At 43.3% G+C, this 288,358-nt stretch overlaps 3 protein-coding genes across 3 annotated transcripts in view; 2 read left to right on the top strand and 1 right to left on the bottom strand.

The window, feature by feature from the left end:
* LOC307227460 (gamma-aminobutyric acid receptor subunit beta-3-like) overlaps positions 1 to 43,245 on the bottom strand; it is a gene marked incomplete at its 3' end in the record, with an annotated part of 99,998 nt that extends 56,753 nt beyond the window's left edge. Inside the window, exon 1 of the mRNA XM_079996785.1 lies at positions 43,196 to 43,245. Coding sequence (XP_079852911.1) covers positions 43,196 to 43,209 — 14 coding nt within the window. The 5' untranslated portion in view covers positions 43,210 to 43,245. The remainder of the gene's footprint in view (positions 1 to 43,195) is intronic.
* On the top strand, positions 6,170 to 48,814 carry LOC307227461 (gamma-aminobutyric acid receptor subunit alpha-5-like; the record flags this gene model as incomplete). Its single annotated transcript, XM_079996786.1, has 8 exons — positions 6,170 to 6,290; positions 9,993 to 10,060; positions 11,416 to 11,636; positions 23,633 to 23,715; positions 34,104 to 34,247; positions 46,057 to 46,209; positions 47,261 to 47,472; positions 48,509 to 48,814. Exons 2-8 carry the CDS (start codon positions 10,058 to 10,060, stop codon positions 48,812 to 48,814), a joined length of 1,122 nt encoding a protein of 373 aa, XP_079852912.1. The 5' UTR covers positions 6,170 to 6,290; positions 9,993 to 10,057.
* Positions 48,815 to 63,734: 14,920 nt separating this feature from the next.
* Positions 63,735 to 188,595, top strand: LOC307247988 (gamma-aminobutyric acid receptor subunit gamma-3-like; the record flags this gene model as incomplete). Its single annotated transcript, XM_080024169.1, has 9 exons — positions 63,735 to 63,879; positions 113,725 to 113,792; positions 140,503 to 140,594; positions 142,728 to 142,859; positions 156,515 to 156,597; positions 162,085 to 162,222; positions 169,440 to 169,592; positions 185,818 to 186,014; positions 188,314 to 188,595. Exons 1-9 carry the CDS (start codon positions 63,786 to 63,788, stop codon positions 188,593 to 188,595), a joined length of 1,239 nt encoding a protein of 412 aa, XP_079880295.1. The 5' UTR covers positions 63,735 to 63,785.
* Between the last annotated feature and the right edge of the window lie 99,763 nt (positions 188,596 to 288,358).

Below are 288,358 nucleotides of genomic sequence, written 5' to 3'. Positions count from 1 at the left end.
TACATCCCACCCCTTGACAGGTGCCATTGGAATGAGATGATCAATGTTATTCACTTGACCTGTCAGTGGTTTTAATGTTAACGTGGCTTAACGTTATATGTCTGTGTGTGTGTGTGTGTATATATTTTTTGCATATATATATATATATATATATATAAAGTATTGCTCTACCAATTCAACTGTGGTGTGTGGATGGGGTTGTTTGAGCAGCCACATGTGACACTCGTGGGTTGGGCTATCGAGCAGTGGGTTTAAAACCACCATCCTCACACACACTCAGGATAGGAGCCCTGTCATGACGTGTTCAATCTGCTGCTGGGCGAAAATCCACCTCACCTCCCCTCTACAATAAACTGGTGTCTACAACTCATCATCGTCTGTCTCTCTGTGCCGGAGGGCCCTGAAAACCCCACTTGGCTGGCGTGTGGTGGCGACTGCATATCGTAACTTCTTTTACACCCCTTGTGGTTAACATTTAGTCATTTAGTCATTTAGCAGACGCTTTTATCCAAAGCGACTTACAAGGGAGAATAACATTCAAGCTACATTGCGACAGAGACATTAGTGTAACAATAAATACTGCTAGGTAGTGCTAAGCACTTGTAAGTTAGGACAGGAGGTACTCTCTGAAGAGCTGGGTCTTCAAGTGCTTCTTGAAGACAGAGAGGGAGGTCCCTGCTCTGGTCATTTTTGGCAGCTCGTTCCACCAACGTGGAACTACAAATGAGAATATCCTGGATTGCCGTGGTTGTACGGCCGGCAGAGCCAGGCGACGCTCATATTACGAGCGCAGCATCCGGGGGGTAACATGCGCTCTTACAAGAGCATTTAAGTAGGCGGGAGCGTTCCCAACAATCACTCTGTAGGCCAGCATGAGAGACTTGAACTTGATGCGAGCGGCTACAGGTAACCAGGTTAACAATCAGAGAGTGAATGTACAATATATATATACTATCCAATGGGTGGGAAAACGCACACGGTGGACGGTGTAAAGCCCCAGCGCTGCAGCTCTGTCCTATCAGGAGCTTTCCGCGCCAGGGAGGTGGTGAAACCCAGTGATGTTTTTCTGTGATGCCACATCTCCAAAACGCATTAAACCAAAGCCTAAAGAAAAAAACAAAAAACAAAAAAAAAAACAAACAAAGCGCTCCCTCGATCACTGAGCACAATTACCTCACCTAAAATAATGAAATGTGGAACTCTGGTACCATCTTATGGCAATGGTCAGGATAAAACGGCTTGGTGAAAAGACTTGAGGGCTCAACTGCATGTAACTTTTTAGTGTGGACAGCCGAGATGAGTGACATCACACTTTAAGATGAGATGAGATCACACTTTATTAACCCCCTTGGGGAAATTCGGGACAGAAAATTCACATCGGGGTTGCTTTTGTTCATGGAAAACTGACATCAGTGTGACATCAGTAGTCTATGGATGTCAGGGTTCCGCCACACTCACAGACAAGATCAATAAAAATGTGTATTCGGGGGAATCCCGACATGCCGTCGTCCAATTTTGATCCGGAGCGGTCCATGATTGTGGAATCATTCGGCATCATCATGCACAAATGACGCGTGGCTCACACGGGTCACGTGGTAGCGTCGCAATCTAGAGATCTGTCAACAACTGGGTCCTCACCAAGATGGCCGCATGTGCAGATGTAACTGACGTCAGAAATGTATGGATGTCATGGATCCGACCAACCCATAGACAATCTGAATAGGATTTGTATTCGGGGAAGTTCCGACATGGCATTTTTCAAGTTTCAAGTTTCATGGTAGTTTCATGACAGGTTCAGTATTGTGGAAGAAGTTGGTGATCAACAATCGTCACCTCACCAAGATGGCCCCACGCGCAGCGCGAATGTGCAACTCGATGGAGTACACAGATCATGTGACACATATAGTCGCAATTGGAAGTTAACTATAGGCATGTGAGATACACACTCTTAACCATACAAAGTTACAAAGTGACAGGTATTATTTTATTACTATTCATTTTTATTATGTTTGAAAAGTATTACCAGAAGACAAATGGATTAAACAAAGCGCAGTGTTTGAAACATCATAAATATCTACACTTCTGAGGTAAACTAACGCGCACCAGAGTAAGATCTACAAAATTAAAACTCATAAGATCACTGTCAGAATTTATCGACGTTCCAGAGATATCAATGTATCCAAACTTCTTGAATTATAATGACTGGTAACAATAACCAGAAGCAATTACATAATACAAGGAATATGTACTTATTGAATATGTGTTTTGAAATATTTTCATTCTTTATTTAATAATATTTGGTTATAGGTTTATAAAATACATTATTATCGTTAAGGCAGTTTTCTGTTGATTTACAAAGCGCCATAAAATAATGATGTCCCACAAAACTGATAAATGATCGTGGGAAATAATTGCGCTCACAATATTGACTAAAATAACCGTGATTATCATTTCAGCCATATTCATGCGGCCATACTTCAGAATGATAATTGCCGTCAGTTGCAGCGTATGAAAGCCACCCACAGCTGAACACGGCCTGATCTTCGAATTACACTGTAACCAGGCCGGACCAAATTAACTTCGAGCCATAGCACACTCTTCCATTGAACTTTAACAAAGGGACGATTACCCTGGACCCGGTGTATTGCTGCCTGCAGCTATATTTTTTATTTTTATTATTATTAAATAATAATAATAATAATAATAATAATAATAATAATAATAATAATGTTATTATTATTATTATTGTTGTTGTTGTAATTTTGTCATTTTTTGAATATAATCCACCCAGCAATGCTTTTGAATAGGAGTATGATGAAAACAACAAAACAGCATCCAGTCTAACCAACCGAGGTAGATATAAGGTAACAACAAAACATTTCATTTTTTCTGAATAATGCAGTCGGTGTCACCCCAACACCCCCAGCCCCCTCTTCCTCTTCAGAATTGATAAATAATTGTCTTTAAGTCCAGGACTCCGGGCAGCGTCGGCTGTTTTTACGCAGCTCCCTTGCCTACCAATGAGAGCCCCTCACTCTGGGGGCCACAATAAAAAAAATGAAAACAATTCAAATCAAAATAAAATCCAATGAAACATTTCAATCCGGTCGCCTCGTCCTCGGTCTCACGCCGTGCACGGACGCGCGCGCATGCGGAGCGAGCAGCGTCGCCACCTCCGCAGCCCCGCTCCACCCACCCCCTCTCTCCCGCGCAGCAGCACCCAGGACCAGGAGGCGCTGGCGGCTCGCAGGAGGAGGGATGCCCGTGCGGAACCACGCTGCTCCTGCAGGCTGCAGGGGACGACGCGCGATGTGAGGCGGACCGCGACCGGTAGCGAGAGCCAGAAGAGGACCCGGACCCGGACCCGGACCCGGAAAGAAAAAGAACGACACTTACACACCGCTGATGGTGGAAAGGAAAGCACGCACCTCTCGGGTTTGGGGGGGTTATTGATAAGGTACTGTGTGTGTGTGTGTGTGTGTGTGTGTGTGCGTGTGTGTGTGTGTGCGTGCGTGTGCGTGCGTGCGTGTGTGCGTGCGTGTGTGTGTGTTTGCTCTCTCTCATTGTGTAGCCGACCTGCAGACGCATCTATTGGTGATGAATCATTTTCGCAGGTAGCGCGCATGTTTTTTTTCCTTCCCCACTCTCGCATATTGCAATGGCGACATGACGATACAGATGCTTTTTTGTTTTTGTTTTTTTTGTTGTTTTTTTTTTTGTGGCGAGGGGGCTTATGGCCCCTTATGCGTTGGATGCGAATTCATACGCAGTGGAGCTCTGCAGAGAGCGTTTTTTTTTTTTTTTTTTTATGGGCCGGGGAATAATGTGTTATGGGGGGGGGTGGGTCGCAGGAAACCACAGCACTGCTACTGTGCCGGGCATTAATAACCAATATATCGATTTAGATGCGATGCGAAATGATCCCCCAATACATGCCATCCACATACTGTACCTCGTTATTGTCCAAACGTTTGATCGGATCAAGAGTTTCCCCCTCGACTTTGGCTCCTCATGGTCATCGGGTAATATTAAAGTGGTAATCCGTGAGATTTTTTATTGTGTCATTTTAAAAAAAAAATATGAATATACACGTATATATACATATAAACCCCATATTTGAAACCTAAAATTATTTAACGGGGCACTTCATAAGAATTCATCTTATTTCGCGTTTTCACGTGTCCTACTGTGTCGTTGGTGGCGGGGTCCGCCATTTCCGGCGGGGGCGGCAAAAAGGTGGACGAGTGGCGGTCGCGGCAAATTTGATCGACCCGCGTCGAATGAAGTGGTCGCCTAGCTCACCTTGACGAGGAGCCAAACACCCCGCAGACCAAAAAGCAACCGGTCAGAAGAGAAAACGATGACCAAATCATCTTCTCGATATAAATAAAGGGGCGTTTGAATGAAAGGGGACAACACAGACGGTGCTGCGACTCCCGGTGCTTTAGTTTTGAAATCATTCTTTGTGTGCGTGTGTGTGCGTGTGTGTGTGTGTGTGTGTGTGTGTGTGTGTGTGTGGGGCTATAGCTCTAAACATCTAAAGTGACACAACCATGGAGCGGTCCATCCTTCCTCTCCTGTTCCTGTGTGGATTCCAACACAGGTAGGCCTGAATACATTATATATGTGACATGGTGTTACGTCTTCAATTATTATCTTATTCATAATCGCGACACGAGTCTCGATATATATATCGCCCCGGGATTTTCCCTGGTCACAATACTGGGATATAGTAAAATTTGGTCTTCAAGACTGCACTACAGCAAAGTATGGTATTTTGTGAGCTGTTCAAGCTGTTTGAATCAAAGCATCACCAAAAACATATAATATTAATACACAGTATGTATTTTTTTACATTTATTTCTATACAGGGGTCATTCTTGCATTACAAAGTGAAAGGACGCTCAAGCACTTTATCAAGCACGACCGCTTTCATTTTCAAGGACTTCACCGAAGGCAAATAGATCATCGTTCAATAGTCAAAATAGTCAATATCATCAATATATGATTATTAACGTGATTGTAATCTACAGGGAATATCACAGGTTTTCAATTATCGCAACTCTTTCTTTCGAGGACCTTTCAGGCATTTCGGCACGAAACGGGGACACTTTCCAGGTATTCCAGCACTTTAATTCCTGAGGTTACGCGACCCAAGCGCCTCAAGGACCTGGTCAGAGCCCCGCGCGTATATATGATACGTAGCACGTTTGTGTGACGCTTGTATTCCATTTCGGAATTCAACTTCATCAGTGGTGAGGTTATCCAGGTGCTTTTGCCTCGGGCCGATGGAATGAAGCTCCCAAAAAAAAGGGAAGAGCAGCAACTTAAAGAGGGAACGAAAGAGTTTCCCAGGATTCAATTTGGGAGACATAAATATTTCAGTTTAATAATACGTTTGGACGCGCTCGCTCTGGGTGGGTTTGATTTCCTCCCCTCCTCGCCGCCGCTCTTCTCTCAACTGCTCCCTCCCCACGCCGCTCTTTCCTCTCCGTTCCCCGTCTCCTCCTCCTCCTCCTCCTCCTCCTCTCCTCGCCTTTCTTCCTCCTCCTCCCTCCCTTCCTCCTCTCCTCCTTTCCGCTCCTCCCTTCCTCTCCTCCCCTTCCATCCGCTCCTCTGTTCTACTCTCCTCGCCTTTGTTCCGCTCCTCTCCTTTCTTTCCTTCTCTCCTCTCTGTTTCGTCCTATTCTTGTTTCCTCCTCCCCTCTCCCCCTCTCTCCATCCCCCTCTCCCCCTCTCTCCATCCCCCTCTCCTCTCCCCCCCATTCCTCTCCTCTCCTCTCCCCCTCCCTCCATCCTCCTCCCCTCTGCTCTCCCCTCCTCTCCCCCTCTCTCCATCCTCCTCTCCTCTCCCCCCCTCTCCATCCCCCTCTCCTCTCCTCTCCCCCTCTCTCCATCCCCCTCTCCTCTCCTCTCCTCTCCCCCTCTCTCCATCCTCCTCCCCTCTGCTCTCCCCTCCTCTCCCCCTCTCTCCATCCTCCTCTCCTCTCCCCCCCTCTCCATCCCCCTCTCCTCTCCTCTCCCCCTCTCTCCATCCCCCTCTCCTCTCCTCCCCTCTCCCCTCCTCTCCCCCTCTCTCCATCCTCCTCCCCTCTGCTCTCCTCTCCTCTCCCCTCTCTCTATCCCCCTCTCTCCATCCCCCCCTCTCCCCCTCCTCTCCTCCAGCTGGTGTCAGAGCTCCTCTGAGGCTCAGAAGGAGGCAGCCGCCAACGACAACAGCACAGTTTTCACCAGGATCCTGGACGGGCTGCTGGACGGCTACGACAACAGACTCCGACCAGGACTCGGAGGTAAAAGGGGAAATGACGCCAAATGATGCGAAATGAAGCGTCACTTAACGGTAAAAAACAAACAAAAAAAACCAAAAACCCATAGAAAATGACAATTGAAACGGTTTCCCGTGAAGGGTTTCAGACGATAGAAACGGAGAGCTTGCTGCCAAAGTTGCGTAACTGACATTGTCCGTATTGTAATGGAGAACAAAAACTAACTTTGGGTTGAGTGTGATTATTTGATCAACCGGTATCACGAAATCACAATCAGTTGTTCAGTGTCAGTATTCCGCCAGTGTACATTTACATATACTAGGAACTATTTACATATACTGTACAAAGGAACTAGGAATTTATCATTTGTTTGGTTTGGTGCGTTTCACTACAAACGATAAGCATAAAAAAAGCTCAACATTCCCCCAAAAAACTAGAAAAATAGAAAACAAAATAGGAAAAAAAAGGGAAATAAAAAATCGAATAAAAATACAAATAAGAATTGTTAAATATATACAATATTAAAAAAAAAACGAAAACAGCAAATCAGATATCAGAATAAACAGGATAATCAAAATGTGATACGCAGGATAAATTGTTGTTATGGGTATGTAGGGTATAAATTATAAATATGAATTATTACTACTTCCTAACTAGCACACGACAATGTATGACACGACAATGTTTCCCACCCTCGTTTCCTGCCGCGGCACACTTTTGTACAAGGAAGCAATCCCACGGCGCACTACTGTAATGTTAAACCACAACAAAAAGTTCACAAACATTTAGAACTGAGCTTATCACACAGAGCGATTGATGAGTAGCGCAGCGCTGCAATTTTGATCTTGCGCTCACAAAAGCAAAATTCCATTATTAATTTATTTTAAGGAGAATTTGACATGATCTCACAGCAAATACTGGCGTATACGAACCATATATACGTTTTTTTATACTTATGTTATGTGTGAATTACTATTTTAAAAGATAACTGCTTGAAAAAAACAAAAAACACTTTTTGTGCAATTACGCAATTCTCACCTCTTCCCTTATTTTCCAATACTTATGAAAAAAGAAATTGAACGCATGGTGACCTTGCCCTAATACCGCTTGTCAGAGCGCACCGCTATCCCGCTACGTAGGCTCGGCGTGAATGCAGTAAACTACTACTCTAGAAAAAATAATTGCGTAAAATCACTTCACGCGGTCGGAGGAAGCTTGAGCGAGTGCCGTGAGCTAAAAAGGGGAGAAGATGTGACGTGTGTGGAAAACGCTCCCTTCTTCGGTCGTGATGCTTGTCGAGCAGTGTTTGCATTCAGCGCGTATTGAGGCATTTGAGCGCGCTGTCGTCAGGCAGGGTGCGTAACAGGCCTTAAGGTGACTCCTTGAGGCACAAGTCGTTGCCAGGTGCTTCTTTTTCTCCTTCTTCTGGAATCCAAGGGGGAGGATGGAGTGTGTGTGTGTGTGTGTGTGTGTGTGTGTGTGTGTGTGTGTGTGTGTGTGTGTGTGTGTGTGTGTGTGTGTGTATGTCTGCAAGAATCAATCAAGTCATTTCCGAGACACAGGCCTCCTGATCCACTAAAAATCTGCGGTTTATTTTTTTCTTTCTTCCTCTCCTCCTCCCCTCGCTCGTTCGCCCTCTCATTCACTCCCTTGCTCCGGCGACAGGGGAAGATAACCTTGAGAAGCCCACGCGCTCCCATTGAGAGACGGCGCCGCTTTTTCATTTATTTATTTGTTTGTTTGTTTGTTTATTTATTTTCTCCGACAGCCCTTTTCATATGAATGTCCGTCTTTTCTTGCTTCCGTCCTTTCAGTCCATCGCTCTCTCTCGCTTTCTCGCGCTCTCTCTCTCTCTCTCTCTCGCTCTCCCTTCTCCTCCTCTCTTTCATAACCGCATTTTGGTCCAATGACTGTACTGAGTTTTTTTACCATTGGCATTTCGTTACCTCGTTTTGGATTTTCTAATATATATATATATATATATATATATATATATATACTGTACATATATAGGATGCAGCGTTTCTTTCCTGTTTTTCTCGTTTATTTCCTTCTGTTTTTGGTGGAACGGCTGATGTGTCATGGCGAGAGAGAGAGAGAGAGAGAGCGAGAGAGAGGGAGCCCACCCTCACTCTTACATCCTGGTTACTGTTGCTACCCTTGACAAGAGGGCCCTATAAATACATAGCAGAAAAAAAGACGAAAAAAAACCCCATCTCTACAAGCCCTCTATCCATCCATCTATCTAACTATCTATCCATCCATCTATCCATCCATCTATCTAACTATCTATCCATCCATCTATCCATCCATCTATCCATCCATCTATCTAACTATCTATCCATCCATCTATCCATCCATCCATCTCTCCATCCATCTATCTAACTATCTATCCATCCATCTATCCATCTATCCATCCATCTATCTAACTATCTATCCATCCATCTATCTAACTATCCATCCATCTATCTAACTATCTATCCATCCATCTATCCATCCATCTATCCATCCATCTATCCATCTATCTAACTATCTATCCATCCATCTATCCATCCATCTATCCATCCATCTATCCATCCATCTATCCATCCATCTATCTAACTATCTATCCATCCATCTATCTAACTATCTATCCATCCATCTATCCATCCATCCATCTCTCCATCCATCTATCTAACTATCTATCCATCCATCTATCTAACTATCTATCCATCCATCTATCCATCCATCCATCTCTCCATCCATCTATCTAACTATCTATCCATCCATCTATCTAACTATCTATCCATCCATCTATCCATCCATCCATCTCTCCATCCATCTATCTAACTATCTATCCATCCATCTATCTAACTATCTATCATCCATCTATCCATCCATCTATCATCTATCTATCCATCCATCCATCTATCCATCCATCCATCCATCCATCTATCCATCCATCCATCCATCCATCCATCCATCCATCTATCCATCCATCTATCCATCCATCCATCCATCCGTTCACATACATGTCAATGGTGATTGATACCAAATAGATAGACAGACAGACAGACAGACAGACAGACAGACAGACGACTGACTGACTGACTGACTGACTGATAGATAGATAGATAGACAGATTGATTGAGATTGCAGCAGCTCATGTCCACCATTATATGGCACTATATGGGGGAAAAATGAAATATACAATAAGACCCAGTTAGCTGTACACAATATAATATGGCAGGAAAATAATCAAAATAAACCAAAAAATGTCATGAGGAGAAAAAAAAAACTCACGCAAAAATAAAATAATAATACAATTATTGTACATATATTGATTTATTCTTCTGAATTTGCAGAATGTTTTCCCCGTTTATTTAATGGCTATTTCCCGTGTTGCCTGAAAATGTCTGAAAAAAAAAGATGAATCAATAATTCGATCAATTCACAAAAAAAAAAAAAAAAAAAATGAGAGCAGTTGACACGCACGGCGGCTCTGTTTGAGAAAAACAAAACCAAAGAACGAGCCAGCGTCCCCTCTGGCAGCAAATTTGTCAAAAATTCAACGCCCGCGTACTGGTTAAGGGATGGACATCTGAGGAATCTCCATTGAAATCTTACTGCCGATATAATCACCTGGACATTGTATCCACCTCCGTTTTTGTTGAAGGTTCCGTAAATACCTGTCTCTCTCTCTCTCTCTCTCTCTCTCTCTCTCCCTCCCTCCATCTCCCTGCCCAGAGAATGTCACCGAAATCAAGACGAATATTTTCGTCACCAGCTTCGGACCGGTGTCAGACACGGAGATGGTGAGTGTCGGTCCACGGTTGTCCGTCGCCATAGATACAACCCGACGGGGTCGCCGCCGCTCCGGCTCTGTATTTTTAGCTCCTCGGGGGAAGGAGCCAATGGCGGGACGGGAACTCTTTCCGAGCCGCGTCACATGTCACATCCCTTTTGGTTTTAAAACATCGCATTGTCCATCCAATCACTGCCAACACGCCCCACAATAAACCTTACTTGAATTGGTAAATTAAATACGGTAATTCGTCATCTTCCCGACAGCCTGTTTGTATCAGGCCGCCACCGAGTCACATTCGCTATTAGGGACGTGCAAAACTCTTTTTTTTCACGGCTGGATATTTGACGGGTGGTGTGAGCGAATAATCGATTATTTGGATGATTATCCATCATTCGATTATTCAGAAATTTTGAAATTGAGAAACAACTGCCGGGTGCCACGCCCGCTCCGATTAAGAGCCCTTCACATTCTGGAACCGAACCAAAAAAAAAAAAAAAAAAAGGAATATATTAAAAGTTAATTACCCAGAGATATCACAGACCGGACCTGCTGCACGTCCCAGGGAGAGGTCCAATTTGAATTGTACTGTGTGTAGTTACTTAGCTCCAAAATTCTTTTTACATGAAATAGAGTTAATATGAGTCTGACGTTAAATTCATCGCATAATCCAACAATCGAATAATCAGATATCTGGACCCATCCCGACGAGCTGTGGATCGATTCACATTGATGACATCACAGATAAGGGAAGATGACAATGATTCGTTTCCAACCCAAATTGGATGACACGGTCAGCTTTAAAGGGCGGAAAGTTAAACGCCATCCATTCTGCCCTTCATTTATTGCCTTCTGAACCCAAATCGGTTTAATCTCGGTGCGGGGAAAGAGGCGTCAGAACGGCCCCGCTCATAAAAACGCCCGGACGTATTAGACCCCACCGTCATATCTGTAGGCGCGGGTGACCAAACGTGGGACGTCGCTTGTATTCGACTCGATAAAATGGGCGTGGACGCGGATCCGCAATTGATTAACCGACTGCGGCGAGAGGGTCACACTGCTTTGCGGTTTTGCCCAAAAATGCGATAAAGGATCATAAATTGGTAAAAGAAATCGGCTCAAGGCGAAGGCCTATTAGCGGACAAGCTGTTTCCTCTGTCGTTATGTCGTTCTTGTCTGGTGTAACCAACTGCTGCGACGCACCGTTGGGACATAGTTTGAAAAAAGACGGCGATGGACAACGGACCTGCCAAATCGGTTATGGCCAAGGTTATTTAAGGAGAACAAATAAAGATGGCAGCCTCAGCGTCACAACACAGTCGACCGAGGGCTGACCCTGCGGTCTCCCCCTGCCTCTGTCGTCAGGAGTACACCATCGACGTGTTCTTCCGCCAGAGCTGGAAGGACGAGCGCCTGTGCTTCAAGGGTCCCATGGAGATGCTGCCGCTGAACAACCTGCTGGCCAGCAACATCTGGACGCCCGACACCTTCTTCCTCAACGGCAAGAAGTCCATCGCCCACAACATGACCACGCCCAACAAGCTGCTGAGGCTGCAGGACGACGGCACGCTGCTCTACACCATGAGGTAGCGTCGCCGGCCCCTCGCTGGCACCGTTTGAGTCGCCGCCCGTCCTTGTCATCCGTCCGTCCGTTCATCCACGCTCCCACCCGTCCGTCCATCCAGTCGTCCATCCATGCTTTCTCAATGGCGTAGAAGTCCGTCGAACCATAATGTGACCACGGCCAACATGCTGCTGAGGCCTACACCACGACGCAGCACCGCCCTCACGATCACGCTTTTAGTCACCGTCTATCCATCCTTCCATTCCTCCGTTCGTCCATCCCTCCACACGGCTCCACGTCATGGGGTAGCACTGCCTTCACAAGCACTTTTTTAGTCACAGTCATCGATCCATCCACCCATCCATCCAGGTGTCCATCCATCCATGCTTCTATCCATCCGTGTGCTTCTATGCTTCTATATGTTCTTCTTCTTCTCCGTATGCTTCTATCCATCCATCCATCCATCCGTCCATCCATCCACCCACCCATCCATCCATCCATCCTTCTATCTTTACTTCCATCCATCCATCCGTCCATCCACCCATTCTTCTACAGTGTCCATCCATCCATCCATCCATCTTTTGCTTCCCACTCGTCGTACTGTAGGCTGTCTTCCTGTTGACGGAGGGGGGCAGGGAGAAACCCCTCCCTCACGCCCTGTTCCCAGCGTTGGGTGATTTATAATCTCCAGTGAGTCTCACCTGCATGTTCTTGACTTTAATAATTGGATGATGAAGACTTTTAGCTCAGTGCATGAAGGGCAGAATGCATCTTCGCACGCGGAGGTTGCAGTATTAATTGGTGAGGTGGCTACACTATTAAAAAGGGGAGTGGATGACTGGCTGGTTGGTGACTATACTGTAAATAAGGGGTTCCCAAACATTTTTTCCCTCAGGGACCCACCTTGAATTAAACCTGATTACATTTTTTTCCATGTATTGATTCACAGTCGGTGGCCACGTTTGTTGGAATGTTTTTAATTTTCAAGGTAGAGGGAGCAAGGTTTTTAGGGCATTAAAACTTTTAGTCACTTGCATTTGAACTTACTCTTGTGTGGATTTTTGAACTAATATTCCACTATTAGGAAACATATGATTCAAATCATTTAAAGCCTAGCGACCACCCCTGTGATCTCTGGTGCCCCTCTGCGGGGGTCCAGCGCCCCAGGTTGGGAATCACTGGTGTAATCGGTGGATATTCTCCGTCCCTCCACTACACCCCTGTTTACACCAAAAGATGGTAGTCATGGAATGAGTTATTAGACTTTTTATACCCCAGTACATGTACTATCAAGTACTCATTTCAAATATTTTGGAACTAATGCAATATGGAGGGATTTTCTGCACCTCAGGATCTGTCAGATCCCACAGCGAAACACTGCCACCTTGTGGATATTCAAGTTTTTTTTTAATTGTATTCTTATTTTATTTGTTGTTTTTATTTTCATTTTTAATTCAGGGTCAGTCAAGTTGTTTTTTTTTTTTTGTTTTGTTTTGTTTTGTTTTGTTTTGGGTTTTTTTTTCCCAAAACGAAAAATCCAAAAGATTTTTTTTCAGCTACATAACAATACATATTTTTTATAAAAAGAAAATGTAATATTCCATACCTGTGCCAATGACTTAAACACAAACAGAATAGGAATTCAGGGTTTACATTTGAAAATGAATACAATTATAAAGAATTTCCATTGATTATGTAGCTTATAGTTGTTGAATGCCAATTCAGTTTTAGTCGTCTTCTGTAAAAAAAAAAAGATCATTTCGATTTTGTGGTTCTTAGTTTGTTTGATTCAGTATTTCCTAAACAGTTCCTGAACCATGAACGAGTCTCGTAAGAGTCTCCGGCTCCGAGTTGTGACCGGAATTCTCACAGGAAGCGTTAAATTCATCCATTTGATCATCCAAGTGTTCAACATTCAATTCAAACTATCCCAGATCCCATGGTATTTTTTTTTTGTCAAGATATGACAACACTTTATTAACCCAAGCAAGTATAAGTCTACAGGAAGTACAATTTACAGTATTGCAGCATTACAAGAGTCCTAACTACTAATGAATTACTAATACAAGTCACATTTACAGTATTTAATCCTCAGTAATTATTTTCACTCTGTGACTTGCCAAAGCTCTCATGAAGGGACTCCAGGCAGCCATTTTGAAGGATTTGTTCATAATGAGCGAATTGTTTGCAAATCAGTACCGTCTTTTTTTTTTTGAGGACAATCTTCCTGACCAGACCTTTTTTTGGTTGGGATCGCTTCCCGCCGCCAGGGAGTGCCCTTACCCTGCGATGTGCAAATGTGGCTTTTGCTGTGTGTATATATATATATATATATATATATATACACACACATACACACACACACACACACACACACACACACACACACACACATATTCAGATTTATTGGGGGTTTTTTTTCAACATGAATTGAATCCTCCGTTTGGCACCTTGTACGGCCCTTATTTTTTTTTTGGAGGATTTTGAAGACGGTTTAGTTGGGGTCGTTTTGTGGCAGCCATGGGAATCCCCCTCACCTTGTGACGCGCAAATGTGGGTCTTGTTGTTTGTACACAAGTATATTATACGGTATATTTATATGTCCAGGGAGTACGGGGCCGTAAAGCCGCGACCTTTTGAACCGGAGAAGGACGATAATTCTTGGCTTGGGGGTTTTATCCGTCTGCGGGACTTAAGAGTGACGACTGTATCATGGAAGAGAGCACTCTATCTGATATCACCACCACCCACTGGGAGCATAATGCTGCATGTTGGATAGATTATCCATATGTAAACCCCCTGGACACACACGCACGCACGCACGCACGCACACACACACACACACACACACACACAGAGGCACGCATGCAAACACACACACACACAGGAGGTACACATGGGAAACTAAAGACACCAACATGAAAAAGCCCATACGTGCCGGCGCAAATAGGCTCCTGTACGAGCGCATATGCAAAAGCTCACGCCCTCAGATGTACGTGTGCGGTGAACCCCACGCACACACACACACACACACGCACACACCCACACACACACACACACACACACACACACACAGATACACACACACACACACACACACACACAAAACCGTGGATGCGAAGCGAGGTTTCTACACTAATCAGGCGTAGCAGCACAGACACTAGAGCCTGAGAAGTAGCGGATTGTCTGTGTGTGTGTGCGTGTTTAAGTACGTGTGTGTGTGTGTGTGTGTGTGTTTGAGTACATGCGCGTACTTTGCCACGTATTCCACTGCGTGTGTATAAATGGGACTTTACACCGCGTTCCAAATTATAATGCAAATGATGTTTTTCTCTGATTTTCCTAAATAGTCGATGCAAATGACGGTCGGTATAATTCTCAAGTCATCAACCGTTAGGGTTTAATTCAAATGTTGTTGAACAAACCTCCCAATGATAACAGTATTTTTTTCAAAAATAAAAAACTCATAATGAACTGTTCAAAATTATTATGCACAACAGAGTTTCAAAACATATTATAGGTTGTAAATAACTGAAAATGCTCATTTGTTGAATTTTCAGCATTAGCAGGTCATATTTACTGAAATCAAAAGCTATTTCAATCAAAAACATCTTAACAGACTAAGTTACATGTTAACATAGGACCCTTCTTTGATATCACCTTCACAATTCTTGCATCCATTGAACTTGTGAGTTTTTGGAGAGTTTCTTCTTGAATTTCTTTGCAGGATGTTAGAACAGCCTCCCAGAGCTGCTGTTTTGATGTGAACTGCCTCCCACCCTCATAGATCTTTTGCTTGAGGATGCTCCAAAGGTTCTCAATAGGGTTGAGGTCAGGGGAGGATGGGGGTCACACCATGAGTTTCTCTCCTTTTATGCCCATAGCAGCCAATGACACAGAGGTATTCTATGCAGCATGAGATGGTGCATTGTCAGGCATGAAGATGATTTTGCTGCAGAAGGCACGGTTCTTCTTTTTGTACCATGGAAGAAAGTTGTCAGTCACAAACTCTATATACTTTGCCGAGGTCATTTTCACACCTTCAGGGACCCTAAAGGGGCCTCCCAGCTCTCTCCCCATGATTTCAGCCCAAAACATGACTCCACCACCTCCTTGCTGACGTCGCAGCCTTGTTGGGACATGGTGGCCATCCACCAACCATCCACTACTCCATCCATCTGCACCATCCAGGGTTGCACGGCACTCATAGGTAAACAAGAGCGTTGGTTAGGAGTGGCCCAATAGTAGGTTTATGTACAACTGCAAGCCTCTGGAGGATCCTACACCTTGAGGTTCGTGAGACTCCAGAGGCACCAGCAGCTTCAAATACCTGTTTGCCTCTTTGTAATGGCATTTTAGCAGCTGCTCTCTTAATCTCATGAATTTGTCTGGCAGAAACCTTCCACATTTTGCCTTCATCTGCACAAACCCGTCTGTGCTCTGAATCAGCCACAAATCTCTTCACAGTGCGATGATCACGCTTAAGTTTTCGTGAAATATCGAATGTTTTCATACCTTGTCCAAGGCATTGCACTATTTGACGCTTTGCTGCAGCAGAGAGATCCTTTTTCTTTCCCTTATTGCTTGAAACCTGCGGCCTGCTTAATGATGTGGAACGTCCTTCTTAGTAGTTTTCCTTAAATTGGGCTCACCTGGCAAACTAATTATCACAGGTGTCTGAGATTGGTTTCAGTGATCCAAAGAGCCCTGAGACACAATACCATCCATGAGTTTAATTGAAAAACAAAAAACGTAATGTTTATGACACTTAAATCCAATTTGCATAATAATTTGGAACGCGGTGTGTGTGTGTTCTAGTGTGTGTGTGTGTTTGCATAATCTAAAAATGGCAACAGATTCATCGGAAACGGTAGCTCCAGCAGGTTTTCCTTTTAATCGTCTGATTGTTACAGCACTATGGATGTCATTACCGCCACGGGGCTTAGCTGCTGAGAGCACTGTGTGCACACACCACACACACACACACGCACGCACGCACGCACGCACACACACACACACACACACACACACACACACACACACACACACACACACACACACACACACACACAAACACACACCCCCCTCCGCCATCACCTCACATCAACACATAACACACATCTGGGAAGAGCCAGGCTACATTTGTATGGAATTCTCTGTACTGGAATCTTCTGGTGTAAATAGTATAAGTATATATATATATATATATATACACAACGATCAGCCACAACATACAACCAGGAAGCAGGTGAACATTCAGTTGTTGAAGTTGATGTGTTGGAAACAGGAAAAATGGGCAAGCGTAAGGTTCTGAGCCACTTTAACAAGGACCAAATTGTGATGGCTAGACGACTGGGTCAGAGCATCTCTAATTCGTCAGGTCTTGTGGGGTGTTCCCAGTATGCAGTGGGGGAGTTTGGGGGAGAAGACGACAGCCTTCACGAGGCCTCTCCTGTGAGTAGTGAGAAATGGTGCAAGACCAACTCACGAAACTAATGTCGCTAAAGAATCATCGAGCTGGCAGACCAAGGTACAAGCCAATGCCAAAACCAAGGCAGAGAACATCCTCTTTAGGACGGGCGGACACCCCCACCGTCGAAAACCAAGGTCTGCCGGTGCTCCAACTCAATGTCGAGGGCCTTACCATCGCAAAACTCGAAGTCATCAGGCATCTCGCCGATTCCAACAAAGTGGCAGCGGTCCTCCTGCAAGAGACACACTGGGTGTCAGATGAAAACCTCAAGCTTCCTGGGTTCTCCCTCGCTGGATCCATCCACAGCAAGAAGCATGGAATGGCAACCTTCGTCCGAGATGGTTTGAGCTGGGCAGCCACCAGCCAATCTCCACCTGGCTGCAACATCGAGTGGCTGGCCACTAAAATCCAAGAAACATCTGTCGTGAACGTATATAAGCCCCCACCAACAGCGCTGACTGCATCATCACTTCCATCCGTGACTGCTCCTGCCATCTATGCAGGTGACTTCAACTGCCAACATACGGATTGGGGTTACCAACACACATCACAGGATGGAGAAGCACTGAGTGAGTGGGCCTCTAACATTGAGGCACTACTGCTGTACGACCCAAAGGAGCCCCCAAGCTTCTGCTCTGCACGTTGGAACTCTTATACCAACCCAGATCTGGCCTTCGTCATATGCCGCAGTAACGACCTGAAACCGGAGAGACGTGTCTTGGACAGGTTCCCTCGCTCACACCACCGGCCATCCATCATCAAAGTACCATCCCTAGTACAGCCGGTAGCTGGCAAACCGGTCAGGAGATGGAACTTCAGGAAGGCGAACTGGCAGTCGTTTACGGTGGAAACAGAAAGAAGAACTGCTGGTCTCATGGACCCAGAAGCAGAAGACGTGGATGCTGCATACATTGCCTACTGTGAAGTCCTCCTAAGGGCAGCAAAGCACAACATCCCACGTGGCTACAATAAAAACTATATCACGGGCTGGGATGAGGAGTGCAGCTGCCTGTTGCGCCAACACCAGCAGGCGATCACCAGGGAAGAAATGGACGCAACAGCAACAACCCTACTGCAGAAGCTGGATGACACCCGAAGGGCTAGGTGGACGGAAGTAGCGGAATCCATCGACTTCACCCACTCCAGCCGGAAGGCGTGGCAGACCATCAACTTGCTCTCAGGGAGAAAAACAACACCTCGTAGGTGTCCAGTGACTGCAGATGCTATTGCTTCCCAGCTCCTGAAAAATGGTCGCTTCCCTGATGCGGACAAAAACTTCGCACGACTGACATCGTGTGAGGTATCATCCCTCTCCAGAGCAGCCAGCGCTGATGCTAATCTCTCAGGAGACTTCACAGCAGCCGAGCTAAAGGCAGCAATTAAAAAACTGAAGCTGGGCAAATCACCAGGTCGAGACAATATCCACCCAGAGTTTGTTATGCACCAAAGTGAAAGAACATCTCAATGGCTACGCACATTCTTCTCATCATGCTTCCGGAGGTCCAAGCTCCCGAAGACCTGGCGCCGTGCTTCCATCATAGCCCTTCCAAAGCCGAACAAACCCGCCGAAGACCCGAAGTCCTACAGGCCCATATCCCTGCTCTGTGTCCCGTACAAGATTCTGGAGAGGCTGATCCACAGCCGCATTGAGCCAGTGGTGGACCCTCAACTCCCACCGGAACAAGCCGGCTTCCGCAGAGGCAGGTCAACGGTGGACCAGGTAACGCTACTCACCCAGGACATCGAGGACAGCTTCCAAGATAATGAGAAAGCTGGAGTAGTATTCCTGGACCTGACAGCCGCTTATGACACCGTGTGGCACCGTGGACTACACCTGAAACTGTTGAGAACAATCCCGGACCGGCACATGGTGAGATTTATTATGGAGATGCTATCTAACCATAGCTTCATCCTACAAACCAGCGATGGCCAGACCAGCAGGCTCAGAAGGCTGAAGAACGGTGTCCCGCAAGGCTCTGTCCTCCCACCAATGTTATTTAACATCTATATTCACGACCTGCCAGACACAACATCCAAGAAGTACGGCTATGCGGACGACCTGGCCATCATGCTTCGATGCCCAACATGGAACACTATGGAAGAAGGCCTCAACCGAGACATGGGCATCCTGGCAGACTACCTCCAGAAGTGGCACCTTCAGCTCAGCATGGGCAAAACAGTGTCTGCAGCTTACCACCTCTACAACCGGGAGGCAAGAAGGGAACTGGACGTGCATGTTGGCAACATCCGCCTGGAGTTCCAGCAAGCCCCCAAGTACCTCGGCGTATGCTTGGACCGGACGCTGTCCTACAAGCAGCACCTGGATGAAGTGAAGGCCAAGACAACCGCAAGGGTCTCGCTCATCCGCCGCCTTGCAGGCTCGACTTGGGGAGCTTCCCCCCAGACCCTACGCATATCCACGCAAGCCCTGGTCCTACCCGTAGCGGAATACTGTGCCCCTGCCTGGAGCAGAAGTCCACATGCGAACAAGGTGGATACTGTCATCAACAGCGCCCTCCGGATAGTAACTGGTTGTCTGAAACCCACCCCTGTGTCCTACCTGCCAGTCCTAGCTGGTATCGCCCCACCCAGTCTCCGACGGGAAGCAGCTACCCTCGCCCTGGCAAGGAAAGCCCAGAAGAACGACTGGCACATCCTACACAAAGCCACAACAACACCGGCACCACCATGCAGGCTCAAGTCTCGCCATCCCTACAACAAGGCAGCACAAGAGATGCTACAGTCGATCCCTGACGACTTGTCCAAGGACGCCTGGCTGGCAGCATCCTGGAGACAATCGTGGGAGTCAGCTGCGCCCTCCCGCATCCAACGATACATCCGGGACCCAGGAGGAGGTGTAAAAGGAGAAGACATGCCACGCCACCTATGGACCTCGCTGAACCGCCTGCGTACTGGCGTCGGGCGCTTCAAGTCCTCTCTAAAGAAGTGGGGCCTATCCGACAGTGCGTCATGCGAGTGTGGCGAACCTGAACAGACTGCCGAGCACATAATCACCAGCTGCCCCCTATACAGCCCACCCTCAGAAGCTGGCCTTTTTGACCTAGGACTGGAGACGAGGGCGTGGCTATATGACACTGAGTTGGCCATCTGATGATATACGAAAGAAGTATGCAGTGGTAAGTACCTACCAAAAGTGGTCCAAGCAAGGACAACCGGTGAACCAGCGACAGGGTCATGGGCGCCCATGGGCTCATTGATGCTCGTGGGGAGGGAAGTCTCGCCCGTTTGGTCCAATCCCACAGAAGTTGCTGAAAAAGTTAATGCTGCTGTGATAGAAAGGAGTCAGAACACACAGTGCATCACAGCTTGCTGCGCACAGGGCTGCATAGCGGCAGAGTGCTCGTGCTGACCCCTGTCCACAGCCGAAAGCTCCTACAACAGGAACAGCATAATTGGACCATGGAGCAATGGAAGAAGGTGGCCTCATCTGATGAATCACGTTTTCTTCTACGTCATATGGATGGTTGGGGTTAGAGTCCGATCAGATGGAGCATTAGTGGGATGTGCTGGAACAACGAACCCGGTCCATGGGGGCCCCACCTCACAACTTCCAGGACTTAAAGGATCTGCTGCTGACGTCTGGGTGCCAGATACCACAGGACACCTTCAGAGGTCTTGTGGAGTCCATGCCTCCACGGGTCAGAGCTGTTTTGGCGGCACAAGGGGGAGCTACACAATATTAGTGGTTATTAGTGGTGGTTTTAATGTTGTGGCCGATCGGTGCATATATTTTTATATATATATATATATATATATACACTTTTTATCATAAGAACATACAAACATATAGCACATATAAAATATATGTTACAAAAACATTATACTTTACGTCTTGATATTTTGGCTTTTTTTGGTCATTTTTGTTATTTTCTATAACCATTTCAACACCTATTACTTAATCTCACCCATCTCTCATTCTACTACTTACATGACTTGTATATACTGTGTATATGTATGTGTAACGCATTCATCCCGCCCACACACGCATGTTCATTCATGATTCATGAGCTGCAGGCGTTGGGGAAAAGGGGGGTTTCCTCTGCCCTGGCGTTTTGGAAAAGCATCAATGTCACGTAGGTGCCAGCGTAGGAAAGGAATCTCCTCCTGGAGTTTGTCCCCATGGATTATTCATAACGCCCGGCGCGTTTCAACATGATCTTCACGCCACACAGCGGTTTCACCCCAAGAGGCGTTTGTTGTGAGAGTAAACCGTTTGAATATACAACACGGACGGTTCTTCAGGGGTGAAATCCTTCTTCTTCTGCAAAATGTGTTTTTCCTGTAACAGGCGTTTTCGTTTGTCAGTCTGAAATCTCGAGTCGCTCTCCTCGAAACGTTTCGACGCGTCAGGCTGTGAAGACGTGTCACCACTTTCACTGGTTGACGCCGCGCTTCTCGTAGCGTGGAGTTTGTCCCGGACTCATTTTGCAAAGTGCACACTCGCAAAGAGGAGGTACAGTCCCTTTTTTTTTTAATGGTTTCTGAATCTCCCATCAAAGCACATCACCAAAGTTAAAGGCTAGGCGTGCTGTTGTTGTTTTTTCAGCTCAGGCTTTATTCAAACGATTTAAAACTGTTCTTCATTCATAACCCTTCACCAAACGCTTAAAGTCCCTGTAAAATGATTCCGTGATTTGTTTCCATCCATGTATAACATGTTGGAAAGCAGTTGCTGAAAACATGCGGATAGACTGTGAAGGATGTAGCACTGAACTGGGGAGTTCCATTTTGAAACAGTTTCTCACCATTTTTCTGGTCAGGATTTTGTGACCCTATGAGGTACACGAGGTCATACAATGCATGGCCCTGCCCCCTCGGGATAAAACGCTGTTTTGGGAATAATCACCTCAAGCGGACAAGTAGCGGTCCCAAACCGTGCATTTCATCAGGTTTTTCCAGGTCTTATCGACCCTTTCGGACTTGCGGCCGAGAGACTAGAAACGGCGAGTTGCGACGCTTCCGACTGGCGACCTGCCCCGGCCCGACTCTCTGCACCGGATGCATCGCGGCGACTCCGAGAAGTAGTTTTATAAATCCAACGGTATGTGCGAGAACAGCGGTAAAGCCGACATTTAAATGGGGTCTGGAATCCGGGGGAAAAAAAAAAAAAGAAGAGGTGTCATGGCCGACAGCCGCGCTCGACTTTTTCCGCCTCTGCAGCAGATCCTCACGAACCCCCTCCCAGCTGTTTCAGACACAATACGGCCAAAGCGATGCAATTGGACAATCGGGCAGCGATGTGGAAGAGCAACCTGAGCCCTGAAAAAAACCCCCCAAAAAAATAAAACAGCAGGTCCCTGCGGAGCGGAGGCGGAGGAGGAGGAAGAGGAGGAGGAGGAGGAGGAAGATGCGTCCTCCTTTCACACTTCATTCAGCTTCATTCGCTCCAGTTACGCGACCACATCTGGACGGACCAAAGTAAAATAAAAATTGCAGAATACCGGATTTTTTCCCCCCCAAAAATGACCAAAGTGAAACCGAGCGCAAAATTTATTTCAATTAAAAAAAACACAAGTTGGTTCTAAATCTATTCCCTCTATCTTCAGCCAGCTCATTACAGTCTGTCCACCAGTGGGTTCACCTCATCCTGCCATCGCCGCCATTTATTTTCCTCTTCTGGTTCCTGCAGCGCTGCATGTTCCAGGGGAATTTATAGAATCTAGGCCAGATCTAAGAACCCAACGTGCTTTTTGAAGTGGAAAAAAGTGAATTATTACCGTGTGTGTATGTGTGTGTGTGTGTGTGTGTGTGTGTGTGTGTGTGTGCATGTGCAAATGGTGCTCTCAGCAGATCTGGTTTACTCTTGTTTTCTGAAGAAGAAGAAATAAGCAAATTAAATCCTTATATATATACACACTGTGCATGCTGTATACTGTATATGCCTGTATATGACGATCTTAATACTTTATAGTTTAATGTTTTATCTAAAAATAGCTTAAAAGAACATTTTCAAGGGAAAATGCTGCTTACATCTGGAAAGTAAACAAATATAGCTCTTACTCTTATATACGGTATATGTTTAGTGGACACTGAAACCCTTAACTAACTCAGATAAAAATATGGACATTTTTACACACAATTTATTTACATTTAATTTGATTTAAATTCATTTAAATTTTTATGTTTTATTTTTTATTTAACAAAAAATAAAATAAAATAAAATGAATCTTACACCGAGCCCTTGTGGCCACCAGGTGGCAGTGTTGTCTCTATAAACCCGCTGACACCTCCTCCCCAGCTGGGTGGAAATGTTAAATAAATCTGTGGTGTTTTAAACACCCAAAATGTCAAATGTGGAATCATCAAGTGTCAAGCTTCAAAGGAGAGCGTTACTTTGCTATTTCACTCCAACCGGATAATAATAGTAAGAAGAGTGTTGAGAATTAATTATAAATGTAATATTATATATAATAAATATAATATTACATACTACCATCAAGGTGGTCATTTTTTATTTTATTTTTTTTTAAATCCCCACTGTTCATACACCCATAATTTACGCTTTTTATGCTTTTCATCCGCAGGTTGACCATATCTGCCGAGTGTCCTATGCAGCTGGAGGACTTCCCCATGGACGCCCACGCATGCCCCCTAAAGTTTGGAAGCTGTGAGTAAAACAACCCGACACTGATCTAACCAGTTAGATTAAATGAAGCGAGCTGGAACCCTATTCTAATGATCTTATCTGTAATTGTACGGCAGCCCCTTATTGTTATTGTAAGAGGAAAAAGAACCCCAAATTCCGGGAATTTTGAAGCCTAAAACTATTTGGGAAACCAACTTCTGCACAACACATGGTTTGTGTCTTGTCTTGTTACAAAGACCTCGTGGTCGAGGTTTCATCCTAATTGATCCACATACGGAGCACATATTAGCGCAAAAACCAACCAGAAATGGTTAAAACTACCTGGAAGACATACTTCGGCATAAGCTAGGAGCACGGTTAAGGTGTCGTTCAAACCGCTTTAATAACAAGGATCGCGTGGTTTAAATTTCATCCAAATCGATCCACATATGGAGCAGATATTCATTAGAAACCAAACAAATTTGACCCAAAATATTCAGTATTTCTAGTTATATCACACATCGCACGTGTCGTGCAAAATTGAACGAGATGAGATTTACAGTAAGTTGCTTTATGACGTCATCATATTATTAACTAAATGTACAAATTCAGATTGAGAATGTCCAGTTTGACGTGTCCATGGGGCGGCGTGGAACTGGTCCTTGTATATTCTATAGATATTACCAAACTATCGATTGACGTGTATATTTATATAACTTCTTTCCTGGTACATGTCAGAAGATCTGTTCGATTTTTATTTTTAATCCGTGGTCCCCATTACTTCGCCGGATTAATGAAAAAAAGAAAAGGAAATAATCCCTGAAATTTCAACTGCACCGTGCAAATTGTAATTACCCACAGAAATATCACTGAAAATAGCAATAACGAAGCCATTGTCCAAAAATCCAGTGGTCAAGGTCAGTTACAATATAAATAAAAAAAACGTACTGAAGAAACGAGACAAGCAACCAGGAGACGACGGACTGGGGAGAGCCCATGCTGCGTTCAAGTAAACTCTGAAAATTGTGCGTTTCAGAGAACCAGGAAACTATGAAACACACCCAACACGACTAAACTGGACCCTGTGTATTGCTGCCTGCAACAGTATTTATTATTTTCATTATTTTAATTTTATTTTTATTTTTTTGCAGTCAACACCACGAATGCTTTGTAATTCATAGGCCTATAAGGTAAAAATTAACCTTACTTGTTATCTTATAGTATCTAATTAACTACTTTTATTTTATCATAGAGCATGGACGCAGCTGAAGATTGATCATATAGATATTATGATTTGTTTCCAAGCTGATGATAAATATATCATATATAATATATCAATCTTAGAAATGTCCTGCGACCAAGTGACCCACGACCCCAAAATCTAGACCCGTCCGGCGTAAAAACTTGTACAAAAGGGAATAATAAATGTTACTACGTGGCTGGAAAACTTGATTCTGATCGGTCAACAGCAGCAACCAGCGGTCAGCTATCTCTGAATAACCACCGCTGTCTATCAATAACACCTGTTGCCACGGAGCTCGTTTCACGCAGTATTAGCTCTGCTGCTGTGGCAATTTTTCTTAGCTTAGGAAGCTGTTAAACCAGGCATACCAGCTCAAAAGACCTCATTTCAAATCAATATTCTGTCTCAATGTTTACTTTTATTTTAGTAAATAGCCGTGTAAAAAGGATATTGTCCAGCCAGATGCTCGTTATCGCAAAGTAACGCCTGACGGGGTATTTTGCGATAACGACTGGCTGGCCGTACATTATCCCTTACTTAGCAAACCCATATCAGGAGTAAAACCTTGGCTTTACACGTCAGCTTTCCATTCTGTCCATTGTTTTGAGTTTACCCGTTTAACATTTCAAACAGAGAATCATCAAAACAAAATTGATCAAAGCGTAGCATTTCAGAAAAGGCCTTTCCCTGACGCTAATGACGGGGGAGTCTGACTCACCGGACGTAGGTTTTTGGTATAAAGACAGCCACTGGGCAACTATTTCAGTCTGCATTCTCCTCCCCTTCAGCTATATGTGTGTTACCGTTTTCAAAAGACCCTGTTGCTACATGAAACAAGAACTCCAGCGCTAGAACCAAGTGTGGAGCTCTGGCTTTGCAAGACTAGGTCATCGATGATCCAGTTATGTTTGTTTTCACAGTCGACGTACGTCTTTTACTGTGTGATGTGCCCTTTTTTTTTTTTGCGGCTTTTGCCATTTTAATTGCCAGGGCTCGCCTCCCGTCATGCAAAGGTTCCGCCAAAACAAGTTCCCACCCGACACTATTTTGCCAGGCCACTGTCGCTGCATCCAGCGCTGAGTGCCACCCAAGACAAATGTGATGGGTTTAAAAAATACAAAACAAGAACAGAGCGTTTTTTCCCCCCCTGTACCAGAATGACAGTGGATTGAGCCAGACTTTTCTACAGCCTAACGGCTCTAATGACGCGGTAACGCGATTGCCCGCCTTTGTGTCCTAACAAGCCAGGTCATGTGTAGCAACCAGGGTAACCCCCGGGGGGAGGGGGGGGAGGGGTGTATTTAAAGACTGATCTGGCCAAAAGCCACACCTCGGGAGCCTCTTTGGCTAAAGGGATGAGCGGCTTCTTATGTCCAGATTTCTGTGACACGCGCTCCGCCCACGTAGTGCCGCCACGTTGCGGGGGTTGAGGGCACATGAGAGGTATAAGAGCATAAAGGATAATTGGGGGTCAATGTGTGAATGACAAATCCCTTGCCCCCTGTCCTTGTTGTGGGTGGATATTACAGCGTGTTAAAGGCGGAACAAATTTCCCTGTTAACCCTGGGTTAAAGGGTTAAATCCCGTAAGGGAACGCATAATGCGAGTCAACTACTGAAAAAGATAGTGGTTGTTTTTCCACCAGAATGCCAACATACCCATTATCATTAAGAATACAAGTTAATTTCTGACGAGTTAATTTTCCTCAATGATCAGATACACCGATCAGCCACAACATTAAAACCACTGACAGATGAATTGAAGTCTTGAAGTTGATGTGTTGGAAGCAGGAAAAATGGGCAAGCGTAAGGATCTGAGCGACTTTGACAAGGACCAAATTGTGATGGCTAGACGACTGGGCCAGAGCATCTCCAAAACGTCAGGTCTTGTGGAGTGTTCCCGGTATGCAGTGGTAAGTACCTACCAAAAGTGGTTCAAGGGAGGACACCCGGTGAACCGGTGACAGGGTCACGGGCGCCCATGGGCTCATTGATGCACGTGGGGAGAGAAGTCCAGCCCGTCTGGTCCATTCCAACAGAAGAGCTACTGCAGCAAAAATTGCTGAAAAAGTTAATGCTGCTACGATAGAAAGGTGTCAGAACACACAGTGCATCACAGCTTGCTGAGTATGGGGCTGCGTAGCTGCAGACGAGCATCTGTGGGATGTGTTGGAACAACAAGCCTGATCCATTGGGGCCCCACCTCGCACCTTCCAGGACTTAAAGGATCTGCTGCTAATGTCTTGGTGTCAGATTCCACAGGACACCTTCAGAGGTCTTGTTCAGATCATGCCTCGACGGGTGAAAGCTGTTTTGGCGGCACAAGGGGGGACCTACACAATATTAGGCAGTGGTTTTAATTAGTGCTCGATCGATGTGGACTTTTCATTGGCTGATATTTTGAGAGCAGGGTGGCCAATGGCAAATATATAATGCTGATATCATATTGTTGTTGTTTAATTGCATCTGATAAAACACAAAAATGTATTATTATTAATAATAATAATAATAATAATAATAATAATAAAAATAAATAATGAGGCACACAATTGCTGAAGTTAAATGAACATTTATTTAAGACTAATATATGTATCACCTAAATAAATGTAAAAAAAAAATGTAGGAATGAAAAATAAATTATTAGAAACTATAAAAATGAATTAATAATAACAAACGGCATCATATTAAAGTCTGATCGGGAAATAGAGAGTCTCCTTCATGGATTTGGGCCATTTCCATATGTGGTCCTAAATCAGATACAGGTCGGATTTTTTTGCAATGCGACCTCAGTGCGAACAGTCAAATCGGAATTCATGCGACTTTCACATCACTGTAGAGCAGGGGTTCCCAACCTTTTTACCCTCACGGATCGCAGCGCACAAAATGTTCACCGACCACAGACGCAAAAAAAAAAAAAGTACCCCCCGCGTTTCGAGAATAAACTCGGAATTCCACCCCCGACTTCGGGACCAGGGAGCAGAGCGAGGTGCACCACGGCTGCCCCCACCGCGGCACCGCCACCTCCACTGCGGCACCACACCGCGCCCGCCCTACACCGTTGGGCAGTGTATACAGGTACTCCTCACCGAACCACCCACCTGTTTAACGAGCGTTGGGACTTAGGACCAGCTCTCTGACCAGTCTGTGTTGTACACTGTGTACAATACCACGTCTGAGCGTCAAGCATCTCATCACGCATCACACATTATATACACTATATACATTACATATACTATATACACTATGTATAGTATATACACTGTATAAACGATGGCCACGCCCCCTTACCGTGAAGTAACACGGGTCCTCACTTATCGACCAATTCACTGACTGACCTGGTCCTAGGAACGGGAACTCTGTCGCTAAGTGAGGAGTACTTGTACAGCGCGGGAACCGAAAATAAATAATAGATAGACAAATAGACCGATCCAGTGAGGGGGCACTAAAATTGAAAAAAAATCTAAAATTGTGTGTGTGTGTGTGTGTGTGTCTCCTCCGAGGGGGCTATTGGGGCACAGTTGGCGCACATTGCGTTTTCATTTTATTTGACAAAATGACTGCTACTTATGGAACGAAACAAAAAAGCCCCGCGCCCCCGCCTGCCTTTACGGATTTCAACCGCCAGCTTGCCCGAGCACCTGCCCCTTGATGTCCATGGTGCCCTTTTTATGCGGCGCATTTATTTCCTTAAACCGTGAACGGCATCAGGGCAGCGGTATTTCGTGATCGGGAAGCCCGTGATCAGACCAGAATGTTCTACAATAGAATGTTATAGAATATATTCATAGAATATGATATCATAGATTATAATATCATAGAGTATCCTTGAATAGAATGTCATAAAATGTAATTTAATATCATAGAATGTCATATACTTTCATAGAACAGAGTGCCATAGAATGTAATTCCCGAGCATAGAATAAGGTATCATAGAATACTGTATAATGCTGTTAAATAGAATATCATATCATTGAGTATCATAGTATAGAATAGAATGTCAAAGAATACAATTGTTGAATAAAATATCATAGAATAGAGTATCATATTATAGAATATAATGCCATAGAATATACAGTATGTATAATATCAGAAATAGAAAACTATAAAAATGGAATATCATAATAGACTATCTACAGTATAGTAAAATAGAATGTCATAGAATAGAATGTTGTGAAATTGAATAATATTTGAATATAATAGCACCGAGCATATAGAGCAGAATATCACAGAACAGAATGTCATATAATCTCATAGAATATGAAACGATAGGGTGACATGTTGAATATTCACCCGTAAACAACTCGGTCTGCAAATGAGCACCACCACCACCACCACCTCCGTGCGTTTATTTATTTCCTTTTTAATCGTTTCCACTCCTCCCACTCAGCCGAGACCACCGCGATGAGTGGGGAGATCTTTTTTTTTGTTTTTAATGACATTTTGATCACATTATATTTGTCTATTTGATTATTCATCCGGGAGCGGCGGCGGCGGCCGAGCGTGAAAGCGCGGCGGAGGAGCTGGCTCAGGTGCGGCGCGGGGTTTGCCAGGAAGCCCTTAGCTCTGCCCGCGCATAATGAAATGTCGCTGTAATCCCGTGTTCCGATCCGACAACCTCCCAATTTAGGCCCCTGGCCTTTGGTCCGAGCGCGTCCACGTTTACACTCGCACGCGGCGTCCAAGCGCGAGGCGCCGGAGCCCCGGGCAGGAAGCGGCGGGAGGTTGGCTCGGGTCGTGTTCCCCGGGGATAAATATAGACGAGCAAGTAATAACAATTTACATTGAGCTCACCCCCACCAGCACCACCACAGTGGTTTGGCCCGAGGAGGTGACGATCAGTGGTTGAAGCCATTTGCATCTTTAGCACATGGTCACCTCAGAACAGAATTATTACATTACTGTTATTACTACTACATTACTTCTACTACATAATACAACATTACCATTGGTGTTACTACTACATAACTACATTACTACTACTACAGAATTATTACATTACTGTTATTATTACTACTACATTACTACTACTACTACATAATACATTACCATTAGTATTGCTACTACATAACTGCATTGTTTCTACTACAGAATTATTACATTATTGTTGTTATTACTACTACATTACTACTACTACTACATAATATAACATTATCATTAGTATTACTACTACATAACTGCATTTTTTCTCCTACAGAATTATTACATTACTGTTATTATTACTACTACATTACTACTACCACATAGTACAACATTACCATTAGTATTACTACTACATAACTACATTACTACTACAGAATTATTACATTACTGTTATTATTACTACTACATTACTACTACTACTACATAATACAACATTACCATTAGTATTACTACCACATAACAACATTACTACTTCTACATAATTATTACATTACTGTTATTATTACTACTACATTACTACTACTACATAATACAACATTACCATTAGTATTACTACTACATAACTACATTACTACTACTACATAATTATTACATTACTGTTATTATTACTACTACATTACTACTACTACATAATACAACATTACCATTGGTGTTACTACTACAGAATTATTACATTACTGTTATTATTACTACTACTACTACTACATAATAAAACATTACCATTAGTATTACTACTACATAACTGCATTGTTTCTACTACAGAACTATTACATTACTGTTATTATTACTACTACATTACTACTACTACATAATTATTACATTACTGTTATTATTACTACTACATTACTACTACTACTACATAATACAACATTACCATTAGTATTACTACTACATAGCTGCATTGTTTCTACTACAGAATTATTACATTACTGTTATTATTACTACTATATTACTACTACTACTACTACTACATAATACAACATTACCATAAGTATTACTACTACATAACTGCATTGTTTCTACTACAGAATTATTACATTACTGTTATAATTACTACTACATTATTACTACTACATAGTACAACATTACCATTAGTATTACTACTACATAACTGCATTGTTTCTACTACATAATTATTACATTACTGTTATAATTACTACTACATTACTACTACTACATAGTACAACATTACCATTAGTATTACTACTACATAACTGCATTGTTTCTACTACAGAATTATTACATTACTGTTATTATTACTACTACATTACTACTACTACTACTACATAATATAACATTACCATTAGTATTACTACTACATAACTGCATTGTTTCTACTACAGAATTATTACATTACTGTTATTATTACTACTACATTACTACTACTACATAGTACAACATTACCATTAGTATTACTACTACATAACTGCATTGTTTCTACTACAGAATTATTACATTACTGTTATTATTACTACTACATTACTACTACTACTACTACTACTACATAATATAACATTACCATTAGTATTACTACTACATAACTGCATTGTTTCTACTACAGAATTATTACATTACTGTTATTATTACTACTACATTACTACTACTACATAGTACAACATTACCATTAGTATTACTACTACATAACTGCATTGTTTCTACCACAGAATTATTACATTACTGTTATTATTACTACTACATTACTACTACTACATAGTACAACATTACCATTAGTATCACTACTACATAACTACATTATTACCACTACAGAATCATAACCTTATCATTATTATAACTGCTACATTACTACATTGTTCTTCTCCTTTCAGCTGCTCCCGTTAGGGGTCCCCACAGTGGATCATCTGCCTCCAAAACCTTGTGATCTGCACATCTCCCTCCCTTACACCAAGCGCCTGCATGTCCTCCCTCACTACATCCATAAACCTTCTCTTCCTCTTTTCCTCTTGCCTGGCAGCTCCATCCTCAGCATCCTTCTCCCAATGTAACTCTCATCTCTCCTCCACACGTGTCCAAACCATCTCAATCTGTTCTCTCTCACTTTTCCACCAAACTGTCCAACCTGAGCTGTCCCTCTAATGTACTCATTCTTAATCCTCGTAATACAACTTTACCATTAGTATTACTACTACATAACTACATTATTTCTACTACAGAAATATTACATTACTGTTATTATTACTACAATATTACCACTACTACTACATAATACAACATTACCTTTAGTATTACTACTACATAACTACATTATTTCTACTGCAGAATTATTATATTACTGTTATTATTACTACATTACTACTACTACATAATACAACATTACCTTTAGTATTACTACTACATAACTACATTTTTAGTACTACAGAATTATTGCATTACTGTTATTACTACTACATTACTATTACTACATAATACAACATTACCATTAGTATCACTACGACATAACTACATTATTACTACTACAGAATTATTAGATTTCTGTTATAATTACTACAACATTACTACTACTACATAATACAACATTACCATTAGTATAACTACTACATAACTACATTATTACTAATACAACATTATTACAACATTACCATTACTATTAGGGGTGTCACGATTCTTGAAATCCGTGATTCGACTATGCCGCTGTTAGACTATCGAGTCTTGATTTGTAAAGAAAAATACTTGTTTCTCAATAACTTACTTTTATTTGAATATTAAAAATGATAAATAAAAAATGTGAGAATAATTAAACTGATTACACTACTTTCAAGTTACTCACCAAAATAAGCGCAGAAAAACTGCTTTCCCAGAGGGGAAGGCTGGTGGTAAAAGTTACTACCGCTGTCTTGTCTTCTACGTGTACTGAAACGCCATCTGCTCCGTCATCAACTCCCACCGTGTGGCTGTGTGCGTCCGCCATATTGGATCGCTGACCGCAGAAGGCAGCTCACCGGACTCCCAGCCAAACTCCCTGAAAGCTGGTGCCGGACACCCCCCCCCCCCCCAACCCCAGCGCACGTCGCATTTGTTTACCGGCGTATCGTGGAATTACCCCCAAAATACGGGGAGAGTCGCCAACATGGTTGATTTCCAAGTTGTAAATCCAACGCTCATTTTCCACCAATTTTCGAATTTGAAACGGAATCGCGACACCCCTAATTATTATTACTACGACATCACACCATTATTAGTAATAATAATCGTAATGGTAATTATCATAGTGGCACTTTGTTGTACGTATCTTATTTTTAATTTTATTTAACTTACTTCTTATCCCTTTTTTGACGGTGTGTTTCCTGCTGTTAAGCCTGAAGTTCCCCATGACGATTAATAATGTTTTCTATTATCTTAACTTATATGATCACGTAAATACCACATTTTCCCATCGGATGATTTATTTACTTTTATTAATCGCACAGTAATTCAACGAAAACCCAAGTGACCACGAAACGGGCAGACGCCTCGGTTCCTCCAGTATCGAGTGATGATGCAACGCATTCTACTTAATCTGGGAGGGTCTGGCGGGCCGTGCCTCTGACCCAGAGCTGCTGTTTAACAACACAACACAACACAACACACACGCACACACACACACACACACACACACACACACACACACACACACACACACACAGACACACAGACAGGAAAGCCAAACCCTAAATCAATCCCTTGTCTGTAAAGCCCATGGCCTCACGAAAGGGTGACAGTTTTTGGGAAGCAACCGCCTGGATGGTACACACACACACACACACACACACACACACACACAAAATAAAAATGTTGTGTTTTGATAAATAATCCATATCCATTTTTATATTTTATATATATATATATATTTGGGTTGCTGCGGTTATCGGTGTTACCAGTGTTCATTACATTACTTGTCACTTGTCAATAAGACAAATCATTCGGAATTGAGCAGTTGCTCACACTGGTCCATTGTAGAATCAAAAGTACAACCTTTTGGCTGCAAACGTGGTACGGCGACAGGGTGTGGAATATTTCAAAATATATCTGGCACAAATATAGAGACGCTTCTTTCCAAAATGACCATTTGGCAGGCATGCACAAAAGAGAGGACACTTATGTTCTTCTTTAATATACTAATATCATCATATAAATTAACAGTATATAGTGATATATTATATCAATAGTAATATTTTGTACTAGTGTATTAATATATTAAAGACCCTCTATATTCAGACAGGAGGAGTAGTGAAGTAGAGCATCTACAAATGTCTCTCTCTGTCCCCCCTCAGACGCCTATCCTGTGTCGGAGGTGGTCTACACGTGGACACAGGGGGCCGCCAAGTCGGTGGTGGTGGCGGAGGATGGCTCCAGGCTGAACCAGTACCACCTCATTGGCCAGACCGCCGGCACCGAGGATATACACACCAGCAGAGGTGTGTGTGTGTGTGTGTGTGTGTGTGTGTGTGTGTGTGTGTGTGTGTGTGTGTGTGTGTGTGTGTGTGTGTCTGTGTGTGTGTGTGTGTGTGTGTGTGTGTGTGTGTGTGCGCAGTGGTGTAATCTAGTTCATTGTAGTGGGTACGTATACTGTGATGATTCCCTCCCAGCGGGATGATAGAGAGGTAAGAGAGTGACTGTGAAGGTCTCCCAATTTTGCATGGGGCTCTTTTTGTTTCTTTCAATCAGGAAATGCAGTAAATACATTTCTTTTAAACCACCTCCTGCCTTCTCACGGCAGCAAAGCAGCTGTCTGCAGTCCGCTGGTTTGGAAGCTCTGCTTTAAGGAGGTGACGCACGGGGCTTCAGTGGAGCGGAGATGATTCTCCATTACGCATTTATGCTACTGCTGCACCTGCCCGTTTTAGGAATTATCAGTCTTGAATACATTTAAAACTTAAGTTATGTGGGGGGGGGGGCACGTGTCTCATCAGATTTCAGATTTTTTTTATATTTTTATTTTATTTCATTTTTATTTTATTTTTTTATAACATGTAATTATGACCATTTTGAGTCAATCGTATTCTTCTTATTATGTCATAAAGTCACACACCCCCTTTCCCTATGGTATTGGTTTCTTCCAAAAGTTCATAACAGCAGGTACGAACCAGAGTTGCCAAGTCTGCTTATAATATGCGACTTTGGGCTTTGAAAGTAGTTCAAAACGACGTTATACTAAATAAATAATCTATACAAAGGGAACATTGTTCCCTGTTAACGGCGCACACCACCATGGTGCCGACCGCTCGGACCCGCAGTCGACTGGACTTCTCCGTGCGTAAAAGCCAGGTCAGATACAACAGAGGGTATAAAGTGTCTCCAGTCTGTAATCTGAAATAAGTGAAATAACAGAAGTTCACAACACACACACACACACACACACACACGTAGAGCGAGGGATGGCGCTGCTTGATGTCACACTAGAGATGGGCGGTTTGATTATTTTTACTGACTCAGGTTTGTATGAGTAACTCACTAAAGAGAGTCTGAGTGATTTCCATGGCACGGAAATGGTGGGTGAGTGGGTGAGTGGGTGAGTGAGTGACCTTGTGCAGCCCGAGCCGGACCTTAAAACAAGCGCCAAAGCGTTTTGTTTTTTTTCTCTCAGGGCTATAGTTAAATACCAGAGTATGAAATACACAATGACAATCGGGTGGGGTTCAACTTTTTCTGAGAATGAATGTGAGAATGTTAGTGGCCCCAATAAATCTGCTATAAAAACACATTTTTCGCTTTGTTTGGAAAACAAGATCGCTCTGATCGCGCCTTCAGCGGCGGATCTGCTCCATGGAGCACCATGCTCAGCTTAATGGTATGGTCCACTTTAGGGGTGACTGAAATGGTATTACATGATTCTTCCAGGCATGGACATGAAATATATTGTAGTCTTTACAAATACAGGCAAGAGGGAAAGATATATGTTTTGATGCCCCCGACCTGTTGTTTTTTACCTCTTTTGGAGGGGGTCCAAGTCTTAATCAGGTCAGTCTTAGTCAGACCCCCCCTTTAATTAAAACTATGGTAAACACAGTAATTAACTTGATACATTTCCACAAAGACAGTTAATAGAAGAACTGTGAGTGTGAGTGACACGGGGAGCGAGTCAGTGGATGAGTTAGTGGAGACGAGGACTTGTCACTCCCGAGTCAGTGAAAAGAGTCGTTTGGTTCAAAGGATTGGTCAAAACGTCGCGCATTACCGTGCGACGTGGCCCGCGGAGCGCGAGGATGGAGGAGCGCGGCGGAGGCGCGGACACACAGGGCGCAGCCTCGGCGCTCGCTCAAGTCGAATGTGTTGCTCATATACTGAACACCGGCGTATCAACCTGAGAAGAGCAACGAAAGCAATTGTACACACACGCTGCTGATGCTCTATTTTCGATGAACCCACCCCGGGGGGTTTTATCTGGGCCAAGAAAACTCAGTGGTTTCCGGAAAAAATCCTACGACACTTCCCGGGAAAATTAAGACCAATCACAAAACGGCTTGCAAGCGCGTGCCGTTCGTTTACAAGTTTTGCAAGTAAGCATTGCAACATCATAACATATTATTCCCTGAATCGAAACAAAGCAAACGAACCAAAGGTTGGAATACGGCAAGGTCCCATGCAAAATTTATTTTATTGCAGTTATACTCCATATTCACGAAACAAAATCGCTGAAGTGAAAACCGAGGAACAGAATGTCACAGATTATCATAGACAAGAATATAATTTTATAGCATAGGAAAATAGAACGCCATAGAATAGAATTTAATAGAACAGAATACCCCAGAATAGAATATCATAGACTACAATAGAATGTCATAGAATACAATAGAATATTGTGGGTTAGAATATAGCTGATTTGAATATCCTAGAAAATAATACCATAGACTAGAATACAATACCATAGAATAGAATGGAAGCGGAAAAACTGTCTTAGTCTGCCTTTGCTCTTCCACAGCAAGTAGATGAAGTTCACGGGATGGTGGTGGAAGTGGGTGAGTGGTGGTGTAATCTCTGCGTATCAGATGGTCTGCGAAGGGAGGGTGTGGCCCTGTCCTCAACCCCAACACCACCAGCTGTCGTTGGACCACACCGCTCGTCCTAGTCAATGCTCAACACATTATTGTCAAATATGGCTGGATTGCCAGTTAGCTTAGCATTTATGGCTTCCGATCATAACATTGGACCAAAATGTGTCAAACGTGTATATCTGAATGCATATGAACCCCGGGTCTTTTCGCACATGGTTTCAAACTCCCCATAAATGAATGGACGTCCAGTCAAGTTGGTGGATTCGGCATGAAAGGCGACTTTACATTTCACGGTTTTCATACTTAGACACCACATGAATTGCGATCAACCGAGTGCACTCCCTCCACAGAGTGTACATGTTGTTCCAAAGGCCACCGCTCCAAACGCTTCCAACGGTTAGATTACATTACATGACATCACTGAGCGGACACTATTGTCCAAGCAAACTTATTCATACACTGATGCAGGCAGCCATGCAAGGCTCATCGGGAGCAGTTGGCGGTTAAGTTTCTTGTTCAAGGACGCTTCAGCACGCTACAAGGAGGAGCCGGGGATCGAACTGGCAATCTTACCACCGCTAGATGACCCCCTCTTACCTCCTGCCCCCCCTGGATTCACTTCATGATATGAACCCAAAGTTGTGGCGATTGATCTGACAATAGTTGACGCCGCGCCTTAAAAGTTAAGGTGCCCCCGTTCCAGGCGATACAGATTTAGCCCATTAAAAATATAAACAGGAAGAGTCCTCCGCCTCCTGGAGGAGCTTCTGGGACTTGAGAGGGAGGGGGCATTGGGTTGGTTGTTGTAAATCCCCATTGTTATCAGTGGAGACCCAAATTTCCCCTGGACACAGCTTGTGTTCTATTTTCTCTCTAGTTACCTCAAATTAACTCTGCGAGGAAATAATTTGCTTACGCGTTAAAGTCAACGCCGTCAACAAGTCTGAACGATTTCTTCAGAAGAAAAACACAGACTTTCCAGACTTAAGTACCTAATTTTGATGGAGATTCCATGCGGGTACAGATAATTATACATTCTTCTTTCGAATGGTACAATAACTGATATTTGTGTTGAGGTTGAGATAACTAAAGATGAAAAGATCATTTGACTTCTTGACTTCTGTAATTGCAGTCTCCTGTAAGATGGCTGACTCTGTTGCGAAACACATCACAAAAAAAACAACAAAAAACACGAGCCCTGGAGTGTCAGGAACAAAGAAGTTCTGTTCTTTGTAAAAAATGATACTGGACAGAAAGCGCTTCAACTATGATCAATATTGGACACGTGAGTTTACAAGACGGAGAACTCTCCGGGAGGCAAAGTCTGTGACTTGATCCCGACTTGACATTGTGGATTTGTCTAGATTGGGTTTTGATAGACTAGTGCTCGCTTTAGAGGTCAAAATGAGAAAACATGGTTCTATGGAAGTAGGGAAACTCAGAAATGTAAAGGAAGTCATTTGACGACTGATCTGAATTAATCTAAAGATGGAAGTTTGAAGTGCAATACTGGCATCCCTGCATCCATACAATCACTTTAAACTGAACTTTCCCCTCGTAGGTGTATGTGACAGCTTTAAGCCTGCCTGCGTAATAATAATAAAAACAATGGTGAATATAGATGCGGGCAGAAGTACATAGGGTCCAGGTTAGTTGTGTTATATACGTGTTAAATCCAAGTTCCTTGAAAACACATCATGACGCCATCATCGACGCCAATTACAAACTTTCAAGTTTCTATGGACGCAGGATCAGTTTGTGCTGTCGCTCGCCTTTACATCAGCATTACGACTAAAACAAGTTACAATTTTCGAGTTTCCACTGAACGCAGCACCATTCCACCGGATGAAACACTGCATGCCCCTCAGAGACATTTCATCAACTTTTTTGAACTTTTGGGACTAAAATAATATGGGGACCGTTCAGACCTAGTGCTCTGGAGCTGCGAGCGAACTCCATGTGCGAGGACACAGACACGGAATATGTTCTTGACTGTTTTCGACTCCTACAAACCGCACGAGTCTGAACAGAATGTGTTTATTTACCAAAAGGGCAAGAGAGATAAAATATCAAACGAAAAGCCCTTCCAACGTCAAGCAGGTAGGACGATACATGCTCTCTCACACACACACACACACACACACACACACACACACACACACACACACGCAGTTTGCAACTACTACAGACTGATGGAGTATAAACCACACACCTCGCACGATGCGAATGTGTGCCCAGAGCCACAATTTGCATGGATGTAAATTGGATGTTGATGTCACAAAGCTCCCTGCTCCACAATCTCCTTTCGCTCTACCGCCAGACCGGAAGTATTAGAACTATGGCTTGAACGGAGCTCGATCCCGTGTCACAAGGTGCAGGGGCGTGCAAGGAAGAGAATATACCAGAGGGGAGAGAGAGAGAGAGAGAGAGAGAGAGAGAGAGAGAGGATGTCATCAGGAGATCAGTGGATGCAGAGTGGAGGAGAGTGGGCGGCGGGGAAACAGGGGAAGAGTAGCCGCTCCCTCACACAAGCGGCTATGAAACAACACTTATCCCCTGCATGAGCCCGTAAGTGCACGCGCAGAACCGTGCACATGACGCCCCCCCCCCCCCCGCTACACCCACACACACACACACACACACACACACACACACACACACACACACACACACACACCCACACACACACACACAGACACACACACAGACACACACACATTCGGAGGCCCGAGACCCGGGGTTAATCCATCAGCCAACCACCCAGCGGCTTTTGCTTAAGAACATGACATCACAGATCCAGCAGCCAGGCAGCCAGGCTGGTTGGTTGGCTGGTTGGTTGGTTGGTTGCCCCCTTCCATCGTGGTGTGCATGTCTGTGTGCACGTGCATGTGCGCGGTGGGGGGGGGGGATTGGACAGGCGGGCTGTGACAAGTCGGGGGGGGAGAGGGAGAGAGGGAGGGACAGGCGACAGGGTGGGGGTGTTATGGGGACTGAAAGGCATCTGCTTAATGCTCTTATGTAAAACGCAACTGTAATACACTTCCCCCCGCAGATCATTATTGAAAGTGTGGACCCCCCCACCCCACCCCACCCCACCCCACCCCACCCCACCCCTTCTCTTTTCTTTTCTTTTCTTTTTTATTCTTTTTCGGGTTATTTGTACGTCTTTTGCCGAAAACCTCGGGGCGTGATTTTACGACCCGGCAACGGGCAGGTTTTGAGACGGGGGCCGGAGGAGTTCAAGAGTCGTGGACCGCCGCCTGTTTTGGCTGCTTCACTGACCGGCCGTTAGCGTCTAGACATGTCGAGCACGTGTGTATTTTCATATACATGTCTGAAAAAGTATAAATGTTTAAAAAAAAAAAGTATAACTATTAATGTTGGATATTTTGCATTCCAAACACCACCAAATAAAACGATGACGGAGGAAGCGGGGGGATTATGGAAGGAGCGTTGGCAAATATCTTAGATGCTAATGAAAGCTCGCAAAAGAGTGGTCTGTTCACAGATGCAATATCTATTCCGTTTAGTAGTGCCCACAAAGTATTTTGGCAAACCAATCAGCTTATCTGGCTGCCAGGCTGGATTTGCGAATGCGGTTTGTTAAGTACTGCAGAGGGTGTGTGCAGAGTGAGCTTCCGACGGCGGAAAATAGCACAAGTAAAAAAAAAACAAATTTCACCGCAGCATTTGTCTGCAAATTATTTGACGATAATTGTCATAATGTTAATATTATTAATTAAGTTACTTACTCCTTTTTTTTTTAATTGATATTAATCTTTTATAATAAGGATGATTTTTTTATTATTTATTTATTTATTTATTTATTTATTTTTAGTTATTTTATTATTATTATTATTTTTTTTATCACTGTTGGTACATCACAAGTTGTAAATCTTTTAAACAATGAGACTCGACTCCGTGGTCCAAACCTGCCGACTCACGCTCCCAATGAACTTCGGGGATTCCAGTGACATTATCATGACGAGTGTCCACGTCGAGGTAGCAGGGTAAACCGTACGCTACGGCCCGCTGCGCTTTTGTAAATATTTGTCTCTTGCGTACGACAAACAAAGGACTGTATGGGACTCATATTGATCTTTGGGCCATTGAACAGCATTTCTGTCTACTTTTCTGTGATGCACAGCTTGGCCAAATCCAGCCTCTCTCTATCGGCGGCGAACAGCTGACAGCTCTGCAGACACCCGTCACCCCTGGGCCAAAACCACCACGTCCGCCACGTCATTTTGTCGATTTCTCAGTTTGCGACGCGCTACGGAACGCAGCGCTCCCCTGACTTTCTATCACCGAAACTACAAATTGTGGAACGTGTCAACATTTAATGGGTTGCAGTGGACCTTTGCTTTCATTTTTAACCTTTTGCTTTTCATCACATTCGCATTTGGGGTCTGTTTGTTCACGAACGTAGTTGGATTCGTTTGTGAAATTGTTGTTTGTATTTCACATTTGTGGAGATTCACACGGAGATTTACGGGCACGAGGACCCCCCCCCCCCCCCCCCCGAGGCTACCTGAGCTGCCAGGCCAGGTGCCCAACTTGAATAACGCAAATACAACTTGAGCTGCCCGGCCAGCTGCCTGACTAAAATAACGCAAACACAACTGAAATATAACGAGGAATCCAGAGCAACCTCCCAGCTTTGAAGTAACAGTCTATTCCTGGGCTTGATATTTGTTTTCCTGCTAGAATGATAATATGTTATTTACATAAGTGTGGTTTAATTTCTTGTAGTGAAAAGGCAGTCCACGTTCGGACTGCACATCAGTGATTTTATTTGACGCCTGCCAGGCTTGGTAATTCTATATTTTCACTAAATACATCTTTTGAACAGATCGCTATGGGAATCTACGCTCCAGTTTACACTTTGCGCCCGGAAAAAATAGAGCCGAGGCGTAAAAAAAAGTGAGGGGTTCAGGAGCCTTGCAGGCACGCCGCTTTCACGACGCTTCTGCTCGGTGTGACCTTCCATATCGACTGACATGGCAGCGTATCTGAAGCGCTTTCGCGACGCCGTTGGAACGCTGACGCGTGGCTTCTGTTGTGGCCCAAGGGTTAGGTCTGGTCTTAGCTTGCTAAGTCTCTGGAGTTTGCTGATGACTTTCGGCATCAAGGTGGAATTGTTAACTTTTTAAAAGTTGTCGCTGTGTCCTTTTTGCCCAATGACTTAAAAGACAAAAGATGTAATTTTTAAATGCAATACTGGTGTTGTTGCATCCGTACAACGATATTAAACTCAACTTTACCCTCCTAGTTGTATGTAACATGTTTTGCATATCTGCATTTCTACAATAATAACTAGTAATAGTAACAATGACTGCTGACTAATAATAATTATAATCATAATAATAATAATCTCACAGGGAGGCAGAACACTGTAGTAAATAGTTTGATTGTGACTTAACATTCTCTGTTTATTTAGGGTTATGTTGTGATAGACTGGTGCTCCCTCTAGGGGTCATAAATCAAGCATTGTTTCAGTAGACTGATTTAACTATACAGTATACGTTATAACATAATGTTATCTATGTCTTCCCTATTCCCTTGATGCTTTTTCCTGTGTGTACCAAACACAGTCTTCACCGCTACATAACGACGATGAATGCAGGTGCCTGTCTCCATCTCGCCTCCTGAGCACGGGAAAGTAATTGCTTGTTTAGTCATCAAGGACGTCAAGATTAATTTACATAGAACCGCAGTCTGGTTGATAATGCAGGGCTAGTTTATATGCAGCGTACACAGCGACCATGTGAGGTCAGGCGAGTCATAACTCATTAGTTTCTACACTTCACACCTGAACTTTTTTTAACTTCGTTACTATGGATGTATAAGAAGAAATAGCAGTCATACCATATTACTCTAAAGTGAGAGTAGAGGAGGGAGGAATTTGCGATTCAAAATAATGTCGGCATTTAATCTGTTTAACCATTAATCATTTTGCTGAGGACCCCCTGGAACCTCTTGAAAGACCCCCCTAGGGGTCCCCGGACCCTGTGTTGAGAACCATGTCAGAGTAACCGTACGGATGATGCCTTGATGGACATATGAAAGTTCAGAATGGGAGGAGGGGTAGATTACGTCAGTCTTTCTATTTCCATTGCTAGACTTCTTAAGGTTATGGGGGTATCTCCATGTCGGACGGCTACAAAACCTGGAAGGCCCTTTAACAGTGGGAACACTTTGGAAAGTCTTTATTTTGAGTCGTGGTTGAAAAGGAAGGAACCCATGGGCTGTAAATGTCACTATTACCCTTAGAAAAGCTCTTGACTGTTCTGATCTACCTACCTACCCAGCCTGTCAGGCCGACTTACAAAGGTCCAGTTTATAGACACATACACTGCTTCTCTACTCACCAGTTGACCAGCATGGCGGCGTTGTTCTCGGAGATGAACGGCAGCTCCGCGCAGACCCTCTGAAATAAAACTCCCAGGGAGGACAGCAGTAGGATCCAGCCCGGGGACATGGTCCTCCTCATTCCTCGCTCTCCGCTCCGGTTGGGATCCATGCATCAAGGGCGGAGTGCAAAGGCACTCTGTCCGTCTGGCTTTCTCCCCGGAGGGGCCTCCTTTCTCCTTTACAGGGAGTCCGACGGCAGATGTCGACGGGTTGGGGGTTGCGGTGGCGTTGTTGGCGGCGGCGGTGGTCAGCGGGTGAGAGGACGGCGGGGAGGGCGAGGCGCCCGGGACTCATGGAGGCGTCAGGGGGCCCGGGCGACGGAGGAGCGGGAGTCGGGAGTGTTGGCAGTGGAGGGGCTGGAGCGGAAGTCCGGACGGAGGCATGGCCGCCGTAGGTGGCTGTTCGCGGGTCACAGCTTCCCGGCTGGGTCTCTCTTTAACCTACAGACTTTTATTTTGAAAAGAAAAAAAAAAAAGACTGATTTCAGTTGCCTTCGGTTGTCGCTTCTCAAAAGGTCCGGTCCAGGGCCGGTTTCCGTGGCGGCGGTTCAACTCCTGTGACCGCAGGTGGCGGGTCACTGCCTCCCAGCTGGGTCTCTCTCCAAACTGTGGACTTTTATTTTGAAAGAATGACGATGCGTGTCAAAAGGTCCGGTCCAGGGTCGGTCCAGGGTCGGTTTCCGTGGCTACGGTACAGCTCCTGCTACCACCAGCAAGTGGCGGTTTGTCGTACACAGTGTCTCAGCTGGGTCTCTCTCCAACCTATGGACTTTTATTTTGAAAGAAGAAAAAAAAGACAGATTTCGTTTGCCTTGAACCGCCGTGTCTCAAAAGGTCTGGTCCAGGTCCGGTTTCCGTGGCAACGGCTCGACTCCTGTGGCCATAATTCCAAGCCAGACAGCGGAAAAGAGGACAGAAAGAAAAATAAGAAAAAACCCCGGGAAAAGGGAGGACGAAATGGTGGAAAAAGATAGAGAAAGTAAAAAAACATCCACACCGGTTATCCCCCCTCCATCCCACCAGTGAGCGAGAGGCAGAATGTCTGTCTCGGCAGACAGCGTGTGTGTGTGTGTGTGTGTGTGTGTGTGTGTGTGTATGTGTGTAGTCGAATCGGAGAATCGCGACCTGAGTTTTGACTGTCGGGCGAGTGGGTGTGTGTAAGTGTGGGAATGTGTGTGTGTGTGTGTGTGTGTGTGTGTGTGTGTGTGTGTGCGTGTGTGTGAGGGGATTGACAGAGTGGGCAGGGCTTAGCGGCTCTCTGTTCGGCTTCCCAGGACAACCCCCCCCCCCCCCCCCGTCTCTCTCTCTCTCTGTCTCTCTCTCTCTGATGGTAGGATACAGATTGTAACCAGGGATTAGGGAGGGTCAAAAATCAGATTTTGCCCAGAGAAAGCCTCATGTATTACTTTGTGTGTGTGTGTGTGTGTGTGTGTGTGTGTGTGTGTGTGTGTGTGTGTGTGTGTGCGTGCGCGGGCCTTTGCGAATGAGCCAGAGAGAGAGAGAGAGAGAGAGTGATAAAGAAGGAGGAGTGTATGTGCATGTGTGCGTTAGTGTGTGACTGGAATATCGTCAGTGGATGTTTCATAGTTGTAGCAGCGCATGCGGTCGGGGGGAAAATGCCGCCGAGTGAAGGGGGGTGGAGGGGGGTGGAGGGGTGGAGGGGTGGAGGGAAGGATTTTTTTTTTTTAAGCCTCAAATGCAATCTTCAGCTGGTTAACAGGATATTGTCCTCCACCGCCCTCCCCTCCATCCGCCCATCCGCCCATCTCCTTCTCTTTCCGCCCCGTCTGTTAACTTTATATTGTGAAATTTCAGACAATTAACTCCATAATAATCTCCTCTCCTGTCATATATATATTTTTTTTTTTGGACATTGAATTTGACGCTCACCACAGAACCAATTTTATTATTATTATTATTATTATTATTATTATTATTATTTATTTATTTTTATTATTGCTATTAATAATAATAATAATAATAATAATAATAATAATAATAATGTTTTTATTATTATGATTATTATAATTATTATTAACAGTAATAATAATATAATCATCATAATCATCATAATAATAATAATAATCATCATCATCATCATAATCATCATCATAATAATATTGATTCATACATTCATTACACCTTTATTTATTCTACAAACTCATTGAGGGCAAGCCCTTATTTACAATGATGAAGAGAGTACATCTGAATAAATGGTTAATTACACACAAAAAAAAACAAAAAAACCCTGTTTAAACACTTACATTCATGGCCGTAGCAGTTTGCAATCATGGACCTAAATTGACCTAAAGGTATAATTGTGTTAAGTTTCAATGTTACAGATACTAAAGCAGTTTTTTCTAAATGTAGTGTTGGCACGCGGGACCAATTATTTGAGTGAGTTGAATAATGACTATAGCTCCAATTTAATAATGAGGTGAAATATGATGGTAAGGTACTATTTAGGGCTTTCTTAATGAATAAAAAACAACGCCTGTCCACCCAACCTTTTCATATAAGATGCAGTGATGGGCGGAAGAACTAATTATGGGTCTCAATGGTTTAAGACGGCTGGAAACCTAGTCCAGGCTTTCTTAATATACTGTATATTCACCCGTTCACTGATGCAGCAGCAAAGAGGGGGGGAAAGTTATACATTATATAAATTGGATCAATGATAGGTATACATTTTTATATATTTTACTCCCACCTCCCACTGTTTGAGGGGGCAAATCCGGACTTTATATCTGCTTTGCTGCCGTCGGTTTATTCTGATTATGTTATGAGCTTTTTTTTTCCTTTTTTTTTTTGTTTTTTAGGGCAGTACACGGTGATGATGGCCCACTTCTACCTGAAGAGGAAGATTGGTTATTTCGTCATCCAGACCTACATGCCCTGCTTCATGACCGTAATCCTGTCGCAGGTCTCCTTCTGGCTCAACAGAGAATCCGTCCCCGCCAGGACGGTGTTTGGTGAGGAGTCAATAGAAATGTCCAATCTTTACTAAAGATCTTTTCTAAAAATGAGATGAACTGAAACGTGTGTTCTCAAGTAGAATGGGGAAAACTGGGTGATGCAGTATATCGTGATACGAGCCTCGATAACGGTTATCCTAATATCACAACATAATTACATTTTGTCGTTTAGGTTGCATTACAGTAAAATGATGCAGTGAAGTTATGTACATTAAAGTAAGGCAGTTTTCTCGACAGACTCAACAACAATCATTGTATTTGATCACCCGGCCCTAATATAGTCAGATTTTTGGGTAGCTTAGCTCCTCCAGAGGCCCTGGGAATCCCCCCGTTTGATGCTGTGTTAGGCTGAAGGAGCTAACTCGTGTAAACAAGGAAAGAAAAAAAAAAATCATTGGCCTATTTTATCTTGGGCTGGAAGACAATGTTGTATTAACCTTCCAGCGGAGACGGGATTCCGCAGAATCGGGGTTTTTTAATCTTTATTTATCTAAACAGCTTCACAGTGAGACCGCATCGCTTTACGGGAGCGGCCCAGAACAATGGGCTTTAATCAGTCAGTTGTTGTCTATAGCAGGCGGTCCCCAAACTAAGCCCAGGCGGAGGACCCCCCACCTCCAAAAAGAGTTCTTCACACTTTGGCTGTGGGGATACTGTCTCGCACCAAGGAGTGATGAAAAGTGTCACCCTTTTGTCATTCGACTTTTTGCGAGTGACTCAGCGCAAATATTTGACCGGTTTTCCGTTTTCAGTTTTCGTTCTGGTGCATGAGTGACGCAGTCAGTGGACAATCGGTTTTGGGTGTAATCGCCTCTGCTAGGGGCTACGGGCGTGACTCAGGGCTCTTGGGTCTTTTCTTTCGAGGTTGGAGTCTCGGTTCGCTGTTCAGCCTGTGTGACCGGCAAAAGAGTCGTTTGCGACTCTGTGACTTCAGCAAGAGTGAATCACAAGCCATTCTAAAGAATTGTTTGCTACGAACAAATCGTATAACATTCTATCATTTCAATACAGAATGTTAGCTTTAACCTTGCTTCCTCTTTGTGTCCAGGGGTGACCACAGTGCTGACCATGACCACGCTCAGCATCAGCGCCAGGAACTCCCTTCCCAAGGTTGCCTACGCCACAGCCATGGACTGGTTTATCGCCGTGTGCTACGCCTTCGTCTTCTCCGCCCTCATCGAGTTTGCCACCGTCAACTACTTCACCAAGAGGAGCTGGGCATGGGACGGAAAGAAGGCCCTGGAGGCCCAGCATCCCAAGGTGCAGGTTTTACTTTGATTAAGTACCAAAAGAAATGCGTTGCCAACCCCCTCATTGACTTGCATATTCATTGACTTGTATATTGTACTGTGAGTCACTAACTCCCAGAAGTGGGAACCTAAACTATGTGGTAACATTCGCTCCATCCTTCACTTGCTGAGACAAAGGAAAACACGTACTGCCCTCTTTTTAACAACTTCAAGTCGTTTTACAAACTTATTTTACCCCCTTCAGAGGGACAGACAGAAACATCTGAGCTTCGTGAATTGAGAGTCAAAAGCGGCTTAGCTGTGTGTTCTCAGTTACCTTTCGGGTGAATGATCTCCCCCATCTGCAGTGAGATCCTGCTCCATGACCGGTCCACTTAAGACTCGATGACATCTCGGACGACTTCAACAAGTGGTCCGAGATGTCATCGAGGCTTAAGTGGCTGAAGCAATTTGAAACCTAGGTTGAAACTGAGGCTCGCTATTTTTCGACCCAGGCCTTATCAAAATGTTGGTTCCCACCGTTTATAGCGAGTTTGTTGCACAACCTTTACCATTGAGAAACTTACCACTCTGCCGCAGCTTCTTACCGTGCTTGAATGCAGTCCAAATGTTTAGGCGTTAAAAACAACACAAAAACCCTCTCTTGGGAATCAGTTGTTTTGGCTCGGAAATGTGACTATAATGTGAATTGTCCCTTTATGGATTTAACCTTAATTTAAGGCTTAAACGTCTTCCCCATTGGACTGCATTCAAGGCCAGTGAGACGCTGAGTGGTAAGTCTCGCAGTAGCGACGCGTTCAGCGAGGAACAGTTATAAATGAGGGGAAGCAACCTTATTCAGGGTTTGGAGGATAGTGAATTTTCTTTAACCAGGAACAAAACTGTAGAGGCGGATGAACGTTGTCGGGCGAGTTCGCAAGCACAATAAACGCTGAGTCGTCAATCCGACTCCCTTTAAGGGGTTGAAGACGTGCCGAGGGTAAAGGCCTTGAGACCAAACGTCCTGTGTCCCCTTGTCCCATTGTGATGTGTCTCTCTCGCCGCAGAAACGGGACCCCATGGTGCTGTCAAAGAAGCCCAACAACGTGTGCTCGGCGGGCGTCAACTACACGCCCAACCTCACCAAGGACGTGTCCATCTCCACCATCTCCAACACCACGTCCGTACAGCTGCGCGCCTCCGCATCGGACACCAGGGCCCTGGACCCCAAGAAGACCTACAACAGCGTCAGCAAGATCGACAAGATGTCTCGGATAGTCTTCCCGGTGCTCTTCGGGACCTTCAACCTGGTCTACTGGGCCACCTACCTCAACAGGGAGCCGGTGGTCAAGGGGGTGGTCACCTCCACGTAATGCCGCCTGGCCCGCCTGCCCGCCCCTCTCTTTTCCATGGGGCAGGGGGGTATTTTCATTTTGTTATTCAGCCTGGCATATGGAAAAAAGGGAACTGGACATAAGATGAGGTCGATGTGGTGTTTGTGTGTGTGTGTGTGTGTGTGTGTGCGTGTGTGTCTATCTGGCCACCGCTTTGCCTAAGACACTCCAAGAACATGGTCGGACGAGGGTTGACCTACGAAGGAATGTTTGACGACACAACCAACAACAGACACAGACTACCGCGAGGGCCGCGTGTCAAGAGGGCAGCGGGGTCGTTACCGCTTTGTTTTTGTTGGTTTGTTTGTTTTTCTTTTGGCCTAAAAACTGCTTGATAATAGAGATACTGCTGAACTTGCTGCTTTGAAGTGTGTGTGTGTGTGTGTGTGTGTGTGTGTGTGTGTGTGTGTGTGTGTGTGTGTGTGTGTGTGTGTGTGTGCGTGTGCGTGTGTGTGTGTGTTGGCGGGGAAGGGAGGGGGTTCCGCCGTCGTCTCGTGTCATCATTCTCCCGCTGTGATTTGCATGGCGCTCCCCTCGAAAGGGAACGTAAAACCCGACGCTTGTTTTTTTCTCAAACGCCGACTGAGGATTTGTCGCCCTCTGCTTCGGGTACGGGAGCGTGCTTTGATTTATTAGCTATTAGGTTTAGACAACGCTTTTTTTTAAATGTATGTATTTGTTTATTCTCTAACCCTCCCCCCCCCCCAAAAAAAATAAAATAAAAATCAAGCTAATGTGGGGGTTTGGAACGACTTGTCCTGAATTCTAAAAAGCTTCATCTCGTTCTTAGCGCGGATCCGGCAGCTTGGCGAGGGGGGCCTTGGAGGGAGGGGAAAAAAAAAAAAAAAGCACCTGCTGCCCCGCCGCGTGGAAGAAAGACGCCTCGTTCCTCTCGAGATGAACGCCGCGGGCACATTCATGTTTTCGTTTGAAGACGCTTCAAAAAAAAGCGTCTGAATTTTCAATTTTTCCGACTCTTTCGTCCCTCGGATCGGGTCGGCTGCCACTCTGGGACGGAAGGGGCTGAGTTTTGCGAACGAAAAAAAAAAAACGACACCCAGAGCTGTGAGCTACGGCTCGCGAATCTCGTTCGGAAGTCGTTCCCTCTGCTTGACCGGCGACTCGGGGCTCTCGGGTCGGAGTCTCCAGGGTTCGGCCCGCGGTTACCGAGTCGCAAACGAACGACTCTTTTGCCGGAGTGACTCACGACTCCTGAGTCGTTTTGAAAGATGAGTTCGCTTGCCGACAAACCGCTCCCGAGTCGTGCATCGCTAGTACTCGTGTATTTTGTTTGTACATCTTTACTTGAAAGTTCAAAGCCAGTGGGCCTGGTTCGGGTTTCGGTCATGCCGACTCAGAGTGGCTTTTTTGAAATCCAAAAGGATTTTTCAACGACGGCGTCCAATTATCAGAGATTCAAAAAGGCAAAACGAGGACAAGAGGATTTGAAAACAAACAAACAAAAAACATTTCTGGCCTATTTTCTGTGTCGGGCTGGAAATAGCTCTGGGAAGTTGACCGTCGCAGAACGCTGATCTCTCATTATCACCTCGATTGTCGACTTCTCGCCACAAACCTAAAATAGCTCGTATATCTCATCTGTTTGATTGATATACACGTATATTATGACGCATGAACACAGGTCCACTCAGAACTGTGAGCAAAGATCCATGCACTAAGAGGGGGATTTCTTTTGTAAATAGATGAATGTTTGTTTTCCATCATGGCATATAAGTCTTTGAAACACTTGGGAATTCTTTTGGATTTTGACTTTTATTCCCTTTGACAAAAACAACAACAAAAAAGAAAGAAATGTAATGCCAAAGTCGATTGTTGACCTTTGGCTTTTGTCTATAATTACTGTATCTTTTTCGGGGAATGTTTTGTGTAGATGTGGCAAAAAAACAACAACATTTTTTTCCCTTTATATTGTTGCTTGTAAAATGCGGACACACTGAGCTGAGCTGTCGCCATCCTTTAAAACGTCTGGACATTTGTTATCTGTTGTACTGCATCTTATTTTTTATTTTTTATTATTTAAAATGTTAATTCCTCAACTGACTAAACTTAAATGAAACAAAAATTGTGCCATTGCTGTGGGTTCTCTAAACCGGGAGATCAGTGCTCAACAACCATGGACAGTTTTTATTGTTGTTATTATTATTATTATTATTATTATTATTATTATTATTATTATTATTATTATTATTATTTTTATTATCACAATTATTTAATGATTATATATGTATTTTTCTTATGTATTTATTATTTACTATTATTATTTTTATTTTTGTTCATTGTTTTGTATTTATTCGTTCTTTTCGTTCCGATTTTATTTTTATTTTCATCCCTGGCATCTTTTCGGCCAAAAGTGTCTGCTCAATCCACGGACATGGTTGAGATCTCGTTGGATCTGCTGTGTCTCGGACTTCCTGCGGGTCCAAGTTTTATCCGCGCGGATATACATTTGGAGCAGGAATTTGTGAAATAACATTGCAAAACCACCGGAGAGATTGACGCCAATGTCCTCCCGCTTCCGGTCGGGCGGCGGAGCGGGATGAATTTGTGGAGCGAGGCGCTTTGTGACATCACCATCCAATTTGTTATAGATGTGCAGATTGTGGCTCGCGGGGGGGGGGGGGCTTTCGCATGCTGCGAGGTGCGCGATGTTGACTTCATCGGTCTGCAGTGGTTGCCGCGCATAGGATTTGCGCTGGGTGGAAAGGACCTGACACGACACCCAGCTTTTCGTTTGATACTTTATCTCTATTGCCTTTTTTGTAAATAAACGCATTCTGTTCGCATCGAACTGCTCCGTGTCCCTGCTTATTTTCAGACATTCAGCCCAGTTGCAACAGTCCGTGGGAGCCGATGAAGCACTCGGTGGGACTCGGAAAAACCACGTTAACCCGTGTCAGTCGTCGTGCTGCGTGTTACCAGAACTCAGAAAAAAACATAATTGGTCACAGAGAATTGTCACCACGTCACGCGTCACAATCATTGCGCGACACAGCACACGCGGGAATAGGAGACACGAACCCCCGAAATACGAGCGGATTCACTCACTGTCCGAGCAGAGGGAAGAACGCGGTGGACCACGGCCTGCATCACCGACGCTGAGACGTCACTGTGGTGGGGGGAGGGTGTGATTTGAGCAGCCACATCTGTCTTGGGTCTAGGTCAGTGGACCCAGGAACAGTGTGGCTGTACGCCTGTTGCTCGTAAGAAGTGTATACTATATATACTATATACACTATATATACTATATACACTATATATACCATATACACTATATATACTATATACACTATATATACTATATACACTATATATACTACATACACTATATATACTATAGACACTATATATACTATATGTACTATATATACTACATACACTATATATACTATAGACACTATATATACTATATACACTATATATACTATATGTACTATATATACTACATACACTATATATACTATATACACTATATATACTATAGACACTATACTACATACACTATATATACTAAACTATATACACTATATATACTATATGTACTATATATACTATATACACTATATATACTATAGACACTATACTACATACACTATATATACTATACTATATACACTATATATACTATATGTACTATATATACTATATACAAAATATATACTATATACACTATAAACACTATATAAACTACATACACTATATATACTATACTATATACACTATATATACTATATGTACTATATATACTATATACACTATATATACTATATACACTATATATACTATAGACACTATATATACTACATACACTATATATACTATACTATATACACTATATATACTATATACAATATATATACTTTATACACTTTATATAGTATATATACTATATACAATATATATACTTTATACACTTTATATACTATATATACTATATATACTATATATACTACATACACTATATATACTATACTATATACACTATATATACTATATATACACTATATACAATATATATACTTTATATACTATATAGTCTATATACAATATATATATACACTATATATACTATATATACTATATACAATATATATACTTTATACACTATATATACTATATATACACTATATACAATATATATACTTTATAGACTTTATATACTATATATACTATATACAATATATATACTTTATATACTATATATACTATATACAATATATATATACACTATATATACTATATATACTATATACAATATATAAACTATATAAACTATATACACTGTATACATCTCATCACCGTTCTCAGTGTCAGTGTCGTTCCCTCAGTTTGTCAGTATTCACTACACTAGCGTTCTCAATGGCCACGCCCCCTTTACCGTGACATAACACGGGTCCTCGCTTATCCACCAATTCACTTTACAACCTGGTCATGGGAACTGAACTCGGTTGTTAAGTGAGGAGTACCTGTAATTTCGTTATATCTAATGTTTTTGTATACATTTTTGTATAAATTGTACAGATTTCTATTATTACTTCACAGGGTAAAAGTCTCTGGTGCACACCAACCACCAAACCCAGGGACGACGTGGTTGACGTCTCGTTTGAAGCGGGGAACTTCCGGCGTCTACATTCGGAGCGGTAAATTGAAACCTAAAGAAACGTTGCAAATGTACTGGAAGTCCCAGAACGCTGGCATCCTGTGATTACCGTCATTTGTGGAGCGGGGCGCTTTGTAATATCATCATTCAATATGATCATACATGTGCAGGGTGCATCTCTGGGGGGGGCATTCGCATCCGGCGAGGTGCATCGTGTAGACTCCCTTGGTGTGTGGTGGTTGCTTCGTGCAGGATCGACGCTGCTTCAAGGAGCTGATGCTGCGTTCGGCGCACGCTCGGAAAACTGTAAATTGTTTTCCGTCGTAACGGTGACGTGAAGATGAGCGACGGCGCGACCTGATGCTCGGTTCCATGGGAACCCCAAAAATTTGAAATTGACACGATAGTCGATACGATAATGATCAGTGAGTATGTTTTACGGGAACTCGGGAAACTGTGATTTGTATCTAACACAACTAACCTGGACCTTGTGTATTGCGACCTGCAGCTATATTTATTATTATCATTATTATTATTATTATTAGTAGTAGTAGTAGTCGTAGTATTATCATTATTATTATTATGATCATTATTATTTTATTACTATTATCATTATTATTATTATTTATTTTATTTTTTATGCTTTGATCAAAGGAACTCAGAAAGAGCTGGGGGTGCATTTGGGCAGATTGCTGCACTTGGTGTGCTCTCTCGCTCGGAAGCCCTCTATTTTTGCTTCTACTCAGGAGTTTGGAAAATATATAATGGCTAAAGGGGTAACTTTTATCCATCCATCCATCTCTCCATCGATCTGTCTATCCACCAAAAGTCTCCACGGAGCTGAGCGAGCTAACATTTCCCACCCAACCCACTCGTCCACCCACTCGCCAACCCGCGGCTCGCGAGCCTCATGCGGCTCTTTGGCTGGTTTCATGCGGCTCTTTCACATGACAAGCGTCAAAAACTCAGAAAAAAAAAAGCGCAGCCATTCATTCCCTATTGTGATTATAAAATCGCTATGATATATCACTCGTTTTCCACCGCGGATCACTTCCTCATTTACTCAAAGCGGACAGCAGCAGGAGTCATGTCCCATTAACGCCTGTTTTATTAGTCCTAATGCCGCGTTTACACCAAAAGCGCCGGGGCGGCGCCCCTCCATACAAAGTCAACGTATAGACGCGTTCCAGTCGCCTGGAACGCGTCTAACGCGGCATTAGGACTAATAAAACACCAAATAAGATTCAAAAACATTTGGAAGTTTATTTTCAACACTATTGACATGGTTAGTAGTCAACATATAAGATGGATCGGCTGGTGAATTGCGTTGCGTATCGAACATCTCCGATGGAGAACTGTGAGGGCTGGAGGGGTGTGTGTGTGTGTGTGTGTGTGTGTGTGTGTGTGTGTGTGTGTGTGTGTGTGTGTGTCGCGACTCGCGAGCTGCAGGAGGAGGACCGACTGAAAGCTGCTTTAAGGGAAGGGACCATTGAGTTCTGGAAAAGTGTGCCAATGGAAAAATGCCCCAATGTCAAACGGGCTGCGCTTAAGATACTGTCAATGACACCCATGTGAAAGAATTGCTTCGAGTGGCAACAACGGAATTCAAGCCAGATTTGAAGAGCGTTGTTCAAGACAAGGAATGCCAGAAGTCCCACCAAGCAACATGCATAGTAAGAGAAAAACGCTATTGTTAATTATTATATTTTTGTTTGTGGACTTGGTTGAACTGAGAGGTATACCGCGGAAACGCAGTACTTTCAGTACTTACAGTACTTACTTTTTTTTTTTCAAAAATGTGGCCAGGACTCCGGAACACCTAGTCCCAGGTATATGTGGATGGCCAAAGCATCAGATCGTGTATGGTAGGCAAGAGCCAAAACTGATTCTGAAAGGTTAGGGTTTAAGGGACACTATTGAATAAATTGACCCAACATGAAAAAAATACATCCTTGTCATTAAACCCGAAGTCCAATTCCTCCCTCTATGAATAAATAAACAACAGTACTTTTTGAACTGAGAGTTTGTGTGTGTGAGACAGTGCACACAATGTTAATTGGTGAAAATAACTGGCCTGTGGTCTTAGTACTCCATCCATCCATCCATCTTCAACCGATTATCCTTAGTCGGGTCGCGGGGGCTAGGAGACAATTTCTGTCATTATCATGTTGGTGTGTGACATTTACAATAAATCTGGCTGAGCCGAGGTCTGTGTGTGTGTGTGTGAGGAAGGGATGGGGTGATGTTCATGTGTGCCCATGTGTATGATGTGGCTCTTTGCAGTAACACAGTAAAAAAAGTGGCTCTTAGTCTCTGACTGGTTGGCCACCCCTGGTCTACAGCAAAGTTATCCAATGGATCCGATGGAGAAAGTTCTCATCCAGGGGCGGCCCTCCTTGCAATTTTGATCTTGCATACAATACCTACTGTATTTCCCCCGCCCCGATGTCAAACGCAGCAGTCCCTACCGACTCCCATCCCTTCCATCTATTCCTCGTGTGGAACACTGGAGACTTTGGGGCAGTTTGGGGCGGATGGAGCTCCTGACATCTAGCGTGCTTAGATATGCAAGAGGGTCCGAAGGGTTTGGCCCCTGTTTCCCTGGGGACAGCCGCGAAAGCCACCGGCAGCACGAGGTTGTGGTGATGGAACCGTGATAAGAAGGAGGAGAAGAAGAAGAAGAAGAAGAGGAAGAAGAGGAAGAAGAAGAAGAAGAAGAAGAGGAAGAAGAAGAAGAAGAAGAAGAAGAAGAGGAAGAAGAGGAAGAAGAAGAAGAAGAAGAAGAAGAAGAAGAAGAAGAAGAAGAAGAGGAAGACGAAGAGGAGGAGGAGGCAGAGAAGACGTCCCAGCTTCCAATTTCCCCGGTTTAAGAATGACCGCTCGGCTCTGTCCAGGAAGAGACAGATAATCGGAGCGCAGGGATAGGGAAGGATAGGGCTGCTATCTATCCATCCATCCATCCATCCATCCATCCATCCATCCAGCCGTCCATCCATCCAGCCGTCCATCCATCCATCCAGCCGCCCATCCATCCATCCAGCCGTCCATCCATCCAGCCGTCCATCCATCCATCCAGCCATACATCCATCCATCCATCCCTCGAGCCATCCATCCATCCATCCGTACATCCATCTATCCATCCGTCCATCCAGCCTTCCATCCATCCATCCAGCCGTCCATCCATCCATCCATCCAGCCGTCCATCCATCCAGCCGTCCATCCATCCATCCATCCAGCCATACATCCATCCCTCGAGCCAGCCATCCATCCATCCATCCGTACGTCCATCTATCCATCCGTCCATCCAGCCTTCCATCCATCCATCCATCCATCCGTCCATCCATCCATCCAGCCGCACATCCATCCATCCATCCATCCGTACGTCCATCTATCCATCCATCGAGCCAGCCATACATCCATCTATCCATCCGTACGTCCATCTATCCATCCAGCCAGCCATGCATCCATCTATCCATCCGTACGTCCATCCATCCATCCAGCCGTCCATCCACCCAGCCGTCCATCCATCCATCCAGCCATACATCAATCCATCCCTCGAGCCATCCATCCATCCATCCATCCGTACGTCCATCTATCCATCCGTCCATCCAGCCTTCCATCCATCCATCCATCCAGCCGTCCATCCATCCATCCATCCATCCAGCCGTCCATCCATCCAGTCGTCCATCCATCCATCCATCCAGCCATACATCCATCCATCCATCCATTCCCTCGAGCCAGCCATCCATCCATCCATCCGTACGTCCATCTATCCATCCGTCCATCCAGCCTTCCATCCATCCATCCATCCATCCAGCCGTCCATCCATCCATCCAGCGGCACATCCATCCATCCATCCATCCGTACGTCCATCTATCCATCCATCGAGCCAGCCATACATCCATCTATCCATCCGTACGTCCATCTATCCATCCAGCCAGCCATGCATCCATCTATCCATCCGTACGTCCATCCATCCATCCAGCCGTCCATCCACCCAGCCGTCCATCCATCCATCCATCCAGCCATACATCCATCCATCCATCCATCCCTCGAGCCAGCCATCCATCCATCCATCCGTACGTCCATCTATCCATCCGTCCATCCAGCCTTCCATCCATCCATCCATCCAGCCGTCCATCCATCCATCCATCCATCCATCCAGCCGTACATCCATCCAGCCGTACATCCATCCATCCCTCGAGCCAGCCATCCATCCATCCGTACGTACATCTATCCATCCAGCCAGCCAGCCATCCATCCATCTATCCATCCGTACATCCATCTATCCATCCATCCACCCATCCGTCCAGCCAGCCATCCTTCCAGCCGTCCATCCATCCATCCATCCATCCATTCATCAGTCAGTCCGAATCTGCCCTGGCCAACTTTTTCCCTCCGCCCGTCCATCCGCCCCGAACACTCCTGCGCACACAACCATAGAGAGAGAGAGAGAGAGAGAGAGAGAGAGAGAGAGACTCTGCTCCCTCAGATTTAAGGCCCCCCACCCGACCACCAGACGGATGACAAATGCTCGTTTTTCATTTCCTTTTTCTTTTTACCTGCTGTACTGTCTGGACAGTTGTGGCCGCCACCGTGCGTAAGGGGTCTGGGACACATTTTGGATTGTCTATGTGTATATTTTTTTTTGGGGGGGGGGGGGCAGACTTGCAGCTAAACGGGCTAGATCGGGCGCAGGAAACCTTTGCCACAGCCATCGATTGTCTTGACACACGAACCCGTTTTCTTCTTCTTGCCTTTTTAGCAAATGCCGAACTGTACTGCGGCGTGGACGGCAGCCATTGTAAGCAAACTTCTTCTCCGTGGCTTTTTTTTGTGATACGGTTTATTTTGCACATTTGAGTTGAATAAATGATGAAATGAGGAAAAAAAAAAAGAAAAAAAAAAAGAAACACGTCGTTTGCTGTACAAAAGTATATTTTGGGAAATTGTAACTTGGAGTGTGATTCTGGGGGGTTGCGTCCGGTGCTAGGGTGGGACGGGCCGTGGGGCTTTCACTGCACTTAGGTCATGGAGGAGGAGAGCTGGCTGCAAGGCGTGGTTGGACGGATCTGGATCCAGATTAAGTGCTTATAATAATAGCACCGCCATCACACTCTCTCTCTCTCTCTCTCTCTCTCTTCAATTAAATTCAATTAAATTCAAAGGACTTACATTGCGATGAGAAACATATGTTTACATTGCAGAATCAAAGGGAAAACAAACATTTTCTGACCTAACCGAAAATCAGAACAGAAAAATTGAAATGTTAGTGAGTAAAAAAATACAATAAATAAATATAGACACACACACACGTGCACACGCACTGGTGCAGACACACACACACACACACACACGCTTTGCTGAGCAAAGATAACCGAATAATGTAAAAGTTGCAGTTAATGGGCAGATATGGAAATGTATATTAGATACAGATACATACACAGCCTAAAATAAAAATGAGAAAATTTCTCTCTCTCCCTATCTCTCACTCCACACACCCACACACACCCACACCCACACACACACACATACACACACACACACACACACACACATGCACAAACACACACGTGCGTTGGCATTAATATGTTCTTCCGGGATTAGAGTCGGACAGAGTCACCAGGTTAATCTCTTAGTTACTGTAGATTTCCTGCAGTGAAATTCGACATGCTTTTTCAAGTTTGCTGTTTTGGCAATGCGATGCAATGCCCGAATCCACCGCCAGGAGGCGCTGTAGTCTTTCCATTTCGACCAACTTTTATTGAGAAAAAAAATAAATAAAAACGTACAGGCTGGCGGCAAAATGCGTCCTTTAGGCTCTTCTGTGCATATTCAGAAGATTTATCTTATTTTAAATTATATCATCACATTATGTTGAGATGATAATTATATTAATATATCTTATTCTCTCTCTCTCTCTCTCTCTCTCTCTCTCTCTCTCTCTCTTTCTTTCTCCCCCCTCTCTACATTTATATATGTATATATAAATGAAATTGAATAATTTACATTTACAAACGCAAATGCAAATGATTCAAACGAAAGCCACTAATAATCATTAGTAGTTGTACGCCTATTAACGAAGCACACGTGTGACGTCATAGCCACTCACACACCACGCGCTTTTCGAACGAATGCCCCGGCGGGCACGCGCGCTGGGGGGGGGGAGCAACCAGCATTACGTTGAATTACCTGTCTCACGTGTTGGAGGTGTAAAGTCAGGTATAAGGGGTATGAAGCGGGCGACGCACGCCGTCCTCGCTCACCTCTCCGGGCTCCGCGGCTCCAACGGCTCCAATCTTTTTTTTTTTTTCCCAGAGTCGGTTCTTGACGCGTCACTCGCCGGAAAGACGAGTCGTTGCACTTTTCCGGCTTCTCGTTCGTGCGATCCTGTTGTTTTTTTACGTCGCGTTTTTTCCCCCCAAACTTCTTTCTGCTGCGGCACACGGTTTTTTGTTTTTTTTTATGATTGTTGCGGCGAACATAGAGCTGGTAGACTTGCAATTTTGGTCTTGCAACACAAGAGAGCTATTCCCACCTACTGTAGACCTCCCACACACACACGCACACACACACACACACACACACACACACACACACACACACACCACCAGGCATTTTAGAATATTGATTTTATTAACAGTTATAATACAGACGTATATTATAATGCTGAGCGTCATTGGAGTCAGAATTCGGGAAAAAAAAATGTGACCTCCTACTGTGAAAAGTGCAAAGGAGTTCACGACCGTTGGGGTCGGGCTTTGTGCTCCGTCAACATCTGTGTCGTAGCTTTCACAAGCTTTCCACAAGCCGCCAAACCGCACACATTGGCTGCTGGCGTCCACGGTTGCCGAACGGAAGCCATCAAACAGATTCCTTTCGGGAGCTGGGTCGATACTGACCCTGAGTGACCGATTTCCGACGCCGGAGGAACGCAGCATCACTTCCTGCCGCCCCCTGACCCCATGCGGACGCTCTGTCGTCCACAGGAGCAGGACAGTAGCAGCAGGCTTGACCCGACGACGGCCGACCACAACTGGTGGAGAGGATGACGAGCGGAACCGGCTGTTGCGACCGAAAACGGAGCAAAATAGAAGGCGCAAACTAGGATGCACGCAAAGCCTCCGGTCATGTCCATATGTTTATAATAATAATAATAATAATAATAATAATAATAATAATAATAACAATAATAATATATTTTACAGCATGTCAACTTGATATAAATTCACATTTACGAAAGGAACTCCAAAGGTACAAAAATGAAGGGAAGAAGAAGAAGAATCTTTAATTGTCACACAGCGCACCACACTACAACACATGCACGCACACACACACACGTGGAATGAGGCCTCTGCATTTAACCCATCCTTGGCTTGTCCTTCCTCCACGGGGGCACAGCCAGGAGCAGTGGGCAGCATTCGTGGACGCGCCCGGGGACCTGGTACCATATGTCCATCGCTGGTCAGACGATGATGGGTGCATGTTTTTTTTGGGGGGGGGGGGGGTGTCCTAACTGACGTGGAGGAAACCCCACGTGAGCACGGGGAGAACATGCAAACTCCACACAGGGAGGCTCCTATTCGGGGGATAACCCGCCCGGGAGCACGGTGCCAACAGCGCCCCAGGCGGGAATGGAACCCAGGACCTTCTTGCTGTGGGGGCAGCAGTGCGCAAAATCCTTGCGACGTGAGCTGGCCCGCTCTGTATTTCAAATACGTCTCCATATGTGTGTAACAAAGAATCTCTTGAACTTGAACTTGAACTTGAAACAGGAGGTGCGATCGAGCACTGAAGATGGCCAAGTAAGATGGCATTAGAAAATAAATGATCGTTAAACCGGTTGAGGTTGCCAAAGCTCTCCCCCCCCCAACTTGCCGTCACTGCTCCTGCGACCACCGAGTCATTATCAAAGATCCGTTCGCTCCGAACGAATCGTTTGCGAGTCTCGCACCACTAGTCCCCCACGTGTTGGCTCCGGAGCGCACATCGGCGCGGCGGCGTGAGAGGGAGGAGGTGCTGCTGCTTCGTTCGCTTGGTTTGCTTCATTCGCTTCATTTGGAAGCAAACAAACAAACAAACAAACAACAAAAGAAAAAAACCAACAACAACAACAACAACAACAACAGGCAATCGTCGTCCCCACGGCAGCAGCCCTGGACCGCGCTCAGATCAGAGATGACACGCGGGGGAAAGTGCGTGGGCGTGTGAGGAAGTTGAGGAGACGGATTTATTGAGCTCTGATTTATCGACGCGCGTCGCCCACCGAGAGAAAATCCCCGCGAACCCCCACGCCCACCACCCAGCCACCCCCACCCACCGCTCCCCACCCCCCCTCTCTCTTCTTCCTCTTCTTCTTCTTGGTTTAGTGATTTCGCGAGGTGAGATCCTGCGCCCTTGGAAAATGGGAAACAAGTTTGCGTGCGTGGTCTTATTACTTATCGTCGTCCACGGTGCTCGGTAAGTCAGATGTGCATGTTTTGTATATATTTTTTTTATTGTATTTAAATATCCTATGTATATATATATATATATATATACACACACGCACACACAAAGGATCAGCGCTTCATTGTGTTTTGCGTGGTTAAAGTTGTTGGCCGCGGGGGGTTGGATGAGGATGAGCTCGGTGCTTTCAGAGCGTCTTGCAGGGTGGACCTGCGTGACGGTGGCGTCACGGTGCTCTGGCTTCACCACACGTCGTCTGCGTGGAGAGGCTCCGCACATGCACGCGCACACACGTCCTCGCATCTGTTTACTGCGACTGAGCTGATACTCTATGTATCTATAGTATATATGTACAGTATCTGTCTATAGTATCCATGTACAGTATCTGTCTATAGTATCCATGTACAGTATCTGTCTATAGTATCCATGTATAGCAGCTATCTATCTATAGTATATATGTACAGTATCTCTCTATAGTATCCATGTACAGTATCTATCTATAGTATATATGTACAGTATCGATCTATCTATAGTATCCATGTATAGCAGCTATCTATCTATAGTATCCATGTACAGTATCTATCTATCTATCTATAGTATATATATACAGTATCTATCTATAGTATCATGTACAGTATCTATCTACAGTATCCATGTACAGTATCTATCTATCTATAGTATATATGTACAGTATCTGTCTATAGTATCCATGTACAGTATCTGTCTATAGTATCCATGTACAGTATCTGTCTATAGTATCCATGTACAGTATCTGTCTATAGTATCCATGTATAGCAGCTATCTATCTATAGTATATATGTACAGTATCTCTCTATAGTATCCATGTACAGTATCTATCTATAGTATATATGTACAGTATCGATCTATCTATAGTATCCATGTATAGCAGCTATCTATCTATAGTATCCATGTACAGTATCTATCTATCTATAGTAAATATATACAGTATCTATCTATAGTATCATGTACAGTATCTATCTACAGTATCCATGTACAGTATCTATCTATCTATAGTATATATGTACAGTATCTATCTACAGTATCCATGTACAGTATCTATCTATCTATAGTATATATGTACAGTATCTATCTACAGTATCCATGTACAGTATCTATCTATCTATAGTATCCATGTACAGTATCTATTTAGCTATAGTATATATGTACAGTATCTATCTATCTATCTATCTATCTATCTATCTATCTATCTATCTATCTATCTATCTATCAGTTTATCTATCTATCTATCTATCTATCTATCAGTTTATCTAACTATCTATCAGTTTATCTATCTATCTGTCTGTCTGTGTGTCTGTCTGTCCGTCTGTCTGTCTATCTATCTATCTATCTATCTATCTATCTATCTATCTATCTATCTATCTATCTATCAGTTTATCTATCTATCTATCTATCTATCTATCTATCTATCTATCTATCTATCTATCTATCTATCTATCTATCTATCTATCTATCTATCAGTTTATCTATCTATCTATCTATCTATCTATCTATAGTATCTATCTATCAGTTTATCTATCCATCTATCTATCTATCTATCTATCTATCTATCTATCTATCTATCTATCTATCTATCTATCTATCTATCTATCTATCTATCTATCCATCTATCTACAAGGCCAATTCAACACTCAAGTTGCTCAACACTAATACATCCTCTATTCTCCGACACAGATCTTCTTCCATCTTTATGCTTTGCTGTCAACACATAGTTGACCCGATCAGTGATAATCTTGAAGAAATCTAAAAAGAAGATTCTCATCCTCCTCCTCCTCCTTCCCCATTAGCTCGGATAAACTTGAATACACTGACGATGACTACGAGGACCACCACAACGTCAATCAAATGCTGGTGCCGAGGACCCACCAGGCAGACGCCACCAACATCCTGAACAACTTACTCAGGGAATACGACAAGACCCTGCGCCCCGACATCGGTGGTAAGTTTGGCTTTTTGACCCACTTCCTGTCGGCCTGGGCGAACAGGAAATACCCCCAGAAATGTGCAATGTGCTGGAGTTCCATTGACGTCAGAACTGGGAAAAATGTGACCTACTTGGAAACGTGCAAAGGAATGGCGATTTACGACCATCGGGGTTTGTGTTGTGTCAACGTTTTGTTTTGTGGCCTTCAGAATTCACAAGCTGCCAAACAAACACACATTTGCCGCTGGCATCCATGTTGACCGAACTGAAGGAACGAAACACATTTAGCTCGGAAGCAGCCGATACCGACTCTGAGTGACTGATTTCCATCGGTGCTAAGTACAGGAAACCCCAATAAACCCGCAATGTGCTGGGCCACTGTCGGCGCTCTCCGAGGTGCTGAAGTGTGGGTCGCTGCGGTCCTGGGTCATAAGGGTGGGCTGCCTTTGAGGCATTTATTTACTTCAGTGGTGGCTTAAAAAAAATCCTCCTTGGACATTTCAGCGACTGGAATTTAAGTGGAACGTTGTGGAATGTAGAGTTCAGTGAAGTAACAGTCTAATGAACCCTTAATAGGTGGCGTCATATGTCGGCCATCGCATGGTCTATCTGTCCATCTCGCCTTTAGGGGGCGTCATGCGTTGGTGCCCTTTTGAATTAAGAGCCGGAATGGGTCGCCTCTAACCGCTGTTAAACTGAAGTTAAGGCAAACCGGAGACCCTGAGTAGTCCGCTGGGGAAAAGCCAATGGAGACCAACGTTATCGGCGTACCGCTTATTGAGCCGCGAAGGGTCTGTGGAGAGCCTAAAAGCCCTTTTAAAGAATTTCCCTTCCATCGCTTCCGTCAAGACACCCTTCGAGATGGCCGACGTGCTTTTGAGACCGCCGTGGTAGGGGCCGCTCGTCCTCTCCTTTGTGCCGTACAGAATCGGCGGCAGGTTTGCGGGCACCGCTCCGTCTGGTGCCGCGCGCTGTGCGCGGGCTGTCTAATCAGGCGGCGGCTTGCCCCGGCGCGAGGGGGAATCTCCCTCCAGCGCTGCCTCCGTAATTAGGGATGAAAATTTGATGTGATCCAGTTGACAAACCGCGGCGTCGTTCATGAAATGTTAATACTCGTCGCAGGATAACGTGGCGCAGCGGAAAAAGAAAAAAACCCACAAAAGGCGGAGACACGCGCAAAGACAGAAACGTAGCGCGCGGAAACACACACACACACACACACACACACACACACACACGCACACAGGCATGTATGTAAACGCTTGGAAGACGTGCTGGCTGAAAGACAACGCTCACTCAAAGACATATTTAGGACATTTAAGTCGACGTATAAAGAGAGGATGAAGTTGAAACTCACTGCAGAGTCCCTGTGCGGAATCACACACACACACACACACACACACACACACACACACACACACACACACACAAGGACAAACATTAAGAATTCCTTCCTTTCATGAATCGGCATGAATGTAAAATTTTAATCTTGCTTTTTTTTTTGGGGGGGGGGGGTTTATTTGCGGTTAAGCGGAGCCAACCGACTCGCAGCTCCGCTCTGGAGAGTCGCTGGTGTAATTGGTCATCAGCACATTGTTGTTCAAAGCAGACGTCTGCTGGCTTTTGGAGATAACACTTTAAGGATTATCTCCGTGTTGGAGAGCCGTTTTTTTTTTTTTTTTTTTGTTGTTTCAAATAAGGCTTCAAGTAAGGCAGAAGTGCTATTTTTCATCCAAATTAAGTATGTGTTTATAGTTTTGGCTCAGTCGATAGCAGAGCCATCTATTAAATTGGTAAGTGCACAACTCAAGGAGAGATGTTCACTCCCACAAGGAGTGAACATCGCTACGCGTCCCGCTCACATCTATCTCGGCGGGACGCTCATTGTTAAAGTGGACGTCCATGAGATTATTTTTGTAAAACAAAAAAAAAAAAACAGACGAACACACGTCGAATTTGATTCAGCTGGTGCTTTATCAGGAAGAGACCTTCAACGTGTTTGTGTTACGTATGTGGTCCTCTATACACAGTTTCCATTGTTTGGTGATGGGGTCCAACTTTCCTCGGCAAGAATGCAAAAATAAACTGAAAGGGCTAGCGGCAAGGCTAGGTGTGTGTGTGTGTGTGTGTGTGTGTGTGTGTGTGTGTGTGTGTGTGTGTATATATATATATATATATATATATATATATATATATATATATATGTGTGTGTGTGTGTGTGTGTGTGTGTGTACACACTGGAATCAGTGAGGTCAGATTTAGGCCTGCATACCATTTATGGGATACTACACCGTTAATAGCATCACACAATGTTAGCATGCCTGTCCATCCTCAATTATTTCAATTAACACTCTTAACACCTTTCTCTGAGTCACCCCTTAGACAGCTATCTGTGCATGGACCAGGCAGCCTACTTCCCCAAACAAGAGTCAATCATGCCGACGTCCGTGTTGATTCAGCGGTGATAATATTAAATGTGAAAAGTTTATCTACAGGAAAACAAATATTTGAAAGCAATACAGAGTGCCTGAGAGCCGTATTGCATTATATTCCGTTATATTTTGAACAGGAATTTTGTTGCCTGATATCAGACAGAATTGTCAAGTCGAGAGTTTTATTGCTCATTTCACTATGCGGCACGCAGGCCACAGTGACACCGTATCTTACACTGAGGACTATTCTAAGAATTGTGGGTAATAATGATCCTCTCGGTCGCGGGAGGAATGGCGTTCCGCTGCCGGGCTGCTCACGAGCCCGTGCGCCGCTCCTCTCTGTAAGACAGACAAACATTATGAAGACCCCCTGCCTCCAGCCGGACCCGTCGGCGCCGAGTGGAGGCAGCTTGGTGGCTCCAGGAAAGGGAACCGCGCTGTCGTCCGCAGCCGGTGCTTGACCGCGCCCCTCTAGCAAAATAGTAAACGGTATTTCACAGTGTAAACCCCCCCTTTTGTTTTCTGTTTACTCAATTAATAAATTGAATATACAATATATAATATGAATATTAAATGAATATGAATATGAAAAAAATAATATATTTGTTTATTCAAATTCAATTAAATAAAAACACATGGTAAAGCCTCTGACGTGGTCGCAGCCGGGCAAGGCGCTTGTCTGGGCTCTCGAATTGACAGCAGAGGCAAAATAAGAAACACGTCAAAGTCCGACTTATTTGCGAGACTGGCGACGTCAACTTTAATTCACCTTATGTTGGCGCTGCACGGTCGCAGACGGCCAAATGTTTTGATAATGCATCCGTGAAGCAGTTCTGCCGGCGACTCGCGACATGGCGGCACCGCTCACGCCAATATTTTCCGACACGGTGCGCTACGTCACTTGCGCGCCCGTCAGGGGGGAGTGTAAACCGCGACGGCGGAACGCGGCGCTTGACGAAATGGCTCATTGGGTGGATTATTACAGCATTTGGCCGTCTGCTACCACGCAGCGCCAACATAAGGTGAGGTGAATTCAAGTTTAAATCTTCCGTTTTTCAATATAGATTTTTACCGCGGGCACGGTGTCACAGGGAAAGGCTCACGGTTCAGAAATTAAAATGGTGCACCCTTCCATCTCCACTCATAAGCACAGCAAAGCAGAGCGCAGAGAAAGAGAATTCCATCGACCCCACGACAGTCTCGGAGTAGTTCGGTTTTCAGGTTTTTCGGCTTTTGGCTCCCGCTGTGTTCCGGCTTTCACAGGAGCCACTGTGCGGAGTCTCACCTGAGCCGATAAACACTCTAAGGTCTCTGCGCTTTCACGTCTTTCCTGCCGACGATCAGAAGCCTCTCTGTCCCTATTGTGTCACTTCCCTTTTGGGTGTTAGCGCATGATCACGCAGTGGGATCTAAGCGATCGCTCTTTGTGTGTGTGTGTGTGTGTGTGTGTGTGTGTGTGTGTGTGTGTGTGTGTGTGTGTGTGTGTGTGTGTGTGTGTGTGTGTGTGTGTGTGTGTGTGTGTGTGTGTGTGTGTGTGCCCTTGCGTGTGCCCTTGTGTGTTGAGTGTTTGTGTGTGTGTATTCCATTTGAAAGTTTTACCTTTTAGCATGGGCCTGTGTGTGTGTATGTGTATCTGAGTGTGCAGGTGTGGAATGTAGTGTGTGTGCGTGTGTTTGTCAGTGTGCCTATGTATGTATGTATGTGTGTGTAGTTATTTGTATGTAGGTGTATCACGGTGTCTTTGCACTTGTGTGTGTGTGTGTGTGTGTGTGTGTACCCTTGTGTGTTTGTGTGTTGAGTGTGTGTGACATAATAATAATAACAATAATAATAATAATAGCTTTGTTTATATAGCACCTTTTAAAACAGTTTACAAAGTGCTTTGACAGAGGAGATAAAAGCAGAGTGCTCAGATCATCATAAAAGGCAAAGGAACATTAATAAACAGGAATTCAATTGATGAATGAAATTGATATAGCGGATAAAGAGACAATAAAAAAAATCCAATATGATAATAAGAAAAAAAAAAATAAAACAAAATTGAGTGGATGAAGAAAGGGGGCGACATCACATAAAAGCAGATCTATAAAAATGAGTTTTAAGAAGTGATTTAAAAAAAAGTCACTGACGCTGCAGCCGTATCTCCTCAGGCAGGTTGTTCCAAAGTCGAGGGGCCCTGATAGAAAAGGCACGGTCACCTTTAGTTTTAAGTCGAAACTTTGGAACAGGAGGGCTCCGCCCGCCTGAGGATCTGAGGCTGCGCCCTGGCTCATAAGGGGTGAACATATCTGTTATGTAGCTTGGAGTCAGACCCAGAAGCTGCTTTAAAAGTGTTCAGCAAATTGTTCAAATCGATTCTGAACCGAACAAGGAGCCAAAGCAGAGAAGCCAGGATTGGGGTGATGTGATGCCGTCTTTTGGAACCAGTAAGAAGCCGAGCTGCTGCGCTCTGAACTTGTCGGAGGCGGGCGAGTGACCTTTGGTGGATGCCAGAAAGGAGGGAGTTACAGGAGTCTAGTTGTGAGAGAATTAGGACGTGGATTACTTTTTCCAGGTTGCTGTGTGAATATTGATTTGATTATTCAAATGGTTCTCAGTTGAAGGAAGCAGGACTGGACAATTTATTTTTATTTGTTGTTCAAAGTTGAAGTCAAAGTTTAACAGTTCTCCCAAGTTTCTGGCAACTTACTTCACATTTGGGGACAGAGTGCCAAGGCCACTCTCAATTTGACTGGTAGAATTTGGTGAACAGTATGATTTCTGATTTTGAATTATTGAGCTGAAGAAAATTCTGTGCCATCCAACAGTTTATATTGTGTGTGTGTGTGTGTGTGTGTGTGTGTGTGTGTGTGTGTGTGTGTGTGTGTGTGTGTGTGTGTGTGTGTGTGTGTGTGTGTGTGTGTGTGTGTGTGTGTGTGTGTGTGTGTGTTAAATTATAGTGAAGTTAGTTCTCGGCTGATGTGACTGGTGCTAAGAAAACGTCTGAAATGATGATGATGAAGTTATTATGGTAAAGTATCTATAGTTCTCCATAACTATAACTGGCTATACCAGTACTATCCACTTGATGAACACAACAACCCTCAAAGGACAATTTTCATCTTTCATCTTTTTGGCCCAAGCCTTATTTTTCGACCGTTGGAAGTAGGACTGTTTGATATGACGATATACTAAATCTATATACATGTATTTCGTAAGGCAATATCGTAAGGCAGTTGGTGTCAGCCTTAAGTTGGTGTCAGCCTAGTTAACCGTCACATGACAAGTTGAATAGATAAGAAAATACACTTTTGCTCAGACATAACTCTCTTTTAATGGAATCTTACTGTGGTGTAGTGATGGTGTGGTTTGAGCAGCCACACCTAAGCTGGATCTAGGTGATTGGGATCAGAGTGGCTGCATACCTGTTGCTGGTTGGTTGGTCGGTCTAACGAGCAACAGATAAAACCCCCATCCCCATACCCACTCAGGAGAGGAGCCCTGTCATGACACATGTCTATCTGCTCCTGGGATTATTCCAACTGGCCCACTCTCTACAATAAACTGGTGCCTACAACCCCGTCTTCTGTGTCTCTGTGCCGGAGGTCCCTGAAAATGCCACGTGGGTGGCGCGTGGTAGGCGAATCTGCCACACTGGCACCTGAACAGGGACTCTCCGGCACGGGGAAGGGACACAGATGAGCTGCCCCAAGACGCCCTAGAGCCACCAGTGGGTCAACGGGCGGCCCCAGCACCAACACTCTTCCGACTAGCAGCAGCAGCATCCAGGGGATCCGGCGGAGGACCGGGGGAGAAGCAGGTGCAGCAACCACCACAGGTAACCGCTGGCAACTAGCTTCTCCACCCAGCAACCACCGCCGGGACCATCCAGCAGCCAGACAGCCCCAAGTAACCCCCGCACTAGCCAGGCCCGGCCATGCCTTCACCAGCCAGCACAGCAGCCCGAGGGCCCACGCGCCGGAAGGGGGGAGGGGGCAGTCTGTCTTCACCCTGGGGGAAGGAAGCCGGTGGACCGTGGTGTTATGGGGAACCAGGTCCCCTGGAAGGCGACCAGTTAATCTTTTTTTGGACGTTTGTTGGTTTAAGGTATGGGAACCCTGTTTCAGAGTCCGGTGTTTTATTATTTTCAGGTATAGCAACCCTGTTTCAGAGTTTGTTTTAGGCATTTCTTTTAATATTTTGTTCTCTGCTTGCTGGTGGTGGCGGGGTAGGCTTAGGCCAGGTATTCTCCCTGGCCTCAGTTTGGTGTCCGGGGTATGTGGTGTGGTGATTGTGTGGTTTGAGCAGCCAGACCTGATCTGGATCTAGGTAATTGGGATCAGAGTGGCTGTACACCTGTTGCTCGTTGGTTGAGCTAAAGGGCAACAGGTAAAACCCCCATCCCCACACACCCTCAAGAGAGGAGCCCGTGTCATGACATGTGTCTATCTGATCCTGGGCTTATTCCAACCAGCCCACTCTCTACAATGAACTGCTGTCTACTGTGTTTCTGTGCCAGAGGTCCATGAACACGCCACCCGGGTGGCGCGTGGTAGGCAAAACTGCCATACTTACGTGCACAGCTCGCATTAAATTCGATGTAACCGCTTGAACTTAACCCCAATTCTGATTAGAAACCGAACAATGCTTTGGCGTTATGGACGTAATTGCGGCCGGTCTTGCAATTTTCCTATGTGTGTGTGCGTGTGTGTGTTCAATCACAGCGCTAATTGTCCGTAGTTAACAAGCTATCGATCAAGGGTGACTGACCACGGTTCCCGTAATCATATCATCCATTACCACCGTACTGATTAGCAGCAGAACTGAAAAAAAAAACTGAAACAAATGGGGGGGTGGGTGTGTCAGGTGGGGGGAGGGTTGGTGTGTTTGTGTTTGCATATACTGTGTGTTTACTGTATATACTGTATACACCGATCGGCCACAACATTAAAACCACCACTAATAACCACTAATATTGTGTAGCTCCTCCTTGTGCCGCCAAAACAGCTCTGACCCGTGGAGGCATGGACTCCACAAGACCTCTGAAGGTGTCCTGTGGTGTCTGGCATCAAGACGTTAGCAGCAGATCCTTTAAGTCCTGGAAGGTGTGAGGTGGGGCCCCCATGGATCATGCTTGTTGTTCCAGCACGTCCAGGTGTTTTGATTTAACAATCTATAGTGTGTGTGTATGTGTGTGTGTGTGTGTGTGTGTGTGTAATTGCCACCCACCAGCAGCTGCTGTTGCTAATGAGAGCGGATTGCATTGGTCCGCCTTCTCTCAGCGGGTGAGGCGTCATTATAGCCTGAATGAAAAGCCAACAATGTGGTTTTTTTTTTCTTTCTTTCTTTTGTTTTGCTTTTTTTTCTTATCTCTCTCCGCCATTGTTTTGTTTGGTTGTTCTTCTGCTCGGTGATGATTTAGGGGCGGGCGATTGGGGTTAGGACCAGCAATTTGCATATGCCTGGTGTGGTCACGATATCGATATAGCATCGATATTGTCATGTGAGGCGGGATATTGTCTGAATTATATCTCCAACCTTAAAGTACTTGTCATATCCAGGGCCGTGTGCAGCTTTGCGCGCAAGGGAGAGGGACAGTCCATTAAACCTACGGGGGATTTCTTTTTTGTGTGCCTGATTATTATTAATTATTTCTAGGGCTGTACCCGACACTGAGTTTTGTCAGTTGAATCTGATTCGGCTGTTCTCTGTGCGTGCTCCCCTTATTTATAATTCCTTACGGAAATGTTATCCCTGTGCATTTTTGTAAACGTCTATCTCTATTACCGTTTGATTGTAAAATAACAAAACAGATGGCTTTTCGTCACCGATCCGACCCGCCCTCCACCTTCCAACCTTTGCCATTGCTTTTCCATCTAGACGGATCCGTCCTCTACAGTTTTCCTTGTGTCGTCCCAATGCGTCGTGGGATATTAATACCCGCGCAGTGTGCAGCATTTGCATACTATAATAGTTCACCAGAGCTACTATGACAACCTGGCATGTTTTACACACAGTATGACCGGAGCAAGCTATGGTTTCCGACCCATTAAATGGTAATTTGGTGAACTAAATAGCATGCTAGTATGCAGCTAATATGCTAAAAGCCAGGTGTGTCTCAGCCCTGTCGGATATGGATATTTTACTATTTTGATGCTAACATTTTCATCGAAGTTTTGGCCTCTCATCCACATGCAAACGGCTTCACTAAAGCGAGATCTTTTTAAACGCCTTCCAAAGTGCATGAGGCATTGGCGATGTTGGAATACCAATTTACTATAGCGAGTGGGCTCGGTGGAACAAGCCCTGGAGCAGATGTACAACGTGTCATGACAGAGGCTCCCCTCCTGCGGGGATGGGGGCACGAGCAACGAGCAACAGGCGAACAGCCACCCTAATGCCGGGCCCAGTTACCTCCACCAAAGACAGGTGTGGCTTAAACCACACCGCCGCCACACCCCAATGCAGATTTCTTAAAAATTCTGTGTGTCCGTGTGAACATGTGAAATGGAAGGTCCGGGGAAAATTGACGTCACATCTCAATCGGCAACCGAAACAACACCAAGAACAACGGCGGATGTGTACCGCTTCGTTTACGTTTGGTTAGCACTGCTAGGTCTAGCGGCAGCGGCGTTTCGAGACTGAGCGTTGGTCGTCGTTTTTGTCTCCTCGTGTGTATGGAGACATTTTGTAAAACGGTCGTGCGGGCATAATGGGGGTTTTTTGTTTTTTTTTAGACGGAGGGTGAAAATATCCATTTAGAAAGATATCTGTATTAGTGTAGACAGGGCTTCAGAAAGCACAGGAGCCCAAGACCTTGTAAGTAAATGCGGCTGTAGCCTCTTCTCTCTCTCTCTCTCATTCAAAGTGCACTTCTCTCTCATTGCTCCCTCCCTCCTCAACTCCCCTTCATCCAAACTCTGTCATTTCACTGTTTTTTTCCCGACTCGTCCTTTTCCCTCTCGATCAGCCCTGCTCCCCCCACATACAGCCTCTCTATCTCTCCTCTCAATTTTCTATCATCTTCTCTTCATTTCGCGCCCCCCCCCCCCAACGTTTCGTGGAACAATTATTACCGGTGGCTTGATGTCGACGCGGACGTATCAATTTCTGTTTTTCTCACCCAGTTTGTACCAATTTTTCCCGCACAAAAGCCTTTCCTGAGTGGTTCTCCACAAGCGAAGGCCAGTTCGACCCACTTTGGATTCTTTATGGATAAAATAAGAAATGTATCACTGATCCAATTCAGAGAATCATGTCAGATTCAATCAGTGTGTGTGTGTGTGAGAGAGAGAGAGAGAGAGAGAGAGCGATAGAATATAGTGGCTCAACGTTCGGTCACATGCGTCCGGGCATCCTCCAGAATTGAGGTTGTTTTTGTCAGGCAACCCTTCGTTTCTTGAAAGCTCCCTCGAACTGGCCCCCTTTTTACGTGGCCGCCCGATCGCAATTAATTGAGCAGTTCGCGCTCTTTCTCTATCACGATCATTTTCCATGTTCCGGTCCAGATTTCAAAGGGGAATTCTAAGGCGTCACAATAAAAAACACCTGAATTAAGGGCGTTTCCATCAGTTGGGTTGAGCAAAATGAAAATGGCAACCCAAATATTGTTATGTTTCCAACCTTCAGTGGCGATACATAGTTATTTATAATCATAATTTATAACCATACCGATAATTTATCCTATGCACATAATTGAATTATTATGTGCATAGGGTCACATTGCATGTCTGTATATTTTATGTGTTTGATCATTCTTGTTTCGCTTTTTGTGCACATTTGGCAAGTTTGATTTATTTTTTGCTTATCTTTAATTACCTTTTATTTAATTAATATTTTTTCTCTTGACTTTTATGTTTTTTGTAATGCTAAATGTCTGTAAACACGCAGCAATAATCATCACAACAAATTCCTAGTACATGTAGTAGTCATTCTGTTAAATGGCTCTCCTGCGATAGGTTGACATGTTTCATGCCACTGATATAGTGGAATAAAATAAACATTATTTTTTTTATGGCAATTATCCGTCAACTAAAATATTATGATAAGATGAGATAATACTTCAATGATCTCCGTGGGCGAGATTCGAGTGTTGCAGCAGCTCAGTTGGGAGCATGAAGTACAGCGGGAGAGTGTAACAAATGTGAAAATTCACCAAATATAGATAAAAAAACAAGTTAATCAGTAATTACTTAATGAAAGTAGGAAGTGAACATTCCACATACTGTTACACTTTAGACTGAACATTTCCACATTCCTGCGCAAACTGCACAGCTTTATAAAAAAAAAAAGCCTTATTTAACATGTTATATATTTTACTTATTGTTTGACATTTATCTTTCATGTATGCACCGAACACCAAGACAAATTCCTTGAACGTGTAAACTTACTTGGCAATAAAAAAGATTGTGGTCGAAGATTCAAGATTCTTCTTTTTATTCAATCATTATTTTGTTAGACTGTTAAGCTTTATTTTAAACGCTAATCGTCCGGAGAAACGCACCGATCCTCTCTGTGACAAATTCCTTGTACATGTAAATGTTGGAATAAACCCATTCTGATCAAATCAAATCAAATAAGACAAGTAACAAAGTAATAAACAACTGAATAATACGATTTCACCCAGGTATCCGCTGCCCCGGCAGGAGCTGCGTGGGAGCACGGTTATTAAATGGGAGCAGATAGAGCGAGAGGATCTGGGGCTTATTCCCAATTCACAAAAGCAGCCTCCCAAGGCTGTGTTGGTGGCGTAGCTCCGGGGTGTAGGTCAGCGTGGCATCTCGCAAGTCTTGGCAATCCCGGGATCTAGCAGCCGATGAGCAGGAATGCTCCAACTAAAAAAAGAAACAGCAAAAGAACAACAGGGCTGTTGCACAAGGGCGGTGTCTCTGTTCCACAGGACCGAATCCTGTTCCCAGCATTTGTTGATTTCCACGAATGGACGGCAGGGTTTTTAAAGTCATCCTCGGCTTAGGCACTAATACTCGAATTCAATTTTGCGTGCGCTCTTCTGTTCCCTGGTCAGACGGTGTCATGTATAACCTCGCTAAAAAACGAACTTTGCCACGGATGCTGCCTGGGAAATTTGGAACCAACGGGGCGAATTAATCAAATCGTGAAAACAAAAATTGTGAAAACAGAAAAATCGGAACTCGTGTATGCGTGTTAAAAGTGGAATCTAGTCATCTCCGGGAGTTATGGGTGTTTTGTGGGGCCAGCCAGATGCTGTTGCAGATAAAGGATCTGTCTTGCTCAGCAAAAAAAATATAAACACAACACCTGGATGAATAATGCTTGGGAAATTCTGCCCCGATTATTGAATCCTCATTTCTGACCACTGGCGTTTACTCTCGACCCGCGTCTGCCTGTCAGAAAGGCTGAGGCGGGGTCAAAACACTGCTGAGTTAACCACAAAGCCGGCATCCAAGGGGAATTCATCCTTTGCCCTCCCATCTTTGCCCTACAGCGGGGCTACATCGAACACTTTGTTTTGTAGCGCTATCAACCGGCGAACCTCTCTTTCTTAGTCTTGGGTAAAATTAAAGCCGGAAAGCGAATAGTTTTCATAGTGCAACAGTGGGGCTTGAAATTGTAAGGGCTTGTGAGATCCAAAGATCCTGATCCAGAGTCTTCTGAAATCCCCATTCCAGCACAGGAACCGTTTCAGAAACCAGGAACTTTTTTGACGGGAGGAACTTACCCCTGAAATTGGTTCTACGAGGATAGCTCCTGAACCCCAGAACATTCCCCCGCTGGCAAGGTGGTCCATAGGGGCAAAGTTTGTAGCACCCAACAACACCGATTTGTCAAACACAAGCTACGCCAAAACCGTCAAGCACGGCGACCGCCATTTTGAAATTGCAGTAAACGGCTAATTTAGCACTCGGTGCTTGCTCGTAGTACTGGCTTTTGCTGGGTCCCAGGGTCCTAGGTGTGGAGGGAAGGCAACCAAGAACTCTTTGGATGGCCTCTAAGGTTCCCGTTCCAGATGTCTCCTGGCTTAAATGGTTCCTCATGTAGTTCCTGAACCTTTGTGGAAAAGTGGCTTTAGATTTGAGACCCCTGGCAATAGCCCCCTATAGGCTGAATAGGCAGCTACCTCATGCCTAACACATTCGATTTACTTGACTTACTCATGATATCCAACAAAACCTAAGATTGTTATCGGATAAATGACAGCCTAGTGATGGTAAAAATCAATCAGAAGCACCATTTGGAGGGAGAAGGCCTGCTGTCCCCAGCATACATTTATTTTTTCCACCTCAGCGAAAGGAAATGCAGGAGGAAATTGGACGCCAAGGAAAGTAGCCAAGAAGTGGCACATGTGTATGTGTGTGAGTTATCACGTCGTCATTTCCAATAATTGAGCGCGGCAATCGATAGTTTCTGCAAAATAATAACTCATCGGCCTCCAGCAATGTGGAGCCTCTAAACCGTAGTTATGGAAGATCCTTATGAGCTCCTTCTTTCCCCCCCGCCTCTGGCTGTGATCTGGGCATCTCGGCGTGAGGCTCTGGTCCATGATCGTGGAAGAGCAGACATCTGACGCCCTGCCGGCTCAGAGGGCAGATCTCGGATCAGTCGGCTCTGTACATCATGTCGGCTGACGTTTCATTAGACGAATAGGAGTTGGGAGTCCTGGCACATGCCGCTGCCAGAACTCGTCTCCCAGTCCAGGTTGGTTTGACTTGGCACGAACCCGCGGGGTGGAGTTATGTAAGGTGGACGCTCGTACCCACACATGCATAGACACGCGCTGTCAGATAGACACGTGGATACACACGCAAATGCTAACACAGGCATTAGCCGCAATGGTTGGAAATGATGCCAGAAACACATACACGCACAAACAACCGAATGACCAACCAATAAAACAACCAATCAACTAAACATTTCTCAATCAGCCCGGCAGCCAAAGAGCAAACCAAATTTTTATGTTTCCCCCAAACTGACACGACACCTTTTTTGGGAAGGCGCATTCGAATCAAATTGCCTTGACAAGCAACAGAATGAACAATCCCCTTCTTCCTCTCGCCTCTGTCAGAATATGTTTCAACGCCCCCTCCTCACGTTGACGAGCCTGCGCTTCTGCCCTTCTTACGTTTCCCAGAATGTTCCTCCGACTTCCATTCCGCCGCCTTCCGGAGTTAACAAGAGAGCTGCAAAAGGATGAACCCGGCAATCACGCGGTGCTTTTTAAAGCAGGGCCCCAATACCAGAGTGTATTAGCTGGTAATAAGAGCAGGCCTGGTGTGGAGACGTCTCCCCCAATTCCTTTCAGCTCTAACCATTTAATCGATTTCCATCTTGGACTCCCGTGTCCGCCGCCCCAGTTGCAGTACAGGTGGTTAGCCAAGGATTTGGGGGAGGGGGGATCTTTTCTAAAAATTTTATATAAAACGGACAAGGAGGTAAAATTGCCGCCCGCCCCGGCGAGGCGTGCGTTTCTATCTCATCGCCACCTCTTTATGGGAAAAAAAAACAGAAAAGTGGAGGATGGAGCCGCTCGCCGTTGGGAAATGAAAGGATTTACCTTCAGGATCTTCTCTCATTTGGGGGGTGTTTCTCGTTGCTGTTCCTCCGGTGTTTGGGGTATAACAGGTCTGAAATGTCCACAAATGACGTCGTTGCCTTTCATTCCCATTATTTGTGTCTGACATTTTAGACGTTCTAGTAGCTGTTGATGATGATGATGATGATGATGATGATGATGATGATCATGCTATATCCTCTTTGCACTTATTGTTTTCATGCTTTTATTGCATTGTATTGTCATTTTATGCTGCCAGGGACAGCAGAGGAAAATGAGCCTTTTGAGCTGACTCTGTCCCCTTTACAGCTTGACTGTTTATTATCTACCTATGTCCCCGACACAATAATACTGATATAAACCTAACATGGATGGAAACTATTATTTTGCAAAACTTTATTCAGTTTCAAAACGAAGTGCTTCACGCAAAATAATATCGAGAAGCAAACGTTACAGGTCGGTGTGCCTTGCGATCTGATCAGCAGGGGCACGTCTCCTGCACCGGGCGATCCCCACTGCAAGACAAAACAACACACAAGAAAACTGTCCCAAAAAACTCCCCCATATTTTTTTCCTTAAGTTTAAATATAAGTAGAGTAGCATTTGATGTAAAAAAAACAGATTGATGTACGAGCAGCAGAAAGCAACACGTCATTGTGAGCATAAATTGACTTGAACGCAGCATCTGTAGGAGTAACAGTGGCAGAGAGTCCACCGTGGATTCTAGCGTGGATAAAACTCAGGGGCTATGATCGTGGTCACCTTGAAAACTCCAAAAGATAAGGAGGTGTTCGCGACTTGGGAGGATTCGTCTGGCGCCGACGTACTGTTCCGGTTTTGTCACGTTGGTACTCGGAGTAGTGGCGTCGCTCCCCGCGCTGTGAAAAATCGCCTATTTGAAGTCAGAGTCTCATCAAAACCCTGCTGCTTATTCTGGCATCATTTTGACTTTAATGGTGGCGACATTCTTATGTAAACAAACATGCATGTAAACACAACGGGAAACTATCGAGGTCAGAAAAGTTATTTACGTCACGTCAATACATCGTAAGATAAGTCAGTATGGTAATTACCGCGACAGGCCTTGGTGTAAACAGCACTGACTCCCCACAGAGAGCTGATTTTATTTTCCCAAACGCCTGCTGGCACCTCTCCGTCCACTGGACCGGATCTGACGCACCTTTCCAGTTAAATCAGACGAAGCGCTGGTCAGCTCCGAAAAGTATAAACCTCCTGTTGTAACTTCACAGCCCTAAGAACCGCTTTACCTCCTTTCATCTCAGACTCGTGGCTGCGGCGGTTTTATCTGTCTGGGTTTGGACCAGTCCTCCGCCCAAGTGGTAGCGCAGATACCGTGCCTCCCTCCGCCCAACCGCACACTTCTTAGGGTTGGTGGTAAGCCCCGCCCGCCTCAGGGACTCAAGTACAGCGCCCACACGCTGCATGTGCCGCTCCCAGGTGTCACAGCATACAGCATAGTGTTGGTAACTAGTGTGTGGTGTAAGTTGAGTGTTGTGTCACTATTGTGTATAACAAGTGTGTGTAACTAGTGCGTGGGGTAAGTTGTGTGTGTAACTAGTGTGAAGTGTAAATTGTGTGGTGTAACTAGGTGTGTGGTGTAACTAGGTGTGTGGTGTAACTAGTGTGTGGTGTAACTACTGTGTGGTATAACTAGTGTGTGGTGTAAGTTGTATGTGGTGTAAGTTGTGTGTGGTGTGACTAGTGTGTGGTGGAACTAATGTGTGGTGTAAATAGTGTGTATAGCTCGTGAAGTGTAAGTTGTGTGTGTAACTACTATTGTGTGGTGTAACTAGTGTGTGTAACTAGTGTGTGGTGTAACTAGTGTGTGTAACTAGTGTGTGGTGTAAATAGTGTGTATAACTAGTGTGTGGTGTAAATAATGTGTGTAACTAATGTGTGGTGTAACTAGGCGTGTGGGGTAAATAGTGTGTAACTAGTGTGTGGTGTAACTAGTGTGTGGTTTAAATAGTGTATATAGCTTGTGTGTATCGCTAGTGTGTAACTGGTGTGTAACTAGTGTATCTTACTGTGTATAACTAGTGCGCCTAACTAGTGTGTAAATAGTGTGTGTAGCTAGTGTCTCTACCTAATATATGTAACTAGTGTGTGGTGTAACTAGAGTGTGGTGTAAGTTGTTTGGTAACTAGTGTGTATAACTAGTGTGTAACTATTAATTAGTAGTAGCTACTAGTTAAACACACTAGTTACACCACACACTAGTTACACCAACTGTAACTAGTGCGTGGTGTAACTAGTGTGTGTAGCTAGTGTGTGGTGTAACTAGTGTGTGGAACTGTGTGGAACTAGTGTGTCTTAATAGTGTGTGGTGTAACAAGTGTGTGCAACTAGTGTGTGGTGTAGCTAGTGTGTGTGGTGTAACTAGTGTGTAGCTCGTGTGTGGTGTAACTAGTGTGTGATGTAGCTAGTGTGTGGTGTAACTAGTGTGTGTGGTTTAGCTAGTGGGTGGTGTAAACTAGTGTGTGTAGCGAGTGTGTGGTGTAAACTAGTGTGTTTGGTGAAACTAGTATGTGTGGTGTAGCTAGTGTGTGGTGTTAACTCGTGTGTGTAGTTAGTGTGTGGTGTAACTAGTGTGTGTGTGGTGTTAACTAGTGTGTGTAGTTAGTGTGTGGTGTAACTAGTGTGTGTGGTATAAACGAGTGTGTGTAGCTAGTGTGTGGTGAAACTAGTGGGTGTAACTAGTGTGTGTAGCTAGTGTGTGGTGTAACTCGTGTGTGTAACTAGTGTGTGTAGCTAGTGTGTGGTGTAACTAGTGTGTGTGGTGTTAACTAGTGTGTGTAGCTAGTGTGTGGTGAGACTAGTGTGTGTGTTGTAACTAGTGGGTGTAAGTAGTGTGTGTAGCTGGTGTGTGACTATAATCCCCTCCCCTGTCATAGAGATGAATGGTTGTAGGATTAACCTCGGCCATGGCACACGCTCGAGCCTTATTAGCGATATAATGAATTCATGGTGTTGGGATTCCATGAAGGCAGGGTCCCGGGATTAGTCCACTGAGCCAGGAAGCTTTTCCTCCTACCCCCCCCCTCCCCTCCCCGCCCGTTTTCTCCCAGAACCCCAGCGGTGAGAGATAATCAGCATTTTCCGCCATCGCTTCAAATTGTAATAATTCTACATTCTGAACGGAGCGAATGTTTACACGGTAGAACTTCATCTTTCTATTTTGAGGGCATCTAAACAAAATAAGCCAGTTACGTAAGAAAGAAATAAGAATGCAGCCTTAAAAAAAAGAATATAATGTATGACCGAATACGACTTAAAAGTACACAACATGTTGTAGTATGTGGATCCCCCCCGAACACCCACTCCCACATGTGCTTGTATAATTTCAAAACATGGTCAGCGATATGGCCTTTTCCTGCCCCAACAGCCTTTCAACTAGATTTTGGAACATACACTACTCACAAAAAGTCCGGGTGAAATTTCAGGATGAACCTAAAATGCGCTATCATCTTTACAGGTGAACTTAATTGGACCTTCTCTAAACTTTTGAATGCACATGCCCAACTGTTCAATGCTTCAGTACTTTTTGCACAACTCGCTGTTCTCTAACAAGGAGCTGAACGGCAAAATTCACAACAGGTGTTTGATCCATGAATCCGCCAATACATTTCCTGGTTCAATTACAATTGGTATTTAAACAGTCCTCTTCATCATGCTGTTCACACTGGAAGAGTCACAGAAAGGCATGGAAGTGGACGCCCTTCGGCCACATCCCACACTGATGAGCGCTTCCTTGTGAACAGTGTCCTGCGGAACCGGATGATGATGCCACTCAACTCCAGGCACATTTAAGGGAGGTGAGAGGCACCCAAGTGTCACGTCAGACCATTTAAAACCGTTGACATCAGCGTGATCTATGTGCTAGACAACATACAAGGGTACCTGACCACACCACCAGGCACAGGCATCATTGTCTTGCAGGGGCCAGGGAGCAGTGACGCTGGACGAGGGACCAGTGGGCCACAGTGAGGTCAGGCAATAATGCCGGGCGAGGGGGCCCGGTGTTCCAAGGTGTTGAATGGGGTTCAGGTCTGGACCCTGTGCAGGCCAGTCAAGTTCTTCCACCAGAGTCGGTAAACCATTTCTTTATGGACCTCGCTCTGTGCAGAGGAGCATTGTCTTGCTGAAACAGAAAAGAGCCCTTCCAAAACTGTTGCCGCAGAGGCTGTACAGTGTGCTGGTGTGGGGGTGGTCTGGCTGAGCAGCCACACCTGACCTGGATCTAGGTGATTGGGTCAAGTTGGCTGCATGCCTGTTGCTCGTTGATTGGTCTAATGAGCAGCAGGTACAGCCACTATGCCCACACCCACACTCAGGAGAGGAGCCCTGTCATGGCATGTTCTATCTGCTCCTGGCTAATTGCAACTGGCCAACTCTCTACAATAAACTGGTGTGTCTACAACACCGTCTTCTGTGTCTCTGCCGGAGGGACCTGAAAACGGCACTTGGGTGGTGTGTGGTAGGAGAAACTGCCGCAGTTGGATTTTCTGCATCTGTTTCCAATTAATTAGAGGAGGGGTCAACATACTTTTGGCTATGTAGTGTACATTTTAAGAGGTTTAAAAGCAGGCACTTCCTTCCAAGCAGTTCCTTATTTCAAATAAAAAAATAAAATCTCACCAAATTATTTATTAGTTTAAGGTTTCTAGTACAGCTGCACGATATTAGAAAAAACTCACATTGCAATATTTTTCTTTCTGTGATAAATTGTTATATAAAAAGATACAGGAATCTTCACCGGATGACTTGAATATCTCTATTAGGAAAGGATGAATTATTCTAGAATGATTTAGGTGATTTTGTAGGGAAGTGCATCTGCATAAAAAATGTAATATTGATTTAACAAAAAAAGGTTGAAAATGACTTTTTACTCTGAAGACCTTTTTTGAGTGTGAACCGTCCTTTCTTGAATTTTAATGCTCTACGATGCGTTTCAACGCAACAAACACAAAAGCAGGTCAGCGCTTTGAGTACTTTTCTGAAGTGGTTTTGGAGGGGATATTGGGTAGTTTAATACATTGGTTGACTCACCATGACACCAGTGTATTTATATAATACTCTTCTATCAATCCAACATGATATGATACAACATGATGCATGTTGCTTACTAGGGCTGTGACCATATTAGATTGAGAACCGGGGGCATGCGGCTTTTTTAGTTTTTTTCAATTAGTACTCAATTTCCAATTAGGAACGAGAACGAGAATGTGTCTTTTCTTTCTTTTTCTGTAAATGAATACAAGACAGAATAATGGGATGGTCCTAGAATGTATTTGTTGAATACGAGTCAGAGTTATCTGTTCCTTCTGCTCAGTTACATTACATTACATTAATTTGTAAAATGATTTACATTATATGTATTTGTGAATTGTGACACATATTTCCTTCCATAAAGTGTTTTTATTCACTTGGAAATGTACAACATTTCGGCTACATTACATCATTTAGCTGGCACTTGTTCAAAGCCATTTCCAAATATAAGTAGAGTAGTATTTGATATAAAAAAAACAGATTGATGTACGAGCAGCAGGAAGCAGCACGTTGTTGTGGTCGTAAATCCCCATGTGACTTGAACGCAGCATCTGTCGGAGTAACAGTGGCAGAGAGTCTGGCTGGCGTCTGGCGCTGACATACTGTTTAGGTTTTGTCACGTTGGTATTCGGAATAGCAATTAATTTACTCCATAATTAAAACCTCTCTTTTGTCAGTAGTAAGTAGTAACATTTTTTAACATCATTATAAAACTAAAAGGGCGCTATACACCAGCCCCGAGTGATTTACAAAAAAACACAAATTAAAATAAATATAACTTTTTTGTAAAACAAATAACTTGTAATAAGCTAAATTTAACTTCAATAAACTTGTTACAAATAACAGGTATCAACACAGAAGCACTTGGTTTCACAAACCTTTTCTTGAAAATTAACTTTTCTTGGCAACAGTGCCAAAGTAAAATATCATCATGGTTGAATAAATGAAGATTAAATAAAACTTTTAAACCGTGTGAAATCGGCCGTCTTTCCTATAATAAATCGTAACATTTCTGTCTCACAAGTTAAATGTTGCATAATTTAGTCAAATATATAAATTGGAGTTTTTAAGCATCTGTATGCATTGCTCACTCAAACAAGGTTTTTTTGGCCAATGATACCAGTCTATCCACCATTGCAGGCCTGAGACAAGAACGATGTTAGCACTTCCACTAAAAAGCCTCTTCTGGGGGGCGGCTTGGAGCAGGCATGCATCGATGGAAAGTTTACTTTGTGGCATTTTCTACCATGCAAATGGATCTTCCTTTTTGTCTATGGAAGGTGTTAGCAGGCAGTTGTTTAACTCCACTTCCACAGCATCTTTGAGGGCCGGAGAGGAATCACCCTTCGCTGCAGCTCCACCCTGTTTAAAGGAACTTCCCGAGGACGGCTTGACTTTCTTTGCCTGGGACGTGTCAGCAACTTTGGGCTCCACCTCAGTTCCACAGCTTCATGCCTCGTGGCATACCATCATCTCTGGTGTCACTCGACTTGGGGCTCATTGTCGGCACTGATGAAGTCCATCTTGGGTCCAAACAAGATCCACATCTAGCAGCTCCTGATTAATTTCATCCTTATATTTCTCATTGATGTAGATGAGAACATCTCGTTCTCCAACTTCTTCAGGTGTGAGGTGTTTGTCGCTCTCCTTCATTAGCGCATTGAAGTGTTGAGGAGGTGAATAACTGGCTTCACACGGGAGTCACTGACGTCATCTTCCCCTGAAGGTACATCTGTGAAGTCCAGCAGTGGGGCCCGGTGACTTGCTGACACATTCCGGGAAATCTATATCTTGCCATCTACACCGCATTACAAATTATTATGCAAATTGGATTTAAGTGTCATAAACGTAAATAAAAATTGTTTTTCAATTAAACTCATCGGTACATGGATAGTATTGTCTCAGGGCTCTTTGGATCACTGAAGTCAATCTCAGACACCTGTGATAATTAGTTTGCCAGGTGAGCCTAATTAAAGGAAAACTACTTAAGAAGACGTTCCACATCATTAAGCAGGCCACAGGTTTCAAGCAATATGGGAAAGAAAAAGAATCTCTCTGCTGCCGAAAAGCGTCAAACAGACAGGTTTGTTCAGATAAAGGCAAATGAGGGAGGTTTCTGCCAGACAAATTCATGGGATTAAGAGAGCAGCTGCTAAAATGCCGTTACAAAGCAGCAAACAGGTATTTGAAGCTGCTGGTGCCTCTTGAGTCCCGCCACCCTCAAGGTGTAGGATCCTCCAGAGGCTTGCAGTTGTGCATAAACCTACTATTGGGCCACCCCTAACCAATGCTCACAAGCAGAAACGGTTGCAGTGGGCCCAGAAAAACATGAAGACTAATTTTCAAAGTCTTGTTTACTGATGAGTGCCGTGCAACCCTGGATGGTCCAGATGGATGGAGTAGTGGATGGTTGGTGGATGGCCACCATGTCCTAACATGGCCAGAATCATGGGTAGAGAGCTGGTGGGCCCCTTTAGGGTCCCTGAAGGTGTGAAAATGACCTTGGCAAAGAATTTCTGACTGAGCACTTTCTTCCATGGTACAAAAAGAAGAACCGCGCCCTCATGCTGCATAGAATACCTCTGTGTCATTGGCTGCTATGGGCATAAAAGGAAAGAAACTAATGGTGTGGCCCCCATCCTCCCCTGACCTCAACCCTATTGAGAACCTTTGGAGCATCCTCAAGCAAAAGATCTATGAGGGTGGGAGGCCGTTCACATCAGAACAGCAGCTCTGGGAGGCTGTTCTGACATCCTGCAATGAAATTCAAGCAGAAACTCTCCAAAAACTCACAAGTTCAATGGAGGCAAGAATTATGAAGGTGATATCAAAGAAGGGTCCTATGTTAACATGTAACTTGGCCTGTTAAGATGTTTTTGATTGAAATAGCTTTTGAATTCAGTAAATATGAGCTTCTAATGCTGCAAATTCAACAAATGAGCATTTTCAGTTATTTACAACCTATAATATGTTTTGAAACTCTGTTGTGCATAATCATTTGGAACAGTGCATTTTGAGTTTTTGAGATTTTTTTTTAAATACTGTAATCAATGGGAGGTTTGTTCAATAACATTCGAATTATACCCTAATGGTTGATGACTTGAAAATTATACTGACCGTCATTATATCTTCAAAATATCATATGCATTATCATTTGGAACGAGGTGTATATCTTGACTTGAGAAAAATAGATGCGTGATGGTATTACATACTGCTTGTCAAGCGAACCTGTTTTTAAAACCCTCTTTATTAACTGTGTTAATTGGTACCATGTCTTTTGCAAGGTGAACAGTTATCGCATCAGTGATTTCTCTCTGCTGTAATACCATATGAGAAAGGTGCTGTATCACCTTTCTCATATGGTGTAATACAGGCAAAGGCAGCCAAAATATTATTTTCCTCTGGATGGCGTTCAGATCTGGTTTTGCGCTGGTCACCCAGAGCTTTGTGGTGTGGTGTAAATGATCAGACAAATTAGTTGTGTTGCCCCGTGTTGTGGCAACAATTGCAGGGCACCGTCGTGTTTTTGTAGTGCCTGTTCTTGGTCAACATCATCCTTTACTGTATGTAGCTGAAATAATTCCATACAACTGACCTTGCTTTTCTTTTTTCAACCAAATCTTCCTTTTTGGTGTTTTTTTCTCCTGTTCCTCGCTCATTTTCAGGTTGTGAGCGGACACCTGTTCAACTGTGATTCTGCATCGCAGATCAAGCAGCACAGCGCTCTGATCCAATGGTGTTGAAGTTTGTCGGATTGACAGTACTCTAGCCCAATGGTGTTGGGAGGGCACCAGGGGTGGCCAATCATATTTCAGTGCTGCGGCCACCCCTTTGGGCACCCAAGACTCTCCTTGACAACGCTCTCCTGGACAATGCTTGGTGGTGGGAGACACACGCAGCTTAGCTGGAAAAGCTCTGCTTCAGCCATACACTGCAGTTTACTTTCAGATAACGAGACATTAGAGATCACATTTATTTTTCACTTGCCCAATCGGACAACTGCATGAGATTTTCCACTTCCCTGAACACGGACTTTATGTGCTTCCTCAAATCGGAGTAAATTATGCTATATCAGACAGACATCCCTTGTGGATTAGTCATGGAAAATGAGAACTGTGTGAGTTTTCCTTTTGTATCAAGAAGAAATAAGTTGCAGCGTGACGTGTTTGAGCTCATTTGCCTTACTTGACATCGCATCACATCCTGCGATGTGACTTTTGAGCATGCACACATGGCGATGATGATGCTGAAATGATATATGGTGCTGCCCTAGTTTGTGGACAGGCAAAGTTATGACTTTTTTCCGTCTTCGTTGTGGTGGGGTTATTATGAGTGAGTGAGGGTGATTGTCAGTCCAATCTGCCATTATTCAACGTGTTTTTGTCTCTGTGAATTGCTAACATCATTAGTGTCGTAAGCATCAGGAGCATCATTGGCAGTCCAAGGACCCCTTTTACTAATGTGTGTAACTCGTCATGTGTAACTAGTGTGTAACTTGTTGCTAGAAGTCTGTTGTCAGTCCAGAAGGCATTTTCTCTCTACATCACCCCCACTGGGTTTTCTTTAAGTTTTTGATTAATTTAAGAAACAGAGGAAAATAAAATAAATACAAAATACAATAAAAACACTGTTTTTATTGGTTTTGTTTGGAGCAGATGGTGTAGTGCAGCGAATTGCACGGCCCAGCCTACTGTTGACGTTACTGTTTATTTATTTATTTATTTATTTATTTTATTTGGGGTTTTTTTTAATGCTCAAAAACTTACGGAAAAATATTTACACTGGAGGACAGTGGGAGTGAGGGGTAAAATACGGGACAATCCCGGAAAAAATGGGAGGATTGACAGGTATGCCTCAAAACGGCAAAAGCTTTTTTTAAATACTTAGATTTCCCTTGTCTGCAGTTTTGTCACAGACAGTATTAATTCATCAGTTTTTAGTTTTAAGATTTGTGCTGGTCCTGTGCAGTTAAAAACAGAGCAGTTCCCATGCCTAGTCCTTAGCTTCAACTAGGCTTGAGCGATTGGGCTATTATATCGGCAACAGGCGATTGGGTTGTTTTTTTAGCCGATTTTTGGGCCCATTTTTGGTCGATCTTTGTCCTTTAATTTCCCTAATTTAATGACCTGTAAAGAGCAATTAGGGATAGGAACTGCTATTCCGCCTTTCCACTTTAACCGCGTCTGGTGTTTTCTCCCCGTCTTGAGAAATCCACAAAAAGAAGAAATAATTCATCGTAAACCCCTGACCAGGTCGTTCTGAAATTGAATTTTCTCTTTCTTTCTTCCTTTGGTTCGGTTCGGTTTAGATATTGGAGGAATGCGGCGGTGCAGAGCGCACTCAGACACACCTGTTACCGGGGGGTGGAGGGTCAGTCCCAGGGTAGCCGCAGACAACCAGACCGGGACGGGCTTTTTCCAGCATAATTACACAATTTGATCCTTGGATTGTTTTAACCCAAACCTCCGTGCTGCGGCTGGTGAGACCTTGTGGGCCGTCCCAGGCTGCTTGCAAATACAGCAAATGACTTTTTTGAGGTCCTTCGGCTTGCCCGTTGCGTCCGGTTTAAAACCAAATATAGGATTGCAGAGAGAGAAGGAGACAGGGGCACATGGAGAGGCACATGGAGAGGCGCATCGTAGGACTTGGAAGCCGTTGCTACCGGGTCCAGTAGTTCTCAAGCTGTGGGTGGAGTTACTCAGAAGAGGAGCGGATCTAATTCTAATGAGCCTCCAAGTGAAGAGTAGGAAGGAGATGCAAATTTGAACAGCTTGTTGCATCACATGTTTTCTGAAATAGTGACCCCACAAAAACTGACCGGGCTGTCTTATTTCACAGTTTGTGTGATAGTCGACCCATCAGAGACTCAAATGTATGTGCACAAGTGCTGAAAAGGTGAGTTTCTCATAATAACCCCCCTTTTAAATTCAGTGGCTCCGCGCGTCAATGGCCGTGCAATCTCACTCTTCGCCAAGCGAAGAGTGCTCTTATTAGAGGCAGATCTGACACATCTATATACGGTCACCGTCTGCATATGAGGTAGGGATGGCCACGTGTGAATCATGAAGGATCGCAAAGCATGTCCTTATCCTGCCTTAAGAAATCAAATGTGAGTTTTACCGAGAATTTGCTTTTATCTCCTTTTGATGACCCTGAGTTTGAAGGGAATTTCAGGATTATTTCCTGAGCGTATGATTACTCTTAACGGTTTCACTATCCATCTATTCGTGCAGATAGATAGATACCTCAGATACTTTATTCATCCCTGGCGGGAAATTGCAAGTAGCTAACGGATAAAATGACTAAAATATTGTCTCTGGAATGGAATGGAACAGAATATTGCAGAGCTCTAAAAGCCTGAAACTTTTTTTGATGATATCTCTTTTCTGGCCCAACGATGGCCAAATATCGGCCAACCGATATTTTCTCAACAAGTGCATGTTTTAATCAATTTGAAAACTTATGTTTTATTACATTTTCTATATTTGAGAACATTTTACTTATAAGCAAACAGAGAAAAATGAACCCACAAAAATTTTTTATAGATACAATTTTTTAAAGATGATAAAATTACATTTTTATTTTGTATTTTCTTTTCCGAGTTCCAGTGAACGCATCACTTCCGAAACAAATTTGTTTTCAGAGTTTCCCATAAACGCTGCATTGCCTCCCATTTGGAAACCCACGTCGAGTGCCAGGAATGTAAACATCAAAATATGGATGGATTTATAATTTTTAGTCAGACCTCTGCGCTTATTTTGGTGAGTAACTTAAATGTAATGTAAAGCAGACAAGTAAAGGATAAATAATCAGTGTTTTTTTGAAAATCTGGACACATCTGCTGCATAACTGCTGATCCTGATGTGGTCATGAAACTCAAATAATGGCGGATATATCTGCCAAACCCATGTATCGGTTGGGCTCTAATATACAGTATATATGTGACCAACTGCAGATTTTAAGTACTTTGGGTGCCGTTTCACTGTTTTTCACATCATTTGAAAGTGGAGAATCAGAGCTTCAAAACAAGGTGTCACTTGTGTGAATCAAGCAAATACTTTTAAAGCCATTGCTTGTTAATGATGAGGGTGTGGCAAACTGTGTTTCTACAGCAATCACCCTCAAAGTTTTCCGAGGGCTCCGCGTCTTGTTTACAGTTTTTCTTATTGGCGTGTAACGCCACCTACACAACAATGAATCCGGGTGTGTGTATAAAACACATAACATTTAAAAGTTGAACTCTATCACAATGGTTTTACATTGTGACCTCACATAAAATTGAATATGGAGGTACGATCTTCACCTGGACTGTCGCTATAAAGAAAACGATCGATCTGAGTTGTTCAGTGCTATTCAGCGTCTCGGTAAGGGAACTGTGTTGTGTAATCTAACAGGAATATTACAATTCACGGTTTAACATTTATCTACTATTTATAAATCAAACGTGAAATGCATGACAATGCTGGTTTTGCTGTGGTGGGTCACATATACACGACAAACAAAAAGTTAGGGATATTTGGCTTTCGGGTGAAATTTATGGAAAATGTAAAAAGTTCATGCTACAGTGATATTATATCATGAAAGCAGGGCATATAAGGAGTTCAGTTCAGTTCTGTATTGACTAGACACACCTGCCCACACTGTATCACCACCACCACCAAAGGCTCGTCTGGTGACAACAGTGGCTGATGCATAGCGCCCTCCTTGACGTCTCCGACATCGTTGGCGGCCATCATTTCTGCTCAACGTGAATCGACTTTCATCAGAGAACAGCAATGAGGCCCACTGGTCCCTCGTCTAGTGTCAATGCTCCCTGGCCCGTGCAAGACGATGTTGCCTGTGCCTGGTGGTGTGGTCAGGTAGGTCGTCTAGCACGCAGACCACGCTGATGTCAACGGTTTGGAATGGTCTGACGTGACACTTGGGTGCCTCTCACCTCCCTTAAATGTGCCTGGAGTTGAGTGGCATTCATCATCCGGTTCCGCAGGACACTGTTCACAATGAAGAGCTCATCAGTGTGGGATGTGGCCAAAGGGCGTCAACTTCTATGCCTTTCTGTGACTCTTCCAGTCTCTCTGTATCTCTGTTGCAACCTGCTGATGACACTCTGTGACACTCTAAGCTCAGTGGCCACTTCCCTCTGACAACATCCTGTTTGAAGCCTCGCAGTGGTGAGGTACTGTTGATCAGTTGTTAGGTGTCGTCTTGGTCTCATGATGCCAAAATGTGAACAGCATGATGAAGAGGACTGTTTAAATACCACCTCTAATTGAACCAGGACATTTATTGGTCGATTCATGGGTCAAACACCTGTTGTGAATTTTGCCGTTCAACTCCTTGTTAGAGAACAGCAAGTTGTGCAAAAAGTACTGAAACATTGAACAGTTGGACATGTGCATTCAAAAGTTAAGAGAAGGTCAAATTAAGTTCACCTGTAAAGGTTATAGTGCATTTTAGGTTCATCCTGAAATTTCACCCGAAAGCCGAATATCCCTAACTTTTTTTGAGTAGTGTGTGTGTGTGTGTGTGTGTGTGTGTGTGTGTATATATATATATATATATATATATATATATATATATATATATATATATATAGGGCCACAGACTGTTGCTACGGTGTGTTACTGCACACAGTTACCGGGAATATTTATTTTCTGATGTGCATTCACTGTGCAACAAATTGGATGAACTTCACCTACTGCTTCCAACTCTTCAGAGTGGACTGCTACACGGAACTCTCCGGCAAGACAAAGGTGGAGGAACCTGTTTTAATACTAATGGTGGCATGGTGGCTAGTGTATCGAGGTGCCAGTGATCCTACTACACTGTTTTCTGGAATATTTTTTTATTAACGGTAAACACTTCCACTCCCCCTGTGAGATTGTTTCTTTCATACCGGTCGGTGTTCACCATTCCACTGCAGGCCAATGTGCAGGAGGCACAGCACATGCTCGCCGACCAGATACTGTATACGGAGCGGACAAACAAGGACTCCCTAGTTATTGGCCTTGGCATCTTTAACAAAGGAAATCTCAAATGAAATAAACTCCCAAAATACAGACAGTTCATTAAATGCCACATCAGAGAGGAGAACATTCGGGAACACTGTTACACTACAGTAAGCAATGCCTATTACGCTGTCCCCCGAGCTGCACTGGGTCACTCTGACCACGTCATGGTCCACTTGATTCCTGCATACAGGCAGAAATTAAACCTCTCCAAACCTGCAGTGAGGACATCAAACCAGTGGACCAGTGAACCTGTGGAGGATCTTCAGGTGTTCTTGGACTATACCGATTGGGATGTTTTCAGGACTGCTACCAACAGTCTGGACGAGTACACAGAGGCTGTGATGTTTTTGTGAGGACAGCTGTATACCATCACGCACTAGGTTGAGGTACAGCAATGTCAACCCTTTGTTCACAGCAAAACTCAGGCGGCTAAGGTTGGAGAAGGAAGAGGTGTTGAGTTAGGATAGTGACAGGTTTAAAGGGGTAAATGTGTTTTTTGCAAGGCAGGGAGAGAAGCTAAATGACTGTACTCTGAGAAGCTACAACAGCAGTTCTTAGCCAATAACTCTGCTACCGCTTGGAAGGGACAGATTACAAACTGCAAATCTAGAGCCCCCCACTCCACTAATGACTTGCGCCTAGCCAACAGTTTAAATAACTTTATGAGAGCGAATGAAACACGGATACATTCCTGTCAGTTAACATGCATACGTCCTGAACAACAATGCGGCGAACAAGGGGCCGAAAATTTGTCCTGTTTACATCAGAGCTGACCAGAGCCGGAGCGGATAAAAACTATTATTGCAGGATCATTTGTTCCAGGACGGAAACCCAGGTGTAACCTTTCCTACTGATCACAAATGACGGATGTTAGTGTGTGTCTGTCTATCTACTGTCACTTTTAACAAGCTGAATTCAGAGAAGTATTGTAATTTTGCTCTGGTCTGATATTTATCTAAATATAATCAACTTACACACTCTTACTCCAAAGTGGTTGATATATCTACATATATGAAGGAAAATCACAGCTCCATTGATATGCCATCAATAGTTTGTCAGTATCCTTATGCAGCTTTTAGATCGATCTAAAACACACAAGATATAAAGAGTATGATTTTGTATTTTGTGTTGCCGCCGGAAATGTTGTCATAGCACACACTAGAATATATTGACGAACTGTTTTGTCGATACAACAGTTGTTCATCGAGGTCTTGGGTATATAATAAAGTCAAAATAGTTGATCAAGTCTGATTCTAAATGGGTAACAACAAGGTTTTATCACAACTGCTCACAACTTTATTTCAGTTGACACAAGGTGTGAAATGAGCCATTAGCTTAATTACCTTAAAATTAAGGACCCCCTGATGGGGGCCATTAGAGGTGTCAATCTGCAGCAGGCTGGGCCCCCTCTCTGTCAGACTCTCAGACAAAGGAATGAGGCTGTAGGTTCGTGGGGGTGGGGCAATGCAAGAAATGTAACAGATGTTTTTAGTTTTGGAGGATTTATTGAAAATGTCATACAAACTATATACAAAAACTCCAAAAAATGGTTTTAGGTGAGAAGAGCAACTCTAGAACCAACAATCACATTGGTTTTATATATATATATATATATATATATATATATATATATATATATATATCACACCAGGTAGGGGAATGCCACCTTTTACATACAGCTCACAATCTTATGGACTGCATGCATGCACAGATGCACGCACGCACGCACGCACAAACACACACACACAGCAAATTTATTGGAAACATACCTTCGTCTAGGAAAACTGCGTGGCTGTTGTGTGGCAACTTGGAGCGGGGTTGTGTTTTCGTCACTGTAATCATAAGTAAAACAAAAACTTGTAATCAAGATTCAAGAGATTTATTTGTCACATACATATACATACGTTCATACTTACAGTATATGCAGTGAAATGTCTTTGCAACGCACCCAGAGATAATGCACAATAGTTACTAAACCGACTATTATAGCTAACCTAATTCCTACCAAGCTAACTAACTGAAACTAATGGATTCCTAAAACGTAATGCAGTTTGTGAATAGAATAATATAAATAAAATAAAATAAGACTCAAAAAGGTAATACAGAGTGGGGCTACAAAATAGAAGTAAAGGGAATAGAGATATATATGGGATAGGCTATTTGTACATACAGATATGTGCAGGAAAGTGCATGTGGATAAAGTGTGTATGGAGATATTCAGTATAGTATACAATAGTACGACACAGCAATACAGTAACACCGAACAGAACAGCAATACAGCGCGGTGTGCAGCAACCCAGTACAGTGATACAGTATGCAGTACAGTATACTACATACACTACAGTACGGCAGAGGAGCCTATGTGAGTGAATCAGTGGGGACCCTGGTGAGTTCAGCGTTGACAGTTCTTATGGCTTGCAGGAAGAAAATCTGTCTCAGTCTCTCTGTCCACACTATGGGACCGCGGAGGCGCTTGTCCGACCGCAGCAGCTGGAACAGTCCGTTGTTGGGGTGAGGAGGATCCTTCATGATCCTGCGTGCTCTGCTACTACACCTCCTGGTGTATGTGCAGGGAGGGGAGGGTGGTTACAGTGGTACGTTGGGCTGAACTCACCACCCTCTGCAGGGCCCGCCTGTCCTGAGCAGTACAGTTCCCAAATCAGGCAGTGATGTTGCCTGTCAGGATGCTCTCCACTGCTCCAGAGTAGAAGGACTTGAGGATCCTCACCGAGACCCTTTTTTTTTCTTTTTTTTTTTTCTTTTATTTACTTCAATTTCTTCAGCTGCCTAAGGTGGTGAAGACGCTGCCTCGCCTTTCTCACCAGAGTGTCTGCGTGTGTAATCCAGTTAACTCCTCTGTGATGTTGACTCCCAGGTACTTGAAGTGGCTCACCCTGTTGACAGAAGCCCCATTTATCACCAACGGGCATCCTTGGTCGTTATCCCCTCCTAAAATCCACAGTTTGCTCCCTAGTTTTGCTGACATTCAGGAGGAGGCTGTTGTCCTTGCCCCAGAGTGACAGGTCAGCCACCTCCTTGCGGTAGGCCTTCTCATCGTCATCGTTAATCAGGCCCACCACGACGCTGTCGTCAGCAAACTTGATGGTGTTGGAGCTGGACCTGGCCACACAGTCATGTGTGTACATGGAGTACAGTAGGGGGCTAAGGACGCAGTCCCTGGGGGGATCCTGTGTTCACTAAGATGAGGAAGCTGGACATGTGCCTCCCCACCGTTACCACCTGGGGCCGGGTTGAAAGGAAGTCCAGGATCCAAGCACACAGCGGAGTGCTCAGTCCAAGCTCCTGCAGCTTGACAGCCAGTCTGGTGGGGACTATCATATTGAAAGCTGAACTATAGTCGATAGACAGCAATGTCACATAGGCCCCCTTCCGGCCATCAATGTGTGTGAGCATGGTGTGCAGTACCTGGGAAACCAGGTTGTCCATGGATCTGTTCAGTCATTATGTGAACTGCAGCAGGTCCAAGGTGCGAGGGTGGGAGGCGCTGATGTTATCCCTAATCAGCCCCTTGAAGCACTTCATGACCACCAGGTGAGGGTCACCAGACTGAAGTCATTCAGGCACGCTGTAGAGGCGATCTTTGGGACAGGAATGACGGCGGACCTCTTGAAGGAGGACGGGACCACTGACTCGGCCAGAGATGCGTTGAATATCCTAGTGAACACTGGGGCTAGCTGGTTAGCACAGTTCTTCAGTACTTACCCAGATATGCCATCTGGGCCTGCAGCTTTTCTGGTGTTCACACGCATGAGAGCCCTCCTGAAGTCATGCTCGGACACTGAGAGTGCGTGCTCATCCCCAGCGGTGTAATTCCAATTTGCTGGCGAGCTAGCGGTGTTGTCGTCAGACTCAAGCTGCACAAAAAAAGAGTTCAGTTTATTGGCTAGGGAGGCGTCCACACTCATGGCTAGGGAGGAGCTGCTGTTGTAGTTCCGAATAGTCTGCAGCCCCTGCCACAAGCATCTGGTGTCCCGTGGCTCCATCTGTCGCTCCACTCTCGCCCTGTACATCTGTTTAACATCCTTCACTGCCCTCCACAAATTTTATGATGCTGCTTTGTAATTGTCCATATTACCGGACCCAAGATTGTCATTGTAAGCGGCTGTGCGAGCAGTCAGAGCGCCGCAGCTGGATTTATGGACCCATGGTTTCTGGCTAGGAAATATCCAAACTTTCACCATGGGCTAACGTGGCTATGAAGCTCATAGCTACTTCTGTAAACTCGCTGACGTCACTGGAAATTGATTGGAACATGTCCCAGTCTACGTCAGTAAAAGCGTGCTGAAGTGCGGTCTCTAATTGGTCCGACCACCGCTTTACGTCCCTCATCACTACTGTTCCACGTGCGAGACACGGCTTGAAAGCAATGAAATACGGAATGATCCAATTTCCCAAAAGCAGGAAGTGAGACGATTTTGTATCCGTTCTTGTACGGTGTGTAACAGTGGTCCAAAGTTCTATCTCCCCTGGTGGCACACGTGATGTATTGGTGGAAATTAGGCAGAACCTTTATAATGTTCGCCTTGTTGAAGTCCCCAGCCACCACCAATGCTACGTTGGGATTTTTGTTCTGAAGTCCGCACAACACATGATATAGGTCCGATAGTGATGTGTCGGTATCCGCTTGCGGTGGAATATAAACGGCTGTGATGATGACTGTGCTGAATTCCTCGGGGAGATAGAATGGACGGCATGAGATTGTCAGGTGTTCCAGGTTCGTTGGGCAGGAGCGGGAGAAAGTCTTGGTGTTTTTGGGGTTGCACCAGCGACTGTTTATCATGATGCAGATGGCTCCACCCTTGGATTTCCCTGACTCCTCCGACCTGTCGGCGTGGAACACACATAAGGACTCAGCTGGACGAATGGCTTCATCCGGCACCAGTGGGTTCAGCCATATCTCCGTCAAGCAGAAGACACAACAGCCCGTAGCCCGTTGGAATGTAATCCTCGCTTGAAGATCATCCATCTTGTTCACCAGGGACTGGACATTAGCAAGAATGATGCTTGGCAGAGGTGGACGGTAAGGTTGCGTCCTCATTCTGACCTGAATGCCGCCATGTTTACCATGATGCATCCTCCGTGGGCCCACCCGTCAAACAGCAGTTGTTGTCGTTGAAAGCGTTGATGCATAAAATCTCCAGGGACCACTCTGGATCCGCGGGTAAAAAGTCCCAAAGTTGATCTTTCAGGGACATTTTTATATCCACGAGTGCATCTCGGCCCTAGGAGATTACTTCTGATGAGTTTTTGACGGACATAGTGAATAGTGAATAAAACGGATAAAACTACTAAAATGTGCAGGCAGCCACAACAGGCGCGTCATTATGTAAAGCAGCATCAGGTCTTAATGGAAGGATGTGGATTTGGGAGCAGCGAATCCATTAACATGATAAATAGTTGTTGGTTCGGAATGACAGATAGAGAGAACAAATGCAAGGTCTAACTAAATGCCACAACTAACACTAATTTTCATTTTATTCTAAAACGGAAAGTCGGAAAGTTGCAGTTCTAAGCTTCCTGGCATTATTTTTGCTGCGGGCGTATGATAAAATCATGGAGGTAGAGAGAGATTTATGAATCAAAGTCACTTTATTTTACCTGTGATCGCACGGGCGCAATTATCGACCTCAGAGGGTAAAATACATTATGACATCATCCATGACACCTTCCACAAGCTCCAGCCCACCAGCTCCAGCATCCCCACCACAGCAGAGGCCTGGGCCCACCCTAGAGGCCCCCTCCTCCCCCACCACATTGACGACTCTCACCATTCTGAGAGGGACGTTTAAGACTCTTCAAGAGACAGAACCCTGGCAAAGCAGCCGGGTCAGAGTCTCTCTCCATCCATCCTGAATTACTGTGCTGATCAGCTGTCTCCTGTGTTCATATTTAACACCTCACTGGAGACATGCCATTTGCTAGCCTGTTTCAAGACCTCCATCATCATCCCCATCCCCAAAAACAAGGACCAAAGGACTTAATGAATACAGAGCCGTTGCCCTGACCTCTGTGATAATGAAGTAATTTGAGCGCCTTGTGCTGTCCCATCTCACTCTGTGGTCAGTGGAGGATGTGAAGCTGGGAAAACTCGTCTCTGACTCTTGGACCATGCCATCAAGGCAGTGTTCCTTCCCTCCTACTCTTCTCCCTGTACACCCACAGCTGCACCTCCATTCACCAGTCTGTCAAGCTCCTGAAGTTTGCAGAAGACACCACCCTCATTGGGCTCATTCATGGTGGGGATTTGTTCACATACAGGTGGGAGATTGACCATCTGGTGCCTTCGTGCATTCACCAAAACTTGGAACTCAATGCTGTAAAGACATTGGAAATGGTTGTGGATTTCAGGAATAACCCAGCCCCACCCACACCCATCTCGCTGAGTGACTCCCCAGTTGACCCAGGACCACCTTCTTACCAAAAAAGCTCAGCAGAGAATGTACTTCCAGGACAGCTGAGGAAGTTCAACCTGGGACACTGCTGCCATTGTCAAGGACAAGGACGGACTGCAGTGTGTCATTTGTACTGCTGAAAAGGTGATTAGCTGCAATCTGCCCACTCTCCAGGACTCGTATGCCTCCAGGACCCCGGAGGCGAGTAGGAAATATTGTGGCCCTTCTCTTCCACCCTGGACACAATTTTTTGAGTCACTCCCCTCTGGCAGGAGGCTGCGGTCCATCACGACCAAAAGCTCACGCCATAAGCACAGTTTTTTCCCTTATGCAGCTGGCCTCATCAACAAGAACCCCCCCCCCCCCGACACTGACTCTTACCCCTCCCCCATAGACACTACACGTTAAATCAACGTAAAGTCCCCACATCTGTCATAATGTTATACATCATACTTTGGTCATTTGCACATTCATGCACAAACTCTACAGCTGTTTATTTGAAAAACAGACATATTTTATATATTCTTATATGTCTCACATATTGTTTTCTTATTGTCCTATTTTACATTCATGTTTCTTAATCTGCAGTACTTGCGTTATACTTTGTAATGAAGTTTTTACACCAAAATGAGCATGTATACTCAGGTTTTTTTGAAATGCGGGTAACCCATCTTTTTTTCTTTTTTTTTCTGGTGCTTCATGTTCGATGTCACAAACACACCGGACATGTTTATGGTTCCCCATGCAGGAAAAAAGTCAATTACTTCTGATTTTGATTTTGGATTCTAAATTGGATATGATGTGATTGAATGATACATGGATATTTCTGTGTATTTACTGTACGTGCCAATGTCAACATCGTGCCGGTTAAAGGGGCGAAAATTAGCGGGTTGACCCGGGTATCATGTTTCCATCAGAGCCGATCAGAGCTGGATAAAAACCTGTGTCTATTGCAGGATCATTTGTCCCGGGGTTGAAACCCGGGTGTTACCTTGGTTATCTCTTACAATGTGTATTCCTATTGTTATAGGAGGCACAACACTGGTGTTGTATAGCAGAGTGTGACCAAACAGACGTCGCTTCATTTGTATTGCGTCAACTCTGACATCCAGCGAAGTGATTACTTTAAGGTGGGTTCAGGTTGAGTTCGCCATAACCCATAACCCTTTTCTGCCTTGTGTAGGGTTGGGGTTAGGGTTAGGGCTGGGTTAACCCTTACCCTAACCCTACACGAGGCAGCAAAGGAAGAAAGCTGTAACTAGTTGGAAAACAGCGTCACTCCATATCAAAGGGGAGCACGCTCAATTAAATCATGTTCTGGCACGTGCGGAGGAGGAGGAGAAACAGAAAGGAATGAGGGGAAAGGCATCAAGGTGGTTTTTCACGGACGGCGTCATTTTTTTCGGATGGAGAGAAAATAAAAACACTATTAAAATTGGGGTCGTGTGGGTCAGGAAATCCTGGTGACGTGACGGATTGGCCCAGTTCCCCAACGCCTAACAATGACAAACTGCACTGCACGTACATTGTTTTTTTTGTAAATGTTCTAGGTTTATTACATATTGTTAAATGTATCTATTTTTTCTATTTTTGAGGTTTATTGTATTTTGCCTTCATTTTAAATTTTTTAGTTAATTTTAAGGTTTATTTTTTGCCATTTCTTCTGCTTTTAGGAAACATCTATCATTGTATAGTGGACATTTTTATGTGTTTTATATTGCCAATATTTAAAAATATCTAGTACATTTTTAGGTTTTTTGTTTATTTCAATTTTTTCTATTTTTAGGTATCTATCTTTCTCTCTCTATAGATGTACGTCTCGGTCGTCATGTTGTACAACATTATTAACGTTGAAAATGATCGCAGTCTTCCTTTTCGTCTTTTCATGTTTGATGTATCAGAACGAGGTGCGCGCACACACACACAGGCAAGCCTTCCCTTCTCCCATTACAGTCGCATAAATCAAGCCGCGTGGGCTCCACGCCGGCTGTAAACTTCATCATCATCGACTTCGCCTTGGTAGAAACGACTTGTGCCGACATCCGGCTCCGCTCCGCTTCGTATCCAATCAGAATCAAACGCACACGCCAATAATGCTCTCTGTGTGTGTGTGTGTGTGTGTGTGTGTGTGTGTGTGTGTGTGTGTGTGTGTGTGTGTGTGTGTGTGTGTGTGTTTGTGTGTGTGTGTGTGTGTGTGTGTGTGTGTGTGTGTGTGTGTGTGTGTGTGTGTGTGATCTCATTTGAGTCTTCCACTGTGTGTCACAGCGGTCTCTGTTTCACAGCGACCTCCCGGCATCTGCGGCAACACGTGCAGCCGAATACAAATCAAGGAAATGCAAAGGAAAAATTAAAGATTGAAACCCCGGACTAAAAGCGATATTTACGTAACACCTCCAGCGGGTTTCCGGTTTCTCTCTGGGGGGAGGGTTGTTTTTTGGTGGTGGTGGTGGTGGGATTGCTTTTGGGGATTTCTGCAGCCGCCAGATCTGGGAGAGCCGCTGAGCCGGAGCGACTCGGGTCAAACAGCATTTGCTGACGCTCCTTGGAGTTTCCTCTCTCGCCAGATGCTCAGAGAGAGGGATGGATGGAAATGGAGGGGAGGAAGTGTCAGAGAGTCGAGACCAAAACCAGAGAGGCATCTGCAAGGAGGTGATGGGTCATGCCGCGGTTAGAGCAGTGGTTCGCACTAATTGGATGCATGAATCACTGTTAACATTGTGGAACTGTAGATTCAAATGTATAAGTTTCATCAAGTGCTTCAAAAAATTTGTTTTTGCCACCGTTAGCAGTTCAAAGGGGATGCCTCAGTCAAAATCACAGTCTTTCCAACGTGCGAGTAATCAGGAGGGCACTAAATTGACGAATGAACATGTTGAGGCCACGGCAACGTGGCAACTCTAAGTAACAAAACTGGGCCACTCATAAACTTTGTATAACTGCCTCAGAGAAGAGCAAACCCCTAATTAGAATATAGTACCATCTAATTTCTCGGACTGTCAAATAACTGGGCTCCAGGGACCTGCTGTTGATCAATTCAATTTAATATTATAATAAACAGTATATTTTTGAGGTTTAATTGATGTGGTGTTGCAACGGGAAAATCAGTGTTTCTGGACACGGTTGCCAGTGATTTTCCATGGGGGGGCCTGTGGGTGTCGGTCCGCAGATTTATTGGGAAAGCACGATGCCTCAGAAGAGCAGTTCGCCTATGGCCTGTTCGCCCAGTTATTGCACGGGCGTTCGGTACAGTGGAATGACACGCCAGATGTCTTCCTCTTTCTCGTTGACGCAAACATACTTCCCTGAAACCAGGGAGCATTGAGTCCGCAATAACTGCCAAAGTAATTATTTTTTTCCCTCCCTGGAGATTATCCATGGCCTGGGCATTGGAATTGACACACAGAATCAAGGGCTGGTGCGATGGCCAGGGGTGACAACCACGCGTTGCAGAGTAATAAGTTCTTAATGGGGGCGAGTGGGTTGTACAGTTAACTTGCGTTCAACCGTGAAAATGATTATCCCCTTATTAAGAGGCATAACAATAGAGCGATATGGAAAGCAATTGGGGGCTAAAAAAGCCAACCAACCCTTTTTGCCTGGCAGCAGCCCATAGCTTGTGGCTCCTTCGTAGTAATGGGAGAACAGGGCTCGTTTTACCGATCAAGCTTTTTCTCCCCTTTTCCAATACATTTAACCTTGGCTGTGAGCAAGAGGGGATAATGACATAATGATGGCGATAGCACACAACAAAAATAAAAGCCCCAACATACGAAGAGAGACAGAGAGAGAGCCTCCTTGGACGGCGAGCATGTGGGGAATTGAAAGGTCTTCTGGGACGCTCATGTATGTGTGTGTGATATTGGTGAATCCAGGTCCATCAGAGCTGATGATGTGTAATACGTTTGTCATCCCCGGTAAGGACCAACCAGGCATAAAGGTCTCTCTCTCTCTCTCTCGCTCTCTCGCTCTCTCTCTCTCTCTCTCCCTGTCTCGCTCTCGCTCTGGCCCCACAGTGCGCTGGATAATACAGATGGGTCTTACCATGTTTGTTGGAAGATGGGGGAGGAGGAGGGGGAGGTGGAACAGGAGGAGTGTGGGGCTGATGGGGCCGGGGGCATGGGGGGTGTAAAAGGTGTAGATCAACATCCGCATGGTGCACTTATTTTTGTGTGTGTACTTACATATATGTCGGTACGTATGAACCTATTAATTTTTGATCAAAGTGGCCTATCCGGCACAGGATTATAACAGACTTAAATAATTTAGATATGTGGTCTTCACTTCGAACACAGAAAAAATAAATACATACATAAAAGCAGCTTTGCAGGTCAGACTCCGTAACATACATACAGTACCTACATCGATTCAGAAAATACAATAATGCACAATATTGTTGTTCTATAGTCAAGTTCAACTTCAAGAGATTATTTGTCACATACATACACATACGGTCGTACATATATGCAGTGAAATGTCATGACACCCGGTGTTTACGCACACGCTCTATAAGCTCGAAAAATACTCAAATGTGCGTAATCGACACGCGGTGCTTGCCCGTGCGCTCTCAAAATAGTTTGAGACTTAAATTCTTAGTTTTCAAACTGCCATTGCTCATAATAATAACAATAATAACTACAGATATAGCTGCAAGCAGCAATGTAAGGGGTCAAGATTAGTTGCAGCATTTGCACCAATGTGAAAACAAGCCATAAAACGATAACTAACGTAAACTGAAACCCTTAACCACAAATTATAAAATAACACAAATGACATTTCACAGCTTCACCAGGTGTGTGGGTGTGGGAGGGGCCGTGGTTCACCAAGATAACAGACTTTGGGATTACGACACAAATTACAGTTTTCCCGAGTTCTCATGGAATGCAGCATTTTTTCCTACCAACAGGCGTTACACCTTTCCAATTTCCCATGGAACGCAGCATCGGCTCCTGCTGCGTCTCGACCCAGTGAAGACCCTGCACGAAACAACCACTACAGTAAGAGCCACTTCCAGAGGGCAGCTGGAACATGACAGGGACCAGGCAGATCCATGGCTGGGGCGTTGCTGACCCATGCAGGGTCACTGCCGTGTCCCTGTTGGGGTCATGCTCCTATCTTGCCTGTAATATACCCCTCAATTATGTTATCCACGCGCCGGTGCCTGGGAGCGCCCCCAGGCTGCATTAGTGGAAAAGCCGTTGCAATGCTTTATCTGTCCACCGGGAGGAGCAGTGATTCAAAACGTAAAGCAACTCGTGTATACAGGATAATCTTGCGTTGGTTTAATGAATTATACACATGTTTTGGAATGGACCATATTTTCTGTACATCTAATAGAAAAATATGCATCTCTGATTTAAAAGAACAGTGATTTTAAAGAATGAATGAATCATACATTTTTTTCATTGTAGATATATTTAATTGAATGAAACTAATGAAAACACAGTGCGTAACCATGTGTAACAGGTCACCTTGTCAGTTAGTCCCCCTTATTTTCAAATCCGAATGTTGACAGGTATGGGCTTGGGGCCTCCCTGCCTGAACCCCGCTCCTTCACCTGAGTGAAGAGCACTTGGCTGCAGATCTATTCATCCATCAGGAAGAAGAATCTTTAATTGTCACGCAACACACCACACTACAACACATGCATACACACACACACACACATGCACATGCTTTTGGATGGTGGCTGGTGAAATGAGGCCTCTGCATGGCTTGTCCTTCCTCGGGGGGGGGGGCAACCAGGAGCAGTGGGCAGGGTTCGTCGACGCTCCCGGGGAATCCCATCCTATCTGAACCTGCAGCACTGCGCGGCTCAAACAATTAATGTTTATTTCTAAAAGCCATTCCGACGGACAGGGAAGCCGCACCACACACCTTAAATTCTATATTTTCTATGTAATTTTTTACTTAATGTATCGCAATAAATTTAATCGCAACACTTAATGTATCGCACGACTCCCTCATGCATTTTCGGACCGCAGGAACCAATTTCATATTTCTAAGGACTTTTTTGGAGGAACCATCCCTTTTATTGTGTCCGCACTGCAGGAACCACTGTAGGAATGATCGTTGTTCTGGACTAAACAGCACAAAAGAGACCTTCAGTGATGTAAGTGCTTGGTCTCGACGTAAGTCCACGGTCCCTCGAACTGAGTCCATCCGGTCGTGTCTCATCGCTCTTGGTGGGGACCAGCCCACGTGCACTCGGCGGTAATGAAAAAATGACGAATAAAATGTAAAAAAAAAAAATTTGTAGATGTATTTATTTTATTGATTCAGCATCTAGATTGATTATTTCTCACCTCAAATTCATTCAGAAACAAATTTTAGTGGACTGGTTAGGTGAAATCAGTGAAAGTTACAGAATAAATACAACACGGAACTCATGCTGAGACGCCATTAGCTTACATCACATCAGCGTCTCTTCAGTGTTCCGGGGGGGGGGGGGGGGTCCCCAGCCGGTTTGGAGCCGCCTGGATACTGAATGTCAGCTGGTTGCCGAGACCTCCGGCTGGGATTGCCCTCTTCAAGTGGCTCCTACTGTACACACCAATGGAGTCTACACCGTGCACCTCGCTCCATGCGAATGCCCCCCTAGAGCCATACCCATATATAACATATAACATAACAAAGTGGATGATGTCACAAAGCACTCCTCTCCACCACCTCAGCCCGCCCCTCTCTGCCAACTTTTGGCTACTTCCAGTACGTCGGCAACAGTTTTTCACTAACTCCTGCTCCAAATATACAGTAGATAGATGTGGATCAAACTTGGAGGACAAAATGTCTGGAATGCCTCGAATCCAACGACACTTAATTCATGTCCGTGGATTGGGCAGTTGCTGTTCACCATACATTTTCAGCTGGCAAAATGCCCAGGGGAAAAATAATAATAAAAATCTGAACAAAAGCAATAGGGGCTGGACCCCTAGATATAGCTGCTGACAGCAATGCAGGGCTTCCAGGTTAGTCGCGATAGTCACAGATTAGAGTTTTCCGAGTTCCCATAGAAGCAGCATCAGTTCAAACAAATCTTCTGGGTTCACATGGAACACAGCATCAGTTTCTGCTGTCCCTCGTCTCGACCCAGCGCAGCTCCTTTGCAAACAATACACACCAATGATCACAGCGCACAGGGCACCTTGCCCCGTGCGAAACCCCCAGAGCCCCACACCCTGCACATATATAACAGATTTGATTTGATGATGATGTCACAAAGTCCCCCCCTCCACCACCCCGGCCTGCCTTGCTCCGCCAACCCAGATCATTCATTCTGTTACTTCCGATATGTCGACTGCACGTCCTTCATAAATATTTGTCTCAACTAATTTCTGCTTCAAATATGTGTCCCATTGCAGCAAAGCCCAAATTGTTGCTCATTTCTAAAATTGCCATGAGTTTCCAAATAAATTGGAAAAAAAACCTTTCTGGAAGGAAAATTAGATTTTTCAAGATTTGTGTGTGTCCTTTGTGTTTTTTTTGATTTTTTTTATTTCTCAACGTATTTTCAAAGCCGAAATTGATTTATAAATTGTAGATAAATGTTAACCGTCAAGTAAAATATTCCCTGTAGATTACATGGGGGAACACAGTTCACTTACTGAGACCCTGACCAGCGCAAATGCCGATCGATTGTTTCCTTTAGAGCGACCGTCCAGGTGAAAATCATTCCTCCATATTCCATGTGATGTGAAGTCACAATGTGAAACTGTTTTGATAGAGTTCAACCTTTAAATCGTACTACTTTTACACTCCTGGTGTGTGTAAAAGTAGTACGATTTAAAGGTTGAACTCTATCTGTGAAAACTTTCATCTCTGTGTTGTTATGGATTACGGGAAGCGGGCGCCAGAAGATCTAAATCACATACCGGACCTTAATCTGACCAGTGCGAAAACTCCAAGTCAGTGCGAGCAGTGCGTACTGGACTTCATTTTCCACAATGATAGTCAGTTCTCCGACAGTGACGCTTAATCGGATATCGCCATTATCTGGGACTTGGAGAACATTTATAACAGCGGATTTCAATCTGAATGTGACGATGAAACAGAATATTTTCAAGAACCACCAGAGAAGACCGAAGATATGCCTGTTATTGTTACAACGGAAGAAGTTGATGACGTGATGAACTCCGTTAGGTTGGTGATGCAGATTATGAACAAGTAGAAATGGACAAGATTTTCAAGTTTACCTGCAAATGCAGCCAAGGGCGAAAAGAAAATGAAAAGTGGCAGCCCCAAACAGGCTCTCAGTGTAGCTGGGGTAGGGTTGGGGTTAGCCCGCGTAATAACTCCAAGAACTTTGATGATATTTGGCATACGCACATTTATATATTTAATGACACACTGAGGCTGATATTCACATTATTGAAAGACTCTACATTTTGTTATGTTGTCCGCACTTTTAAACTCCTAAATAACTCCACTTTTATAAAAACATGTATATTCTTACTGTTAAATTAAAGCTTTTTTAGAAACAAAAGATGTGGTGTGTCGATGACTCTGTTCAACATTCCCTCAAAACACAAGAACAATGCAGAGATTGCCCCATTCAGCAGGGTGTCAAGTCCCTATTCAGCAGGGTGGCAAATAGCCATGTGGTTTGTTGGTCCTCCAAAACATTTGCATTCTAGGAGCTGGCTGGATGAAACCAAGTGTGGGGAGAACTTTGAGCGTGATTATCTCAGAAACACAGTTTGCCGCACCCTTGTTATTAACAAGCCATAGCTTTAAAAATATTTGCTTGATTTGCACAAGTGACACATTGTTTCAAAGCTCTGATTCTTCACTTTCAAATGCCATGGAAAAAAAACAAATGTACCTAAAATCCGCGGTGGGTCACATATATTGATGTGGGCTGGAGCCCTAATAAATAATGAAATAAAATAGCATAAGATATTCTAATATATAATATAATAAAATAGATACTAAATAAGTAACAAGAAAATGATTTTAAATCATTGTTCATCCTCACGTTAGTTTAGTTTAGGGCCCTTTGCATTCCTCAGTGAATGATTTCCGTTGAATAAAGTCATTCTCAAATAATCATCTCAAATTTGAATTTGTGAGTCATTTGTTTATATCATACCCACCCCCCACTGTCTATCAGTAAATAACAGGTAGTATTCTCATAGAAAGAAAATACAAAAAAATGGCATTTTCTGCTACAAGGTCCCACATGGGGCGTACTCAACTTCTTCCAAACCAAAATATCTGCCTCAATGGAAATTCCCAATATACAGTACCACCTCAAATTTGAGAACCGAGAGATTTTTTTATTGTAACGGACATAACTGCAGAATTGCCTTCCCTGGACACACAGGAGGGGGTTCAAACCCCTCGTCAGTTAAAAGAGGAGGCGCACATAAACTCTGCCTCCTCTGACATTTTGAAAAGAAAAGAAGCCATCGACCACTGTGTCTTCAGGTGGGTCCGCCTAGTCTGTTTTCGCTAAAGTTTACACATAATTTAAACTTTGACAGAACAAGCCTGCTTCGGTTGCCCAGCTGAAGAATTGTGTGTTTCCTTATATTCTTTCTTTTATTTTTCTATCACCAAACCTTGCGGTTTTGCAACATTTTCTTCTAACTGATTAAGTTAGTATAGCTCAAGATTAGATAAATTTGATTTGACGCTCAACCACAACAAGAGAAGCACACGGAAGCCATTTCCATTCAACACGGAAGTCGTTGGAGAGTCATCAGTTTGCCTGGACCCACTCTGTGATAGCGAAATCACGGCTCCCGGGGCACGCTGCATCGGGGCCTTAGCAAGCCAGCTACTAGTTCGGTCCACCTGGGAACCTTGGGACTCTTTCCTTGGCACCGTCCAACCGCTGACCACTGACTCCCACACGATGTGGCTGAAAATCACCAACGGATGAGACGAGCTGCAGCCACTTCGTACGGACTCCACTCTGTCCACGTAAGCTCGAGAGAGAGAGAGAGCCTGCTCAACGATCCGTAAGGCGAAAGGCTTCCAAATCTGCTTCATGATTCAGGTTGATGTTGAATTTAATTAACTTACCCTTTTGAGAGAAGTTAACTGCCCATAGCATACGCCTCGTTTTCGTATTTTAATGAAAGAATCACATAACTTCCTACCTCACTATTGTCCCAGAGTTCAAGTGTGTCACCCTTTTTAAATCCTGTATTGATTTGCTTATTTTCTTTATCATTTATTTAACTATGATTTTTTTCATTTTTCTTATGTTTTACCATTATTTAATGTATTAAATTAGTTAGCATGGTAAAATAAATCCCATTTATTGGAACAAAGTTATCTGTTTGTGTTCCTTAAGAGGTGAATACAATATTGAATGTATCGAACCGAGAGATCCCATCTTTATGAGACTGATCAATTATAGCTAATGTGGTTTATTTACTGTTGTCTTTGTTGGGACTGGTGCCCCGTATATAACCTTTTTCATGAGAGCAATTTGAATTTGTAATGTGGTTTTAGCACTACATTATTCTTAGACAGATTATGCTGAAGAACAATGTTTCCCAACCTTTTTTACAATTAAATAATCCCATGGCACACCACTATCTTGTTAACCTAACATGTGTAACTGTGCTTTTTATTATGGCCGAAAAAAAGTTGCTGATACAACACTTGGAAAGGAGTCACTCCGTCAAAAGAGTGAATGTTCGAAAGCGAAAAAGACCAAGGCGTTTGGCGTAATTCAAATTGAATGTGACAGATTTACTCTTTGCCTTCCACCAAAATGAATGCATTTTGACGGAATTAAATGATTATTTGGAGAATTCAATTCACAACTCAGAGCTGTAACGACTCTTCTGACTACTGTTCGTCGTTCACCGGAAGTCTTCCCTCATTCACCGTGCGTGACACCGACTGAACCAAATGCACGAAAAGTCGGAAAATTGAGCAACCCTTTTTACCGAGTGACTCATCACTAGGAGTAGTCCTCACTCTGAGTGAAGCTTGCTCTGCTGGAGCCGCTGTTCCAGCTGAAACTGATAAATAAGATGATTCGGTGCAGCCTTGCAATTTTGATCTTGCAAGACAAGAGCTAATTTCCATTCATTCTGAATGTTTTTTTTTGACAGATTTTCACAGCACACCTTGAATGCTCTCGCCACACAACTAGTCGACAAACACTGGCGTAGAGTAATTATAATTAATTATAAGTATTTAATTTCACAATATGTATGTGCTGTATGTATGTGCTTAGGGGAATATGGAGAATATTGTCTTCGATGACTTCATCCTCGCCGCCATCACCTCCGATGATGAAGCGCTGTGGATGTTCCCGTCCTCACATGAATCCTCCACCCTTTATTTAGACAGATGTCAGCCTGACTCACCGTTTAATATGCTCACGGTCGGGGTTGCTTTCTGATTTTTCCACGTCTGCGAAGGCAAGTGAAGTGAAGGGGGACGACAGGAGGCAGGAGGAATACCAGACCGCACATCCGTATGTCTGTCTAGATATGTGTGTGTGTGTGTGTGTGTGTGTGTGTGTGTGTGTGTGTGTGTGTGTGTGTGTGTGTGTGTGTGTGTGTGTGTATTAGTGCAGGTGCTATGCTACTAATATGATATTGCAGGCAATGAGAGGTTGTGTTCTAGATTCTGGTGTCGTCATCGCGGGAAAGGTTTGGAGACAGGTTCCAGTTGCTGAAGTTAGCTCCTGTGGAATCCTTCGGCCATTTTTATTTGTGTACATTTATTTAACATATATGTATGACATGTATTCTATTAACATTGTGAAAACACTACATATATATGGAATTTCGATTTGAAAGTATTTTATAACTGGAACGCGTGATCTATTTACTGTTATTAATGTAAAATAGGAGTCTTCATGTCCCAATTTTAGTTTCTATGTAGTGGCATAAGATTTCACTGCTACATGATGCTTGCAGCGGCATGCAATGGGGGCAGTGGCGCCGCCAGAAGACTTTCATTGGGGTGGGCAGATGGGGCCCACTGAAAATCTTGAGAGGGAAGAGAGGGACTGAGAGTGTCTCCCCATTACACACGGTGTCTTTTTTCTTTCAGGCAATTAGGAAACAAAAATAAATGACTCTACAATAAAAACACACTGTTATTATTTGTTTGAGTGGAACACCATTCTCACGAGGGAGCATTTCTGCTCCGCGTGCACAAATGCGGTCCCGAGAGACGAGCGCTCACTGGATCCTCCCTTTGCGCCCACAACTGCTCGCTCGCTCGTCAAGTTGACTTTTGAGACTTTAGAGGCAGTGGTGGAATAGACAGTATACAGTATAATACAGTGCTTCTGGAAAAATCAATTCTAAACTTTTGATTGAGTGAGAGAGGAGGGGCCAGTGGGGGGGCCAGCAATTGTATCAGGGTGGCATTGGCACCCCCGGCCCCCGCTTCGGGGCACCCCCGAATGACGCACTTGAATACAGGCAAATCAGAGATAACTGACCATGATTGCCGCTATTGACCAATCAGAATCGAGTATTCCCAGAATCCCTGACACACACACACACAGCTCCCCACCACTGCCAACTGTTCAACCCCGCAGCTCTCCACACAACAAGCGTTTCCATGACCCCGCCACCTCATCTCCAGGGTGGCTTCCCCGAGGGTCAAGTGACAACCCGCACAAATGCTACCACCCTCATCAGGCTCCTCATGTCCTATTGGCACCATTTTGTTTCCCGTAGATATCTTGTTGACTCCATATAGGGCTCAATCATTGGAAAAATTGTGAAATGACTAAAAGTGCATGAAGGGGTGAGCGGTTGGAAAAAGCGTCCCACACTGTCCAGTCGGCGGAGCGTGACATCTGTTTTGGAATGGAATCAATTGCCGGCAGGGCGAACAGCAGCAGAAAAAAGGGTTGTATCGTTGAAAGTGCACGGTCAATCCCTTTGGCTATAGCACACACTTGTACACAGATGAACACATATACTGGTGGGGTGGCATAGGCTGAGCCAGCATTACAAACAGTGATTAAATGTGCAGCGTTCAAGCAAATTGTCTTGCTTCTTTCTAACTTGTACCAATACAAATGAGATCCTGGTTGTTTGTGGCTTTACGCACAGCCAAAGAGTTTTTAATGCATTCTACATAATACAATTCAAGATTCTGTGTCGGAGAATTTCAGTGTGAAAAATGACAAAGAATAAACTTGGAGCTTATAACAATAGTTCAGGTCTCTTTTTTTTTTCTTTTCTTTTTTTTTTTTTCTAATGAGTTGGTTGTCGCCATTCGTCCACAAACCCATTGCGATGGCCGGCTAAATATACACGGTCGGCCGACTTGGGTCTTCACAGCCATTGTTATCAGCAGGGCCGCTCTGAGGGCAAACGTGTTTGCCATGATTGCATGCTTTTGTGAGTCACATTGTTTTGTAAAAAACACGTGGCCGACGAACACGGGCTGAACACATGTGATAGAAAAGAGCCGGGAAAGCTCTCGCCAATATCACTATTTGTTCACCAAACAATCGCCGGTTTCAGAGTCAATCTCTCCTGTGACTACGTAGAACTGAAGACAAATTACCTTGTCAAATCATGGGAACCCTTCATGAGGAGAGATAAGAGGGCCTCGCTCTGAGAGAGTGCTGCGGAGGGGAGCAATCAAAGTGGGAGAAATACAGTTTTTTGTATAACTGAGTGAAGGCTGAGTAGCGTTTTGCAGAAGTCAATTACTATAGTTCGGAGGCTTGGTTGGTCGAAGGAGGCATCCATAGGCAAGATTTAAATTGATGGGGCAGGATTTAAGATTTGACGATTTGCTGCTAAATTGTGGCTTTATACCCACTGATTATAACACTCATTTTATTAAATGGTAAGAAAATCAGGGTTGCTTTATTTAACATTACTTAACATTCACACGAATGACAAATGGTGGCATGCAATGGGGTTGAAAACACACCAGCTTTATTGTAGAGAATGGTGGAACAAGCCCGGAGCAGATGCATGTCATGACGAGGGCTTCTCGTCATGACATGACCTGTGTGTGGGGAGGGATGGGGGTTTTACCTGTTGCTTGTTGATTGATCTAACGTGCAACAGCCGTACAGCCACCCTGATCACAGGCCCAATAACCTAGGCCCAAAACAGGTGTGGCTGCTTTAACCACCCCACACGGGCTTTCTGTCCTCCCCGGCTCTCTGTCTCTGAAGAGAAACCAGTCCGATCCAATTTAATAAGAGGCTGGGACAACGTCACATTAAATGCAGGTTTGACTGATTATGCATTCAAGAAAAATGCTAAACTGTCAACCCTGCCCTTGTGTTTACGAGAGAAAATGAGGAAACTGAAGGCTGGTTGCTGGTTTGCCCCCTTGTGGTCTTACCATGAATAAATGGGTGAGTTGGTGGATGAAGAATAGACATAAAGAAATTTATATTAATATATTAAAATATAGATCCTTTATCGATTTATCCTCCATGGGGTTAAATTGGAGAGATGATAGATAGATAGATAGATGGATAGATAGATGCTTGGATTCGATTTGTCCATGTTTAAACATGTTCTGTTTGCTCTGATAATGAAATGAAAACTACTTCAATAAGGTGCTAACAGCAAACAGAATCCTGTTTAAACAAAACGGGAAACAGTGCAGACAATGTCTAGTATGAAATTTTGATGAGACGTTTGTTGAGGAACTTCACTGAAACCATGCCCCACTGTTCTGATGAGCATGTACACACAGACTCCATTGTTGAAAAGCACTTTGCACTTTTATGGTCTGTGTCTTTGCCAAATTACTTCTTAGATCTGTCTTACACCGAGTTCACGACTCACAATTTCACTCTTAATTTCTGTTCGCTGTCGAAATGGTCTTTACACAACAGGACAAGAGACAGACTGTTTTTTCCGCTGTTTTGAGACCTATCGACTCCACTCAACTGCCCGTCCTAAAATGACTTCTTCACTGGTTGTTTTGGTTTGGTCAATAAAATAAGCTTTGTTGGAGTGGAGAACAATACAAACTGTCCAATTACGTATGGTCACGGCGAGCGTTAGGTCTAGGGTTAGGTGGAGTTAAAGGGTTAGGGTGAGCTCACTGATACTTCCATCTCAAAAAACAAACCAACAGGGACTGGTTTAGTCCAAACTCCACTCATTGGATTTGTGTTTCATTGCCTTGCAACAGTAGTTATTTGCAAACACTGCATGGGGGGAAGGTGCTGTGAAACATGTGTATGTGCAGCTTCCCCCCCGGCACAACAGGGTACGGTGGAGAATGAAAAATCACTTTTGAACCCTGCAAACGTTGATTTGATCTCAGGCCTTTACGCCCACGGCTGTCGGATCGAATTGCCTCGACAATCATAAAAAAAAAAACAATAAGGGAAACGGCGTCTCTGTGACAAATAAAGTAGACGCACCACACTTAAGCGTCAGCCGCTGTAGCTGCTCCCTCCTGAATTACTCTTATTCATTCTCTCTCTTCCTGTTCTTTCTTTTCCCACGCAGTAAAACCAACGGTCATCGACGTGGGCATCTATGTCAACAGCATCGGACCTGTGTCCTCCATTGACATGGTGAGTTGGAGTTTTTATTTTTCCATTGACTTACATTGTGTGTGCGTGTGACAGCCTCTCTCTCGCTCTATCTCAGAGTCCTTCTCGGAGATCCTCTTCCTCTCTGTCTCTCTCTCGCTCTCCTTCTTTATTTTTACCTCCCCCCTTTATCCATCCAAACAATCCCTGTGTCTCACACAGTCATGATCGCCCTCTCTGTCAAATCCCTTAAGCCAAACGACGGGAAGGCTGTCTTGAGTACCTGGAGTGGCCGTATTTTCAAAAAGAAAGTCTGCAGCTGAGGAACGGCTGACGCTGCAGATGATTCATGTTATCAGGGCTGCAGGAGGAGAGGAACCCGCAAAGAAAATGAGTCGTCTTTGAAAGAAGTCTCTGCAAACTCTCCAAAAAAAAAGAAATGCCCTTGAATGTCTCCATCAAATACACAACATATCTGTCTATCTGTCTATCTATCTATCTATCTATCTATCTATCTATCTATCTGTCTATCTGTCTATCTATCTATCTGTCTATCTGTCTATCTGTCTATCTATCTATCTATCTATCTATCTATCTATCTGTCTATCTATCTATCTATCTATCTATAGCGGTAAATAATCCCAGTATTTGAGGGTTTTAACGTGGGGATTCCTTTAGGGAAAAAAAGAACAAAAGTAGGCTAAAGAGTTGTGGATAATTTTAGCCGACATTAATATTACAAAGAGAGTTCAGCTGCAGCGTGATCGATGCAGGCTTCCAAAACCTAGCAAAACCCCATCAAACCATAGCTAGATAATAATCACAAGTCATCGGCATTCAAAGCTAAATTTGGGTCCTGTAAAAGCTTAAAAGGTTGACAACGTTTATAATGCGTGGAATAACATCTTTGATGCAAGAGTGAAAGCCGGCGAGTTAGTCTTGAGTGAAATGGGGTAGACTAAATGGATTCAGCGCTCCTGGATAAATAATTCAGGGGGCTCGCGTGGCCACCATACGTTGCATTGTGATATTATGTATTTTTCCTCCACTTTGAGGACTTCTCTCTGTCTTGACTTCACCAAGACGCGCTTCATGGAGTTATTGCTCTGCTGGCAGTCGCCGATTCCGTCGCTGGAATGAAAGAGATTTCTTATCCCTGAAATCAGCGGATGCACCAGAAGCAGCTGTTGCTTGGCAACATTAAACTGTTCATTGATACAAAAAAAAGCATTTTCTTTGCCTATTTGCGGCGGCTGAATGAATGGCTCCAATGGCCGTTAATCATCCGAAACATTTACATGTGTTTACCAACAGTGAAAAAAAAAATGTATATATGTGTATATATACATGTATCTATATATATATATAATCTCGAAAAATGATGTTAATTGATATGCTATAACAACATATCTCGTTCTGCCATAAGTGGCTTGGTTTGTCCTGCGCTGTGTCCACAAATTCCCATTGATTTCAAAGAATTCAGAGAAAGCCCATAGCCACCAGCGGGAGATGTAGTTATGCTGGTTCAGGGAGTGCACCGCTTGAACGTAGCTCCTTGTTTTGTTCCCTCGTCTGGCTCACTGAAGCATCTTGCAGGGTTCAACGGGTTACCTTGGATACCTCAGAGAGAGGCCTCTGAGCCGGAACCGTTCCTCCGGGGGTTCGGAACGAACGACCCGTGCTGTCCTTCCCACAGTGTAAAGGAGGCAAAGGGGACAACGGACACATTCCCATTCAATTTAAATTTGAATACAGCAGTTGTGCTACTGTGGCGTGAAGCTGTGTCACGATGTTAATATATCCCATAGACAGATAGATAGATATCTAGATAGATGGATAGATAGATAGATAGATCGATAGATAGATTGTTAGTTATTGGATCAAAAACCTATATATTTGTGTTCATTTTGAGTTGTAGCCATGTAGGATATAAAAATGTGGCGTAGCATTGTTTTGAAGGCTTATAGACCCACAACCTAACCAAAAATGTTGATGTTGGTGTAATGTCAAATTACGCCGCATATCAATACTAAAGCGATCTCTAGAGTTATGAGCCCTTCCAAGTTATTACATACAAGACTGATTGTTTTAATAATGTCTGGGATGGAAAACACCACCACCCGAATGCAAATTGTGACACAGACTGAGAGAGAGGGAGTGACCAAGACCAATCTATTATCATTCTTCATAATCTAACCATGAAGGTAAAGTGTCAATGGGAAAGTGTTTTAACCTGCAGTTAAGCAGATGTCCACTACATGCTGGATCCAGAAAACTGCAGACTGAATGGAAGTCAATGGAAAAGGAAGAAACTTCTGACTACAAATACAAAGTAAATATTTTTCTACAAGACTATAGAGTCTTGCTATCTAAGTTTACTTCTTGTAATTTGTGCCTCGGTTGTTATTTCGAAGGTTATTATTCGGTAAGGTGGTTAACGGCCTTAAGACGGGCATATTTGGGGGCATAGTTGCTTTGATTGACATGTCTCTCGTTTGCATCGGTTCTTCCTTTCGGTGACTGTCTGGAGGTTTCGCTCGCCCACACCTCAGCACACCAAGACAAGTCCCCGCCGCCCAAATTGGAAAGCCCTGGCTCCGCTTCCCGCTAAGATTGCGGGGAGCGTAAGTCCAAACCCGAGGCTTATAATCGGCTCCTCAGAAACTGTCCAATTTTTGTTCCTACAGTCTGCGGTTGAGACCCGCGGCCTTTCTCTGACATTGTTTTGGAGGAATTCTCGTGGTTTATTTTATTTTGCACAGCATATATTTACATTTCAAAGAAGCAGATCCATCCGGTGACCCTGTGGAAACTGGTGAAGGGAATCCAAAACGCGGCGAGGCAGGATCCTTCGGTTTTGTAGGTTTGCCTGCAGAACGGGAACATAACCCTAACCCCTCTCAAATGAAAGCTCTGAGATGGAGGAATTTCCTTCTCCATAAGGAAAATAATGACAAATGGCTCAACTGGCTAAACGCTCATTGTCGAAAAGGCTGCAGGCACTCAGTCGCAAAGAGGCACAGCGGCTATGAAAAAACGTTAGATTTATCAGTGGGTGGGCATGCCAGCCCCATTCAACTAATCACAGGGTAACTTATGCCAAGTAGGTTTTCAACTTTTGAACTTTGGGTTGGTACAACTTACTTGTCAAGAAAAACATGGCAGTGAGCGATTGCGAATGCATCGTGGCGTGCGCTTGATTTAGCAGCAGGGAGTGTCATAGAAAAAAATTTCATCGTATGTAATACCGAATTTGATGCAACTTTGATGCTTCTTGGTGTGTTGGCGAAATTATTGACGGACGGGAAAGGGTCACAAATGGCTGCTCTACAGACTATGAACAATTTTCACGGGGGAAGCGTGTCTTAAGCTTGAACTGCAGAGACGGTCGGTAGATGAGAAATGCAGAAATGGTTGAAAAGAGTCAGACGTTCCGTCACAAGAAAAATTCCCGGAAAATGTGGTTCCTTTGTAAACACAGTGATACTAATGTGTGTGTGTGTGTGTGTGTGTGTGTGTGTGTGTGTGTGTGTGTGTGTGTGTGTGTGTGTGTGTGTGTGTGTGTGTGTGTGTGTGTGTGTGTGTGTGTGTGGGTGGGTCGGTGTGGGTGGGTCGGTGGGTCGGTGTGGGTGGGTCGGTGTGGGTGGCTGGGTGGGTGTGTGTTTGTGGCCTCCAGTTGGTCACCGGGTCATGGCCGTGCTCCGCTCGCCCCGGGATCCCAACTTTGTTTTGGAAGCGGGCGAGTTGGCTCCCACTGTGATTTTTCAGTGATTAGGGATTGTGATGATTGGCAACCCCGACCTTAACCCCCACCACCCATGATGGAGCCTCCATCTTCCCCTATCTTGATTGTTTTGTTTGTTTCACAGTCATGCTCTCTCTCTCTCTCTCTCTCTCTCTCTCTCTCTCTCTCCCCCTCTCGCTGACTTATCAAAAACCCTTTTTGTCCATCTTACTCTCTCACAGCCTGTTTTTAAGTCCCTCTGACTACACTATAAAATATTTTGCACTTTGTTGTATTATATGTAATGTACATTATGAATATTGATTATGTGCCTTACATATCCTGGAGATGTACAGTACATAGCAGGCCGCTTGCCAGCCCGGTGAAAGGATAACGATTCCTCCCCGCCGCCCGAATCAGGAAGTGTTCCAGCTCAGTTTCCCGCCGATCAGTCGCACGCTCAGAAATGCTCTATAGGGGTTGCCAGATGGGTCCACAGAAAATCTTGCTGCGGCACACCAAAACTTCACTCACATGCTGGTTGCGGTCCCGCGAGCACGGGGGACGAGTGCGAGCTTGAACAAATCTGCGCCGTGAATCTGAAACAATGAAAAGTAAAAATAAAACATTTTAAAATTTAGTTTCCATGATATATCTCAGACAAAAAACATTAATTGTTTTTTTTATTTTGTTTTTAAAGAGTTTTAAACACTTTTCTGTGTGCATCCTGCAAAAAATAAATGTAAAAATGGCCGGTCCCTCATTTTTCTTCTTTTACTCGCTATTGTGGCCAAAAAAGTCCAACTATCAAAGACTTAAAGTCGTATAAAGCCTTTATTGTCGTTCCATTACTCATGAATGGGTTTTATCCTTAATATATGTAAAATGTAAAAAAAAAAAATCGATAAAATTGGCCAGGTTCACAAGTTGTTGTCAACCCTGTTACTTTTAATGAAAACATCCCTTCAGAGATAATGGACCGTTCCCAAAGTGGCATCATTTCCAGGAAGTGAAATCATCCGTCTTTTGTGAAGTCGATGGCGAAAAGACAAGGAAATGTTCTCTCCTTTTAATGAATTTTCTTTGAGTTATGTAATGTTTGACAGAGGGGGACAGATTTGTGTAAATGTGACCCACCACTTTCCTACTTTACCACTTTACTTCACTTTAGGGTCACATTTCGAAAATTGGACCTTTTGTCGTCTTTTCACATAATATGGAGGCGTAGAATCAGAGCAAGATATCATTTGTGGCAAACAAGCAAACATTTAGGGAGCTTTGACTTATTCAAGATGAAGGTTTTGAAAACAGATGTTCAGAGAAATCAGGCTTTAAAGGTTTAGAAACATTTCCAGACTATTGCAGAACAAAATACCCATTTAGAAACACAATTAGTGCTTTAGATGGTTACATTTGGATAGTGCTGAACTCCTTCAATACGATAATGTTGAATATGTTTTACTGAAATAATATTTGAATCATTCATTTAGTAAAATATTGGAAAATGCATAATTCAATTAAATCCTTTAATTTTTTTTTTTCATTTTACGTTCATGCTCACTGTAGGAGCATCTCTCCTCTATTATTCTGTAACTTACAAACATTCCCATTTCCTGCCTTAATTGTTTTATAACAATGATAGTTTTCAGATCGCGCTCAAGAAAACTCCAGGGGACAGCAATTCCCAGAATGTAATTGGCGAGGTCCTCCCAGCCAATTGTAGGAGGACCTCGCCAAGAAGACCCCGAAGTAGTCATTCACGATTCGAAACACTTTATAACCTTATTTTATCAAAACGGTTTCACTCCCTGACTTGACGTCACTGGGAATAGGAAAGGGTGATCTTGATCTGCACGTTTGCATTCAAGGGAACCGTGAGGTCACCGTGTACAACATGTAGGTAGCATGTAGCCTCGACTTTTAAATAATTATTTAATATTTAGAAATCAGCTCAGTTTTAAAAATTTGTTGAGAGAGGAATTTCTTGGAATTTCAAACTCAAGGCTTCCAATCGCCTCGAGGAATCGAGGAAACCGTCCGTTTTGCAGGAAATGGAACGGTTTACTGTACTTTTCACAGTCTCCATTTACATTTAAAGAAGTGGAGCTGTCCATCGACCCGGTTGAAACAGTCAGATGGAACCCAAAAAACGTTTCATTGTGAGTCCAGGAGATATTATGAGGCAGAAAAAAGCCTTTTTTTAGGGCATACTTTAAAAACACTGTACGCACTTAAGATAATAGTGCAGGGAGAAGCGTGCAGGTGTTATTCGAGTTTAATTCTGAAAAAATAATGCTGAAAATAGGCCCCGCTGTAAGAATTTCTTTCGCTGAATATGAAATATGAAACTATGAGAAAAAATGAACAATTCATATAATTATTTGGGTCTAAACTCTTGAGTAAAACCACTTGTAGTCTGAGTAGTAGTCCGACTAAAACTACTCATTAAGGGATGTATGATGAAATTTCAGTAGGCATTTCAAAACATTATAACACGGCTCTGGAATACTCGATTCTGATGGGTCTACAGTGACAATCGTCGGTCAGTCATTTCTGATTAATGACCGCTGCCGGTTAATAATGACCGTTGAGAGAGGCAAGTGCTTTTGCCTGCCTGTATTCGCAGACCTGATTTCACGCCGGCTTCATGTTTACTGTATACCAACACTAGCTTAAGATATGGAGATGCTACATAGAAGCAATGGAAGGCTTTAATTTGCATATGTCCGATGTGACATCAACAATGGTAAAAAGGTTGTGTTAGTTTCTTTGTATTTTTTACAGGGCGAAGAGTTGGCTATGTTGTTGCAGTGATAGGTACGCTTTTGTGTGACTGTTTTTCTTAGTCGGAGCTCTTAGACATACTAGACATACCATATAGAATAATTTCATATCAATATTTTCTCTCAATGTATTAATTTAGTGAGTAGCCACTAAATAAATATACAAGGTAATGTTTAGCCCTACTCATCTACCCCATCCTTCTGCTGTTTAGCTACATAGGTCGGTTTAGCGGTAGCTGTTTCATGTTTTTAATGTGGTTGTTTTATTTAGATTACATTTTGCAGGCATCTCATTGATATTGTTTGCTTGCTGTATGTTTTCTCCTGCGCGTTCTTTCGGTTGTGAAGTGTATCGGGGCCACGCCGGCTGGTGATTCTACGCTTTGGATAAAAATGTATTGATTGATTGATTGATTCACAATCAGGCGGGCTCGGCTATAGTTCGAGCATTTCGTCGCCTTAGACTACAACCACAGAGCCAGTCAGTGACTAAACTGTCACTTCATTGCAGCTAATTTCCCCCGGCTGTGATGGGCTCCGGCTGGTCTGAAGCGGATGGTAATTTAGCCTGAATGGTCTGAGGATTAAACGCTATTAGCCCATCTGAAGTCAACCCCCTGCGCCGTTTTTTTGGTTGTTGTTTAGAGCCGGCGCGCTGAGAGACAGATAACACAAGTCAGTAAATTCAGAACAGACAAAGATACGGCCGACATACACTTCTTTTCAAGATGTAGTGGGTGGCTTTTAGCTGGCTTTTAGTTGATATAATGGATATAATATGTCCGTCCAAACAGATCTGCACCTAAAATACATTAAATCGGACGGACGGACGGACGGACGGACCGAAACGTCTCGTGCGATACTAACCGGTACTTCCTCCGGCCAAGGTTTTGCCTCTGGAAGGTGTGGTCGAGATGTCTCCCCCTTTCATCCTCCCACTCCACCCTTTCGCTCCCCCACCCGCCCCATGCTCCGCTGATGGAGTCAGAACAGAGGGAGAGGCATGTTTTTCCCAGCAGCTGGGCTTGAAGGAGATCTCATCGAATCATGAGGAAAGAAAATCTAATTCCAGCATGATAGACAGCGCGATGCAAGATGTCTGTTTAGCTTTGTGAGTGTGGGTCTGTGTCTGATGTGTTTTTTATTTTGTTGTTTGTTTTTTTTTTGCAGTAAAATTGCGGCAATGCTTAAAAAGTTTTAAGAATCTTTTTTTCCCCCAATATAAAATTATTTTATACTTTATTAGATTATTATAATTTTATTTTATTGTTATTTTTTCATTCATCAGTTCAATTAAGTCTCATACATAATATTATATTTATATTTATTAATTTTTATTTCTACTTTTTTTCACTTCCTATAAAAATACACATTCTGCATATGAAAGTATTTTTGTATGTTTTTTTTTTAATGTAAAGCATGAACCATTTTAGACGTTAACCATAGGCTCCATTTTTCAAAATGGCAATTTTTTTGCAAAAATACAGTCATTTTAGGTTTGTTGTATATTGCCAAATTTTTTGGGTTATTGTATGTAGCCAGTTTTCGACAATTTTTCTATCCGTCTGTCTGTCTGTCTGTCTTTCTGTCTGTCTGTCTGTCTGTCTGTCTGTCTGTCTGTCTGTCTGTCTATCTGTCTGTCTGTCTCTCCAAACTCTCGCAAGTGTTGCGGAAACGGATTGAATTTGCATTGATTATTTTAAAAGCGCTGATTTGTACAGTACGTGTTTTTTGGTTTTCAGTGTGTGCGTGTATGTATACAGTGTGTGAGTGCGGCTGCATTCTCTGCAAGACTCATACAAAGCAGTGGAAGTGTCTGCCTGCGTGGGCTGTTGCCATGCCGTTGCCTCTGTAACAGCCCTTTTGAAACCAAGTGAAACGCAGCTGAAGCGCTTGTAATGCGGGAGCTTTTTTGTGTTTTTCCCTCCCTCCCCTTCCATACATCCTTCAGTTACCTTTGTTTTGGTTGCTTTTCTTTATCCTTTCCCTTTTGCTTCCATGGCGGTGTGCCGTCGGTGGTGAAACTGCAGATCCAGATGCTTTCGCTGTGTTTTCCCTTTGTCCCGTGTTGTGTTTCAGCGGTAAACCTCGCTCGCCAAAGACCAAAGATAACCCAGTTGAGGTCATGTCTCGTCTCGAAAAGAAACTCACCCGAGATAGATCAGGCAGGTGGGCAGGGGTTAAGTGGCTTGCACATATTTTTCCAAGTAGTTAAAATTGAAAATCTTAACAATAAAGGACAAGGGGAAAATCGAGACAAAGAGCAACGAAGAGACAGCAACCTGGCCTTTATTAGTCATCGAGCAAATTTTGGGAATGCCATCCCTCACCAAAAAACAGGAAAAGTTGACGTCAATTTAGCACAGCTCACATTTCAATACGAGTAATGAGGCTTGAGATAGGTGGGTAGCTAGGTAATAGGTGCCTGGGTGGGTGGGTTGGTAGTTATGTAGGTTTGTTTGGTAGGTAGGTAGATTTGAGCTGTAGGTGGAAAAGTAGATAGGTTTGTAGATAGAGTGGGTCGGTAGGTCTTTGGGCAGGTTGGTAGGTAGGTGGGTAGATTTGGTTGGTTGGTAGATGGGTGGGTATTTAGGTAGGTAGGTAGGTATGCAGGCAGGTATAGGTTTGGTTGGGAGGCAGGTCGCTCGATTTGGTCTGTAGTTTAGATGGTTTGTATGTAGTTAGGTAGGTGGGTTGGTCGGTAAATATAGGTAGGTAGACAGATATGTAGGTAGGTAGGTATTGTATGCATCTAATTATATGTACGTAGGTGGATTGGTCGGTCAGTTTAAGTAAATAGGTATGTACTGTAGGTAGGTACTGTAGAGGTAAGTATAGGTAGGTAGTTAGGTGAGTAGGTACTGTAGGTTGGTAGGTAGGTATGAAAATAGATAGATAGATAGGTTGTTAGGTGAGTAGGTAGATAGCGACAGTATGTGTTAACATCAAAACATTAAACAATAAAATTTTAGCCATGCATCGCAATAGCTCAAATTTTCAGATGGGCTCATTGCAATTATATTGCAATTACTTTAATTTGAGTCCAGTATTTTGTTTAACTTAGACTCTGTGATTCATGACTGTACCAGCTTTTCAGGTTATCAAATGTGCATTACAGAATACAGTATATTTTCCAAAACAAATACAGAAATCAAAGATTTCAATTAATTTGTGCCAATGGTGGTATTTCATCAAAGAAGGAAATGGACGCATAACTTTCCAACAAAGTATGGATATGACAGTTTTTCAAAGTGGTTTCAAAAACCAAAACAACAGAATTGCGTGTGCGTGTGTGTGTCTGTCTGTGTGTGTGTGTGTGTGTGTGTGTGTGTGTGTGTGTGTGTGTGTGTGTGTGTGTGTGTGTGTCTGTGTGTGTGTGTGTGTGTGTGTGTGTGTGTGTGTGTGTGTGTGTGTGTGTGTGTGTGTGTGTGTGTGTGTGTGTGTGTGAGTGCGTGCATGCGTGCGTCTTTGTGTGTGTGTGTGTGTGTGTTTGCGTGGGTGTGTGTGTGTGGGCGGGGGTATTCTCGCAAAGTGTTTTAACTTCAAGAATTCACTCTCCTCTTCCCCCAAAAGCCTTGTACGGAGGGGGATGTACTCACTAAATAATTTAGTCTAATAGATTACGGGGCATTTTGACTCCCACGCTCACTTTCGGAAAAAAAAGGCCGTAGATGGACGGCTATTTTTATGTCAGGACACTCAGTGACGCCCCGAAAAAAAACCCCAACACAAAACAAGCTGTCCTGAGGACGGCACAGCAGCTCATTCAGGGATTTATAGGAGGACAAATGAAAGTGCATGGGCGCGGATATTTATTCATTCATGAATTCCTGTGTTTATGACACATGCATATGCGGACACACGTGGACACAAAAGAGTCACAAGCCAGCAAAGCATGTAGGAACCTAACAAAAAAATAAATAAACCAAGCACAATAATTGATTGGAATAAAAACATGAATACATAAATCACAATTTAAAATGGGGTCGGTTACCCGGTAGACTATAGCGTAATGTCTTTAGTTATGAAAGAAAATAATTCAATATAATCAAAAATGGGTTACGTTACGAGATAGACCAGAGTATAATATGTTTTTTGCTTATGAAAAAAATAAAAAAATAAATATATATATATATATTTATATATATATATATACACACATACACTCACCGGCCACTTTATTAGGTACACCTGTTCAATTGCTTGTTAACAAAAATAGCTAATTAGCCAATCACGTGGCAGCAACTCATTGTATTTAGGCATGTAGACATGGTGAGGATGACTTGCTGAAGTTCAAACCGAGCATCAGAATGGGGAAGAAAGGGGATTTAAGTGACTTTAAACGTGGCATGGTTGTTGGTGCCAGACGGGCTGGTCTGAGTATTTCAGAAACTGCTGACCCCCTGAGATTTTCTCGCACAACCGTCTCTGGGGTTTACAGAGACTGGTTCGAAAAAGAGAAAATATCCAGTGAGCGGCAGTTGTGTGGACGAAAATGCCTTGTTGATGTCAGAGGTCAGAAGAGAATGGGCAGACTGGTTTGAGACGATAGAAAGGCACCAGTAACTCAAATAACCACTCGTTACAACCAAGGCATGCAGAATACAATCTATGAACGCACAACAAGTCGAACCTTGAAGCAGATGGGCTACAGCAGCAGAAGACCACATCGGGTGCCACTCCTGTCAGCTAAGAACAGGAAGCTGAGGCTACAATTCGCACAGGCTCACCAAAAATGGACAATGGATTGAAAAGATTGGAAAAACGTTGCCTGGTGGTCTGATGAGTCTCAATTTCAGCTGCGACATTCAGATGGTAAGGTCAGAATTTTGCATAAACAACATGAAAGCATTGGATCCATCCTGCCTTGTATCAAGGGTTCAGGCTAGTGGTGGTGGTGTAATGGTGTGGGGGATATTTTCTTGGCACACTTTGGGCCCCTTAGTACCAATTGAGCATTGTTTAAATGCCACAGGATACCTGAGTATTGTTGCTGACCATGTCCATCCCTTTATGACTACAGTGTACCCAATTTCTGATGGCTACTTCCAGCAGGATAATGCACCTTGTCACGAAGCTCAAATCTTCTCAAACTGGTTTCTTGAACATGACAATGAGTTCACTGTACTCCAATGGCCTCCACAGTCACCAGATCTCAATCCAATGCAGCCGACAAATCTGCAGCAACTGCATGATGCTATCATGTCAATATGGACCAAAATCTCTGAGGAATGTTTCCAACACCTTGTTGAATCTATGTCACGAAGAATAAAGGCAGTTCTGAAGGCAAAAGGGGGTCCAACCCGGTACTAGCAAGGTGTACCTAATAAAGTGGCCGGTGGGTGAGTGTATATAGACAGTATATATGTGTGTATTTTTTCCACATCATTTGAAAGTGAAGAATCAGAGCTTCAAAACAAGGTGTCACTTGTGCAAATCAAGCAAATATTTTTAAAGCTATGACTTGTTAATGACAAGGCTTTGGCAAACTGTGTTTCTGAGATAATCACCCTCAAAGTTTCCCCCCCACACTTGACATGGCTACTTGTCACATGGCCACTTGACACCCTGCTGAATGGGGCAGTCTCGGCATTGTTCTTGTGTTTTGAGGGAATGTTGAACAGCGTAATCGACACACAGCATCTTTTGTTTTTAAAAAGGCTTTAATTTAAAAGTAAGAATATACATGCTTTATAAAAGTGGAATTATTCAGGAGTTTAAAAGTGCGGACAACCCAACAAAATGTAGAATCTATCAATAATGTGAGTCTCTGTATATCAGCCTCGGTGTGTCATTTAATATATAAATGTGCGTATGCCAAATATTTTCAAAGTTCTTGGAGTTTTTATGTGGGCTAACCCCAACCCTACCTCAGCTACGCTTTGAGAGCCTGTTTGAGGTCTCTTTTCATTTTATTTTCACCTCTGGCTGCATTTGCAGATAAACTTGAGAATCTTGCCATTGCTAGATTGCTCATAATCTGCATCACCAACCTCAATGGACATTATCACATCATCAACTTCTTCCGTTGTAACAACAACGGCGTATCGTCGGTCTCCTCCGGTGGTTCTTGGAAATATTCCGTTTCATTGTCACATTCAGGTTGAAATCCGCTGTTTGAATGTATGTGACAAATAATCTCTTGAACTTGAACTTTATATAACGCCGGGATAACGCCGGTATCAGATTCAGCATCGCTGTCAAGAACTGACCATCATCGCGGAAATTGAAGTCCAGTACGCGCTGCTTACACTGACTTGCACCGGTCGCACTGCTCAGATTAAGGTCCGCGATTTGATTTAGAGCTTCCGCCACCCGCTTCTCGTAATCCATAACAACACGGAGATGAAAGTTTCCACGGACAAGTGAAACTGAAGGATCCTCGTCTTGTTTACGGAAGTGACGTCAGAATTACTTACAATACACAATTATGTCTCCGTGTGTGTGTGTGAAAGTAGTACAATTTAAAGGTTGAATTCTATCGAACGGTTTCACATTGGGACTTCACAACACGTGGAATATGGAGGAATGATCTTCACCTGGATGGTGGGTTTAAAGGAAAGGATCGATCGCCGTTATTCAGCCTCTCGGTAAGTGAGCTGTGTTTCCCCATGTAATCTTACTAGAGGATTTAACTCCACGGTTTAACATTTTTCTACTATTTATAAATCAAACTCGGTTTTGAAAATACATTGAGAGATTAAAAAAAAACCCACAAAGGAACATGATTCAAGATTCAAGATTCAAGATTTTTATTTGTCACATACATATACATACTTCCATACATATATGCAGTGAAATGTAATGCAACGCACCCGGTGATAGCACACAATAAGTCCTAGGAAAAAGTACAAAAATAAAATAAAATAAAAAGTAGAAAATTCCTTTCTAATAGACCGACTAACTGACTCCTAAAACGTAATACAGTAAGTGGAATACTTATAGAATAAGATAAAAAATATATAGAATAAAATACAATAAAAAATAAATTGAAATAAAATGGAATAGATTGAAGGAATATGCCTATGTATATACAGATATGTGCATTTAAAGTGGCATGTGAATTAAAGTGGCATGTGAATGTGAATAGTGTGAGGTAGTGTTTGGGATAATACAGCACAGTATACAACAGTACGGCGCAGCAATACGGCATCACGAACAACCCTGAACAGTGATACAGTATGCGGTACAGTATGCTACATACAGTACAGTAGGTAGTGGAGCCTAGTGCATGGCTCAGTTAGGACCCCTGGTGAGGTCAGCATTGACAGTTCTGATGGCTTGAGGGAAGAAACTCCGTCTCAGTCTCTCTGTTCTCGCTGCGTGACTGCGGAGGCGCTTGCCTGACCGCAGCAGCTGAAACAGTCCGTTGTTGGGGTGATGAGGATCCTTCATGATCCTACGGGCTCTGCTACTACACCTCCTGGTGTATAACTCCTGCAAGGGGGGGAGGGTAGTTCCAGTGGTACGTTCAGCTGAACGCACCACCCTCTGCAGGGCCCGCCTGTCCTGGGCAGTACAGTTCCCAAACCAGGCAGTGATGTTGCCTGTCAGGATGCTCTCCACTGCTCCAGAGTAGAAGGACTTGAGGATCCTCACCGATGAATCTGTAAAATGAATCTGTAAAAATGAAATTTTCCTTCTCAAAATGTTTTTTCAACTTATTTGGCGGCTCCTGGCGATTAGAAATGTGATAGTGGGTTTTGCTGCGGTGGGTCACATATATATATATATCATACTAAAATGGCTTAGGTAACGTGGGAGACTATAGTATAATAAAGTTTATCAAAAAAAGATATAAAAAATGGTGTAGGTTATGAGGTAGAACGTAGTGTAATAAAGTTTTCAGTTTTGAAATTTAAAAACTGATATAAAATAGAATTTAGAATGGGGTAGGTTACGAGGTTAACAATAGAGAAGTACTGTTTTAAGTAATGCAATACTCTTCTTATCAAATAGAATCAAATATTGATTAGCTTATAAGGTAGATCACAGTATAAAACTGTTTTTAGTTCTGAAAAAAATCTAAAAAGAATCAAAAAATAAAAAAAGTTTCAAGTTACGACGGTATAATAATGTTTATAGTTATGACAAAAATATAGATGTCATAAAGAAATGGGGTAGGTTGTGAGGTACACCCTGGTACAATAATGTTTTTAGTTATGAAATAAAAATATATGAGATGAAAGCAAAACCATCAAAGACACAGTAAAAAACAGGGATAGGTTACAAGGTACAGTAGGCCTTAGTATGATGGTGTCTCTAGTTATGAAATGTATTCCTTCATCAATGCATGTATTTATGACACAGGCTCTGCAGACATGTGCATGGGTGCTTGCAGCAGACATCAAAGCTGTGAACCTCTCGAAAGACAGTCTCTTAGAGATGAAAAGGAACATTTAGTTTTTTCCCCGCCACGCCGCCTTGATTTATTAATATTCCTCCATCGTTTAGGGTTGTCACATGTTGACGGCTGCTCTAGATCAAGAAAGATAATTACTGAAAAATATCCTAAGTGTGAAAATGCCAAAACGCTAAAATGCCAAGACGCTAAAATGCCAAAACCCTAAAATGCAAAAACACTAATATGCCCAGACGCAAAAATGCCAAGACGCTAACGAGTAAGACGCTAAAATGCCGAATTGCCAAAATACTAAAATGCCAAAATGTCAATGCGAAAATGCCGAGACGCTAAAAGGCTAAGACGCTAAAATGCTGAAATGCTAAAATGCCGACTTGATAAAATGCCGAAACGCTAAAATGTAAAGACGCTAAAATGTAAAAACACTAATATGCCAAGACGCAAAAATGCTAAAATGCCAAGATGCTAACGGCTAAGACGCTAAAATGCCGAATTGCCAAAATACTAAAATGCCAAAATGTCAATGCGAAAATGCCGAGACGCTAAAAGGCTAAGACGCTAAAATGCCGAATTGCTAAAATGCCGAAACACTAAAATGTGAAGACGCTAAAATGCTAAAACGCTAAAATGTCAAGACGCTAAAATGCCAAAAAACGCTGAAATCGCAAGATGCTAAATGCTAAGATGCTAAAATGATGAAACGCTAAAATGCTAAGACGCTAAAATGTTAGGACGCTGAAACATCGTCCTATGCATTCGCTTGCGTCCATTTCTGCAAAAATTTTCAATATTTTCCGTCATTTTTTTTGGGAGGGGGGCTGGGAGATCATTTAAGTTGATAATAAGTTAGAATATCGATATTGTGACGTCCGATATATAGTCTGGCTTGAGGCTGAATATCGTCTGGCATCATTTGGGTTATTGTAATATTCCCTCCCTCGGTCTCAATCGATCGCTGACCCTCTCTCTCTCTCTCTCTCTCTCTCTCTCTCTCTCTCTCTCCCTGGCCCTCCATCCGTCTCCACCACTCTCTCGCCCCCTCTCCCTCCCTCTCGGGCTCTCTCTCCTTCTCCCGCCACCGTGAGTTTTCTCCCAACTGGGTGAAACGGAGCGAAGGTGAAGACGCGAGGCAGGGAGGTGACTCCAGCCCGCTCCAAAAGGAGTGCCGGAGAATTGCCATCCGAGTGCTTCCTCTGGTGTCATACTTTGACTTTTTAAAGTGCCTCCAGATGTACTTTCAACCTGTGTGTGTGTGTGTGTGTGTGTGTGTGTTGTGTGCTCTTGTACAGTAGCCATCTCACACTTGACCTTTGATGATGTGAGTCATTCCACTGCCAGGGAGTGTGAGGCCTGGTAATGGGATGGGGGGGGGTTCTCTCCTCCCTACCTTCCGCTCAAACCTTCCTCCCCCCCGAACCGAATCTGACGCTGAGGTGAAAGAGCCGATAGCTGGCGGCCGTCCTTTGCCGTCTTTTGTCATCAGCGTCGTTGGCGGAGGTCGATGGGAAGATAAGGAAGAAATGTCGTGCAGCCAGTCGCTCGTCACAGCACGTGAAGCGACGCTGATCAAGACTTGTACCTCTCTGGAGGTCAAATCGTTAAAAGACATCATCATATTGGTTTTCAGTGATTTTTTTTTTTCAACCGGTATGCCTAGTTTGTTCAACAACAAAGCAGCTATTCACTTTCTATTCCAATCAGACCAGCCAATCAGAATCTATTATTCTAGTATTCCACAGAGCCGTATAATAAGGGAACGGTCATCTGGGTTGACAAATAACGCCAAAGATCGGAGGAAAAACGTTGTAGTTCAAACAAAAGAGATTGTCTCCCAAGTGGACGGCGTTTAGCTGGGGGGGGGGTTGGCTTGATTGTCCGCGCCACGCCCCCTTGTCGACCAAACTGACGTAAACTCTTGGACGATCGCTCTCCTCTGTGGACTCACCAGCCCCACGCTGCACCGAAATGATTCAAGCGATCATGATTTTGGCATTGTGAATTTTAAGGATCCGCGCTACGACATATTGCTCCCCTTCTCAGACCGTTTGAATGGTCTTTGCTGAAAGCGTGGAAACGGCTTCCACTGATATTGACCACTTGATATTTCTGATTGACGATTTCACCTTTTTGTGGTTTTCTTCAATATTCGTTGAGAAATAATACTTTTGCTTAAATTGAACATATTGCTAAATTGAACATCGTCATTAAAGTGTGATTTTGAGTAAAGGACCTTTTTTTTTTAAATTGTGCCTTCAACGATTTTAGTTGATTTAATGATTTTTCTCCAAGGAATGTGTAGTAGGAAAGTGACAAAATATACACAATCATGCCATAAATACATACTGTATACCTATGTGTGAACTAGGGATGCAACGGTACAGTGGGCCCACAGTTCGGTATGTATCATGGATTTGGGGCCACGGTTACGGTATCTTTATATTTTCGAAAAAAACAAAAGGTGGAAAAAAATGTTTATAATAGTAGTCTGCCATAAATAACTAGCTGCACTCTTTCCTAAGGCTATATAGGCGCCCGCCTAGACCGTCACCCCGGTGGGGGAGCGCAATCTGCGCACCTGTCTCCCTCTCCGCCTGAGCCGAAGAGGCACGTGCCGGCGACGGGCTGCCTGCGATCGGCACGCCAGAACAGCATAACGGGCTCACTCCCTGACTCTCTCTTAGGGACACGGCCATCCCAGGGGGCTATTTTGGACACGTTAATTGAGTGCACACTTCACATTTCTGCGTGCTTGTATCTCGTGTCTCTTTTGAAACGGCTGCATGGCCGCGCGCCAACACGTCCGGTGTGCTGCTACCATGGTACCGTATTTCCGCGGTCCACGTGTGTGTATTGAACCGTAGGGGGGCGAACCGAATGATTCCACAACATACTGCGTACCATCGCATCCCTCGTCTGAACATCATTAATACACGCATAAACTCACTCATACAATTCACATACATATATTCTGTATATACACACACAAACCGGATGATGAGCGTGACGAGAAATATAACGGTCGAAATGACTCGTTTGTATCGTCATTGTTAACGTTGAAATTCTCATTTTAGCGGGTCATTTTCTGGCTGAGAGAATTGGTGGGAAGCCCCGGCGTCCGGGGAACAATGGCCTAGGACGGCAGTAATTCCCTTTGGTGTTTCCAATTCAAGCGATATTTCATTCGCATATCTCTCGAGCCATTTCCAAGCAAAGGACGAGTGGACCGATATGAAAGAACTCCCGGTCTTCCCCCATTCCAAACCCTATTCCCATGATTGCGTGTCCTGCAGAGTTTCGTATATTTTATTGTGAAATAAGGGATGTTTGAATGTGAGTGTTTATGGTTTATTCTCGTACAAGGAGATTCAATCAATTTGTTGTGGTTCGTGTGCTGGTTGGTCAAGGTGGATTTTGTTGCGCGTTAAAATTTGTGCATTTGTATTAGATTGTATGAAATTCGGTCTCCATAAATAGCAAAAACCGGAACTACAAGGCAACATCCGAGTCCATCCTCCAACTTTTGAATTGAACTAACTGACTTTGCTATTGAAAATCAATGTTTTGTGAAATATCGCTGCCTTATTTCCCATTCAGGGTGGAGGGAGTGCTGCAAAGCAGGTGGGGCGTGGGGGATTTGCTGCTTAAATAGGCTGACCCGTACGGTACGGACGTGGAAGCATGTGGCGACGTCAGGCGTTGTCTGAGAAAACTAGCTCCGCGAGCTACGACTCATTTATGGTCAACTGACAACAACCGCCTCACTTAGTTCAGTATTTCTGACTTATTTGACTGACCTTGAATGAGCGTTACTTTTAAGGTTTAATTTCAACACAGATGTCTATTCTAAAGTATTACTAGGGTTTAACGACACATCTTAAATGGTCGTCCATTTTTGACGAAAGAAAAATAAACGTCAATACCTAAATACTTCCGTAACTCAAAATACCTTTTTAGACAATCATGGAAAAGCAGATATCAGATTATTTTTATATATTTTTTCTTTGGACTTGCTTGCAAGACAATTTCCCTTCTCGTTTGAAGGCATTGATGTGAATAAATAGAAGCATTTTGAGCGCCGCAATCATGTGATTGTATCCTTGGCAAAAATAAATAAAAATTGGGCCATTTATTGAACCTATGAGTTAATAATAATTTATTTTCTTCATTTTTGTTTCTCATCTCTTTTTATGTCTCCGCTTCTGTTGCCGTACCACCTGAATCCACACCCCCCCCCCACCCCCCAGGGATTAATAAAGTCTCCTTTCAAATTATTGATATTGCCCTGACAATTTCAATTGCCTGATCTAATATTGGGAGATCTGAGATTCAACCCCCAGAAGAGGAGACACACTTTTTAAAACTCATCTCATCTCTTCTAATGCCCCCCTACTTTCATACTGAAGACCAGATTCCAATTTACAGAGGGTTTTTTTCAAGTTATGCATTTATCACTGATAAATATTTATGCCCCCGACGCTGCATCAGTTTCGCCTTGAGAAATACGTCAGGTGGCGATCAGTTCCCTGAAGCCCGAGATTCGCTTCAGAAGCAAGGAGCATAATGATAATAATTTGGAATAACGGGGGCGTGGCCGACCACTGCGCCGAGGTCATGACTCAGTTTGTCATTGAAATACCTCACAGCCGAGGCCTCTTGTGAAATGCCGATTTGCGATCGAGATCTTTCAATCTCGTTTCCTGATTGCCTCGCCCCCAAGCTCGCATTTTTTTATTATTATTTTTTTTTTTTGTATTTTAGATTTTAGATTTAGATTAGCATCGGAGTTCCCCTCTGAAAAGGAAAATGTTCCATAAAGAGAGAAACGGTTATTTTATTTTCTCCACTGCGGTGGGTTATTAAAATAATAGACATTGTGTAATTTGCAAAAAATAAAAAATATGTAAAAGAAGAAATCCATCCCCCCCGTTAAAAAAATATGAGGCTGGATAAGGAAGGAAGCTATCTGTTCTGACAGAGCTCATACGCTCAGACGCAGAGCCCAGCTCATACGCCCAGATTTCTCTCCCTGTTGACACCCTTTGCCTTTAATAATAGACTCAGGCCACCAACAGTTCACCGACTCTGATTTACGTGGTAGAATACAGATGGAATATGGTCTTTGTTTAACCAAGCTTGGCAGAGAGGGTAAAAAGGAAATGTGTGAAATAAAATTCACGGAATTCAATTTGACGTTTTGCCACGAACATTACCACATACTATCACTTGTAACTTTACCCATCGTTTTGTTCTCTCTTCACTTCAAAAAACTGGTGTATAAATGATAGAAATCAGTATTCGTGTCTCTTTTTTTAAAAGAGCGTCCCCTAGTTCATTTGATCTCACAATGTTGTTAGATACACTCATTTACAAAGTGCCAATCAGATCAGTGATTAGACTCTTTTATTTGTTTTCCATGAGCTTTACCAGCTGTTTCTTGTTCGCCTCTTCAGAGCTGACTGAGGTCAGGACTTTATTTTCTCAGTTGGACGAGGAGATCCCTGAGATTCAAGAATCATGCTACTGACTTCTGCAGCTTGCTCCAGCTTGAGAAGTCGTGAAAACGTGTCTTCATACCGTTGGTGTTCTCCTCGAATCACCATATTGACCGTGACTTTGTCCCGTTTGACTTCAGGGTCATCCATCAGAATGGGGGAAAGATCAGCTGGAGGTTAAGGCCAGTTCTTTTCTGGCACTTTCAGGAACTCTGGGCCTTCAACCCAGGTTTTGCAACCGAGGAAGGCTTCGACGGTTCGTCCTCAATATGCAGCTGGATTCAGTCTGGTTTCTACGTGTCGCATCTCTGATCTTGCTCACTGTATTTGCTACAAATGTTTTGACTCTCTGACTTTGTTTTCTGATGTACTTGACAACAGAGGTGCTATCGGTCCAAAAGACAGTTTTCAATTGGGAGTTGCAGCTCCTTTGTGAAAATCTTCTCCATTCTCACAGCCATCACCACTGTAGTAAGACACACATTGATAGTCATCTGTTTTAACAGTGCAACCAGGGCTCTTCCAAAGACGAGAGCAAGGTTGACTTTATTCTCCTCATTGGCAAGTCACAGGTAGGTTGCGGTCCACGTACCCTTTCTTCGCAGCATCACAGAAGTGATGCTGCGAAGAAAGCATCCGTCTTTTCATGTCCAAAGTGTTTCAAGAAAAGAGCAGTCATGAAGGGTTGCCTTGTCCTCAAATATAATTTCTTTCCAGCCAAGGGCCTTCTCAACAAATGCTGTTGTGACCAGGAAGTAATTTCCAAAGTTTTTCTTCATTTTTGCTTCTCTGTAGCCCCTCTGAGGGTCCATGAACATGCAGCTCCTGACCAGCTCCACAACAAGTCTTGAGGTTGACCAGTAGTGAAGTGTTCCAAAAATAACAATCTGTCATGGCTGTTTTGTGTTCAATAGCGTGCTCAAAGCTTCTATTGAAGCCCAAGTACCGAAGCGGATCACCAGAGAAAGTACGAATGTCTCTCGGTGGGAGCAACGAAAGCCTTTGCTCTACGATAAACATTTCAGTGACATTATTTGGTCTCTGCATGACTGTGGACAGGTCTATTTTGTAAGCGCCAGTTGGGGTTTAACTGGTTCTTGTTAGGCTAGTTGATTTCTTGAGCTGCGGTGGAAACGTATGTGCTTAGCTGCAGGTTCAGTATGGGCACTGTTTTTCAGATGCTTGAGGTGGTGATGACATTTTGACTTTCAAACATCCACTTCTGACTCCTCCTCACTAGGGTCGGGTACCCAACGGTACATTTATTCGGTACTTTACTCTCCCTGTAATAACAAAACTTCTCAATTTCAACGTTGTTATTTATTTAGGACATTATTTATTTAGAACATTTTACACACCACACAATAAAAAAACCTATCCCTACCTCCCTCTCCCCTCCCAAACCCGCCCCTACAACCTCCAACCTGTCACAGCTTGTCACCACCAGGGCGTAGAATGAGAATGCTGTTGTGTGTGTCTCAGAGGAAGCGCGTGTGATATCCTTCCCAGGATCGAGGAGTTGTAGCAGCGAGGTTAGTTTAGTGGGGTTGGGAAATTGGGGGAAAAATCTGATATTTTTTTGCCAAGTTGGCCAGCATTAGCATCTGGTCCCTCTTCTGCCACCACCACAGGACAGGATCCACTGAGCTCAGTTGAGACTGGGGCAGGGTGATCTGTCAATGACAGCGAGAGTGTAAACAAGACGACTTACAAGCTGATGATAACGCTAGTAAGAATGCTAAGCTAAAGCTAAATGACAGTGAAAAAGGCCCAGTTATCTCCCACTCGTATCCCCACTCAGTATATTACCTTTTTACTCTTATTTTATTGTATTTACTAACTGCATAACGTTTTCGGAATCAGTTAGTTCAGTTAGATTGTAATTAGTTCGCTATTGTATCAGTTAGTATTTAATGTGCATTATCTCTGGGTGCGTTGCAATGACATTTCACTGCATATATGTATGTGATAAATAAACATCTTTAATCTTGAATCAACAACTTATCCAACTAGCTAATTAATTACCTGAACATGTCGAATTTGTTGACGACCCACTTAAAGTTTCGTCGTCCATGGAGGATTGAACCTTTTCGGCGCCGGCTGCTGGCGTGGTGCTAACTTTAGCTGCGGCTGAAGTTCACTCTTCAGCTTTTAGAAACATTCTGTGTTTGACCAGGTGTTTCCTCAGTTAAGCATGTTGCCATGGCCAACTTTGCATTTCGCATCACAAATATTGAGTGTTGAGTGTTGCCTGCGTCGAGTTTTGAAAAGCTTTACCACACTTGGTAAAGCGTTGGGCTCGCCATTGCCCTGACTGTTAAACCAGCTGCAGGAGTGAGGTAATCTCGCTGTCATTGTAGTCTCGCTCCTGTAGTCTCGCTCCCTGGTTGTCTTGATGCGTACCCATTCATAGCGTCACGTGTTGATGTGAGTTGTGAGGGGATGTAGTGGCTTTAATCTTGGCGCTAGCAGCAGCAAGTTGAGTTTCAAAGATCAATTTTTTTGCTTTTAGAATTTTCAATACAGCTTCTTCTTTTACCAAAGCAGGTTTTTGGGCAATGGCAGCATAGCATGCCATTAGAGCAGCATGATCAGATTCAGCCCTTACTCTAGCTGATGAGCTTTGACTTCTGCTACCACATGAAATAGCAGATACGTCGTCCTTTTCCAATCTACTTTCAACAACAGCCTATATAGACTTTTCAATGGGGGTGAGCCTCAACCAATTCTTAATTTTGTCCTGAAATTCTTGCACGGAGAGGAGTTTGGGCTCATACCAGTTTATGTGGTTATGAGAAGCTTCATCCTCAGACAATATGTCCTGCACTACATTGTGTCCTCCAATAAACTATGTTATAGTTTGAATAAGAGATCTCCAATATTTTTGAACCGTTTCGACATTTTCATAATCCAACACAAATGGTGTAATGAGATTCTTTCTTCTTGTGAACTATGCCAGTTTAATTTGGCGTGCTCTTTTTCGAGCCTTCATTTTCTCTTCCATATTTTCGGAGCTGTGTTCCTTTTCATGAGTTTGAGTGGCTTGCTCTCTCTGGCATTTGTTTTTTCAGCTTTTTTGTGGTAAAGGCCGTCCGTTGTTATAATGGTACTCGTGAGGCATCAGCTTTACTGTTGCATTGATTCAGATATACATTTTAAGTTGTTCATTGAGGATGGCTGGCATTCCAATAGTGATACAACAATCCGATCATCTAACATATATTCTCACTGCGTTCAACTCAGTTAGTTTCAGATCATCTTCTATGAAGTGCATAAGTATCGCACAGCATGTTTCTTGGCAAAGTGCGTATTTACAATTCAGCCGACAGATTTATTTGAAACGTGCTGTCAGCATGTTTGGCATACAACACAGAGTATTTGTATGCCACTGAATCTACGACGAAGTTCAACTTCTCAACCTGCAATGCCACTCTTTATTGTGGGATGACAAGAACACAGCTTTTTTGTTACACAGAACCGCCACCAATCTCTCTCTTTGAGAACGAGCTCACTATGTTTCGTCTTTAAACAACTAATCATCATTACTACTCCAAGAGGGGGAGAATCACCACTGGTGAGACGAATAAACATAGAAACAAACCTGGAAAACATGAACAAAGAAACCTGAGATGACAACATGGATCGACAAAACAGAGTTATTTAGCTCGTAGGGAGCGATGTAGGGAGCAATCCAATACTCTGATCCCACTTGTGATTCCCTCGCTCCCGGACCGGTCACACCCGCCGATGTCCCATCCGCATTACTGCATGCCAGGCAACACTCACATCTCCCTACTGACCCTGAGTGCACTTCCCCAGGCTCTCTCATCAACGCGTCAAATCCTGGCCAATCTGTGCACAAAATCAGGGAGTGGAACAGGCGCAAACTAACCGCAGCGTTCACTGTATGCTTTTTTCCCCATTGGGAGGCGCTGCACGCAGTGGATTTCCGGACATTCTCCTCTAGAGCACCGGGACAGGCTGCCAACTTGGCGAAGCCCGCATGGATCCTGGGGCCAGACGCAGGCCTGGTTCTTCGGTCGGCTCCTGGTTGGCAGTGGCGAGCCAGCTGTCGGTCGCAACGTTCTCTGGCACCTCCTAACCATGGTGCTCCTGCCTCCCGGAGACAGCGGTGGTGCAGTGGCAGCACCTCCGGGCACTGGGCCCCTGCAGGGCGGGAAATTGGTCCAGTCCTCCCGGGAGACTGAGGAGAGGGAACCCTGCGCCAGGGGCCGGTCCTCCTGTGAGCTCACGCTGGTGAGGGCGCACTCCAACTGGCAGCGGAGGAAGTCCCGCTCATTCTCAAGGTCTGCAGGGCGCTTCTGCAGCAACCGGAATGGCCCTGGGGCGCCTTTCATTCGGCGTCCCTCCCCACTCCACTTACGGGTTGAAGGAGGGAGCTAGAGTCTTTCTGACACTGGGGTGCCGACATGGCAAGAGTTTTTCATGAAATACTGGAACAAAAATGCTCACTGACCAAAAGGCTAGAAATAATAATGACAATCAGTCTGGACGCTTTAGGAATGACTTCTCCTTAGCTCCTGGTCGCCTGACGAGCCCCATGCGCAGATTCCCTTCTACAAGACAGACAAACATTAACTCCGGATGGGACCAATCAGGGCGCTGATTCGACTGTGCAGCTGCAGGAAGAAAGCCCTTCTGCCACCTGCAGCCGCGGCTTAACTAAGCCCCTTGGTTCGCTAGAAGCTAAAAGCTAAACACCGTATCCACATTTTGAATACACTCCCTACATTGCGCCATGGTTGACGGGAGGTAATGACTCTGCTTTATCATATAAAATATTTACATCCTAAATAATGACTCCTACTTTATTTTTTCTTTGTGATGGATTCCCCAGACAGAGAATGGGACGAGTCGAAGCCAGATAATCAAAGCACCTTTGCAGCTCCCTGCGCCTCATCTCTGGATAGGAAAAAAACAAGAAACACTCACACAGTTCATTGTTTTGTAGAGAATAATCATGAATAATGGAGCTGCCGCTGCAGCATCAGTGCCTTGTCTTGTAGTCCTGTAAAAGTGTATTCCACCCGGAAGAGAAAGATGTAGCTAGGGCAAAAAATGGGACGAAGCTTCACTTCCCAGAAAAAAATAAATGGGGTGGGAACACCGGCAGGTGGAGTTGTTACAAAACCAAGGCATTGCTGTCGACAACTGTCCTTGGTGCACCTCATGTCGGTTACGCACATTTTATTAGTATTTTTATAGGTTATTGTGCGTAATCACTGGGTATCATGACATTTCACTGGATATACAATATGTGTGACCGTATATATGTGACAAATAACCTCTTGAATCATACCTTTTATCCTCACGATAATTATGTGGAGCTTGCAGAGCTAGTTCTGTCAGACAACTTGACGGCGCCACATGCTGCCCTGCCCCTATGGGCCGGCCAATTTAAACAGCAAATCCCTTTTACTCTGCCTGCTTTTCAAACTGTTTGCTGTCTGCTTTGTTGCGGCACTTCCTCCACCTCCCCTGCATCCACCTATTGGGCTCTACTCTTCTATCGAATAGGAGGATTCCAGCTCATCACTCCTATATTTCTAGCTCACTAAGTATATCTATGTCTGCTTTACACCTCGCCCGCAGTGTTGAGCAGTAATGCCCAGACACCTAAACACAAACGATGCAAAAAATTATATTTATAAATAATTGTAAAAAAATATATTGTTATTGTCTTGTTTTTTAACTTTACTGGAGTCAGTTTAACCTTGTGTTTCTTCACTTTAACTTGTGCAAAGTGGAAATCTGAGAGATTATTTCCCATATTTTTGGTTATTTTGTATTGCTTTTCTTTGTATAATGTTTGCTTGTTTCAGTGAAAACTTTTTAAAAATATATAATTTCTTATTAACTTTATTGGAGGCAGTTCCCCTGGTTGTTTCACACAATTTGCATATTCTCTTTTTCACTCTATCGGAGTGACTTTCAGTTGGTAGCTTCATTAGTTTACCTTGTTTAAAGTGGTAATCTGTAAGATTATTTATAAAAAAAATTAAAAAAATCTATTTTTTTTGTCTTGGCAGGAGAAGAAAAGTTTCAAGGTTTCAGTTTTAAACTGGACATGTGCTCCTCTATATACATTTCCATTGTTCCTGGCAAGAATGAGTGAAAGGCAGCTGCGGTAAATTTGATAAAGCAGCGTAAGGGGACTTTTTTTTTTATTATTTCAACAATTAGAGCCACGGCGGTGGAGGTGAAACAACACAGCGATTTGCATATTAAAGGGAGAACTTATGCGACAAAGATAAGCTCTTTTTGTACTTTTTCGAACCAAGGTGACCACTTTGATGCTTTTTTTCACTCTTCATAGCTTCTAGCCACACTCTCTCACTCCCTCTCTTTTTTCTCAACCCCGTGGCAACAGGAGTACCAGATCGACATCATCTTCGCCCAGACGTGGGTGGACACGCGCCTGAGGTACAACAGCAGCAGCATGAAGATCCTGACCCTCAACAGGTGCTGAACAGGTTTTTGGATGGAAAAAAATAAAATAAAATAAAATTGTTAAATGATTAAAAAAATAAAAAAAAATAAAAAAAAGTATGAATTCATTTATGCTGAAAATGCCTAAAAAGTAGGGAGTTGAAACAGAAACTGGAGTTGATGTGACTTATGGTGTTGTTCCATTACATGGTAGGGCTCAACTCCAGTCGACTCAATTCTTGATCTACTTCATTTTCCACTGCAGATAGTAACCATAGCGACGCCACATCAAACTGTCGTGGCGTCATCTTCAACGGGGCACACACAGGAACAACGGAGGATATCAAGGGGACGGTGTTTTTGATCGTTTGTTTTTTTTTTTTTTGTGGTTTTGTGGGTTGCCATTTAATCGAGTAGTCCAGTGCATAAAAAAATTGCAGCCGCTATTCGCTTCGCTATTTACAAATTGCGGGTTTGTGCAGGATGTCCAGTGTGGTGTCATGATGAGGCAATTGGTCAGAGTGAAGATTCTCTCTGACCAATACGTGCATCTGCAGTGTTTTCACGGTGCCTCAGCTCGCTTGGAACCTTGATGGGGGTGATACCAAAAGAGTAACAGTTACCAGGTACTTAACGTAACTCTTGCCTGAAGAAAAAGCAAAAAAAGTCAAGTCAAGTTGAGATGGTACCATGAGTGGAAAAGCACCATGAGATACAGTATGGTCCAAAGTAGAGGGGTATAAGATAAACAAGGTATATACTGTGTATATATATAAGTTATATGAATTAATTCGCATTAAAGCAGCACTATGTAACATTTGGGATTTGGTACCCCTGCGAGTGCAATGGCACTTTTACACTACTGTGATAAAACTTGAACCTTATCGGTCACGTTTTCCATCACAGTCTATGTTAGTTTACAGCGCCCCTTGCACAGACCTTGGTTCTTCCCTGAATGAGCAATGGCTCAGTGCACGGCTCTGGGGGGTGGAACGGGGGAACGGGAACGGTGCCCCCTGATACGGTGTAGGTACCAGAAGGGCTCCGCCTGGCACACCGACTGGGAACCCCACTGGCCCGTCTAATCCGTGCCCTCGGGGGGGTGGAGCGGCTACTTTTTGTATGAGCATTATCACCGGACATTTTGAGCAAGTTTATGAGTTATTGTTGTGTTTTTTTTTAAATATACATTTTACCAGGCCAAAAACGACGATTACCGGAGCATAACGACAAGGAAGTGACGCAATGCCACAAAGCGTGACTCACTCTTCCCACGGTTTTGTACCCAAACACCAAAGTTACATAGTGCAAGAACAGGCGCTCGGCAGGGTGGGTGGCATTGAAAGAGGTGCCAGGTGCCATCACATGGCACAGGTTCTCCACATTACAAGTCAGTGTGCCATCAAAATGATTTTGAAGTTGTTATTTTAAGGTAAAAAAAAGTTACTTAGTGTTGCTTTAAGTGTAATTTTCCCATTTTTAGTATCAACCCATATGACTCGAATTTCAAATTTTTATTTCAATTTTTCATTTATATTCTGTCAAAATTTGGATTTTGTTCAATTATTTTCTATATATCCAAAATGTTTCCATACCTACCCCCGAAATTTCCCTCATCGTGACATTTCATGTGCCCCCCAGCGTCTGGTTCTATTTGAATTTGAGGATCGTTAATCCTCGTTTAGCTCACATTTTTTGCCCGTTTTACACTTTAATTGGTTCCAAATAAATTCAATTTGATGTTTATGATTTCACCAATGGTACAAGTGCTACCCTGCCACTGGTTAAAAAAAAAAAAAAAAAGGATGAAAATGAATGAACGTTCTCTAAATTAAAATGTTTGTTTTTTTTCTTCCTTATTATTGCGCCTTTTCTCATGCCCCGCTAATGCTAATGCTACCGAAAGGTACCAGGCAAAAGCCGCTAATTTCATGAATTCAAGTGTATTTTGGCGAACCATCTGATCCATCACTCCAAAATTTGTTTTCAAAACACAGATATCATTTTTGGAAAGCAGAACTTGATTTTATAATGGCCTGAGGTAATTATTGTAATTAATGATGCAAATTGAAAAACACACGCGGCGCGTTCTCTTGTCACCTAAGTGAAATTAGCTGTACTCATCTCACACTTGAATCTCTCTCTCTCTCTCATCCTCCAAAACAGCAACATGGTGGGTCTGATCTGGCTCCCCGACACAATTTTCCGCAATTCCAAAAACGCCGACTCCCACTGGATCACCACGCCCAACCAGCTGCTCCGAATCTGGAACAACGGGAAGATCCTCTACACACTGAGGTGAAACCAGGCATTAGCCCTTCCGTGACCGATATGCATATTAGCATACATAACATTATCTAATCAACTGCTTTTGTTATATCATCGAGCACAGAGGGAGTTCATAGGGATTATATAGAAATTCTGTATGCCAAACCTATTCAACAACATTTTTAAATGCTAAATAGGGTTGGGTGCCGTTCACATTTGAACCGAAACCGGTACCCAATGGTACCTTTTTTGGTACTTTACTCTCCCTGCAATAACAAAAATGTTGCTTCAGTTGTAAAACAAAAAAAAACAACCCAGTCCAAACTTCTACATTTCAACATTGTTATTTATCTAGAACATTTTACACACCACACACACACACACACAAAAAAAACCTACCTCCCTGTCCCGTCCCAAACCCGTCCATACAACCTCCAACCTGTCACAGTTTGTCACCACCAGGGCATAGCATGAGAATGCTGTTGTGTGGGTTTTTGGATGTGATATCCTTCCCAGGATCTAGGAGTTGTAGCAGGGAGGTTAGTTTAGTGGAGTAGGGAAAATGGGGGAACGATTCTGATGTTTTTTTTAGCCAGCATTAGCATCTGGTCCCTCTTCTGCCACCACCATAGGATAGGATCCACTGAGCTCAGGGCTGCCAGGACTGAAGGGCCGGTTGAGACTGGGACAGGGTGACCCGTCAATGAAAGCAAGAGTGTAAACAAGACGACTAACAAGCTGATGATAATGATAACGCTAGTAAAAATGCTAAGCTAAAGCTAAATGCTCATGGTAAGCTAACAGCAGCCAAGAAATGGAAAAAAGCCCAGTTATCTCCCACAGCCACTTATTCAACTAGCTAATTAATTATCTGAAAATGTCAATGAAGTTGTTGACGCCTCACTTGAAGTTTTGTCCCAACCCTAATTCTAAACGACATAAATCAAATACATACACTCTCAATGGTGCTGGTCCTTGGAAAATGGACACTCGGACCACTGCATTGTTCCTACTTTTATAAATGAATAACGTCACTTAAACTTACGATAAAATAAGGAACACGTCATTTTATGTTTAAGGGACTGATGGCAAGATTATTGACGTAATTTTTTCAAGAGGTTATTTATAAAGTAAACCAACTACAGCATTTTAATAAGAAATAAGTGGACATGACAACATCTATCTATATAATGTATCTTGAATTTGGAAAAGGAGAGAGGTTTGAATTGTTTGGCGTACACATACAGCCAGTGGATTTTGAGCCGACACGCCCACAAATGCCAGGGTACTGACGCCGCAAAGCAGCTGTTTACACAAATCAGCAGTAAAAGGTAATCAGCACCCAGCTGCGCATTGTTTGAATTAAGAAAGAACAACACACTTCTTAATTTCTATTAAATCAACCACATACGATGAAATCTAGCTTAAATTTAACTTCTGTGCGAAAAATAGCAACTAATTAAAAATAAACAATGTGGCCTATTAATTAATCTTAACAATCTTAAGAAATACATTTGTTGGAGCATGGACTGTGCCTCAACCTTAATTTTTCACCACTGCTTTCTGCACACTCTGAAAGTATTTGTAATATTACCTCAAATAACGTCGGTATTTTGATCACGGCTCTGAATTGGGAGCTCCAGTGCGTGTCCATGGGTTACTCAAGTTCCAAGCACGGGCTTTCTGGATGGAGCTCTTTTCGTGCTTCCACAAACCTTGTGTGTTCATGACGGCTGCTGCCCGTCATGAAATGTGTAAATTGTTCAGTGTATCAAAGAATGTGCTAACGTGCCGGGACAGCCTCGATGCTGCACACAGAACCAAATTCAGTCTGTGAGAATTACAGTCGACAAATACAGCTTGAGGAAAAGTTTGCTTGAGAATCCTTTGCACACCTCCCTTGTTCCCTGACATAACGGAGGCCCCGTCGAAACTGAAGCCAACGCACAGAGATGGGTCAATTTGGAGTGGTTCAATCACCTGTAATATCATCTCTGAAATGCCACTTGCGCTCATGTCACCTGTATCCATGAACCCGATCGCCTGTTCTTTTATTTTCCCTGTGTGAACATATCTCACACCAACAGCTACAAATTCACGCTTTGACTCATCCTTATATTTGTCTGCCATAACAATAGGTGCCTGGTGTTTCACAGACTCCCGCTTTGATCTTGCCCCACAGCAAGGAGGCTGCTGACTCCAGCAGCTTATTTTGAATATCTGGGATCATCAGAGTTCCGTTTCTGGGCAGTACTGTTCTGTGCCAAGCAGAATGACCTCCTATGTCGACACAGGGAAAATGCCAATGCTCTCAATAAAGGAAACTTGATAGAACTCATCGAGTTCATGTGCAAATACCATCCACAGATCCAACATTGTCGAGAGCAACATTATCCAAAACAACTTTGAGATGGTCCGGATTCCTCTCAATAAATGATAGTCCATGGCATCACAGTTCATTTGATTTAACATATTTACCTGTCCTCAATTGGGCTGTTCCTGCCACCTTGAAACTTGTCCAGTGAAACCCGTCTGGTGTTCTTTTGCATGGTGCTTCCAGTCCACAAACACCTCTCTCGCAAATGGGACATTAGCTCCACTGGGGAAATGTCTGAACATTTTACCGAAAAGCGCATCCTTATTAACACTGTATCCCAACTGAGAAAAATGTCCATACCACTTTGATGAGAATCTCCTAGATTTTCCATTTTTGATAGTGCAGGGAACTACCTTCAAATTTGGCTGTGAAGGTGGTTCATCAATTTCAGATAAATGGGCGGATGAACCCACATCAAGCTGACCGCGAGAGAGCACTGGCGCCAGGGAGCAAGGGACCAGGCTCCTCTTCCTATTCTTGTGGGCTAATGAGTCTGAAGAACTGGGCTGGGTGGCCTCGATCGATGGAGGAAGTGGCATGTCTTTTTCTTCTTCCTCACTTTTTTTAAAACAGCACATTAAAGAACTTTGTTTAGCCATTGTGGCAGTAAGCTTTCAATGGCTGGAACGGCAGCTCAGAGAGTCTGCCTGTCGGAAGTACTGCGGATTTGCGGAAGTACCTAACCAGAGCAACCTTTTACATTCTGGAGAGTTCCTACAACTACCTACCTAACTTGTTTAAACAGTTCAGTTTAAATCAGGAGACTAATTAAACATATACAACAAATCAACAATAAATCAAATATAACCAATAAAGTTTATATTTATTTATTTTCTTACATACATTTTTATATTTTTTGCAACCAAATGTAGTTTGATCAAACTTGGCTGGGTGGGTCAGTGAGAAATGTGGTTAGGCCAGAGCCACCCAGGCCCATTGCTGCCTACACCACTGATTTGGACAGAAACAATTTCATTTCAGAATCTAAGGATTTTACCAAAATATCACGTGTGACTATTAGTAAGAACTGTTAAAATAATTCAGCATTTCATGCAAACAGTTACTGTCGGCCCAACCAGTCAAAAAACTGTTCTAAAAGCTAAAGGACTTTTAGCGCAAATGTGCCTTTTTTGAACATTGTAAATAGATTTCGTAGGTACATCTCAAAACAATCGCAATCTGTGGCGTCGAGCGAAAACAAAAACATACCTAAAATTGTAGAGAATTGTACAGATAAAAAAGATACACATTACATACATTACCAAACGAAATTTGGCAAATATGAATATGAACAATTGTAACGACAACTGTTTGGCCTCTTGCCTTAGAATGGCTCGAATGCATAATCTTATTGGTATGTTCAGCGAAAAACTTAAAAATCATGTTTGGGGACGTCAGAGACCATATATTTACTTGGTGAAAAGGAGCATAATAGGTCAACTTTAAGAAGTCTGAATTAATGTGGCTCCATGTCAAATTAGTCAGTAATTGAAGTAACATTATATCTGCAGATGTTTCTATGAAAAAAAATGTTCATAGAAACATCTGCAGTAATAATGTAACTGCAGGTTAGATCATTTAATGATCATTTAATAACCTAACCCGCATCAATGTACGATGCAATGGTGAAGTTACCAGAATACCATTTAAATGTATTAACTTTTATTTGGCCACGCTGCCATCCATTGGCCAACGGATATAAATAGCTATAATCACCAGGACTGCAGTGTTCATTGTGTATTGTAAAATTAGAACAAAGGTGATAAATATGCCATTTATTAGTGGTGTTAAAAATTGTTTTAATAGTTAATAATTGGAAATCAACTTAACCGTTAATTAGTCACAACGTCCCTGATAGAATGGTTTTGAAAGATGATGGATGAATCATAGTTAGTTTAAAATCATTTATTGGTTTGAGCACTGTGATGTGTAAAGTTATGTGACTTTTGCGCGTAAAGAAATTTAATTCAGGAGTCAAAGAATCAGCAGCCAGTTAAAATAGGAGATGCAAAAAATCCTCTGCCTCCTCTGACTAGTGCCCAACTCTGCCACACTCCGGCCCTCACCCTCTGAGCTTAGTAAGTCTTTTAATTTTATTCTAAGTTTATATAAGTAATTTCCTCAAGTTTGTTTTTGCTAAAGTTTGCACGCAATTACATTTCTACTGAATGAGTCTGGTTCAGTTGCCCAACTGAAGTAAAGTGTTTTCTTATTTTCTTTTTTTTTTTTTTTTTTGTCACTAAACCTTGCAGTTTCTGTTCGAAGTTCCCTTTTTTGTTTGCTTTCCACCTACCCGAAAAAGCCTTACTGAATAAAGTTAGTGTAGCTAGATTAATTCAATTTGACATTCAACCACAACTTCAGGAGAACCCAGAAGCCATCACCAGGTAGCCATCTCAGAACTGAAGCAGCCGCTTCCCGGACCAACCTCCCCATGAAAGTGAACCCTTAGCACCATGCAGCAGGTCGCATTCTGAACCTCATCATCTTAGGTAACCATCCTGTCTTGCCTGGGAAGTAACCGACAGCTGGACTCGCACATGGCGTAGCTGAAACCACCAGTAATTCAGCGAGCGGCAACAGAGGAAATGCTCTGCCTCTTTCTTGGCGAGCAGTAAGACATAGGCTTCCAACCTGCTCCATGATTAGAGTTGATATCTGATTGAATTAATTTCCCTTTAAGAGTAGTTAACCTTTAGCGTGCGTCTCGCTTTTATCATTTTGACAAAAGAGTCACATAACTTCCCTCCTCACGATTCTCCCAGAGTTAAAGTTTGAAACCATTTTAAAATCATGGGGTTCTTTATCATTTATTTTACTATTAAAGAAGCTTGTCTGTTTGTGTTCTTTAAAAAATTAAGACAGTGATGTATTGTGAAAGAACTGTGATCCTTATGACACTGATAAATTATAGTTAAACTGGTTTATTTACTGTTCTTCCATTCTGGAAGTGGTGCCCTATTTATAAAAGTAATTTAACATGATCATTAAATACGCCAATCAGCCATAACATCAAAACCACTGACAGGTGAAATGAAAAACATTGATGTATTCTCTATATTTCGCTATTTTTGCTTTTATTTTATTTTCATTTGTTCAGACTGCTAAACTATGTGTGACCTGCTGCAGCAAAACCCGCTATCTTGTGCATTTCTAAAATCGTCAGGAGCAGCCAAATAAGTTGAAAAATTAGATTTTTCCACATTTGTGTTCCTTTGATGTTTTGTTTTTAACTCTCAACATATTTTCAAAACCAAGTTTGATTTATTAATAGTAGAAAAAAGGTAAACCGTGGAGTTAAATATTCCCGTTGGATTATATTGGGAAACACAGTTCACTTACCGAGACATTGAACAGTGCTGAACAACGCCAATCGATTGTTTACTTAAAAGTGACTGTCCAGGTGAAGATCATTCCTCCATATTCCATGTGATGTGAAGTCACAATGGGAAACCGTTTTTATAGAGTTCAACCTTTAAATCGTACTACTTTTACACACATACAGAGACATTATTGTGTAGGGCATATACCAACGAAGAAGTAAAGATGACGTCACTTCCATAAACAAGACGAGGATCCTTCGGTTTTGCTTGTCTGTGAAAACTTTTATCTCCATGTTGCTATGGATTACGAGAAGCGGGTGGTGGAAGCTCTAAATCATATCCGGACCTTAATCTGAGCAGTGCGATAGATCCAAGTCAGTGTAAGCAGCGTGTACTGGACATTTTCCTGATGATAGTCAGTTCTCAGACAGCGATGCTAAATCTGATACCAGTGTTATCCCAGACTTGGAGAACATTTCAAACAGCAGATTTCAACCGGAATGTGACAATGAAATAATATATTTTCAAGAACCACTGAAGGAGACCCATGATACGCCTGTTGTTGTTACAACGGAAGAAGTTTATGATGTGGTGAAGTTTGTTGAGGTTGGTGATGCAGATTATGAACAAGTAGCAATGGACAAGATTCTCAACAGTACCTGCAAATGCAGTCAGGGGTGAAAAGGAAATGAAAAGAGGCCCCAAACAGGCTCTCAGTGTAGCTGGGGTAGAGTTGGGGTTAGCCCACATAATAACGCCAAGAACTTTGAAGATTTTCGGTGTACTCACATTTATATATTAAATGACACATCGAAGTTGATATACAGGGACTCATAGTATTGATAGTCTACATTTTGTTGTGTTGTCTGCACTTTTAAACTCCTAAGTAATTCCACTTTTATAAAACATGTATATTCTTACTGTAAAATAAACGCCTTTTTAAAAACAAAATATGTGTGTCGATGACGCTGTTCAACCTTTAAAACAAAAAGAACAATGCAGAGATTGCCCCATTCAGCAGGGTTTCAAGTCCCCATTTAGCAGGGTATCAAGTGGCCATGTGACAAGTAGCCATGTGGCTTTGTTGGTCCTCCAACTTATTTGCATTCTGGGAGCTGGCTGAATTAAGCCAAGTGTGGGTGAAAACTTTGAGGGTGATTATCTCAGAAACACAGTTTGCATCACCCTTGTCATTAACAATTCATAGCTTTTAAAAATATTTGCTTGATTTGCAAAAGTGACACCTTGTTTTCAAGCTCTGATTCTTTACTTTCAAATGATGTAAAACAAATGTAGTCAAAAGCCACCAAATGTACCTAAAGTCTGTGGTGGGTCATATTTTAATGCCAATTATGATATATTTTTGTATATCTGGCTATTTTTACTTTTATTGCATTTTTATTTGAATTTTTCAGACACATTTTTCTTCCAAGTTCTTTATTACGCTGATTACATTAATTTAACCCACCAATCCTCACCAAGAGAAATTCCTTGTATATGAAAATGTGCTTGCTGGAATTAACTCATTCTGATCCCAATCCTGACGCTGACACATTAGTGGTCAAAGTGCTGATATTCTCATTAGATCACAAATTAGACAACTTTCAAGTCAATTTGAGTATTGTGCAAGGCGGTAGCTATGAGCAGGGATGGGCACAGCCCACCCAAACATGCGTCTTGCCCAGCCAATCAAAAGTTAAGAAGGCGCTCCAAGTTTGTATCGGGTCTAGATGAGAGATAGCAGGAAGTGATGCTGCGTTCCACCAGGTCTATTATACCCCCCACAGACTGAAGCCCGAATGTTATGCCGCCACTGTAAATAATTTCCTGAATAAACAGGGCTCTTTGGCACCTGCCTGCCTCCGCCTGGATCCAGCTCTTGCTCGAGGTTAGAGCAGTCCGGGTCCTGGCCCCCTCTCCTGAACAAGGCCACTGATCCGTGGATTTAGTTTACCCCCAGGAGTGGGGGATAAAATCCACTTTTACAAAACGTTAGCCCTGCGCCTCACTTGCCAAAAGCCTTTCAGTCTTAAGTCGACATGTATGAGACAGCAAAGGTCACTCAGATGATGTGTCGTTAGGTGTGCGGGGCTTTCAGTAAGGGGTGTGTGTGTGTGTGTGTGTGTGTGTGTGTGTGTGTGTGTGTGTGTGTGTGTGTGTGTGTGTGTGTGTGTGTGTGTGTGTGTGTGTGTGTGTGTGTGTGGTGAAGTATCTTTAAAGTCAATGCTCTTAAGACTGCTCGCTACAAACTGCATGGTGTACACAGATCCTGATCCAGACTTTTTCCTGAGCTTCCCCAGTTGAGCAAGAGATAGAAATAATACATTGAGAAATTCTGCCATATTATATATATTAGGGCTGTGAATTAAACAAAATAATTTACTAGTTAATCACAATTGAGATGAATTGCTTAATCACGATTAATCACCCAAGCGAGAATAATCAACTTTTTTTTCCGCCCTGTAAACCTCAGCTCCCAGTTGCCGATATTTTAATATAGAATCACTAAATTAAGGTAGAATCAACACAAAGGAATTATTTAAATCAAATATTTTTAATGGCACGTTTTTTTTGTTTTTTTTTAAAGGAAACCGCTTTTTTGCTACCAGGACGAACAAATGGAGACAGAGAGAAAGAAAAACGATATATTGATAAATTCAACTATATTGTATGTGTTCGGGTTGTGATCACAAACAAAATATGAACTAATTCGTCCCAATCAAGATTAATCACGATGTGACCTGCCACACGCCATCCGAGTGGCATTTCCACGGCCCTCCGAAACAGAGACACAGACGATTGGGTTGAAAACACATAAGTTTTATTGTAGAGAGTGGGTAAGATTGAACAAGCCTGGAGCAGATTGAACAATGTCATGACAGAGGCTTTCCCCGTGTTTGGGGCCATGGGGGTTTTACCTGTTACTCGTTGATTGCTCTAACGAGCAACAGGCATTCAGCCATCCTGATCCCGGGGCCTAATTACCTCGACCCAAGGCATGTGCAGCTGCTTAAACCACACCGCCCCCACACCACAAACGATGAATCGCGCAATCCACATTAATCACGTTCTTCCCCCCTGAAGACCTAGGCTCGCAATCGTCGATATTTAGATATGGGATCAACAAACTATGATACAATAAACACAAAGGAAGTATAATTTCAATCAAATAATATTGTTTAGTCGCGTTTCATTTTTAAAGGAAACAGCCAAATTCAATTAATAATTTGTTTCTAGTTACATTTTAATGGAGATCATTTAAATATTGAAGGGGTACACACTATATATGTTTATTTATATTGATATATGGTGTGTGTGTGGGTGTGTGTGTGTGTGTGTGTGTGTGTGTGTGTGTGTGTGTGTGTGTGTGTGTGTGTGTGTGTCTGTCTGTGTCTGTCTGTGTGTGTGTGCGCGATAGTAGTAGTAATTTTCCAAAATGGATGTACATAGAAATTGATATATAACAATAAGGCATTAAATCAAAACAACGATTTTTGACTGAAATGGCATAGGCTGAAGCCTATGCCAAACAAAAGTTCCAAACATTTCATGCACAATAATAATCATATCGGTTTTATATTTGTTTACCACCTTATTTTTTTTATTTTTTTATTTGCAAATTGAACTACACAGTCTTTGACAGATGTACTGTACATTTATTTTTTATATTTGTCCTTACCCTTGTTTTATTAAACATACCTATTCCCCTCAGTTCATACTGGCCATCTCTAGTTTCAAACAACTTCTGAATACCGTTAGGAAGTAAATTATTTTGTGCTTTGTATATTATCTGTGCAGTTTAACATCAACTAGATCACACAATTTTAAAGCATGTAAGTTAGTAAGAAGTGCGTAGGTTGGTTTATAATAATCCGATCGATTCCCTATACCATCGTACCAATCAATACCTCCACACAGTAGGTCAAGGATGGACCTATGAAAGAACAATACAGGATATATAGTGAGTTCTGATTCAAGATATCTTTAGGTTTATATAATATCACAACGGTTTAATACATTTGTGATCTACTGCGTACTTCAGTGTCACATTTTGAAATTTGACATTTTTGTTTTGCACATAATATGAGCTTCAAAAGCAAGGTATCACTTGTGGGAATAAAGCAAATATTTTGAAAGCTATGACTTATTAAAGATTAAGGTTTTGAAAACGGAAGTTCTGAGAAATCACGCTTTAAAGTTTTAATCAACAGAAAACAACATTTTCCAGATTGCAAATGGCGGGGTCCTCCCAGCCATTTGCAATTTGGTTCTTGCAGGTTTGACATTCTACTTCACATCACTTGGAACATGGAAGGATGATCTTGATCTGCATGTTTGCTTCAAAGGGAACCCTAAGATCGCTGTTTGCACTGTTCGACAAGTTGGTGGTGACTTTTTTTTCCCTATGAAATGCTAGCCTACCACTGAACCTTGTGAAAACACACAAGTAAACTTCAACAAATTCTTCATTAATAACAGTTCCATCATTAATTAGCCACGATCAATAGTCTCAAATGTTTTTTTTATAGGTCTATAAACACCCCCACAGTATATTCCTTGTTGTCCATTGCAATAGAAATCTCTTCTACCAGTTCCATCACTTCCATTGTGGTGGACCTATTTGCTAAAGCAATACTGACTCTCATTCAATAAATTGTGTTTTTCTATGAAGTTGGAAACTCGGGAAAGCAGAGAGATTGGTCTATAGTTGGAGAATAGATGTCTGTCTCGATGATGTCGAGATGTCGACTTTTGCTGTTTTCATTTTACCGGGGAAAATACCTGTTTGGAATGATTGATTGCCGATATGTGTCAGTTTTTTCACTATCCATTCTATAATATTTCTTACTAACGACATATCAATTTCAGTCCAATCAGTGGAATTTTTATTCTTACATTTTTTAAAAAATGTGAAGCATTTCCTTTTCATTAACACCCCTAATAAAGAGGAGTTTTTACGAACAATATCTTCATCCACATCATTCTTGTTTTTCGGCTCCATAATCTCATTTGCCAAATTGTATCCACCATTTACATAATAATCATTAAGTTCATTAGCAATTTATTTTTTTTTATTTATAGGTGTCCATGTTCCGAGGAGTGTTACTCCTACACTGCTCCAATAATTTGTGATAGTACTCCTTCTTATTAGATTTCATAATGCTTATTGATTATTTTTTTATATATCTTATATCTGTTTTCTGTTTCTTGTGTTCTATGTCTGTCACATTTAATGTATGAGTAGTCCACCTCCTATTTTGCTTTCAATTTAATTTACGAGTATGTTTTCTCTCAATGGAGCAGTGTCTGTTGTTATTCTACTCGGTTTAATAATCACAGGATATAGGCTTTTGCGGTACATTGTATTTATAAATTCTGTTGTCCCTTTGTTTCCATGTGGGTTTAAAACAATCTATATTAAAATCACTGTTAACTATTCAGTTCTAAACTTTGTTCGTGGACGGATTAATCGTTACAGAGGAGATTGGAGACCAATACTTAATAAAGTATTTCATTTTGTACAAGAGTAGCAGTTACAAAGCAACAACACAATATGATGTTACAGAGGAAATGCTCAGTTCTCTCTAGAGAGCTGAGCCTATTTATTCACTCTCCTCCCAGGATGGAGATTCTGTTGCTTCATCGGCTGTTGGAGCACCTCTGGTTGGAACGTGATGATTAAACAGTTCTTTGTGATCCATATGTTCTTTTGTATTTCCATGTTGTTCTTGTTTCTTCCCACGTAGTCACATTCACATGTTGTTCTTTTTTCTTTGCACGTAGTCACATGCGTGGTTATGCATGTTCTTATTAGGACACGTCAACTGAGACTTCATAAGTTCAGTTGAGGACACACAGAAATACAAAATTCTTATAACAATCACCACATACAAATTGCACGTTTTTGTCGTTCAATGTCAGACATACCAGCCGTACCAACTCATTTATCCTTAGATGTATCAAGGCGAGTTCCTGGTGTTCTATATACACGGCTAATGATTGTATTTTTTTAATTCTCAACATCAATTTCTATTGTTAAACATTCATGACTACGACCATGTTGCATCTTACAGTTGTATCAACATACAGGGTGACCTTTTCTTTTAATTGATCCTAAACAACTTCCCTCTAGTTTAAAATCATAAACTTTCTCATCAAGCCAAGTCTCCGGTGATTACCGTACATTCAACTTATTGAATTGGCACAAATGAGCCTTGATTTTAGGTAAGTTTCTAGTCAGGCTTCTACTGTTGAAGTCTTTTATTGATAAAGCACCTTCCATTTTCACATTACTGTCGAATTGTTCGTCTGTGTAGCACTCACAATTATTGTTGATGTTATTTTAAAAGTGGTTCTCCGTGTCAATATAATTTTCAATGTTCAAGTTCAAATTTCCATACTTCCATACGTAATCCCCGCACAATCCTTGCCAACGTCTACAAACACCTCCTCATCATGGTCTCTGAACGGGAACGAATAGTCCTCATCCAGATCTGATATTTATTTTTAGCTTCGACCAAGCAGCTCCACAGCTTGCTCTATCGATCAGTCAGCAGGCCGGCCAAACGGAAATGTTCCATATTGCATTTCCGCATGGAGATTTTCCATGGTATCAGCACAAGCAGGCACAAGGTAATAGTCCCTTATCTGTATTGGTCTTTGAGTTCTCTTGTCATAACTACTTGGGCTTCTTGGGGTGCTCCATTTAGCCGTATCAATCACTTTGCAGTTCATTGTCCATGTTGCTTGTATCTTGTTTTGTTTCCTTAGGATGCACATGCATGTCTGGCAATGTCAGCGCTCTTTTTTGTAAGACGCTCATTCAAATACACCACTGTCCCCTTCAACTTACTTGCCTGCCTCAGTCTTGTGCTTTCGATTCATTTCCATTCCAACGTTTGTAGTTCCTCTGTCAGGGCGTCCTCCATGTCTAAGTTTGGTGTGTGGTATCCAGTCTGCTTATGATTAAATCCTCCATTCTCGAGTGTTATTCCAGGTCATCAAACATGAAGCTCAGAGATTTTCTGATATCCTCCAACTCTTCCTCGACTGCATTACTGGCTTTTTTTGGTGGCATTTTTGTTTTGTTTTCATCTTTGTTTCGTTCAGCTTCTTTTTCCCCTTGTTTCGTCGCGTTTCTGTTCAAGTAGCTGCACTCCACAGGGCACCGCCGTCTTTGGTTGCCAACCTGGCAACCCGTTTCATTTAGCAGATTGTGTCTTAGAACAAGACGTCTTGATTGCCTTGAGGATCGTGCTCTATAACATTCCAGTCTCAAACACAACAACGTGTTGTGCTAGTTAATCACAACAGGAATAAGGTTTTGCCTCAATCACAATCAGCATAAAGTATTTCATGAATGTACCGCCACTTACAAAAGAACCTTCCGTTCTGTATGCAATATGCAATGAACTTAATAATTAACAGTAAATATAAACCTGGCAATAATAAAATTAACAATAAACAAGTTAAAATGTCAATATACAATAAACCTAATGACAAACAATAAACAATGAAATAACCTAAAAATGAACAATAAAAATAACTCTCGAAAATTAACAATAAAGTAGAACAAATTGGCAATAAACAATGAACCAAAAACAACACTAACTATATATTATATTTATATATATATATATATGTGTGTGTGTGTGTGTTTTATTGCTCTTTTTATATCTATTGTTAATATATGTATAATACATTATACAATAAATATATTTCATATAAATATTAAAAAGTTGTGCTTTTTTCTGGGGTTTTGCGCATCAAACATGGCAACCCAGGGCAATCGGCCGCCATCTGCCTTCCCTCCCCGGCCTCCCATCACAGCCGGGGAAAAAGGTGACAAATGGCCGAGAGGGGTGAAACCGGGCGGGGCATTCTGGGAACTCAACCCCAAAACGTGTCTTCTCATTCTCTCTATTCTTGCACCCGTTTCTTTAGCCTCTGTCATTTCTCTTTCTTGTCGTTTGCCTTTCCCGCAGAATGACCATCAACGCAGAGTGCCAGCTGCAGCTCCATAATTTCCCGATGGACGAGCACTCCTGTCCCCTGGTCTTCTCCAGCTGTAATTATTGGCAATATATCACAATTGTACATGCGCACACACACACACACACACACACACACACACACACACACACACACACACACACACACACACACACACACACACACACACACTCACGCAAAACCTATTTTCCTAACCTGCTCCTCAGCCCCTGAACGTTATTTCAGAAATGATGGATTCTGTGAGACACCAAAGGAGTTTGAGCCTCTGGTCGCTAGTTGACATGATTTCACAACAGTTATGTAAATTGCTTTTGTCTTTGTCCGCCTTTCTTTTGTGCAGCTAGTTGTCTATCCAGTAAAGGAGGTTTAAACAAGAACAGGAAGAACGGAGGTCATCAGATATACACAAATAAAAACATTTCAACATTGATTTTGAATCATTTGATCCGATCATTAATGGGTGATCATCAAAATATGGGGAATTGTAATTGATCAGTTTTTTTCTAAGTGCACTATTTATAGTCAAAGAATGTAGGTGTTTGCTGTACACATTTCGGAAAAGTCACAGCACGATGAAAAGAGCTCATGTATACATTTAAATTACCAAAGAGAATTGCTGTACAATTTGAACATTCACGCCCAAAAGCATGTGCTGGCCTGTGAAATGATAACCAGCCAATTGATCTGAACGAAATGCATGAGTCAAACGTCTCCTCAACATTACACATCTGGTGCAGGTCCTTTCACTACACAACCTCTTAAAAAGAAAGAAAATCAGAAGGGCTTCCCTGCGACATATTTATATTATAAATATATTTTGCGTCCGCAATCCGTCCACAGAGTTTCATTCATATGCAATGCCTGGACGATCCGGTGCTTCCGAACGCAAAAAGTCCCATCCAAAAGACGAGGGTAAGGGCAGCAGTTGTCAGTTTATTTACAATGAATTCAGCCAGTCTCTACATATTGCTCTCTCTTTCTCCGGCTCCCAGTAGGTCACTCCTGCAAAACCACGCCATGTCGTCACGGCTCCCGTGCCGTTTTAGGACCTTGGCATATAATTATGAGGTGGGGTAAAAAAGTGCATTCAAAGAAGGATAATTAAATTCAGAGTCCAGCCGTTCGGCCAGACTGGTCGGTTGCGGAGTGTGGGAGGAGGGAGGATGAGGTAGAGACAAAAAAGAGAGAGAGAGAGAAGAGGAGGCGGATCAGACATGGCTTGTGGGCTCCAGTCAGTCAGTCGCCGATATCCGATAATGAAGCCGTCTGCCCCGTCGCCCCCGCAAATGGCGCTTCTCCTCTTGTTCATCTTTTATTCCCGTCCTCAGCAGACGCTCCTTGTCGACACCGCCGGAACCCTGTGGTTCCATTAGGCCCAAGCGTGAATGTTTTCGCTCAGTTCAATTTGGAAAAGTTTGGATCGTTCGGTGTTTGGAGAGCGTGCACCGCAGTCGCTCTGGCGAATATTTTATTTCCAACAATTCTTTCGGAGCCGCGAGTCCCTTTAAAAAATTTACACGACAGGAGGCCGTGTGTGTGTGTGTGTGTGTGTGTGTGTGTGTGTGTGTGTGTGTGTGTGTGTGTGTGTGTGTGTGTGTGTGTGTGTGTGTGTGTGTGTGTGTGTGTGTGTGTGTGTGTGCGCAGGTTTAGTTTTTTTTTTAATCATCCAATTTGTATACGATTTGGGAGAAAACTCATTCAGTCCAAGCAGCCGTTGTATCTTGTTCCGTTGTTTAAGAAAAGCTGCATTGGCCAAGAGAGAGAGATTATACGTACTTACCTGCCGCCGCTCACACTACCGTTACCATTGTTCCGATAAACGCGGCGAAGAATTACAGTGGCCCCGAGAGCTCAACACACTGTAAAATGTCTTCCCCAGTTTGACAATTTTACACGTGCACAGCATTTAGCAAACGCGCTGCAAATCCAGACGTGTCGAACGAACTGCATCCCAAAACCCTTTGCAAATTCAAATATCACAAGGGCATTAATGGAAAACACAAAACAAAAAGCCATACTGTATGCACCGATTCATCTGCAATAAAATACAATATAAATAAATGCAATTAATAAATAGAAAAAAATATTGCAGATAGATCGATGCGTCCGGTGTTGCCTCTTCCGTAATGTGGCTTTTGTGCTGCTGTTTTCTGTTAAATGGGTTGTGTTTTCTGTTAATGTGGTTGTGTTTCCCGTTAATGGGGTTGTCTTTTCAGTTAATGCGGTTGTTTTTACCGTTAATGTGGTTGTGTTTTTTGAATTTGCAAAGGGTATTGTTTTGCAGTTTTTTCAACACATCTGGATTTGTAGCACCTTTTCTAAATGCTGCTATGTCCTCTCATATTGGTGAAGATGTAGTCCTAATTTGCTTGTGTTTTGTCTGTTTTCTTAAGTTGATGTTATGATGTGGCTTTTGCTTTTGGGTTTTGTCTGTTTGCATGTGTTTTTTTAAGTTGCAGTGCGTTGAGCTCTCAGGGCCACCGTAAAAAATGACATTGTAATCCAGTGACCATTTACCAGGGCTCTAGACAAACTTTTTACATTGGTGGCACTGGTGCACTTAACTTTTTCATTTAGGTGCACCAGAACATAATTTAGGTGCCCCTAAAAATTTTCACCGCCCCTTTTGGTGCCACAATAATACCTTTTATTTTATTTTTACATTTTTTTAACCTGTGCTGTCATCATGCTGTGCATACAACACAGAGTATTTGTGCCATTGCATCTAGGACTTGCACGTCTGCAAGTGGAGTTCAACTTCTCAACCCGCAATGCAACTCTTTATTCATTCTTTAATCATCAACAACTGCTGCACTAACTCTGTCCTGTGGACGACCTGTAGGATGACAAGAGCACAGCTTTTTGTTTGACACACCCACCACCAACCCCGCTCTTTGGAGAACTATTGTACCATTATACCATGATAATATACCATACAATTAATCACTACTCTAAGAGGGGGAGAATCACCACATGTGAGACAAATAAACATAGAACCAAACAACATGTATATGGAAAAACATAAACATAGAAACAACAACATGTACACGACAAAACAAACATCAGACGACAACATGCACATAATTTAGGTGCCCCCAAAAATCTTCACCGCCACTTTTGGCACCGCAATAATACATTTTAAGCGTTATCTTTATTTGTCAGTTCCTATACAAATTGGTAATTTCTTAACATATCTTGTAAATGGCTGTAAACCGCAATAAAGGTGCAGATAAATGTTTTTCTTTGTTTAAATCACAGCACACTCAACAAGAAATCGCGATAATCTCAATTGTTTGAAAAAAATGCTGACAAAGTGGTGATTTCAAGTGCTTGACAAACTCAAATGAATGAATCAAACTGAAAAAACACGAAACACCGCCACCGAGAAACCACCCCTGTGAAAGCCCAAAACTAGAGTTTATCTTTTTGAAGCCAATAAGGACACGTTGCACGGATACGATGTAGCGTGTCTTCTTTCCCGCCAGACATCGTGACACTTCCTCCGTTTCGTCGCTAAACACATTGCACCTATTGCATTCATGGCACGCCCGCACGCACGCGATCGCACAAGCGCGCACACCACTAGGCCGATGATTCCAAGTATTGATTTTGGAATCTTGATGCAGCGCAAGCGGGCAGACTTTATTTACAGCTGTATGAATGGAGCCAACACCTGAGCACTTTATTTTCCAAATTTTTCTCCCCGAGACCGTGGAATTCTGCGGCCTGAAGCGGTTGGGAAGGGGGGGGTTGGATGGGTAATTATTGCTTTCTGGTAGTTAAGAAGTAAAGAAGAAAAGGGAAAGGGGGGGTGGGGGGGATGGATTGCTGCCAGTATGTTTTGGCCATCGAATCATCATCACGCTTCCTCGAAAAACAATTCTCGAGTATTGTGCGGTTGGTGATTACTCCATTTGTTATGGATAGCCATCCTCCAAATGAGGCAATTTACATAATTAGCCTACTCTTCGTTGAAGGGCCAAACTGCGCTGTGGGTTTGGCTCATTATTTCTGTCAATCCCCATTGTCACTCAATGGGGTTTGAAATGCCTCGACTTGTGCTACGTCAGCCTAGATCTTGTTTAGCACAAATACCATTACCTCCCAATGCTTTTCGTGATGAAATATAACCAGCATATAAATCGACCCAAATAAATTGACCTAGATTCTGTACTGAACAGGTAACTGCTGTTGCCCTCCCTATTTATGAGCAAAAGCATGCAATATCATTAAGACGATTTCAAGGAAAGGAAATTGCACGTCTCATGTCTAGTGAGGAGGTACGATACAGCACAAAGCTGTCCAAAAACGCCTAGCTGTCTAGCCTGTGCTGGTCTTGTTAGAGCCACACATTGATTTGTTAGATGTTAGACTCTCTGCCATAACGTGGAGTTCTCCCTGTGTTCCCTCAGTGTTCCCTCACCCTTGTTCGCTTTATTGCATTCCAACGCCTAGATCTGACTGAGTGCCTGGTTACCTCTGTCTCTCTGTGAGCATAATATCCCAAAAAGCTAAGCATGGATTTGGTGGGACAGTTGGTTTTGGGCCAATGTAGGAAGAACTGAATGACTTTAGTGTGGGATTAACCCTGACCACATATTGTATGGTTGAGAGAACATACTGAAGGACCTACATTTGTGTTGAGGGAACAAAGAGTTAGGGGAATATAGGGTTGAGACAACATAGGTTGACAGAATATAGGGTTGAAGGAATATACGGTTGTGGGAATATAGGTATTACAGCTTCACCCTGCAACATGCCATCCAAGTGGCGTTTTAAGGGCCCTCCAGCACAGAGACACAGGAGGAGACACAGTTTATTGTAGAGAGGAGGCTAGGTGGAATTAGCCAGGAGCAGATCGAAAATGTCATGACAGAGCTCCTATCCTGAGTGTGTGAGGATAGGGGTTTTAACCTGTTGCTCGTTAGCCCAACTATCAAGCAATAGGTATGCAGCCACCCTGACCCAATCACCTAGATCCAGGTCAGGTGTAGCTGCTCAAACCATCCCATCCCACACCACAATAGGGTTGAGAGAATAAAGGGTTGATGAAATATAGGGCCAGCTTTTTTTTTTAACACGGTGACTAAACCAGCCAGACTAAACCGGTCAACTAATAGCAGAAGTGGAAAATCTGGGTTCAGAAAGTAATTTCAATTTTCAGTCAAAAATTTGCTTTTCCCAATTAGCATCAACCCATAGGTGAAATCAGCTGGATCAGTGCATGGCCTGAACAGAAACATAGCAGGACCTTTACCTTCTGAACCTGGAATTATCCACCTCTGCCTAAAAAAATATGAATTAAACATACTATAGGAAACAATTAGATAACAATTATTGTTCATTATTGGATCAAGTCAGGCTGACTTGTAAAGGAGGAATCAAACTAAAGTGTGAGCCTCACCTCGAGAGTCCCAGCAGAACGTTGACGAGAGGCGACCATGAATCACAGAGATAAAGGGACGGGGTGGTAGCATATGCAAAACAAAATCGAGGTGGGGTTAAAGATACGACCTACGCTGTCTCTCCACCCGCTTTCCAGACGGATACCCTCGGGACGAGATAATCTACAAGTGGAAGCGGAACTCGGTGGAGACGTCAGACCAAAAGTACTGGAGGCTCTACCAGTTCGACTTCATGGGGCTGCGGAACACCACCGACACGCTGTCCACCACCGCAGGTAACCATGGCAACAACAACGATAATAAAAAATAAAAGGTAATAAAAGAAAAGCATGAAAAATCAATGACAATCGAGAAGATTGACAGAGGGGACAATTTAAAGACTATGGTAGGGGCTAAAGTGGCTGTATGGCTGCTATGAGTGCTGGATATAAATGCTTTGCGCTCAATGTACCAAGATGTTGAGATTGTTTTTTTTTTATGTTTTATTATGTACCATGCTTTGTTCCTCAAGTTTCATAAGAGAGAAAAACATGTTATGCAAGCGCCTCCTGGCCCAGGGAACGCGGCAACCCAGCAGGTTGTCGAGTGCCCCGGCATGTGTACAGGTCAATACCAGGTTAACACAGCGCACAGTCTTGTATAAATGTATTCATACCACTGCTAACTCTTAGCTCCGGGAAAAGCAGTCCCTTTAGGTTCGGAAGCAAATGTTTTTTTCCACTGACATTAATCACAGAGATTAAAGATTAAAGAGGAAGTTTAATTATTCAGCCGTCTTTTTTTTGTCCGTCTCAGAACCTAACGGGCGATAAGGCAGTTTGTGGCGTTTCGTCGCTGATTTGATTCCCGCTTGTCGTGGCGTGGCGTGGCATGGCGTGCCGTGGCTGTGACGCGGCCAGAAAACATTTAGTTGTTCAAACAGGTGTCTGACAGTAATTATACCCACCATCGGCAGGGGGAAGGGGAGACAAGTCCCTTAATACATTTTTAATGTCTCTGAGTCGAGTCCCCTTGAAGATGAATGCACATTTTAATGGCCCGATGGGCGCATCTTTCTGAGCGGGGAGACGGAGGAAGTGTGCGAGGTGGTGCTTATTAACCCCTGTTAACCTTGTTTACCCGTTGTATATGCCACCCTCCTTCCTCCTTCCTGTTTGGAGTCATACGCTCTTCACCACAGTTACGGATCTGTAGCATGTGAAGCTGATTCAGCTTTGGGCAAAACGGTGAGCCTCTGCTCCTTGATAGTCAGAGGACAGAAGAGCAATACATATATGGTCATATCATGAGCATAGATAGACGGACAGACGGATAGACGGATAGACGGATAGATAGATAGATGGACGGACAAACAGGTCATTCAAAGGAAGGAGTTATTGTGAGTTGCTTTTTGATGATTAATATAGATTGGCTTTGCGGGTGGGGAATTTGAACTCCACTTTAACAGATTAACTCTGTCCTGGATGGAATGGCATACAAATACTATGTGTTGCCAAGCCTGCTGACAGCACAGGTGAAAAATAAAATAAAATGATAGAAATTGTGGTGTCGCAGCAGCTCACATGGAAACAATAGGCAATAATGTAATTGAATTAAAAATAAATATGGGAATATCCAATAAAAGACCAACCTACTTACCTATCTATCTACTCACCTACCTACTTACCTATCTACTTACTTACCTACCGACCTACCTACCTACTTACTTACCTATCTACCTACTTACCTATCTACTTATATAACTACCTACTTACCTATGTACTTACTTACCTACCTACTTACCTGCCTACCTACTTACTTACCTATCTACTTACCTACCTAAATACTTACTAACCTATCTACTTACTTACCTAAATACTTACCTACCTATCAATTTACCTATCTACTTACCTACCTACTAACCTACCCTCTTTTATCTATCTACTTTCCTAACTATCTACTTACCTACCTACTTACCTACCTACTTTTATCTATCTACTTTCCTAACTATCTACTTACCTACCTACCTATCTACTTACCTGCCTACTTATCTATCTACTTACCTATCTACGTAATTACCTACTTGTCTATCTAGTTACGTTCTTGTCTATCTACTTACCTGCTGACCTACCTATCTGCTTACCTACCTACCTACTTAGCTAACTACTTATCTACCTACCTGCTTAATTATCTACCTACTTACCTAGCTACCTACCTACCTACTTAACAACCAACCTACTTAACTAGCTACATACTTACCTACCTACGTACTCACCTACCTATCTACTTACCTACTGAACTATATACCTACCTACCTATCTACCTGCTTACCTACCTACCTACTTGTCCATCTACTTGCCTACCTACTTAGCTAACTACCTACAAACTGTATCTACTTACCTACCTACCTACATGTTTATGAACCTTCCTACCCATCCATCCATCCTGTGTTATTTGTTGGTTGTGGCTGACAACTAACAAATAACCAAGATAGATGGATGGATATCTGCTTTCCTGGTGGTGCAAAACAGAGGGCACAGAGTTGCCCTCCCATCTTCCGACACGTCGGTGACCTTATATACCATTATCTTGTCCCCCCGGCCCCCACCCATCCACGACAAAACACAACCTGACTAATTTTCTGCTGGGCAAGAAAAACATGTTAATTAATAAATAAACAGCAGTGAAAACCTACATATGTGCCTCACACTGTTTGAGAAAATGAGAATCTTTCCTAGCTCTTTTCTTTATTCAATTATTTATTTTTTTATCTGGTTTGACTTGCACGGGCTCAGTCCGTGCACAAATGCTGATTATGGGACTAAAAATACCTATCGCTAATTTAAATTTTGATAAACTTGGAAAAAGGGGCAGTGTTTGTCTTTCTGTTTCATTTTCGTTCTCTCCAACCCCCTCTCTCTCTCGCTCTCTTTCTCTCTACGAGGCTGTTTTTAATGAGGACGATTGTCGGATGGATCATCCCGTTCGGGACCGCCGGCTCACGGCTGCGGCTCCCGAATCCTCCGCTGCGAGCTTCCGCTTCAAAGAGCCCCCCCCCCCCCCTGAAACCCCCTGTGCTCCACCATCTTTGTTCCACCACTCCAACAACCCCCCCCCCCCCCCCCCCCGCCCCCCCCAAAAAATCTGATAATGTCGAGGGTATCTTTAATTCTAGGAATGTTGAGGTTTTGCACCTTCTTTTTGGTGCTTTGAACAGCCCGTTGGGGATTCTTTCAAACACTTATTTTTCTCAAGGATTCATCATGAAATCGCTGATGTTCTCCTACACTGAATCATGGAAAAAACTGAAGGGACTGCTCTGGATTTATATTATTTTCTTTACATTTTTTTTCAATGGTGTTTTCTGCTGTGATAGCATTTTGACGCGGGACATCGGGACGCGGTCCCTTCTAATTTTTTATTATTATTTTTTTTTTGAATAGCCGATATTTGCAACCAAAAGTTCAAGTCTGATCATGTCTGGTCGTTCAAGCTAGCCCCGGCCACTCTACCGTGAAATAAAACCTTGTTTCACCTCAGGACTTTAGTTTTAGCAGCTGCTATGTTCACCTTCGCTCTCCATTATTATTATTATTATTATTATTATTATTATTATTTATTATAAAAAAAAAATTTAATGAATGAATGAATTAATTAATTATTTAAAAAAAAATTCGGCCTGTGCTGTCAGCATGCTTGGCATACAACACAGAGTATTTGTATGCCGCATTTTGGACGAAATTAATCTGCAAGTGGAGTTCAAGTTCTCAACCTGTAATGCAACTCTTTGTTCTTTCTTTAATGATCAAGAACTGGTGCAATAACTCTGTCCTGTGGACGATCTGTAGGATGACAAGAGCACAGCTTTTTATTATACAAAGCTGCCACCAATCCCCCTCTTTGATTAACTATTTTTCCATGTTTTGGTCTTTAAACAACTACTCACTACATCAAGAGGTGGAGAATCACCAGGGGTGAGACAAATAAGGAGAGAACCAAACACCATGTTCATGGAAAAACGTAAACATAGAAATATCAGACGACAACATGGATCAACAAAACTGAGTTAATTAAGTCAGAGAATTGGAACAGAAATTCAGCATGTGGCCTCTTCCTGTGATAGCTATGGAAGTATGGATTCAGGAGGGTGTTCAGAGGTGTGTTCAAAGCAGGTGCTGGCGGTGCTGTGTGTGTGTGTGTGTGTGTGTGTGTGTGTGTGTGTGTGTGTGTGTGTGTGTGTGTGTGTGTGTGTGTGTGTGTGTGTGTGTGTGTGTGTGTGTGTGTGTGTGTGTGTGTGTGTGTGTGTGTGTGTGTGTGTCCACTGGTGAGTGACTTTGAGGTCAGAATTATATCCTAGTTCCTCCAAGCAGTGGAAAAGGCCCTGCAGCCACCCCTGAGTACCACAGCCGTACAGACACTCCACGACCACAGGGAAGCCCCAAGCACCCTGCCCTGTAGCCACAGAAAACCCACAGCCCCCAGGGAAGCCAGGAGCCCGTGGAGCAACACCCACGCATGGCCCAAGAAGCATAAACCAGTCTCAGAGAGCACGAGGAGACCCTGCACCCCTGAAGAGCACACCCACCCCTACGTGCAGGCATAAGACACACCTGCAGGCGCAGAACCCGGGCCATGGATGCCAGGAACAGACCACAGGCCCAGAGCCAGGTCCCACACCGACAGACCGACACCCCGCCAGACCCCGCCACTTCATTATTGATGCTAGCTAGAAGCCTGAAGTCTGCTTTGATTATCACCATGGTGTTTCTAACATGTTAAATTGGCAATCCACGAGACTGTCTTTGTTGGTTGGATTGCTCTACATGTCCTGAATTTCATAAAAAATTCTCAATTCCATTCCCCGCCAAAATTGGGTTTACCCTCATCTCAACTCTTAAGACGGTCATTTTCACAGTTCTTTCTCAATTCTCCTTCTTCTGATCGATTTGGTTGAGATTTGGTGGCAGACCCCGCCACCAACAATGGAAACAGAGTGTAGAGGAGAACAGGCATAACATAATACATTGAATGGTTGTTTCTTTAAAAGTGGCTGCAAAAAAAAAAAATCAAATATGATATTTTTTTGCAAATTGTTTCTTTGTATAATGTCTAGTGAATTTATCTAGTTTCTTAAAGACAGTAAGTGGAGTGAAAACTTAATAAATGACTCATTTGCATTATTTTTATGTTTTTCTTATTTTGTTAACATTTTAAGGACATAATCATTCACCTACAGCTTTGCTTGAACAAGGTATAAAACAACATTTTTCAAATGTATTACCCTTAATAAGTCTTCGTCTATGGTGGAACGTTAGGAGTGGCTGGCGCTTATCAACCCCCCCCCCCCAAATCCCAGATTAAAAGGTTCAGAAATTCCTTCCCCGCTGTCTTAAACACCGGCAAGACTATAAAACGCTCCATTCATTAATGAGATTATTAATGAGATTTTCTACTTTGTGGCTTTCGACGTATCAATTAAAGAGCAGAGGAGAGGAGGGGTGGGGGGGGGGGGGTGCGCTTACATGGTGTCTCCATGGCGACAGCATCCGAGCAGAGTTTCCCCTGTGCGTGCATTAATGATGGATTTCTTCACAGAAAATAAAGAACGGAACCGTCGCCGCCTCGTACGGTCCCGGTATGTGCACACACGCAGACGAGTGGTGCGGCTAAATAAGTGATGAACAAACGCACCTATTAAAAAAAGAAAGACACGCTCGTATTAAAGTGCATATTAAATTACATCAAAATACACAGATCTTACATAGGTAGAAACATGTATGGTTGCATGAGTTACTCAATACAGTAATTTTACAAATATGTGATATGCAATATGAAGTTTGTTATATGCAATATATGCACATAATCTGTCACATTAAACTATAATTATAACTATACTTTCATGCTATATAAGTACAGGTATAAATAGTCACAGGAAGTAGTATTCTTGAAAAAGTCCTCCTCTCAGTATTATACTCAAAAGGAGTATCAATCATTTTTGTATGAAATGATACTACGTAAGTATATGAAATAAATAGCCATGTAACTAAGTGTCATTGCATTTCCAACTGAGCTCCACCGAGTTCTGACACTGTGCTAAGCATTTGATTATTAAAGTGGTAATCCATCAGATCGTCTGTGCTGGGTGGATTACACTAAAACTCCCGCAGTTCCGTTCAGAACTGCCATGTTTTTGTTTTCTTTCTTCTTAACAAGTGATCGGGGAATAATCTTCTCATCCCAGAATGCTGTTCTTCTTTTGTGAATGATATTTTACTTGGTGGTGGATCCACCACATCAAAGGGAGCCCATACATAACACAAATACATTGAACGGCTGTTTCTTATATAGTGCCAGCAATCAAATTTGAGATTTTTTTAAACAAAATAATAAAATTTTGATATACAACTTTAAAAAGCCGAATCCCCACTCATTGTTTTTCAGTATAAAAGAGCTAGCAACGCAAAAGCAATCTATCGCAAATTTTGCATTCAACTTTCGCCAAGGATTCAAGTTAGCGTCTTGAGCCCAGCATCTTCGGCCGTCATATTATAATATATCTTAGTTTCATTAGTAATAACAATCTGATTTCTAAGCCATCACTAATGAAAATATCATCATATGTGACCCACTGCAGCAAAACCCGCATTGTCGCGCATTTCTAAAATCGGCAGGAGCAGCCAAATAAGTTGAATAAACCTTTCTAGAAGGAAAATTAGATTTTTCCAGATTTGTGTTCCTTTGCGGGTTTTTTATCTCTCAACATATTTTCAAAATCGAGTTTGATTTATAAATAGTAGAAAGATGTTAAACCATGGCGTTAAATATTCCTGTTAGATTACATGGGGAAACACAGTTAACTTACCGAGACGCTGAACAGTGCTGAACAATACCGATTGATGGTTTCCTTTAAAATGACCGTCCAGGTGAAGATCATTCCTCCATATTCCATGTGATGAGAAGTCACAATGTGAAACTGTTTTGATAGAGTTCAACCATTAAATCTTACGTGCTTAATACACACACTTAGACTCCTAGTTGTGTAGGTGGCGTAATACGCAAATAAGAAAAGCTGACGTCCCTTCCGTTAACAAGACGTGGAGCCTTCGGAAAACTTTGAGGGTGATTTTCTCAGAAATACAGTTTGCTGCACCCTCGTCATTTACAGGCCATAGCTTTAAAAATATTTGCTTAAAAAAAAAGGTGAAACAGCACCAAAAGTACCTAAAATATGTGGTGGGTCACAAATATTACTACATGACAGCCGGAGACGCTATCATATAGGTTTAAACACTACAATCCATAGTTTTGAAATAGATCTCACTTTCCCTCCTTCCTGCTTCTTTTTTCTCTCGCTTTTTCTCACGCACGTCGTTGGTGACCTTTTCGGGACCCCTTTCAACCTAAAAGAGACGCCTGGCGATCAAGTGTTCCCCCTTTTTTAACTTGCCCTTTTCTTTCTCTCTCTATCTGACTCTTCACCTCTTTCTTTCTTTTTTCTCTCCCTCTCCCCCAGGCGACTACATCGTGATGGCGGTGTACTTCGATCTGAGCCGCAGGATGGGCTACTTCACCATTCAGACCTACATCCCCTGCATCCTGACCGTGGTGCTGTCCTGGGTCTCCTTCTGGATCAAAAGCGACGCCACGCCCGCACGCACCGCCCTAGGTGCCCCAGTTCGCTTGTTCGTTTAGTTGTTCGTTTGGTTATTTATTTTTGTTGGTTTGTTGGATTTTTTTGTTTTGTTTGTTTGGTTGCTGCTTTGATTGTTTGTTAGTTTGTTCGGTTGTTCGTTTGGTTGCCAGCTCCACTGGCCATGTCAGCCGTGCTGCATTTCTCTACTTTTGTACGAGAGATCTATTTTTTGCTCAACTACGCAAGCCTTTTTCAGAGGAACAGGAAATAAAACTACGTAGAAATGTTTTTGTAAAAAGTGCAATAAATTTTAATGTATTTTATATGAGTCTACATTGTACCAGAGACCTGGAGCTGCTGTCCGATTTGCTTATTGATGAAGACCCGTTATAAATACAATCAACAAGCATACATGTAATACATAGAAGTAATGCAATACAGTACAAACACATCCCACTGACCAATTTGCTGTAGCTCACATTTCAATTATACTAAAAAGTTATTTATGACAGACTAATATAAAATAATATATATATACCTCTTACCTGGATAACTGCAAGACCTTGTTTAACTTAAAGTGTAAAGGCGTAACTACCAACGATGCAACCATTGCAGCTGCACCCAGGCCCAGTGGCAGCTAGGGGCACCATCTTATCGGCGTGCCAGTGATCTGGCACCCGGCGTCTGCGCTGCGCGGTGCGTCTCTTTGCGCCGTGCCTCTAAAACAAAAAAAATACAGTGTGTTTTAATTTAAGATGTAGGCTTTTTTATTTGATGCTGTTCCATATTGAACGAAACCAAAGAACAAAAAAAGCACTGTGCGTAACGGGAACACTCTCAGACACTCACAGGGGATATTGGAGTCTTGTTTTTTTTTTTTTCATCTGACATTAAACTGTGAAGGAAAAAAAAAGAAAAACATTGACATTTCTGATAATAAAGTCCGAAAATGTACAAGAAAAATACTCTCAATGATCTTAGTATGAAAGCGAAAATGTGTCCTTTTTATCATCTGACATTAAACTGGGTTCGAAAAATACTCAGAACATCTGTGAATTAAGTCGAAATCTTTTGTTTAAATTAAATGTAATTTTTTCTTGGTCTTTTTTCCTTCTTCCACGGCCGTAAAAAAACACAATCATCGTGGGGAGATGACTTATGATTTATCTTATACTTATCTTATACTTATCTTATAATCAATCAGATTAAGTGTTTTACCCGCTTCTGCACAACTTCCCTGCATGTTACTGTTTTTTTGAGTGTGGTATTTAATAAAAGCATGCAGGGGGTTCTTCCTGCACCATAATTATTATTCTTCTTATTCTTATTATTATTATTATCATCAATTTTTTTTTTTTTTATTATTATTATTCAAACCCCATCTTCTTCCTGTTGAGTTAATGATTGTTTTTGCACCACTTCCTTCCCTCGCTGCATGTGCATGTGCTTTCCTGCGGAGGTGATTGACTTTTTGGAGCGTGGGGTAAGTCGAAAAAGAGATCCAAAAATATATAGTGACGCTCATGAATAGAGATTTAAAATAGAAACTACAGTTGTCGTCATTTAGAGTGGGGGGAAAACGACTGAACTTGGTCTAATAAATAGAGATTTAAATTGAAAATACATAATCAGGGATTGAGTAAAAGTAATTTAATGAAGTATAAAAAGACTTGGTTTAATATTAGTTTAATGAAGTAAAAATAAAAGATTAACGCAGGGACTGAAAAATGACTTGAGAAAAAGTTTTAATTTCGGAGAATAAACTCAAATTTACAACAAAAATACTTGATGTTATCTGAGAATCAACATGTCTGACATTAAGCTCTAAAAGTAAAGAAGTACATTTCTGAGAATAAAGTCAAAAATCTATGAAATTATCTGAACTATTGGAAAATTAAATTGGAATTACTTGGCATTACCATTTAATGCAGTATACATTTTTTTCATGAAGTGATTTTAAAAAATGACTTAACCGACTTGTGAGTCACATGGAGTTATTTGAGAATCAATTCAGAAATTTACAAATTTTGTTTTTGAATTTCAATGAAGTAAAAAAAATATTTGGACTTATATAAGTCCTTTTCAAATTACAAAAATACTGATAATGATTACAACCTTCGTTGTTATCATTTTACAGCCTGATGATTTAATCTCCCTAATCCCTAGGAAAGAGCTATTAAAATAATAAAGCTTTAAAAAATTATGTAATAAAAAGGAAAGAAGGAAAAATTACCCAATTACCCAATGTTATTAAATAATTAACAGCAAGCTGCAATTCCGTCATAAACGATGACGGTTTACCCACAAACAATCGGTGACTTTTTTTGGAAATGTCATTTGGAAAGGAAGCAGTTCAGATACATACACTGAATTAAAATACCGGTTAATGTTTTTTTTTTTTCTCGGGCAATTTCACGCTGACACTTCAAAGCATCCTAAATTGACAGAGCAGCCAATTTGGGGAGAAAAAAAATTCAGCGTTTAGCTATTTCATCTTTTTTTTGTACACTTTGAAATTGCCAGCTTATGACTGATTTCCACCTCTTTTTTTGAGGGTTTTATTCTGAGTTTCAAGTACACATGTGCTAGATTCATCAAAGGCATATGTGGAGTGGAAAAATTATTTTAAAAATCATATTGAAAATCCATCATCAACTGAAGGAGCATTTTATTTAGCGGATTTTTCCTGATATGGTTCCTCAGCATCTTAAAATGTCCTGTTTCATATTTCATTTTGGAAGGGTGGGCAAAGTCATGGATTGGGAAAATATCACCGATATCACTTTTTACGTTGAAATAATCCTATGGCACACAACATACTTACCTCTGAAAATGTCTAAAAATGTAAAACAGTGCTTATTATTACCTACCTTATTATTACCAAGCCTACTCATAGTTAGTGATGCAAGACTCGCAAAAATGATTTGTTCGCAAACAAACATTTGAAATAATAACTGGAGGAAAATGTAAAGTCCAAGGCAAAAAAATGGCCTAGTTATTTGGTGTAATTCATATTGAATGTGACTTATTTACACTTTTCGTTCCACAAAGATTATTAATGTTGACAGAGATAAATGATTCCCGTGAGAATGCCATTTACAAGTCAAAGGCAAACCATCTCCTCTGACTCTCGTTCTTCGTTCTCCGGAAGTCCTCCCTCGAACATCATCAAATGAACGAACGAAGAGTCTCAATCGTCTCTTTACTCTTTACTTAGTGACTCGTCAGGAACCGAATCGAAAAAAGAGTCGAATCACGGCTAATAGATTTCGCTGTCACTATGAGACTTGAGCTTGTGCTGATGAACATAGACTATGTTCATGCCATAACCGATTCGTTCAATGAAACAGTTTCCGTTTCATATTTATTCAGCACTTCAGATTGAATTATTCTCGGATTCTGGCAACAGCCCCCGAATTTCAAACCCTTTCCAAAATGTCTTGAAAGAAAATTTTGAACAAAATTTGAACAACAGTTGTTTTCACGGGCAGGTCTGGAGGCCAGTTGAGGTCACCGGTGGGAGCAAATTATATTAAATATATTGTAGTCCGAGCTCCGTAGTTCTAATTTACCAGTGGTCATATGAGTTCCCAAAAATCAAACATTATATCACGGCTGAGAGAAGGATTATTTGTGTCGGATAAGAGGGAAAGCGGAGAGGGGGAGTAGGGGGGGAGAGAGAGACAGAGAGAGAAAGACTTTGATGCTGTGGTGTGATCAGAGGCGGAAACTTTGGTTCAAAGACTTTTGAGAACCACCGCTCTGAGGTATAAAGCGTCGGTTTTTGGGGGATGGAAGAACCAATTGGAACCGGTGACCTTGAGCAACGGAGGATGAGCCGGTTCTTCCTAACCTCACCCGCTGGGGTGACTTCTTTCGGGACGACCGACTCGTTTCAGAATCACCACTTTTAATGCAGTGCGGATATTCCTGGCCCTTTGTCAGCGTGCCATGCATACTCTTTCAGGAAAGGGCCTTTAAAACGTCTTTGTAGTAGTAAAGTGATTATTTTATTGCAGTTCTGTCCTTGCTCTTTTCTTTCACTTTGAATTAGTTCGAAAATACCAACTCATTAACGGTTATTCGTCGGCAGTTCATTTCACCAAACGCACCCTTTTTTTTTTTTTTTTTTTTTTTTTTTCTTTGCTTTGAATCGGAATTCACAACGTCCGTTCAGTCTTGAGTTCTAACTTTACCTTCTGTTGAGCTGAATGAAGGGAATGTTGAACCTCACATGGCAGTGAAAACAGCGCGAGTCATGGACAGGAGTACAGATCCGAGGTAGAGCCATTAAAAAGGCCAAATTATTATATTATTATATGAAGAAAGTGAGTTTTATATTTTATATTATAAATATACAATATGTGTATATATATATATATATATATATGTATGTATGTGTGTGTGTATGTATGTGTGTATATATATATATATATATGTATGTATGTGTGTGTGTGTATGTGTATATATATATATATATATATATATATATGTATGTGTGTGTATGTATGTGTATATATATATATATATATATGGACGCCAGACACGGTGAAATACAACAAAACATTTATTCATAACTGTGAGGCGAAGGGAGTGAAGGCTGAATTAAAACAGAATATCTTTCACAAACTGAAAGTCTTGTCAGGTAATGCGTGGTTAATGATCTGAGATCGGTTGCACCTCACCTCCAGGTTTGCGTTGGCTTCTGGTCCGAGTGCTGATTGCTTAGTACCAGGCCCGACTTCAGCCTTTTTGAAGGGACACTGTCCCCGGTCCTGATCCCTAACCTCCGTGGAGAGTCTGACAAAAGGGCTCCACAAAATACAGTGTAGTACAACATCACTTGGTGTTAATGGTGCTATAATAGATATACTGTATATATACAGGGATCTGCCACAACATTAAAACCATCACTAATAACCGTGCCTGTGCCATGTAGGCATGGACTCCACAAGACCTCTGAAGGTGTCCTGTGGTATCTGACACCAAGACGTTAGCAGCAGTCCTGGAAGTTGTGAGGTGGGGTCTCCATGGATTGTGCTTGTTGTTCCAGCTCATCCCACAGATGCCCAATCAGATCGTACCCTAAGCCCGGCCATCCACATTATGTAGAAGAAAATGTGATTCATCAGACCAGGCCACTTTCACGTGCTTTTGAAGTTGGACAGGGGTCAGCGTGGACACTCTGACCGGTCTGTGGCTATGCAGCCCCATACACAGCAAGCTGTGATGCATGTGTGTTCTGGCACCTTTCTATCATAGCAGCATTAACTTTTTCAGCAGTTTGTGCCACAGTATCTTTTCCGTGGGATCAGACCAGATGGGCTAGACCCATGGGCGCCCATGACCCTGTTCACCGATTGTCCTTGCTTGGACCACTTTTGGTAGCTACTAACCACTGCATGCCGAGAACACCCCACAAGACCTGTTGTTTTAAAGATGCTCTGACCCAGTCGTCTATCCATCACTACTTGGTCCTTGTCAAGTGGCTCAGATCCTTACGATTGTCCATTATTCCTGCTTCCAACACATCAACTTCAAGAACTGAATGTTCACTTGCTGCCTAATATATCCCACCCCTTGACAGGTGCCATTGGAATGAGCCCTGGCCTATGGGGTAAATATTATTTCACTTATAACTCCATACATGTGTAGAATAGAGCAACCACATTTGATGTGTTTTGTGTGTGTGTGTGTGTGTGTTGTGTTTTACATTTTTTTTCCTTCGCCAAGGCTTGCCTGCACATATCTTTGCGCTTCTTATTTTGGGCAGGAAAAGTCTTGAGCGTGCATGTTGGAGGCGATGGCTGTTGGCTAGCATTTAGCCCGGGCAACAGGTTGAGAGAGCGAGAGGAGCGAGGGAGATTAACGTCCTCGTTCATCTGGACAATGGAGAATAATTTAGCCTTCTCCTCCACCGGTGCATCAGACACACTTCTAGGTCGACGCCCCCCCCCACATCTCATCACTTCAGCCACCTGACCCCTCCTTCCCGAACCCAGCGCTGAAAAGAAAGACGACAGGAGAGAGAGAGAGAGAGAGAGAGAGAGAGAGGCAGGGAGAGAGGTGACACAGAAAGAGGTGCGAAAAGCAGAGAGACGAGTGACAGGCTTCCTGGCATGTAGTGGCAAGTGGGAAATGTCAGAAGGAGGGAGAAGGATCGCCAAGGGCAACAAAGGAATAGAATCCAGGGGTGCAGAGGGAGGGTGGGGGTGGATGGGTGAGGACCAGGCGGGTGATGACCCTGACCACGTCCCCACTGCCCTCCTCCAACCGGCCACTGACAGCAGGTGTTTTGTTCAGCGGTTTTTTCAAAGAGCCGTCAATCACATGCTCCCCCAAAGTAAAGACTACTCAACATGGCCGCCGGGAAGTCCACACTGACTTCCAACGTCAAACTGTAAATTTCAGTTGTTAAATGTGCGCTTCTCAATTTTTTCATTGTCACGATTTAAAAATTCATGCAATGTGAACAAGGCTTTAAAAGAAGCAATATGTAACTTTAGGTATTTGGGATTTGGCATCCCCTTACATTTTCTCACGTGCAATTGCACTTTAAAACCACTTTCGTAATACTGTGTCCGGTGTTGGAAAATTATTTATTTTGAAGGAAAAATGTCCACCTTCTTGGTCACATTTCAATAACTGTCAATGTTACAAACGCAAATATATTCCCCTAGGCAAGGGCATCGTTAAGGGGGAGAAACCATGAATGATTCCTGGGGCCTGGTAAATAAATGCCAATAAATGTTTGGAAAATTATTTGTTTGTTAGACAAAAATGTTGAATGACAATATGTGATTAAAAGTAAAACGTATAACCATAATCAGATCAGGCATCTCTACCCAAACATCCCGTTTGAGCCCCCCCCCATAATGTCATTGTGATCTGTAGTGAGAGCAGGGAGCAGGTTGAGGAGAGCCTGGAGAAATGGAGGCATGCATTAGAGAGAAGAGGAATGAAAGTCAGGAGTAGTATTACAGAATACATGTGCCTGAATGGGAGGGAGGGCGGCGAAAAGCTGAGAATGCAAGGAGTGGAGGTACTTCAAGTACTTGGGGTCGACCATCCAAAGCAGCAGAGAGTGCGGGAGAGGGGAAGAAGAGAATACAAGCAGGGTGGAGTGGGTGGAGAAGAGTGTCCGGAGTGATCTGTGACAGAAGGGTTCCAGCAAGAGTGAAGGGGAAGGTCTACAGTACGGTAGTGAGACCAGCCATGTTGTTCGGTTGAGAGGCGGTGGCACTGACAAAAAGGCAGGTGGCTGAAGTGGAGGTGGCAGAGTTGAGGATGTTGAGATTCTCATTGGGAGTGACAAGGATGGACAGGATTAAGAATGAGTACATTAGAGGGACAGCTCAGGTTGGACAGTTTGGTGGAAAGGTGAGAGGCCAGATTGAGATGGTTTGGACACGTGTGTAGGAGAGATGAGAGTTTCATTGGGAGAAGGATGCTGAGGATGAGCTGCCAGGCAAAGAGGAAAGAGGAAGCCAAAGAGAAGGTTTATGGATGTGGTGAGGGAGGACATGCAGGCGCTTGGTGTAAGGGAGGGAGATGTGCAGATCACAAGGTTTTGGAGGCAGATGATCCGCTCTGGTGACCCCTAACGGGAGCAGCCGAGAGAAATTAGGAAGATTCCCCAAATATTTGTGTGATATCTGTTAACTAGCTAGACCAAAATTAAAACCTACCTGTCCATAATGTAGATGCTAATGCTGCTACTGCTGTAATCGACAAAGATCCCAATGTGTGTCTACTACATGAAGTTTAAACTGCAGACCTTGGAGGTCGGCAGTTGTTTTGTAGCAGCGAATGCATAACTAGACCAATTTTTTAATTGTAAATTTAGGCACATGATGACTTAGACACACTTAAATATGTATTCTATTGGATATGTATACTATGAAAAAGTTTTTTCTTTCAGTAGTAGATTTTTATTTTGGTAACCTTTGTAGGAGCAAACATTAAACCTAAAATTCCCTTTGTTTTATCACTTCCGAGTGCCAAGAGAGCCCCAGGTAGGCAGAATCTCAGCAGAAAGTTGTCAGACAGACTCTGAAGCAGAGGAGAGCAGGGAGGAGGAAGAGGAGTTAAAGAGCAGCAGCAGTGCCAGTGAAGGAGTGACACAAGAGATTGAACAAGCAAGTAATAAGGGAAAGAAAGAGTATGGACAGATTCGAAGTGAGGAAGATGAGGTTTTAGATGATCCAGCACTGGGGCCAGAGAAAGTACAAGACCATGAAAGAGAAGCTATTGTTCGCAGACTAGCCAACAGGTGTGGTGAGGAGACAGAACTGTATAAAATCATGCCCCCAGACTCAGAAGGCAAGCCATTCCCCAACTATTTACAGTAAAGTAAGTCAGAAAACGGAAGACAAAAGGTGCAGAGAGACTGGCTTATTGATAGTAAGAGTTTAAAGGCATTATATTGCATTCCATTCCAGGTATAGACAGTCAGCTGCAGAAACAAATCCAGTCAGAAATTGATCCAAACAGAGCACTTCTAGAAAAGGTTTTTGGAAGTGACACTGTACTTAGCATCTAGGAATCTGCCATTCCGGGGGTAATCACTCGATCTTGATGATGTGCATAATGGACATTACCTAGGCTTACTTGAACTGTTGTCAAATTATGACCCGCAATTAGGTGAGCACTTACAGAAAGTCAGGGACAAAAAGGAAAGAGCACGACTGACTCACTACCTCAGCCAAAACGAGTTCATATGAGTATGTGGTCAAAATCAAACTTTTATGAAAGAGAAGATGCAATCTATTACTCAGTTATATGTGATACAACTGCTTGCTTATTTCCCAAAATAAGCAAAATGTATTTTAGGGGAGATAATGTACACAAAGATAAAGTTCAGGGAACAGGTGAATGGGAAATAATTGAACGTTTTCTTGAATTTAAAGACTTTGCTAGAAAGACAGGCAATGTCATTTCTGAAATGATTTTGAGTGAATTGGAAGGGCATTGTATTGACGTTGCAGATTGCCGTGGTCAACGCTATGATAATGGTGCAAATATGTCAGGGAGAGTGAAGGGAGTTCAACAGTTCGCAGTACGCACACATACTGCGAAACAATCCGCTGGGCACATACTCACCGTGTGCCTCCCATACTCTTAATCTTGTGGATGTACATGCAGCAGTATCAACCTTTTTTGGCTGTGTGAATCGTCTTTACAATCTGTTCAGTGCCAGCCCAGACCGATGGGCCATTCTCAAGGAAAAGACTGGCTGCTGCCTTAACCGTCTGTCAGACACACAATGGAGTGCTCGTATTGCTGCGGTCCGACCAGTAGCAACTCATTTACCTTCTATCATCAAAGCCCTAGACATGCTTCTTGCTACCTGCAGCCTGACAAACAAAGCCAAATCTGAGGCAAATGGTCTGAAAAGCTACTTCATGGCTTTTACTACTACTTCAGGCTACTTCAAGGCAATGTTCCTGCTCACTTTCTGGGTAAAAGCTTTGCAGTGTATTGAGAATAGAAGCCTAATTCTTCAGTCAGGAAATATTTCTCTGGACACTGAAGCAGCTCACATTAAGACACTACAGAAAGAAATGCAGGCTCTGCGTAATCAATGAGACGCTCTTCTGGCAGAAGCCTCCATAGCGGCAAATGAAATGTGTGTAAATAGTTGGTTTCACAGTGAACCGCGGGGCCGCCAGAAAAAAAGAAAATGTTTTCCTGATGAGACTGAAGATGACATAGCAAATTAACAGAAGTCAGACACTAGATTTCACAACACAGTTTTTTTATTTGTTTCTGGATAGTACAATCAGTAATTTGGACATGCGGTTCCACAAAATTGCAGCTATATGCGAGGAGTTTTCACCAACTACTTACATTTAGGAAAATGACTGAAAACCAAATTCATGTATCTTGCCACAAATTGAAGAACAAGTACTTCAAAGATCTCACAGATGGATTTGAACATTAAGTGCAACATCTACAGACAATATATGGTGCTACTTTTTCAGATGGTCTTTCTCCTGTAGAGCTCCTAAATGCCATTTACAACATGCAGCTCCAGAGCATTTTTGGAGGGGTATGCATTGCACTGCGAATCTTCTGTACAATGCCTGTAACAGTTGCTGGAAGTGAACGTGCCTTCAGTAAGCTGAAACTCATAAAGAACTATCTAAGATCTACAATGGGCCAAGACAGGTTGAACAGTCTTGCCATCCTTTCAATTGGTAGCTCAGGCGGTAGAGCTAGTGGTCTTGTGATCTAAAGGTTGCTGGTTCGATCCCAGGCTCCTCCTGCTAGCATGCCGTAGTGTCCTTGAGCAAGACACTTAACCCCTAATTGCTCCTGATGGCTGCGTCCGTCGGTGATTGAACAATTGTAAGTCTCTTTGGATAAAAGCGTCTGCGAAAATGAAATGAAATGAAATGAAAAAAACAGTAATCTAGAAAATTAAACTTAAAGACATTATAAATGAGTTTGCTCACGAGAAGGCTCAACGCTGGGCTCTCGGTGCAGTGTAACCTCTGAGTTTTGTTGGCGGGGAACAAACCCAAGCACAAATGCCTTAACCTGTTCTACCCTAGCCTTCCCGTGGATGGGCAAAATACTGTTTCAGAGTATTCTCTGCTATGGTTTATCTCCTGTTGAACCAACTCAGGAATGCCCACATAATGTCTTGACACTACGTTGTAGTTTCACAGATGCTTGTTCTCTGTTGGTACCACATTTATGCCTGTAGTCCACATAGTTCAGGATTTTTTTTTATTTTGGGTATGTTATTTAGGACGTATTTTAGGAATTATGCATAGGGCAGAAAAGGGTTAGACTTGTTTAAATTCATGAGTAAGAAACATTCTGATTTCTATGTTAGGGGCATGGTGGTTTTTTTTTCATGGGGCCCCAAAATTCTGGCAACGCCTGTGCCACTAAGTTAATGCGCCGCTTGCACAGACGTCCGTCCATGGCTCCGGAGAGCCGCCCTTGAATACATGTTTTGTTACAAAAGGACACGCAAAGGCCTTGCCAAGGCCACTGTTTCTTCGACAACTCATTGTCCGACACCTCATGCTTATTGCATTCATCACTTTTGCACCTGCGCTGAGAAGTTGAAGCCCAGTTGACAGCGGTCATTGTTACAAGCGGCACCCGCTAATTAAAACAACCTTTCTCAGTGAGTGGCAACCTTGTGACTACTAGGGTTTTCTGCTGTTGTTGACGCTTGCTCTTTAAAATGTTATCTAAGACGATGTTCATGAGTTTCCAATGCAAATTTATCATTGATCATGATTATCATTGAAAACCATTCAAAACCTTTCGAAACCTTTCAACTTTTCTTCATGAGGAGCAACTGAGTGGTGGACAGCTTTTTGGTGTTTCCTCTGCTGCTCTTGATGCATGTTCTTTTAAGGTCATTTTTGGACGGCACTTATGAGTTTCCATTGATGATTAAGATTTCCAATCGTCAATGGAAAGACAAATGACCCAAATTTCCACTCTACTCAATAACGGCCTGTTGCTGGGTGGTTTCTGGCCTGCTGCGACCCGACGTGGCTGTGGGTATTGCCACCGGGAGGCTTCTTGCTGGCGTGGGTTGTGGTGCAGGAGGTGGACTCATCACAGGAACACACACACCACCAGTCCCTGCTTTGACCACCAAACACCCTCCAGATCATGTCCCTCTTATCTTCTCCCTTATTTGCTGCCATAGTTATTACAATGGTTTGTTTACATTTTTCCATCTAAATGTTTGTTTCTATGTTTATTTGTTGTTTCTATGTTTATTTGTTGTTTCTATGTCTGTTTGACTCACTCGTTGTGAGTCTCCCCTTCTCTTTAGTTGTGATTAATTGTTTATAGACCAAAATATGGTAAGATCGTTCTCCAAAGAGGGGAATTGGTGGTGGTCTTGTGTAACAAAAAACTGTGCTCTTGTCATCCCACAGGTCATCCACAGGACAGAGTTATGTCAGCAGTTCTTGATGATTAAAGAATGAATAAAGAGTTGCATTGCAGGATGAGAAGTTGAACTCCACTTGCAGACTAACTCTGTCTGAGATGCAATGGCTACGAATACTATGTGTTGTATGACCAGCATGTTGACAGCACAGGTAAAAAAAGAAAAAAGTGGCCAGTAATACACAAGAAAACAGCAACAACAACAACAAATACCCAGAATTACCAGTGGTGACGTAGCGAGAGCCATCATTCCAAACTTGTGTTTTAACTGATGCGGTGCAGTATATCACCAATGTGGAGCTGAATGGGTGAGGACCTGCCTGGAAGCTGCCGGCGTTGGAGACAGGTGGTATTACGGAGGTGTCAGTCCCGGAGACTTCGGGGAGTAATCTAAATTGGGTACTCAGTGTGCCTGTGGAGGGAGCGATGAAATGACTGTTATATGATTGGCGGCTCCCTTTCAGATGTCTCTCTGAAGGTGTAATACGTGCAGTTACGAATATGAGTAACGTCCCTGACGAACCAAAAGATTGACGTGAACAGGGATTGCCTGTGGAATGGTACAAAGAGAGTAGCTTTGCCGGATGTGTTGGTTTTGTAAAATAGTTGATGCTTCACCTAACCCATGTACCCTAACGTGCCTTACTCTAATCCACATAACCCTTACCTGCCTAACCCTAACTTGCATAACCCTAACCTGCCTGACCCTAACTCATCGAACCCTGACACGCCTAACTCTAATCCACCGAACCCTAACTGGTCTAACTTTAACTTGTTTAACCCCTAACGCATCTAACTCTAGTCCACCTAACCATTACTCGCCTAACCCTAGCATTCCCTATACAAGACCTAACACTAAACCCCAAAACCCAGCTTATAAAACCCAGTCAGTCTATTTAAGTTAGAGTTAGTAGAGTTTGTATGAATTGTTTATTGTATCAGAATTGATTTTTTGATACTCCTGGCTTTACTCTCCCGCTGTTGTCCATGTGGTTTTGTGACCTAATCACCAATCCTTGATTTTTTGTGTGCGTGTTTCTTTTTTTTCTTTCTTTACTCTGTGATTTGTACCGTCTGTACTATTTTTAGAGGCTTTATGCACACGTGCTAGGGCTAGGTTGCCTTGGGAACCACCTCCTTTGGAACATCTCTAAATTCATAACAAAGGTCATTTTGACCACATCCTGCAGTTGCATGAGACATGCCTAATGTTTTGCATTTTTAACACTTAACTGGTAAAATTTAGCAAAGTCATTTTCAAACTGCCATATTTTTTTTAATTACCCACAGCAGGGAGTATCAAGCAAAGATATTGTGAGATCACATTTAACAGATTTCCTCTCAGAAAAGGGATTATTATGTCGCTTCAGACAGAACAGTGAGGATGTCCTTGGCATGTGCATGTACCAGAGGTTCCTCGGTCTCGTGTGGTCCTAATTCCCTCTCCCGTTGATCCCCGGGTTTATTTTTGTTTTTTGTTTTTTTTAGGGGGTGTGTTGTTAAGATTGTGCCTGCATAGACAGGGAGTCGCCTGGTTGCCATGGCATCATGTGGCGATAATTCCAAGGGGAATGCATTCAACAGAGGCAAAGACCTTGATTTGAAGTAAAAAGCAAAGACAGCAAGGAACTCCGTGGGCGGGTGAACGGAAATGTGGCATCCGTGCACTCCATCCAGGTCGAAGAAATAACGCAAGGGAAAATAGTCCGATGTGTTCGTGGGAAATGCGAATGACGACATGATCATGGTTCTAGCTCGGGCCAAACTCAAATGATTTTGGTCCTTTAATTGAGCTCTCTCATTCATATAGTTTGCCAGTGAGCGTAATGGGCTGAGATGGAGCCAGCGTAAGTCTAGACAAGCACTTGGTAGAGGTTACTCAAAATAGATGGAAGCACTCGTCTCTATGGAAACCACAGGCAAAAAACAGTGGCATACTCCACTGTGAAAGACATCCAGGGGATGTGGGGGTGGGGGGGGAGTTGCGGCAGCGAGTGTTTGCATCTGGCTGTGTGTTGTTACTGCGGTCTATATCCATCCCCATGGGTGTTCATTTATGTCATAGAATTCACCTCTTTCAAAGATATGAGTAGAGAGAGAGAGAGAGGGAGGGATAGATAGATAGATAGATAGATGGATGGATGGATGATAGATAGTAGGGGTGGGAATTGCCAGGGATCTCACGATGCGATGCTATTGCGATACTTGGGTACTGATACGCTAATATCCCAATACTTTATGAGAATAATATGTATTTAGCGATATATTATTTATTTCTTTCTCACCTGACTGCAGTAAAAAGTTTAAAAGGCATCCTTTTTCTCAGTTTCGGTCTTCTTGAAAACGCTGATGTCATGATGTGAACTTGCACATGGGTTCGTGCAGAGACGTCACATCCAATACGTGTTATGTTTACATCCAACGGTGCCATTGTTAAAATATTCACTTTGTTAGGGAGAAGTCGGGACAAGCTCAACAGTGTTTTCCCTTTTTCCACCCATTTTCACCAGCCGCGTTGTGAATATTGAAAAAAAAACATCCTTTTTCTTCCAGGGGTAGAACATGTTTATTGATACGTCAACAAACAAGGAGTGGGTAGCTGGTAATGAAAATGATCCTCGCTGCGTAACTGTAATGGATCCTATGTATGTAAATGAACAGAGCAACAAGAAAAAAAGGGAGAAACTCAAACAAATAGAAATCCTCCAACGGGAAAGAGGGCGTGGCCAAGACCGCGGGTCCCTATGTCGCATACGCATGATGTAGAAGATGGTTTTTCTTCAGGACTTCCTGGTGCTGATTCCAGCTCCGCCGCACCCCAACCTTTTTTATTGGAAACACAAACCGGAACCGACACTCATTGATTGATTGAATTTAATTGGTTTTATTATTCTAGTACCAAAATCTGTAATTCATAAAATATCGATATTTGGCATCCGTGTATTGATATAATATCGTTACGAAAAATGTTGCGACACTAACCCTAACCACCTCTAGCAGATAGATAGATAGATAGATAGATAGATAGATAGATAGATAGATAGATAGATAGATAGATAGATAGATAGATAGATAGATAGATAGATAGATAGATAGAGATAGTTCATGGCTGAAAATATTGGCACCCTTCCAAAAACAAAAACGCTCTATTGTCTCTAAAATATGTGTTCAATGGGATGTAGATCGGGATGCATTTCTGGCCATTTTAGATCTGTCCAGTGTTTTGTTTTGAACCGTTCCTGGGAGGTTTTTGATGTGCGTTTGGGGTCACTGTCCTGCTGGACGACCTATGACCTTCGACAGAGGCACAGCTTTGTGACGCTGGGAGCAACATGGCGCTCCAAAATACCATGGTAGTCTCCCGATTTCATGATGCCACGCACTGATTCGTAGCACCCAGTACCAGAGGCAGCGAAGCGACCCCAAAACATCAGGGAACCTCCTCCGTGTTTGACTGTTGGGACAGTGTTCTTTTCTTTGAAGGCTTCACCTTTTTTTTCTGTAAACAAAGTTTATGCGATTTACCAAAAAGGTCTAATTTGATGTCCGCAGGACACTCTCTCATGCTCCATATAAACTGCTTGTATCAGTGATTATTCGATTGCAGGCACCTGCGACTCACCACAGGTGAGAAATAAGGTGAATCTCCTTCTTGAAATCCAATTATTTCTTGCAACTTCCAAAAGCGTGCCAATAATATTGTCCATCTTCCATTTTTAGATTTCTGTGTCGGGAATAAGCTCTCTTACTGCCTATTTTGAAAGCATAATTTGGATAATTAGGATACAGATGTATGACACCACAATAATGCCGCAAAATACAATAAATACACTTGGGGAAAAAACCGGCCACAAAAACATCCGAGAACAAAAATTGGACACAGTTGTTCGTCTGTCCCAGAGATTCCCCTTTTGTGGGTTTCCCTTCAGAAACAGATAGCCAAATGTTGGTCATTTCTTTGTTCGTTTTTTTACTTTTTTTTTTAAGGAGATAAGCCAGAATGGTTAAGAACAGCTGTTGTGTAACCACTCCAAAAATGAAATAAAATAAAATAAAAGACAATGTTTACAACCCCTGATGAGATACAAAGGACTGGAGCGCTGGGATTGATGCAGGGCCAAGAAAGCGTGTCTTATTTATGAAGCCGAATCAGACTCTGAGTGTCTGAGGATCTACACTTGCAGATTCGCCCCAGTTCCTCCCTTGAGCGCCAGAGAACTCGTTGCAAAGCGACGTGGGCGGGGAGGGAGCTGCGTTTCTCCTCCTCTTCCTCCTCCGCAGTCTCCTTATGACTACGCCTACGAAGCTAAATACTAACCCTCCTCCCCAGGCATCACCACGGTGCTGACCATGACCACGCTGAGCACGGTGGCCCGGAACTCGTTGCCCCGCGTGTCCTACGTGACGGCCATGGACCTCTTCGTCACCGTCTGCTTCCTGTTCGTCTTCGCTGCAATGATCGAGTACGCCATGCTCAACTACTGCTCCTATAGCGTGCGCCGCCCGCCGCCCCGGATGCACAGGATGGTGAGTCCCCTGCACGTTTTGTATTTTTTACAATGGCCGTGAGTGCCCGTGCACTCATACGGTACACTAGGAAGTCTTTGCGGGTCCAATCCCAACCCAAACTCCACTACGTGAGGCCCGACCCGGGTGGTTTCGGCTACACGGGTACACAGCCAGCTGGTGGCTGGTGGTGAAATTGGGTGGGGGCCCTGAATAAAAGTCTACTCATTGTCAATTACTCACACTGCAGAATTACATTTCAGAGCCTAAGTCTGTCCCTAAAACACTCTTTCCAGGATTCCATCTCCACACAGTACGGCAAACCATGCTCTTTGGGTTCGGTGCAAAATGGTCTTTGACGTAAATTGAGACCAGTAAGTCTGACAGGTGATCAGGTAGCCAGCTAACAAAGAGATGAAAACTGAAAACCGCTCAACTAATTGGAGAAATAGACTTCAATGTAATTATCATGTGTCCACAACATGCAATCCATGCCCTGCACACCTGTGTTTCCTGCCAGCTTGTTGTCTCTGTAGAGCCGGAACCTTCCTCAACACTTCATTGTTTATTCAACCAATGGAAGTGCCTTATTAAAATTAATCTGCATTACAGATTGGGCAGGGGGCGTGTCACTTTGTAATTTCTGCAACACACGACACTGTGATAGGCTGATATGCAGAATGATATGCAAAGCTTGGGATGAGTCAGGAATAAGACCCTCCAGCCCCAACCTGACATTACTCACACCCTGCGTTTTTCTTTTTTTCATGCTTTTTTTAAATAAATTATGTCTTCAAAGTGGTTAATGACATGGAATACGAGGACATACTGTACAAGTATATACTGTACCTGTACAAGGGTATTTTATTTTAAACTTATTACTCATATTTTTTCTCAAAAATATGGGGAAGGCTTAGTCCTGTTAGCTCATTTACCCCAGCCGCCCCTGTACACAAGATCACGAGACAAACGTATGGGAGGGCAGCTGCGGAACAGTAGGCAATTTTTACTAAAGTTGCAGTCCACACCTCTCGCTGTGTCTGTGTCTCGGTCTCAAAAAAACCGCATTAAGGAGTTTTGGTCGGACCTGGGTCTGTCTTTACCCCTCGGACGTGCGTCGAGTTGCAAGTGACCATTTGGTTGCAAAGCTTTGTGGTCCGACCCCCCCCCCCCCCCCGTATGAAAGTCTAATGTCGTGCGTGGGCAGACTGTGGGCGTCCACCTGCCGAGCATGGTTTTAATGGCGGATCCACTTAGACTGAGTCACCTGCTGCCACTGCTGTCTTTCCGCCTCGCCCTCCACCCCCCTGCCCTCCTCGCGTTCCATTATCTTCCGCCAGCGTGCGATGCCACACTGTCGCGCGCGTCCCCCCAGGGCTCAGCACCCGAGACAGGCTTTTTTTTTTTTTTTTTGCGGCTTTGGGCTCGGAACAATTAAGATCTCTCACTCCAGCTTCCCTCCCCCGCATTGCTGGCTACATGCCGTATCGTGCCTGGTCTGTCTTCCCCTCCGCCCCTCCATCCCTGCCTTGGTGCAGTCCCATTCTCTGCGCCGCCCACTCAGTCACTTCTCTCCCTCCCAATCACAAATCTCTCTCTCTCTCTCTCTCTCGCTCTCTCTCTCTCGCTCTCTCTCGCTCTCTTCTTTCCCTCTCTCAGCCAGCTCATGCGCTCTTATCTCTATTCTCCTCCTCCTCCCACTCTTCCCCTTCTACTGTACGGGTAAAAAAAGAAAGCCAGAGGGGGAACTAGCGGGGGAGTGGGGGAGTAAGACATTCCTCAATTGAAACTGTGCCGCAATGTTTTTTTGGTTTTGTTTTGTTTTGTTTTGTAAATCAATGGCTGCATATCTAATCAGACAGGAAAACTCACATTGCATCGGTATCCATGGCCACAGCTGAGTGGTTCTCAGTTGTTCCGGCCTCAGGATGCGCATTTGTCCTTAGTTACGACCCAAACGGGACGTAAGATTTGAATCCTTCTAGTCTATTTCACACAATGAATAGTGCAGCGATCCACGATGCTGTACGATAGGAAGTTCATGATATGAGGTCATGACAGGAAAGGAAAGGATATTTGGAATTGTGTATGCTGTATTTGGATCTATTTGGAGTATAGATTTTGGTTATATATTTTTAAAGAAGTGGACATAGAAACCAGCTGACCTCTCCAAATGGACCTACAACCCAGATTTGGGGTTTGGCCTTACCAGTTGCGAAAAACTAGATCCGGAAAGATCTCAAGTGGGGTATAACCCTTGTCTTGGTATGCTCACCCTCATATCTCTCTCACTTTTGTCTCTTTTGCCCACCCTATGTAGGCCTACTCGGGCTTCAACATGGGCCGTGCCCCGAGGTCAGCGGTTCCCATGGGCAACTCACTCCTCTGGCATGACTACGACGACAATTGCCTGTACGAGTGCCTGGACGGCAAAGACTGCAAGAGCTTCTTCTGCTGCTATGAGGAGTGCAAGGACGGCGGTTGGAGGAAAGGGCGGATCCACGTCAACATCCGCGAGCTTGATTCCTACTCCCGGGTCTTCTTCCCCACCTCCTTCCTGCTCTTCAACATCGTCTACTGGGTCAGCTACCTCTACCTCTAGTAGAGGGGGTAGTCGACTTGTACCGGACAAGGGAGTCCACATGACCACGTCCCAACACGTGGTCCCCCACCACCTTCTTTTCTTTGGGCTAAACAACAAGACGTCAAAGCCAAGCTTGGAGGGTTTGATGTGGGTCAGCTCAGTGGACAGGTGGCAGGGTCCCCGCTTCTAGACCGTTGGGACATTAAAAGGTTAAATGCAGCATTGTTCTGGTCACGAGTATTGCCATGGTCTACCACCACGGCAATACCACCACGGCCTTTTGGAAAAGAGCCCTGATCACAGAACAGACAAATCAAGATGGACACTTGCCGGCGAACGTAGCTGGCCAGAAGCTTTTCGGGCCAATGGGTCAATTGGGTTTTGTCTGTGACTTGCAGAAACCAAGCAACAGGGGTTGGCTATGAGTCAAAAAAAAACCAACAAAAAGACAACTCGGGAGTAGCATGGCGTTGCTTGGATCTAGGTTCACAAGGTGGCGGAAGCATCCACAGTGCCTTCTTCAGACAGGGTGCAACATCGAGAGACGCCACTATCAGAGGTCCTTCCCTGTGATCTTTATTACCTCATCCATCACACCACCATTCGCCGAACTCTTCTGTTCCTTGACGAGACACCAACCCCCAATTCTCTGGGTTTTCTGACTCGCCGTTCATTTTCCGGTGTGTTAGTTTTAGTTACGCTAGAATTAGTTCCGTTTTGTAAGGAATAATTAACAATGGTTTGTTCTTCTTATTAAAAAAATGAAATTTTGCCGTGTTCACAGCGAGTGCATTTAGCTCGCACATCAGTTGTTAATTGTTAAGTAGAGAGTATAGTTGCAGGCTGTCGTATATATGATGAAGTTTGTTCAGTTTGTACATCTGCTTTACAGGGCCAACATGACTGTAACATTCTCTGAAGGGGGCGGTGCGCTTAATATGCCAAGATGTGACTGTATTTCATTATTTTATTCCTTTAATAGAGTATTTCTTATACACATAATAAATAAATTATAATATGGACTACATTAATACAAACACATGCTATGCCAAAGTTGAACGTCTCTTAAAATGATCACCTGCTGGGCAGTGCGTCCACTAATGCCTTGGTCCCAAATTCTGAGCCACAATTTTTTATGTTCACTCCAGCACATATAGTGTATAGCAGTGATATTCAAACTGTAAGGCAATTCCTGTTGGGCAATTATTTTGCCCCCCTCGTGGGATGCAAAGGAATTGCAGTGGGGCAGGAGAAACCGAAAGATTTATGTATTTCATTATATATAAATTAGAATATTAACGTACATTAAAGCCTTCACTTTTGTGCACTAATTAGGCGTGACCGTAATGAAATTTGATGAAATGCATGTAATTAAAGTTTCGTAATCTGAAAGGAGAATAGTTTCTTCGTTGTTCATATGGAACATTATATATATATATATATATATATATATATATATACTGTATATGTATATATATATATATATATATATACATTCTTTTTCTTTCAAGTCAAGGGGCGGTCTTCTGTAAAACAACGTTTGAATACCACTGCAGTGCCTAGCATAAGTACATACCACTGTACAAACATATAATCTATTTATTTAGCATTACATCCATTCTATCCCACATCTAAGAAAAATGTTTGTACCGGAGCAAAATAAAAAAATTGGGAGTCCTTTGTTGATCGCCGATCAAAGATGGAAAGATATGGTTTTTATGTAAAAAAAAAAATTATTCTGACGTCCTGCGAAGGTAGGCGAACTCCCTATAGAGCTGCAGCGTAGAGACACTCGCAGGTGCTGCAACATCCATCCTACATGATACCGCCACGTGCACAGAGTGGCGATGACAAATGAATGGTCGATGGTTTTTATTTTATTTGGCACACATTGATGGCACACACACACGCAGGTTCAAAGAGAAATTAGGTCGGACGGGGTGGAAAGGGCCTTTGATTCTGATTCTACTATTTTATGGTGTTTCTGCAGTTGTATGGCTTCGTAGAACAATGACCCACCCTCCACTCCCCAATCAGCACTATTCTTTAATCGTTATTTGGGTTTTTTCCCTTCTTTTCTCCCAGTATTTGTATGGATGTTTAGATAAAGGCTTTTTATGTAAGATGTACTTAATTAAGGTTTCTATTTTCATACAGTTTTAAATATATATATATATATATATATATATATATATATATATATATATATATATATATATATATGCACACATACATATATACATATAGATATATGGAATGTATGTTAGGCCAGTAGCAAGGCCACAATATATCTGTTTTCCAGTTCAGTCAGTTCAAGCAGCATAAATGAATTTATATTTAGGGACTCTGCATATTCATCTGGCCCCGAGACAATTTGTGTCCTGTCCAGAGGTTTTTATTTTATTTTTTCTACTTGCAAATTAAGCTGCCTCTAGTTATGCCAGAAAGGAGGTAAACAGGCTGCTGCCCTATGGGCTATGAAATCTCAATAGATAGCCTGTACATTACCTCAGTGAACCAACTTTCTTAAGACAATACAGAAATCGATCTATCTATCTATCATCTATCTATCTACCAACCAACCCATCAGTCTACCGACAAACCCACATACCAATCTACCTATCTGCCTACCTACCTATCTAAAATTTATAAACAATATCTATCTAATTTGAATCACCATCTCAGTCCTTAAGGAACTGACTGAACTTGTATGGAACAGAAGTTGGCCCGTGCAGAAAAAAAACGTAAAACTCATCCTCACCTCTCTAAACTGATATTTATACTACACTTTATAAGTGTCCTAGTCTGTTGAAATACTTTAATAAAAGAGTTTAAAAACAACGCAATTTCTTTATGGAAATCATTCAACTGACAGTGGCCTTGTTTTGCGCAGTGCTCGCAGCGAAGTCACGCGGCAAATGATGAATCCACTTGAACTCGTCTTTGAGCGCTGAACCTGCCATCGTGGGACAACATCAAACACGGTGTCTGTGATGACACCTGAGAGCCCACTCCAGGGAACGAATCACACCCATTCACATTCTCTCCGCCGTTGACAATTGTAATTACTTCTGTTCGTCGCAATCTTGCATTGTGGTGGATCCGGTTGTGATTGCAGCGAGGCCCAGGCTTGAAGGGATTTCCTTGTGAAATGGTCATCTCCTGGTTGTCCAATCTGACGTTACCTCTGGAGTGGTTTTTGATCTCAGTTGAGTAACTAATAAAAAACAGAGCTAGTTTGATATCGCTTTTACTGACACACTACGCTCTGCGGACAATCGATGAAGTGATGTGTTTTGGAAACGTCAGTGGTGCGAATAAGGCCAGTCTTCCATTGGGACCATTCGTCCATTGAAGACTAGAAGTTATATTTAAAAACGATTTAACACTATTTAACTTTTGACACACTACACACTAATGACACACACTTTTGCGTTGATGCATAGAAATCCAAAAATAGACCCAAATCGGTCCACCGATCTTTAGTTTAGAGCGGTGGTTTTGAACTGGTGGGTCACAGTCCAAAACTGGGTCATGGGTCCATTTTGAGTGGACCACGGGCTAGTCCCATTCATTCAGAAAAAGAAATGTATATGTACAGTATGTATATATTGGGACGGAATGTAGGAAGCTGCGCTTTTATTTTGAAACATAGATTTCAACGGCGCCATCACAACCTCGTATCACGGACGTCTCACAGGTTACACCGTCATACAGCTCTTGTTGTCGGTCAAAGCCATGCCTGTGTATGACTGTAGTATTATTTTTATGAAATCAATTCAAAGGGTCTCATCTCAAATTATGTTCGCGTAGTGACTTCATGACCGAGGGCAAATATGGATCCTGACGCCAGGCCAGTTGAGAACCGCTAAGAAAGTGTAAAACCCCACAAAAGATAATTTGCTTCTTCTTGGGTCCATGGCTCTTTTAGATGCTGAACCCTTGAGACCTACAAACCCTTGGCGTTCATCATCCCAACCCCAAATGCATTTCTACAAGACACCTTTTACACTATATTAAAGACATTGTTCCACCACAACTGAAAGACAAAGTCATGATACCTCTGGCACTTGTGGGGAAGAGTAGGCCTTCCCTGCAACACAGTTGGGTAACAGACAATGTCCTTTACGTAATGAGCGTTTGACGCTAATTTCACAGTCAAAACCTGTATGGCTGTGGGGCCAGCTGCGTGAACATGATTTAGGCCCGTGGTGGGTGTGGTGTAGGGTCAAAATACGGAGGGCGCTTTTTGATTTCACTTTCTTCCACCAGCATTGATTCCATGGATCTTATTCGAAATATGCTATCAACAGGCAGGCCTACCACATAATATGGGTTACAATCAGCTCCGGGCAGGCACCGGCAGCAAACAGCATTGATACGACTAATATCCGGTGACAGATGCACGGGCACATCAGCGCTTTACCCCGAGTTTGCTGACCTAGTTTGAAGTCAGAGAGAGAGAGAGAGAGAGACAAACGAGCGGAATTGAATGGAATGGAACGGAACGGAACGGTGGCCGCTCAACGGGAACTTTATTCAAAGAATCTGCTCGCAAGCCTGCTCACAGATGGTACAGAGAGAGAAATCCAATTAAACCAGGAATGTGTTTGAGTTTGGCTTGTGTAGGCTAGTCGGCGACGCCTGTGAAAGGGCAAAGATTTCTTACCTTTTCACCGGCTGTAAACTTAATTTCTCTGTCCAGATATAGGATTAATTGGCCAGTGAAATTTATGGACCAGATTTTAAAAGCCAAAGTCAAATTCAATGAAGCAAATGCGAGGGTAGGGCAAAGACGGACAAATGCGGGTGCATGGTTTTGCTCCAACCCTGCGCTGATCCAGCCATGGGTTGACTCTGAATCCGGGAGTAGAATTTTTTCTTTCTGAACCCGGATTTTCCAAATCTTTCTCTTGAGGGTTGAGCTTTAGAGACGTATAACCTGCTTTTCACTGTGGTCCCAACATGAGAAAAAATAAAAAAATTTAAATTAAGACGGAGCCACTGCTACCGACAAGCACAAAAAAACGGAGCGAGGCTCCGGGCGAGAAAGAGAAGATAATAGAGGAGAGCGGCGGGGCGCAACCAAGATCATATGATTAGAACTGTGGAGACGAGCGTTCTTGTCTCCCACTGTTTTTTTTCTAATAAAACAATATTTCAGGGAAAGAAAAGTCATTTCATTATCATGTACGCAAAGAATCACATTATTAATGACGTTTCAATGCAATATATTCATGTAATAACATGTGAATTTAATTGACTCATTCTAACATAATCATATTTTTTGTAATAGTAATAATAACAATTTGTTTTATGTATTATAATTCTAATTTGAATCATAATCTTTCATAGCCAACATTAAAACCACCACTAATAACCACTAACATTGTGTAGGTCCCCCTTGTGCCGCCAAAACAGCTCCACAGACTCCACAAGACCTCTGAAGGTGTCCTGTGGTATCTGGCACCAAGACGTTAGCAGCAGATCCTTTAAATCCTGGAAGTTGTGAGGTGGGGTCTCCATGGATCGGCCTTGTTGTTCCAGCAAATCCCACAGATGCTCGATTGGATTGCACCCTAATCCCGACCATCCACATGATGTAGAAGAAAATGTGATTCATCAGACCAGACCACCTTCTTCCATTGCTCCATGGTCCAGTTCTGACGCTCATCTGACCATTGTACGCGCATTTGGCGGTGGACAGAGGTCAGCGTGGGCACTATGACCAGTCTGCAGCTACGCAGCCCCAAACTCAGCAAGCTGTGATGCACTGTGTGTTCTGACACCTTTCTATCTTAGATGCATTAACTTTTTCAAACTTTGTTTTACAGTAGCTCTTCTGTGGGATCAGACCAGAGGGGCTAGACTTCGGTCTAGACTGGTCTAGGGGCTAGACTTCGGCTTCCCATGTGCATCAGTGAGCCTTGTGTCCCCCCCATAACCCTGTCGCTGGTTCATCAGTTGTCCCTCCTTGTAACATTTTTGGTAGGTACTTACCACTGCATTCTGGGAACACCCCACAAGACCTGACGTTTTCGAGATGCTCTGACCCAGTCGTCTAGCCATCACAATTTGGTCCTTGTCAAAGTGGCTCAGATCTTTACGCTTGCCCATTTTTCCTGCTTCCAACACATCAGCTTCAACAACTGACACTTGCTGCCTAATATATCCCAACTCTTGACAGGTGCCATTGGAATGAGATGATCAATGTTATTCAATTCACCTGTCACTGGTTTTAATGTTGTGGCTGATCGGTGTATATATACTCTATATACTGTATATTTAAAAACGGCTTTATAAATAATGCATAAATAATGGAATACCTGCTGTGTTGACTCTTAATTTCACTTGTCTGCCAAATTGCTTTGATTTGAATGCCATTGAATTTATTTGGGATTTTGAAGGACTTGTCGTACTGTACATTCATTCTACTTGGGTTTTGGTGGAGACCAACTCAGTTGCACCAAACAGGTGTAATTTTGTAATTTGCAATCTCGCCTACATACATACATATGCACACCTTGGTAAGAAACCTGAAACTGATTCAATAATGTTGCTGTGTGCGTGCGTGCGTGCGTGTGTGCTGCCTCGCTTCGCACGCCTTTCCAGCCTGGAAGACGATCTAAACTGCTCGCACCCAGAGGTCAATGAATATTTCACAGCAATTTCACATTGATGTACAATTTATGTCAACAGTGTCACTAACGCCACACATATGCATGTTGCACAGGCCCAAGCATTATCCTGGCATTAAAACATTATAACGATGATGGACGTTCTCTTCAGAGTTTAAGGCCAATTCAGGTGTAGTTCTTCCGTTTTAAAGGATATTTAAAATTTTGCTGCTATTTTTCAACCCGGTCCTTATCATTTATACGGCTCTGAAGGCTTTATTATTGAGAAATGTACCACTCTGCTGCAGCTTCTCACTGTGCTTAGCAGTAGCTTAGCAGTGCAATGGGGCAAAGGCATAGGTTCTACTTTTCAAAAACACAAGTCCCACATGCCTTTGCGTGTATTTTTTTTGCATGTTCTTGAACACAGACAGTTATACTGTAACTGTAACATTTGATTTAAAACTACTTTTTGCAATCGCTGCAGTACACCCAGTTTGTAACGTTGGCCACAGCAGGTTGCGAGTAAGAAGTGGCACGACATCCTGTTTCTAGGCTCTCTCCACTTTACGTCAGATGTAGCCAAAAAGTAATTAGAGAGTGAATCAAACACTGAAAAATAAAAGATTAAAGACAGGGCTGCGACCAGCCTCTCCTTTCAGTGCAACATGATTACGCTTGGATGTAAAGATGTAACGTGAAACAGGTAGCCTGAAAAGAACAGACTGTATTGTTTTTAATGATTCAACTTGCATATACTGGCTGTGTATCAATAGGAATTGTATGGCTACATAAATGGTTTTGTCATTAGGCAATATGGAAAAAGTGACAGGGAATGGAGAAATTAATGGAGAGGAACGAATGATAAATGAAGTTGACAGCCAACAAATGTCAACGACGGGATACAAAATCCTGGTTTTGAAATTTTCTTTGGCTCGTCAGACGACATGCTCTGTTACTTCTGTCAACATAATTGGCCTATCACATGAGTGTCATGTTAATATGTTCCCCATCTCATGTCAAACTAGAGGCTTTTCAAAAAAAGCATTTTCTTTCTTAACTGATGGTTAAGGTTTTTGAGAAGCATTGGTCAGGGCAATAATGCTCCAACAGTCAGTCTGCCTTGTCCACAGCTTCAGTTTGAATATTAAAGGGGATGGGGAACAATCAAGATGGTGCCTGTGAATGAGTAACATCATTTCTGAAACTGTTAGATAGACAGACAGACAGACAGACAGACAGACAGACAGACAGACAGACAGACAGACAGACAGGCAGGTACTTTATTCATCCCAAGAGTGTAATTGTGGTGTTACAGCAGTTCACATCAAAAACAATATGCAATAATAATAAAATTATTGAATACCATTTGAAAAAAAAAGGCAATATACAATAACTCTAAAAATAACAACAACCACAATTATAATAACAAAATATTCCTAAAATCAACAATAAACAAGAAAATCTCGGCTATATTCAATGAGCCTAAAAGCAGCAACAATACTATTTATGGTTATGGTTATTTATTTATTTTTATTGTATTTTTTTTTTTATTAAATAGGCTACATGAACCCTATTAACTCACCCTCGTAGGAACCTGTTTCCTTGCAGCTCCAGAGATAATGGAGTTTTGAACCTTGCCCCCTAGGGTGGGCAAGATGATCAAATGATCATTTACTGGACACGTTTTTGTTGTTGTTTATTTGTTGTTGAATTCTGTTTTCTTTCTATGATTCATTGTTACTTTTATATCATACTTTTTGATGATGAACACTGTAACACTGAGGAAAGATACAATAAATGACAGAAGATGTATATTTTGAGTCTTTTGGTTTGCAAAGTATACGAGCGCTATATAAAGTCACTCTCACCAACAAATTGTCTTTATTTACTAAAAACGATTGTGAGATGAGCAGTTTGGTCATCAAGGTTAAGCATCGATATAATGTTATATTTTTGTAGCCAAATTTTGCACTCCACACAATGTACACATCAGTGTATTGTAGGCAGGTAGTTTATCTTGTTTTTGTGATTCCTCCTTTATAAAATGGACAGATGTCTGATGTTCGTATAGTTCTGCATCGATTGCTTTCCCCTGGACTGGAGTTAAATGCGAACTGTACTTGTTCCACTGTGTACGACCGAGCACTCGTCCTCATTTTAAAGGGGCAGCGTATAGAATATTCGTAAAGGACTCGACAGAAATGGAATATTTCGTGCCGTAAGTGCACGCTTCCTATTACATCCATGTTAATCCACTGCTGTGGCTTCACTGGCCACCTTAGCCGCGCAGTGTGGCGTTTCCCTATTTTTGTGCGAGAGGTCTATATTTTTGCACGCGGCCATGTCAACCTTTTCCATAGGAACTGGAGATAAAACTACAGAAAAAAGTTTTTCAAAGAGTGAAATCAACTTAAATGTGTTTTTTATGAGTCTACATTGTACCAGAGTCCCATGAGCTGCTGTCGAATTTGCTTATTGATCAAGACCCGTCTTGAATACAAAAAACAAACACTTTGTGTCTGTGTGTGTGTATGACTGTGGGGGGAGAGGGGGGTTCATGTTCAGTGGTGGGTTGTTATAATGTGCATCTGAAGTTCATCTGATTGGGGGGGGCGTATCCAGGAGGAGAGGAGAGAGGGAAGTGAGGAGAGCACTAGGTGTGTGTGGAAGGAAAGAAAGAGTGACCGAAGAGAAGTCGTGATAAAAAGGGACACGACCATCCCAGGTTGTTATTTTCCGACCGGACACCTCAACCCCGGGGTAGTTGTAAGGCAACAAAAGCGGCTTCGGCTTTCCACGGAGATTCCATCTGTGTCTCCTTGGTTGTGTCCGTCTGGTGGATGCCGCCACACATCACAGTATTATCAGACGGTGAAACAGAAACAGTCTCTATTCATCACGCAACACACCACACTATAACACATGCTTGCACACATACACACATGCTTTGATGGTGGCCGGTGAAATGGATTCTCTGCTTTTGACCCATCCTGGGTTGTCCTTCCTCCGGGGGCACAGCCAGGAGCAGTGGGCAGCATACGTGGACGCGCCCGGGCACCAGGGGATAAATGTCCATCGCTGGTCAGACGATGATGGGTGCATGTTTTTGGTGGGGGTCCTTACTGACGTGAGGTGGAGGAAACCCCATGTGAGCACGGGGAGAACATGCAAACTCCACACAGAAAGGCTCCTATTTGGGAGATAACCCGCCGGAGCACGGTGCCAACAGCGCCACAGGCGGGAATCGAACCCAGGACCTTCTTGCTGTGAGGCAGCAGTGCAATGCACTGCGCCACCGTGCCACATTTTGGTGTGTATAAATGGTTGAAATTGCGACAACATCGACGAAAACCACACAGTGCCCATACACTGCACCAACATGGCCGGTGGACTTCTGCTGTTAGAATGAGCCCTATATGTCTACATGGCGAGTGGGTATGCTTTACGGAGGCCGCCATGTTGCACCGCTATGTTTCTTCAACAGTAGCCTAGAATGGAAAAACCCCAACCCTGGCTCTAGAGAAGGACTTTCCCATTTTACACAAGTTTCGTGGCCAGCGTCTCTTCCACCGAAGGCCACCATGTTGCACCGCCATGCGGAGGGGTAATCCATTGGTTGCGATCTGCAACCTCACCTCAAGATGTCACCAAATTCTACACACTGCACCTTTAAATGACAGGTGAGTTTGGAGTGAAAACCAGTTTCCCGAACAACAATCCCTAACATTTGAGTTGTTATTTTGTTTTGTTGAAAAAACCCCATGGAACTTAATATGAAACATGCACTGTATGTACAGTATGTATGTCAATACTGTTGAATCTCAGCTCGAACGTTCTGGTTCGAATCTCACTGGGGCTGTGTAGAAAATGCATGTTGATGTTGGATTCCGCCCTGAAAGACATGCATGGCAGGTACATGCTGATGATTAGACAGCAGCCGTACCCAGGGACCAACCCGAGTTTAAATGCCTTGCTCATGGGCATCAGAAGGTACCTGCTATGCGTGTCTTTTAGGGCGGAGTCCAACATAAACATGGAGAAAACCTGCAAACGTGTTGCAGAGGGTTGTTGGATATGTCTGTGGACATAGGGTGGCTGGTTCAACTCGCACGCAACCTCCACACCGCGACACTCCAGTAAGGTGCAAACACAGAGCCTTCTTGCTGTGAGGCAGTAACACTCACCATTGTGAGTGCAATAGGCGCTCAAACATACACACACACATATGGTTAGACATTAGAGGTGTACAGAGAGGTCATTATCTGTAACAGTTCAACCAACCAAATTATACCAGAAATCACGTTAAATCGGAAAAAATGGATTTTCATTGGCAGTGCAATTTTTGTGCCTTCGAAGCATAAAATAAAGTTAATATTGACGTGTTATTAATTATGAAATGTATTTCCAAATTCTTAAGCATTTAATATCAAATATTCCAATATCTTTAAGCGTTGCTTAGAGTGGGGTGATTAAGCATTATGTGTGTCGTGCGTATGGAAGGCACCAGCCAGCCGACAAATGCACCTAACTCAAAAACTATAAATGCTATCAGTGATCGACAAAAATCTGTACGTTTTTATGTATAACTGATGTATGTGCGTGAAAAACTGCAGGGCCTGTGGCGGGAAAGAAATGTTGGTCAGGTTGTCAAATTTTTCCTTACTCTATTTTCCCATTTGAAACACCTTGGGCGAAATTGCAGCAAGGAAAATGGATTTACGTGAAAACTGTCAGCCCTATCCTTCCACGAACCAAGAGCGCACAATCCCAAGATGCCCATTTTGATGCCGTCGCTGCAGCTGGAAAAGTGCAGCAAACTTCGGCTTTAATAATAATAATAACTCGATGTAGCACAACAATAAGTGAACAACGGCCTTCGGCCCTCTCACTTAATAAGATGTAGTATAACAATAAGTGAATGGCCTTTGGCCCACTCACTTACATATGGGAACTGACGAGTACGTTTGACAGGCAAGTAAGCAGCACAACTTCAGGGGCCTTGTGTGTTGTCTTGAAACAGTTCCCGCTGGCTTGTGGCTTCCGCTGGCCTCCCTTCCCCATTCAAATGGGGAAAGGAGGTTTTTGCAACACGTCCGCTTTTCACCCTGTGTTATAAATGTTGTATCCTAAAAAACAAAGAATTATGAGCTAGCGATAATTCTGCCGTGTTGATCTTCATTTTTCATCGTATTATTTCCTTGCTGGGTCAGTTTCGATATGAAATGCAAAATATGGTACGGTCTATAACCCCTCCACTTGTTTTTGAATAGAAGGGGGGACTGGGGGTCTGTGGCACAGGTTGCGGCTCACAAAAGACATGTCTGACAGCTTCATTAGCGATGCATCCTGCTCCCCCTCTCAGCGCCCGAAATTAACAAGCGCACAGCCCAGGGGGAAATCTGACCGCAAAATCTTCCCCGTGTCATTTTCAATTGAGATGCTTAAAAAAAAAATGTGTACCCCCACCGACTCTGCGGGGAAATCTTCTCTGATTCCGACAACGAATGTCTGACCGCATTTAATCAGCCAACACATGTAACACTTCTATTATTACATCTATAGGTTATTAGTGGGTGTAGAAAGTGCTAGCGGTGGCAATTGTGTTGTTATGAGTCTATTTATAACAATCACCATGTCAGCAAATTATGATACAGAGTATAATCATAACGCCGAAAAGTATTTTTTTCAACTTGATTATTCCAAAAAATAGGATCACGTGTTAAATGGAGGGACTTAACGAAAAATTGTTGTTATTCATCATCACACAGTTTCGGATATTCCACTTGCGTCCATTCTCGGGGGAAATCCGTTTCTTGACCACAGCAGGAGCTAATAATGGTCCGAACTCTGTTTAACTCTGTTTTGAACTGGAAATGAGCATCTGTCATCGGCCCATCTGCAGGATGCTTTTTTTTGTTCCCTCAATCTTTTTCGGGCCCCCGGTGGGAGGTCTAGGAGGGCCTCGGCCAAAGTTGCGGTGGCCCCAGCCAGCTTCCTAGGAGCAGCAGGGGCACTTTAAAACAGCCGCCAACACGAAAATTATGCCTATTCAGAGAATAGGATGACACCCCCCCCCCCGTCTATTTAGTATCGGTGCATGGACGGAAATAATCTGACCGCGTGGCCTTGATTAGTTCCTTTTCGAAGGGGATTAAAGTAGTGGGAACGCTTCGATGGCTTCAAAAGCCAAAGGAAGCGAGTGACAAGATAGAGCGGCCGGCGAACAACAGGGTTTTTGTCCGTTGAATTGATTTTTTTTTCCCTCTTTTGCATTTTTTAATCCCTTTCCCATTAGGTTTAAGCTAATCAGAACTCCCACTGCAGCAGCATTCTGAGACTGCACCATTCAATTAGACGGATTTAAAAAGGGAAATTCCACAAAATAGAAATATTTAAGTAAGAAATAATCAATCCGCCGCACAAGCCATCTCCTGTTCTACGACCTCAGAGCACCGTGGATTTCTGGGTTTACTTGTGTTCCGTTTCGGTCCTGTGATTGCCCGCACAGCACAAACAAAGCGAAATGGGTAAACCCTTCACCTTCAGTGACTTTCTGTATTAATTCCTAACTTAGTGAAGGTGGAAGCTGTGTTTCTGCTGCCGATCGTTTTTTTGCAGTAATGACAGAAGAGTCGTGAACGATTCGCTCGGAGCGACCAAATCTTTTAAAATGACTCAGGAGTCGGGAGTCACTTGGGCACAAGAGTGGTGAGCGACTCAAAAACTGAAATGAATTATTGAGCCCTGAATTATAGCATAACTCACATTGAGTAGGACCGATTCCATTCCGCCAAACTGAATAACTGTGACAGAATTAAATGATTCCTGTGAGAATTCCATTTACAACTCAGAGCCAAACCGACTCTTCTGACTCTCACAGGAAGTCCTTCCTCGCTCACGTTGCATCCCAAGTCTTTACCGACTGACTTGTCAAAAGCCGAATCCCCAGAAAAAAGAGTATTCTTTCATCACTAGGTGCAGAAATGTAGCACAACCCTGAGGAAACAGCAAATTCGGTCGAGGTCCTGTCACGTCCTAACCATTCAGAAGTTTAAGATATTTTGGTGAGTTTTCAACACTGAGAAGATGATTTTGAACCATCATTGAAGAGGTACTCACTGAAATCCAGCTGTATAATTGGTGAGTATTTGAGAACTGAAAAAGATGTTCGATGTCAGAGGGAGATTCAACATCTATTGAAATGGCCATGACATCTGTTGGCAAGCACGGGTCTCTTTTTAGGGATAGGACTAAACGCTAAAACGAGTCCAAGACCAGAGACTAAAGGGAGTCTGTTGTTAAATCTTAATTATTTATATCACAATTTATCTTTTCTTTTATAGTTTAATTGACATTACAACATAGCCCAAGGTCCGGATATACAAAACCTTTTTTTTTTTTAACAAACAAAAACACAAGTTTCAATCAAACTCAAAACAATTCAAGACACTTACACCGATCAGCCACAACATAAAAAGCATCCCTAATAACCACTAATATTGTATAGGTCCCTCTTGTGGCGCCAAAACAGCTCTGATCCCACGAGGCATGGACTCCGCAAGACCGTTGAAGGTGTCCTGTGGTGTCTGGCACCAAGACGTTAGCAGCAGATCCTTTAAGTCCTGGAAGTTGTGAGGTGGGGCCCCCATGGATCGAGCTTGTTGTTCCAGCACATCACACAGATGTTCCATCGGGTCGGACCCTAACCCCGCCCATCCACATGATGGAGAAGAAAACGTGATTCATGAAAACAGGCCACCGTCGTAAATTGCTCCATGGTCCGGTTCTGATGCTCACATGCTCGTTGTAGACGCTTTCGGCGATGGACATGGACAACATGGACACTCTGACCGGTCTGCCACTACGCAGCCCCATATACAGCAAACTGTGATGCACTGTGTGTTCTGACACCTTCCTATCATTGCAGCATTTACTTTTCAGCAGTTTGTGCTACAGTAGCTCTTCTGTGGGATCGGACCAGACGGGCTAGACTCCCTACGTGCATCAATGAGCCCATGGGCGCCCATGACCCTGTCGCAGGTTCGCTGGTTGTCCTTGCTTGGACCACTTTTGGAAGGTACTAACCACTGCATACCGGAACACCCCACAAGACCTGACATTTGGAGATGCTCTGACCCAGTCGTGTAGCCATCACAATTTGGTCCTTGTCACACAATTTGGTCCTTGTCAAAGTGGCTCAGATCCTTACGCTTGCCCATTTTTCCTGCGTCCAACACATCAACTTCAAGAACTGAATGTTCACTTGCTGCCTAATATATCCCACCCCTTGACAGGTGCCATTGGAATGAGATGATCAATGTTATTCACTTCACCTGTCAGTGGTTTTAATGTTGTGGCTGATCTGTGCACTGGGCTGGAGATCTGGCAAAAAAAAAAAAAAAAAACATACTGTAAGCAGCAGTCAGACTCAGTGGCTCCCTTACACTAACCAGAACAAAATTAGGACTAAACTAAAAAGAAATGCTGCAGGAAAGGCTGACACTCTCTCTTTCTGGCAGCCACTTATCTAGGATCCCCGATGATTAGAGACTTTACATTTGACACCGAAGTGCTGATGCGTGTATCAAACATGCAAGGAATTTCAACTGAACTACAGCTTTGGAGCTTGCTTTGTTACAGATATGATCACGTGAATGATGACGTTTTACGCAACGGCTGCTTCGTTCCCTCAGAGAATCACTTGACTGTTTTGTTTTGCCGCAAATCGGTTTTGAAACTGTGGCTGGCTTCCCTCAATAAAATGAACTCTAAAAATGAACAAATCGTGGGTTCACTCTCACACTCAAGATTGAATTTTCAAGTTTGAAACATATTGATCAACATAAGTCAATGAACAAGTATGAGCTGTTGACAGGAGGGCAGATTCTTACTCACAATACTATACGCACCACACGTCCGCAGATGGTGATGTTCATTTTCTCAAATGAAGCTCCGACACAGTGTGTCTATAAACTGTAATGCAACAGAAAGCTTTATTTCGCCTTCCCAACTGGTGAAGATCAGCCCCAGCAGTGTCAATTCACTAGAGGACCTACAGCAAGAGAAAGAAAGAGACAAACAGGACAGCAGGGAGAGCGCGTTACAATCGTCAGCTAAAGTAGCATATTTGTGATGACCCTAATTGCCGAAAACTGCTCGCATTCAGTCAAATTGTGTAACCACAGTCGAAAGAAAGCTATTGGCTACGTCTATATTTACCCTGTAAGGGTGAAGGACACATTTTCCTACTTACTACTATAATTTATTTGAGAAAAAAAGGGACAAAAAAAATAGACCAGAATGACAGCGATTAAAGGTTCGACTCTTGTTTCAGTGAAATGTGTTCGCTGTGAACAAATCGTTCGCAGGTCTTGCATCAATAGAGAATAAAGAAAACACTTGATCCATGCACTTTAAGAAGAAATTCAGAAGGTGAATTTCATCCTCAAATTTAGTGCTTGAGTTCACCTCAAGGCTACTTGGCTAGGTTCTATGGTATATTTGCATATTTTGGGATATGTCTACTTCGTGGCGGAAATATTTTTGTTGGAATAAAATATAATAAATGTGTCCATGCTTAATTCCTGCCTCGCTCGTTCTACGCCTTATGTGTTCATGCCTCTTATGTTCAATGATTAAATAAAATGAATCGTGTAAAGTACATATGAATAAAATGATTATTCGACCGTGGATGAGTGGAGCATTTAATCGTTGAATCAGCGCTCGTTCAGCGTTGGATACACTTGATTAGATTAATTAGTGGACAGCGATGGGGTGAAAATTGGTAAATTTTTTTCAGATAATGTGTTCAATAGAGGTTGATTTGTTTTTAGTCTGCTTGTAAGTTTTGCTTTGTTCAGCCAAGCAAACTAATGGTAATTTACGTTATATTTCCAAACTTTTTTGTGGTAACCAGGCTGATTAACAAGCTGATTTTCTTTCTTCGATCTGTCAGTTTCTTTTCAACCTCCCAATTTCATTTAAATGCATGTTTTATGGTTTGCACAGGTCATAAATCCGCTTTTGAATTTGATTTTATTACACACATCTCATCATCTCCCACATCACTTATTCTCTTTTGAGAAGCACTTTCTCACTCCGGTCTAGAAAGGTGTTTTCGTAATAGAGATTTACTTATTTAGGTCACTTATGTCTAACAGCTGGGATCAGCAATGATCGGGAACAGCCAATGAGAGCACAATTAAAGTCCAGGGGGAGTAGGGGTAACATAGAAGCGTATATAGAATGCATGTGATGGAACATTAGGTATTTTCATTGCACTTCACTATTTAAGACTTAATAATTTACCTCCAACTCTCTCTTCAGAATGAATCTATGCAGTCCGCCACTCCCCACCCACTCTCTCCTCCAAATTCTGCGTGATGTCCCTTTATTTTTGAAAGGTTTGTGCGGCTTTTGGGCCGGCTAAATCTGTGCAAATAACACAAAAAGCAAGTGTCTAATTCACAAAGCACCTGCAAACTGTGAAATGCATCACTTACTGCACTGCCACACAAATAACATTTCAGTGCGCCGGTGCTATTTACGCGTATTTAAATTTGGTATTACAGATTACATACATTTGGTACAAAATTGGCCCCATTATAATCAAATAAGCCTCATTGCAAAGAACATCCAATTCATAAACACCCGTGCTAATAGCCACATGCAGTTAGAGTGAAATTATTACCGTCTGCAGAGACGGTAAAGGGAGGGCCTTGTCCATCAGGGTTTTGCACAGCACCACCGCAGCACCCCCAAGGATTTCCTTGCAATGTTACATTTTCATTAAACACTTTAAATCAAAACAACTACTGTCTGACAATTATTTAAAGTTTTATATTTATTTAAGACTGTTAATTGGTAAAACAGGCAAGTGGCGTAGTAAATGTGTAAGGGGAGACTCTTCACTTCGCATGTATGCTCTGCCGTGCCTGCAAGTTTCCCATTTTTTTCAAATAAAACAAATAAAAGAAGTGCGTTTTTATTATTTTTGGTGTATTTATTTTACAATTTCTTTTACTAAACGAAACAAAAAAAGCTGGAGCTTTTTGATTTGATTTCAAAGTATGAATTTGTCACATTTAATATTTTGTAAGTCATAGGATATTACACATTAATTTAATCCGCTGCAATTACTTTCTGTTGGTGAGTTGAAGATTCACTAAATCGCACACCGCAGGGCTTGAGCCTTAGATACAGAGCTGCAAACAAACATCTCTTTGCTCCAGTGTCTCCCGACTCCTCATTTCATAAAAATGACATCGCTTAGCTGATGCTATTGTCCAAAGCGACTTACAATTAATCACTCATGCAGCCATCTGCAGCAGTTAGTGTCCTGCTCAAGGACCCTTCAACACTCTACCGGCAGCAGCTGGAGATTGAACTGACAACCTTCCAATTACTAGACCCCTACCTCCTGAGCCAACCACCATTTAAAGAGAATTGAAAGATTTGTTCACAAGGAACGACTTGTTCTCCAATCTTGCATCAAGTCAAGTCAGGTGGGGGGATGGTAGCTCAGGCGGTAGAGCTGGTGGTCTAGTGATCTAAAGGTTGCTGGTTCGATCCCAGGCTCCTCCTGCTAGCATGCTGTAGTGTCCTTGAGCAAGACACTTAACCCCTAATTGCTCCTGATGGCTGCGTCCGTCGGTGTTTGAACAATTGTAAGTCGCTTTGGATAAAAGCGTCTGCTAAATGACTAAATGTAAATGTAAATGTAATGTAATGTAAGGTCAAGTCAAGTCACACTTTATTTATAAAGCGCATGTCATACCAGGGCAACACAATGCGCTTTACAAAGAAATATATAATAATAGTATATATAATAGTTTTATAATAGTAACAACAGCAACAACAAAAGCCACAAAAACAACAAAAACAGCAACAAAAGCAACTACAACCCCAGTAGCAACAACAGCAGCAGCAACAACAGAAAACAACAACAACAGCAACAACAACAGCAACAGTCACTCTCACATCACTCTCGGGTTCATTTGGGGTCTGGGTGAGATGGCCCAGGTCCCCGGCGATTTACTCCACAGGTTTGATCCCTTTGCCGCTAATAGAATTTCCCTTTCAGTTGATTTATGAGATGGAAATCAATCACATCTGTCGCCGTCACTGCTTCCTTCCCCTCTCATCCGTCCATCCTTTATCCTCCGCGCATTTTCTGTGAGAGAGTAAGAGGAAAGCTGATCTTCACTTCACCTCCGAGACCCATCCAACAAATTTGGGAAAATAACTGAAGGCCAATCTATCAGAAACCTACCCAGCCCATGTCATTCGGGTTTCCAGAGGCATTCCGAATCAAATCTTAGACGAACAACCCCGAATGTTACTCTTGGCATTTTCTTTTTCTTTGGTGTGTGCAAGTGCAATATCTCACCTGTAGAAGCAAACAGAATGGAAGGTCCCGGTCCGGGTGTAGTTGAGCACGACATCAAGACCCGCTTCTGGTGGATCTTCTATCTTCAAGTAAAAGAGTGGTGGGAAAAAAAAAAAAAAAGAAAAAGAAGAAGAAGCCACCATCTTGTAGGTACAAAGCACGAGCATTGAAAATGAAAATGACCTTGGACGAAGAACGAACGCTGATTTGAGAAAGAAAAAGGGCCATGGGATTGATTAAGGGTGTTTGTTCTGAAAAGCCCTTCTTGGGAACTTGATTGCTTCATTTGGCCAATGATCGCCAACTCACACACACACACACATACACACACGCACGCACCCACGCAGTCACACACACACACACACACACACACACACACACACACACACACACACACACACACACACACACACACACACATACACACACACACACGCACACAATGTTAGATTGATAAGAGCGCAATCGTTTCTGAATTGCGACACATTAACTTATAATTCAAGGAGCTGAAGTGTCTTGAAAGTGCAAGTGTTTTGAAAGTCTCCTTCCTGCCTTTTCCCTCTTTCTGCCCGGTAACTCACAATACGATATTGCTGCAATAATTCCGGCGATTCTGTGACCTACGATATATTGCGTGGAAATAAAAAAATAAAAAAATAAAAATTCCTTGATCTGTGTATCTGTGCATCACGTTAAAATTCATGACTCTTCCCCCTGGTGCTGCAAGTCTCCCGACACTCTGGAAATAAGTGGTGTGGAGTCAGGATCTGGAAACGAGAAGTTCCGCTCTTCACGACTGACTCAGTAAAAAATGTCTGTGCTATTGCAGAAGTGAGAAATATTTATAAATAATAACACATTTTGAATGCACTATGTTTACTCAGTGCCTTTTTTAAGTGGTCCATTTGACAGAATTTTCTGTCCCGAAGACAAAACGATAGTTGGTTCAAGTTAATTAAAAAGAAGGGACATGGTAGAAGAGCTTTAATGATGTCCATAATGTAATGTTGATTATTAGATTATCGCCTGATCCCAATTATAAATAGATATGTGTGCGTGTGTGTGTGTGTGTGTGTGTGTGTGTGTGTGTGTGTGTGTGTGTGTGTGTGTGTGTGTGTGTGTGTGATGTGTGTGTGTGTGCGCATGTAGGCTTGTGCGTGTATGTGAATGAGGAGCTTTTCCATCAATCTACAGTCCACTAACACTAACCGTAACCCCAACTCTAACCCTTAACCCTAACCCCTAACCCTAACCCTAACTCTAACCCTTAACACTGACCCTAACCCTAACCCCTAACCCTAACCGGAACCCAGTCTACAGATAACTAACCCTAACCCTAACCCTAGCCTAAACCCTAACCCTAATCATAACCTAAACCCCTTACCCTTAACCCTAAACCCTAAACCCTATACCCTAACCCTAACCCTAACCTCTAACCATAATCCTAACCCAGTCTACAGATCACAAACCCTAACCCTAACCCTTACCCTATCACTAACCCTAACCCAGTCTATAGATCACAAACCCTAACCCTAACCCTTACCCTATCCCTAACCCTAACCCAGTCTACAGATCACTAACCCTAACCCTAACCCTAACCCTAACCCAGTCTATAGATCACAAACCCTAACCCTAACCCTTACCCTATCCCTAACCCTAACCCAGTCTACAGATCACTAACCCTAACCCTAACCCTAACCCTAACCTTAACCCTAACCCTAACCCTAACCCTAACCCTAACCCTAACCCTAACCCACTAACCCTAACCCTAACTATAACCCTTAACCCTAACCCCTAACCCCTAACCCTAACCCTAACTCTAACCCTTAACACTTACCCTAACCCTAACCCCTAACCATAACCGGAACCCATTCTACAGATCACAAACCCTAACCCTAACCCTAGCCTAAACCCGAACCCTAATCATAACCTAAACCCCTTACCCGTAACCCTAACCCTAACCCTTACGCTTACCCTAACCCCTAAACCTAACCCTAACCCAGTCTACAGTTCACTAACCCTAACCTTAACCCTACACCCTAAACCCTAAACCCTAACTCTAACCCTAACCCTAACCCTAGCCCTAATCCTAACCCTAACCCTAACCCTAACCCTAACCCTAACCCTAACCCTAATCCTAACCCAAACCCCTAACCCCTAACCCTAACCCTTACCCTAACCCTAACCCCTAAACAAAACCCTAACCCAGTATACAGTTCACTAACCCTAACCCTAAACCCTAACCCTAACCCTAACCCCTAACCCCTAACCCAGTCTGCAGTTCACTAACCATGACCCTAACCCTTACCCTAACCCTAACCCCTAACCCTAACCCAGTATACAGTTCACTAACCCTAACCCTAACCCTAACCCTTACCCTAACCCTAACCCTAACCGTAATCCTAACCCTAACCCCAACCCTAACCATTACGCTAACCCTAACCCCTAAACCTAACCCTAACCCCTTACCCCTAACCCTAACCCTTACGCTAACCCTAACCCCTAAACCTAACCCTAACCCAGTGTACCGTTCACTAACCGTAACCCTAACCCTAAACTCTAACCCTAACCCTTAACCCCTAACCCAGTCTACAGTTCACTAACCCTAACCCTAACCCTAACTCTAACCCTTAACACTGACCCTAACCCTAACCCTTAACGCTAACCGGAACCAAGTGTACAGATCACTTACCCTAACCCTAACCCTAGCCTAAACCCTAACCCTAATCATAACCTAAACCCCTTACCCCTAACCCTAACCCTAACCCTTACGCTTACCCGAACCCCTAAACCTAACCCTAACCCAGTCTACAGTTTACTAACCCTAACCTTAACCCTAAACCCTAAACCCTAAACCCTAACCCTAACCTCTAACCATTATCCTAACCCAGTCTACAGATCACAAACCCTAACCCTAACCCTTACCCTAACCCTAACCCTAACCCAGTCTACAGATCACTAACCCTAACCCTAACCCTAACCCTAACCCTACCCCTAACCCCAACCCTAACCCACTAACCCTAACCCTAACTCTAAACCTTAACCCTAACCCCGAACCCTAACCCTAACTCTAACCCTGAACACGTACCCTAACCCTAACCCCTAACCCTAACCGGAACCCTAGCCCCTAACCCCTAACCCAGTCTGCAGTTCACTAACCATAACCCTAACCCTTACCCTAACACTAACCCCTAACCCTAACCCAGTATACAGTTCACTAACCCTAACCCGAACACTAACCCTAACCTCTACCCTAACCCTAACCCTAACCCTAATCCTAACCCTAACCCTAACCCAAACCCTAACCCAGTCTACAGATCACAAACCCTAACCCTTACCCTTACCCTAAACCTAACCCTAACCCTAACCCAGTCTACAGATCACTAACCCTAACCCTTACCCTAACCCGAACCCGAACCCTAACCCTAACCCTAACCCTAACCCACTAACCCTAACCCCTAACCCTAACCCTTACCCTAACCCTAACCCCTGAAAAAAACCCTAACCCAGTATACAGTTCACTAACCCTAACCCGAAAACTAACCCTAACCTCTACCCTAACCCTAGCCCTAACCCTAACCCTAACCCTAACCCTAACCCTAACCCTAACCCTAACCCTAACCCCTGAACAAAACCCTAACCCAGTATACAGTTCACTAACCCTAACCCTAAAACCTAACCCTAACCCTAACCCCTAACCCCTAACCCAGTCTGCAGATCACTAACGATAACCCTAACCCTTACCCTAACCCTAACCCTAACCCCTAACCCTAACCCAGTATACAGTTCACTAACCCTAACCCGAAAACTAACCCTAGCCCTAACCCCAATCCTAACCCTAACCCTAACCCAAACCCTAACCCAGTCTACAGTTCACTAACCCTAACCCTAACCCTAACCCTAACCCTAACCCTAATCCTAACCCTAACCCTAACCCTAACCCTAACGCTTAACCCTAACCGTAACTCAATCTACAGCTCACTAATGTTAACCCTAACCCTACTCTAAAGCCTATCCCTAATCCTAACCCAAACCCCTTACCCCTCACCCTAATCCTTACGCTAACCCTAACCCCTAAACCTAACCCTAACCCAGTGTACCGTTCACTAACCCTAACCCTAAACTCTAACCCTAACCCTTAACCCCGAAACCAGTCTACAGTTCACTAACCCTAACCCAAACCCAGTCTACAATTCATTAACCCTAACCCGAAAACTAACCCTAAACTCTAACCTAACCCTAACCCTAACCCTAACCCTAACCCTAACCCTAACCCTAACACTAACCCTAACCCTAACCCTAACCCTAACCCTAACCCTAACCCTAACCCTAACCCCTGAACAAAACCCTAACCCAGTATACAGTTCACTAACCCTAACCCTAAAACCTAACCCTAACCCTAACCCCTAACCCCTAACCCAGTCTGCAGATCACTAACGATAACCCTAACCCTTACCCTAACCCTAACCCTAACCCCTAACCCTAACCCAGTATACAGTTCACTAACCCTAACCCGAAAACTAACCCTAGCCCTAACCCCAATCCTAACCCTAACCCTAACCCAAACCCTAACCCAGTCTACAGTTCACTAACCCTAACCCTAACCCTAACCCTAACCCTAACCCTAATCCTAACCCTAACCCTAACCCTAACCCTAACGCTTAACCCTAACCGTAACTCAATCTACAGCTCACTAATGTTAACCCTAACCCTACTCTAAAGCCTATCCCTAATCCTAACCCAAACCCCTTACCCCTCACCCTAATCCTTACGCTAACCCTAACCCCTAAACCTAACCCTAACCCAGTGTACCGTTCACTAACCCTAACCCTAAACTCTAACCCTAACCCTTAACCCCGAAACCAGTCTACAGTTCACTAACCCTAACCCAAACCCAGTCTACAATTCATTAACCCTAACCCGAAAACTAACCCTAAACTCTAACCTAACCCTAACCCTAACCCTAACCCTAACCCTAACCCTAACCCTAACACTAACCCTAACCCTAACCCTAACCCTAACCCTAACCCTAACCCTAACCCTAACCCAGTCTACAGTTCAGTAACCCAAAGCCTTACCCTTACCCTAATCCTAATCCTAACCCTTATCCAAACCCAAGCCCCTAACTCCTAACCCCTAACCCTAACCCTTACCCGAACCCTAACCCCTAAACCTAACCCTAACCCAGTCTAAAGTTCACTAACCCTAACCCTAACCCTAACCCTAACCCTAACCCTAACCCTAGCCCTAATCCTAACCCTTATCCAAACTCAAGCCCCTAACTCCTAACCCTAACCCTTACCCTAACCCTAACCCCTATACCTAACCCTAACCCAGTAAACAGTTCACTAACCCTAACCCTAACCCTAAACCCTAACCCTAACCCTAACCCTAACCCTAACACTAACCCAAACCCAAGCCCCTAACTCCTAACCCTAACCCTAACCCTTATCCTAACCCTAATCCTAACCCTAAACCAGTCTACAGTTCACTAACCCTAACCCAAACCCTAAACCCTAGCCCAGTCTACAGTTCACTAACCCTAACCCTAACCCTAACCCTAACCCTAACCCTAACCCTAACCCTTACCCTAACCCTAACCCTAACCCTAACCCTAGCCCTAACCCTAACCCTCACCCCTAACCCTAACCTTTACCCTAACCCTAACCCTAACCCAGTCTACAGTTCACTTACCCTAACCCTAACCCTAACCCTAATCCTAATCCTAACCCTAACCCAAACCCCTAACCCCTAACCCTAACCCTAGACCTAACTCTAACCCAGACTACAGTTCACTAATCCTTAACCCTAACCCTAACCCTAACCCTACCCTAACCCCTAAACCTAACCCTAAACCAGTCTAAAGTTCACTAACCCTAACCTTAACCCTAACCCTAACCCTAACCCTAAGCCTAACCCTTATCCAAACCCAAGCCCCTAACCCCAAACCCTAACCCTTACCCTAACCCTATCCCCTATACCTAACCCTAACCCAGTCAACAGTTCACTAACCCTTACCCTAACCCTAACCCTAAAACTAAGCCTAACCCCAGCTCTAACCCTAACCCTAACCCTAACCCTAACCCTAACCCTAACCCTAACCGTAACCCTAACCCTAAACCTAACCCTAACCCTAACCCTAACCCTCACCCTAACCTGTACCCAAACCCTTACCGTAACCCTACCCTAAACCAAAACCCTAAACCTAATCCTAACCCAAACCCCTAACCACTAACCCTAACCCTTACCCTAACCCTAACCCCTAAACCTAAACCTAACCCAGTCTACAGTTCACTTAACCTAACCCTAACCCTAAACCCTAACCCTAACCCTAACCCCTAACCCCTAACCCACTCTACAGTTAACTAACCCTAACCCTAACCCTAACCCATACCCCTAACCCAATCCTAACCCTAACCCAGTCTACAGTTCACTAACCCTAACCTTAACTCTAAACACTAAACCTTAAAATCTACCCTAACCCTAACCCTAACCCTAACCCTAACCCTAACCCTAACCCTAACCCAAACCCTTAACCCTAACCCTAAACCTAACCCTAACCGTAACCCTAACCCTAACCCTAACCCTAACCCCTAACCTTAACCCTAACCCTAACCCAGTCTACAGTTCACTAACCTAACCCTAATCCTACCCTAATCCCAAACCCTAATCCTCACCCAAACCCCTTACCCCTAACCCTACCCCTTACGCTAACCATAACCCCTTAACCCAACCCTATCCCAGTCTAGAGTTCACTAACCCTAACCCTATCCCTAAACCCTAACCCTTACCCCTAACCCTAACCCTAAACCTAACCCTGTATACACTTCACTAAGCCGAAGCCTTACTCTAACCCTAACCCTAACCCTAACCCTAACCCTAACCCTAACCCTAACCCTAACCCCTAAACCTAACCTTTACCCTAACCCTAACCCTAACCCAGTCTACAGTTCACTAACCCTAACCCTAACCCTAACCCCAACCCCAGCTCTAACCCTAACCCTAACCCTAAACCTAACCCTAACCCTAACCCTAACCCGTGGCGATAGTGGCGCCGCCCCTAGCGGTCGCCTGCGCCGGCGCTCCGGTTACTTTCTCACTCTTTAGTATTTTTTTCCTTTTTTTATCACAAAAAACATCAACAATTAACGTATACGACCGCGATGCACTCATGGATATAAAAATTTCCCTAAACGAACAACTTTGGGACTTTTTATCCGTGGGAGCAGAGTGGCCGGCGGAAATCCTACGCGGGAACACTTGCAACAACAACTACAACAAAAATGGCGTCGCTGTTCCACGAGCCGGCCCACGGAGGAAGCACCGAGGTAAACAAGGCGGCATTCGGGTCAGAATGAGGACGCAACCTTACCGTCCACCTCTGCCAAGCATCCTTCTTGCTAACGTCCAGTCCCTGGAGAACAAGATGGATGAACTTCGAGCGAGGATTCAATTCCAGCGAGACACGAGGAACTGTTGCGTGCTCTGCCTGATGGAAACATGGCTGACCCCACTGGTGCCGGATGAAGCCATACGTCCAGCCAAGGCCTTCTCCGTGTTCCGCGGCGACAGAACGGGAGAGTCGGGGAAATCCAAAGGTGGAGGCGTCTGCCTAATGGTAAACCACCGCTGGTGTAACGCCAACAACACCAAATTCCTCTCCCACTCCTGCTCGCCGAACCTGGAACAGCTGACCATACTATGCCGTCCATTTTATCTCCCCCGGGAATTCAGCACGGTCATCATTACAGCCGTTTATATCCCACCGCAAGCGGACACCGACGCAGCTCTGTCGGTTCTGTACGATGTGTTGTGCGGATTTCAAAACAAACATCCCGACGCGGCTGTGGTGGTGACTGGGGACTTTAACAGGGCCAACCTTAAAAAAGTTCTGCCGAATTTCCACCAACACATCACGTGTGCCACCAGGGGAGACAGAACTCTGGACCATTGTTACACTCCTTACAAGAACGGATACAAGCCCGTGTCGCTCCCTGCTTTCGGGAAATCAGATCACGCCGCGATCTCGTTGCTTCCTGTTTACAGGCCTCTGATCGCGCGGGATCTGGTGATGACGAGGGAAGTGAAGCGGTGGACGGACCAATCAGAGGCTGCGCTTCAGGACGCTCTGACTGACGTAGACTGGGACATGTTCCAAACAAGTTCAAGTGACGTCAGCGAGTTTACGGAGGCTGTAGTGAGTTTTGTGGCTACGCTCGTGGATGAAATCGTTCCCACGGTGAAAGTTCGGATATTTCCAAACCAGAAACCATGGGTTGATAAATCCATCCGCTGCACTCTGAATGCGCGCACGGCCGCTTACAACGACGGACTTGTATCTGGTAACATGGACAATTACAAAGCGGCGTCGTACAATCTGCGGAGGGCGGTGAGGGACGCCAAACGGACGTACAGAGACACCGTGGAGCTGTAGATGGAGCGGGGGGACACAAGACGCTTGTGGGAGGGGCTGCGAACAATAACAAACTACAAGAGCAGCTCCTCCCCAGCCACGAGTGTGGACGCCTCCCTGGCCAACCAACTGAACTCCTTTTATGCGCGGTTCGAGTCTGGCAGCAGCACCGCTAGCTCGCCGGCTAATTGGAGCTACACCGCTGGGGATGAGCGCGCACTCTCAGTGTCCGTGCACGAGGTCAGGAGGGCTTTGATGCGGGTGAACACCAGGAAAGCTGCGGGCCCAGATGGCATATCTGGACGAGTACTGAAGACCTGTGCTAACCAGCTAGCTCCGGTGTTCACCACAATATTCAACATCTCCCTGGCTGAATAAGTGGTCCCATCCTGCTTCAAGAGGTCCACCGTCGTTCCTGTCCCGAAGATCATCTCTCCTGCCTGCCTGAATGACTACCGTCCGGTGGCCCTCACCTCGGTGGTCATGAAGTATTTCGAGAGGCTGATTAAGGATTACATCTGCGCCTCCCTCCCCCGCACCTTGGACCCGTTGCAGATCGCGTACTGGCAGAACAGATCCACGGATGACGCGGTCTCCCAGGTACTGCACACCACGCTCACGCACCTGGATGGCCAGAAGGGGGCCTATGTGAGAATGCTGTTCATTGATTATAGTTCAGCTTTCAACACCATAGTTCCCACCAGACTGGCTGTCAAGCTGATGGAGCTAGGATTGAATGGTCCGCTGTGCACCTGGATCCTGGACTTCCTCACAGGCCGCCCCCAGGTGGTCAAGGTGGGGAAGTACATGTCAAGCTCCCTCACCCTGAACACAGGATCCCCCCAGGGCTGCGTCCTCAGCCCCCTACTGTACTCCCTGTACACACATGACTGTGTGGCCAGGTCCAGCTCCAACACCATCATCAAGTTTGCTGACGACACCGTGGTCGTGGGCCTGATCACCGACTGCAATGAGAAGGCCTACCGCGAGGAGGTGGCTGACCTGTCACTCTGGTGCCAGGACAACAGCCTCCACCTGAACGTCAGCAAAACCAAGGAGCTGATTGTGGACTTTAGGCGTGGATCACAATCGAGGACGCACGCGCCCTTGTGGATTAATGGGACTTCTGTCAATAGGGTGAGCAGCTTCAGATATCTGGGAGTCCACATCACAGAGGACTTAACATGGACTGTTCACACAGACACTCTGGTGAGAAAGGCGAGGCAGCGTCTCTACCACCTCAGGCAGCTGAGGAAATTCCGGGTCTCGGTGAGGATCCTCAAGTCCTTCTACTCTGGAGCAGTGGAGAGCATCCTGTCAGGCAACATCACTGCCTGGTTTGGGAACTGTACTGCCCAGGACAGGCGGGCCCTGCAGAGGGTGGTGCGTTCAGCTGAACGTACCACTGGAACTACCCTCCCCCCCTTGCAGGAGTTATACACCAGGAGGTGTAGTAGCAGAGCCCGTAGGATCATGAAGGATCCTCATCACCCCAACAACGGACTGTTTCAGCTGCTGCGGTCAGGCAAGCGCCTCCGCAGTCATGCAGCGAAAAGAGAGACTGAGACGGAGTTTTTTCCCGCACGCCATTAGAACTGTCAACGCTGACCTCACCAGGGGTCCTAACTGAGCCATGCACTAGGCTCCACTACCTACTGCACTGTATGTAGCATACTGTACCGCATACTGTGTCACTGTTCAGGGTTATTCGTGATGCCGAATTGCTGCGCCGTACTGTTGTATACTGTGCTGTATTATCCCAAACACTACCTCACACTATTCACATTCACACGCCACTTTAATTCACATGCCACATTAAATGCACATATCTGTATATACATAGGCATATTCCTTCTAGCTATTCCATTTTATTTCAATTTATTTTTATTGTATTTTATTCTATATATTTTTATCTTATTCTATAAACATTCCACTTACTGTATTACGTTTTAGGAGTCAGTTAGTCGGTCTATTAGAAAGGAATTTTCAACTTTTTATTTTATTTTATTTTTTTATTTTTTCCTAGGACATATTGTGTGCTATCACCGGGTGCGTTGCATTACATTTCACTGCATATATGTATGGAAGTATGTATATGTATGTGACAAATAAAAATCTTGAATCTTGAACCTTGAAAACCCTAACCCTAACCCTAAACCCTAACCCTAACCCTAACCCCTAACCCCTAACCCAGTCTGCAGTTCACTAACCATAACCCTAACCCTTACCCTAACCCTAACCCCTAACCCTAACCCAGTATACAGTTCACTAACCCAATCCCGAAAAACTAACCCTAACCTCTACCCTAACCCTAACCCTAACCCTAATGCTAACCCTAACCCTAACACTAACCCCAAGGCCCAACCCTAACCGTAACTCAATCTACAGCTCACTAACCTTAACCCTAACCCTACTCTAAAGCCTATCCCTAATCCTAACCCAAACCCCTTACCCCTAACCCTAACCCTAACCCTAACCCCTAACCCCTAACCCTAACCCTAACCCTAACCCTAACCCTAACCCTAAACCCTAACCCTAACCCTAACCCTAACCCAGTGTACCGTTCACTAACCCTAACCATAACCCTCACCCTAATCCTAACCCTAACCTTAACCCTAACCCAAACCCTAACCCAGTCTACAGTTCACGAACCCTTACCCTAACCCTAACCCTAACCTAACCCTAACCCTTATCCTAACCCTACCCCTAACCCTAACCCTAACGCCTAACCCTAACCGTAACTCAATCTACAGCTCACTAACCTTAACCATAACCCTACTCTAAAGCCTAACCCTAACCCTAACCCTAACCCTGACCCTACCCCTAACCCTAACCCTAACCCTAACCCTAACCACTAAATCTAACCCTTACCCAGTATACCGTTCACTAACCCTAAACTCAAACCCGAACCCTTAACCCCTAACCCAGTCTACAGTTCATTAACCCTAACCCTAACCCTAACCCTAACCCTAACCCAGTCTACAGTTCACTAACCCTAACCCTAACCCTAACCCTAACCCTAACCCTAATCCTAACCCTAACCCTAACCCTAACCCTAAAGCCTAACCCTAACCGTAACTCAATCTACAGCTCACTAACCTTAACCCTAACCCTACTCTAAAGCCTATCCCTAATCCTAACCCAAACCCCTTACCCCTAACCCTAACCCTAACCCTAACCCTAACCCTAACCCTAACCCTAACCCCTAACCCTAACCCTAATCCTAACCCAAACCCCTAACCCCTAACCCTAACCCTTACCCTAACCCTAACCCCTAAACAAAACCCTAACCCAGTATACAGTTCACTAACCCTAACCCTAAACCCTAACCCTAACCCTAACCCTAACCCTAACCCCTAACCCCTAACCCAGTCTGCAGTTCACTATCCATGACCCTAACCCTTACCCTAACCCTAACCCCTAACCCTAACCCAGTATACAGTTCACTAACCCTAACCCGAAAACTAACGCTAACCTCTACCCTAACCCTAAGCCTAACCCTAATCCTTACCCTAACCCTAACCCAAACCCTAACCCAGTCTACAGTTCACTAACCCTAACCCTAACCCTAACCCTAACCCTAACCGTAATCCTAACCCTAACCCTAACCCTAACCCTAACACTAAACCCTAACCCTAACCCTAACCCTAACCCTAACCCTAACCCTAACCCAAACCCTAACCCTAACCCAGTGTACCGTTCACTAACACTAACCCTAACCCTAACCCTAATCCTAACCCTAACCCTAACCCTAACCCAAACCCTAACCCTTAACCCCTAACCCAGTCTACAGTTCATTAACCCTAACCCTAACCCTAACCCAGTCTACAGTTCACTAACCCTAAACCTAACCCTAACCCTAACCCTAACCCTAATCCTAACCCTAACCCTAACCCTAACCCTAAAGCCTAACCATAACCGTAACTCAATCTACAGCTCACTAACCTTAACCCTAACCCTACTCTAAAGCCTATCCCTAATCCTAACCCAAACCCCTTACCCCTAACCCTAACCCTAACCCTAACCCTAACCCTAACCCTAACCCCTAACCCTAACCCTAACCCTAATCCTAACCCAAACCCCTAACCCCTAACCCTAACCCTTACCCTAACCCTAACCCCTAAACAAAACCCTAACCCAGTATACAGTTCACTAACCCTAACCCTAAACCCTAACCCTAACCCTAACCCCTAACCCCTAACCCAGTCTGCAGTTCACTAACCATGACCCTAACCCTTACCCTAACCCTAACCCCTAACCCTAACCCAGTATACAGTTCACTAACCCTAACCCGAAAACTAACGCTAACCTCTACCCTAACCCTAAGCCTAACCCTAATCCTTACCCTAACCCTAACCCAAACCCTAACCAAGTCTACAGTTCACTAACCCTAACCCTAACCCTAACCCTAACCCTAACCCTAACCGTAATCCTAACCCTAACCCTAACCCTAACCCTAAACCCTAACCCTAACCCTAACCGTAACCCTAACCCAAACCCTAACCCTAACCCAGTGTACCGTTCACTAACCCTAACCCTAACCCTAATCCTAACCCTAACCCTAACCCTAACCCAAACCCTAACCCAGTCTATAGTTCACTTACCCTAACCCTAACCCTAACCCTAACCCTAACCCTAATCCTAACCCTAACCCTAACCCTAACCCTAATGCCTAACCCTAACCGTAACTCAATCTACAGCTCACTAACCTTAACCATAACCCTACTCTAAAGCCTATCCCTAATCCTAACCCAAACCCCTTACCCCTAACCCTAACCCTTACGCTAACCCTAACCCCTAAATCTAACCCTAACCCAGTGTACCGTTCACTAACCCTAACCCTAACCCTAAACTCAAACCCTAACCCTTAACCCCTAACCCAGTCTACAGTTCATTAACCCTAACCCTAACCCTAACCCTAACCCAGTCTACAATTCATTAACCCGAATTCGAAACCTAACCCTAAACTCTCACCTAATCCTAACCCTAACCCTAACCCTAACCATAACCCTAATCCTAACCCTTATCCAAACCCAAGCACCTAACCCCTAACCCTAACCCTTACCCTAACCCTAACCCCTATACCTAACCGTAACCCAGTCAACAGTTCACTAACCCTTACCCTAACCCTAACACTAAAACTAACCCTAACCCCAGCTATAACCTTAACCCTAACCCTAACCCTAACCATAACCCTAACCCTAACCCTAAACCTAACCCTAACCCTAACCCTAACCCTAACCTTTACGCAAAGCCTTACCCTAACCCTACCCTAAACCAAAACCCTAAGCCTAATCCTAACCCAAACCCAAACCAATAACGCTAACCCGTACCCTAACCCTAACCCCTAAACCAAAACCTAACCCAGTCTACAGTTCACTTACCCTAACCCTAACCCTAAACCCTAACCCTAACCCTAACCCCTAACCCCTAACCCACGCTAGAGTTAACTAACCCTAACCCTAACCCTAACCTTTACCCCTAACCCAATCCTAACCCTAACCCAGTCTACAGTTCACTAACCCTAACCCTAACTCTAAACACTAAACCTTAACATCTACTCTAACCCTAACCCTAATCCTAACCCTAACCCTAACCCTAACCCTAACCCAAACCCTTAACCCTAACCCTAACCCTAACCCTAACCCTAACCCTAACCCTAACCCAAAGCCCTAACCTTAACCCTTACCCTAACCCAGTCCACAGTTCACGAACCTAACCCTAATCCTACCCTAATCCCTAACCCTAATCCTCACCCAAACCCCTTACCCCTAACCCTAACCCTTACGCTAACCAAAACCCCTAAACCCAACCCTATCCCAGTCTAGAGTTCACTAACCCTAACCCTAACCCTAAACCCTAACCCTTACCCCTAACCCTAACCCTAACCCTAACCCTAACCCTAACCCTAACCCTAACCCTAAACCTAACCCTGTATACAGTTCACTAACCCGAAGCCTTACGCTAACCCTAACCCCAACCCTAACCCTAACCCTAACCCAAACCCCTAACCCTAACCCTAACCCTGTCTATAGTTCAGTAACCCTTACCCTAACCCTAACCTTAACCCTAAGCCCAGCTCTAAGCCTAACCCTAACCCTAAACCTAACCCTAACCCTAACCCTAACCCTAATCCTAAGCCTAACCCTAACCCTAAACCTAACCCTAACCCTAACCCTAACCCTTACCCTAACCTCTACCCAAAGCCTTGCCCTTACCCCACCCTAAACCATAACCTTAAGCCTAATCCTAACCCAAACCCCTAACCACTAACCCTAACCCTAACCCTAAACCCCAACCCTAACCCTAACCCTAACCCCTAACCCCTAATCCACTCTACAGTTAACTAACCCTAACCCTAACCCTAACCCTTACCCCTAACCCAATCCTAACCCTAACCCAGTCTCCAGTTCACTAACCGTTACCCAAACTCTGAAAACTAAAACCTAAAATCTACTCTAACCCTAACCCTAATCCTAACCCTAACCCTAACCCTAACCCTAACCCTAACCCTAATCCTAACCCTAACCCTAACCCTTACGCTAACCGCATCCCCTAAACCCAACCCTATCCCAGTCTAGAGTTCACTAACCCTAACCCCAACCCTAACCCCTAAACCTTACCCCTAACCCTAACCCTAACCCTAAACCTAACCCTGTATAGAGTTCACTAACCCGAAGCCTTACTCTTACCCTAACCCTAACCCTAACCCCTAACCCTAACCCTAACCCTAACCCTAACCCCTAACCCTAACCCTAACCCTGTCTATAGTTCACTAACCCTTACCCTAACCCTAACCCTAACCCTAAGCCTAACCCCAGCTCTAACCCTAACCCTAACCCTAAACCTAACCCTAACCCTAACCCTAACCCTAATCCTAAGCCTAACCCTAACCCTAACCCTAACCCTTACCCTAACCTTTACCCAAAGCCTTGCCCTTACCCTACCCTAAACCATAACCCTAACCCTAATCCTAACCCTAACCCTAACCCTAACCCTAACCCTAACCCTAACCCTTACCCTAACCTTTACCCAAAGCCTTGCCCTTACCCTACCCTAAACCATAACCCTAACCCTAATCCTAACCCAAACCCCTAACCACTAACCCTAACCCTTACCCTAACCCTAACCCCTATACCTAAACCAAACCCAGTCTACAGTTCACTTACCCTAACCCTAACCCTGAACCCTAACCCTAACCCTAACCCCTAACCCCTAACCAAATCTACAGTTAACTAACCCTAACCCTAACCCTAACCCTAACCTAACCCTTACCCCTAACCCTAACCGTAACCCTAATCCAGTCTACAGTTCACTAACCCTAACCCTAACCCTAAACACTAAACGTTAAAATCTACTCTAACCCTAACCCTAACCCTAACCCTAACCCTAACCCTAACCCTTAACCCTAACCCTAACCGTAACCCTAACCCTAACCCTAACCCTAACCCTAACCCCTAACCCTAATGCCAATCAAGTGTCTACCGAATCTCTATGATCAATCTTTTTATTCATCAGTTTGTTGTCACTAAATCGAATCAATTAATAATGTGTTCCATTTATAGAGCACTTAAAACAAAATGACCCTAACCCTAACCCAGTCTACAGTTCACTAACCTAACCCTAATCCTACCCTAATCCCTAACCCTAATCCTCAACCAAACCCCTTACCCCTAACCCTAACCCTTACGCTAACCATAACCCCTAAACCCAACCCTATCCCAGTCTAGAGTTCACTAACCCTAACCCTAACCCTAAACCCTAACCCTTACCCCTAACCCTAACCCTAAACCTAACCCTGTATACAGTTCACTAACCCGAAGCCTTACTCTAACCCCAACCCTAACCCTAACCCTAACCCTAACCCTTACCCTTACCCTAATCCCTAACCCTAATGCTAATCAAGTGTCTACCGAATCTCTATGATCAATCTTTTTATTCATCAGTTTGTTGTTACTAAATCGAATCAATTAATAATGTGTTCCATTTATAGAGCACTTAAAACAAAATGTTTTTTGCCCGTGTTTCCGTGTCAGAGGGCCTTGAAAACGTCACTCAGGCGGCAGGCAGATCGGCCACAAATGCATTCGGAATATGAAACACTTTAGGCTCTGCTTCTACGGATGCATACACACTGTCTTTCCAGGAGACACACACACACGCACACACCCACACACACACACACACACACACACCGTTGTGCTAATCCTCTTTAGCCACGTTTCCATCCAAATTACCTGCAAGTTTTAGTCCCAGGAACTTATTTTTCAGGAACTAAAAGGTCCCTTCAGCACGTTGTCTGCATATTCTACCGCAGCCCGTGAAGATTATGCAAATGAGTCCACTGACTTTTTTCAAATTGAACCTAGGTCTAAATCCCATATCACATATGCACCACACATCAGTTCTATGTTCATACAGTACAGATTGTTTATATATACAGATACTTGAGTTTTTTTTTAGTTTTCTGTTTTTCATTATCAAAATAAAAATAAACTGAGAGTGACTGCGTTTTCATACAAATGGAATATTTTTAGAACAAAAAACAAATTTTACATACAGTCGGTTTGCAGCTACAGATTTTTAAAAATGGTGTCCAAAATAAAACACTGCAAGTTACTTGACCAATGAGAAAATGTTCAGCGCTGCAAGCCCCACTTAAAAATTTTTGACTTTTGAAAAGTACTACCCGCAGGGACTTATTGCTTCCGGGGACTGGACCCCGGTCCCCGCGATGAAAAGGCACTGGGTTCCTCAGAAGGTTCCTTGTTCCCGGGAAAGGTTCCTGTGGTGGAAACGTGGCTTTCGTGGAACCCCACTGCAAGTATTCCTCACACACCCAGACAGATATTCAGCTTCTAATCTCCACTGTTTCTGCCCTTTCTTCAGCTTTGCAGCCAAAGCGACTGAATCAACAAATCCAACATGAGATCCATGGGGCATGGGCCGGGACTGCTTCTGCCTGTGTCTGTGTGTGTGTGTGTGTGTGTGTGTGTGTGTGTGTGTGTGTGTGTGTGTGTGTGTGTGTGTGTGTGTGTGTGTGTGTGTGTGTGTGCGGCAGCAGGTGGTAGGCCTCAAAAGAAAAACAGCACAAAAATAGACATTTAATTAAAAAGTAATTTGCCTCCAGAAAAACAAAAACGATAGCATGTTACAATTCGTGACTAAATAAAAAGTGTGTGTGTGTGTGTGTGTGTGTGTGTGTGTGTGTGTGTGTGTGTGTGTGTGTGTCTGTGTGTGTGTGTGTGTGTGCCTGCGCGCCTCCCGGTAAATAATTACTGCTGTTAGTAGGAGATGTGGAATTCAACATGGTGGAGTTTATTGCCAACCCTCTTTAGACATGTCACATCCTGGAAAACTGGGTACTTCGCTATTTTCTGCATCTAGGTTGTCAGTAGGTGTTAAAAACTGAAGAGCGAGTGTGTGTCTATGCGTACGCGTGTGTGAGATCTCACGTACGTCCAATTAGGGTGTTGAATTGAGATTTGTACGCACACACTGGTGGAGTCTTGTGGTAAAATGTCAAAACAAAACCTGCCTGGATGCTGTGGATCTGGAGTTTTCTTTTTTTTTTTTCACCTTTGAGATTAATAAAGGTGGCAAATAATAATAATTTTAAATATATATATATATATATATATATATATATATATATATATATATATATATATATATATATTATAAATAATTATAAAAATCATAACTAAAAGAAATTATAAAATTATAAAAAATAAAAAAATAAAATACATTTAATTAATAGAATGTATAACATTTATAATAAATATAGCTGCAAGCAGCAATTTACAGGTGTCACTCTAAAGAGGGAGAAATTAGACAATTGTGCATCTTAATGAAAGCCAGGGAACAGCGATCCATTGTAGAATGATTGGGACCATAGAGCAAAGGGTGCAAGTTTTTATACTTCCCGTTTATTTTACGTTTGAACCTGTGGTGGCCATACTGTCGTCTGGAGAAGTTTGTTTTTCAGAAAATTCTAAATGGCGGAAAAGCAAAATGGTGGAAAATCTGATTAGGAGGGATAAAAGTCAATGTGCAACTTTGCCCTCATGGTGGTGCATGGTCAGATTGGTCCAATTTTTTTTATTTTGAATATTGGGGTCAATATCCATATATGTGCCAAATTGCAAAAAAAAAAAAATCGACCGTGTGGAACATAGCAAACCAGAAACAAGTTTGATACACAGTCTCTATATCTCATTTCATTCAGAACATATTGTGAAACCCGAGAAATCATCTCACTCCTGAATAAAGACCGCTTTTGAACGGATTGTTTGGAATCACACATCCTGGCTCAGGAGGCAGACGCTCGAGTAAGCCATTACCATTACCAGCATAATGGTACAACGGAAATTACAGTTACTCTGTGTGTGTGTGTGAGCTGGCCAGGGGTTGTGAGAGTGGGTAAGTATCGTCGGCATTGTGAGAACTCGGCATTGTGGCTAACGACTATAATCAGGGAGCGCTGATGGCCCTTTGCTCAACCTTCCCCACAGTATTATTACTGAGCGAGTGCTGCTGTCAAAAAGTTGGGGAAATCAAAAGCGGGCCCTGAAAATAGCCATTATTTGTGAATGGGTCTCCTCGTCGAAACGTCCATTTAACCCTGCACCCCTCACCCCGTTGTCTGTCCACCATTCGCCATGGGATGAACTGTAACTAAAAATGGCCCTGGACTTTTGTTTTTTCAGCGCACCACAACCAGCCTGTGGATACTCCACCATCCCCGTCCCCTCGACGCACATAGAAACACACCAGCCCTTATACCACCTTATAAGCATAATGGATGGATACTCTAGGCTACTGTAACACAAATACAGAGCTCTTTAAAAACCAAGTGAAAGGTTTGTTGCCAGGAGGCTACCACTGTGAGGATACCATGATAGATTCAGGCAGTGTCAGGGTTTCATGAATGTTTATATTTGAACAGGCTGTATAATCTGTTCAAACACAGGAAATAAGTCAGATAATGTCATATCCAGTTGGATCACTTTGACCTTGAAAATTGAAGGACTTACTCTCCAGTGCAGGTCTATAAACAATAATGATTACAAACATCAAGTACTGACCGTCTACATGTGCACTTTTAAAGTGCAGTTGAACAAGAAATAATATTTAAATTAACGATCAGTCTAAAAAATGTAAAATTGAACAAAAATTAAGTACTGTAAATTTGTTGGCCTACCTCCAAGGTACAGACCACTACCCCTAGCCTTTGTAATGCCGCTCTATAAACAATAAAACAATATTTAAATAAACAAACAGCAACTTATATATATTTGTACTAGTGCTATAGGTTGTTGCTGGCTCATAAATTTTAAATATCTAAAATTGATATGTCCGACACTTGAAGGCCGTACGGTAGCATTTCCGACAGGCCCTGAATGCAGCGGTGCTACCTTTGAAAAAAAAATAGTTCGCAACTTGGAAAAACAAATGCTCACACGCACCGCCAGCAGTGCTACTGCTCCTGCTACTGCTGCTAGTGCTTGCAACCCTATCATTTATCTTCATGCAACTTACAGCATCAACTTGAAGTTACCTCATTTTTGTGTCTCTAGATTTTTCAGCGCCTTCCTCTTCTTACTTCGATCTTTGTCCATTTTGACCAACCTGGTCATGAATCCACCTGTTCACGTGCCCCCGTTGACAGCTGGGATTTGGGGGTTGCGTGAGAGAGATGCGTGTCGTCGGCCCCTTTGATTATAAGTGCTGGTGAATAATTCAAGTGGGCCGGCGACGGAGATGGACAACGAAGATCCCTTTGATCTCTCTCGCTCTGGTGTTTATATAACGAGCTGCTCAGGTGGCCCACAGAGCAACGGGGCCCACCGCCATGGCCAGTCCAGCGATGGGCCATCAGTCCCTCGGGGGTCGGAATGGTTCATGTCAGAGGAGCAGATCAGCGCAGAGGTGTATTTTAGCGTGACGAAAAATTGGGACGAAAATTGACAAAATAAGTCTATTAAAAGCATAACATACACAAATAGAGAGCGAGAGAGAGAGAGAGAGAGAGAGAGGTTTCTTTGTCACCTACAAATATATAGGTTAATAAATAATAAAATAAAATAAGCCTCAAAAAGATAATACAGAGTGGGGGTACAAAATAGAAGTAAAGGGAATAGAGTTATGTATATGGGATAGGCAATTTGTATATACAGATATGTGCAGTAAAGTGCATGTAAATAAAGTTTGTGTGAAGATGTACAGTACAGTATACAACAGTACAACAAAGCAAAGAAATAGCCAAATATATAGAAAGACAAAACGCAGTTTTTTGGATCTGTATATAGGTTTACATTATTATATATTACAACATATGGTCAATTTGGTCAGGAGAATGAATGAAAAATTGCGGTTTGCCCCTTTTAAAGTCCAGATTTTCAGATTCAACCATCTCAGGTTCAATCGGTTTCCAGAAAGAGAGAGAGAGAGAGAGAGAGAGAGAGAGAGAAAGAGAGAGAAACAGAGAGAGATCTCCCTCCGTACAAATCACTTCAATAACCCTTGTTTATGGATGGCTTCGTAATTCGATGTAGTCCGCAGCGTGAAATGAGTCATAAAGAAGCAGCGGTCCCAAAACAAAACAAAACAGGAGAAGAAAAAACGCAGGATTGGTAATTAAAAAAGGAATCGGGATGATAATACAGGGAGAGTGAAGCAGACAAACACGAGGCCTCTGCGGCGCCGGGTGGAATGGAATTATTGGGAAAATTTGCATTATTTTCCAAATGAGGGGTATCCCTTTTTGTACACAACATCCCCGTGAAATTGCCCACTGGTCAAACGGTGTGACTGCACATAATAGGTCATACGTACCAACGTGAAGTGAAGCATCCCAGCATCCTCTCTGTTTGTTTGTTGAACTACGCAGTGATGCGTGTGCATCTCAAATCGCCCGGATCTTCAATTCCACTTGTTGAATGTCCGCACGGAGGGTTGTATGAATTTTAATGGGAGATGAATAAAACGCAGTTAACTGGGCCACGTCGGCCTGATGTAACGTATGATGCCTTCTGATGTATGTGTGCGATATTACAATAGTCTGTTATACACTTAAACACACACACACACACACACACACACACACACACACACACACACACACACACACACACACACACACACACACACACACACACACACACACACACACACTTTGAGTTTTCTATTTGTATTAAAACTTGTTTTTCCTCCAAGCTGTATTCACTAAATATGCTGTAGACACCCTCCTTGCATCTTTTCTACGGACATCTGACGGGCCGCTCTTCAATTTACTTTAGAATTATCTTTATTTCATTTGCATCCTTTCCATCTCGGCCTCCGGGCTGTACTGCTCATCACTCCCGGTGCGGTGTATAGATTCAAGATTCAAATTTGTCACATTCATATACATACGTTCATACATATGTGCAGTGAAATGTTTTTGCAACGCACCTGGAGATTATGCACAATAGGTACTAAACATAGTAGCTAACCTAATTCCTACCTAGCTAACAACTGAAACTGATTCCTAAAACGTAATACAGTTAGTAAATAGAATAATATAAATAAAATTTGGCTTAAAAAGATAATATAGCAAAAAGAGTGGTATAGCAAACAGACATACTTGGTGAGCTAGAAATAGTAGAGCCCAACAGGTGGATGCATGGGAGCGCAGCAAAGTATATAGGGCAGAAGGGATTGTCTGCTTAAATAGGCCGGCCCATAAGGGTGTGGAAGCATGTGGTGCTGTCAAGAGCTAGCTCCACAAGCACCACATCATCAATATATAGCAAAAAACAACTTGGATTATCTGTGAAAAGGTACTGCAAAAATACGATAAATACAGTAAACACTGAATTTGAGGAGAACATGACTTACTTTAATAATTGTGAAATGATCTGTCCATGCAGCTGAATAATTTTACTTTTCAAGAAATCTTAAAGTTGTTGAAAATAAGTTGGTTCCAGTCTAAAAACAAGTAGTCTCTGATAAGTGCTGGTAATGGTTTGAAATGAGTAGAAAATGATGGGTTTTATTTGAGATCACTTGATATACAACACAGTAATAAGTGCAAAGCACTGTGCAAAGCAATTTTTTGCGTTCTTAATTTTGGCATACCGAAAGATGAAGGCCAAGGAACAAGAAAATAAGTCACTAATATAAGTGGAAAATTACTTAATAATAGTGAGTACAGATGATGGACACGATCTTGGTTGGCACTCCGTAGTGGCGGAGGAGTTTCCAGGGTTTCCGGAGTTTCTCTGTCTAAGCTGTCGAAGGCTTTCTCATAGTCCACAAAGTTGACATACAGGGGTGAGTTCCACTCTATGGACTGCTCTACAATTATGCGGAGTGCTGCAATCTGGTCTGTGCAGGATCGTTTTTTGCGGAAGCCGGCCTGCTCGTCACGGAGTTGTGCGTCAATGAGGTCCTTCATCCTGTTCAAGATAACTCTGTTAAAAACCTTCCCTGGCACTGATAGCAGTGTGATCCCTCTATAATTTCTGCAGTTAGTGAGGTCGCCTTTCTTTGGAATCTTGGTGAGGTATCCCTCTTTCCAGTCTCCTGGGACTTCTTCTTCCTCCCAGATCTTCATGAAGAGTGGGTGGAGCATCTTCACAGTGGTTTCGATATCTGACTTCAGTGCCTCTGCAGGGATGTTGTCTGGTCCTGCAGACTTTCCGTTCCTCAGCTGCTTGATGGCTTTCCTAATCTCTTCCATGGTTGGTGCGTTGCAGGCTATGGGTAGTTCTGTGTCAGCCTGTGTGATGTCTGGTGGGTTATGTGGTGCTGGCCTGTTTAGCAGTTCTTCAAAATACTCCTTCCATCTGTTCTTCTGTAAATCATCTCCCTTTATCGGTCTTCCCTCTTTGTCCTTCACCGGTCGTTCTGGCTTGCTGTGCTTTCCTGACAGCTTCTTGGTGATGCTGTACAGCTCCCTCATATTTCCCTCTCTTGCCGCTTGCTCTGCTTCCGTTGCAAGGCTGTCCATGTACTTTCGTTTGTCGGCTCTGATGCTCTTCTTCACTAGCTTGTTCCCCTCTTCGTACCTTTCTTGTGCCTTGGCTTTCTCTGCTCTGGTTCGGCTGTTGTTCACTGCCGCCTTCTTCTCCTTCAGCATTCAGTGGACTCCTTGGACGCAAATGGATGACTTGGACTACGCCGATGACCTGGCGCTACTGTCACACACCCAACACCAGATGCAGGGGAAGACCAACAACGTGGCATCCACCTCAGCACAAGTGGGACTCATCATCCACAAGGGAAAGACCAAGATCCTCAAGATCAATGCAGCCAACACTGACGCAATCATGCTGGAGGGGGAGGCACTGGAAGAAATTGAATCCTTCACCTACCTTGGCAGTGTCATTGATAAGGAAGGTGGCACAGATGCAGACGTGAAATCACGAATCAGGAAAGCACGCGTAGCATTCGTGCAACTACGGAACACTTGGAACTCCAAAGAACTGACCACCAACACCAAAGTCAGATTCTTCAACACCAACGTCAAGGCAGTCCTCCTATACGGAGCAGAAACATGGAGAACTACAGCTGCTACCACCAAGAAAGTACAGGTCTTCATTAACAGCTGCCTACGGAAGATCCTCCACATTTGATGGCCAGACACCATCAGTAACACTGAACTCTGGAGAAGAACAAACCAGCTGCCCGCGGAAGAAGAAATTAAGAAGCGCCAATGGCGCTGGATAGGCCACACCCTGCGAAAGCCCACAAATTCCATCATAAGACAAGCCCTTAAATGGAACCCACAGGGAAAGCGGAAAAGGGGTCGCCCAAGAAACACCTGGCGCAGAGACCTGGAGGCAGACACCAAGACCATGAAGATGACCTGGACCCAACTGGAGAAGACAGCCCAAGGTAGAGATGCCTGGAGATCGCTTGTTGACAGCCTATGCCCCAAAAGGGGTAGCAGGTTTTAGTAGTAGTAGTGAGTACAGAGGTGGAAGTAACGAATTACAAGTACTCTTGACAGTGTAACTGAGTAGTTTCTCAAATACTTGTACTTAGAGAGTATTTTTCAAAGTCAGTAATTTTACTTTAGTAGGGTTTAAACAAAGTAAAGTAGTTTGCTAAATTTGCAAATCCATCCATTTCTGAGTAATTGTATTTTTTCTATAAAATGATCAACTGATATTGCAAGCTAGAAACAGACACCAATCAACCAGAGTTTTTGTTAGAACAAATTGGTGCCGCTGTTTATGTGTCCTGGGAGATTTCAATGTTCCGGACAAATATAATCTGTGATTTTTGAGCTTAAAAACAATTGGTAAGCAGGCTATATAAATAATGACATCATAGGTATGTCAATTCATATATTTTTAAAATTTAATATTCAAAATAAAGTTAGTCCCGTCAGTTAAGAAATTTTAAAAATAAATATGAATAATATGAATATATTATGACCTGAAATCAAATTATTTGTTTGTGAACGAGTTATAACAAGTGCAGCTGTTTTAATTTACATTTCACAAAAATGTTGATAAAAAAAAATATATATAGTGAGTCGGCCTAAATCTAAATAAACAAAGTTTGTGGTGTTGCCTGTCTTCATCAAGTAAAACAATTTCAACAGAGGAATTTAATAAAAACTGGATGTCCTAGCTGGTCAAGTCAGGTACAACAAGAAATGACTGAAAAACAGTGCAAACAGAAAGATAAGCACACAATAACAGACCTGACATTCTATGCATTTGTACTCGTGTGCGTCATTTCTCAATGATTCTCTCTCAGTGATTGCTTTCCTATGCGATTGTGGCATCTCGATCAAGGATGGTATCACCTAGTGCCTCAATTTGAATGACTGAGGAGGGTTGCAATACATTTTCGGTATGTCAGGTGCAAAGTGTAGTAGTACGTCATTGACATTCCTTCAAAGAAATCCTCCTCTGGTAAGGTGCTCACAGGTATGTTTGCCATGGTGAGGATGCAGGCTGTTTTGTCGAAGCGTAACACCTGGGTGTAAAGAGAGAAGGAAAAGCGGTGTAAAGAGTTTCAAGGGAACAGCGGTCTCGCAGTAAGTGTAAGGGCACTTCACAGTGGCTACATTGATAGTAGAGGAACAACATAACAATTGCCACCCGAAGGATATAAAGCAGTGCCTCATTGGCATTCCCGAGCTGGTTTGCTGGTGTTGTTGGTGAGGGGAAAAGTGATGGGAGTGCTGTCAAGAGGACGAAGGTAAAATGCACTTTGGGACAAAAACAAATGGCAACATTACACCCACTTAAAACAAATCTATCAGCTGGCCACATACACCGGTATTTCCCAATCCTGCTACTGGAGGATCACTGTCCTGCATGTGTTTCAGGTCTTCCTGCTCTCACACAATTGGTTGAAATTATCAATGGCCTTTGTTAGCCTTTGTGTGTTCAACCTACTTATTGTGCCACACCTGATTCAACTGATCAAGGGCAGCATTGTTATCTTGTTTTAATCAGGTACTGTAGAACAGTGAGAGATGGAAAATCGTGCAGGGCAGTGGTCCTCTAGTAGCAGATGAGGGTAGCTCAACTCAAACTCTTACAACAAGATAATTTCCTAGTGCAGCCGTGCATTGCACTGCTGCCTCACAGCAAGAAGGTCCTGGGTTCGATTCCCGCCTGGGGTGCTGTTGGCACCGTGCTCCGGCGGGTTATCTCCCAAACAGGAGCCTTTCTGTGTGGAGTTTGCATGTTCTCCCCGTGCTCACATGGGGTTTCCTCCACCTCACGTCAGTAAGGACCCCCCTCAAAAACATGCACCCATCATCGTCTGACCAGCGATGGACATTTATCACCTGGTCCCCGGGCGCGTCCACGTATGCTGCCCACTGCTCCTGGCTGTGCCCCAAACTATTCCATAATGGGCTGGTGTGGTTGCAGGCATTCATTCTAAACAAGCAGCACACCGGGCTCATTTGATCAAGTGATCTCAAACAGTTGTTTTGTCAAATCAGGTGTGCTCTTGATTGTTTGCAACAAAAAGCCACACTGGCCCTTTATGGAATAGTTCGGACATACCTGACATAACAATGGATTTGGTATATGGAACAGCAACTTACCTGCATGCAGACTTTAAGGGAAAGGGGGTTTCAGGGCCTTCTTCCACACTCTATAGAACTGCACCTTGGCACAGAAGGCTTCCCATCTTCCCTTTGCTTCCTATATGTACTTGTGGTTGGTGTCATCCAGGATGCAACGCATCTCATCCGTTGCCTCGGACAAAATTGTGCTGACAGTTACTCTACCGCTGTGCAGGCTTGATACAACACAGCATGCACAGAAACAAGCACACAAGGGTTCCAGTGAAGCAATTTAGGATACTTACATTCTGAGTGTCCTTGAAGCACAGATATGCCACAAAGATTTTTGTGAGCCGTCTTCCTCCCTTGTTGCATTTGAGTCGATGAAGGCCCACCTGGCCTTAAACTTGAGCTCCAAAATTTGAGCAACATTGGTTTGCTTGGGTTGGGTTTCTTGTACTTTCTTGTAATGTTGCTGAGTGCACCTCACCTGCATCTTCAGACTGTCCTGATGATGGGTCAAATCAACTGCAGTAAGGACATTAGTACAATTGAATAATTTACTGGTGCATGTACTGGTGCATTTGATGGAGTCAGAGTGAAGGTAAGCCCTTGAGGAAGTACAGAAGACTAGTACTATGAAAGCACACTTTGATTTTCACACTTTTAGCACATACCAGGATTGAGGATGTTGACGCTGAGGTCATCGTTGCTCGGAAGAAATACAGTCGAAGCACTTTAAACACTTATGTCACTCGTCTGTGTTGCTTGTATCGAAGAGAGGCCTCTTTGCCACCTCTCGTTGTGGCATGGGGCCCTGCCTCTTCCTTGGGGACTTCATATTTTGGAGTTGCTTGAACATATTGGAGCAGATAGTAAGTTGTGATAAAGGAATGTTTGATAAGTTGTTTGTCTTTTTGCCCTCCACACACACACAGTTTGAGGTTTTAGAAGAAAAAAAACATTACTTAAATATGGCAGATCTCAGCCAGCATAGTCAACGATCTTCTGTGACATTGCTCTCTGTTCATAATTGGAGTGGATTTACATTTAATTCCTCAGGGAACTAGCACATAGTATGAGATTGGTAATTGTGTTTCTTATAAGTCTACGACATAGCTCCTTTGACATGTAATCATTTTCCTTTTCCATTGAAGAGTGTACTGTACAATGCAATGTACTGGCGGCACACAATGTCTAACTCTGAATCTGTGTACATCACATACTCTGGTAGGTCTGTCAATTTCATTGTTTTGGCAGAGGTTTGAGGTATGGGGGTGGATGCTTAAGGCTGGCATGGCACTTGTTGGTATAATACCAATTCTAGTATAACTGTTGGCATCTTGGTCATTAGGATTCTCACACTATTGCAATTGTGGGGGATAAAAAAAATAACACTAAAAACATGGGACATGTCTGACGACATCAATCAGGTTATAGCTATTCCAACGTGTAGTACATTTACCTTTGGAATGATGACGTCCCGTAACTTCTTCCTGAGAAAATCTCTGGACCAGAAAGGAGATCCTTCAGATCATCCCGGCTGAGGGTTCTCAAAACCCCTCGTCAATATTGGCAGCTGTAAAATTTGTAAGACAGATATCAGTTTCACATCAAACAAGATTTTTACCCTTCCCCCTCACTCAATGTGTTGGCATTCTTTTTTCTCTAGATTCCAGGCCAAGACAGAAGAAGGTTGTCACCAATCAAATGGAAAAAAACAAACAGGAAAATATACAGAACGCAGTGCTTGAAGTGGTAATAAATGTGTGCGGGGGGGGCTGATGGCTATTTGAAGCCTGAGAGAGTGACTGAGAATGTCTGCCCATTACAGAAGTGCAGGATTTATTATTTACAAGTCAAGAGTATTCACACAAAGAAAATATCCAGTTTTAGTTTTAGCAAATTATGCCCAATAGCAAAGGAAGGCAAATGGGAGACGTGAGTGATGAGGCACAGGGCGCACGGGGCTTTTGTTTCGTTCAATTAGGACACAGAGGAAAATGAGTGCATCTGAAATAAACAGGTTTTCTTTGTTTTGTTTGGAGAAACGGGGATGCGCAGCAGAGCGGAGATCACTTGTATCAATTTGCCTTGTAGATATATTGATACAGTATATGTAAGCTGTGCTTACAAAAAATGTTTTTGTTGTTATAAATAATTACAGGGCTATTTATATAAGAAATAATGAATTTCTGCTGAAACACTGCACAAAAAATTCAAAGACAGTGATTTTTGTGTCACCCCCTCTAATGGTGTCACCCAGTTCGGTCCGCACACCCCGCACGCCCTGAGTGACAGCATTGTTAATACCTTAATACATACATACCTTTTAAAATGAATCTTTCGAAATTAGAAATGATCTTTAGGATGTAAGAATAATTCATTTCCCTTCACTTGGTCTGATAGAGAAAAGCAAAATAAATTATTTCTAGTGCTATAATTACATGAATAAAGTAATCAATATCGAAACAATGTATTTATGTTTAAATTCAGTTGGTTTGACTATTTGTGACTTTCCGCTTTGTGGAAGGCAGAAAAGTTATTATATGTTTAAATTACACCGATATATACCGTGGCAGTCGCCTGCCACATGCCACCCGAGTGCCACCAAACGTTTTCCATCTGACACAGAGACACAAGCAGAGATGTTGCAAACACCAGTTTATTGTAGAGAGTGGGCCAGATGCAACAAGCCTGGGAGCAAATGGACACATGTCACAACAGAGGCTCCGTGTATGTGTGGAGTTGGGTGATTTACCTGTTGCTCATTGATTGCTCTGATGAGCAATCAGTGACTTACAGTCACCCTGATCCTGGGCCCAATTACCTAGACCCAAGACAGATGTGGCTGCTTAAACCACATCATCCCCACATCACAATAACTGTTCTGGAGCTTTTCAGTCCAGTCAACCCAGAACAATTATAAGTGTCTTATAAGAGTTGTTGGTGAAGCAAGGTCATTCAAGGTTCATGGCCATAAGAAACATGCTTTTTTCTATGTACCAATAATTAAAAGTCTAAAGCAGTTATTATCTTATTTGTGAATCTTCACCATGTTTAGAACTGTACCACAGAGAAGCAAAGAGGTATTCTTGCATGACTTTACTGATGGGCCCTTTTGAAATGTCATCCTTTATATTCCCTAAGGCCTAATGCATTGAAAATAATTGTGTACACAGACTAAATCGAAATTTGCAACCACCTAGGGTCACATGCTTCTATTATAGTTTGGGTAATATTGATTCAAAGTTGAGGTCAAAGTTAGCTTTGATACAACTCCTTGCCCTCACAAAGGCGAATAATATTGCTCACTGAGGTATTGATGTTGTTTTAATAAGAATTCGAGAACATCTCATACTGCTATATAATGGTGTAAAGATTGAAATGCCGAATGGTGGAATTGACTTGTTCGGTGCTTTGATAGCCTTATGTGGAGACACACTTGCCCTACACGAGCTGGCTGGCTTCAAAGAATATGTTGGTTTTGCTTATAACAGTAATAGTGTAGATGGTGTGAATGTACCTTTGAGGGTATGCAAAGACATTTTTATCAGAATAGGTTTGTTAGAAGAACTCGAGGAAAGCACATAAGGCAGTGCCTTGAAGTAGACCAAGCAAGCACAGACGCCTTGAAGGCATCCCTCAAAACCACTTATGGAAATAACAGAAGAAGCAGACTGGTTGATGTTCCTGCATTTGACCTAGTCAAACAAACTCTGCGGGACGTAATGAATGTCATTTTTGAATGTGTTGCACCAATGGAAGTTAAGCTGATATTAAAACACTTTATTCTGTCAGGACAGATAGAATTAGATGTGTTCAATTCAGCCATTCAGAGTTTTCCTTACTCACCACTTACAGGATAATACGGTGTAGGCCTTGTTAGTGTCAACACTTTGGCAGTCAATTATTACAAATCAAAACAGACTTGTGGGCAAATGTTAATACGTAACAAAATATTCTACCTTTTCTTCTGAATGATGTGGACAACGAGTATAAATTGAATATTAAGTTGATTGAGATAGTTCAGACAGTTCTTGCTCCCTTTATTTTTTTACAAAATGTGTTATGGATCAAAATATGATTGAGCAAAACATTTCCATACAAAGATTTCCACATGATCAATTAAAGAATATACCATGAATTTAAAGATAGAAACTAGTAAATAAATTCTAAATCAAGATATATTTCTCATATTTCCAAAAAATGTTAATGTTGGTAATCACAGAACAATTTGAAGTCAGATTTCTACTTTCCACACTTCCCAAGACAGTAGGCTACAGACTAGCAGCAAAGGCATCTATATCATTAGCAACAGCTCGGCCCATGCACTTATGAGGAGGATGCTGGAATAGATTGCACAATTGTGCAAAAAAGTAAAATGAATCCTGTGTCGCAGCAGTGGTAAAAGAATAAAGTAGGCCACCTTGTTTAGCATTTCCATGCTTTACCTCTGCCTTACTGTAAAGATTCAGACCTTCACAGATGTAATTAACCATGCAGTAAATGTGATTAAGTCCCCAGTCAGTCGCCTCTGCTTTGTTATTATGATCCTACAATATGTTCACGGTTGAATGGAAGAGAACACAACACGTGTCTTATCGGTTGACTTGTTTCACCCTTTATCCACAAAAGGGTCTGTAGCATGTTACAGATGGAAATCCATTAAAATGTCTGTGAAGGTTGGATTGCAACCAAGTCCCAGAATTCCATTCAAAACCGTATCCTTTTTTTTGGTCGTTTAATATTTCTTCATCCGAGGGCACTGTGCGTTTTGGTGGATGGTCATCCATATTGATGTGACATGCACATTTTGACATAAAAAATAAATCTCCCACTTCCCATCCCCACAGCATGTCCCATTTGGCATAATATATAATAATAAATGTTTAATTATACATTAATAAACAATAATTATTATTATTGTAATTGTTATTATTATTATTATCATTATTATTATTATTATTATTATTATTATTATAATTGTGAAAAAAAATCTAAGACTAAGTGTTAAACCCTGCGTGGACATGGTGGACAGGTATAGAATGTATAGTCTTTTACTGTTGATTACTGGAATAAGGAGCCCCCCAAGGTGAGCCCCTCAAAATACAAGGTTTCCCCAGTGTATTGTTAGCCCACCAGGCTTAAGTTGACCTCCCGCCCGGTCTAAGCATCAGCCCTTTTTTTTTAATGTATTTTCAAGGTTGTTTTTTAAACTATCAAAAAATACCAACATTAAAATGGCTAAAATCGTATGTCTCTGTAGATCTGTGTGCAGTTCTTTCTCTCTCTTTCTCCCTCAAACACATTGACAACGGACCCATCTCTGAATATCCCCTCCTCTCGTACACATTCTGAATCATCACGCGCGGGATGTTTGGGTTGCGCCTAACAACTTTTCTGGGAGGAAACCCTGAAGTGTATTTTATTTTCCAAATATGGGGACTTTCTGTAACAAAATAATCTCACAAATTACCACTCTAAAGCCTCAAATTGAAAGGATATTTTTGCCTTTTAAATCCCGCAGCCCCTTCAGATGGAACCTGAGACATTTCGCCTGACGCCATTTAATCAGCCCAGAAGTAACAACAGCTATTGAACGATGGCCTTGTTCTCCTTTTCACTGCTGGTGTTGCTGGTTTAGCGAGACATTTTTTTTACAGTACCGGTCTTGCCGACTCAAAAGGAGACAGCACCGTCCTTTCGACTCATTTTTCTGAGACTCGTGTGACGCCGAAAGTCTGGAGCCTTCTCTTGGTTAAAGTGAACCAAAATGGTATGTAAAAGTTGTAGTTTTTAGAGGAAGTGGACGGCGGTGAAGACAGTCACTGGCAGGTACTGAGGAAAGATGGATGGATGAGAGAATAGAGGGAGACAGAAGGGTAGAAAGTGTGAGACAGGGGCAATGAGCGCTCTCTCTCCCTCTCTCTCTCTGTGAACAATTAGGAACTATGATGTGAGGCCAAAACCTTCATAACCTTCTGTTCATTTTGCCTCCATCGACCGCTTGGTGTAATTGTTGTGTGTGCTAAAAGTGCTTGCTTTTTCTTTAGCAGCTTATCTTTTCATTGCTTGTAACTGATGTGGGCGGTTTAGACAGCTCTCCTTATAAAAAAAAAAATAATAATAATTCTCGTGTTAAGAATGAGCCCTTTCGGCAAAGTGGGGGATGCGAGGAGCGATGGAAGAGAAAAAGAAGTGAAGTACATGTGCCTCTGTAGAGGAGAAACTGTAGAGAACTTCCTGATCGCCAACTCCCCAATGTAAACACGTCTAAATAAGTAATGGCTCGCTTAAAACGCTGAGCGCACAAGCGCCGGGTCCTCGGTGGCTACGAAAAGAGAAAAGTGAAAAAGCGCTCGCTCTCTCTCCATGTCCACGTTGATTATTCGTCCTCCCTTCGATTCCCATTAGAGGGGGGAAGGTAGAGGGTTTACTCTCGCTTCAGTACACCCTCTCCTTCCATTCTTACTCTAACTTAGGTAACTAACATCCTTTTTTTGCCATGAGAGAAACAAACATTAAAATTCCATAATGCTTTGATTTAACATACATTTCATATTTTAGCTCCCAAAATGTCTTTCTATTATTATCATTATTCTGAAACCAATTATATTCTTCTTTCAGCTGCTCCCGTTAGGGGCCGCCACAGCAGATCATCTGCCTCCAACACCTTCTGTTCTGAGCATCTTCCTCCCTTACACCAAGCGCCTGCATGTCCTCCCTCACCACATCCATAAACCTTCTCTTTTACTTCCTCTTTCCTCTTTGCCTGGCAGCTCCATCCTCAGCCTCCTTCTCCCAATAAAACTCTCATATCTCCTACACACGTGTCCAAATCATCTCAATCTGGCCTCTCCCTTTTTCACCAAACTGTCCAACCTGAGCTGTCCCTCTAATGTACTCATTCTTAGTCCTGTCCATCCTTGTCACTCCCAATGAGAATCTCAACATCCTCAACTCTGCCACCTCCACTTCAGCCACCTGCCTTCTTGTCAGTGCCATCGCCTCTCAGCCGTACAACATGGCTGGTCTCACTCCTGTACTGTAGACCTTCCCCTTCACTCTTGCTGGAACCCTTCTGTCACAGATCACTCTGGACACTCTTCTCCACCCACACTGTACTCTCTTTTTCACCTCTCTCCCGCACTCTCCGCTGCTTTGTATGGTCGACCCCAAGTATTTGAACTCATCTGCCTTCTCCACCTCCACTCCTTTCATTCTCAGCTTTTCGCCGCCCCCCCACATTCAGTCTTACTCCTGCTGTCTTTCATTCCTCTTCTCTCTAATGTATGCCTCCATTTCTCCAGGCTCTCCTCAACCTGCTCCCTCCTCTCACTACAGATCACAATGTCATCCGCGAACATCATAGTCCACGGAGACTCCTGCCAGATTTAATCTGTTAACCTGTCCATCACCATTGCAAATAAGAAAGGGCTCAGAGCTGATCCTTGATGCAATCCCACCTCCACTTTGAATGCCTTTGTCACGCCTACTGCACACCTTAGTACTGTCTGACTGCCCTCATCCATATCCTGTACCACTCTTACGTACTTCTCTGCCATCTGCAATTTCCTCATGCAATACCACACTTCCTCTCTCGGCACCCTATCATACGCTTTCTCTAAATTCACAAAGAGGCAGTGCAACTCCCTCTGGCCTTCCCTGCACTTTTTCATCAGCATTCTTAAAGCAAACATTGCATCTGTAGTACTCTTTCCTGACATGAAACCATACTGCTGCTCACTGATCCCCACCTCTCCTCTCATCGTCTGACCAGCGATGGACACTTATCACCTGGTCCCCGGGCGCATCTACGTATGCTGCCCACTGCTCCTGGCTGTGGCCCCGGAGGAAGGACAAGCCAGGATGGGTTAAATACAGAGGAACCATTTCACCGGCCACCATCTAAAGCATGTGCGTGTGTGTGTGTGCAAGCATGTGTTGTAGTGTGGTGTGTTGTGTGACAAATAAAGACTGTTTATTCTTCTTTCTTCTTCTTCTTAACCTAGCCTCCACTACCGTTTTCCATAGCTTCATGCTGTGGCTGATCAATTTCATTCCTCTGTAGTCTTGTCTCCCTTTTCCTTGAAGATAGGCACCAGTACATTTCTTCTCCACTCCTCCGGCATCCTCTCCCTTTCCAGGATGGTGTTAAACAGTCTCGTTAGGAACGCCACTGCCATCTCACCTAAACATTTCCATGCTTCTCCAGTATGTCATCCGGGCCAACTGCCTTTCCACTCTTCATCTTCTTTAATGCTGTTCTCACCTCATCCTTGCTAATTTGCTGCACTTCTTGATCCACTATCCCTACATCATCCACGGTCAACTTTCTTCATCTCTCTGACTATCCCATTTCTTCTTCGCCAACTTCTGCTCTATGCTCTCCTGTACTTCCTCATTCCACCACCAAGTATCCTTGTTTTCCTTCCTCTTCCCGCAGGATACATTGAGTACCTTCTTGGCTGTCGCCCTCCCTGCTTTCCCAGTCATGTGGTAACCGTTCTTTCCAACCTACTGCCTGCACAATTGCTTCCCTAAATTGCATGCAACACTCCTTTTTCAACTTCCACTATTTTATTTTTGGCTGTTCTTTCACTCTGTTCTTTCAGAGTCATCCTACAGACCACCATCCAATGTTGCCTAGCAACACACTCCCCTACCGCCACTTTGCAGTCACTAATCTTATTCAGATTGCACCTCCTGCATAAGATGTTGTCCACCTGTGTTCCTCCCTCTTCTTGGAATACGTATTCACAACAGCCAATTCTGTCCTTTTGGAAAAATCCACCAATATCTGTCCTTCCACATTCCTCCCCTTGACACCATACCTACCCATCACCTATGTCTCTGATCCCTTCGCTAACATGCCCACTGAGATCTGCTCTAACGACCACTCTCTCTCTTTCACTTGAGAACGCTCTCCACCACTACATCCAACTCACTAAAGAATTCTTCTTTTTCTTCCATCTCACACCCAACTTGGGGAGCATATGCATCTTTCTGATTATACTTTCAAAATCGACATTGCCCGACATTCAGCAATTATGAGAGTTAAAACCTACCTACTGCAGACAAAATATTTCATTAATATCAACCAAATATCAATCAGTCTTAGAAATTTCCCCAGACCCCATTTGGGGCCGCGACCCCAAGCTTGAGAATGTCTGAATTAAGGTGGTCCAAAAAGGGACTCTGTCTTGAGACCTGCATTACAACAACATACCTCATAAGTTACACAGAAAAAAGACCTCCAAACTAAAGTGTAGGCTGTATTCAGTAGTGCCAGGGACGTAACATTCGCATTGGAAATCCTCACTCAGAGGGGAACAAATGACTTCTCAAATCCTTAAAATCTTGCCATGTCCGGCAAGGCAGGTATGTAGACTCCATTGATGATTGATTCAAAAACTATCATCGAGGTAAGGCCAAGTTGAGGGGGGAAACTGACGCATGAGGAAACATTCAAGCCAAGTAAGTTAAACCGGTGCGAACAGGTCTGTCTGACCTTCAGTTGAGCCTTAGGCCGTACTTTGGCTCAATATCCAGTTATGACATAAATTGGGCTTGTACTCTTGCCCTTACACCACCCATTTACTGTACCAACCAACCGATCTTTCTCAATAACCTGAGGTCCTAAAGGGTTTAGGTTGCTTGATCTCATCTTCTCCCTTCTCATACCTTTTTGTTCAAAACACATGGGTTACTCTCCTTGCCAGATTTCGAATGTTAGTGCTTGGCTTTCCAGTTTAGAAACCTTAACATATGGCATATGGTTTAAAATTCTCTGATCCCATGGCAAATCTTGGAAAACTGTTTTCTTTTGAGTCACAGTGCTGGACTCTTTTTCAAGAGGTAAACTTAAATCTTGGAAGTGTTCATGCTGACAGTTTGGTAACAAATAAGAAACAACATCCAAGGCCTTTGCGTGTCTTCGGGGTTCTAAAAAAGGTGTTCTTGTGCTTAAGGTTATTTTTAACGTCCGCAGACTTCGCCTGGCTTTTCTTGGTTTGTTTATTTATTTACAACTTCATACTGCCCTAAAAACCTAACCTGCACCATGGAATAGTTGTCCAGGTTTCCAACCACTGAGAAGGTAAGACCGCTAGGATTTGTATCTCATATATATGGACGGTATCTGGACATAAATGTAATGCTCTTTTGTGAAATTTCGGTAAAATGACCTTTTCTACCATTTTTTTATTGTTTTGGGTCATTGCAAACTTGTTTTATGAAAAGTAATAAATAATGGGAACCAAAGACATCGCTGAAGGTCATCTCAGAGAAGCTTAACAGCACGGCACTCTGTGGGCTGATGGCTTTAATTGCTGCTGTTCTAGGGTCAAAGCTGCACTTTCCCTTCTGAGGTTCCTTTAGTGGGCTTTCTAAACATCGCTTGGAGCTAAAACAGTCTGATTTGGAGGAGTCTGGATTGAATGGAGATAGTATGTGCGATATTCGTCCCGATATGCGATGGAGCAACCAATCAGCAGAACACAGTTTAATACAGAACATGACGTTTTTCACATCCACGGAGCTTACTGATGGAACAATATTTAAATATTTTAACGCATTATTGCTAAAAAGGGCAATGCTGAAGCTATAAATAAAGACAGAATCATCTTGGCAATCAATTGCCAATCACATAATCACATAATTCATAATGTTACAATAATTGCCTTTCCACTTAAACTATGAATCTTAAGTACTGTAAATGATCTGCACACACTGACTGGTCGAGTTGTAAGTTCTAGCCAGTCCCTCGGACGCTATTTGCCCGGTAGAGTCGCATCACTCTGGGTGAAGACCCGCCCACATACACTCAGCGGTAATAAATAACCAATTAAAAAATTGTATTTTTTATTGTGGATGTATTTATTTCATTTATTTTTGGCGTTAATTGAATGAATTAATGGGTGTTCCATAATCCCTGTGCGCTGTCCTGATGCGAGCCCTTGTCTTACGGAAGTCGGAACTAACTTTTAAATTACGTCTTGTAGATGTAATATGAGTGAAGCGTCAGCAACTGGATTGCTTCTTTCTCGCCTCAAATCTTTTCAGAAACAGATTTTAGTAGACTGATAAGGTGAAATCAATGAACGTTAACCCCTTCACTGACATCACTTCAGAATTTCAATGCAGTGTGAATACAGCTAGAAAAAAAAGCCCTTGATGGTCTCTAGTTCTCAGGGGACCTCCCCAGTTCCTAATTCCCCTCAGTGAGTCCTCAGAACTGTTCGATGTGAAAATGCCTGAATTGGCTGCAGAAATTTAAGATCGTAACATATTGTGTAAAATTGGAAAAAAAATAATTATATGCAATTGAGAGAGAAAACTCTTGTTTCATGTGCCTCACACTTTGGTGGTCCAATAGATCAACACGGTAAAAACTGATGCTCATTAAAAAGCGTAATCCATTGCATTTGCGCTACAGTTCAGGGCTGACTGCGGCCATTTAAGGCTACACCTTACATATACAGGTACTCCTCACTCAATGACCGAGTTCTGTTCCTAGGACCAGGTCGTTAAGCGAATTGGTCGATAAGCGAGGACCTGTGCTATTTCACGGTAAGGGGGTAAGGGGGCGTGGCCATTGTGAACGCTAGTGGATTGAATACTGAAACTGCAGGACTGCAGAGAACGGTGATGATATATATATATATATATATATATATATATACACTACGGTCCACATCCGGCTCGCAGCGTTGTTTAATCTGGCCCGCGAGGCATTTACATTAACAACAATCCTGTAATGTAATTAAATTTGTAGTATTCATTTCACTGTTAATTTCCTGTAATACTTAATGGTACCACCAGATAGCACATTGACGGGCCTTCTGAGGTCAAGTCACTCTTCTTCACTTTACCCGATCGTCATGTATGCATCACCCATAACATAATGGGCGGACAAAATATGCGCAAAATTGACAACGATTGTCGGGTTTTCAACGAAGATTGCGCTGCAAAATATTTTTTTACTGAATTACGATCAAGCGGGTCAGCGAGTGTGGGGGCTCACGGTCGAGTTTGGACCCCTCCATTCTTGGAATTAATGAGAAAACATCCCAGGGTTTTAAGAGCAGCGTTTGGCTGGGGAGTCACTCATGATGCGGTCACATTGTAGGTGGAGAGAGGAGTGCACAGGTCAGAGATTTCCAACCAAAGTTTTAGGCAAAACCTTCCAGCTGGGGTCTTCACAGCAATAAATAAACCATCCTCACTCAATATTCTTCCTGGGAAAAGTCAGAGTTGAATTTGTAGATTGTCTGCGAGGAACTTCTCAAATTAATTCAGGATTCCAAGCAAAGTCCGTCTTGACAAGAGAGCAATAGATGAATAGAAAGATAGTTGATTAATCTTCAGAGGGGAATTACTTTGTTTACAGTAGCGCACATCAAAAACAATCAACAAGTTATACAAATAAATGAAAGATTGAAAAGAAAATGGAAAAAATAAACTGTATGTGCACTTGGTTTTTTAACGATACAGTCTCAAGCATTATATGAAGAATAAAAGTGGAAATGGATTTTTTTCTCTTGAAGAGACAAGAAGGACACTGTCTATTTCTGTATGAGCAGGCGCGGGGGGAGCTATTATTAGTTGCAGGTGTTAATTGCTTCTGAGTGTTTTCTTTCTTCTCCCCACAAAGATAATACCTTCCAAACACAGCCAAGGGTGTTATTTTACTTTTTGCATTCCTTCTGGTCAAACATTTTCAGAGAAGTGTGAAAAATAGATCGATAAAAATTAGAAAACTGACAATATACATTAAACCTAAAAAGGAAGAATAAACGATCAATAAAGTAAAAAAACAACAACAATAATTATTGGCAAATTAAAGAAAAAATACTGAACTAACTTACTGTAACAAAAACGGTTTTCACCTCGTCTCAACTTCCAACATGACAAAGGTTCTCAAAATGTGGTTGAAGGACTGGACAAGGAGGTCGTGCCAAACAAATACAAATCAATATAACAAAACCAATCCTGGCTAATCCCAACCTCTGCAAACAAAAGCACAAACAAAAGACTTGCTTATCCACACAAAGTGCTCCCAAAGCTAATACAGGGGTGACATCGACCAATAATTCTAGTGTCTCTAGACCAAAGTTATCTACGTGCGTGAAAGGTGTGAAGGGTACCCCGACTCACCTCCCGTCCTCAACCTCCCACCACATATCTTTTCCCATTAAGCTTAGGTTTTCTCAAACAGGTGCAACAACAGCTCAGGGAGGCAGATGAGCGCTTCAGGTTTGCTCCTTTTATTAAGGGCTCAGAAAGATGATAGGTCAGCTTGCAGTCCCAGGGAACCAATGAGCAGCATGACAGGACTGTCATGTCAATCCTCCTGATTCTCCCGCATTTAACCCTTTTCTCCAGCCGTCCTCCCACTTAATCTTTTACTTTAAATCTGTTCTTTAAATGAGCAGATAAAGTACATAAGAAGTGCCGAACAATGATCAAATCAGGAAAGGCTATCATTTTGAAAAGAAAATGTCCAAATCTCCGAAATTTACGTCTGAGTCCCGATTTCTAATTCATTTTCACACCATCGTAGATAATGAAAAAAATGAATGAATAACGACACGGGATTCCATCTTCTCTCTCTGCGAATGCTTCGCACCGAATAAGACAAACGACAAGAACAAAGCGGAAGTCCATTCACTCCGAAGGCAGCTCGGAGTTTCCGCGTCCGAGCGAGGCTCGGCTGGGCGTCCTCAAAATGTTTTATTCCGTGCGGCAACACTACGACCGGAAGTGACATCGTCAAGTTTTTTTTTATATTGGAACAGGGCTTTCAAAAACAATGATCTATCTTCACACTGTCAATAAGTGAATCGTGTGTATTTTTTTATATTCACACATTGCAAACACTGCATAAAGGGGGTTTTAAATTTCAATTATGTAGCATGGTCAATACCAAGGGGAAAACTACTCGGTGTAAATAAAAACAAGCTCTCCCAATTTCCCTGACATTTTGTGACGTGGAACTCAGACGCAGTTCATCCCCACCAGGGGGAGAACTGCGGCTACGATTACGCATGCGGCGTGAATCAGCTTGAGGAGCTGTGAACGTTCACGCACTGAGAGGTCGAGTAAGCACGGCGAGCAAATACAACAACTCCGCAGGAGTTCCGTCATGAAAAACAACAACAACAGCAGCAAAAAAGCACCGGCTGTGTTATTTACATAGCGGGGCGGCGGGACCACGAGCCGCTCAGCAAAAAAATAAATAAAAATCCGCTTCCAGGACTCCCTCGGTCCTTCGTTCCCTCACTCGTTCCCGTTGCAACAGCCTAGGGGGCCTGTGCTTTCCTTTCTCTCTCCCTCAGGTGGAGAAACTTTTTAATTTTTTTACATTTATTTATTTATTAAAAACAACAACAGCAACAACGACAAAAAAAAAAAGAATTATATCTCCCCGGACCGAGCCCAAACCATCAATAATGCATCACAGCATGTAGGGAACGAAAGGAGAAAAAAGGAGAAAAGGGAGTAAAAACATCTTTCTAGTTTTTCTTTTTTTCTTTGAGTGGGGGGGGGGTCATCCATGCCCCAATTCATAAAATAAATGATGATTCATAGATAGATAGATAGATAGATACATACATACATACACACATACATACATACATACATACATCAACCCAAAAATGAACAATAAACACTGAACCAGAAAAGCAAACTCATAAATGTAAAAACAATAAAAAATAAATAAAGAAACAACAAGATGCAACAAATGAACAAGGAAACAAGAAAAACAAAAAAAAAACAAATATACAATAAACCAAAAACATAACTTGAAGACATTCCATTAATTATATTTCCAGTAAAAAATAAATAAAAACGTGTAAAATGCACTGGACCCTTTTGGATACTAACCTGCTTAGTGCTCGCAATATCTGCCAAGGTGAAGAGGTTTCTAACGCTGCTATAAATAGACGCTGCATCTACTCAACAGTGATTGACTGGGTCCAGCTGAATCCTCCAAACCTAAAATACATTAAATAAACACAAGGAAGCACCCGTATTGCATGAGACAACCCTTATCAGCGATCGTACACATTTAAATCCATTTTTATAAAAAACATGGTTTGAATCAATCAATGGGAACGGTGTGAGAGGCATCCTGAGAAAACACACCGAATCGAATCAATCGAATCTAATACTCCACCAAAGCAAGAACTAAAACACCCAAAACCAATTTCAGTGGTCATGAGCATTTCCCACCAGCATTTCAAAAGCAATGAAACACACACATAGGCCCCACTGCCTTACTGTAATATATGTAGCATACTGCATACTGTATCACTGTACTGGGTTACTGCATACTGCGCTGTATTACTGTTCTGTTCGGTTTTACTGTATTGCTGGGTTGTACTGTTGTATCTTCTTCTTTTTCTTTCGGCTGATCTGCCTCCAATACCTTGTGTTCTGTGCATCTTCCTCCCTTACACCAAGCGCCTGCATGTCCTCCCTCACTACATCCATAAACCTTCTCTTCCTCTTTTCCTCTTGCCTGGCAGCTCCATCCTCAGCCTCCTTCTCCCAATGTAACTCTCATCTCTCCTACACACGTGTCCAAACCATCTCAACCATCTATTATTATTGATAATAATAATAATAATAATAATAATAATAATAATAATAATAATAATAATAATAAAAAATATTATTATTATTATTATTATTATTATTATTATTATTATATCATCATCATCATCATCATCAGCAGCATCATAATTATTATTGTAGTATTCTTCATTCTCAATTGTGATTGACACTTGTACCTTATTGTTCAAGGTGACAATAAAAACTCTCGCCATGTTGGCACTCCATAGCCAGAAACACTCAGTCTCCCTCCCTAAAACCTTACCTGTGGGCAGAGACTCCCACAAGTGGCGCCCAATGTGGGGCCCGGGAGGGGCAGGGCTCCAAGAGAATGGCTCCCCATAGCCGATCTGGTTGTGGAAACGCCTGGCGGACCTGGAGGAGGTGCGGGACTACCTCCACTGCCAGCTGGGGCGCGTCCTCACCAGCGTGAGCTCCCTGGAGCACACCATGACCGGCCGCCGGCCCGCTGTCACCAACCCGGAGCCAGAGGACCAGACCCACACAGGATTCGCTGGGTCCGCAGCCCATCGCGGTGCCCCAGCGGACAATGTCCGAGGGGGCACTACGTCCGAACCCAGGACCAACGCGGGATTCGCAGGGTCCGCAGCCTGTCGCGATGGCCTGGAGGAGAATGTCTAGGGGGGCGCTGCGTCCGACCCCAGGACCCACACGGGATTCGGCGGATCTGCAGCCCATCGCGGTGCCCCAGAGGGCAATGTCCAGGGGGGGCGTTACGTCTGACCCCAGGACCTACGCGGGATTCGAAGGGTTCTGTGGTGCCGCCGGATGCTCTCTACCCTTCCCGTGCTGTCCCCACTCTGTCCCCCCTCAGCTGCCAGGGCAGTGCTGCAGTGGGAAATCAGAGGGATTTGGAGACGTCTGGGCGGGGTGCAGACACTGCGGGTGGCCCGGCCACGACCCACACGACTGTCCTGATGAAACTCGGCCAGGTGATCTGGGTCCCCAGCCCGCCAGACCCCTCACCCAGTCTGAAAGGGGCCTACCAAGTACCGGTAAGGCTACAAGGGGGTAGACATCAGGCTTTGCTGGACTCAGGCTGTTCGCAGATGATGGTCCAACAACGCCGGGTTCGATCCAGGGCTTTGGTGGAGGCGTCACAGGCGGAGGTTCGTTGTGTGCATGGGGATATTCACACGTATGAGATGGTCAGGCCCGAAATTCTGACTTGTGAGCTTGTCAGTCAGTGAGAGAAGCTCTGATTGGTTGAGTGCTTCTTCTGGGCAAGCCCCCAGGAACAGCGCCCGGCTTTGAAGCCAATTTGACATAGTTGTCAAACTGTGTAATTACAACCAGGTCTGACAGGGGGCCAAAAAGCATTTTCCACACAATCATCTGAAAAGGAGCGGCTCTGAAACGGTGGATAATTTTGTTTTACTATCAAAATTTGACCCATTCGGTCCAATAACACTTTGAAAGTCTAGGAGAGCCGCAAGATTAAACTATTATATCCCATTTAAGCAAGCGGAGGGGCAAACTGGAAGCTAGCCGGCTCGACCGATGGAAGTCTCTGGTGCATATGTTCTATGGGCGCTGGGGCCGGTGGAGGGCTCCTCAAACTCTACATGTCTGACTCAGTGACTGGAAAACCCCTTGGTAACTCATACAAACTTGAGTCAGTAAAAAGAGTCAAACCTCATTAGAACATCATTGTCACTGGAGCCCAGCCCTGCTGTCAGGAGACAGAGGGAGACAACAGCTTTTGAAGACTCTCCTAATTACCTCAATCTTCTGCAGATGACGCCAAAACTACTCCCCACTACCACAATATATTTTCAAGTATTTTTTTTTAATAATATATATCTTTGTTTGTTTTTATTCTTCCCATGGTTGGCTACCTATTCAAGCTACAATATCAGTGTTTAATGCAGAAATGAAAAAAACAAGGCACGCTTTTAATTGAGTCAGATTGTCATGTTTTGAAAAGTGGTTCAGAAAAAAAGGTTATAGCAAAGAAGTTAAATGGGTTTGAAATACATCACTATTTCTGTATAATCCATTTGGAGCTCCCTCCATGCTCTGATATTGTAAAAGTAGATGATGCAATTCAAATCACTCAAATTAACATTAATCAAAAGATCAATATTTAGCCTCAATCTGTTGGTTTTTTGGCGTAAATGTGAACCGCTACACTATATGAAACCATTGGCGCTGTCTCCAAAATAACAATTAATGGAAATGGAGCTGTGGTATGTGTTTTTGAGGGAAAAGGTCACCGTGCCAGAGTGGCAGGTACATACGTTCCCTCCTCTACTAAGTTTCCCCCCAGATGGGAATCTGAACCCATGCGACCTTGCTGTCACAAGTCACAAGCTCCATATAGAACAGTGTTTCCAAATCCTTTTTCTCCTGCACATTTGTTTTACAATTAAATCATCTACTAATAGTTAGCGAACGATTCAGTTATAGCGAACAGATCTTGTAAATGACTCGGAAGCGGTCATCCTCGCAAAAGAGTGGACGAGCGAGTGAATCTCAAGCCGTGGGCCGAAAATAATTAACGTGGACTAGATTCAAGTCCAAGGTAAAAAAAAAAATAATAATAATAATAATTCAAGGGCGAGATCAAGATGATTCATGCAAGATGATTTTTCTTTCTTCCGTTCACAACTCAGAGCCAAACCAACTCTTCCGACTTTTACCTCGCATGAATCAAACCTAAGAAATCAAATGAATGCGCGTCGGAAAATAGAGTGACTCTTTTTACTGTCGTTCAGCCTTGTGATTTTAATCTTGCGAGACTAATCCATTAAAAACAAAGGTTAAAGTCAACTTTTCAGCATGAGTAGGTACCAGGACGAAATCAAGCGAGTTACAACCGTTTGACCAGAAACTGTCCCTAAAGGTATCTTACTTAAGAGCCCAGTGAGAACAAACAACACTGGTAGCTCACTGGCTTGGAGGCCATTTTGATTTGATTATTCGAAGGAGAAATGTATTTTCGACATCAGCAACTGAATTACTTTGGCTTCAATGATATCCCCATGGAACAAACTATTGACTTAAATAGATGAGGCCCATTAACTTGAGCAAGGTAAGAAGATGTTGCCAAGGCCGGTTAGGCAGTTTCTATGCTCGCCATTTGCTTCCAACCACAATACCAGGGATATACTTTCGTTAGACCAAAAACTGTCCCTAAATGTACATTACTTTATGGACCAAACCAGCCGCTGTAGCCCACTGGCTACTGGAGGAATCATTTGATTTAATTTGTCTAAGGGGATTATAATTTTCGACATACGTAACCCATTTACTTTTACTGAAGCAATTGACAAGGCAGGTTTGGCAATTTCTGCAGACGGACCGAACTCATCGGAGCTGTGTCTTCTCTGTCAGTTTCAAAACCGCAGGGATCCGGCAAGGAATTGTCAAGACTGTGCATGTTTGGAGGTTCACCGCTCCGTAAAGACGACACCTTCAAGACCACCACTATGGCAGCTAAACCGCCCATAGCTGCTGAGGCATGAAGCCCATTAGTGCCAGCTCCTTGGAGGGGCCCGGGCTCAGGATGTAGAGGGCCATGGTTTCACCAGTCTGGTGTGAAATCAATATTTAAAAAAAAGAATAAAACCATTGGGAATGATCTTTATTAGGAGTGGCAGTTTTAGGTCATTGGAATAATTGTTGAATAAAGTCAGGGGGTGGGGTTAAGGACGGGAGCACCCATATTGAATGGCTACTAATTCAATATGGGTGCCATAATTGCTAGCGGTAGACAATGCATCTATACAATGAAACATACAGTTTTCTAGTTAGCTAGGTAATATTGGACAAAACTAACCAAACTAACTAATTTTTCAAATTCCCCATTTCTCTGCCGGTGACTTTCACTCAATAAATAAATATTCTTCAACTGAATTGACCATGAGAAGGGTTGAGTTTATTCAAATGGCAGCAAACGTACGGTTGCATGGCCGAAATCTTCCTTTGAACAACCATTTACTTAAACTCACTTGGCGCGAGAGCTAATAATAAACGTAGGGGTTTGTTTTTTTACACTTACGGGAGGTCTTGAAGGCGCTGGAGTAGGCAGGCCGCTGAGAAATGGGTCAAGCGAGTGGTTCACGTATCACTTTTAGCGAAATGCGACGAAGACGGTTAATCACATGGGCCACAAGTTGGGAGGTCACTTGCATGTGAGTGTGTATGTGTGTGTGATGTGGGAGGAAATCAATACTTCATCTAATCAGGTGTTCTTTCAAGCAGCCATGCAGTGAACATGGTTGATGGATGGATCTGATGGAAGCCGGGTTGCGCCCCTTTTCTCTCTCTCTCTCCCTCTCTCTCTCTCTCTCTCTCTCCCTCTCTCTCTCGGCCTCTAAACACACACACACACACACACACACACACACACACACACACACACACACACACTCACACACACACACACACACACACACACACACACACACCTGAAAACAAGCGCAAAGGTTCTGCTCACGTGTCACCATTTTGCTTGATTGAACATTCTTCAGACTACGCTCATTTCCTCAACCCCTCACCCCCTCACCTTCCCCTGAACCCAAACTGAAATCCCTTCACCTCCCTTTAACCCTTGACCTCAACCTTACCTTAAGCCGTAGCCCTCCTAACATTGGAAAAATGACGCCTAAAACCCTTTGCCGCAGAGAGGGTATTTCCCGTGGTATTTCCTGTGGGAGCCCTGCTTGCGCATGGCTTCACGAGAGAGGAGGGGTGGAGAGGAGGACGCCTCTTCTATGGAGAGATCCCCAATGAAAGCCGCCGCGCTTGTTGCGTGTTATTGTTTAATTCTAACAGTTGCAACGAGGCTGTCTACTACCTGTAGTCCAAAAAGCACCGCCTCACCGTTTCTGTGGAAGGAGATCACTATCTGTCAGAAGTAGCCACTGTCAGAAGTAGCCACAGCGGACGTCAAGGTGAAGTTGTCACTGATAGGGTCGCGGATCCCAACTGTGGCTCGGAGCTCCAGGCTGCTCTGGTAACACCTGCCCAGAGAAACATTTTCTGAGGGGCGTGGATGACAGAGCAGGGCTGGAAGTCTAATCAAATGCCCGTCCACACCCCATAATACAAAGCGTGGTTGGTGCGACAGGTCATTGCTGGACATTGATGTACAGTTATTCCTGTGCGTACATTGCTGTACTGGCACGTAAACACACGCAAACACACAGACACACACACAAGCAATAGCGAACAGATATCGATTGTTACCTTGTGTGTGTGTGTGTGTGTGTGTGTGTTGCGTGGGTATATTTTTTTTTCAACCTGGGTCGGGTTGTCGATATTTCTGAAGGTTTAATTGTTTTCCGCAGTGATAAAACCTTCAGTTGCTGAACCTGAATGAAACACTGACCCCAAAGCTGCTACGCTGATACACATAAATAACATGCGTGTGTGTGTGTGTTTCAACAGCACTTTTCCATTTTTTATTTAAGGTTACTTCACATACACACAGTATTATACTGTATATATGTCCCATAATGTGTGTGAGATACACAGTATATAGATATAGAAATAGAAATATATATAGATATCTATAAATATATACTGTGTATGTATGTATATATATAGAGAGAGAGAGAGCGAGAGATAAATATCTATATACTGTATACAGTATAGAGAGAGAGGGAGATATATATATATATATCAGTTTTGCCTACCACATGCCACGCAAGTGCCGTTTTCAGGGCCCTCTGGCACAGAGATACAGAGACGGGGTTGCGAACTCAGAAGTTTATTGTAGCGAGTTGGCAAGGTGGAATAAGCCCCGGAGCAGAGGGACAGGTTGTCAGGTTGACAAAGACTCCTCTCCTGTGTGTGGGGATGGGGGGTTTTACCTGTTGCTCATAAGACTGACCAATGAGCAATAGATGTACAGCCACGCTGATCCTGGGCCCCAATTACGTAGACCCAGGACAGGTGTGGCTGCTCAAACCACACCATCCCCGCACTACATATCCGACACCAAACTGAAGCCAGGGAGAATCACAGACCAACAAAATGTCCAACAAAAAAAAACTGGACCTCGTTCCCAGGGACAGCACAGTGCACTGGCGACCCTCCCCCAGGGCGACGAAAGACTCCCCTCCTCCCTTCCAGAGCGTGGGGCCTCGGGCTGCCGTGCTGGCTGGTGGAGGTGTGCCTTGGCTTGGCTGTTGGGGGGGATGCTTGGAGGGGTGGCCTGGCTTGCTGCATGGTCCTAGTGGTGGCTGTTTGGCGGAACAGCTAGATGCCAGCGGTTACCCATGGTGGTTGCTGCGGCTGCGGACACCCTGGGTGCTGCTGCTGCCAGTCGGGAGAGGGTTGGTGCTGTGTCCCTTCCCCCGTGTGGGAGAGTCCCTGTTCAGGCACCAGTGTGGTTGTTTCGCCTACCACACGCTACCAAGTAGTGTTTTCATGTACCTCCAGCATAGAGACACAGACGATGGGTTTCAGACACACAAGTTTATAGGCTTATTCGTCATACATATACATACTTTCATACATATATGCAGTGAAATGTAATGCAACGCACCAGGTGATTACACACAATATGTCCTAGACTGAACACAGTAGCTACCTAAGAAAATTTATTTCTACTAGACCAACTAACTGATTCCTAAAACGTAATACAGTGAGTCGAATACTTATAGAATAAAATAAAATAAAATAAAATAAAATAAAATGGAATAGATAAAGGGAATAGGTTTACATATATGGGATTGACTTATGTATATGGGATAGGCAATTATGTAAATACAGATATGTGCATTAAAGTTGCATGTGAATAAAGGTAGGGAGTGTTTGTGGGATAATACAGCAAAGTATACAACAGTACGGTGCAGCAATACGGTATCACCGAACAACCCAGAACAGTGACACAGTATGCGGTACAGTATGCTACATACAGTACAGAAGGTAGTGGAACCTATGTATATGTCTCGGTGAGGACCCCTGGTGAGGTCCGCATTGACAGTTCTTATGGCTTGTGTGAAGAAACTCCATCTCAGTCTCTCTGTTCTCGCTGTGTGGCTGCGGAGGCGCTTGCCTGACTGCAGCAGCTGGAACAGTCCATTATTGGGGTGGTGAGGATCCTTCATGATCCTGCGGGCTCTGCTACTACACCTCCTGGTGTATAAGTCCTGCAGGGAGGGGAGGGTAGTTCCAGTGGTAAATTCAGCTGAACACACCACCCTCTGCAGGGCCCGCCTGTCCTGAGCAGTACAGTTCCCAAACCAGGCAGTGATGTTGCCTGTCAGGATGCTCTCCACTGCTCCACAGTAGGACTTGAGGATCCTCACCGAGACCCGGAATTTCCTCAGCTGCCTGAGGTGGTAAAGATGCTGCCTCGCCTTTCTCACCAGAGTGTCTGGTGAGAAATATCAGCATATCATGATAAGGGCTCGAGTGTGTGTGGGGATGGGGGTTTTACCTGTTGCTTGTTAGACCAACTAACAAGCAACAGGTGTACAGCCACACTGATCCTCTGGCCCCAATTACCTAGGTCCAGGAGGGTGTGGCTGCTCAAACCACACCATTCCCACACCACAATATATATATATATATATATATATATATATATATATATATATATATATATATAAAATGTGTTTTGTATAATGTATGTGTGTTGTGTATAATGTGTTAATATATATTGATTTTAATGTTTAAATTAAATATTTTTATTTATTTTTGTATTGTTTTTCATTTGTTTTAATAATGTAAACATATATAGTCTTACCATGCCAATAAGCCCTTTTTAACAAATGGAAATTTAAATGCAGAGAGTATTTAAAAAAAATATTCAACTTCTCCACAATTCCTTCCACAAGGATGAGAGCAGGGGGACATTTCTTCCTTCATGTAAATCTGCTTGTACATATGAACTGTACTGAACTGTGCGTGAAGATAATCCACTGGGCCTGTGTGCATGCTGCCACAAACATGCAGTTTTGTACATGAGTAACCCTTTGTGTGTGTGTGTGTGTGTGTGTGTGTGTGTGTGTGTGTGTGTGTGCGTGTGTGTGTGTGTCTTACGCAAAGGGAATCACGCGGCACATGTCGACTAAGAGCTGGCTTATGCAGACAAAGGCCGGAGCTAAGCTTCCTCTGCTTGGAAGGGGAAGCCACTGGGTCAGCCGGTCTAAAGCCTCTGTAGAATACAGTGTAGGCTCGCTCCATCCAACTGGCAAATCTCTGGAAGCCGAGCCAGAAACAGAGTGTGACTGGAGTTCCTGAAGGAAAGTAAACAGCAACAACAACAAAAATGAAAAGAGAGCTGGTGACTAGAAGTGCGCTGGTGTAAGTCCCATGATTGTGAATAAGTGATGTTATACCAAGCTGAAAGGGAAATCAATTTTGAGGTATAAGTGATAGTCTCCCTTTGTGGCGTTTCTGCACCAAACAAGCAGATTAGGAGGAGGCACTGTATGACATCAAAATGACTCCACACCTTTATACGACCACCACCAGAATCCGAGCTTCTGGGAGAACCAATTGTACTCGCCAGCCTTGCGCCTCTGCTAAAACTTAACCTTGGCTTCAACCGCCTGGCTTTGCACTTCAGGCCCAGGGGTCCCTGAAGTGCAAATCCTTCTTGACTGCAGTTTTGTCTAGCAGAATATCCACAGAGTACTATCATTCTGAGTTGGACACCTTAACAAAGGCCTTGGATCTTGGACGTCTTTTTGAGCTTTTCTCTTGCCCATGGTTCGTAGTCACCTTAGTGTTGGTCGATGCCTGAGACCAGAATGTGGCTGTAGGAACAGTCAGCAGCACCATCATCGATGTTCTTAACATGGATACTATACGTTTAAGCATAGCGTCCAGACAGGACCATCACAACCTCTCCACAGTTCATGAACTTGTCCATATTCTCCTTTGTGGGTAGGCTGGCACAGTGCATTGCACTGCTGCCTCACAGCAAGAAGGTCCTGGATTCTATTCCCGCCTGGGGCACTGTTGGCACTGTGCTCCGGTGGGTTATCTCCTGATGAGGGTCCTTTCTGTGGGGAGTTTGCATGTTCGCCCCGTGCTCACATGGAGTTTCCTCCATGTTACGTCAGTAAGGACCCCCACCAAAAAACATGCAGAACATCATCTGACAAGCAATGGACATTGTGTAACTGGTCTCCAGGCACTATGCTGCTATGGCACTATTGCTCTATGCTGTCTGCTGCCCCCCAGAGGAAGAACAAGCCAGGATGGGTCAAATGCAGAAAACTCCTTTCACCAGCCACCATTTGAAGTGTGTTGATTGCCATGTTTGTGTCTGCCCTGTGATAAATGAAGATTCTTCTTCTCTTATTGCAATTTTTCAGTACAGTAAGCACAAGTCCCTACAGAAGACGCAGATTTACGCAGTTGAGTAAATCATGTCAAACACATTTGGCCACAGCTGATACAACTTACTCTCTTGAACGTGGACATCCTCTGCACATGTGTAAAACGTTTTTGCACAATTGTTCAATCATCTATCCGTCCCAATTCATGCATAAAGGAACTCACCTCTGAGTGTCCATTTTCAAGAATGAAGTAAGAGGCAGAGGACAAGGACAAAGGAGAGGTAGATGGGCCATCAGAGGAAGAGGGGGTAAAAGATTATTTCCTCTCTGCATCACGAGGGAAGACATCATGTGAAGACAGTTTGATCGAAAATAACAAACTGACTGAATGTGGTGTATAAAGCATTTATTAAGTTATTTTTGACATTGCTTTATTTTTGCAGTGATTTGTTAGCTTGCTGGATTTTATTTTTATTATTTATTTTACATGTCACTTTCTCTCGATTGATTGAGGACATTTGTTCCAGCAGAATTTACTTTTTCAAAACAATTAATACACAGGCAAAAATGTTTAAAATGTTGGCCAAAATGACTCTGTTTTGAACTGATTTTGAATTATGCCTTGAATTATGTCTTGTATATGTCAGTGGGTGTATTCTTTCTCTTAAAATGATTTCACCAAAGATGACCGGTCTAGAAAGAATGTCACTCAAGAGCCATAATGTCCAGAAACAAAAGGCTTTACGTTTCCAATATTGGAAACCTTTACAAAACCTTTGTCCTTTACAACTCAGTGAGGCCATTGTGTAACGAAATGAATTCTGCTGGGACAAATGTGTTCAATCAGTCGAGAAAAAGCGTACAGCTGTTCTACGGCTATCTTCTACCCCCAATGAGATAGAAAGAACTACAACCGGACTCGATGACTTGTTGGCCAGAATAGGGGGACTTGCAGTGGATGCCAGCCAATGTCACAGACTTCAGGAGCCTCTGACCCTAGAAGTTTCAGCTCATCCCGCTTCAGCTTCTGTTTTGAAAAGTGCTCAGATCGCGGGTGGGTTCTGCTGGTCCTCTCTGTCAATTGAACTTTGACGTTGATTCTTGAAACACTCACTCTCTTCTGTCCCTGCTACATTGCAATGTCAACGACACCGCAGCTCAAACTTTTACTTGTTCTCAAAGAGTTGAGTGCAATAAAACCATGGAAACGGCTACTTAAGGATAAACCATGTTAGCCATAATTTTAAATTTCACATTTTTGCCGTTTCATTTTATATTGCTAAAAATTGTTAACGAACAACCATCAAAATGTGAATTTAGCAACTGTTTCTAAATTCAACCAGATACAAGTGCAAGATAGCTGTAAGGAATCCAAACTTTTATGCCATGTTAGTGCAAAGCGCGAGGTCTGCAGGTGTTGTCTTCAGAGAAAGTAGAGATGTTCAGTAGATCATTGCTGGACCAACTACTCGTACATGTAGAGAGCTGGTCAAGAGCTGATTTTATTTGTTTTCTTTTAACAGATGCTCCAAAAAAATGCTTCAGAGCTAGGCATCTCGCCACTCCATTGGCGCTGCTAGCTGACGCTGAGCAACTCTCAGGTACAAGTGCAAGAGCTACTTCTCTATGCTAAATAGTGTCAACTCACCTGGTGGAATCAAAGTTTTCCAGCATTTTAATATCCGCTGTGGAAAAGGCTCGTACTTTCAGATTACAGTGATATTTTTGATCTTTTATTCATCAGTGTATTGTCACCGCGATGTCTCCGTCTCGTCTACAATGCCGAGAGAGAAATGCTGTCTCAATTTCTTTCTCGTTTTCCCTCTCTTCGGCTCTTTTCCTCTGTGATCAGAGCCCTGACAGCTGTTGGTGGTGGTGGGTTTAGTTGGAGGAATACTTGGGGACACGGTGACGAACAAGCAGCCTTGTTTGCCCGTCAGTTCTTTGAAAAAAGGATCAAGAAGTTAAGAAATGGCGTTCATACTGCCTATGTCTGTACTTGCACAAAGCCTACCATGGTATTGTCCACACTCACGGTTCACAACACATGGTTTGCTTTTGGGATTTTGTATCCAAATAAAATGAAATTGTGTCGAGATAGGACTGAAAGTCACACCTTTATTTTTTAGGCCAATATGAGTCTCCACCGACCAATATGCACTCCGAAGAAAAATAGACTGGACTCCAATACTGTAGGAGCGGCGTCGACACCAAAGGAGTGGTGTGAGTAGGAAGAGAGGCCGTTGCCATGGTAACAACTAATGAAAATCCAAATAACCTATAAACAACGCAATTAACTGCTCCATGATCTTTGCCCCTGCTATAAGCCAACTTAAGGCACCCCCAAAGATATACTGTATGCTTTCAATACATCACTTGTCATTTCCTTGGCTATAAAGACAGAGACTAGTCATGTAGAATATTTTCTCGTCATTCAACCTTTATTTACCCAGGTCAATAACTTGAACATTTTTACAGGCTATCAAAAGCCATATAAATAAGTAAATGAAAACATGAATCAGACAGAAATATTGCACAGAATGAAGAAAAACTTTTTTGGATCTAATTGCAGAAAACCATCAGGGGGAAGAGTTCTCACATAAGTTAAATAAAGATGCTTTGCTCGAACTTCAAGCTGTGCACAGTTTCGGCTGCACGACTAAAATGCCGGGGTAGAGTACCATTATATTATGGGCTCATGGAACAGTTGTACATTTCTGACAGGATGTGTATGAAAGATTTAGTTTTTAATTTATAAAAAATGATAATATATATGATATATTAGAAAAAGAAAGGTTGGAGTTGTGCGCCCCTTAAAGCATCTTGTGCAAACTATCATTTGTTATTTTTTGAGTGAAATCTGTCACTAGCTGTGAGTGGGAATTGAGGTCCCCTGATCCCAGAGTCCCTGAAAGCAACAGTTGTGCAACGCACGACGGTCCATCACTATCCACTACTATCCACAGTCGACGCGTTCCAATGCACTGGCCTTCGCAGAAAAGACATAATCTGTAGCTGAGTGAAAAAAAAAAAAAAAAATAATAATATATATATATGTATATATATATATATATATATGTAAAATCAAAACCCTGCGCCATGCCCCTTAATCCTTCCCAGAGCACGCGGTGATGAAGCTCCGTCGGTACAAATCCTATGGAGGAGGTCCCAAAGTGCGCTTTAATTGAAACCCTTCCGCATACTTAATGGATGCGTGTTACATTGATGTCTCCATCCGTCGTGTGCTTAAATTGACGCCTAGGTCACGGCATGTATTAGCGGCGCTAACTGTATTCACGACCCACCCACACACATACACACACACACACACACACACACACAGGCAGGCAGGCACTTATCTCCATTCAGAATCAACTGCTGTCTGTAAAATGTTGCAGCATCTGTACTATTCCTGTGGAGGGTGGCATCACTGTGTACATTATGTAGCAGGCATTTCCAAGAACCTAACAAAACATATAGCGTATCTTAATTACTCTAATTCTAAGTGGGATGAACAAAACTATATAGACAGGTTTCATGGCAACGGGAAGGGGTAGATCAGAGTGATGATGACGGGGAGAGCTTTTGTGAGGTAAACTGTCACGACTGTAGAGGCGACAGGGGGGGGGGGGGGGGGGGGGGTGTTGAATATATCAGGAGAGGACTGTCATATTGATAATATCGGGGGGTGGGGGTGGGGGGGGAACATGCTGGGTAAGCGGATTAAGGGTTAGGGTACTATGAAAGACCGCGCAAATTTACTTACAAGAAAAAAAAAGATTTTATCATTATTTTCCGCTGTGACTATGTGCTGTTTGACTATGACAGTTTTAGTCCCATCTAATTGAGGTTACTGGACAAGCAAAGGACAATGTTGTGGTTTAGGGCTGAAGTGGTATTATCCAACTGGAAACCAGTGTTGTACCAGCACTCCTTGTCCAGCTCTTCTTGTGCTTCGGTGTCTCCGCCATCTTGCAAACAGGCCACCGAACGGCCTAGCGTGCTAAGGCGGCTGCGGGACGTGTGGAGGCAGCTGCTTGAACCCTCGACTCTTGCCGTGTTGGAGTTCACTGTGCGGTCTTCTCTCTCACACCAGCCAACATCTGCTTCACCCCCCCCCCCCCCCCCGCCCCCAACTCCCAAGCACCCCCACCTCCGCTCCTCCATCCATCCATACGTGCCGAAAAGCTAAGATGTGCTCTCACAAGCTCCAGCTGCCTCATCATCACCTGACAATATCGATCAGGGGACAGTGCGGCCGAGTGTCAGCGATCGAGTCGAGGGAGGGGGCTATTTTGGTGTTATTTCCACCGTTGATGCACGATGAGCTGCTGACACCTGCTGTGTTGTTTATTACAACAACATCAACAAAAAATACATGGTAAAAATAAAAGAAAGGTTAGAAAGGATGGATGTGGATTCGGAGGGCTGTGACACGCCCTGGGCCAGACGATGGCTCATTCCCATCCGCCCGCTGGCTGTCCGTTTGCCCATGAAGCACTGGCGACGATGGATGAGGAGTCCAATCCGGCGGAAACCATCGGTTGGGGGAGAACGTTGGCTGTATTGTAGGGGCAGTCTTTTTTTCATGAAGACTAGGACAGCCAGAAGAAGTCAATGGAGAAGAGAGCAGCTTTAATTGAACAAAATCTGACAGACATGTCCATCACCTCCGCGCCGCAGGGTTCATATATCTTCAGGCGACAGCAGAAGCGGTCACTCTGAGTATGACGGCCAAATTTGACAGTTGTGACCAATGATTTTAGTTTAATTGCACAGTTGGCAACGGTACATTTACATTTAGTAGATTATGCATACAGACTATGGTTGCATCACCAGGCAGGTAGCGTGAGCACCAATATCTGTTCATTTCATCTCGGGTGCTTGGTGGATTTTTTATTCAATGTGAAAATAGGCAAAACGGGATTTTCCACGCTGAAGCCACCTGCGTCTTTCCGGGCGACGTCATGGTTATTGGGCGTCCTCGCGTTCTGCAGAGATTCCAGATCGGGGGGAGGCACGTATGGAGAAATCACATGTCCTCTCGGCAGCACAAATGTCTGCTGAATTGTCCAATTTAAAGACCTCAATACAGGATAACAAATTATATTTGTGCATCGGCTCGACATCATTTATAGGGTATAAAGCAGGCCCATGAATGCAAATAATGTTCCCCAAATAACCCCACCCCATCTGGGCACGTGTATAGAAAAGGTCCACTAAGGTTTGAGGCGTTAGGGGGGTTAGGGTTGGGTGGGTGTCAATGTTCAATCGGACGTCTGTCTTCACCCATCGGGTGTGTAGTCTGCTATATTAGGGCCAAAAGGGCATTGCGGTCTGTGGAGATCGGCCTCGACTTCTCAGGCAGGCGAGGTGTGGCTTGGAACAAATGAGACTCGGCTCCTCATAGCAACGCAAACTGGCAGGTGAAGTGGCAGGGAGCCAACAAAGGGGGCGGGGGGGTGGGGGGGGAGTGGAAACCATAGAGTCGGTTCAGAAGCGACTGTAGTGGAAGAAGGACACTTCCCCGGGCGACGGCGAGCCTGTCACAACGCCGAGCGAGGCATACAATGTGCGCTGGGTAATGCGACGCTACAGCAGGGACTGATTGTGGAGGAGAATGTCGAAAACAAATTGAACTGTCCTCTGGCGTTGTTCTCGCCCCTGCGGTTTTGGCATATCCCTGCTCGCGTGGACACGTGTGTATTTGGCTTTGTGTGCCTGCCTGGCGCACAGTGCAGCAGGCAGAACAAATAAATAAATTAATGTTATTAATATTGAGCGCGGTTCAAGAAAAAAAAAAAAGCAGGAAGGAAAGACAGAGATGTTGCTTTTGTTACAGTTACAGTTATGTGGAATAACCGATATTTGACTGATGGGGAACATACAGTTTGCCTCAAATTGCCCAAGGCCCGAAGGATCTCTTGGTTCCCAACCTGTGGCCAGGCACCACAGGTTTGGTGCAGAATGCCGCTTTTGACAGAATGCCTGGACGGCTGGAGGCTGTGCAATTACACTCTTAAAAAGAGTGAGATGATCCAGGCAGGAAGGGTGAGGCGGTTAAAAATGTTTTTGATTCTAGTCTATTCTTACTTTCAACGCCGCTCCTCGGAGATGGTGGAAGAGTTCCTTGTGGTAACCGTTGGTAACCGCTGTACAGATGCTCAGAGTGACTCACTCAAATGAAAAAGAAAATTGTGGCGAAGCAGATAGAATCTAATGGAGCCATTCGCTGGTTGCTTGTCGCGCACTGAGAAGAGAGTGTTATTACCTTGAGAATTTTTCAAAAGAGCTGGACAAAATGTGCAGAGTTTATCATGAAAGGCTAGGAGCGAATGGCAATACGGCGATGGACACACGGCGTTGGGCACAGCACTCTTGAGTCCGGGGGTCACAAGGTGCTTCACGCTTATGAGACACGTTCACCCATTCACCCACACAGTAGTTGAGAGATGGCGGAGAAAATAAGCTGCACAGCCAGAAAACAGGCTCGGAATCGAGGAAATGAGCAAGGAAACAAGGGAACAAGCTTAGAGACATGCAAGAAAACAAGTAAATGAGCAAGGAAACAAGGAAACGAGCAAGGAAACAAGCTAAGAAACAAGGAAAAAAATAAGAAATGAGCTGCAGAGCCAGAAAATATGGTAACAAGTTAGGAACTAAGAAAACAAACAAGGAAACAAACTAAGAAACACACAAGGAAATAAGGAAATATACTAGGAAATGAGTTAGGAGACACGGAAACGAGCAAGGAAACAAGGAATAAACTAGGAAATTAACTTGGAAACAAGGAAACGAGCAAAGAAAAAGGCTAAGAAAGACGTAAGGAAACAAGGCATGAACAAGGAAATGAGCTTGGAAACAAGGAAACGAGCAAGGAAAACAAGCTAAGAAACAGCCAAGTAAACAAGGAATAAACAAGAAAATTAGCTTGGAAACAAGGAAATGGGCAAAGAAACAAGCTAAGAAACACTCAAGGAAACAAGAAATAAACTGGGAAATGAGCTAGGAAACAAGGAACAGGCAAGGAAACAAGCTAAGAATCACGCAAGGAAACAAGGAATAAACTGGGAAATGAGCTAGGAAACAAGGAACAGGCAAGGAAACAAGCTAAGAAACACGTAAGGAAACAAGGAATAAACAAGGAAATGAGCTTGGAAACAAGAAAACGAGCAAGGAAAACAAGCTAAGAAAAACTCAAGGAAACAAGAAATAAACTAGGAAATGAGCTAGGAAACAAGGAACAGGCAAAGAAACAAGCTAAGAAACACGCAAGGAAACAAGGAATAAACTAGAAAATTAGGCAAGAAAACTTCGGGAAGGAGCCAGGAAAGGAGCTAGGAAACTGGGAAACAAGTGAGTGAGTCCCGACACATCGCATTTACCGCATTTACGTTGAGGCGGAACAACTCCACACATCCCACAAGCAGAGTCTTGGGTGACGTCAGGGTCCGGGTGCCGCACGATGTGGCTGAGATAAGATGTGGCTGGTTGTTTGTCTTCTCTGGAAAATGATAATTGAAGTCACAATTGTAATTGTTCGGTAAACGCCCTCGCTTCTCCCCTTGCCCCCACCAAAGCCCTTTGTCACAGTTGTCACATCCTCATTTGGGTTTTCTCTGCCGTGAAATTTCTGTGTAAAGATAGAGCCTGGAGCATGCGACGCGCTGTTAGGTGTGTGTGTGTGTGTGTGTGTGTGCGTGCGCAAGCTAATCATCACGATGCACATTGCATCTCGTCTGGTAAGAACAAAAAAAAATAAAAAATCTCTTTGCTGAGTACAAACAAAGCCTTGGGGGTGTGGGGGGCTGTTACCCGGATACAGTACATTAGCTTGCATTAGCTCATTTAGCGTCAGCTCTTTAGACGCTTTTGTCCTCGCGATAAGTACATTGGTTATTGAGGCGACTGAGCTTCGGCGAAGCCTCTGATAAGAAGTTGGTTAAAGGATTGTTTTTAACCCCCACCTTGTTTTTCCATTTTGGGAGTCAACCCGAGTGACTGGTAAGAATGGTGAGTGGGCCTGCGATACATATCTCTACGGTCCATAGGCCCCGTTGATGCACCGTGTATTCTGATGCCAATCGCTCGGGCTGACTTCCTGATAATGCCAGGGTTTGGGTTTTTTGCTGGACAGCGATTGAGCCGCCCTCACACTCTGGTAATTCGTTCCAAGACCCCCGAGTGGGAGCGGCGAAAACTGAAAAACCGAAAAAACAGTATTTTGGGTTCAACCTAAGATTTATTTTGCGCTCACTGGTGGTCGACTTGAGTGATCGACGTGAGCATCTTTTAATTTGGTCCGGTATTGAAAGAGTAGCTTCGACGGCCGCCGCGCGACGGAGCGCGACCGCGCACTTTGGCATTACCGTTCAACCGTGTCCTGTCAGGTCAATGGTAAAAAAGTTTCCCTTTAAATTTGATGCAAACACAAAAAGGCGCCGGTGAAGAGCTGGGACGAGACGCCGCATTCCCAGCGCCCTCTCCAACCCTGTGCTGCAACAGGGAAAGCTGTTGGATGTATTGGAAAGATTTCTCTTTTCAAGGGACACAGTGGAAATCCTGCTTTGTTACCTGACAGGTATTGTCAAAAGCAATAGTAACAATAATAACAATAATAACAATAATGGCTCTACTTATAGAGCACCTTTAAAAACACAGCTTGGAAAGTGCTTTGACAGATGAAATAACAGCAGAGTGCTCAGGTCATGAATTTAAAAGGCAAAGGAACAATAACAAACAGGAATTGAAGTCATTCATATAATTGAAAAAGTAAACAAATACAAGGTAATCAAATGAAACATTTTTTATTTTAAATAAATCAAGGATAAGGATAAATCAAATAAACAGAAAAAGAAAGGGGTCGACATCACCAAAGCAGATTTCTAAAAAAGGGTTTTGAGAAGTGATTTAAAAGAAGTCACTGACTCTGTCGGCCGAATCTCCGCAGGCAGGTCGTTCCAAAGCCGATGTTAAGGTACAAACCCCAATTCCAATGAAGTTGGGACATTGTGTAAAATGTAAATAAAAACAGAAGGCAATGATTTGCAAATCCTTTTCAACCTATATTCAACTGAATACACGACAAAGACAAGATATTTAATGTTCAAACTGATAAACTTTATTGTTTTGTTGCAAATATTCACTCATTTTGAATTTGATGCCTGCAACACGCTCCAAAAAAGCTGGGACAGGGGCACGTTTACCACTGTGTTACGTCACCTTTCCTTTTAACAACACTCACTCACTTTGGGAACTGAGGACACTAATTGTTGAAGCTTTGTAGGTGGAATACCTTCCCATTCTTGCTTGATGTACGACTTCATTTGTATTTTGCGCTTCATAATGCGCCACACATTATCAACGGGAGACAGGTCTGGACTGCAGGCGGGCCAGTCTAGTACCCTTTTACTACGAAGCCACGCTGTTATAACACATGCAGAGTGTGGCTTGGCGTTGTTGCTTGGATGGCAGCGTATGTTGCTCCAAAACCTGCATGTACCTTTCAGTATTAACGGTGCCTTCACAGATATGCAAGTTACCCACGCCATGGGCACTAACACACCCCCATACCAATCACAGATGCTGGCTTTTGAACTTTGCGCTGATAACAATCCGGACGGTCCTTTTCCTCTTTGGCCTGGAGGACACGACGCCCATGATTTCCAAAAACAATTTGAAATGTGGCCTCGTCAGACCACAGCACACTTTTCCACTTTGGTCAGTCCATCTCAGATGAGCTTGGGCCCAGAGAAGCCAGCGGCGTTTTTAGGTGTTGTTGATACGTATATGGCTTTCGCTTTGCATGGTAGAGTTTTAACTTGAACTTGTTGATGTGGTTTTCCGAAGTGTTCCTGAGCCCACGTGGTAATGCTCTTTACAGAATGATGTCGGGTTTTAATGCAGTGCTGCCTGAGGGATCGAAGGTCAGGGGAATTCAGTGTTGGTTTTCGGCTTTGCCGCTTACGTGCAGAGATTTGTCCAGATTCTCTGAATCTTTTGATGATGTTATGGACTGTAGATGATGAAATCCCTAAATTCCTTGCAATCGTACGTTGAGAAACGTTGTTCCTAAAATGTTGGACTATTTGCTCACGTAGTTGTTCACACAGTTGCGAACCTCGCCCCATCCTTGCTTATGAAAGACTGAGCCTTTGGGGGATGCTCCTTTTATACCCAATCATGACACTCACCTGTTTCCAATTAACCTGTCCACCAGTGGAACGTTCCAAACAGGTGTTTTTTGAGCATTCCTCAACTTTCCCAGTCTTCTGTTGCCCCTGTCCCAGCTTTTTTGGAGCGTGTTGCAGGCATCAAATTCAAAATGAGAGAATATTTGCAAAAAAACAAAAAAGTTTATCTGTTTGAATATTAAACATCTTGTCTTTGTAGTGTATTCAATTGAATACAGGTTGAAAAGGATTTGCAAATCATTGTCTTCTGTTTTTATTCACGTTTTACACAACGTCCCAACTTCATTGGAATTGGTGTTAAATGTAAAATGTAAACAGTGTTTCAATAAAAATGTCGGGATCAATGTCATAAGTTCAACCTCATGTCTTGCGAAACAAAGCTGGATACAGTTAATTATAAAACTGCATAAAGAAGGAGAGCAGATATTGAAAAACATATGGAATAACCAAAACATTCGTCTTTATGAGTCTGGGGCAGTTGATTGAACTGAAAAGGTAAGGAGAGGCAACATGTCAGTGAACTGTTTGCTAATAAATTACACTCACCCGATAGCACAAGAGCTACCTGTGGAATTCTTAAGGGGCTTCCACAAGTCAGCTCAGATGTTGCCCTATTAGCCTGGGCTCTGCTGCGGTGTACCATCCTCTCAATACTTAGCCCATCTCCACAGAACAAGCTGGCATATGGCTCCCATCCACAGTCAGAACATAACCTTTAATGCCCAGTACCCCATCTGTTATGCTTGGATTCTCGGACACGACACCAAGACTGATCTGTGAGCAAGTCAATAAATTCCAGGATGTAATACTTTATGGGGGCGGGGTGCGACTGGAACATTGAACATCTTTAGCAATTATCTTATGATGGTGCTCTTCTCTTGCATCTTGTCAGGGTACTTGTGGGAAATGTGCCTCACAGCACTTGACTTTAGGGCCTGTGAGGTTGTCTATGATGATGCGCACAACCATAATAGTATAATGTGATGATGGTTTCACAAAAGCATCATTCATGAATGCATTTGTGTGTGAGTGTGTGCGTGTGTGTATGTTTGCTGGAGGGACCTCTACGGCATTTTTTGAAGGCCCGCTAGATGGCTGAAGTGAATGCGGATCTTATGCACAAAGTCCAAATCAGGAACTTGTTCCCATGTGCATGAGTTTGGTGTTTAGTCATGAGCAAGAATTTGCTCAGATGAAGGACAAAAGCTTTAATCAATTCATTCATTTTCAGGGACCTCCGGCACAGAGACACAAATGACGGGGTTTCAGACGCAGTATATTGTAGAGAGTGGGCTAGATGGCACAAGATGGAGACGTGTCATGACAAGGGCTCCTCTCCTGAGTGTGTGTGGGGATGGGGGTTTTACCTGTTGCTCGTTAGACCATTCAACGAGCAACAGGTATGCAGCCACTCTGATCCCGGGCCCCAATTACCTAGATCCAGGACATGTGTGGCTGCTCAAACCACACCACCCCCCACACCACAATGATTAAGGAACAAAATTACATGATCCTGCAATGGTTACGGCAAACAACTGAAAGCATAGGTTCACAATTTTTCAATAAGAGCGATAAAAGTCTGGAGAAGATCCAGTGCTCAAAACGTCACTGCATTGAATAAAATCCTTTAAACGGGAGTTATTTTGGTGTGCAGATCTCTCCTTTCTTCTTCACTATTTTAAGCCCACGCCCTATTTAAACATTGTGTGGCACGATGTTGACTGGCACAGACCATCATTTCCCAGAAATTTAGCACTGTACCATTTTGGAAGAGGACACGTATCATGATGTTGAAGGCTCAAACGAATGCCCCTTTGGATTAGAACCTGATGAGAGGCTGCAGTACAGTGGTAAGTTTCTCAACCCTAAAGTGATCAGTGAAATTATGGTCTGCACTAGTCAACATCATGCCAGACAATGTTTAAATAAAGCTTGGCTTCAAAAATAGTGAACTGGTCCTTCAAAGAAGTTAAATAAAACATTAAAATATACCTTCACATTGTCCCAGCTGAATAAATAAGCTGTAGCCTGTGATGACTCACTACTGAACAGCCTTCATTTTGAATTTGTCTTCAAGAAGTAAAGACTGTTTAATTGTGCAGTGAGGAACCGCTTTCTGCAACTTTTATGTTGCAGAAAGCGGTTTGGTATGTATTAAAATGGCAAGCATCATAGTTTTTTTTTTATTTGGTATTTGCATGTATTACTGTTGCATGTATTCATTGTTTATTTTTTTGCTTTCTTTGTCAAATAAAAGTTCAACTTTGAAATCTAAAGTCACCTCCAGTCTCCTTCCATAGTTTGACATCATGTCATGGTGAAGTCTGCAGCCATCTTCAACTGACAGATTCCAAGGCTGTTCATGGTTGTAAATATCTTTGGAGGACAGCTTTGCCTCCACATCTCCACAGACATTGCAGACTGAATAAAATTAGCAAGTGCACTGGATTAGTGAGAGAAAGACTCCTATTAGTTTTGGCCTCCGTGTGAGTCATTTTTCTGAATTAGAAATGGAAAACACAACATTATTATGTTTAGATAACAATGTTACAACCAGACAACCAGGCAATAACATTTTAAAGATCTTAAATAGGTAAGAAAACGGGGATCTTCAGTTTTGCCAATAACCTGTTGAAATATGAAATATTGATCTATTTCACATCCTTTGTTGACTTTTGACTTTTTTAGCCTGGGAAACACAGATTGCAGGCATGCATGAGTCATTGGTGCATTGTGGTGAACTAACCTTGTTGTTGTGACCCAAGAAAACTTTGCAAGGTTCTTAGGGTTTAATGCCATACGATAGGGTGACTCATTCTCCCGCAAGGTACTGTTTTCCGCTAAAAACACACACACACAAAAACACAACATACATAATAAAACAACAATACACACACACACACACACACACACACACACACACACACACACACACACACACACACACACACACACATTTGTCTAAGACTCAACTTTGGTAATATGCATTGAAAATGGAATCAAATGTTGTCTTTCCATACTCTTTTAAGCCAGGTCTATGTTAAACTATGCTCTCTGTCACTATATGTCACATCATAGACCTTAAGAGGGTCCCATTAGCCCTCCTAATATAATTTTACTATTGACTAATCAGACCCACCCTCAACATATTCAATAATGTGAACATTCACTTTCCAACGACATTCTACTTAATTATTCCTTTATATGATAGCTATACAATAAAACTGTTTCGGCAATGAACATGTTCTATGGCTTTATAACACAATTTCGTTAATAGATAAGAAATAATTTCATCAGAATAAACCAACCTCATTTGTATAAAGTCAGCTATTCCTCTTGGCAATTTGATTATACAGTACATCTTATTGCAGATTCATACAGTATCTTCTGCGTCTCGAGTTGTCATACACTCTTGCCAGGGGTCCGAAGCCCAAAGGTCTACCTGTTCCTCTTGAGGGCCTTGGTGGTGATGGTGTTGCTGCTGATGATGTGGGGTGTACTGCATATGGATGCTCTTTAAATGGCGATCCCTGAGAAACACTCCTTCTCTTGAAGGGTGGTGATCCAGGATGTGATGTATGAAGTGTTCTTTTTGGGTGTAAATGGGGCCCATATTATTTTTTCACCCTTCCTACTTGTTTTTGCATTCAACTCTTTTTACAAATTGAGTATGAATGATTCGTTTTTCGGTGGAAAATCTGGAACAACCAACGTGGAAGTCAGAGGGCTGGTGAGTACCAGTATCGACCTTCCTTTAAACCCTCTTACCCTTTTTGTCTGTACTGGTTAGAGATATCAGACATCGTTCAGACATTCAAAGTTGCAAAGACATTTTTTTTTTACGATGATGTCATATGTGACAATGCAGATTATTACTCTGGTGCATATAATCCGTGAAGTACCAAATAGATGCTCATCCGATAGATTAAAATTGTTGCAATATATCTGCAATATATATAAGCATTTACAAACAATAGAGATGGGTGCATTTTTTACGGGACCACACTTTGCAAAAGTACCAATGAAAATGACGAGCGGGGACCCAAATGGGCAAACAACGCTACCACTACAGGGGCCGGATACGATCTGCGATCTATCAACTGACTGCCAGGGGGCTGTAGAATTTAACCGGGGACTGCCCGTCGTTCTAAAACCCCAAAAGTGCGAAAAATGTTGGGTTAGAGATGGTTACGTTTAGGTATAAGCTTAGAGATGGTTACATTTAGGTATGAGGTTAGAGATGGTTAAGTTTAGGTTAGAGATGGTTAATGTGGCAGTTCTTCCTGCCACACGCCACCCGAGTGGCATTTTCAGGGCCCTCCAACACAGAGACACAGGCAGAGATGTTGCAAACACACTAGTTTATTGTAGAGTGGGAAAGATGGAACAATGTCATGAAAGGGGCTCTCCCCATGTGTTTGTGGGCATGGGTGATTTACCTGTTGCTAGTTGATTTCTCTGACGAGCTGCAGGCGTACAGACACCTCTGATCCTGGGCCCAATTACCTAGACACAAGACAGGTGTGGCTGCTTGAACCACACCACCCCCGATTACAGTTCCATTTAGGTATAAGGTTAGAGATGGTTAAGTTTAGGTATGGGGTTAGGGACGGTTAAGTTTAGGTATAAGCTTTGAGATGGTTACGTTTAGGTATAAGCTAAGAGATGGTTATGTTTAGGTATAGGGTTAGAGATGGTTAGGGTGTCATCCGCGTCCAATGGGACATTTTTTGGTCCATTGGGGTTTTGTAATAATGGGCCGTCAGAACAATGGCATGGTACCACTTTTTTTTTTTGTGTCGTTTTGGGGCCTCTCCATTTTTTATGCAATATATACGAATATAATTATCTAAAATTATCTCTTATATAATTATATCTTGGTATTATGTGTCGCTACAATGTTACTTGCTGATTTAATATATGTTAATTGAATTTAACACATTTTATATTCCGTATCTTGAAACGGTGCATCAAATATTTCTAATACATTTCCCCTGGATGTTTTTCCACACATACTGTAGTAGTGTGGAAAAGAAAGAAATAGAAGAAATAGGCCTAATATGTAATTATTTATTTGGGGTGGGGGGGGGTCCTCAGTTTATTTTCTTTCGTATGAGGGGTTCTTGGTTGAGAAAGATTTAAGAATGCCCTGGAGTTAGTGGACTGTCGACTGGAATCTTCTGTTTTTTTGTTAGTTTTTTCCCCTTAAATCGACACCTCCTGAATCGGCAGGAATTTGTGAAACTGAATTTTGGCAGGAACCCAAAAGCCTTTCATGTGTATATCATATATTAAGCAAAATTTTCTGCCACGGCGATGACAACTCAGAGACACGATCGCTCTGTGTGACAAGTAGTGTTGTAAATAGAGCGATTGCAGTGCTGCCTCTCAGTCTCACGGCAACAACATCTGAACGCAACAGCCGGCGGGAGTGCGCAAGGAGTACCCAAATATAATTTATAAACAAGGGCTTAGCAAACGTTTTTATTGAAAAATCTGCCGAATAAGAATGCATTTTGTGATGGACGCTCCCAAGCCCACATAGATCGTTTATACCGACTATACAGTATATTTTCCATGTTTGTTAAAATTTGTCTTTTGACACACTCCATTCATAATGCACATAAAAAGTTAAAAAACATAATCATGACACATAGGTATGGCATTTAAGTTTGTTACCCCTGCTGTCGGGCGGTCATCTACCCCGCTGGAAAGGACAAGAACTCCGCAGCTGCAGGGGTCCATTCAGTTTGACCTCATGGGGGGGGGGGGAGGTTATCTGCCGATGAGAAACTGCTTAAGAAGCAGAAATATATATATACACTGATCAGCCATAACATTAAAACCACTGACAAGTGGAATGAATAACATTGCTCATCTCGTTCCAGTGGCACCTGTCAACGGGTGGGACATATAAGACAACGAGTGCACAGTCAGCTCTTGAAGTTGATGTGTTGGATGCAGGAAAAATGGGCAAGAGGGGGCAGGATCTGAGACACTTTGACAAGGGCCAAATTGTGATGGCTAGACGACTGGGTCAGAGCATCTCCATAACAGCAGGTCTTGTGGTGTGTTCCCGGTATGCAGTGGTTAGTACCTACCAAAAGTGGTCCAAGGAAGGACAACTGGTGAACTGGTGACAGGGCCATGGGCGCCCATGGTCTCATTGAGCGAAGTCCAGCCCGTCTGGTCCGATCCAACAGAAGAGCTACTGTAGCACAAATTGCTGAAAAAGTTAATGCTGCTACGATAGAAAGGTGTCAGAACACACAGTGCATCACAGCTTGCTGAGTATGGGGCTGCGTAGCTGCAGACTGGTCATAGTGTCCACGCTGACCCCTGTCCACTGCCAAAAGCACCTACAATGGGCACATGAGTGTCAGAACTGGACCATGGAGCAATGGAAGAAGGAGGCCTGGTCTGATGAATCATGTTTTCTTCTACATCGTGTGGATGGCCGGGGTAAGGGTCCGATCGAGCATCTGTGGGATGAGCTGGAACAACAAGCTCGATCCATGGAGGCCCCGCCTCACAACTTCCAGGACTTAAAGGATCTGCTGCTAACGTCTTGCTGCCAGATACCACAGGACACCTTCAGAGGTCTTGTGGAGTCCATGGGTCAGAGCTGTTTTGCCGGCACAAGGGGGAGCTACACAATATTAGTGGCTATTAGAGGTGGTTTTAATATTGTGGCCATATATATTTCTGTATTATTAAAATTATTACTATAATTATATAATTTAAAAAATATATCAGATATATATATATCACAATATCACAATATATATTGTGTATTTTTGTTTGCTTTTGTCCCTTTTTTAATGTATTAAAAAAGTGAAAGAAAATGATCAAATCTGAAGAAATAATAAATTGCTCCGGGCACCTTGCGATTCCTCCCCAGACACCCTAGCGGGCCGCCGACCCCAGTTTGTGAACCCCCATTTTAGACCAGATCCCCTCTAAAACACAACACTGTGTCATTGAAAGTCTGTTCCCATGAGACGCGAAAAGTGCAACAAAGTGAGGCCCTGTCGTCCTCACAGCCCTCCGTACCGCTCCCTAACGCCAGATGGCTGGCGGACATTCCCTCCTTTAGAAAAGAAACAGGCTGGACGAAAAAGGAAACACATTTATCTCAGCTCATCACAGGATTGTGGGACTCCCTCTCTGATTGCTCTGATTGCACAAGATATTTCCAAAATGGTCCCACAGCGACAGGGAAACACATGATTTGAAGGACATCTGTAGAGATGTCATTTTAAAAAGGGCATTGTAAATGATGTAACAATGATATGATGATATAGTAATAACAGTAGAATACTGGACGCTGATATAAACTGAATATATATATATACATATTTCAGAAAATTACAGCTGAATGACAGACAAAATTGGACTACCACCAAACAATATCCCTACTAGTGATGAAAAGTTTGACCCTTTTAAGAGAATCGACTTTTTACGACTCATGTAAAAATAACTCGTTCAATTTTCCGACTCTTCGCTCATTTGGTTCCGTTGGTGTCACATTGAGACAGAAGAGTGGGCTCTGAGTTGTGAATGGAATTCTCAGGGGCTGACGCTCGGGGCGTGTGAGTCAGAGCTCTCGGGTCTTTAATTTCTCAGTCCAGCCCGTGTGACTGGCCGCAGTTTTTTTTCTTTTGGCGGAGTGTCTTGCGTCTCCAGAGTCATTTTAGAAGATGAACTACGAACTAATTCTGTTGGCTAATTCGCAGCGTTCCCAAACCTAGATTCTTGAAGGTTCTCTAACACGTAAACCAGCAGCGACGTCTGAAACGGAGAATGCAAACGGTGAAGAAAAGACAAAAAAAAAAGCTAAATACCCATTTCCGTTCGTTGTCTGCCTGTATTTTTTCTCTCTGTTATTGCCTCTGCACACCGGGATAACTCCTCGGATGACTGGCAAATTTTGGATCTCAAAGCCAATCACATGTGTTGGGTGTTAATAGGGCGTCACGCTTCCGACAACACTATTCGGGAAAGCCAGGAGGTGACTGCACTTTTTATTCTATTGCCGAAAAAGTTCTCAAAAAGGTCTAAAAAAAAATATATATATATAAATAAAATAAATCAGAGAGTGTTCTTCACTGTGTATCTTTTCCCCACGTCGAAATAAAGATTTGTTTTTGTGTCGTGGGGGAATTCATGTGCTCGACATTTTGTGTTGGTGACCTATTTAATGCTGCGGTGCGGCAAATCTCCCAGCGCAGGAGATGAAGACGTAACTTTATTTTTATTTTTTATTTTGTTTTGTTATTTTACAGGCCATCAAACTGGCAAATGAACCAAATATGATTATTCCTTGATCCCAAAGTGTTAAGCTCTTTCCTTTTCCTATGTCTGTCACACAATTATTGGGGGCGGGGCAGTAAATAATAATTCAGGCTCAGGGGCCCTGACCAGACCCTGGGGGCCTGCAGCGCCGCTTGGTGGACATTCCAACAAACTGCTGTTTTTTCATCGGTTGCTGGACCTTCATCGTTTTCGTATTAAATAAATACATTTATAATAGATAGATTTGCAGTCAACGTCAAAATTATGATTACTTTTTTAGATTTTTAATTTCTACAGATTTTTTTTATTTACATTTTTAATATATATATTTTTTTTTTTTAGATTTGCACGGTTTCTGTCAGCGTGGTTTCAATAAGAGATTTAAGCACAAGTCAGTTTTTTATTATAGGCCCATAAATACCCAGACCAACAGCTTATCGTCTGCACAGAATTGGGATATTCTGTATATTTTTAGATATTTGGCCATTTGTGTTGATTTTTTTTAATTTTCTTTACTTTAATGTAACTTTACTTCTTATTTTTACTTTATTTTCTGATTGTATATAATAATAAAAAAACTCGGACTGATCCAATGGGGCCTTGCTATAAAAAAAAAAAATCAGGAAAGCCTATATGGGTGACAGACGATTAGCATTAAAAAAAAGCTTAACGATCTGAAAAAATATATAGACAACACAGTTTATATTAAAATAACATAAAATAGAAAATCTCTCGGTCACCGTCATAATATGGCTTTTCGGAAACACTCGTCTCACATTCATTTTAAGTAAGTTCACTGGAAGAATCCTCTATTAGTTTTTTGATTTTTGTTTGTTTTCTTCACCCACAATCCCGGGGCGAGGGCAGAAGGGATCTGACACATGATAAAAGTTGATTCAGGGATCACACTGAATTAACACCTTACGGTCAGAGTTAGCTGCGACACACACTGTCTGCTTCTGGATTAAAGTCTGTCCTTTGCTACAAATACGACTGCCAGGGCTGGAAAGTAACTTAGTAGTTTTACTCAAATACTCTACAAAGGTTCAAGTCGTAGATTTTTGCATTTAAGTCACGTGATGCCATTTTAAGGGACTTTTATATTTCGACTCCACAGCTTTTCGAAGCAAATACTTGGATTTGTTAGTTACTTTCTTGTGAAAATGAAAGTTTATACTTTTTTTTACATTTGATTCATTCTTTAATTATCAAGAACTGCTTGCAATAGTTTTGTCCTGTGGACGACCTGTGGGATGACAAGAGCACAGTTTTTTACTCCACACAACTGCCACCAATCCCCCTCTTTGGAGAACGATCTCTCTATGTTTTGGTCTATAAACAAATAATCACTACTCCAAGGAGAATTACCACAGATGAGACAAATAAACATACATGTACATAGTACGTACAGTACATGGAAAAACAAACAGAAACATCAGACAGAGTTAATTAAGCCCAGGAAAACTGCAACATCAACTGGGCACGTGGCCTCCTCCTGTCATAATAGTTATGGCAGTAAATGAGGGAGGAACGGAGAGGGATGTAACCAGGAGGGTGTAGGAGGTGTGTTCAAAGAAGGTGCCGGTGTATGTGTTTGCCTGTGATGAGTCTGCCTCGATGTATACGTATGTGTGTGTGTGTGTGTGCGTGTGTGTATGTGTGTGTGTGTGTGTGTGTGTGTGTGTGTGTGTGTGTGTGTGTGTGTGTGTGTGTGTGTGTGTGTGTGATGTGTCCATCAGTGAGTGTACGGGACTTGCCCCAATTGGTTCTGGTGTATGAGGTCTGTTTTACATCATAGCGCCAAGCATTGGAAAAGGCCCCGACGCCACCCCTGAGTCCCACGGCCGTATAGACACCCCACGACCGCAAGAAGGCCCCGAGCACCCTGCCCTGCAGCCACAGAAGACCCCTCGAGTCCCCAGAGAAGCCGGAAGCCCGCAGACCGACACCCCGCCCGAACCCCCTACCCTGCAGGCGAGCCAGCCGAGCCACCAATGCCCCGCGTAAGGACGACCCAGGCCAGAATCCACATCCAGCCGCAAGCCCCCATCCATGTAGCCAAGTGTGCTCAGCACAGGACACTGGATGTCAGCCCCTCCCGCGTGCGTCCTCCACCACCCCTGGGGCACCCGCCCCAGAGAAGCCACACAGCGGGAGCAAAGACCGACAGCCGCCTCCCTCACCCCAACCCACACCCACGACAGCAAGCAGCCTCCAAAGGAGCCAGGAAGGCCGCCGGCGGCGATCCCCACAATCCTGCTGGGTCGCAGCATGCCAGAAACCAACCAGCACCAGCTGCAAGCCGCGAGCACCCAAACCCAGCTGCCAGGGGGCCCACCTGGTCACACCATACCCTCACACAAACCCACCGGTGCCCTGTCACTCCAAGTGCTCAATGTGTGCTGTTAGCAATTGCAGTTCAAATGCAGGGCGTGGGGGGGGCAAGTCCTCTAAGCATGTCAAACCATGTCAAATCACTCGTACACCTCCTGTCCCGCAGACCCTGGTAAGAAAATGTATTCTGGACCATTAACCGTTTCAGATTTACCAACAATGGTTAATTCATTAAGAATGGAATATGAAATGTTCCCTTTGATGCTGGAGTTAAATAATATATTAAGCGGATACAACACCGCTGATGGTAATCAAAGTGGAGGGGATTTTCTACATTCAAAGGCGATGTCCAGGAAACGTAATTGAAAATAAGCCTCGCTAGAGAGTGAGATCCCTCGCTGGGTTTTTCCGCCCCCCACCCCAAAAGTTATGCATGAGCATGACCGGGTTAAAAAGGTCTATTTAATCCCAACTCGGAGCCTCTCCACCTTACGGCCCTGGATAACGCCAGCAGCATTTTGATGAGGAGTCAGGTGGCAGCGGCGGCGATAGCTTTTCCCGGAGATCAGGGGATGAAGATCTGCCGAATACCCTAGCTCTGTACAAAATACCATTTTGTCGATAACCCTTCAGGGGGAGACAATTTGGTGGGAAACATACCCAATGGAAGTAGGCAAGTACGCAAACGGCCGGCTTACATACAGCAAAAGCGAGGTCTGGTTGTACGTACCAGACGTGGAACCGCCTGGAACCCTGCATTTCAGTGGATGTAATAAACCTGGACTCCACCAGGGGCAGAAGAGGAACGATCGGATCTAGTTGGTAGAATGACGTCCGCAAAAAGTCAAACGGCAACCACAATCACAAAACATCTTATCGGTTGAGGAATCTGTTGTTGTCATCTTGTACTAATTGTTACCGCAGAAAAAGAAAAATACAAGCAGTAATGATAATTTTTAGTTTCTATAAATAAATGTGTATAAAAAAACATGTTCCACCACTCACCAGAGACATGACTGTATTTTATTTTTTTGATGGAATGGATGAAATAAATGGATAAAAAAATTAAAGTTTGCTAGGAGTGGGTAGTTTTTATTGTAGATGTATTTGATTTACTCCGTTTCCTACTGCTGTGCAGCAGATCGCTTCTTGGGGAAAATCCCCAGCTCTGAGCGCTCCAAGCTGGAAGTGGTGCGTTCTATGCAAACTCGGAAAACTGTAATTCCCCTGTCGGCTACCACCACAAATCTGTATGTATGTATGTATGTATGTATGTATGTACGTATGTATGTATGTATGTATGTACGTATGTATGTATGTATGTATGTACGTATGTATGTATGTATGTCCGTTGATTATCTCGGCAACGGTTCATCCGATCTACTTCACACTTGATGGGTGTATGGCTGGGGACCCGAGGATCTGCAGTGTTGATATTTGGTGCAAATTGAACAAGCAACACGTGTAATATTAATAAACTTTCAATAAACAGCGAACAGCGAGCCAGTGGGAGGGGCTGGGTTTCCGGGCTCATAAAGAGTGTCTTTACCCGGCAGTTTCATCTTCCATTATGGAACACAGGATTGAATCATTGACATTTTGGTAAACTGTGCCATTACTAGTATTTCAAATTCCTCTTAAAATATAGAAATAATGGAAAGTAGCTCTTGTGTTCCGAGATCAAAACTACAAGGCTGTACTTATTCATCAGTTCCACCCATAGGAGTAGCTCTGTGTTCATCAGAACAAGCTCAAGTTTCACTCTGAAGGTAAGAACTATTTGTAGTAATTCGTCAGTAGAGGTTTGACGTTTTGAGACCCTGACCAATCATTCAGTAAAAAGCCATTCTCTTTCCCTCGCCGAAGTGACTCTCGACTCCAAAGTTATAAAAAAAATCGCTATGAGCAAATCGTTTGCAAGTTTTGCATTATTCACTATCAGTAGATCATCATAATAAGCACAGTTCTATGTGTTTGAGTTAAAAGCATAGCAGTATACCGTGGGATCTGTGACAGAAAATTGCATGTGATCATTTATTTGAATGATGTTTTACATGTTTTATAGAGCACAATATCCTTTTGTACGTTATGTGGTTCTAAAACATTGCCTCTGGGTTTTTAAGGAAACTCCCAGAGTTTATGTGAAGAGGCTATTCTTCCTCAACAATGTCAGTTGTAGTATTGAAGAACCAGATCACATTCCATCCTCATTCAACCTTGTGTATAGATAAGGCTAACCCCAGGCGGGCTTGAAAGAGCATTGTGTGTTTATTTTATGACATAGTACCAGTTGTACCTGTGACCGGAGTTTGATTGTTAAATCACTGTTTGAGGGTAACATCCGGGGAGACAATTGAGGGGCACAGTCTTGTAAATGACTTTTCGACCAATGGCACACAACCTCTCTTTGGTATAAAACTCTCTTGGTCACAAGTTGGGGTAGATTGATCAGAACACTGCTTTGAAGCATGACTATCTTTCTCTTTATTCTGCAGAATAAATATCTTAATACTCAGTTTTGTTTTCCTGTAGCGGGCAGATTAATCTCACCGACCACGGAGGAGAATTCCTGCAACAGATCACTTCACTGTATAAAGTGTGCAAGGGTCAAAAAAAGGTTGGGAAACGCTGCTATAGCGTCCCCTGGCTGTGGCACGTGATGCTGCACTCAGAATTTCCAGACTTTTCCCTTCTCCTACAGTCGGACAACAGCAGCCCAGATTGTGGTAACGGAGGCTCCTTAATTGCAATTAGTTTTTCACGCCACGGGAGATGGAGGAGAGTTTGCACTAATCAGGTGCTGAAACAGCGGTCGCCCCAAGGGGCACAGACACATTTGGGAACCCAGGGAACTAATGGTTCAATTTAGTGAGCAGGCACAACTTGGAAAGAAATGACAGGAAAACAGCATGCCGTCATGGGCATCGATTCATTGTGACCGAGTGCTCACTGTATGTGCATTAAAGAAGAAGAAAAATAAAGTGGTAAAAAAAAAAAACAACACTACGCAGCTCCCTCGATACGGTGACTCACAAATTTCCGCGCGACACTCCGAAGTGAAGCACTGCGGGCCTCCAAGAGACAGCAAGTCTGACATTTCAAAAAGGGGGCTTTTCACACACTAAAGAGTGAGAAACTCTCTCAATTCACACTTTAAAAAACAACAACATCCTGACCCGCTTTTTCTCCTCCCTGCCTCCATCATTTTCATTTTTCATTTTTTTTTTTTTTTTTAACCTGTGGCATCAGCATGCTGAGCATACAACACTATCTGTATGTCATTGCGTTGAGAACAGAGTAAATTTGCAAGTGGAGTTCAGCTTCTCAACCTGCGTTGCCACTGTTAATTCATTCTTTGATTATCAAGAACTGCTGCAATCACTCTGTCCTGTGGACGACCTGTAGGATGACAAGAACACAGCTTTTTGTTGTACTGTACATCAGTGCCACCAATCCCCCTATTTGGAGAATGATCTTACCATGTTTTGGTCTATAAACAACTAATCATCATTACATATACATCATCAAAACATAATTAAGTCCAGGAAAATTGGAACAGCAATTCGGCATGTGGCTCTTCCTGTGATAGCTATGGCAGTAAAGGAGGGAGAAAAGGAGAAGGATGTAATCAGAAGTGTGTGTGTGCCTGTGATGAGTCTGCCTGTATGCACAGTATGTGTGTGTGTGTGTGTGTGTGTGTGTGTGTGTGTGTGTGTGTGTGTGTGTGTGTGTGTGTGTGTGTGTGTGTGTGATGCGTCTACCGATGAGTGCATGGGACTTGTCCCAATTGGTTCTGGTGTATGAGTCAATAGAATACCGATATATCGACCAGTCCTAATGTCTTCTTGTAGGTCAAAAAGTGTCACAGGGGTAGTGGTTAGATAACCGGTTTAACCATTACCACGGGTGTGGCGGACCCCGCCACGAACAATGGTAACGGCATTTAGAGGAGCTCATGCATAACACAAATACGGCTGTTCCTATAAGGTGGCAGCTAAAGTAAGTATCAAACATGAGATTTTTTTTACACCCAAAAAATGTCAGATTACCACGTTAACGTAGCGCCGAAATGTCAACTGCCGAGTAGAATCATCTCAAAGCCGCTTGGGGAGGGCAGTTCGCCAGCACGGCAGCATTGGGCTGGGTGTCCATGCCAATTAGGTGACACTTCCATTCTGCTGACAGAGTAAGTCTCTCACCAGCAACTTTAGGATAAAATCAGTTTGGGAGGAGGGGGTGTTGGTTATTTTGAGGGGAGGTGGGGACTGTAACTGCCAGCAGATATGTGTGGTGGTTATTACTTATGTCCTTACAGTATATAACTTTACGGCTCCACATACTGCCACAACCATAATGGGCCGGTCTATTTAAGCAGGTCTATTTATTTCTAGCTCACTGTGTTATATCTTTGTTTGCTGTACACCTCATTAACTTGGAAAATTGTAGATCCTTTTAAAGTAAATTAAAGAATTGTCTGTCTAATTATGCCTAAGGGTGAATATGAGCAAATTTTAATTTCTCTGACTTTTGCTCTGTGATGGTCTGCATATGTAATATTCCTTGAAATCCATGTTGATTGAGCAAACGCCTAAATGGTTATTTCAGATATGGGTAACTAATATATCACGCATAAGGAGGTTTCGAAATTCATAACACTGAATAAAAACAGAGCGCACTGCCCAACTCTGCCAGATGTACGATAATTCCCATATTTGTACGTTAATAGATCATTTGGAACCAGCCCAATTATTCATCTTTTCATCTTGTATTACGGAAAACTGACCCTGGATGTGGCATAAATGATTCACACCCTTCGATATTTTGCTCTGAAATACGATAATTCTGAAGTCCTTACAGGATTATTGAGGAAAGTCAAACCTAAATGAGCTTGTCGTGAGAACTATTAGTAGTGATCTGTCGGTAGTGGCTCGACTCCATTTTGAGATTTGGTTCTGGATGAGCCCCTCGGTAAAAAGTCCTTGCTTTTTCTGACTCTTCTCGTTTGTTTGATTCCGTCGGTGAAACGCGCGGCGAACGAAGGAGGACTTCCTGTGAACTATAGTTTTGAGAGAACTTTCCGGCTTGTCGGTCCCAAAAGGAATCCAATAAATAATGATATTCCAAAACAGAATGTGGCGTATCTCTGTGGAGGCAGACCCCGAGGTGGTATCAGCAAGACACACTTTCTCACCGCCGCTGCCGGGAGGAAGTGTTGGGGCCTCGCCGAGTTAAGTGTGTCAAGTGGAAATGTAGCGGCGGGAGGGGTGTGTGGGGGCTAAGTGTGGTCATGTTGTTTTTTCCGCTAGATATTCACATATTTCGATATTTTTTATGTATTTAGGCGAAATTGCATTGCAACCTCCTATGGCTGTTGCAGTTTGAATTGTTAATACAGAGGTGTGTATTAGGTTTAGTGTACAGTACTGTTGATTGTTTATTTTTTCTGATTATTTGTATTGTACATATTGTGAATTTTTAGGATTGTTTTTATTGTTTATTAGCAGTTCAGATTCAATTCATGGACTCAGACCTACATTTCAACAGCCACATTAAAACAATGACAAAGTCAGCCTTCTATCACCTTAAGAATATATCAAGGATTAAAGGACTTATTTCTCAGCAGAATTTGGAAAAACTTGTCCATGCATTTATCTTTAGTAGACCAGACTACTGTAACAGTGTGTCCCTAAAACATTGATCAGACAGCTGTAGTTGATTCAACGCTGCTGCTCAAGTACTAACTAAGACCAAGAACGTGGCTCATATCACACCAGTTCTCACATCTTCACATTGGCTTCCTGTCCGTCAAAGAATTGATTTCAAAATACTACTACTGGTTTATAAAACACTGAATGGTTTGGGGCCAAAATACATTTCTGATCTTCTGCTGCGTTATGAACCATCCAGACCTCTCAGGTTGTCTGGGACAGGTCTGCTTTCTGTTCCCAGAGTCAAGGCTAAACATGGAGAAGCAACATTCAGTTTTTATGCTCCACATTTCTGGAACAAACTCCCAGAAAACTGCAGGTCTGCTGCAACTCTCACCTCCTTTAAATCAAGGCTGAAGACTTTTACGTTTGCAGCTGCTTTTTACTAAGACAAATATTTATTTATTGCACTATCCTGTCACTTTTATGACTTGAATGTATGCATTCTATGTATTTTATTTTTTTAACGTTAAAATGTCTTTTCCTTTTACGACATGGTTATTTTGCCCTATTAGGTTTAGTTCATAATGCCCAAATATTTGTTTATAGTTTGAGCCCTACCGAATCAAATTCTTAGTCCAGGCAGTCCACGACGTCCTTCCAAGCCTGTCCAACTTGTTTCAGTGGGTTGAGGCTGAGTCGCCATCTTGCCCTCTGGAACCATGAACACATCCTCAGCTGCTGTCCGAATGCTCTGGGCTAGCGGCGCTACTGCCGGTGTTCATGACCAAGTCCTGAAGGCCATCGCGGGCACGTCCTGCAGTGGGACCAGCCACTGCAAGCACCTTCTCCCTGCAAAGAAGATCATTGCTTTCGTCAGAGCTGGGGAGAAGCAAAAACCATCGGCGAGGCCCTCCGTCAGAGGCCTTCTCACAGCTGCACAAGACTGGGAGCTGAAAGTTGACTTGGGGAAGCAGCTTAAGTTCCCAGAAGCCGTCGCAGTGACATCTTTTAGGCCAGACATGGTGCTGCTATCTCAATCCTGGCAAGCAGGTCATCCTCTTGGAACTCATTGAGGAGGCCAACAGAGGAAGAGGGTGAAATACCAACAGCTGCTGGAGCAGAGCCGTGAGGAGCTCGGTTTAAAGTGAGGTGTAGAAGGTTTGCGGGGTCTGCAATCTACTGGACATTACAGGGGCCAACAGGCGGAGGACCATCAGGATTGCACCAATGACCCTGGATTACATCACTGATGATGTGTCTGAGGTGTATCGCAAGATGTTTTCTTCAATAGTAAATTGTGAATTTTAAGGCTTGTTTTTATTACTTATTGTTTATCAGGTTTATTGAATTTTGCCATTTCCATTTGTTCATTGTTTATTATATTTGCAATATTTTTATTATACATTGTGAGATTTGTTTTTATTGTTCATTCGGTTGATTGTAAATCCCCAATGAATTTTGTTTATAGTTCATTTTTTTACATTTACATTTACATTTAGTCATTTAGCAGACGCTTTTATCCAAAGCGACTTACAAGGGATTGTTCATTATTTATTGTTCATTTTTTTATTAGGTTTGTTGTATATTCTGACATTTTTTATTGTTCACTGATTTTTTGGGGGGATTCTTTTTATTGTATGCATTTTAGGCTTGTTCTTATTCTTTTTTTTTGATAAGGTTTATTGTATATCACCATTTTTGTTTATAGTTAATTTATGAGTTTTTTTATTGTATTTTGATTTTTTTTCATTGTTACTTTTCTTATTTTTTTGTTAAATGTTTATGTTTTTTATTGGGTTTATGCTAATTGATAGTTAATTACTAATCAGAAGAAACAGTCTTTAATTGTCACACGACACTCCACACACACACACATGCACATGCTTGATGGTGGCCGGTGAAATGGCTCCTCTGCTTTTGACCCATCCTGGCTTGTCCTTCCTCTGGGGGCACAGCCAGGAGCAGTGGGCAGCATACGTGGACGCGCCCGGGGACCAGGTGATAAGTGTCCATCGCTGGTCAGACGATGATGGGTGCATGTTTTTGAGGGGGGTCCTTACTGACGTGAGGTGGAGGAAACCCCATGTGAGCACGGGGAGAACATGCAAACTCCACACAGAAAGGCTCCTGTTTTTTGGAAGATAACCCGCCGGAGCACGGTCATTAATTCAATAATAGTTTGGTAGCTAATTAGGTGTGTTGCGTATCACTATTTTTCATATTTTCTGATCTTATCAATTTGACTTTATTATTACATTGAATTGAATACAGGACCTATCTCTCTATATATGGGGGCAAGAGAGGAAGGATGGAGAATTGAAGAGGTTGGGGGATGCCCTGGCTGACCCCATTGCTGCCAGTGAGAGAGAGAGAGAGAGAGAGAGAGAGAGAGAGAGAGAGAGTTCATTTCACAAGTGACCTCTTCTGATGATTTGGCGCAATTTTCCGGCAAAGCACAGCCGCTGTGACGGACATGCTAACTTACTTAACTAGGCCATTCCCCAACTGAGACGGGGTTATTCGAAGGGGGTCGACACAAAACATGGGCTGGTTTCATTTTTCCCCCTCGCAGTCGTTTGTTGGTCGAGACAAAAGCTGAGTCTGGCGATATGCTAGTCCCGTATTTATTACAGATGTCATTTTATAGAAATTTTTCAAATTCTTTATTTCTTATTTCATATTTCTTATGTTTATTGGATTTTACACTTTAAAATTGTACATGTGATACTTGACAAGACATCCAGAAATTTTCAAGTTGACCCCCGTTTGGGAGGATTACGCTACAAGACCCAGAATTCCATTCAAAGCGGCAACAATTTGGGGTTTGGCCTCGTCTTTGCTCTAAGACAGTCAAATTATTTTTCCAAAGTTTACCTTCTTCCGTATTGACAGTTTACTCACCACAACTACCTGCGCTGGTTTATTACCATTCACCGCGGCTGCATTTTACTTCTTGCTGGGAAAGGCGGACCCGC

This window comes from Zeus faber, assembly GCF_960531495.2.
Source record: "Zeus faber genome assembly, chromosome: 2".
Classification (NCBI taxonomy): domain Eukaryota; kingdom Metazoa; phylum Chordata; class Actinopteri; order Zeiformes; family Zeidae; genus Zeus; species Zeus faber.
This window is presented reverse-complemented; position numbering and strand designations above follow the sequence as displayed.